Source organism: Scatophagus argus, chromosome 1, assembly GCF_020382885.2.
Source record: "Scatophagus argus isolate fScaArg1 chromosome 1, fScaArg1.pri, whole genome shotgun sequence".
Lineage (NCBI taxonomy): Eukaryota > Metazoa > Chordata > Actinopteri > Scatophagidae > Scatophagus > Scatophagus argus.
In genome coordinates, this window is record NC_058493.1 from 9036581 (window position 1) to 9293590 (window position 257010).

General features: G+C 40.5%; 4 protein-coding genes and 1 long non-coding RNA gene across 12 annotated transcripts; 2 read left to right on the top strand and 3 right to left on the bottom strand.

Moving 5' to 3' along the window:
- Nucleotides 1–18667: 18667 nt before the first annotated feature.
- slc12a4 (solute carrier family 12 member 4) lies at nt 18668–40096 on the top strand. Of its 2 annotated transcripts, none has more exons than XM_046418333.1 (24): nt 18668–19061; nt 28152–28249; nt 28340–28471; nt 28841–28987; nt 29842–29896; nt 30263–30393; nt 30535–30776; nt 31112–31326; nt 31561–31725; nt 32093–32191; nt 32315–32372; nt 32486–32660; nt 32924–33042; nt 33225–33323; nt 33526–33645; nt 33817–33921; nt 34857–35025; nt 35721–35916; nt 36277–36446; nt 36714–36845; nt 37164–37271; nt 37496–37683; nt 37833–37966; nt 38090–40096. In XM_046418333.1, the coding sequence occupies exons 1-24, from the start codon at nt 18926–18928 to the stop codon at nt 38179–38181; spliced, it is 3285 nt and encodes a 1094-aa protein (XP_046274289.1). In that variant the 5' UTR covers nt 18668–18925; the 3' UTR covers nt 38182–40096. The 2 variants fall into 2 exon arrangements, with proteins under 2 accessions (XP_046274289.1, XP_046274370.1); XM_046418414.1 differs by lacking the exon at nt 18668–19061 and adding an exon at nt 26802–27013.
- A 468-nt stretch (nt 40097–40564) lies between these two features.
- dpep2 (dipeptidase 2) lies at nt 40565–47462 on the bottom strand. 4 transcript variants are annotated; one of them, XM_046418502.1, is made up of 11 exons: nt 47320–47462; nt 45780–45940; nt 45516–45642; nt 45177–45306; nt 44506–44656; nt 44195–44264; nt 43176–43352; nt 41865–41949; nt 41691–41766; nt 41300–41435; nt 40565–41076 (listed from the first exon to the last, which is right to left on the bottom strand). In XM_046418502.1, the coding sequence occupies exons 1-11, from the start codon at nt 47368–47370 to the stop codon at nt 40867–40869; spliced, it is 1374 nt and encodes a 457-aa protein (XP_046274458.1). In that variant the 5' UTR covers nt 47371–47462; the 3' UTR covers nt 40565–40866. The 4 variants fall into 4 exon arrangements, with proteins under 4 accessions (XP_046274458.1, XP_046274535.1, XP_046274620.1 ...); XM_046418579.1 differs by lacking the exon at nt 47320–47462 and adding an exon at nt 46822–47189; XM_046418664.1 differs by lacking the exon at nt 47320–47462 and adding an exon at nt 46503–46533.
- Nucleotides 47463–47560: 98 nt separating this feature from the next.
- LOC124049338 lies at nt 47561–120744 on the top strand. 4 transcript variants are annotated; one of them, XR_006841406.1, is made up of 4 exons: nt 47561–47705; nt 47901–47963; nt 104302–104377; nt 120476–120744. It is a non-coding gene; the product is annotated as an uncharacterized LOC124049338 (long non-coding RNA). The 4 variants fall into 4 exon arrangements; XR_006841404.1 differs by lacking the exon at nt 104302–104377 and having other exon boundaries at nt 120476–120743; XR_006841396.1 differs by lacking the exons at nt 104302–104377; nt 120476–120744 and adding an exon at nt 83266–85306.
- Nucleotides 55451–57620, bottom strand: LOC124049233 (ribonuclease P protein subunit p25-like). The gene has a single exon (XM_046370630.1). The coding sequence runs from the start codon at nt 56844–56846 to the stop codon at nt 56016–56018; it is 831 nt and encodes a 276-aa protein (XP_046226586.1). The 5' UTR covers nt 56847–57620; the 3' UTR covers nt 55451–56015.
- celf6 (CUGBP Elav-like family member 6) lies at nt 102269–236983 on the bottom strand. The gene is made up of 13 exons (XM_046370764.1): nt 236711–236983; nt 226074–226156; nt 143821–143869; nt 133357–133485; nt 129372–129451; nt 120481–120654; nt 119476–119623; nt 118043–118192; nt 117187–117249; nt 116537–116617; nt 113295–113438; nt 109153–109302; nt 102269–103232 (listed from the first exon to the last, which is right to left on the bottom strand). Exons 1-12 carry the CDS (start codon nt 236958–236960, stop codon nt 109175–109177), a joined length of 1479 nt encoding a protein of 492 aa, XP_046226720.1. The 5' UTR covers nt 236961–236983; the 3' UTR covers nt 102269–103232; nt 109153–109174.
- Nucleotides 236984–257010: the final 20027 nt, after the last annotated feature.

The window sequence follows — 257010 nt, forward strand, 5'->3', positions numbered from 1 at the left end:
CACGTCACTTGGGTGGGTTAAATGCAGAGCACGAATTTCGTTGGAGTGAGTTCCCTCCAATGACAAAATATGTCACTTTCTTTCTTTCTTCTTCTTTCTTCAGCAGTACACCTAAAAGGTTTGATCATGGTAGTGCATGTACTTAATCTAATCTCAGTGACATGGTCAAATTTACCCTATTAAACCTACAATCTTTAGATAACAAGGCAAGTAATTTCTTATGTATGACTGAAACTTGATGAAGCAGTGTGAGATCATGGGAATTGCTATCTTAATTTTTAAACAACCACAGTTGCTGATAGCAGGAATATTCACTTATGAGGTAATGTTTTATTCACATTATGTCTAGTAACTTCCTTCCTGACTCGCTCCCAGAAGTTATAGTAACAGGGGTCCAAGTGAAACACACCATTATGGATGGATGGATGGATTTCTCTTGGTGTGAACATGCTTGGGAGTATTTGGGTTAATGTAAGAAATCAGCTCATAGCCTATAACAAAGTTCTAGTTGTTTTAAGACATTTGTAATTTGACAGTTGTAGCTTGTAGCTGCTAACTCTGGTTACCTCAATATACTTATCCTGTTAGATCTCACTGCTGCTTTTAATATGGTCTATCATAATCTTCTGCTGCACCACTTAGACACACTGGAATGCCATTATGACGGTTAGAGTTCTACCTCACAGCAAGACAACATTGTTGCTTCCATTTGCAGCTTTAGGTCTACTACATTTCCCTTTCTTATGGTGTCCCCCAGGATTCAGTTCTTAGACCACTAGCCTTCTGTTTATTATTTACATTCTCCCTTTTGGACATACATATAATTTATCAACATGGCCTCAGTTTTCACTGCTATGCTGACGACACACAACTCTTCATACGCACCCAACCCTCAGATTCTATCATCCAAACTGACAAACTGCTTAAATGATATTAATGCTTGGATGACCTGCATTTATCTTAAACCTAATCAGTTCATCCAAGGCTATACTCATTGCTTCTTTAGCTACACACAGACTTTACCCTCTTCTGTCACACACATCCAAAACATCACCAAAACAGTTTATTTCTACGTGAATAAAATCTCCAGACTACAGCTCTCTTTAACTCTGTAGCAGAGTCTTATTCACACTCTTATTGCATCCTGACTAGATTACTGTATACTCTTTTTTTTGGTGTCCTTACTGGTGTACCCACTCAGAGGTTGAAAAGACTAGGACTATAGTATATCCATAATTTGGCTGCAACAGTTCTCTGCCACACACAGTCCTGGGAGTATATCACCCTTACCTGTGAGTGACTGTGCATGTTCCTAGTTAAATACCGCATTTGTTTTAAAGAACCTATCCTTGTTTATAGCTCCCTCCATAGTTTGGCACCTCTCTACTTATCCAGTCTTCTTCATCTTGCCAAACCTATCCACTCACTACATTCTTATGAGGTCCATCTACTCCACTCTGCTCTCCACCCACCAGCCTAATCTTTGGAATTATCTCCCTCTGGTTCTGCACCAGTGCACTTAAACAACTTCTTTCAGACTGGCTTTTCCTGATGTTTTATAATGTCTGTATTATAAATGTATTCATTTATCTTTATACCTATATCTATATGTTTTATTGCCATTGTATGTGCACGCAAAACAAAAGCAGATAAGGAGGTACTGGGAATTCATGAAAATATGACTTTTTTGGCAAAGACAGTGTTTGGATTTGTTCTCCCATTATTTCTCTGTTTTCTCCTCTGTTTCCCCTTTTCAGGTGTTTTGGTTCATTCCTGTCTGTCTGTCCTGTCAGTCCACTGTTCAGTGTTCATCTAGAGCTAGGGGTAGTGACTTACTTCTCCCTCCCGCCTCTCCACCTGTACACCTGTTACTCATTTGTGCCAACCAACTTCACCTCAATCTGCTGCATGAAAGACTGATTCAATAACTCCATCTTTCCAGATTGTTCTGTCATGTTTGTGGTCCATCTTCTTCTCTCCCCTTGCCTCTCTGTACCCAGCTCCTCCTGCATCATCCTTGGTTTTTCTCCCTGCTGTGGATTACCCCCCTGACCACTTCTCTCCCTGACCATGTCATTCTCACCCACCTCACCATGGATATGTGGATTTCTGGATTTGGCTATTCACCGACATTTGATCAGTTCTTTTGATCTGCCTTTGTGACTTCAAGTTTTTTGTATTAAAGACTATAAACTTTATTCTTGCTGTTGTCATGTGTGTGTTCTGCCTTGGAATCCATTGTTCTATAGGTCTTAACAGAGAAATAATTATTCACTCACTATCATGAGTTGGAATAAATGAATAATTAAATAAACTGTAAGCACATACAGTGTACAAACTGTGAAGCTTTTAAGCTATCTGAAATCAGAGCATTTATAACAACTTATTGATGGACATGGCCTGCCTTTGACCTCTGTGTAGAGCTGAGGCAGGGGAAATAAAAGGGGAGTAAAATACCCTGGATTGTGTCCAGTACACAACTTGAGGGAAAAGCCAGAGATAAACTAAAACTATGTTAAGCCAATGGAATGCTTGTGAAGAAGCCACTCCAACCTTTTCATCAAGCACTCCATCAACTGTACATAAAGCAGGGTTGGATGCTGGCATGGTGGTGCAGTAGTTAACATCGTTGCCTCACAGCATGAAGGCTCTGGTTTTGAACCAGGTACATGTATATGAGTCCTGAGACTTACTATGTTATTGGTATAGCCTTCAAGCAGCAATGATAAGTAGGCCTAAATAATGGATGAGAGTATTGTAGGATAGTGCAAGGTCATTTTTGAGAACATCCTCATCCCAACTAATATATTGACCTGTGGAGCCAGCATAGTTGTTGAGCTTGAGGGGTAGCCTTACCCAATCACCTTGAGGAGGTCACTAAGATAGTTAAAAAGCTCGATAGAGGCAATGCACCAGGGATAGAGGCGGTTCATATGAGATGCTAAAGGCTATGGATATTTTTGGGCTGTCTTTGCAACAAATCTCTTCCTCCTCAATGTCTCATGGAGGTTAAGGACAGCACCTGCAGACTGCCAGCTGGGGTGGTGGTTTCTATTTTTTGTCTAATAAGGAGGATGAATTACATTTCCCATCAGGCCAGGGAACATCTTGGGATTCACCAAGAGGATCTGGAGGTCAGTACTAGGGAGAATAAAGTGTGGGCTACCTTGCTTAGCCTGCTGTCTTGACTTGTGCCCTGTGATGGGTGGCTGGATGAATGCAGTTGCAGATATCTGTAATGTGGAGCTTGTCATACAAATGAGTAATTAAAACGTCTTTAAAAATGTCTTTAAAAGAATTCTGACTCATAGAAATATTATTTCTGATCTTGAGTTGTTATTCTAGGTGGTCATACTGTGTTCGTCATTATTAAAGCATTTAGCTTACAGCTTTTATGTATTTAAGCTGCTTGTCAGGATTTGTTGGCAGCTCTGTCAGGTTGAGATCACAGGACCAGAGAATGAGCTGAGTCTCAAAAAATAAAAAATAAATGAATACGAACAACAAACCCAAACAATGATCTATTATTACGTAATATCACTGGATGAGATTTTTTTTTTTTTACTTTAGTACCACCTAACAGGAAACTGAACAATTCCATGGTTGATAAATACACATTCGAAGTATGACTTGAATAGTCTGACTTTTCCATCTCATCTCATCTCTGCCCTGCTTCTCAATGCCTCCAATTCTACCTTAATGCAGCAAAAAAGGTCAAAACCACAAACTTTCATCAAATTTGCTTAGCCAATAAAAGTCAAGTTGGACCACCATAGACTCCTTCTTAATTGGCAGCTCTGTGCAGCACTAATGTGATTGGGGCACAGGAGAGCCATTTTCTAATGCGCCTCTTTAGACTGAGGACTTGTTCTATACTCATAATCCAATTGCCAGGGAAAGATCCATGTGACTGAACAGTAAAACCTTTTGTGGTTGGCAGGATCACTTCATGGAGAGAATCCTCACACAAAGAGGACAGTAAAGGTGCTGTTATGGAAGGGTTAGTTATAAGGTCTCCGTTAGAGAATGATTATACCTGACATTTTGCTTCTTCTGGTTACAAAAAAAACCCAAAACATTATATCAACAAAGATCTTGTGAAATGCAATTACTATGAGCAATACAGATACAGCAGTATTTCAGATTTCAGTTCAGTTAGTGGCAGCTCTTTGACTCTGCCCCATGAGATATGTCAGCTGAATATACTGTGCAAATACTGTAAGTGGGTGCTTATCTTTGTCCACATATCTGTGATGTGTACAGTGTTATGGGAAGAGTTGCTGTGGGGTTTAAAGCCAAAGGCTCAGGAGTGTTAACAAAGAATGTCAGACATCAGTGCTTCTTTTTGGTAGAGAAAATAGTCCCCTTGTTTTTCTTGGAAATGTGAAGGAAAGTCAGTGAACGATTTTCCGTTATGATGTCCAACTGTGACAACAACAATCTTTCATTGGTTGAGGTTTAACAAAAATATTTGGTGTTACTTTAGCACACGCATGTCCAAAGTCCGGCCCGGGGGCCAGTTGCGGCCCGTGATCAAATTTTTACCGGCCCGTGGCCTCTGTCATAAAATTAATAATATGTGGCCCGCCAGTAATGTTGACAGCAGTATAAAATAAATGTGTACGAAAAAAGTTATTTCACCATTTCACCAGAAGATGACAGTAGCCCTTTGGCCGCACCCTGGCCGCCTTGACCCTTGGCCTTGCGTGATCGTTTTAGCGGCTAAAACGCTAAAATTTAGCCCGACCCATTTCTGACATGGCGACTGTAACTAGAAAAAGGAAAGTTGACTGTGAGGGCCGCCGCTTCCAGGACAAGTGGAAATTGGAGTATTTTTTCACCGAAATCCGAAACAACTGCGTCTGCCTAATTTGCCAAGAGACTGTGGCTGTTTTCAAGGAATACAATATCAAGAGGCACTACCAGACGAAACATGCTAACTACGACAAGCTAACTGGAAACCAACGCGGTGAAAAGGTGAAGCAACTGGAAGCTGTTTTAACGGCACAGCAGCGCTTTTTCACAAGAGCCCGCGAGTCAAATGAAAATGCTACAAAGGCGAGCTACGAGGTGGCGACGCTGATTGCCAAGCACTGCAAACCATTCACTGAGGGTGAATTTATTAAAGACTGTAATGAAAATGGTCGAGAAAATTTGTCCTGCGAAGAAGCAAGAGTTTGCCAATATTTGCCTGGCTCGTAACACTGTGGTACGGAGAATTGAAGATGTTTCATTAGATATTAAGAGACAATTAGAAGCAAAAGGAACTGAGTTTGACTTTTTTTCGTTAGCCTGCAATGAAAGCACGGATGCATCCGACACCGCTCAGTTACTGATTTTTTTGAGAGGAGTGGACAATGACATGAACGTGAGTGAAGAGCTTCTGGATCTCCAGAGTCTGAAGGACCAAACAAGAGGGACAGATTTATTTGCTTCTGTTTGTTCCGCCGTAGATGACCTCAAACTGCAGTGGAATAAAGTCACTGGGATTATTACAGACGGTGCACCTGCCATGACTGGGGAGCGGAATGGATTATCAACCCTTGTCTGCAACAAAGTCAGCGAAGAAGGAGGCAGAGCTATTAAACTCCACTGTATTATTCACCAAGAAGTTCTCTGTGCCAAACATCTGAAATATGATAATGTTATGAAACCGGTGATAAAAGCAATTAATTCTATTCACTCCAAAGCGCTGTGCCACCGCCAGTTTCAGCAGTTTCTTCTTGACATCCAGGCTGAATACAGAGATGTTTTGTATCACAACGACGTAAGATGGCTCAGTCGGGGGTCTGCACTGCAGCGTTTCTACGCTCTCAGGGAGGAAATTGGACAGTTCTTGACAAAAAAGGGACAACCGATGCCACAACTTTCTGATCCTGTTTGGCTGGCTGATTTGGGATTTTTGGTTGACATAACGAGACATCTGAATGCGCTGAACATAAGCCTTCAAGGGCAAAATGCAGTGGTAAGCCAACTGTATTCACACATCAAGGCATTTCGGACCAAGCTACTACTTTTCCAAAGGCACCTGTCACAGGCGCAGCCCAATACCACACATTTCCCATCGCTGCGGGAAATTATGACCAGTCTCCCACAGAACAATATAAGTGCGCAAATGGCAAAGTACGTAGCAGACATCTCATCTCTGGCTGAGGAGTTTCAAAACCGCTTTCGGGAGTTTGCAGCTATTGAAAAGGAGATCACGCTTTTTTCCTCTCCTTTCTCCGTGGACCCTGATGACGCTCCAGACCACCTGCAGCTGGAGCTCGTTGAGCTGCAGTGTGACGCCGAGTGTCGTGGTCGGCACCAACAGCTCCCTCTTGTCAACTTCTACCGCCAGCTGGATGAAGGCAGGTTCCAAGAAATGCGAACATTTGCTAAGAAAATGCTGAGCTTGTTTGGCTCCACATACTTGTGTGAGAAGACATTCTCCCTTATGAACATTAACAAGAGCCGCGTGAGGACGAGACTAAGTGACTCTCACCTGCGTGACGTCTTGCGCATCAAAACGACTGTTCTTGAGCCAGACCTGGACTACATACTGCAGTCGAGATCCCAGTATCACCCTTCGCATTAGTGCAGGCAAGACATTTGTTTATTCCTGAGTTGAATAAATTCTTAAATCTCAGTTAATTGATTTTTTTTTTGATGGTCAAAGCCACAGTTTTGAATATGCAGTGATCACTGTCTTGAATTTATTTTACAGTGAGCATATAATAGCGAATAATATGTAATGCTTCAGATAAACTTGGATGTCAGTAATCTCCATAAGTGTTTTTTTTCCAGACAGACTTTTTGTTCATTTTATTGTGGTCTGTGATTTTGTTAAAAGTTTTTTTTTTTTAAAAAAATGGAAAAAAATGAAGTCTGCCATTTGCAATAAATATATATAATCATAAAATAGTTCATTTGTATTTAATGTTAATGGTTCAAAGAATGTCAGGCTGAATAGTCGGCCCTCACACATTTTCAGCTTACCAAATCTGGCCCTCTTTGTAAAAAGTTTGGACACCCCTGCTTTAGCATGTGATATTTTTCCCTGCTGATGGATGCCCATATATAAATGCCCAGTTTAATCAAAACAGGTCATGCAGCTATTTTGTTCAATGCAACACACACGTCTCCCACAGTTAAAGGTGAGGGTCTCATCATTCCACACTTTTTCATACATGGTGTAATCAACACAAAGCAACCACAAAGCAGCTGTAGGCATGGCAAGATGGCCAGCATTCCTCACATGCAGGAAACTCCTCTCCTCCCAGGGGCACACTCTAAGTGATGATGTACATCCTGTTTATTTCTTGGGCCACCCCTTTAACTGTGAATACCACAAAGAACGTGGATTAATTTCAAATTCTTCATGAGACTTAGAGAACTATAAAGACTGTGTGACCCTTTCCTGCAAATTTGTGCTTATACTCCATCGTTATATAAAAAGAGATGCCTGTTTCCTGTCTCTCAAGTTAAGAGAGACATGAATCTAATAAATGCCAGTGTCTGATTCCCATATAAAAAATGGTTGCATATGGCTTCTCAGAACTCCTGGAAAGCATTTCTGACCTCTGGTCATTTAACCTGGACAGTGACACATGGCTGAGTTCATGTCGAGGAAACACCTTGTGATAAAACAATATTATTGCAGGAATATGTGGTAGAAGTTGTTTAAGCTATAATCTGTGCACACACTGAACTGCATGATAAAGACATTAAAAATGTTGTCTATTATTTAATATTTTACCAGATTTATGTGTGAAAGACCTGTATGTGTGAGGAAGAACACACATTCTTACATGCATTTGTGCATATGCATATTTAAAAAAAAAACACTCATCCACAGACTGCATACCGTGTGCAAACACATACATGCATTTCCATTGCAGGTACCAAAACTCAGATAGAAATCCCTCTGGGAAGATTACTGTGAGGTTCATCTTTAAAAGAAGACAGTGCTGCTGTGTTCAGAAATGTTTAGAACACTCACCGTATGTCATTACATTTCCAGATATCATTGATATAATCTTAGCTTGATTTGATGATTTGACTATGTTTACCCTCTTTTCTTGCTTTATTCTTATGTTTTCTGCCATGGTGCAGCCACAGTGCATGGTGGTGCAGTAAGGACATAATAGATAATCTATTATGTCATTGCTACGTGACTTCCACGTGATTTCAAATGTTCACGGTGAGTGTCAGTGTAGTGAGGATAAGACCTCTGGGTTTCTGTGTGCTGTCTGCACTGGTGAGCATGATGTACATCTCAGTCTAGACAAAATGTTTACCATTGACACTGAGGACATGTGTGTTTATTCAATCATTAAACAATTAAATAAAAGCTAGAACAGATCAGTGAGATTGAGTTATGCTGACCCCAGATTTCAGTTCACATCCATGCTTATCTCAAAAACATCAGAACCAACAACAGGAACAGTACTGTTTTGCCTTGACACAGAAATGAAAATGAATCAAATCAGAACCAGATCCAACGGAACTTAGAAAACAAAGTTCAGAGAGGAAGCGTTTTTGAAAATAAAATTCAGTGGCTTTTTCCACTGTTGTAAATAAGTATTGATATGAAAATAAAATGCTGCATATTAAGGGAGGGATTTTGTCTCTTGTGGTACATAGAGTTTCATCAATGACTCTCAGTGCAGCTGCTTTACTTTGTTGTAAGATTGTACACATGCATTTACTGACAGATGTAAGCATATGCGTGCCTGTGTATGTGCCAAACAATAATAATTCCCATGCTATTTAGTGTAATATGGTTTACATTTAGGAGGTCTTTCTAATTCCTCTTACATTAGTGATAATTGGTAGAAGTTGTTCTTTCACAGGGGCCAGTAAAATTAACCTCAAGACTAAGTAATGAAATGAGTGTTTATTATGGCAGTGGCTTAGGATGTGAACAAAAAATGTCAAGGAAGTCACCAGACCTTCTACAGACACTTTCAGTAGTGTCAGCTTCATTAAACACTGATATAACTGCAATAATACAGCTGTCCACACAGGTTTGCACTTTTCTCGTACTTTACATAAATAAACACAAAGTTTCCTTTAATTGTGTACCCAACTACTACACATGTAAATACCTGTATTTTTTTAGATTTATACTTACCTTGTTGTTTATCCTGTTCTTATATCTTTCACTTTCTTCTTAGTCGGGAAAACTGCAAGTGCAATGTCTGTACAAAAAAGAATTTCCAATAGGGGATAAATAAAGGAATTCTGATTCTGATTCTGATTCTGAACTCTGAGTTTCGTCAACATGTATAAGAAACACCTGGGAGCATCTTGTGATGGCAACATAATATAAAGGCAGTTTGTCAAACAATCACAAAATATAACGATAGGATTTGTGTACAATCAATTAACTGTATTATTTATTTATTAACTTACTTATTTACTCAGTACTTATTCATTAATTTTTTGGTGACTCTCAGCACAGCTTTTGTGCCTGCGCCGGATACTGAATGAAATACTGCATTTATAAACTACGCTGGACTAGCATGAAGGTAGGGCAGACATACAAACACCAGATCTTTCACGAGGGAATCCGGACTTCAAGGTTTAGGCAATAGAATCACTTTGATTAACATTTGGAAAAGATATTTTAAGTTCACGAAACAGTCTCCAATGGATTCACTTTGAATAAGGTTAATGAAAGATTGTCATTTTGAGCACAACCTTTCCTCACTTAACTCACGCTGACTGTCATGAAATAGATTCACATTTTGTACGCCTAGCCTACTGATTACATGTCGTCATTATTTGACTGAACTGCTGTGATACTGTGTTGGTGTCGGAGGACTAAACTTGCTGCTCTTACTCCACAAACATGCAGGTTTCACTACACAGCCTCAAGCAATATAACTACATTAACAGTGCAAGGTGTGACATTTTACCATCAATGAAGTCAGTGAGAACCCAGAGAGAGAGAGAGAGAGAGAGAGAGTAGCCAGTGTAATCCATTTAGTTTCACTCTCTGGGGCAGTAAATTAAATAATTGTTGGTTTCGGTTTTGTAACCCCTGCCAGGTCTAAGGATCATTTTTATATGAGGATGTTGCTTGTCTTGTGCATTTTCACACTTACATGCATAGAGGTGATGCTATACACACAACTGTGAATGGTTTCGCACTGTTCCACTCATCTACAGGTGGCAGCAATCCATCATGAAATGCAGCAATGCTGTGGCAAAGCCAAGAAAAAAGACTGCTTGCTAGCAAACATGAAAGTTAACAATGCAATGTTAAAAACTATGAAAGAAATCAGTTTTGTGTGTATTTTATCTGGAGGGAAATTCATAAAAGGTATTCATCATGTTTGTCGTATACACAATGCATAAACCAAACTTTTGCTTGTTCACAAGAAAACTTGACAAGGCACCTTCTGAACAACTCGGACACACAGCTCTATGCCATTTCTACTTTTATTGCTAGATATTTGCAATGGTTTTCTTGTAATTTTTTCAGACAATGATTTGGTTGTAGGCTCCAGCCCCCCACCCCCCCTCGACCCTGACGGATAAGCGGTGTAGAAAATGGATGGGTGGATGGATGTGGTTGTCTTAGAGTGTGTGAGTGAGTCACACCATCCTTATCAGCTGCTGTATTTCCTCAACTAGTGACCAGGGTCTTTATTCACCTCAACTGAGGAAGGCACCAGGCTTCTATATGAATCAGACCAAGAGGCAGGTCTTCATTTCTACATAATCCTGTTTGATAAGTACCATACACCTTTACCATATGTAAAACCTTTGGCTATTTTCAGCTTGTTTGTATTGGAGTGGTGAGCTGCTGTGCAATTTGTCAGTATAGTTTGTTCCCATATAGAAAGGGGGATGTCGGATAAACAGATGGAAGTGAGTCACAGAGATAAGCAGATGAAGACTGAAACTGCTGCCTTAAATTTGTATTTCACTTTCGATCCATCTTCATGGGAAGTGTTCTGAAAAGTGGAGTGCTATTTTAGCCAATAGAAGCCCTAAGGAGAGGAATCCCACCTAGTTGGAGATTAAAGTTTTCTTTTACAGTTGACTGGCTTGTTCCTTCTGTTGTCAAGACTAATTTGCATTGCTTTGCAAAAAGAGAAACATGTGAAATTAAAGTCTGAGTAAGTACAGATAACAAAGACCAAAGGTAGTGTCTGTTAGAAATATATATATATATATATATATATATATGTATATGGAAACCAAGCTAACCAACGTCACTTCTCACTTTGCAGGGAAACCAAGATGGAGGTCAAGGCCAGTTAGTTGCTGTTGTTTCAAAGAAATGTAGAACCAACCTTTGACTGGAAAAGCTTCATATTTATAATTACACATTGATGGCCAACTTTTTTGTTTAACATTACGGAATGCTGAAGAGGTTAGATGACATGCAATTGCTATCTACAAAGACACAGCAGAGCAGGATGGGGAAAACACAAACCCATCCTGTGGTGAGTGAGGAGAGAATGTTTGTTTTCACTGAACCCTGATGTTGCTACCCCTTCAGATGTCTGGTCCCTGGTTCCCTGTCAGTTTTCTCTCTTTTTCTTCCACACTTCACTTTTTCTGTTTCTTACCTTCTTCCTCTCAATGTGTCAGTGTATCTTAGTGTATCTTTTGCTCTCTCGTTTGTAATTCAGTTTGAGCTGGTTCCTAGTCTGCAGTCTGTCACAGGAATATGGTCCTGATGTTATCATGTCCATCAGCAGTAAATTTCCTAAGAACATAGTGTACATAATGTGTGTGTGTGTGTGTGTGTGTGTGTGTGTGTGTCCTTGTATGAAAACTCTATTCAATACTAAGTTTAGCTTTTGTGTGATACACATATGAAGAAAGAAACATGTAGCATGCTATTTAGCATGTAGACTATGCTCAAAATAATAAAATTGATAAGCAAATATGACTAGGTGTATTCCATATCACAGCAAATTTTCTTTGCTTTGGGATAAGATAAAGCATGTGTATTAAATGTGTGTGTGACAAGAGACAAAGGACAAGGTTATCTGAACCCTTTTTAGTCTCACCCAAGGTATCTGGTGGGAGCTGAGTTCCACAGACGTTATTAATGAATGGCATATGATGGAATGACAAATGAAAAAGTCATATGTATGCCTCCTTAAGCATCACAAAACACATGGAGTTCAAAAATACATACGGCCAAAAAAAAAAGGTTATAATAGACCAATTTTTTTCAATACTTATATAATCCCACTACCAAAAAACTTGTGTGAAACTGTGTAAAATAAATAAATAAATAAAATTTGGTGCAGTGGTTAGCACTGTAGCACATAGCAAGAGGGTTCCAGGTTCGAATCCTGGTCTGGGCCCTTCTGTGTGGAGTTTGCATGTTCTCCCTGTGCCTGCGTGGGTTTTCTCCAGGTACTCCGACTTCCTCCCACAATACCAAAAACATGCACGTTAGGTTGATTGGCTACTCTAACGCTGTTCGGAACATTCCACAGGTATACATGTCCATAAGTAACAGGTGATAGTATCATGACTGGTCCTAAAAGGGGCATCCTGGAAAGGCTTGAAGTTCAAGACCTGTTCAGACTAGTCCATGTAATCACAGAGCCTGGTCTCACCAAGTGGCGTGTGAATACCATATCAATATCTTAGGCCATTTTGCATGTTATCATAACACATTTTTTACTCCTTAAACTATAAACCATATCTTAACCATCTTAATCTTCTCTGGTCATGTGCAGATGCATGTGTTGGGAAAGACAATAGCGTGTACTTTGTTGTGGTGAAGATCCCAAACAATGGTTATCAACTGTTTCTGTGTCAGTTTGCCAGATTAAAAAGCCACATTTCAAAAACTGGAAAACATTGGAGTTTAAGCCTGGCCAGAATAACTCACTGAGCCACATCTGGTCCCCAGTCCCCTTCAGGTTTATGAACAAAAACAGACATTTAGCTTCAGTCTTACAATCTAGATTTGAGTGAGTGGTTTTAGCACCCTTTGTTTATATTGTGTTAACATGGTGAATCCTTACTTGAAAATTATTCCAACACGCAGTGCACAGGTATTCCTTCAATGGGTGACTGCTAAGACTTCACATGCTGCTGTGATGACAAAGTGGTTCTCTAATCAGTCACAGTTTCCAACCCTTCAATAATCAATGCCAGCCAAAAGAATTCTTCAAAATTAAATGTGCAACTGTAGATGAAGTGTTTGTTTTAATTTAAGAACCAAAGACGCAGATTTCACATGCTTAATGTAATCTCATGCTTTGATGTGGACAAGTGGGTCCTTTTAAAACCTAAGACTAAAGTAATATATAGAAGCACTTCCAAGAAGTGCACACTATCAGGAATGAGGCAAGCTGATGAACAGTACTACTTCTAGTGCCTTGCACGCTAGATGGAAGTCTTCCTATGATGCTCTGTCATAAATTGGCATAAACTGTAGAAATATCTATAAAAGATTTGAGTACCATCTCTGATCACCTGCACCTAAAATATATTAGTGAAAGTCAGCATTAATTCTTGTAGGAATATTATACCACATCTCTTATGTGTCTGTCAAAGTAAAAATGTTGGTATTTGATGGAGAGTAAGACACATTTAAGAAAAAAACCCTCTGGATCAGTATTATTGTATGTTCAAATCTTATGGCAGTATAATGTATATAGTGTGTTTAACAAAGGTACTGAACCTCTTTATTTGATTAAAAATAGTAATAATAATAGCTCAAAGTTGTGTTATATCAAATTCATTGATATCCATTAAAGTTGGATTTACATGTGCAAATTAATGAAGTTTTATTCATCCACCACACGATTAAACACTCTCTTTGATGATAACATGTGCTTAAATCCTACAACACATTTATTTTTTTAAAAAAAGGAAATATATTGAATTTCAAGAAAATAAAAAACAAACAGGATCTGGAAAAATAAAAATAAATCTCATAAGACCCTACAATTATGTAAGTATGTAAGACTTGTCAACTAATAAATGTGAAATTGCGAGCGTCCAATTTCATTCAGTGGTCCGGTAGGCCCTGTCCATGGTGCTGAGGGTCTGTGGACAGCACCGTGCCAAAAATGAAGTGAATTTTTTTAATTTTATTTTTTTACAGCAAACATATTGAGTTGTATGAAAATCACATTTGTAACTAACAAAGGTTTCATCCTAAGCACATGTCAACAGCATGACAATGAGCGTAAATGCACAATATAGCAGGACCACAGAACACACATGCATGGCAGTCAATTTATTTCAGAAAAGTCAAGAAGCGTGATGAGGGAAGGCGGGTGTCCCACTTGCTGGAAGAAGACCACTGTGGGATATGACCGACAATTTAAACGTAATAATTTTATTTAATTTCTAACCTCTCCCAAACAGAAGAGCATTGATATTTTCCTAGCTCTCTTGGTTTTGTTTCTTCTCTTTTGAGTGAGCCACAAGAGACTGGTTATCTTCTGGATTCCCAGAATACTGCCTGTTTACATTTTCACAGTAGCATGAAATTTAAAAAACCTGTTTCATCTGTGATCTCTGTAGCTGTATCTTTTACCACACACACTGACTGAGCTTTACCACGGAAAGCAAGCCATTCATTTGAAGATCTCAAAGTTAGGGGAGCCTGACATATTGGTGTGGAATTTGAGATGTCTGCCACATTACAACTCATCACAATGAATACTATATGCCCAAAAAATTAGAATGACAATAGTGTTAATTACAGGAGGAACCTGTCTGGGTTGAAGCTATGGGTGAAAAGGTTCATGTCTGGTCTGTTTGTTGTCTCTTTTATTTGGTTGCCGTTTGAAAGACACAGTGACAGATTATCATGCCTCTTTAATAGTCAATAAGCTATTTAAAATAATTAAATAAAATAACCAAATAAAGAATTCAGTTGCAGTGAGGTGCTGGCATGTGTCATTAGTACTTCGGCAGCTGCTCTTTTCAGTCAGATGAATGCAGTCGTTTGTATCTGAGTTTTTATAGGGGGATTATAGGAAATATAACTGTAGGCTACATTATTGGAAAATGCTATGAAATGTATACCCTGAGCTTAAATAAATGTATCTTTAACCTGTACCTTTAACCTGTAAATCAGGTTAAGGTACAGAAGCCTACTCATAACAAAGAGGATAATGCACAGCCATAAATTAATGCAAGGCAAGTTTTAGGCGATTACCGCTTGGAGACGAGTAGTAGGCCTGTAGCGTCAAACAGAATAGTGCAATGCATTATCACAAAAGGGGAGCAAATACTTTATCCAGGCTCAAATTTCTGAGAGATAAAAAATGTCCCACTGGCATGCTAAATATCTCTTCATGCAATATCGAAACTGATGTTATGGATATGTTGTGTGTTCTTAACAAGTTGCTCTCAGTCCCCAGCCTCGTGAACTGGAAAAGCTGCTTTGGACACAATACAATACCATGGGCAACCTTTCAGTCACCAGAACAGTCAGGCTGCATGGCATTCATCGTCCACAAAGACAGATCTTCAGTGCAAGAGACAAAGTGAAAGGGCCCCTGTGGCCACGTCATGCTAATGATGGCAGCCGAAGGTAATTGGATAGACTTAAGTCCCCTCAGGCACAGTATTAGAAAATCCTAATCAATGTCACTAGTAGAAAGACAAGGGGAGCTTAGATTTCACAACCAATTAGATCTGGCCATGCAGCTAAGTACCATTCATCCAAAATGCAGACAACCCCTTCTTTCAGACTATAGTCTTCAAAGTTTTTCTTTATCACATGAAATTCTTTGAATGTAGACAGAATGACTGTGGGAAAATATGGTTGTAAAACAATGAATAATGCGTTAAAGGGTGAATATTTTACATGGCAGTTTTCCACAATCTCTGACAATGACATAACCAATTACCACAATGGTTTAAAAAGATGTAAGTATTCAAACTAAGAATAACTTAACAATGGTAAATAGGGAACACGCACTATGCCTTTCAGCACACTTGTCTGGACTCCAATTAATTAATCAAAGTGGCAGCCCCGTCACCACAATTCAAAATAAGCTGCTGTCTTAATGGATTCACTCACATAGAAACATAAAATGTCTAATATCTAGTTTGAATCTTCATGATTATTCTATAAATCATATTGACCAGAAGTGAAAAGGTGTTTTTCAGGATTATGTCCTCTTTCTGTCATCTGTTGTGAGTTCTGATTATCTCAGAATGTAACCCTTTGTAACGCTATATTTGTTAGATATTAAATATCTGACTCCTTGAGGAGATCACTTACTTTTTCACCAAAAGCTGACAAGACCGAATGCATTTTCAGAAATATGAGATGTAATACTGCCATCTAGTGGATATTCATAATTGCAGTTCACCAATTGAAAGCACAATATTAAGTAAGAAGGGTGGCCAAAAGATGGAGAATGAACAATGGTTAAATCCTTAGGGTATAAAAACAACTCATCTACTGACATCACAGGGGTTTCAGTGCCATTTGGACACATGAAAAGACCCTGACCCCGAGAGGCAAAACAGAAAAATGTAGTCATTTTTGAATATATTTTAAATCTAGTGGGAAACAGCACACATACTTGACATCTTAACACAGCCAATCATTTGTCATTTAGCACTATCATTTGTTGAAAGAATTATATTTATACATCCATCTGTTCTTTGAGGTGGAGTGAGAGGCATGATCTGCCCTTAATTTTAATCTTTTACTCTATCGTGCACGATCAGAAGTGACACAGGGCCAGCCCAGGACAAATGTGAGAAAGCTCCATCACAGTACTCTCTCACCTCAACAGACTTGTCACCAGATCTACAACTCTCTTCTCTTCATGTTCTTTAAACAAGCTGACCCTCATGGGCCTCATGTTCCCTGGGACCTGCCCCTCCTGCTTACATGTCTTTCCACAAGGCCGAGTAATTGTGGTGGACCAGGGCCTGCCTCCTTGCCTGCTGCTCACTGACCCTCACTTGTACACAGCACCACATGGGTCAGTCAGTGTAGGAAATTGCCCTATATGGTTTATAGAATCCCACTGGTGCTGCTTTGCCATGTCAGCAAGTCAGTCAGGAAAAGAAATTACTTCCATTACTTGACAGACAGCCACAGACTGTCTGGAAAGAAGAGAGAAAATGTGATACATGATTCATTTTATTGTGGGGCGAGGGTACAAACTACTGAAGAATGCTGAAATTTATAAACGCAAAAAAGGGAAAATAAAACTTGTAGCTATATTTCTAGGGGTTACTAACTTGTACAGTATGGCAATTCGTAAAATGTACATATCAACACTTGGCAGTTGGATTTACAGATGTTACAGAGGCCATTCTAAAACGTTTACTGAAATGAACTCTCCTTTAAGGGTTTTTCCTATATTTTTATTAAACTTTCAAAAGGGCCTCTTTTTAATTTACTGCAATTTGCTGTGAGATTATGGTATTGTGGTTGTTACTACATAACACAAAGAGCACAATGTGTCCACACAATGCAGATTTCTCATGCAAAGCATATCTCTACGTGTGGTGACAGAGGCGCCCTCCGTGTATTGGACTTTACATATAACATGGACAATCATCTCATGTGAGCTTAATGCCCTGAGTGATAACCAAGACTTTTTATCAGTAAATGACTCTTATAGTATTTATTTTCCGTTTTTGTACTGGAGGACAAAGTCAGGATTCAAGGATACACTTTTTTAACTGGGTGTAATTACTGTAATATCTAAGTTACTCATTTTGTCTTATTTGACTGGTTTGGCTTGTCTACCAGAATATGGTTTTAAATTATTTAAATTAATAAAAATATTAGAAAGAAAATATATTTAATGTTTTACCCCATCAAGTTCATTGATCTTTGTGAATATATGCTTATTCTGAATTTGATGCAGCAACATGTTTCAAACAAGTCAGGACAGAAGCATCAGGAGACTGGGAAAGTTGTGCAGCACCTCAGCAAATTGAGTGAATCACTCTTTTCTTTTTTTTTCAGTGTTTTTTTTTTCTTCAAATGGAACTTATAAAAATGTAAAAATAGCAAGTAAATCACCCAAGATACACACAGTTTACAAAGCCACTGCTATTCAAACAGAGCAAGTCCTAAAGTGCCTTGAACAGGACCTCTCTAATAACAGCCTTAGGGGTCTTTGATCTGCTGCTTTTATGGTCTGAGAGTATTCTTGGAGAGAGGAGACTAAACTTTACCTACTGCTAGTGAAGCTAAAGCTGAATCTTTCCTCATAGCTTCAACAGATGCTCAGTGATACTCGTCATTCCAATATTGTCATTTAATGATTTTTATCATTTTATTTTGCAAATGTTGGAGAAAAAGCTTAGTTTGAAATTCTGATTGACCACTGGGTCAAAGGTTGACATGATGTTCAGCTGTTTTAACAGTTGGAATGGGGGCTGGGATCATTTGCTGTTTCCTCTCTTTTTGACAAGAAGTCTTTTTTCTTTCTTCCCTTCCCTCTCTTTTCCACGCTGTGCTTCCCCTTTACCAGTGTAGTTTGATTATTTTCCAAACTGCCACGTCGCTGTGCGTGTTTTGGGGAAGGCCTACATAAACAGAGGACTGTCTGTATGAACCTTGGACAGACAAGGTTCACTCTGTTAGCTGCCATCATGACACAGAAGACGGCAGAAGTGGGTCGCCCTGCACTCTCCCACCCCCTCAGTCTTCATGACTCAGGGATGACAATGCTGACTCTTCTAACGGAACTGTGCAACATAGGTCACTCCTATCCCTTGTGCAGGTATGTGAGTGTCTTTCCAAATGTATCCTCAAGACCTCCATACCCTTTCTGTTCACACAAAAGGCCCAGAAGGGGCTGGCCTGTGGGCGGGGAGTATGATAATACCCTTCAGAGGAAGTGAGCGCAGTGTAGTGGAATGTAGCTGCCATTAGTGGGAGTTGAACTGAGGCTGGCTAACAGCTAGCCTGCTATGTTGAGTCTGAGCTGGAAACGCAGAGAAGAGTGATGAAAACATGCCTCACTTCACAGTGGTACCAGTGAAGGATCAAGCTCAGTCCAGCTATGACAGTTTAGAAGGGATTAACTGGGTGGATTACAGGGACACTGGACAGGACTATCCTGATCATCAAGATACTGTCAGCTCTGATGGTAAGTCTCACAACTTTTACTAAGCTCTTTATCTCTCTGCTTGGAAACAACATCACTAATTTGAAAGTTGTAAAATCTGCCCTGAAAGTGATACTTCGTGAGTTTGGCCACATGGGAGAAGCTTTGTTTTGTTCTGAGAGGCTTCTTAACAGCTGGTTGTATGGTTACCATGGCAATTCTCCATGGCTAGAGAGCAGTTTTCCTATAGCAGGCAGGTCTGTTTTTGACAGCTCACTTTGCTTTAGGTTGTGCAAACACTTCTTTTATCATTTCAGAGTATTTTTTGCTGGCTGTGGAAGCCTTTTTTCAAATAAACTCAGAGACAGATGAGTAACAAAGGGAAAACAATGAAAGGGGTGAGACCAGTGGGGAAAGGCACAACGGGGGTGGGATTGTGGTAGGGGGGGCAGTACACCACCGCAACACGAAAAGGCCTCAAGAGCTTCCTTGCACAAAAGATGGAGCTTTCTTTGTGCCAGGGAAGGATTTCCTTTCACAGAGATTGGCTGCTCAACAACACAGCAGCAGATTTCTCCCTCCTTACTTCTCTGTCTCAGCTTGTCTCACACTGTCATTCACTTGTGTCTCCACTGTATCAGCATGGAAAGAGAGGGGGCAGTCCCCTACAAAAGAGAAAAGGAGAACAAGGAGAGGAGCCTGTGGGATTATGTGAAAGCAGTGCTGATTTGAGGGAGTGAACCAACTGAAGGAACAGGGTTTTTTAATAAAAGACACACACGGGTGTGGCTTTAAAGTGAAGCACCCACGCTTTCCGAAGGACCCAGAGGGCCGGGCTGGGTACAAAAACCACACACTGACTGGCCATCCACTTATATTACAGTACTGTGAAGTGGTGAATGTCATGCTGACAGTGAGCTGCTTACAGCTCAACATCAGAAAGAATGCAAGGGTGAAGACTCAGATGACTAGCTGTTAAAGAGCCAGAGTGTGCTTTTCTCTATATTTGTGTATAAATGAGTGAGTATCAAACAATATGTATCAAACAGTGCCATGCAGATGGTCTATGCTTCTGCGAACCACAGAGTTCAACCAAACTGATATTAGAAGTGTAACAAGAAGGAATCTCAGCACATGTTGCCCTAGCTGTCTGCTTGAATATTTCTGGAATTCATTGAAATCACCCTTTACAGCCAAGCATTCTCAAACTGCAGAAATGCCCTTTAACTCACTTAAGATACTGCAAGTAATAGTACTTTGTAAGTGTTAAAAAGTGATGGCTCAAATGCAGTCTAAACTAAGAACTTTGGACCGGGCTTTGATGATGACACGAAGGGGAAGGAAAAGCAGGTGTCCTGCTATAACCCTCAAAGATTTATGGGTGCACTTCATACATGCTTGGGGCTGTCTCCCTTTTCTTCTTGCTGTCATCATTCTGTCTAATTCACCCAAGCCTGAGCACAACAAAACTTAGTGGAGAGTTGCAAGGATGACTACATGCTGGGGTGGACAGGGTGAGGAGGAGGGCAAAAAGGAGAAGGAAGTGGAACTGTGATGAATGATGAGATGGCAAAAGCCACAAAGTATGTTACTATTTAGTTTCAAACACATGTGGGAACTAAACAGTAATGGCTACTGAAGTAATGTAGTTGACTGCATTTTTAAAGGATCTCTATAGTGTTTTTAAAGAATGGATACAAGTCATTTAAACATACAGTTTAAAGTTATTTTTGCACATATATTCACATTTTCAAAGAAGTGCAGAAGGACATTTCTGACATATTTTGTGGTGTTAGTTAGTTTTTTGTGCAACTTTAGTTTTACAAGTAGCATTTATATTAGATACTTAAGCAGAAAAATGTTGGGTAGGAAAGTAATTGTGATATAACAGTCCAAAGTGGCGGCGTGTACTGAATGATTTCACCATGGGAGTGGTGGCTTGGGTATGGTACATGCTGTCAGCTACAGTGTGACGTCTGCACTGCAGTTTGGAGGAAGTGACACAGTGCAGAGTCTGTTTCAGCCAGTGAACTTAGCTCTGTTCAGGACAGGACCAACACTGTGGTCACTGTAATAGTGCTGTATTCCAGAGCAAGAGCAGCTACCCTGAAATAGGTTTTACATTTGTAGGGGAGGAGGGTGTTCCATAGTCTTGTCCTTCTTAGTTTCTTGCTGCTGTTTGATATGCAAACACGATAGAAAGAGAGTATATGTGTATGTTTGGAACAAAACCCCAGCTTTGCTTGGCATTTTATTATTTCACCAAAGGCTGGATACAATTTTGTTTCATTCATTTTCCTGATAGTAAAAGTCAGAAGATAAGCAAACATTTCATCTTTTTAAGGTCTGCATAAAGTTCCTGTTTTAATTATATAAAAAGAAATATCTGCTGGTTTGATGAGTGCTTCCAATTTGTAACAATTGAAATATAGGATCATCAACTATATCTTCAACTACAGAATGAATAGCCTTGAAAGAGGTTCAACAACTTGATGATCCCCTAACTATAGTTATTAAATGTTAGCATGCTAAAATGCTAAACTAGATGATGAACAAAATAAGCATACATGTAAAACATCAGCATTGTCAGTTTGAGTATGCTGGACTCACATATCTCCAAGCATGTCTGTAAACTCTTTTTCATCAGCTGTGTTCATTACTTTTTAATTGCCCTTTCTGCATTTCTGTAGATGTTGATTCACTGATGTTGACCGTGGTTAATATTATTGTGATCATCCATGAAGTTTGTTAGGTGTAATGTGAGACTATTGTTTTGCTCACTTTATTTTATCTGAATGATGCAAGAAATTCACATATCAAAAATAAGAAATTTTGTCTCGACATAGTAGTGCTTAATCTCAATCTTTAAGACCTGATGTGGATGTCCCTTGTATCAAGTCAAAAATAACTCAAAGACAAAGTTGCTTGTCAAGAAAAGGCAAGTGACAATTACCTGAATTAAGTCAAAGGATCTTTCTTAAAAGTACTAGATTGTCAATTTATACTAAAAACAGGGCCATCTAGACTTTATATCTTAATTGAAGGTTATTTCACTTGGTTCGATCATCAGTGTTACCTCAAACCCCTGAGAAATTATGTAATGGGTAAAGGATTTGCAGAATGCTGCTGTGTTCCCTCTCGGATTCAGGAGGTGAGCAGGTGAGCATTCCTGCCAAGCTGTCTGGCATGCCACTAAGATATCCCTTGAGAGATAAACACACTGTGAAGGAGCAGAAATGTGGAGCTGATGACAGAGATGGAACAAATTCAAACAGCCACACACAGAGAGAGAGAGAGAGAGAGAGAGAGAGAGAGAGACCAATCTCTGAAAAACAGCCCCCATAAAGAGCTGTGTCTGAATACATTTGTCTATATAGCGTATTAGTCATCCATTATTTCCTATTATGCAACTTACCATCTTACCATCCATTCTTCTGCCATGTTTGCTCTGTCTGCTCATTTGCATCAAAGTGGTAACAGGACAGGCAGAGCAACTCAGATGCTGTTTTTTTTTCCACTGTGTAGTCCAGCTCTCAGGATCCCCCAGCAATTGAATGCAGTCACTATCTCCTGGGTCTAGTGGCTGAAGGTCTTCTTTACTCCTTAGCTTTAGACATTAAACAAAGATAAGCAGCAAACATACAGTGCTAGCCATGAAAACATGATTAGTTTATTAGCCGTACATTAATGATTTTAACTGTGGTTCTCTTGAGCTTATAATGAATGGAAATCCTGTGAGACATGTTTCGACAAACTGTATTTACAAGATAAGAGAATGAAGCAGAAAACTATTGCTGCTTGTAGGCAAAATTTGGCAATTCAAGTTGAGCAGGTTTTTGAGTATTTCCAAATTGCCAGACAGATGTTTATTAACAATACTTGTCATGATGATTATAATGTGAGAAAAAATTGTAAGAAAAGTAGAAACATAGTTTTGTTTTATTACATTTTCAAAGGCCTCGCTACAAAATGTTTAATGTTCTGTCATCCTACAACTTTATTTTTAGACGTAAACAGAGTAAAATGAGATATGAAATGAACAACAATGCTGTCAAACCAATGTAGTATCACAGCAGTCTGTCAAGAACTCATGAAATATAATCTAAGGTATTCACCTTCACATTCATAAAAAGTCAACCCATGAAATACTGATGACATTTAATCTTTAGGTTTCCTGTTCTGTTTGTAACTCAGTGCCGTGAGGCCGCAGTAGTCAGTTACGGTGCAATCCATTAGTGTATGGGGAGAAAATTCACTGCTTTTCAAAGCTTGTCTGTGGACATGAGAGACAGAATCAGAATCAGAAGCCTTTATTGCCATTGTACTGCCATTGTATTGCCAAGGAATACAACGAAATGGTAACAGTCTTGGAATGGTGTTATTCTAAATCTACATTTAAGTATGTAAAAGACAAGACAAGACATTTTTCCCATTTTTACAAAGGGCTTTACATAACATCATAGCAACATCCTCTGCCCTTAGACCCTCACATCAACTAAGGAAAAACTTCCAGAAGAAACCTTTAACAGGAAAAAATGGGAGAAACCTCAGGGTGGATACAACAGGACACAACTTGTACTCTAATGTATTTGTAAGTATTAAAATATTGCTGGTACTAATGACTAAACATAAATATTTAACCTTGTTTACTTTCATGGTAGTGTGCTGTTTGGGACATTAATATTCAGTAGGTCATCTGCATATAACAAGGCAGTGACTTTCCATCTGTACCTTAGACTACAGTTTATGAACTGTGTGGGTAGCAAATGTACAGCTTAAACTCCATTAACTGCTCAAAATCATTTTGTGAAGACACTGCAGATAGACAATTCTCATGTATAAGTCACACTTGGTTTAGTCATTAGCTCTACACGCACTGATAAACACGCAGTTAATTGTGTCTTTTTGAAAGTCTGTTGTACGATGCACCTCTTCCCGTCCATCTTTACCCCCTGAGGTTGAGCTGCCATCCTTTACTCATCATTAGCACACATCAAAGCTAATATGTTTTGCTGTACTACTCAGCAGGTTAGCATTCCTCTGCTCTTTTTCAGATTCACCTCCGCATGAAACACAGCCGTTACAGTTAACACTGGCCAATTGCAACAGCAGAATTACATTGTTTTATAACTCAGACCAAAGAGGAGAAAATAGCACAGTACACCACACAATTTTATATTAAGCTATTAGCAATCTTTTGGAAAATAATTAAAATATTTTAACTTGCATTTGCATTTCACGACAATATGCACTCAGAAAATATGCTGACCTTTCTATCACAGGGTAGGAAATGTGCATCCTACTGGGCAGTTCATTATGAAGCTAGGATTTGCTGCCTCCACAGGGATGTGCCAAACTATAACTAATATGATGTTAGCTGGCTTAGCTCTTTACTGTATCCAAAAGCAAACTCATAATGACCCAACCGAGCTTTGATTTAGTCAGATTTTGGACTTCCACAAAATCTGCTTATGAGTAACAGAAATGAGTTCATGGTGGTAGGTTTCACATAGTCATAGTTCCAAATAAGTCGTGTCAAAGTTTTCAGTGATTGAATTGTTTGCTCATTCACTATTTTGTAACGCACAGCAGATTGAGACAGCGGAGTGCAGACGGTTGTGCGAGGTCAGTGTGGCTCTGAGAGTGACTACTTTGTTTTACAGGCCCAGGAACCTAATGAACTGAACACGGTGGACAAAATAGAACAGTTGTACCTTTAACCATTTGTGCTGCTCCCATACAATCATGTTTGTCCAACCCAGGGGTCACATCTAGCTATGCTTTGAAGGCGTGTAGTGTGTATAAGCAAATGACACACACTTAAATTCTCATACTCTAATTTAGTCTACACATACATAAACAAACGCATACACAACGCCTCCAAACACACAATAGGTGGAGCATTCTTGCCAACTAACTGCGCAAAGTAGAGTGGGCTAAGCTGTGCGACTTCTCTGTCTCTCTGTGTTAAGTCTTAAATGTTTATTAAAGAGGAAGCTTAGCAAAGAGGCTTTTTCAAACTCTAAGAAGCTAATTGGGCAGCGATATGGTTTTCCATGTGTAATCGGCTTTAAAAGGTGCAGACACCATGTTGTTAGGTTTCTTTCTCTCTTGAATAGTGGTTTTGAAAATGTTTCTTTGAAAGATCTCTGTAAAATCTCTGATTAATTCAAATATACACTGTGCAGTCTAGATAAGGTAAACTAATGACCTGTTTGGAGAAAAGTGTTGAGCAGGAGCTGCTTTCTGGAAGATGTTTGTTGGACCTGTATCAAACCATTAATAATATTGATTTAGTACAACATTTGCTCCAAGTTTGTTTGGATTTGCTTAGAAGTCATGTTCTTTGCACTTTGAAAAGACAATGTACCACCTTCTCTGGGAATTGATCTAGTTGTAAATACACAGCAAATTGTATCCAGACAGCCCTGACACGAAGGCAGTCAGAGTTTTCTTGTTGAACTGGAGCTGCAATTTAAAGTTGGGAGACAAAAGTAGTTTATCTGTTGCCTTGGACGTCCACACATAAGAGCTCCTGGCTTTTATGGCAATTAGAAATACAAAAGTTCAGATCATATTCAAATCTGTCTAAAATGCTACTGAACACAGTGTATTCTTCTTAAAATACTTGTCTTTTATCTATTCATGTCGTGGCTGTAAGTCCAATATCCAGTCCTCCACATCACTTTATGCACTTTACACTTTTCTTTTGTTGAGCAACCTCAGCAAAACAAATTCTCTTCAGAAAACAAAGAGTAAAAAGATACAATATCTTGAATGTTTGACTCCAGATAGTTAGAAGAAAGTAAAAGTCACATACACAGCTGCTTAAGTGGTCTGCTTGATGCATCTTTCTGTAAATGTGTCAGTTCTACAGTCCAGAAAGTCTCTGATCTATTGGCTGAGGTTGTGAGCTGTTTTGGTGGGGGCACAGGTGACATGTTGGTACACGTCTCTGTAAAGCCTCTCTGCTGTTCTCTGCACACAGCATGACTCTTGTGTGTCTTTCATAACAAGTCAGTTAATCTTTAATCTTTTTAGTTAGACATTTAATGTCAGGTTATTAACAAGAGACCCCCACTGTCTCCTCAGCCCCTTTGTAAACATGACTTTCATTGTGCTGGTCCAACAAATGGAATGAGCCGGAAGCTGAACTATTTTAGGTTTTGGCATTAGGGTGTTCATGTGGAGCAGAGCGTTTGGATCAGCATTGTCTGAGCAACAGTTCCTACAAGGACACATCTGAACATATCTAATATTATAGATAATTATAGAGCTGCACCCATTTACATTGCCCCCAACTAGTTGTTAGTTGGGAGCAATGCTAGTTTAGTGCTGTTTCATCTGCAGTTGTCTCTCCTCAGAGTTGTGTCAAGCACAGATGTTGTTTTTTCCCCTTGCCAATGACAGCAAGATGACACTAGAGGACAGTATTGGAATTGTATTTGCTCTTATCCCTCTCCAAGCATCGCTGTAGCTGTGTAGCTGCTGGGGTTTGGAAAGACAGACCAGTATTAATTTGGCCTCCATGTGTCTTAAGTTTTTTATACTTTTGCATACATAAACAGGAATACTTTTTGTGGCAGCCCATGCTTTAATTACTTATATAAGTTAAATAAGTTATAATAATAACTTATTTCTTTGATACATTCAGATTTATCCAGACTAAACATTATTACAGAATACAGTTTTAAATAAAACTGTATTTCTTTGACATACCTGTCTATACCTGTATGTCTGTGAGTGAGTGAGTGAGAGAGAGAGTCATTACCACTTCCCACTTTGTCCTCCACTCCCCACCTCTCACCCCCTCACTGTGCACCATGTGTCAGATCAGGCCTCTGAATGAGTATTCACCCTGGGTGACTGAGTGTCCTGGATAGTAATCGACAATTCCCCAGGCTGCGGCACAGAGTACTCAGTTGCAGTCTGCGCACAGCACGTAACTATGCTAACCCACAGTGATACTAGCAGTAGTGGGACACAGAACACAGGTGAGTGAAGACCTGAAAACTACCTTTGAAGCTCAGCCAACTCACTTGCAAAAAAGTGGTTATATTTTCAGTGCAGCTGAGAATATTTTTTGTTATTTCATGCCCACTTGGTTAGCTGGCAGACTTTTTTGTAGGATTAATTTGGGTTCTGAGATTCTGCTGTTAAGGTTTACATGCTCTAATAACCCAAGGTTAGGTAATTTTAGGTAATGAGGTATGTGCATGGCTGTGAGTGTGAATGTGTGAGAGAAACTTTGCAGGGCTACTTTGCGTGCAATAATTGCCCCAGGCACTGTGCTCATCTCTGCTTGATTCTTTTCTTCAAAAGCAGAATTTAATGAGAGTAAAAGCTGATTATATTGCTTGTTTATCACCTGGACTTTGCTTTGTCAGTCTGTGCGGCTCTTGGCCTCCCACAGCAGCTTCACTGCATGACTTGTGGTTCTAAAGGTTGCTGCTACATGGGGATTATTAGATGTTTGAATGATGACTAATCCTGACAGGTAAAAGCTGATTGAATATTGGAATTGATTGCCCTGGAAAAAATAAAATTGGTATAAAAGATGATTTATATGCAATATTTGCACTACACAGCAACTAAATGCTGTTTGTGAAACCGTTTTATCAAGTACTACAAAAACTAATGTAATGATGCCTGTAATTTTCACTCTTTTAGTGGGTCCATCATCCTTTGTAATAGTGAAACTCATCTTTAATGTAAACCAAAACCGCATCTTTAATTCTAAAAATGATCGACTTGAATTCTAATAGTATCTTTGGAAGGTTTAGTTAAGTACTCTTTGACACCTCTTTTTTTTCTCATTACATTAAAGAAACTTGTGAATCAGTGTCAGATACTTTATACTGTCCATGAAAGTTTGCTTGTTACACTAAATAAGTGCCTGACAGTGTGGAGGAGATTTGACACACTTTCACAAATATCATTCCTCTGTCTAATCAATGAAACACATTAACTTGATGTTGTAGCTACACTGCATGTTACCAGGATGCCTCCTCATAGATAAAAGAGCAACATTTTTTTTTTAAATATTTGGCTTTATAACACAAAGTGTTGGTTAGCTAGAAATCAACTTTGTTTTTATTGTTTGCCATAAATCTTTTTTCCTCTCTCTAATAGGACATGGTAATCATAAAGAAGACAGTCCATTTCTCAGCAGTGCTGAATCCGCAGGCAAGAAGAATGACTTCTATGACAGAAACCTGGCTTTGTTTGAGGTCTGTTGTCTTTACTAGCTAATACTTCTGTCAGATGACAAACCTAAACCAAAGTCATTCGTTTAACCTCTTCTCTTTTTCTCCCTCCAGGAAGAGCTGGACATTCGGCCAAAGGTTTCCTCCCTGCTCAGCCGCTTGGTCAGCTACACCAACATCACCCAGGGAGCCAAGGAACATGAGGAGGAGGAGAGCGCTCAGGCCTCACGCAGGAAGACCCCCAAGGTCAGGAGTTGTGGGCACAGCAGAGAAAAACTACCCCTCACTGTTTTAATCATGAGTACATGCAGTCATTTGAGGTTTAGAAACATTATACTCCACTTCTAGCTCTTTCCCTGCCTCGCTATCCAAATTCTAGTTTTGTATTAAGACTTGCTGATTGATTGTTTATGAATTGCATGCTCTGCAGTCAGACTGTAGCTGTGCAAGACCAGGATACACGAAAAGAGCTGATAACATGATTGAATGACCTTTAAAAAGCACATCAGTCAATACTAATGATCAATACACTTGTTTCCTGAAATGTCATGGTCAGTATTCTCTCTTCTCTCTTTGCCCGCCTGCCCTCCCTCCTTTCCCCTTTCTCTCCGTCAGTCTCCCAACATGGGCACTCTGATGGGAGTCTACCTGCCGTGTCTCCAGAACATCTTTGGTGTTATTCTTTTCCTCCGACTGACATGGATTGTTGGGATGGCTGGAATCATGCAGTCCCTCCTGATTGTCCTCATGTGCTGCTCATGTGTTAGTATGCACACTCTCTCTCTCTCTCTCTCTCTCTCTCTCTCTCTCACACACACACACACACACACACATGCATTCCACTGTACTTAACACAAACCTCCCTACTATGCTAGGTTGATTAAGCCACCAATGTGGTCCAGCTGTAATTTTTAAACCAGTCAATCAAATCCACTTGGTTGCATAACCATGTGGATTCAGGAATTATTTAAAATACAAAATGTCACTTTGACTTCTGTTTTTTATCCATTATGGTTCCATTAACATTCTTACATAACAAATAATGCGGTTTAGAATAAATATTTAACACTTTTTGTACACAAAGTAATTTGCCAGGCAACAAATGAGAATCTCACTGCTAGTTAAGCATTTGTTAATGATTAAATCCTAATCAAATTTTATAGAATACCTATTTATTAGTTAATTAATAAACAAGTGAGGAATGAATTGGGAACAACTTGATAATGGATGAATAGTTAATAAGTGCTTCCCTAATAATCCTAAATGTAGTGCTGTGAATGATGTATTACTGGAGAACAGATCAGGAGTTCCCATATTAATGAATCATGAGGTAATGATTGAATATGTGTGACTCGATCATACTGATCACTTCCTTAATGAGTGAATCCTGATTGACGCTAGTTTCTATATTAACTAATCATAAACTAATCATTAGCTACTCTGTGAAATTTAATTAGTAGTCACTCATTAACTAAAAATCAGGTAGGAAGCAGTTGATTCCTGAGATGGCAGCAATGCCTGCTTTTAGTTTAATCAGAGAATATTGACATAACACACACAAATTTCCATGACATCTGTATCTGTATATTAATGATATTTTTCCCTTTCCCCTATAGACAATGCTCACAGCTATATCAATGAGTGCCATTGCTACTAATGGTGTGGTTCCAGGTAATACTCAAGTGCATTCGTTTTATTAAAGTCCCTCAGCATCCTTTTATCCAGCACATATCTTTCACCAGTATCTTAATGAATACTTTTGAAGATTTTTTTATTGTTATTATTTTGAACCTGATTCTGTTAAATGGTTCAGAACTGTGCTAGTAATTTGGACATAAACTGCTTATCATATGATGACTTACTGACCTTTGACATCTCCAGTTTCATTCGGGTAGCTGTAGTATATTAGTCTTCCTCTACACATTCTTCCACTTGGGGGCAGCAGAAATTCACTCTTGTATCTGCTGCATGTAATATAAATTATGGTCTTTCCCAACATGATCCTGCTTTGTGTAACCGTTTGTTTCGCTGTTGTAGCTGGAGGCTCATACTTCATGATTTCACGCTCCCTTGGTCCAGAGTTTGGAGGAGCTGTGGGGCTGTGCTTCTACTTGGGCACCACCTTTGCCTCAGCCATGTACATTCTGGGGGCCATTGAAATCTTCTTGGTCAGTTTGCAAAGATATTATTCTGAGGATATATTCCCGCTCACATTTCTAGGCTCTTAACATTCTTCTGTGTTCCATTACGTGTGTTTTATGTATATGGTATATGCAATAACTGTCCTGCTGTAATTTATTTCTCCTCAGAAATATCTGGTCCCGCAGGCAGCCATCTTTCACTCGACAGAGCCCCCTGGGAGTGACAGTGCCATGCTAAACAATATGAGAGTCTATGGTTCTATCTGCCTAAGCCTGATGGCTGTGGTGGTTTTTGTAGGAGTGAAATATGTCAACAAGCTGGCTTCTCTTTTCCTCGCCTGCGTCATTATCTCAATTGTTTCCATCTACGCTGGGGCAATCAAATCCATGACTCATCCGCCAGAATTCCCGTAAGTCTTCAGAATACGTTTGCTGGTCTTGTCTTCACCTTGACACACCTTTACCTTCACATAGAATTAGTGGTTTTTATGCCACTAATTGCTTACAGTGTGATTATTCCCTCAAATAGTTATTTTCTCTTAAAGTGTATAGTCCATCCTATCAGCATCAGTGTTTGGAAATAACACTGAATTCATTTTTGGTTACAATGTTAGAGAAGAGGATAATTAATAGGATAGAGGATAATTAAGATGATATTAGTGATGGAAATAATGATGACATAATATAGTAATCTAAATCTAATCTAATAGTAATCATTTTAGTTTTGTCCCTGCTATTTCTGTAGGATCTGCATGCTGGGAAACAGGACTTTGGTGAGGGATCGCTTTGATGTGTGTTCTAAGACTGTGATAATGGGAAACATCACAGTGCCTAGTCAGCTGTGGGACAGGTTCTGTGCGCCTGGGAACATGAGCAGCGCTCAGTGTGATGACTACTTCATGCAGAACAATGTGACAGAGATACAAGGCATCCCCGGACTGGGCAGTGGGATTATTAGAGGTAATTTTTTCAATAATTGACTGGGGATAAAATATAAAGCATGAGATTTTGGTAGACATTAAAGGTAGCAGCTCCTCATGTTCAAAGTATGTAGTATGTGTAATTATGCCTGATCTGAATGACTGATTATGGATTAGAATACAGTGTTAGTACACCCCTTTGTAATTTGCATATTATGGCATCATCTTCTAATGTTTGTTGCCATTGTTTTAAATGTCTGTTCTCTGTGGTTAGAAAACATGTGGGGCAACTACCTGCAGAAAGGGGACATCTTAGAGAAACCAGGACTGCAGTCAGTGAGCGTCCATGGTGGCCCAGAGAACTTTGGCATGTATGTGTCCGCAGACATTGCAACATCTTTTACACTCCTGGTGGGGATCTTCTTCCCGTCTGCCACAGGTAGGTAAGTGCTGTTATGGCACAAACCTCAGTCTACAGTTTGTATTAAACAGCTAAATTATTTTTTCAACATAGATTACATTAAATCTTAAATCATTTTAAGGGATGATCTGATTGAGACAACTGATGTGGTGTAAAGAAGAGTTTAACCCGTTATAAATCCATAGTGTAGACATGATTTTTGATTCAATATATAACTTTAGCCACCTGCTGTGTTGCCTTTTGTTTTGAGAAATAACAGTTAAACTTATCGGCAGATGCTGAAAAATAGGGAAGTTTAACCTCCCAGTAATCCAGACAGCAGGGGGCAATGTTAGACAGATTTTACATTTTCTGTGTCTCATCTGCTGTCTGTTTCTTTGTATAGGTATCATGGCAGGCTCTAACAGATCTGGTGATCTCCGTGATGCTCAAAAGTCCATCCCTGTGGGAACTATTTTAGCTATTACTACTACTTCCCTTGTGTGTATCCTTATTTTGTTGACTACACACAATAACACCAATAGTCTTGTTCCTTCAAACAGGATTGGAAGCCAGATTTAATATACATTTTTGTGTCACCTTAAGCTCCTTAATCTCTTGTATTCAGATTTAAGTTCTGTGGTCCTGTTTGGCTCTTGCATTGAAGGAGTAGTCCTTCGAGACAAGTAAGTTAATTTGGGTTAATTTGGTACTGCAAGATAGTAAATTATCAAAGCATTTTTTGTAAAGTAAACCAACTTCATACTAAAAGTCTCATTCAGTCAGCATTTACTTGCAGGTTTGGTGATGCCGTTAGAAAAACCTTAGTGGTGGGGACACTCTCCTGGCCGTCTCCGTGGGTTATTGTCATTGGCTCCTTCTTCTCTACGGTCGGGGCAGGCCTACAGTCCCTAACTGGGGCTCCTCGACTGCTACAGGCTATTGCCAAGGACAACATCATTCCTTTCCTCAGGGTGGGACAGTACACACTGCTGATAATGTTATGTAACCACCATTTTACAGTAAATCACTGGTAGACAGAAATGGCTCCTAATGACCTGACAAACACATGGTAATAGAAAATAGTTATCTCACAGCCGGTTTTAATTATTTACAAAGCATTCAGTATGTCTTACTGGGAATGTTTGCATTTCACTTGCAACCTTATTTGAATATGATACAGTACCAAAGAAGAACAGATTTGCATTGAAGTGTGTTTTTGAATTTTTTATGTCAGGTGTTTGGTCATGGAAAGACTAATGGAGAGCCAACATGGGCACTACTACTGACTGGTCTCATAGCTGAGCTGGGCATCCTTATCGCCTCGCTAGATATGGTGGCTCCTATCCTTTCTATGTAAGCATATAAGAATATGAAATACATCAACTACTTATTCCACCTACCCCTTATATTCATTTCTCTCTGACATGTTTTGAACATTATTTTCTTAATTTCCTTCTTAAACCCAAATACACCGCAGATGTCATGACATTATCACCATCAAACAAACTGAAATTCTCCATTTCTTTATTTAACAGGTTCTTCTTGATGTGCTATCTCTTTGTAAACTTAGCCTGTGCAGTTCAGACTCTCTTGCGTACACCCAACTGGAGGCCAAGGTTTAAATATTACCACTGGTGAGTACAACTATACCTATATTTCTATCACACTCCTTCTTCTTCCTAGTCCATTAAAATCACCTGTGTTTCAATGGAAAAGCATCTTTGTATATATTAGTTGCCTTCATGAAGGACCAATGCATTATAGATATGCAAATACAATTACTCTTCTTGATAGACAAAAAAATGTAACTTTAGACTGTATTTGTCACACCTACAGGGCTCTGTCCTTCCTTGGCATGAGTATGTGTCTGGCTCTAATGTTCATCTCTTCCTGGTACTATGCTATTGTGGCCATGGGCATTGCTGGGATGATTTACAAGTACATTGAGTACCAGGGGTATGTCTGGAGTCTATTTAGCATTTGCACCTTTGTTTCTCCGTCCAGTAAATTCCTATATGGTATAGCTGATAATGGTTTTATATCTGAGTTTCTGTTTGAATGCGGGTGGACAGCTAGTTTCTTAAGTTTTCTGTCATCACTTATGTTTGTGTCTTCCACACACAACAGAGCAGAGAAGGAATGGGGAGATGGTATAAGAGGACTGTCCCTCAGTGCTGCACGATATGCCCTCTTAAGACTGGAGGTTGGGCCTCCGCACACCAAGAACTGGAGGTACAGCTACAGCTAAAGGAGATGTTCTGAACATTTTCCAAAAAAGGCCTTTGGATTGCATCTCTTAAGACCACATTGCATGTTGGAATATAAAAGCACTTTTCACATGTGGGTTCAGAAGAATGTTTATATACTATAAATATAAATATACCATAAATGAAGCAGCATCAAACCCACACTGACACCCTCTGACAAATATTTCACATTGTTGTGATTGTACTGCACATGTACACTGCATACTGCACACAATTTAGATGAGATGTTACCACCAGCTGTTATTTGTATTGACACTCAATGAGTGAGGGCCATCTGCCAAGTCGGTATACAAAACAGTTTTGAGAAGTTTTTCTTTTCGTTAGAAGCATTAATACAGTAATGCACGTCATTTTTTTCGCAGAAAAGAAAGTCTTGATAGTTTTGATTGTCGAATAAATAACGAATAATGAATGGACGCAATATTATAAATATAAGAAAATGTAAACAAGGCAGCCCAGATTCAGAGTTCAAAACAAGTTTACACATCTAGTTTAAAACTGGGGTAAATTTGGGAAACAAGGGAGAGCCATACAGGTCACATATATAGAGAAATGTCTCAACTGCAATTATTTGACTATATCTCAATACCTGATTCACAAATAATGTAAAAGCAAAAATTATGTTATGTCTAAACAACTATCTAATTAAAACAAAATTTATTCCAATCTATATATCTAATCTATCCAGATGTGTTTTGATTGGTAAATAAACAATCAACATTGTAAAAACAATGATACTCGATGACCATTCAGCTAATCTTTGACTGATAGATGTCGTCTGTATAAATACATCCAATGAAATGCTGTCAATACTTTGGTGACATATCAAAAGGCATGCAAAGACACACTGTTGATTTGGCCCTTTGTCTCATGTTGACTGTCTCTGACTGTGTGCTGCAGGCCTCAGCTGCTGGTGCTGCTGAAGCTGGATGAGGATCTCCATGTAAAATATCCTCGACTGCTCACTTTTGCCTCGCAGCTAAAGGCAGGAAAGGGTCTGACCATTGTGGGCTCTGTCATCCAGGGCAACTTCCTGGACAGCTATGGAGAAATGCAGGCAGCTGAACAGGTAAACACTGGAAAGGGATGTATGCCATACATGCTCTAGACAATTCTCTATTGTGCTGTTTTGCTGGCTGTGCAGCTAATTGTTACAAATGAACACCTTTTGTAGATTGAAAAGTTCAATGAAGTGTGAACATGCTTCTTTGTGAATTTTAATTTTTTGTTACAATTCCTCATGATGTTTTTTTTTGGTTTTTTTTAATCACTTTAATCAAAGGGCATGGCTGGAAACAGCTTGTTGTTGTCTCTGCAATATGGCACCAATGAGCCATTTCAGTTAAATAAGGGACTGGTGCGAGAACATTGTTCATAATGTGATGTGTTTTATAAAGAACAATTGAAGTAATTTTTACTCTTGTTTTTGTGAGAAATGAATCACTCATCCTCTGTACATTTAGCACTAAGCCAATATTCATGTGTTGCATTCAGTATTAGGTGCTATCATTAGTGCTTGTGCTTGACAGAGAGATAGTGAAGGTTTTATGTGTATTAGTTTAATTCCAACCACTGAACAATTGTTTTGCTATTCAGATGTTTGTAGTGTAAATATAAGGCCATACAGCTGCTATAATTTATTGTTTTTCAATAATTTACCTTCAGAGAATTTCTTATTTATGCATCATGCATAGTTGTTTACATACGGTTTGTCTGCTTGTTGTCATTATGGACTGAAGTTCTGTTTGCCCATTTGTCTGCCAGGCCATTAAGAATATGATGGAGATCGAGCGAGTTAAGGGTTTCTGCCAGGTTGTGGTGGCATCTAAGGTGCGGGAAGGTGTTGTCCATCTGATCCAGTCCTGTGGCCTGGGAGGCATGAAACACAACACTGTGGTGATGGGCTGGCCATATGGTTGGAGACAGAGTGAGGACCCTCGTGCCTGGAAGACTTTTATCAGTAAGAGTTTTGCTAAAATGCTGTTTGCGCAACATGATGTTGAAGACCCAGTCAGTATTTGCAGTATGCCACCACTATTAAATATCTGTCAAATTGACTTTGACTGCACTGTGTTTACAGGCATAAATATGTAGTTTTCACAGTTGAATCCTCATGTACAGAACAAACACATCACTGTTACAAACTTGTAATTATAGTTACTGTTGGCCTGAAAAAGCTTACATGAATATATTCTTTGGGTATTCTGATATATTTCAGCTGGCTTGTACAGAATGTAGGGTGTGGTCATATTCATTTATAAAGTACTCATCTATACAGAGCAGTTAATATCCATGCCTTCATGTTTTCATCTCTACTCAGACACAGTCCGCTGCACCACAGCTGCCCACCTGGCCCTGATGGTGCCCAAAAATGTGTCCTTTTACCCGAGCAACCATGAACGCTTCACAGATGGTAACATTGATGTGTGGTGGATTGTCCATGATGGAGGGATGTTAATGCTGCTTCCTTTCCTACTCAAACAGCATAAAGTAAGATGACAGATATCTTTGTGCTTAGTCCATTAAGCTACTTTAGAAGTTGTAAAATTTATTCCATAAGTAACCATAAAAAAACCCCTGAATTCTTAAAGGTGTTTTTAAAATTATATATTGTATCCATAGTTATATGTCTATCTATATAGATTTCTCTCAATCTTTCTCGATCTCTATCTGTCTGTCTGTCTGTCTCTATCTCTCTCTTGCCTAACTTGCTCATTATTAAGCTAGTGTCAAGACATGGTTATATTTGTAAATTAGGTTTGGAGGAAGTGCAAGATGCGCATCTTTACCGTAGCCCAGATGGACGACAACAGCATCCAAATGAAGAAAGATCTGGCCACGTTCCTTTACCAACTGAGAATAGAGGCTGAAGTGGAGGTGGTGGAAATGGTGAGAGCACCTCTTACACAAAAGTGAAGACTGAAAAATGGGCCTGTTAAGGTTAGAAACAGCTCAGAATGAATGTAACTCGGTAATAAAAATTGCAACTGAAACCAGATGTTCATTATGCTGAAGCAAAACAGGTTTGTTGTTCACATCAAGATGCCATAAACATGTTTGTTACAATGAAAATTAGTCTCATAATAAAATCTCACTGTTTATCTTGAACTACATGAACTAATCTCCTTTCATGGTCACTCTGTCCATGTTAAACACGCAAATATGTTTCAGATGGATTTACCTCTAAAATTATGTTTTGTACTTTAGCATGACAGTGACATCTCAGCTTACACCTATGAGCGAACATTAATGATGGAGCAGAGGTCCCAGATGTTGAGGCAAATGAGGCTCTCCAGTGCGGAAAGACAAAGAGAGGTATGTCTTTTGTGTTATGACTGTTTCAGGAATATTAGATTTAAAAATCAGAACATGTTATGCATGATAAATCGCTGAAACTCTTGAAATTTGCTGTGTTTTTATGTTTCAAATTTTCACTCCTGGGTGTCTGTGGTGCAGCTCAAGCTGACTTAGCTCTGTTAACTGCTGTGAGTAGTAGTTTTGGTTGTTACAGTGTATTGACATGTAAATGGCACTCACAGGCCCAGCTGGTTAAGGACAGGCACTCCTTGGTGCGTATGGGAAGTCTATACTCAGATGAGGAGGAGGAGGTGGTGGAGGCTCCTCCAGAGAAGGTTCAGATGACATGGACTAGAGAGAAGTGTGAAGCTGAGAGAAGGAACAAGAACAATGCACCTGAGAACTTCAGAGAACTTATGAGCCTCAAACCGTGAGTTGCATTCAGTCATTTCATGCTAAGCTTTTCATCTTATTTTTGTGGGCTTTTTTGTTTGACACTTCTAGAACTTGCTTTCAATCAGTCTTTCTTATTAGCACAAATCCATTTTACACTTTGTTTCCCCTCTTACTGCACTTCAGGGATCAGTCCAATGTGCGGAGAATGCATACGGCTGTGAAGCTGAATGAGGTAATAGTCAACAGGTCCCATGACGCTCGATTAGTGCTGCTCAACATGCCAGGGCCACCTCGAAATTCAGATGGAGATGAAAACTGTATCCTTTGTCAATATTATCAAAGAGAAAAAGAAAAGAGGTCTTGTATAAGTATAAGGGCACATAAGAAATACAGAAAGTGTAAACTGTTGTTTGATTTTAGTTCTTTAACGTTCACGTCAGACATGGAGTTTCTGGAGGTGTTGACTGAAGGCCTTGAAAGAGTGCTGCTGGTTCGAGGTGGAGGTCGGGAGGTCATCACTATCTACTCATGACCGACTATTAGCTGCAGTACAGGAGCCTCATTCCTCAATAGTATACATTTCACCTCTGGACACAAGGCAACTCCTGCTCTGCTGCCACAGTTTTGGGTAGACACATATTTGACGCTTTTATGTGACATATGGACTTTTGAGTACAAAAGAGGTTTATTCTATTCTTGTAGAATATTGGGCACATTGGTGTGCATATCCACCTGTATGTTCATGGCTCTGCCATTATTTACAAATGAAATTTTCTTCCCTCAGAAATCAAAGCTGTGTCAAATGCAAATTTTAGATATGCATTTCCTCAACTATAAGTCACAAATACCTCTTCATATGTGTTAACAAATCTGCATGTGACGATTTGGCAGGCAAAACTAGTTCTGACTAATACATGTCCATCCATCCATCCATTACTCATGTCTGCTTGTTCTTTTGAGGGTTGCAAGGGGCTCGAGCCAATCCCAGGTACATCCTGAACAGGTCTAGTACACATTTGAACAGATTTTTTTATTATCTTTTGGAGTCAAATCTCTATTTATTTATTTATTTTTTTCAACATTTCCCCACTGAGGTAAATAAAATGTTACTGTAGATAATGAACACAGTGCTTGACGTTGGTTCTGCTGCATACAGTAGGTGGTATGGAATCCAGTTTGTAAATGTGGATACCAGAAGTTATAAGGCAAGTTTTTAAAGAGTTATAAGTTATGTTTTTTTTTGACAGATTTTGTGTTGATGATATGAGAAAAAAAACTGTACAGGAATGACTTTTGAACTGTTACGTTTGCATTTTTGCAGCAGACCTGAAAACCTATCTGCACACAACAAAGGGGACTGAGTTTGAAGTAAGAATCCTGATGTTGAATCCCTAATGTTTTCACGAAGTCCAGCCCTATCTTTGATTCTCTGTGGTTGGCATTTTTTTCTGCAGTAGCCATTTTATGTATTTACATTTTGTAAATACCTTTCTACATCCTAGTTTTCATTGTTAGTAGCAGAGTTCACCATTCATGCCATGTGCTTAAATGAACTACACATACCTACAAAGTGAGCTTGTTTGGTTGTAAACACGTGCACCAGGTTTTCGTTCTGACAGAGTAGCTCAAGGAGTGCTTGTTGTAGTATTAAACCTCACTTGCTGTTACAATGATAATCTGACTGAAATCTTGACTTTCGGACCTTATGTCTTTTCAGGTCTTTTTCTAAGAAGCTCAGTATATACCTGTACTTCAGGCCAGCATACATTGTAAAGAAATGCAGTTTATTTTTATGTAGACCAAGTGTTCTGTACAAGGCAACAGTATTTGATAAGGGATAAACAATGAGAAGTTGTACAGTTATTAAAAACAAATCACACAATGTCTGGAAAGCTCCTGTTCTTCCCTTTAATTTTGATAAAAATAATCCAACCACACTTTGTTTTTAAAGCAGCACAGATCAAGGTGGATTAAATAATTTGCCAGCAATCCAAATATACTTGTTTGCTTTTTACATTTTTGGTGCAGTACAGTCTTTAAATGAAAAATCTGAAACTTTATGTCAGTATTTTAGTAAAATATTATGGGATTTAATTTTTGAACTATCAGAGCTATTGGTTTTTGTGAAAATCAAGCATGTGATGTAGAAGTTAATCAAACATCAAAATGAGCTCACCTAGCCAAATTCCTATCAGCTTTGTTTGCAGTATTAAATCTAAATCTTAACAAGACAGGTGACCACACTGCTGCTCTGACTAAGTTAAAAATTTTGTTGCAGTCATTGTCATTTCTATGTGCAAATACTGAAATGAGAAAAACAAAGGCAGTCTCCTGTTTGTCCAAAGGGCATTTTGGCTAACATGAATAATATGCACTATGTTTGTAAACTTTGATAATATCTTACTACGCTGTAAGAAAAAATAAAAAGATCATTTCTTTATAAACTACTACCCCTGTTTTGTTTTGTTGTTATAAAATACTTCTGTATAATATTATAGCAAGAAGAAGAAGAAGAAGAATCAGCTTTATTGACAGTATATATTTTTTACATACACACACTGAATTCGTCTTCTGCATTTGACCCATCCTTAGTTGAACACACACATGCAAAACCTGGCAAATTACATGCAGTGAAACACACACAGGAACAGTGGTCAGCATCAAGCGCCCGGGGAGCATATTGGGGGGTTAAGTGCCTTGCTCAAAGGCACATCAGCCATCTAATTGAGGGAGGGAGCATTTTTTTCATTAATCACTCCACCACACCCAAATTTTTCCTGCCCGTCTGGTGGGGGAATTGAACTGGTGACCCTCCGATCACAAGTCGCTTCTCCAACCTCTAGGTCACGGCTGCCTAGAGCAATAAATAGTTAATGTGATATTAATTTGATGATTAAGCAATAAATAGTTAATGTGATATTAATTTGATGATTATGCAACATATTACTGTTGGCTAACCCCACTTAAGTGAGCTGAGCTCCTGCGCACTGGTCAAAAATACATGAAACAAACCTTAGCAAACAAAAATTTAAAACCCATATTTCTCCCGAAAGTGGATACACATTGAATGCTTTTTTTGCATTGGTGGTAAAGCAGTAGATAATCTTCCCTTATCTTTACTGACTTATGGAGTGTAATTAAAACTACAGCAATTGAATTAAGGTCTTTTTATTTATTAAAGTTTGCACTAGATAAACAGGAAGCTGCAGCACAATATTCATTCAATCATAGACAGGCTGGAAAGCAGCAGAACTATGGCCAGGATTAGCAGACCTTTTGGTCCATGATGGGCTCTGGAAGAGGGTCTCTGGTAAGAGGGCAGCTCTCTGAGGTTAGGAGGTCTGAGGACCAGCCTGCAGGCGTTCTGCACCTCTTCTATGGGGATCTGGACCTCACTGGGCCGGTTCAAACTCAACTCATTGCGGACCTGGGGGGAAACACATTAAGATAAAACTTCAGCTTCTGAACACATCTGTTCTATGGTCCAATAACATACTTTAGAAGTTGAAAAATGTATTAAAAACAAAAAATTATATATTGCACCTATAAGTCTTTCTCTCTCTCTCTTGCCTTTATTACCTAATCACCACTCTTTTATCAAAAAGAGCTGTTCATACTGTGACATGAACTGCATTACTTTTCTATCTAACCTTCTCCACCTCCTCAAACACTCGCAGAAAGTTTCTGCGAAGGACATCAGCCAACTCATTCTCAGTCCACCTCCTTTGCAGGAGTTCCTGGATTAGGGCGGGGTACTTAGACACATCCTCTAACCCCTGAGGAAATCTGTGAAAGAAAAGCCCAGTTCACTGATATTGTTTTGCAAAAGAAACCACTCATTCTGACCTTTTCAGTGTTAAACGTCGCATAAACGTTAGCAAATCTAGTCCTTCAATATTACTTGTGACATACTGTTTAATGTGTGACTGACTGACTGAAGGAACCAAAGTACTGTAGATTAAGAACTTGCAAACACTATGTCCTTTTGACTTAGTGCTTCTAGTTAAATGTATGTTGTGGCTGCAAGTGAACATTTTTTACCTCTTGGCACCTTCAAAGTCCCCTCCAATTCCTATTGACTCAGCTCCAATCACCTTCTTAATGTGATCAAAATGGTCTGTAAAACCCATATGGAATAATAAATCAACCAAGATACAAGACACACAAACTACAGATTCATGTCATGGCCAAAGAGACTCAACACAGATGGCTCACCAGCCACATTTGAGATGTTGGCTTCATCCCTGCAGGAAATGAAATCATTGTGGAGATTCACCATTATCAACCCCCGGTTCTTTTTCTGAAACACAACACACAAGTATCACTACATTTTATATAGAGAAGCATTACCAGTGAAAATACATTTATAATATATTATTATAAATATATATATATTATAAATACATTTTTCCTGTAACCCTGTGCTGCTTCCATTGCATCGAAAATACTTAAAGCAGTATGTTACTCCTAACTGCATATGACAAAAACATTTACAAAGTAAGACAACATGTGATCTTTTAACGTGTATAAAAGCCAGCTGTATCCAGTAGAAACAGAGAGAAAAGGATTGCATTCTCGCAATGCTGGATAAATGAGGAAAAACACTAGTTGTGATAGAGATTGATTTTCTATTGTAAGGAGAGTAAATCCTATATAAACAGACCCTCCAGACTCAAGTGGGGAAAATAAGTTTGTGTTAACTAAAGCAGAGTAAGGACAGAGACTAATAGCTAGATAAAGAGATGTTCAGAGAAGGGCAAGGGGAAAGAGAGGAGGAGGCAACACAAGTCCAGAGTACATACATTATATACATACTGTTTGGAGTTAGTTGATAACTAGCTTTAAAAAGTTGAACAGTACGTTAAGGTCTGATTCTCTGATCATCAACTTCATTACAACCAAAATACAGCAGATTAATGTAAGTCTAACCCACATGATAAAAATATGGTAAAAAAAAAAATCAACAAAAAATGGTAGGATGTTCACTTTAGAGTGCTGCCTTTTATGCCATGAGAGTGATTCATCAGTTTTACTTAGAAACCCCGAGAAAACAGACTAACAGCAAACTACAACAGAAATATGCAAAGTGCTTCAATTTGATCCCTTATGTCATTATCAGGCTGTTTGTGCATACACATATATGTGCACGATGAGACTGGAAAGGAAATTGCTGGGAAGCAAACATGGAGATTGAGGAAATTATATCAGAGATAGGATGTTAACTTGATTTCTTGTAAGATTTACAAAAAATTATACAGACTGTTAATGGTCTTTGATAAAATAACTGGTGGATAAATGGTGGAAATCTGTTTAGAAATTTTTGATCCTGTTGAAAAAAAGTAAAAAACAAAAAAAACAAAACAATGAAAACTATTATAACTATCAAAAATATTGCATATTCTTTGTCAGGGACATTAAGTAAAGCTCACAGTGAAAATAAATTAATCAGTAACTTGATTAAGAAGAAAATCATTTATTCAATCAACTAAGCAAGCAGTTAATCACTCACTGAAGCGTTTTTCTCACCAGCTCGTGCAGCAGCCAATCAGGCACATTACGGTTGTGGTTACAGATGGAGTAGGAAGATGAATGGCTAAAAATAACAGGAGCCTTGGAATGCTTCAGCACTGCATAGGCTGTGTCCTTAGAAGTGTGGGAGAGGTCCACTATCATTCCCAGTCTGTTCATCTCCTCCACCACGGCCTGTAAAACACATTTAAAAAACATTTAAGCAGTCATTTAGAGTGTTGTGGGAGGAAGGAAGTCAATTCAGCTAACAATAGGAGTAGTGTTCGAGGAAGTCCTGAAATGCTGCTGAGAGGGTCAAGTGAATAGGAAAAGTATGATAAAAAATTGTTTACATTATACAATAGCTTTGCTGTAATTAACAAGTACTATTATTCATTGTGTCATTATTATTTTTAATGTTTATTTTGCCTTGAAAGATCATTGAGGAAGTATCCTCAGTTACAGTGGTGTCGAGACGTATGCTTAGCATTCTTTAGCACAATGCGTTACTAAAGTGTCTCCAAGCTTACAATTTGCGAACAGTTTCCTCAGCATATGGACTAAAATAAATCTACCGCTACTTGTCCTAAAACAACCAGAACATCTACAGTTATTTCTGCAACTACTGCCACTAACAAAGAAATACTAAAAGTAACAGTAGTAATAAAAGTAACAATAGAGTTTTCTTAATTTTATTTGGTGTCTATACAATACACAGATAATCAACTCTAAAATACTGTGACTGCCAACTTAAAAGGCACAAGTGAAGCCAAAGCAATGTCCATTTAAAATAATTCTAGTGTTGACTCAAAGTCAGCAATCATTAAAATCTGGGACCTGGATGACTGAGCAAGACGTATTTTTCTTTGGAATCACTCACGCCACCTCTAACTGTTGTATTTGTTATATTTAAATATGATTCTTCATCTTAAATATAAAGCAGGTGTTGTGTTCTCATACGTTCCTGCATAAAGGACGTCAAAAATCAATAACTGAACCTTTGCTGTATAGCAGATGGTACTAAAGATGAAGCTTACCTTCCCAAAGTGCGTCAGGCTGTTGTTCTGTCTTTGGTAGACATTATAAAGTTTTGAGGAAGATTCAGCCCTGCGTTAAAAATAAATACTATCAAAACCACTGGTCCCGCAAATGTTGTGCAAATATAGGTTAATTTGAAAAGAGGGAAAAACATATCTGACCTTTCCATTCAGTCAACCCTTTAAACAAACTCTTAATGTAAAATTTACTTTCTGTTTTTCAACCGCGAGCGAAGCTTGTGGTAAAGGCATAGTGCTAATCTGTAATATTCTAAGTAAAATAATGCATTCAGAATAAATATTGTAATTACCAGGGCGTGTTGCAGGTATGTGTGAGGGCCATGGAGCGGACCCCAAGCTGGTAAAACATCCGCAGGGCTGGCAAGCTGCTGTCAATAGAGTGCCCCCCCTCAATGCTTATAAGACAGGCTATCTTCTGTCTCATTTCTGAATTCCTTAGTTCTGCAATGGCAGACATGGACGTATGATACACACAGTACACACATTATCCAAATTGAACGTCCCCAGTCACGCTAATAGCTTTTATCTGCTGCAGGGTTGTAGTATTCTTCAAATGAAAGCCAACATATGGTATAATCCTGTCATTTTATACTTCTTCATACTATATATTTTAGTACTTTATACTTTAAATACTTTATTGCATGCTGATCTGTGTTTTTGTCTATGTACTGATGCTACTGGATACTAAATTTCCCTTGGGATCAATAAAGTATCTATCTATCTATCTATCTATATACTGGCTCTTCTTTTTTAAAGGCCTTTAAACCTTTATGATTCATGAATCACAGAATTATGGGATTACAGATGTGCTGATTGTGTTTTTACATATATTCACACTAGGAACAAAAAAGGCACTGAATCATAATAGCAGATAATCAAGAGACATTAAAAAGCCCTCTTTCATCTCCACAGTGATTTTGTAGGTAAATTGCTTGTAATTCCATCTTGATGTGTACTGTACCCTGGGCAGATGTGACCAGTTCAAAGTCCTGGTACTCAGTGCACATGCGTCTGACTACATCTATTTGTTCCAGAGTCAGCCTCACAGCATCCTTGTCCTGGGCCCCACACATCACATAGACTGCAAACATCTGACAAAGGGTTGGTGATGTGACACAGAGAACAGGAGAGACATTTAGGTTACTAAGGTGACTGTCATTCAGCATAAATCCCTTAGGTCCAAAATGTCTATGTTCTACAGTTCAAGGAAGGGGGTGCTTCCACTAAGCTACTTTGTGGAGCAGTCCACACTTGAGAACAGACTAGTCTTGGGAGTAAAAGATGGACTAAATTATGATACCTGGGCCTGTACGTGGCCAGCTTGGAGTCTGGTGATGTCCGTGGCCACTTTGGTGACATTATGAAGGTCAATTTCGCTCAGCCGATTGTTGTGAAGTCTCCTGAGCTGGAGAGCTAGGTCATTATGACTGACACACACACAGAGAGAAAGAGAGAGAGAGAGAGTGTAAAGACAAATAGAACATTTGAAGATTCATTCAAATTCTATTAATTAATTTTCATGACAGTAACTCCCGGCATGGGCGAGACAATAAATATCCTTTACCCATCAATAAGAGGATATCTGTGCATCAAGTCACGAACTCTGTCTCTCTCAGAGTATCCAGATATCAAACTACACAGTGAGGAGAGTATCACGAGATGCTTAAAGGACTTCATCCGGAAGCTGCTTGAGGCCCTTGTTAGAGTTTTCCTAGAAGACATATTCTGAAGAGAGAAAGCAAAACAGTGTAGAACTGGTCTGATAGCTAAAGAATCACAGCTGCACACATGTGTAACATAAGTCACACAGACAAAATTGACTGTTCTGGATTTATAATTAACTTAGATATGGAACAAATGTGAGCACAGACAAATGTCTTTTGGAGTATTACAGAAATATTGTAGCCACAAACGAGGCCGGCTCAACGCAGGGGCAAGAGGGGGCAACGCTCCCTGAAATAAATGTCTTGCCCCCTCAAATCAAAAGTTTAGAAGTTGAAAAAACAACATTTTAAGATCCTCACAAAATTAATATATTACAAGTTGACAAAATATCTACAATAGCGGAAAAATCCGCCGAAATATGGACACGATACAGTGTCACATTCCTCTCATCTCTCTGTCCCTCCGCTGTGTATCATCAGGTTTCAGCACGGCCACGGACTTGCTGCGTTCAATTACACTCGGAATATGACGTTTCTCGTTTCCTCTCTCCCTTAAGTTGCTGATGTACTTCTTTAGAAGTATTTTAAATGCTCGAAAGACATCCAAACAAACATCAACTTACTGTGGCCAGTCATGTTTTGGTTGCACAGTGAAACACATTTACCTTGGAAGTCGGAATTTCCGACCCAGATCGAAGAAGAAAACACTGTTACTATAAGCACAGGGGGAAAAAGTGCTGCTCCTTGAATTAAATATGACCTTGGTGAGATTAAAACATTTGAAGAATTGTACGTGTTAGCTCATTTGATAATGATAATTTATGAAAATGCCCACTGGACCGTAAAACAGTAGCTGAGGATGCATCCTTATTTCTAAGAACAGTTTATATCTAGCCTGTATAAACTTTAAACAGTAAACAGCTTAAGTAACAATAGACTTACCTGACAGGTCGTCAAAAAGCAACTTATTGACTACCCAGCTGAACAACTGCATACAGTACGAACCTTCCAGTTCCCCTCCCCAGACAAATGTAGAACAAACTCACGCGAAACGGGCGCGGGCGCGTTCTGCTGCATTCATAAATGTCGGAAAAATTATTAATACACTCTTAAGAAATAAAGGATACAGGATAAAAATTCCTGCCTACAGACAAAGCTGGCTTGATGCTGATACTGGTGATGCAGGTTTGAGCTCTATCAGGACTTTAACTTTTGCCATCATCTCAACAAAGTTGTTAGTGTTGCAATGAGTGTAACTAACTATGGATGCAGGCCTAATGAAAAATGTCTCAAAATATACAATGGCACGACGGATAACAATCATAATGCCATACATGCGCTGTTTTATTTATCTAGTTGTTTGGCAACTTTTTCAGTAGGCTAATTCCTATTATTTAACAGAATTAAATTACGAGCAGCATTTGAAAGCACCATAAGTACCTGTGGATATGATGCTGCCATCTGTTGACGAAATACTGCAACTGCTCCCATTAAAAGCTACAGGTGCAGGGAGATGCGTACTTTCCTCCTATGCGACTAGCGTTACATCTGACACGATGTTGCATCAATGACTACATTCAGGTAATTGAGCTAGCACATTTATGTTTTAATTAGTTGTTCTTAAAAAAAAAACAAAACAAACAAACAAACAAACAAAAAAATTAGGTTCCCTGACAACACTTCCTGCCTTTAAAAGCAGTTCACAAATACTGTCAGGTCTTCCTGACCACTTCCGCTATCAAGCGAGAATATGGTCCAGTTGCACAAAAATGGCAAAAGGCAGAAGTGATATCTAATGGAAACATGGTCTTGCAAAAGTAACAGAAGTAAGTCTGAAGAAACTGATAAGCATACAAATATTAAATTTTATAACGGCACAAATACCGATAAAGATGAATAAACACAATAAGAGAGCTGCTGTTGGATCACTTCTGATCACCGTCCATGTTGGTTCAAGCTTGCAAGTTTGTAAACAATTTTAACTCTTCCAACTTTTTTTTTTTTTTTTTTTATTTGTGCAGCACACATGATGCTTTTGTTCCAGCCGAACTGCTTTGAAGAATGCGAAAGTAATCACAACGGGGGTAAGTCTAACAAAACAAGTACAGGCTTGAAATGTTGACGAGTTTGGCTTAAGTAGACACTTTGTGACTGAAGCATATCACCCATATGATGTATGATCTTCTGCCATGTTGTGTTCACCGCACTGCTATGGCTGCTGTGGATTTATTACTTTTGTCAGTGATCCATACGTTGAAAGCAGTTGTGAGTAAAGTCGCTTCCATCGCCCCAAAACTGGAGCTAGTCCAGGAGCGTGTTTAGGGCCTGGCTATTGGGCCTCAGCCATGAGACTTTTTCTTCCAATATATTTAATGTGAATTATCGCCTCAGGCAATCACTGAATCCTTTGTGGCAAACACAGCTAGGCCTGCTCCCTCCCTCCCAGCTGGGCACCTGATACATAATGTTGCCGGTTTGGCGGCATTTCAGACCCTCTCAGCAACAAGTGACAAATCGAGTGAGTTTTTCAGACGATTATGGGAAGATGAGATACGTGTTCAAACAGGATTTCCCTCGGTAAAGGTCTTAGACCCAGTGGTAAGCATATTTTCATACTCCCTTACATTGCTGCTGTAAAATATTAATATAGCTGCAGTTTGAGAAATACACAAATAAAATGCACAAACAAAAAGGTGCTTGTGCAAGGAAAAACTGTCTACTATGGTGGCTCTAATTTGTTGATGCTAAGGACTAACTTAGCAGTCATTATTGCCATTTGTGTGTAACAGTGAGTTCACCTTTTGAAAATTATATTCTTGCACACATGGATCTACCGAGGCAACAACATTTTTTTAAATGTCATAGCTGCACAGCCAGCCATCCAAACCCAAACCTTTCTTATCTTTATTACCTGCAATAAACTTGACCGTTGAACTCGTATTGCAGGGTTCATTGGGCTGCTCTCAACTATCCGGTCTCTTTCTGACCATCCATTCATGATTACATGATTATGCTGTTTACTACTGCTTGAAATAACGTTAACATTGTCAGTACTCTGCTGTTATCACAGCTGAATACTTAACTTGTATTTATTACCTATCATGTGTTACATTTCTGAGCAACACACAACAGCTTTATTTCCATGCATGTCTGTCTTTGCCTGCAAGTAAACAAATCCTATCACTAGATCCATATTCATCAACCACAGCAACTCCTGAGGGGAGAGGGTTTGTCAGCAGTTTTTTCAATTTGTGATTTTAAATAGAATGTTCCTTTTTGTGGATGGAAGCAGTTAGGGTAAAAAGGGAAGCTGGCCACTGTATTCAGAGATAAGCAGTATTCTTTGCTGTTTTTGCTGCAGTCTCTTCTCTCAGAAAAAAAATATACTTAACTGTTCATTACAGGACTGAATGACAGGAAAAACCATAAGAACAGTCCAAAACATGGTACGCACATGTTCTCATGGAAGTAATTTGATGGGGGTCCTGTGATGAGTTGTATGAGTCGGTAACTGAATGAAATAATTTCATTTCTACCATCATTTTGAGAACGATATTCACATTTATGATTATTTGGCTATTAAAGCCAGATAAGAGGTAAAACAACAGTCTCAGTCAGAGATATGAGACATTATGCACATTCTGGAAATTCTGAAGCTAATATATGGTTGTCCTTCATCAGTGTTTGCACACACTTTTGGCTCACAAATGATTAACCAGACCAAGACTTTGCTTTTCTGAGCTTTGCCATACAAGAAAAGTTCCTGGAAAGATACATCTGATACTGTGAACTGTAGTTTACAGTCTGGTCTGAAAGCCAAGGTCCAGGCCACACAATACAACCTGTGCTTTTACATACTTTCTAACTTGAAATGTGCTTGTGCTTAATGAATCCAGAGTGGATTTCACAAATGCGATTGAGTCTGGTGTTGATGGGGAGCATCAGGGTGCCACAAATGAATTTCAATTAATTTCAGTGGGAAGATACAAAGCCTGATTCTGTGGTCCACCCACTGTGATTTGGCCTTGGAGTCTGTAATGAGGAGAGTGATTCCGCTCTGATTGGAGCACCCTACTGCTTCAATGGAGTAATCACAACTGTGTTGATATTACTCCACCAATCCTCCCACAGCGCGGAGTGGACCCCCAGCTGACACTGTTTGAATTCAAATTAACCAAATCATTTAGTCATATTGTCGACCTTGGTGTGGAATGCGACTGGTAATACGAAAGATCAAAATATCTCACATTGAAAACCAAGTTTTAGTAGGGCCATGAGGGAACATCCTTTTTGAAATTTTTGTCATTGGTATAGCTGGCTGCTTTTTTGTGTTAAATAATGTATTGGAGAGTATTGATGCAAGGGTTATGTCACTATCATTTAATCCACTTGAGGAAATTGATTTTCTAAATATTGATGTTTTTGTTCAGTACTGATAATGAAATGAATAGAGCTTGACAGAGAAGCACTTTAAATGACCCTGAGTGAAAAAAGGGCTATTCAGTGAAGAAATGCACCTGGCCTCATTGGTACTTTGAAGTACCAATGATATAAACAGTAGAACTTTAGCTGTGCTTAAAATAATAATTTCTAGAAGGTGCATTTTGAATAACTGTGGAATTAAATGTGAACAAACAGCCTAGAAATCAGATTCAGGGTCGTGCCATAAGTTCATCATTGTCGTAATTCAAAAGTTGTAATGATAAGGAAATGGAAACTTTCATTTTGTGTATGTAGACAGCGCCCTCTGTCAGATTGAAGTTCAGCAGCAATACAGACTCGTAGTAGTTCTCCTTGAGTACATGACGCTGCCTTTATTGATTTGTGCTGTCAAGTTTTAAGCTAGCAAGCTAGCTCTTTAGCTAACTGAGGGAGTCCCAAAGGAAAATTGCTGTAATACAGCTGCTACTTCATATAAATTAAATGAAATGTATTTTAAATAAAATTGAAAACATAAAATAACACTGAAATATGTAATGAATATATGATGTGCAATGATAATGATATTCTTTGATATAATGTACATTGGTGAAAGTCAAAGCTGGCACAAGTTAAATAACATTTAAAAACATTTAAAATGCGCAGACCAATCCAGTAATCCACTCTTCTGTGATATACAAAAGCAGAAATCTGAAAGCAGAACTGCTATATATGTGTAAATATATTTCAAAAACTATAAGAAGTATAATTAAATAGTTAGCTGTATGATATGTGTGCATTTTCATTATGCTGCAGTACTGTTTCTCTGACCCTGATGACTGTATATGGATCCTATGATTCCGATCCCCTCTAATCTAATGGGTTCTTCGTTCTGCTTACAAACAGAAAAACAGAAAATATAATCTCCTTGGTTGAAGTAATGATAGTCTAGTCTTGGTTGCTATGCAAATTTTCATGATGAACTTCTATGTGTTGTTTTAAATAAACTGAGTAGTTTTTCAGTGCACTTTTAGTAATTCTTGTATAAAACCATAAAACAAATAACTATAATATTTGCAACTATACTGTGTTTTCTTCAAAGTTCTAGGAATGTCTGTAGAGAGATGTTTAGTCCTATGCTATTCTATGATAAGGTGAAGATGCTTAAGAAAACCACATTGTGTTTTATTCAGTGACTGTATTGATCGCACTGGAATGAGGCATCCAGTTACACCGATAACACCAAGAGGCAGCAGCTGTTCATCACTCTATCAGTACTGAATAGAAGACTATAGAATATTAATAGGCAACCCAAGAACACTGCACATTATACTGCATTGCACATTATTTATTTTTGCATTTTCTTGCATCTGAACACAGGCAATAAAGCAGTGTAATCGCCATATTAATTACAATAGATTCACATTTTCCTTGTATTCTATACGAGCACATTTAGCTTTGGGGTCAGTGGGCATAGGCTTGCCAATCCAAAGGGCTCCTTATTTCCAGTACACCATTATAGCTACAATCCTTTATTTGCTTTCCCCTAAGACTGAACTGTCTCACCTCCTTTCTTTACTGGGATTTACTGAAATAGACCAAAGCTAATAAACTGTAGCAGTGTGTGCACACGTGGGTGTTTCTCCATTCTTGCTTTAGTTCACAAATACCAGCAAGGAAACGTAGCTTCTCCTGTTTTTCATCAACACCTTTTAGACGAAACTCTATATTAAATTATGAGCTCTTGCCTGTCAGACATATCAGTATTAGCACTATTAACCAAAGAGATGCATCTTTTTCTCCATTTGACTTTGAACTTTTTTCTCCACCAGAGGGCAGCAACAGTCAGAACAAATATCTCTTGGTTTTCTTCACCTTTGGAAGCCCATCCCTTATAAATGAAAATTAATCAAATGCTTGACAGATGCATGCATGCATGCTACTTAACACATGAAAACATGCATAAATAATTTAATAGGCTTAAGAAAATCCTTAAAGAGAATGTGATTTTGTCTCAATTTGCTTTTAAATTCTAACAACACAATGCAACTGTCACAGCATCTCCATATTAGTAACCACAGTCATAGGTGTTTTTTGTTTTGTTTTGTTTTTTTATTTAGTGTAAATACATTGCACCCTAATTTTCTATGAGGGCTTTTGAAAAAATGCTGAAGACATTTTGGTCTCCAAACTTCTCATTTCTGTCGCCGTGGATTCTGGCAGCCCTGTAGTCAGTGTTCATTATCTGCTCTTACAGCTTTGACTTCAGCACAGCAATTACATCCTCAGCTGCACTGATTAATCCAACATGGAGGCATTTCACAAAATGGTTTTGAAAAGACATTTCCAGACACTTAGCAGGCAGTAGCTGTGGCACGGCTTGTTTATGCAGATAGACCACAGCCAGTCATATTGCAATAAGATGATTTCAATAGCTGCTTAAGTGTTCTCTTAACCTCTAGTGTACACTGTGCATGAAACAATAGCCTGTTTGGAAAGTGATTAATTTAATCTATTTTACTCCTGGCATTAAATGGGGGTTTGTCTGATGGCATGCTTGGGTTGTGTATGTTTTTCTATTGTAGAACGTATTCCCTCTTTGGCCAATCGTTAATATGTCTGCACTACTCTCTGCTTAACTGCTTAACCTTCCATTCTCTCCTGACAATCACATAATCAATCACTGTCCCATTACTTGACAAGCCAGACAAAGAGAGTGTATGAGTGAGAAAAACCTTTGGCCTGTCTCGACAAGCAAGAGGAATGTCGACTTCAGAGGACTAACACAGGCAGAAAACATAGGCCCAGTAAATATTCAATTTAAAGGATTCCCAGATAAGGCGAGTTGAAAAATTGAGGCAGCACCCATTCTTCTAGATAAGAGAAGACGAAGCCATCTGGAGGCTGGGAGATAGCGAACTCCCACACCATCCCAGAGACCTCACTCTCATCTGCTGCAGCGGCAGACACAGGAAAAATAGAGTGCCAACACTTTCATTATGTTAACTTCAAAATGAATTTATTCACATTCAGTGCATGCACTTATTGGCTTTTGTAAACAGAAGGTTACTGTTGTGTCCGCCATAACGGGAAACTATGATCGACCGGTCTTAACGCAGCGTTGCCCTTTATTAATTTAATTGTTATTTTCCTTTTCCTGATTAGTAAAAAAAATGTTAAGTATTTCATGAATAATGTTTGAGCTTTTTAATAATTTAAATTTGATGTAGTTTGTCTTTAAATAATATACACATTGTGGAAAAAGGAGCATCAATAGTCGATTGATGGATCAAATTTATTCACTTTTGAAAAATCTACGTCTAACACAAATAATCTTTATACATATATCTTCATAAAAATGGAAGGTATTGATAATTTGATCAGTTTTCAGGATTATATCGTTTTCTTTTCACTAGTCTGTCATAAAAAGAGTAGCTGTTTGAAACATTTTGTGCCTTGGTACCTATAGTGCATATAGCACAAGGTAATACAAATAGTACATTTTAGGCATAAGCTTGTATCTCCTCTCAATCCACCTTGACTACATCTTTGACAACAATTCTCAGCATGTGAATAACCTCGTTCACATTCTTATAATGCACTTTGTTGACTTCTCCACCATGCTATTTCATGTCAGCCATGCTGGATTTAGTTTGGGAATAATGCTTTTGTCAGTATGTTTTATCCGTTCTTTCTCACTAGGTATGCTATGTGTGTCGTTATCCCTAATTACCCCCACTGCATTTTACACTTGGCCCTGAATTCTTATTGCTTGATAACAGATGCAGGTCGATTTGAAATTTACTCATAGCAGCATTATCTTTTTGACCTGAATCACAGACTGACTGTCCTAGGCTCTTGGGTGAAAGCTGTTAACTCTGTGATAACAACAACATGAAGTGATAACCTTCCAGCAGTCTTGAGGACACACAGTTTGCTACATATGTGCCGTATTGCTGCCGCAGCATTTCTTATTCAACCTTGGATGCTCTGCTGTGCTCTGATTCATTTAATGAGATCAAGAAGGAGGTTAATCACTTTGTCTGCCATAGACTGTTAAAGTTCTGGTTGACCAATATATGAAAAATTGCGATTTGTATTCCTTCTCAAAGATGAATTTCAGGGGTGAACTCTCCTCTTTTTTTCTCGATTTTAAGCTGTAACAAAATTATCCTCCAAGTTAAGAGTCACTTTGATTAATTTACTTCAGGAAGCCGACATCTGTGTTTGCAGATTTTCATTAAGATCAACAGTGAAAGCATCAGACAAGGCTCCACTTGTCTGAGTTATTATCCCCTGAAGACATGGTTGATTAAGAGGAAAAAGTTCTTAACTATTCGGACAAAATAATTCCGAGGAAGGTTTAATTTGTTTGTCTAGTTTAGGACGACTTTTAAAGAAACGGATGTAGAAACCTTTAATCTTAGTCCATATATGCTCCCAGTTGTTTTTTTTTTCTTCTCCTAGCACTATGGTGCAGCTCAGAATTGAATTTTGATCCAACTGCCATAGATGTGTGCAGCAGCCAGTTAAGCTTCAGCAGTTACCCAGAGGTACATTTTTTTGTAGCTAAACTAGTGTCTATGTGGAGGGAAAATCTGCAACCATTTTATTTATTATGCCAGTCAAACATAGTTGCATAGTTTTACTGTAAAAACTCCTCTTTTTAGACCACACTGTTAAGAATATCATTTTGCTTGAACAATGGTAGAATAAAATGGAAGCGGTAGACTGTACTATACGATCGATATGGTGGGTGGATAGGCCTATTGGCTGAAAGGGAAGGAGTGTAACATGTTTCCTTGGTTTCAGATTTTGCAGGAACAGTGCAGTGTGAAGCTCTGTCAGGCCTAGTTTTAATCCTTTTCTTCACTGTGTTGGGTGATGTTATGTTGTTATCTTAATGATAATCTGTGCCTGTATTTCTGCCCTGGGCATATCTGTTAGACTGAGTTGGTTTAGGAGCTGTGCTTTATCAACAGCTTTGTCATTAAATCAGCTTTTTTTCTACAGACAAATTTCGCTGCAGTTATTCTTATCAAAAGATCAGCACGCTGTGATTTTCTGTTCAATCAGAGCTTTGCAAATTCAGTGATGTGTGAGTAAGAAAGATGAAATACAGAACAAAATGTCCATTGGGAAGAAAAACAATTTATTTAATGTTGTTTTCATGAGACTTAATAATCAGACAAATAAAATTGGTATGGTATGCATTTGTCATACCATCAATGGCTTTAAGCTGGTTTTATGTCCTTGGGTCTACTTTGTGTATTTTTAAAGGCTACAATTAAGATGAAAAAAGAATAGAGATGATTGTAACATGATACTAATAACGGTTTTGTCCACAGTCTGTAGATCGTTAACTGCAAGCAGGAATCTGGAACCTGTGCTATTCATGGCTTTTTCTTTGTCAGTGCGAAATGGGATGCAGATCTGTTAAACATTTTAAAGCATGGTAGCACACAACATCACAGTTTTGTTGATGTGAGACACCATGTTGGACGTGCCGAGAAACACATCCCTTAAATGCTGTATAGAGGCAAGCTTTTAGATCCCAGTCAAACTGACCTCTGGAGGCTGGAATTGGTGCTCAGTTCTTCTGAGAAAGCACTGTTCTGTCTGATTGAGTGTTCTGATTGTCTCAGCATTGTGCTTGAGTGGAGGGCAGCGCCAAATGAACTCCTCTGATTCAATCCTCTCTACTGTTTGACACCAGTTCAGCCATTCAGTGAGGAGGGGGGGATTGAGTCTCCTTCCCCCAAACACACTCTCTTACAGTGAGGGAAACTGCTGTATGGCAAAGGTCCAAGAGGTCTCTTGCAAGCTGTTTGCGAGGAAGATTCGCCACCCTCTCTCTCCTCCCACAATGCACTGAGGGTCTCTGGAGGCTGATAGCCTGGTTCCTGGGGATCTAGTGGGTCTTTGGATAGAAGGATGCTGATTGAGGGCACAGTCCTGTGCACCGTCATCTCTGATGTCCCCCCTTCCGTACTCTCCCACACCTCTTTCACCACTTTGTACTGCAGTTTGGTCAGCTGATGCAAAGAGCCCACTTTTCGTTTCATGATCTCAGCACAGGTGATGGTCTTTGTCACCGCACGGCCTGACCCAGTGAAGACCACCTGCCTGAGTCCTCCACCATTCACAACTCCCCCACTTATACCCTTCTCTCCCTGCATCCGTGCCATGGCAAATCCCATTAAGTTGCGGATCTTACTTCCCTCCTTCACGCGCATCTCCAGCACCCCAGAGGCCAGCCCTGGAAAGGGACAGGGACTGTCCTCCTCAGTTCGGCAGACTTTTTTGAAGCCTTCCTGTCCTAGTTTGAGTGCAGGGGGAGGGACTGGCAGTTGTGTCAGTGGGCTGGGAACATTGTTCACCATTGCTGGCTGGCCAACGTTGCTGTACGTTTGATCCTGGTAGACGGAGCAGGTCCCTGGGGTTACCTGGTCCCTGGTTCTGTTCACCTCTAGTCCTGGGTGAGGCCTGACAGCGTCTCTGGTAAGGTACTGGTTCTGGCCACTGACCATTCCGCACCCTGTGAACATTTCTTCTGTCCTCAGTGCTCCACTGCAGTGTTATTCCAGACACACACTTTTCCCATATGAAAAACAGCTCAACATCATCATCAAGTATGTGACACTTTTCTCACCCTCCAGTAAACAGCTGTAAAGTTTCAAGACTTCATCTAAGAAATATTACCCGCTCCCCAAGAGCACTGTCAATGAAGTCTTTAATGCTCCCTCTCCGAAAGAGCTGGAGAAATAAGATAAACGCCTGGCTGGTGAATTAAGAAAACTGTCGGGACTATTCAAGATGTTCTTTAAAGTGCATCTCAATTTCATACCACAAACGACAATTTGGAAAGTACTCTGGAGATGGATAAAAATAATAAAAAATAAGCTAAATTATGGTCTTTCCATGGTTTGTATGTATCTCATATGCTGCTTTTATCCTTAACAGCAGCAAAAGATATGGAGTACTTTGTTGATTCTTCTTTCATAAAACTTTTCTAAAGAGAAACTAAAAGCTTGTATTAAGACTCCACCTTTTTCTTAGCGATCCAGTCCAGCGTTGTAGTTGTGTTTCAATCTGCTGATCATGTCGCCTTCAACTCAAAATTGACCTTTTGTGTTGTCCAGCAGCTCCACGTCCTGTATTGGACCTCGGGATGTCTTAGCCCAGCTTGAGTGGGTCTGCATCTCTTCTTGTGCTCATCAGGGCATCCACAGTAGTTGAGGTCAGGGTTGCATGGAGGTCTGCACCTGGGGTGTCCTCCCAAGGGCTCTGTCTTGTCTCCAGTGATGCTCTGGGAAGTCTAATCTGTTCCCCACAAAGAGACATAAGGGACAGGAGCTGCCTCACAAATGCTCACAGGAGGAGTGTCTGTGTGGTTGAGGGGGAGCATGAGGGAGAGGGGAGACAGCCCTCTTAAAGGCACAGGTCTTTTCATCTTTTAGTTGAACACCCTCCCCACCACAACTGAAGCCTGCCATCTGAGGAAAAAGAGAAGGACAGGACTACTGTGTCCCTTTAAAACCTAGAACGCAGATCCCCGGCAACTTTGTCAATCTCTTTAGAGGACGTTCCAATGTTCAATGTACATGACTGATTAAACCTGAGTTTTGAAATAGAGACTCAGTCAACCTTTAAAAATGCATTTTCAGCTACGAAACAATGAATTAAATTAGCTCTGTTATAATTGAAAACATCCTTCAAAGAGCCACTGAAAGTCAGCTGCATTAAATTGCACTGTACTTAGCCTTTATCCTATTAGATGTTTGTGACCATTACAATTTACATAATGCAGTATTAATAGCTTCATTGTTGAGGCAATCAAGTGTTGCGGTAAGAATGCCTGTCTCTTAACGCTTGGATTGTTATATTGTCACAAGGCTGGAGAGCCCTTGTGATCAAGGACACAAGGACCACAAAAAGCATAGAGGCATGACTTCCATGTTCAAGGTGCTGTATTAATAGTGACTGTCTTCATTAGTCTGGTGTATCTGTGCAGGTGAGGAGATCAGGCTGACAGGTGGGGTAATAAGCATCTTAATGGGCTTTCCATCACCAGTGGAGGGCGCTGGCTCGCTCTCTTCTGCACCAAGTGAGGCTCAGACAGCTGTAGCATCGTCCTGTTCTGCCCGGTCTCCCGGTCGACAGGTGGATTTGTTTTTGTGTGTGACTGACAGATGGGAGAATAAGTAAAGACAGCCCACTGAGGTTGAACCTATGAGGCCAAGAGAGAGAGAGGCAGAGAAGTCCTAACTACTCTCTACTCAGTATATCCAATGCTAGTACACAGACAGTGTAAACTCACTGTGGCTCAGGCCAGTCCTTACTTTGAGACTAATTCATAGTGGCATGTGTATTATATTGGATCCCTATGGTAATCAAGGAAAAATAAGAGAAACCTCCCTCACTTCCAGCTCTAACAGGCAAAGTGGAAACTAGAGTGGAAACTAGATTTGAATGTCTGATTTATTATTATTATATATTTTTTTTTTTAGCAGAGTTTGAATGGGAATCATCATTGAAGAATCAACAGATTAATTGCATCCATGTAGTGATTTATAATTTGGTAGATTTTATGTAGAGAGTGGGGGAGCTGTTTATCTTCACTGGGACAGTTCCAGACAGTGCAGGAGACATAGTGACAAATATCTTTCTTTCTCTTGCCTTTTTTTGTAAGCTAAAAAGAAAATGGGAGAGAGGGAAGACAGGGGGAGGAGGGACGGTCTGTGGCGCTCACCACCAAAGTGATCATTCTGTTGTTTGGGAGAAATTACCCTCATCAGTCATACAGAGATGCACAGCTGCCTAAGGGGATCTGGTAATGTTACTGCATAATAAACTGTGTTTTTGTGTGTGCACGTGTGTGTGTGTGTTCAGAGTTAGAGCGGGAGGAGGAAAGAAAGCAGCGCAAGAGGGCAGGGGGTAAAAGAAGTCTGATTTAACCACAGAGAGGTTAAAATTGATGATGAACGCAGCTCTGTAATCATCCCTCCTTACTACAGGATGTTGTCACATAATTTATTGCTGCTCAGTTTAACTTTGGGAACCTGTTTGTTGACGGAAATGTGATTGATTAAGCAATTCGGCTTCGGCGTGAAAATGCAGGGGTTCTCAGTAAAGTGTCTTCAGACACATATTCCCAACTTGTGTCTCCATCAAAGACAAAACTCTTCTCCAGAGGGCTAAATAATACCATCAGGGGTTTGCAGGAGTACCATGTATTGACCTTTTTTGAAACAAGTGTTTTTTTTTCTTTAAGTGGCTTCATTTAATGACGGGTAGAGGAGGCGGCGCTCACGCTTGGTCACTCTCTCCTTCACACCTCCTCCACAGCGCTGGCCTCTGCTCCCGTAGCTCTCTAAACACTTACTCCTCACTTTATCTGACCTTGGCTGGCATCTGTGACAGTCTAGGCATTCTCTCCTGCACGCTCACTTTCCTGTCTTCTTTCAACAACCACCCTCGGTTTTCAATTCTGCCCACCAGAATTTAAGTAAAGAAAAACCATTTATTCCCAAACACTGTGACAAATAGCAGTGTTTGTGTCTTGCTCCTCTCCCTCTTCGCTGTGTACTTCAGATGTCTGAAGTGGTTGCTGTTATGAATTGTGGGGCTCTCCCTTTGTTGTTTGTTGCAGCACTGCAGAGTCTAGTCGTGGAGGGGCTTGTTGTACTGTTGTCAGGCTGCACATAAGCACGGTGCCTCACTGTGACAGCCGGTCGCTCACTTTACGTTAACCGCAAGTGTTTTCACGGTCATCAACCAATGGTGGCCTGGAGGCTGTCATTTCGCTCCGTGTGGAGCTCGCCTGCAGCTTGGTTCTGCCCCACAAACTCACAGCCGGCCCTGGTGGGGGACAGAGCAACACACACATGCATGTGTACACACTTACAGGCGTGTGCACGCCCACTGGATCAGCACACACACACACACAAAAACTATATGCTCAGCATAAGGCAGGCTGTTGGAGCAATTACAGAAACATGGCAGAACACGATGAAGCAGGCCCCACTATCAGAAGGGAAATAGAGTGAGCAGAGGAAAAATGATGACGGCATTAATAACAGGGAGGCTCAGAGGCGCTGAGTGAGGTGGGGGTGGATGACCCTCTCTGTGATTTCCTTGTGACAGCACTTTGAGGTGCAAATGGTTGTGTTTGACTTTTGGACATTTAAATGGGCATTTTTCCCCTCTTCAAAGTCAAGAAAATAAATATATAACAACACTGGTGTAATATTCCAAATGATGCATGAAGTGATGTTTTCTTGTCATTCATGCATCCGTTATTTTGGCAAATGACAGGTCAGATTTCCTTATTCTCATTCTTTTTTTGCATTTTTCTCTCAGGCTATTCATATACATCTTTTCTGCTCTAGCCGCTGCTTTCCTCTCAGCACTGCAATGCAGATGTGTCTCACAAAGTGGCAGGAAACTTTCACTGAAGATGCTTGTGAAAGAGGAACATGAGAGAGAGGAGGGAAGGGCATGAAAAAGATGGAGCCGAGGACAGAAGCCATTGGAATGTATGCAATATTACCAAAAGTGATGAAGAATAAAGGTCTCTGCTTTTGGAGACCCTGAGCATTAGAATGTGAAAAAATGAAAGCATATGGTAGAAGGGAAAGTGGAAAAAAAAAAACAGATACGGAAACTCTTGATTTATGAGTTCTGCCGATGAAAGTGATGTCTTTAGCTTCATCAACTAAACAGCTTTACAAAGCAATCATGCTGTCTAACAAATGTTTTTGAAGTACCACCACGATGTAAACGGGTGGCGTTTTTTTAGTTCAAAATTAAATTGAACTGGGCGGGGAGGAAGCCTGTTGATCTGTGCTTTAGAGCTGTTATTGCACACATTTTGATTAACGCCACTGCCTCTAATTTAAATTGGCAGCAGCACTTGATAAACTCATTTGTGTTTGGTGCTTCAGTTTTGTCTGGCCCCAGGCTGAAATTTAATGGACTTTATAGAAAAATTGTGATCAATTATGTCAAGAATTAATTTGCCATGTTGAAACAAATGCAAAAAGTAATGAATGTCTCAGAGCAAATATTCACTAATTTTGCACTTTTGATTTAGTAACGTACTTCTGCATGTCGTATATTCACAGACATACCAGCAGATATGTCAAAACAAGAATGTACTGGATTTAAATAGTAAGCCTTATCTGGGACTTCAAATAGAGACAACTGATGTTGATGACAAGACCATGTGAATGATGGTCTAAGGCAGGTTGTTCTGACTCTGAGTGCATTTCCTGACTTTTAAAATATGAACCTATAATATTAAATTCAAAGTAATGTGAAAGATTCCAAATAAAGTGACTAAATTAATCCTAGAGCACATTTAGTTAAACATTTATCATGATATTTTTTCCAGCAATGTTGTTGTCTTGGAGCCTGCCTGTGATGTATGATCTTTTACATCTGTTCTGTATTTGGATTTTATTGTTAAAACTGTCCTGTGTATGAAACACTATTCCCATTGTACACAAAGGTTCATGGTAATTTTGGCCTGGTTATCTGCTCGTATTGTTTCCTTCTCTATGTGAACAATGATGATATGTTAAAACATTATGATACGTTATGTAGTGCAGATAGATATATATCCCAAATGTGATTTTCTGTAACCCAATCTAGCTGAACATACTATGTTTTGATTATTTGTCTATTTATTTACACTCTAGCTTATTGATCCATTTGTATCTGCCTCTTTTGGGTCCCAAACAAGCCTTTTAGCAGCAGTGCACTGGATCAGCGGCTTCTGTACAACAAAATGAAACAAAGTAGGTTGTGGCTTTTTGTTCCCCCTGTGTCTCATAAACACCTTCCTGTCACTGAGTTTCCAGATGGCCACGCTCCTCTGTATCCCACAGTTCATAGCTCTAAACTTCCTAGCACACACATTTGCATCGGGTCACTGCTCACTCCGACACGCTAGAGGAAGAGGAGCACTAATCCTACCCAGCATGCCTCCCTAGAAATGCTCTCTATGCAAATGGTTGTTTTTTTTGTGGCAGCGGTTTGGTTGCAAGCATGCATATCAGCGGGGTTGCTGTAATAGACGTGGCTATGGCTCAGTATGTAGGTATGGCTCTTTTGACAAGTGACCTCCTTAACAGAGGTGCAGATTTCTTGGCTGGTTGCTGGTTGTTACAAAACACAGCAGTGAACTTTAAAAGATCCGTTCACAGGTCCACACCAGATTTATCCTGTATTTAATTGCATCGGAGAGCAATCACTCTCTGCCCTACAAATCCTGGGTAAAGCTGAGCTTTACAATAGAGCCATAATTGCAGGAGTTTAATTGCCTGCCAATGCTCTGCTCCCACTGCCTGCTTGCATTGAAGAGCCCAATAATTAGAAACAGGGAGAAATTAGGTGGCAATTTTGTCTTGGCAATTATCATAATGCAAAAGAAGTGCCATTAGTATTGTTAGCCCCACAGTACATAATCCTTTGACACTGTCAAGTCCCTCTCTTGGCTGCTGGGTACAACAACTCTTGATTTCCCTGTAGCCTTTGGACTCCCTCAGTCACTACTTAAGTCATCAGCTATCCGGGCCAGCCAGCACACTCGCAGTCAAGCTAGCAGACTGAACACTTCCATGCCCGGAGTGCTGGGAGGATTAGAAGCTTCAGCATTAGCAGTCTGTGTTTCCGTTAAAGGTATATAAATTGGGTGTTAATCCTCTTCCACCATGTCAACCATGAAATTGTGTTTGATATAACAGAAAAATTAATGCAGACTGCAGATATTGTGTTCGTACTGCACCAGTATTTCATTTTGTTTCACTGGATTGTCATTGTTTTTTTGACTCTCAAGTTGGATGTGTTTCTGTTTTTGTAAGAATACCTGATAGTTTTAGTTCATGGGCACTGACAAGGAAACATTTGCAGCCAGACCTTATGTCCTGGTCTAACTCAGACAAAATAAGATTTTGAGGTTTGCTTAAGAAATGTGTGGAATGTGGTATATTTCAGACAGCTTTGTTTTGTTTGTTTGTTTGTTTATTTTAGAAATATTAATCATTATTTTTTTTTACTATTCATCATTTCTCTAATATTTGCTGAACAAAATGTGTTTTTCTGCTAGACTTTAAACATCGCCTTGTCCAAACAAAATGTTTAACTTCATTAAGTACATTGTCAGGCTCACAATACTCAAATTAAGCCTTGCTACATTCTGTAAGTCAAACTCGTGATTGTAATTTAATAGTCATTTTTCCTTTTACCTTACTAATATCTAATAAGGTGATATTAATCAATGTCTTTAACTAGCTGTCTTAAACCACATCAGTTACTTAAGATACTCATTGTGTCTGTTATCAGTAAATTATGTCACTGACTTTGCAGTCTGGAGAGTTTTTCACATTTCTTAATTACTTCAAACAATTTTTGCTGCTCTGGGACATTTTTTGCACTCATTTTACAGTTTTGCCATATTTGTCAATACCCTGATATTATTGAATTTCCCTCAGGATCAATAAAGTATCTATCTATCTATCTATCTATAGAGAGAACAGACCTTGGAAGTGTGATAGCAAACACAACAACTGCTAGGAATGGATAGAAATGCAATCCAAGGAAACAAAAGCTAATGTACTCTACAGTGGTCTGTGTGCATTGAACTGTAGCCAGAAATAGAGGAGTGATGTGTTGCATGAATCCTGACCTTTAGAACAGGTGATTTTTTTTTTTTTTTTTTATAGGTCTAGAGTTCAAAACCCTTAGCCATTCAGTGTTCAGTGGTGGCGTTTTGAAGCTAAGTTGCCCACTGTCCAATTCTGTTCTGTTGCTTGAAATCAATCACAAAATTTATTTGTTGGCATAAGGATGAAATACAACCCTACATGAGTATATTTAAGATGCCTTAATTCTGAATAATTCTGGCCAGAAGGCAGGTTGTTGCTAAACAGTGGCACAGAGCCCAGCAGCATATATGCACTCAGTTGCCAGTTTAATAGACAAGCAGTACAACAGTAATAAAATAGTATTAAAAGCAAGAATTTTTACATTCATCAGTGTTATAATTTAGCCTACCTTTATTGATATAAAAGGGTTGGAAACTAGCTAGGTGTACCTAATAAACTGGATGCTTGTCCAATGCAATATTTGTCAGCCTAATCAAAATTGCATGAATTTCATTTAGTCTATGCTCCTCTTTAGCCTTCAGCAGTTTGTAAAAACACCTCCCTGAATTTGTTCTTTGTGCTGTCCATAGCAAAATGGCTATTTTAGCTATTTACTTGCTGACGGTTGTGTTTGCCACCCATGGGGGAAGGGACCTTGGTAACCACACACACAGTGACATCATGTGCATACCCTTTATTGCACACTTTGCATTCTTTCTGTTTTTTTCTCCCTTCAACATATAATATCTTCACACAGCTCACTTTATGATAGCAGGCAGCTGGTTTGGCTTTTGTAGACAGATAAAATTGACATGTCACTACTTCTCTGCACAGCAGGTGGCTAAAAGTGTAGCTTGTGCATGAAAGCTCGATGTGTAATGATAGTTTGTGCTGGATTGTAAATTTTGTCTGGCATCTCATCCAGAAGTTTTGGTTGTATTGCAGTGTCTGTGTGTGTCTGTGTCAGTTTAGTAGGAGGGTATTATCTGTGTGCAGAAAACAAGAGGTGCTAATACACACGTGAATAATGAAGAGAAAATGACTTTGGGAATCAGGAAGTCCTTCACCATTAATGTTGAACAAATCTCAGTGGCTCTCAAGCAATCAAGCAGTGGGATTTACAAAAGATTTTAATTTGGATGCATTATCCAAACTCCTCATAGACCAAAAGACAGGCAATTGCTTTGACAAAAGATATGCACTGATAAGTTTGAAGGTCAACAAGCTGCTGCACTGGAGATATCAGCAGCTGGTCTGTACCACACACTGTCAGATGGAGTAAAATACAGACACACTTAATGTATATACACATTAGAGGTTGACCAGGTGGCGCAAACACTATCAGACACTTAAACTGAGTGTACAATTAGCCTTTTTCACTCCTCATCGAAGTTTACGACCAGTAAAGCGCTTCTGTTTCATCACACATTTGAAAGTCACATGGAGCACAGCTTACAATTTCCAAATGCCATAAAGGAGAACAGCTAATGAGACCCTACGTAGAGAATAAAAGGGGGATTAATGAACAACACGGTTTGAAGAGGCAAGGCAGCCCTCGCCCAAACCCTTTACAGCGCATGCATATACTAGGTGAGAGTATTCTGAGGCTTTCACACGTTGCCTCAGTATTGAATGGTCTGTGCCGCGCTTGGAGGAGCATTCTGCTGATGGAATCAAAACCCCTTTCACAGATTCAAATGAGGTGCACTCAGCTGTGATTGGTATTGGAAAAGCATTTGTCGGAACAGCGGCTCACAGAAGGCTCCTTAAATACAAGGCAATCACAGTGTCTAACGCGGAGACGAGGCGAGAGGTGTGCCCGGACTGCAGAGTGGAAAACAGGACAAAGGATTATGATGGTAATAAGCAGTAAACCAAAACAAAGTCATCCCCTGATCCCTCATTCTCTCTCTCCCTCTGTCTCTGTCTCTCCCTATCTCTCTCACCCCTAAATCCTCTAACACGCTCTCTCACTCCTTCCCCCCTCTCTCTGCATCACACACACACACCACATATTGACAGGGCCCATTTTTTCACTGTGCCTGAGCTACAATTTAAAACTCATTTCTCATTATTTGCGGTGAATCCTTACACATACAATTTCTAATCTGTCGAGGCCATGATGGCTGCTGGCAGAAGCAGAGGCTCTTTATGCAGATACCCGCCAGTACACCTATACGCAATGTCAACTCTTGCACACCCGGCTGGCCTTATTTTATTACAGGCGTCAGCATATCTGCATGCCGTCAACTGTGAACCTTTGTGCTAATGCACCCCCCCCCCTTTTTTTTTTTTAAGCTGAGGCTGTGGTGTACAGACTAAAGGCATTTTTACATCCCAGTGATAATGTGCAAGTGCAGATCAGAAACTATTTCTAGTTCACAAGCTTCAAAATATACCCTCCTCTGACAAACCTGTGAAACAGAATCAGCAGGGTGGAGCTACGAATGATAAGGTGGACGTGGATGAGCTTGGGTTGCTGTGGTGGGAGGGTGTTTACAAACCTTTAATTTGGCCTGTTTAATGAAAGGTTGTCAGAGCTTCACTGTTTCCTGAAGTGACTCCGCTCCTACTTTTCCCCACATCTTTGACAGATCCTGGAACATATAGTGTGTGTGTGTGTGTGTGTGTGTATGTAAGAGAGAGCGAGAGAGCGAGAGAGCGAGAAGAGGGCAGGGGACAGAAACAGCCATTATTATGCCTGCAAGAACAGGGGTTGGCAGAGAGGAAAGAAAAGAAAAGAAGGGAGAAGATTGTGTCTGGAATTGTCCAAGTGTGGCAGTAGTGGTCCTCAGTCACTTTATCAGTGCCACAGCAGCGTTTTTTCCTCCCATCTATCTGCCCAGCGACTATTCTTCCCCCTCTCAGAGCAGGAAAAGCACTCGCTCTCTCATCATGGATGGCTCAACACAATCACCAGGGCTTTTTTTCCCACCTCCTATCCTGCTCACGCTATCTCTTCACTCAACATCACTCTTTGTCTAAATGCTTCTTTTTTTTTTTCATCGCTCGATCCCATCATATTTGTAGAAGTGCAGAGTACTGAAAAATTACCACACTTCACCTCCTCTGCACATGCTATTTCTATCTGTTCACTTAACATCAGGGTTGGGTGTAAATGCCACACCATGTCTGGTTACTTAGAGGATTTGTTAGAAAGGTTTTTGAGTTTTTACACACAAAGTTGGACCCAGGACATTTTTTTTATGAATGATATCGCACTGTCTTTTCAGATGATGCTTCCTCCATCATCAATTAGACACTTCACCATATTTTCAGAGTGTTTGTATTCACTGTGCCCCACAGTTTGGATCACAGTTTGGTTTGGATGCATTCTGTGCAGAGACAAGGCTCAATAGGTTTCATATGATGCACATGAGATTATTAGAAAAAAAGCAATGGCTTACTTTTTATTACCATGGTTGTTCTTGTACCTCTGTCGGTCTCGTCCCATGCATAGATTAGGTGAAAATTGTTGAAAGCCATGTCAACAATGGCTTTCTTCAAAATCTGATGAACTCGGGCATATGCATCACTTTTTTATTTTTAAATTACTTTGCATTCTAAATACACAGACAGCTTTGCAGCTGCAATCGCTTCCACTCTTTTGGGAAGGCTTTTCACAAGATTTTGGAATGTTTCTGTGGGAATTTTTGACCATTCATGCAGTAGAGCATTCGTGAGGTCAGACACTGATGTTGGCTTGCAGTCTTCGTTCCAGTTCATCATCCCAAAGGTGTTTGATGGATTTGAGGTCAGGGCTCTGTGTGGGACAGTCACGTTCTTCAACACCAAACTCACCCAACCATGTCTTTATGGACTTTGCTTTGTGCGCTGGGACACAGTCATGCTGGAATAGCAAAGGGCCTTCCTCAAACTGTTTGCACAAAGTTGGAAGCATAGCATTGTCCAAAATGTCTTGGTATGCTGAAACATTAAGATCTCCCTTCACTTGAATTAAGGAGCCGAGCCCAACTCCTGAAAACAGCCCTGTTTTGTCTATATGGTGTACAATGCACACATTCCTAGAGCAAAGTATCACAACGTTGGAATTAATACATTAGAACAATGTATTAACACTGGTGCAGCCAGTTCACTGTAATGAGCACTACAAGCATTTACCTCTCACCAATATCTAACCAGCTGTATAAGTAGTGTTCATTCTACTCTTGCAAACCATTTGAACATCCAGTAATTAATATGAATAGGTTGAATGAACAGCTGTGTTTATGGATGATGATTATGATGGTGATGAGGCTGTTAAGTTGAACCTGGTATCTGTTTAATTTTACATTCTATGGATGCACAATGGTTTTTGAATGCTAAGTGTCTAAAATAGAGCTACAAGTAACAATTAAGTTCATCATCAATTTTCTCAAAAAGTCATTAGGACCATTAAATATCGGGAAATTATGTAAAATGGCCATCGCACATTTCCAAAAGCACAGGATAATGACATCAAATTGCACTCCAAAATCTTCATATTCAGTTTACTACTAAATCAAATCAGCAAATCCTCACAACTAAGACACTGGATGTATGCCACATTTGCACGAAAAAGGACTGAAAATAATTGATTAATATTGTACTGCTTTTCTAAAATCTAAAAGCACTGCAGTTAGAAAAACTCCCGACCCTGTTATTTTTCTTTTTCCTGTTTCTCATCGCGGTGTCTAAATCATATACCTCAGGTTTCATCTTGCAGACCTGCTATTTTGACAAAGTTTTAGGAAGACTCGTACCCAAAAATTGTCACCATGCAAACATCGGTTACCTAGCAACATACGAATATACGAACGAATAAACAGAAGTCAGAAGAAACATCATCTGCCGGTGTGAATAGAAAGTAACAGTGTGATCTGTACATTTATGTCATAGATGTTTGGTCAGACATAGAGATAAATAAAATGATGAGTATCGCTTGTGTCTACTAAGACAAACAGCTGAGCTCCTGAAGAGTGACTCTGTTGAGTGAACAGTTCAGTGTGAAAGACAGGTCTGCATACAGGCAGATGTGCTTGCCCTTGCTGGACGGCCAGGAGAGCATGGGTCAAAGGATTTGTGTGGTTAGCTTTGCTGTATGGCAACCATAGTGGTGAATTTGAAGTTGGTGAATGGACAGTCCCCGGTGAGGTGAGATAACTTACTGCAGTTATCATCACTTATAGGGGTAAAAACTGGGTGGTGAGAAGTGACTAGTAAACAGCAGATAGCTCTTCACTGTTCTTAACAGAATGATCTTTCATTTGATTTTTCAAACTGTGAGCTGCACCTCCGCAGGAGAGATGAAGAGGTCATGGAGGGAGAGACGCAGGGCAAGGATACTACATGACGTGAAAGGGCCACGTGCATGCGGATGTCCTGAAAACCACATACAGTTAATTATTGCAGTTTCACCCACTGATTTTACCCAGACACAATTAACAGCGACAGCAGCAGCATCAGAGGATCTGACACACAGCACATGGAGACAATTATGGTAAAAACCATTAGCACCAGACTGCTGTGATTTGTGTCAAAAATAGCAATTATCCTCTGAGTCATAACTCAGTCAGATCTGATCGCACAGACCTGAAACACTCATGATTCAGAGTGACTTATACTCTTTTTCTTTTTTTAAAAATAATTTTATGTCCAATGGATCAATCAATCATGGAGAAATGCCCATAAATCTGCTAAGAAATCATAGAAAACAGTTTAATAGAAACATAATAAATATAATTATCTAAAAAAAAATGATTGAAGTTGATTTCAGAATTAAATTTTCTTCAGTGTCAAAGTCATACAGTGATAGTTGTCTGTCCTGTTCGTGCAAACAGGAATGTCTAATCGCTAATTTGGAACATTTGTAATGCAGAGATATTGTGCCAGTTTGTCAAAATGTAAACGCATATTGACTAAAAATAAAGGGACATGACTTGTAACCCACAGCGTATAAACTAACTAAATCCTTGGCAACATTTTGGTTCTTGTTTACATTCCCCAGAGCATCATGGAAACTGTAGTGAAGTTCCAAAGTCCTGGAGCATGCTCATTAAGAATAATAGGAGTGACAAATCCATTAGTATTAACTTTTTTTGTGTTCCACTGTCATTATCTTGTTTTGATTTTGTCTTAGGGGGTCCACAGTGTCAGATTGGTCTTTTCAAACACACAGCTCCATACATACCACTCTAATGTTGATCTCACACATCCAACATCCAAACAATAATATTGTAGACATATTCAAAGGCACACTTTCTTCTTGCTGTCCTGTGTCCTCTTGAATTTGCCTCGGGATCAATAAGGTATCTGTCTATCTATCTATTCAATGAGAAATGAAAAAAAGGCCAATTTGATGTGAGGTAAATGGCTTAAAGAATCAGTAGTGTTTGTTTAAAAGTGAATTCTATTCCTTGAAATTAAACTTAATCATATTCAATCAAGTAGCTCAGACTTTTAAAAATACAGCATAGTTTTTTTTTCTCCTGAAAATCTCTACAATCAACTACAGAAACTAGTTTGTCATTGTTGTACACAACAGCACATCAAAACAAGCTAAACTGAGAATGTGATGAGCTTGAGTGGATAATTGATCAGGCTGAAATTACTAGTGGATTTCTGCAAAGCTTTCACCTAAAAATCCATTGTGCTTCAGGTCATCTATTGGGAATCATAGAGGTATGTAATACAGTGAAATGGGCACAGAACACAGTGTTAATAATCTGTTTACACTTCAACCCCCTTTCCATTGATTTCCATTCTCACCATGCACCAAGTGACAAACACCACCTCCCCCAAAGGACTTCAAGTAGCTTGAGCACAGACATTTCAAATGAAAAAACAAAACAAAATTTACTACATACTACGTTATATACATGTGTGACCCACTCTCTCTCTCTCTCTCTGTGTGTGGGTGTGTGTGCGTGTGTGTGTGCGTGCACTCGCACCATGTTCCTTGTGCCGTGTCATGTATGTTTCTCGGATGAGTTCTAATACATAACCTCAATAAAGAAAGATTAAATCTCGGATGGCCTACATATGTATTTCAGAAGATGGAGGTTCAGAGTTAGCAGAAGTCTTACGTAAATATGTATATGTCTTATATAAATTGTTTGTATTGAAAATTTATAGTACTGCGCTTACTTGGGTATTGATATGGTCATACAGTGCCAATCATCAAAAATAAAAAAGACCCATTCAGCTCAACTTTGTTAAGATATTACAGCATTGTTCAGTAATCTGCAAATATGACCACAACATTCCAAAGTGGCATTATACAGTATTTGTTAGTACTTGTTCCAGACTTGTTGTTGCAGCAGCATAATGCACACTTATGGTAATAATGATAAACTATTGGCAAGTCACATCTAACAACGTTGTGATATCTGGCTCGCGTTTGGTATTCCTGACAGCTCTGCTCTTATTTACTTGAGCAAACATTGGCTTCACAGACTGACAGGACAAAGTGCTTCCCAGCCTGAGCTGCTGGAGGTCTCCAATTTATAGCTTTTACCATGATGGGCTCAAAACAATAATCTGATGTATATAAAATAAAATCTGATGACAGATGCATAAAATGCGTTCACAAGCTGTCTGTCAGTTATGTGAATGAAATTTAAATGAGGGGACTTAGATCATTTATGCCAAAATTTATGTTTGTCTTTTTAACAGCGAAGAGAAGCACTCTACGACCTATTCTTTCAGTTATTAAAATTATACAGAGACCTTGGTAAAAGCGGAGCTCCCTTTTTTGTTTGACATACTAACAAAATAGACATCAGTTAACTACAGCTGAATAAATTCAGTTTGTAATGATTAATTTACTGTAAAGCTTTATATTATATATTGCTGCTAATGTGATACACAATTTCATTTTCTGTATACTTTTTCATGCATTCATCCTTAAATTGTGTAGTACCCACTCTTCTGGCTATTTTGGGCATGTATGTGTGTACACTTTACCTTCTTTCATTCACCTGAACCGTCTTTCATCCATGTGTTTTCTGGGGTGTGTGTGTGTGTGTCCTTATGTGTGTATGCATCTCACTGCAGCTCTGTCTGTCTGCCTTTAAAGAGGCTGTGAATGATCTTATTTAGTGTGCGCTGATTGCTGCTTTAACCTGGCGGCCACGCTGGCTGCTGCTGCATTAATAATCGCAGGGAGGCAGGAGAGCTGGCGAGGCCCGCACCTTGTTCACCGCTCGCTTGCTTGCTATCTCCACGGCACCAAGGAAAGAGCCAGCAAACAGCAGGGGAAGTGTGGCGGAAAATTACAGTCTTCATACGCCAGCCAGGAAGGCTGCTGCTGCTCCTCGGTGGGGGCCGGTGCTGTGTGAAGAAGACAGAGGAATTGGGAGGACATTTTGGTGTGTAATGCCTGTGTGGGGCAGAGAGGTTTTGTGTGTGTGTGTGTGTGTATTTGTGTCCATATTTGAACCAATTTCAGGTGAAAATCTTACACTTTTTGCCTCTCCTCTATTTTGAGATCAGGCTTCAAATTTAGGATTCACTTTATAAATTAGATTGTTAGCCTTGGTTTTACCTTTACAATTAAGAACTGGAATGAGCATAAGTATAGACTGTGTGTGTGTGTGTACATGCATTGGTGTTCAAGTTGGTTTGCCTCTTCCATAGTTGAGTAAACTGATTATGTATGCTCCGGTTTCTTCCCACAGTCCAAATACATGCAGGTTAGTTGAAATGGAAACTGTAAATGGGTCGTAGGTGTGAATCTGAGTGCAGATGCGTTAGTCTGCCTATGCGTGTTAGTCCTGCAATAGACAGGGGCTCCTTTTGCCCAGTTAATGTTGGGTTTTGCTCCAGCCTCCACAACTCTACACAGGATGAGCGGGTATAGAAAATATGTGGAAGAATGACTTTGTATGTGAGTAAATGGGTGTTCATGTGTGGCATGTGAGGGGAGGAGAGAGAGAAGGCAGGAAAAGCAGAACATGGCAGTAATGTAATCTAACAACAGACCTCTTTTGTGCCAGTATTAACTAGATGGGTTGAAACTGCTGCCCTTTTTAAGCGTGGCCAACAATTCCCTCTTTCAGTCCAGTCCAGACGACATTTTGATTGGTTGTGTGAAGATTAAAGCTTTGCACCCTCTGCCAGGGAGAACAGTATAATTGATATTTCAGCTCTGGGCAAACTTGCTCTCGCAGGCCAGTGGCTGTTTCAGCAGAAAATTAATGTTAGCACAGCTTGGCGGCAGAACGGTCGGCATGTTTCAGGAAATATACTTTGAGTTGGGTCTCTCTGGTCCGCTGGCTTCTGCTGCAACTCTTTGTGTTTGAAATGGATGTTCTGTGTTAGGGGAAAATGAATGTAAATGCACACACACACACACACACACACATGTATTTTACTACCAATTTAAAGATCTGTGCAATGGAAACAAAGCTCAGGAATGTTAACTGCAGCACTGCCCCTTTTCATGGTACTCACTTTTCTCATCTGGTGTTATGATGCCAAAATGTTGCCATACAATTTAAAATGTCAAGAGCACTTCAAAAAGAAATACAATGAGAGTCTGAGCAGGATTTGATCAGTCCCAGTGCTCCTCAGTGACATGAAGTTACTCCACAACAAGGAGCATCTCTTGTCTACTTCATTAACACATGTATCATTCAGCCAGCCTGAAGAACATAAAAATCGACCTAGCATGAAACAACGTTGGAGTCCTCTTTCCGATAGCACCCTCATGGTGCACTTGTCCTGAATGGGCCATTTAAGTGGACACAGGGGATTAGGCAGATGATGGCAGCCGAGGTCCTCGTATTGGTGCAGTGTGACTCGGACCACATTAACAAGACATTAGTCTCATTTCCATTCCGACGGCGTACACTTCCACACAACACTGGAGAGCACGACTAAAATCATTGTGACCCTCACGCTCCAGCCTTTCATTTCCTGTCGCCATTCAAACCTTCCTTATCTTTCTCTCTCTGTCTCTCTCTCTCTCTCTCTCTCTCTCTCTCTCTCTGTGTTTCCAGTTTTCCTCCTTGCCCTTTCTGTGCTGTCTTTCTTTTTTTTTTCTGTCCTTGTCCCCACACACCCCATCCACTCCCCTCCGTCTACTCTTTTTTCTTTCTTTCCTTCTTGTTCCACATCAGCAGCTGGGTGAAGCCTCTCCCCGTCACGCTTGGCCGCCCTCCCCTTAATTACCATGTATTCTTCTTTGGCTAATAAAAACCGCTGATGAAACCGATTACATGGCAGCGGGGCTTTGTACGGAGTTGGATTTAGGCACAAATGGAGAGTGAGAGAAGAATAGAGAAAGAGAGGGATGTTGAAAAAGGAGAGATAAAATGAGAGACAGTAGAGGAGTAACAGCAGAAAAAGCTTTAGACAAAGGTTGAGAGAGATGGAAAGAGAAGGAAGAGAGGGGACGGTAGGAGAGGCAGAAAGGAATGGAAATGATGGATGGAAATGAAAGGGAAAAAAAAAGGAATGATTTGGGCAGTAACCCATTTGTTGTCTTTGTTGTTGTTTGGGTCAGAGATGCTTTAGGCCCTGAGGGAACTTCCTCATCTTATCACAGTGAGCAGACGGCTGGCACATCTTTCTCATTACTAGGCTCTCAGTTATAGATTACTCCTGCCTTACTCCTCTCCCCAGCCACAGGCAGTCTCTGTTACAGTCTACAGAGCCACGCTTGCACCAAGCGCAGTTTGAACTCCTGAATATAGAGTTTGCCTTTTTCTTTCCCTTTCATGAGCACTAAGTCACTCTGTCTGTCCATGTAATTGTGGTTTCAACTGCAACCAACTGTGGCTCAGAGGAGAAAATGAATTAGGGCTTCTTGCTTGATTGAAAAGCCTTCTGAGAGGAGTTCGTAGCTGGTTCATGATACACTCTTTCTCTTTACATTACACTGTGTCCCTGCTCAGCTGGATAGACTACTGCACGTTTAGTTTTAAGACTTTTGGACTTTTAGTTTCAGCACTTGCAATAAATGGAAGAGAAAGCTGTCACTATATGTTATAGCACTGAGATACCAAGAGTGTGATTTCTGGGGTGATGTGATTTAACACAAGCGTGAAAAGTCTTCCTCATTCTGCACCCTTGAAGAATTGTATTCCAATGATGAAAGACTGGCTGCTACAACAAATGTTGGAAAATGGTTACTTCATTTCTGAGGGCAAACATGAGTAGACAATTCCTGACTCCTGTAATGTATAGTAGGCATGGGTAAAGAAGAAAAAGAAATCACACAAAAATCTCAGTTCTTACCTCCTGTGATTCAAATGTCAATAATCAATTTTCTGAATGGCACTTCATTTTGCTGACGGAATGAAAAAGGCAGTTCTCAGCTACAATAGCAGTACAATCTACAGTGCAAACATAAGTTTAGGTGCTGAACTTATCTTCAAAAAAGCAGCGTTTGCAAGCATTTTTCAGTTTACGTAATAATTTTTGTGACACTAACTTTAACAGAGCAGTCACGAACAGTAACAAACAGGACCGGCTGATCTACAGTATATACCTGTGTGTGTGTGTGTGTGTGTGTGTGTGTGTGTGATATGATATATATTCCCAATCACTGAATCTGAATGTAAACCATGTTCCCACCGGGAGTACAGTGTCTACGTTTGCATATCGAGACCCACTAGAGTATTTCTAAGAATATTTCTACACAACAAATGCTTCAGAACAAGCTGTGCCATCACTGATTTGTTGTCCCGTTTCATGACCCCTTTTCAATGAATAGGGAAGCCCTGTGAGGCATCTTCCACATTTACATGTTAATGTTTGCAATTTGTAAACATAAATTGAAAATGTCAGAAGCTCAATAGCTAAATGGAGATAAGTAAACACGTTATTGAAACACTGTGACCACTTAAAGTCGGACACCCATTCCATAAAAAAGTCGAAAATTGTTAGAAGGAGAAGGTAAAAGGAGGAGGAGGAGGAGGAGGAGGAGGAAGACAAAGAGGAATAAGAAGAAAAAAAAGAGGGCAGGGGTGCTTTAATTCACACAGCACGTATTTGCCGAGGGGGTGAGACGATTAGGTTTGTGATGAGAGGCAGCAGTGTGACGGAGAGGGCATGGGGGGTGTCAGGATGAGCGAGGATGAGGGAGATGAGAACGAGAGAAGTATTATCTCGCAGTGATTTCAGAATCCTGTACATGCATGTGCACAAGCACACATTTACATGTGGAGATACACACACGTACATGCCGGCACTTTAAATGTACACATGCACATAATGTTCTCTTTTTCTCTGTCTCTTGTGCACACACACACACACACACACACACACACACACACAGACACACAGAGTCAGTGAAGGAGTTAGTGAAGATGGCAACTGGTTCCCCTCCATGCACACACATTCATCACTCAGTCGTGGGCCTGACAGAACCCTCTGCCCCACAGGCCATGGGTCCACACATCCACACAAGCATACACACACCTTCACACCAACACACATGCACAGAGCAGAGAGTAAAATAAGGAGACATCAGCAGCACCATCATGCTATAAAACTGCCAACAGGCCAGAGACCTGCACATAAACATGCTTACTGTGTTGCGCTCTGTAAATAAAACATTTTTCAAGGTGTGTTAGTGTGTGTAGATGATTCACCTCATTGTAAGTATGGAATACTATTGTAACTATCAAATACATACACACATTGATTCACCTAAGTATTAGGATTCTTATCCTCTGTGATTCTGAACTGATTCAAATGCTGATAGTCAGTTTTTGCTGTTTATAGGGATGTTCCGAACAACTAATTTCAGTGACTTTTAAACAAGAGACCCTAGGTGTTATTCATAAATTTCCATCCAGCCAAACATTTCAATGCAGCATTCACTGCAGCTGACAAACAATGCATTTGTGAATTTGTCTTGCAGTTGATGCAAGCACATCCTGTAAAATCTTTTTCTAACTTGAACTATTTGACCAGTGAGCACACAAGACAGCTATACTGACCAAAGGACTGGCTCATCATGTGTTATCTAACCTAAAATATAATCATATGATTACACAAAATGATAGATTTGCATTAGATAATCTGATGATGATGTTTGACTGGCATACCTACTTAAAGTACATACATACATACTTAAGGTGCGCGTCACTCTCTATGGCACAATGTACCAAAGTAGCTTCCCTTCGCATCTCCACATCCCCCGCCTTCTACCACATTGCTTGGCAGGATATTGCCTCGAACTAATGCACGTGCTTTTTCTTAATGTAGTGCAGTATAGTGCACATTTTTCTTTCTTTTTTGACCTGTAGTGAAGCTGTTAGTGTGTGTATGTATAAATTCTTTCAGGAGACCAACATGCGACACAGGTCAGCATGCGTAGACCAACGTGCAGAAATTTTGTAATGTTGTTTGAAATTGATCATTTTCAATCAACCTTACTGTTACTGTGCAATCATTAGAAGAGTGTGACCCAATAGACCCATTATTGTAGAGAGACTAATACTAATCCCATAAAGCTGTGTCAGTTTTTCTGCATTTTCATGTTCAGTAGCTTCACTAGATCTGCCCAGAATATGGTCACATGTGAATGGCAGTGACCAATGATTAACCCACAACAGCGGGTTGAACATGTTCATTTTTCTGTACCAGAATTGCAGTTTATGTGTCAAAGTGGTCGCAGACACTCGGCAGTCATCATGGGAGGCAAATGTCATCTCATAAAAGTGAAAAGACAAGCTGTTATTACTCAGAAGAATGAAAAATTGTCTTACAGAGAAAAGCTGTCAAAAAACTTTCAGCTTCGTGGCTTACGCCATCAAAAGGCACCCAGAAAATGGCAAGAAATGCGCTTAAGGAAAAGCTGTAGCTGAATGTTGTAGAATTAAAGCACTAATAAATACACAGCCCGGTGCATGTACATACTTTGAGTAATTAGGATTTAGGCCATTTTGTTATCTATTAGATTTAGAGCATTTTTACATTTAAAATGGATTTTATTCGTTCTTCATTCCTTTAAGATATTTAGAGAATTTACTATTGAGATTGATAATTGAGGTTCAGGTAAATGCTTGGTTAGATTTACCCAAAATGTTTGATGTTAAAAAAACATTTGTACATTGGAGAGAGTACAGCTGCTCAATACATTGCATGTGTTTGCTCCTGTCCACTGTCTTCAAATGTTAACACAAGTGCACATCAGGTGAGCAATGCGCTGCATGAGCTATGACAGTATTACCTTATTATACTTATACTTATTATATATAACTCCTTCCTGCTGTCTACTTGAGAAAAAATGGCAAACAGCAGATACCTGGATCTCTTGAACACATACTGAAAAGTAACTCCATGTACAGTAAAAAAAAAAGTGGATTTAGAAAGAACCATTTCTCAGAACCTCCTACGTCCTGTCATAACCAGGTTGTGGGTTTTTTAGTTTGTTTGTTTGCTTGTTTGTTTGCTTTGTAAGCAAAAATTGGATTACAGGGCAGGAAAAGAGTTTCAGGTGTTTTTGCAAATGGAAACTGCAAATTGCTGTTTGAAATCGCCTATGATTCATGTGTTACACAGCCGGTTCTCTTTTTTTTCTGGAATTTTGGCATTTCCAAATTCATAATTTCATCATAGCAACCACAATTTTTTCATTCTTCTATTTCAGCTGGTTCCTCTTTGGTATGTATGATGGGTAAGGTACCATTGCTCAGCTGATGAGGTTTAGTTCCTTTTTCATGAGCTCTGTGCTACTTAGATGACCAGAGACAAAATGAATAAGTAAAAATAAAGCTTTCTGGGTTCAGTTGAGGGCAGCATGATGTGCTGATGCCTGTCACCAGAATAAATTGTGTTTTGATTTGCCCCCATGGGTCCATATAACTCACAAAACCCTTCCATTGTATTTATATGCCAGTCCATGTGGCTTAAAGCTCATGGTTTGTCTGTACGGCAAGTCTAAATGCAGACTGCTGTAACAATTAATAATAGCTGTGCTTTGAAAGTAAATGAGGTGATAAGGACCCTCCCATGGGGCATTCAAATATTGAAATACAATAATACATTTTTTAGATTTAAAATTCTCATTTTAATTTAGCACCAGAGATGCTGGAAAGGAAGATAAAATATTTAAGTCCAAAAGTGTGTTGTATACAGTCCTGAATGCTCTTAAAATGTCGTTGAATTTTGGTGCCACCAGAAATTTTATTGTCAGTGTGTTAACCTTTTTGCAATAACTGTCAAAATGGCACTGCACACCATCCTCGAGAGTAAAATTCACAGATTTTTGACATTTCACTTCATGCAATCTCATCAGCTGACCTTTACCTTAGAGACCTATTACTCTTCTCACAGCATGATGTGAGTCCAGTCAGTGGAGCAGATACACATTTTCCTTTGACCAGTCATTGTTAATAACTTAGGAACCAGCCATTGAATCTGTCTGGAAATTGTGCATTTTCATATTAGTGCAGTGGAAAATAATTATTATTATGTAATTTCCTACTCAACGGTAATGCTTAATTAAATGACAGTGTCAAATTTTATTCTATCAGTACTTTGTAACAAATTTTATCTTTTATTTATTTTAATGTTGTGTCTTACCCTCATGACACAGTGAAAACAGAAAGAAAATCCATCTGCTTTTCATGATGCATTAGACTTTTCTCAAAGTGCAACTTGAGAAAACTGCAGATGTGCATATACGCAACGCTTTGCCTGAACTACATTTGTGTGTCTCTGAATGTGCTCATTTGAATGTGAGCACTTGTGTGTGGGGATTGCAGTATTAATGGACGTTCCAGTACATTTGGTCTGACGCCAATGGGCCCAATTGCTTAGCATGCCTGCAGGACATTAATTGATGGCCGGGTTACACTTTCTAATAAGTGTCATAAATAACGGTTTAGCAGGACGAGGAGGAAAATCTCAAATACATTAACCACCGCGTTGACATCTTAATGGAGATTCAACTCAGATGTGATCAAGTGGAATCCGTCAAGTAGGAATCCATTAATGCTGGGCCGAACCCTTTGCAGCGGCAAACTGGTGACAGCGATGATGGGGATGGGACAGACCAGCTTTACTGCTGCTCATGTGTCACCCGTAGCTGTAATGGACAGCCTTGTCAACATCCTCATCCCCACATGCACATGGCCCTCCACCAACACAGCTGTTGAAGATCTGTCAAATCTCCGTGTCAGAAGGCCGCACACACCCTCTCAAAAGTCACTGATGGAGCCAGTAAAAACCACAGGCCGTTCACTGGCAGCATCATTGATTTTATCCCCGAATTATTGTTGAGGACACACCATGCCTTGCATACCAATGGCGGGCCTCTCACTGGCAGCTAGACAGGGGGGTCAAATTAGCCCCAGGCTGGTAGAGTTTTTGCTGTGGGAATGGAAGTTGGAGAAGCGTTGGCAGGTTTCTTTGGCGATTTTGTCGACTCACACACACAGGTACACACAATAAATTCATAAAAAGGCATCCACCCACCCAGATTTACCTCCGTATTGGGTATGCAGCCAGGAAGCTCATCAGTGTAACTGCAGGTTTAGCCAACTGAGGATTTTTCTGTGTAACCAAGCTTCAAATGAATGGGATGAAAAACCTCTGAGCTCCCACAGTATACTGTAAGTGGTATGCGATTCAGCAAGGGTACGAGCATTAGCACCATGTCCATATTTAAGTGTATGTGTGGGAGAGAGTATGCATATATGTCAGTGCATGTTCATTTGTGGGTGAATGTGTGAATGGGATTTTGGATGTGTATGTGCATGCTTATTTGCACATGTGAGGTGTATGTGTACACATACCTGTGAAAGAAAATAAAAATTTCTTTCTTTGCTATCACTGTAATTACTGTAATAGTGCTTTTTTTGTTACCTTTTTTGGTGGGATGTTTTTTGTTAAGGGTATATTCCTATATATATTATTATTTTATTATTATTATTATTATTTTTTTTTTTTACAAGAACTCACCAAAAACAGAGCATTTTACATTTAATCACATTTTTACATTATAATATTACCCTTATATAATATCATATCAATCAAAAATAAAATAATATTAAAATAACATCAATATCAATCAAAGTAACTGTGCTCTTACCATAGCATAATGTTTTATCACCCTCAGTCTTTGTCAATCTCAAAATTGGCTTTCCAGTAGAGAAGCCTAAGAAGTGCCATGCTCAGCTCTTCCAGCAGAGTGGTGGATGTAGTCTATCATTAGCCTACATACTGTCTTGACAGGTGCTTTTGTTAAAGGTATTCCCTCAAGTTTATCAACTAGGTCCTCTGAAGTTTCTATTGTAAATGTGCCAGTGTTTAGGAGGTGAGTAGCACTGCTGCAGTGACAGCCATTGTATGTGTGTATGTGTGCTGGCGAGTGTGCATGCTGGGGTGTGTGTCAGTACGTGCACTTGTATGTGCATGAAAATGTCTGTTGGGGCCTGTGGGGTGACAGCTCTGCTCTCGGCAAGTAGGTAATTAGCATGCATTATTCAAATGAAAGACGGAGGGAATGAGGGTGGGGACCTGTCCACCTGGTTGTCAGCACTGGAGCTCGTCTCGTTCAGCGCTACTTACTCCACATATTTGGATCATCAGAGTGTGTCTCTTGTCAATGTATTACCCTCCTCCGAAGTGTGGGGATAATGCACTTTTTTAGGACTACATTGTGAGGCAAGACATGATCGAACTAAGCCAAAGTCAAAGACATATAATCCTTAAATTGGAACAGAAAAGCTGTTATGCACATTTATGTTTGAGTCAGATCAAGTCAATCTTATTTATACAGCACATTGAGAAAAAAGGTCTGACAAAGTACTTCGCAAAGTAGCAAAAGGGCATAAGTAGACAAGCCTTCACATTAAAACACTCAACAAATCCTGACATGCAGAGCTTACACTATGACTCTGAACTTCTATCTAAACATGGCACTATACTTGCCTAAAATCAAACCTATGCTCAGCTGCATACCAATAAGACCACACGATACGTGAACACCTGTATCATCTTATTCGATCCGTTATAATAGCCCTGCAATAAATCCTATCTTTGTGAAGTTAATATTTTCTTTCTGTGACATTTCTATGGTAATATACCAGGCTGTAGTTTGTCTTGCTGGATTACCATATATTGTAAGGTGCTCCTGTTATTGTGTCTCCTCCCCTTTACTTACTCACTGAGGCTTTGTATTGTTGGTTCACTTGAAGCTCAGTGGAAGTGGGGATGCAGGAAGCAAAACTGGAAAAGCTTTTCCACAAGGCAGCAAAAGCAAATGGTGATATTTCAGACCAATTATGGACTTTCACGCACTGGGACCTGGTGTGTGAAGAACTCTTCCTCGTTCAGCCAGCAAGCCTCTGTGAAGGCTGAAGCATCTGTATCTCCACAAACATGCCCCTTTGTTTGTGTGAATGAGCTGAATTATGTTTCTCCAAGTACACTGGCAGCTAACGCAGCAGAAATATTATATTGTGCCTTTGAAAGCAAAAAAAACGGAAATGTAAAATATGAAAACAGGACTATATTTCACACGTCTAAAAAATGTTGTGATGTGTGATATAATACTGAATATACACACAGGCACTAACCTGTGATACTGACTTTTGGCATTGTTTCCAGTGTATTACACTGATCACTCCTGTGTGGTGAGCTCCTATCTCACCACAGCCATTTCTGCTGGATTACCATCTCCAGGCTCATATTTTAGCCACAGATGAGTCATTAGCACCTTGCCTTATCTCTCACCCGTTCTCCAGCCCCACCGTGACACCCCTCCAGGAGCGGCCTCTGTTTACTTAATTGATCAATTAGCTGCTTGAGAAGGCTCCCTCTCCCCCACACGTCCCATTTAGCCAACATTTACATGTGTCAGTTTAATTGTGTCCCTATCTCCTCTCCCAAATTATTTACCTACTCACTCACCCACTCTGCATAGCCTCCATTTCCCCATGTGACTGATAGTCTGACTGGAATTGTAATGTGTGGCCGGCATTATAATTGCTGTTTTTTACCAGAAAATGATGTTGATGAAGATGAAATGAAGATGTTGAAGCTAAGGCCTACATATGTCCAGTGATACAGCATTAACCTACACTAGACTGTCTTTACTAGTTACTTTACTACTATACTAGCTATACAGCTTGCAAGCTTTACCTGTCAGCAGCTGTTGTACAGTATTTGAGCAACAGTCGATGTGTCCTTATGTTTCAATACAGAACTGAAATGCAATTAAAAGTCAGTCTTGAATGTGGACAGACATAGAACCAAAAGAACCAATAGAACCAAAGCCAAACCATATCCTCATATGAAAACAGCAGGAACAAAACATTTACAGAGCACAGTGATTTTGTCTTGGTGGCTGATGTTTTTTTTTTTGTTTTTTTTACAGTGATCTTTTTTCTTTCCATAACCATTCAGCTATGGGTCTGCTGGCCTGAGGTCCTCTCCCCGTGGGTTGACAGGGCATGAAATCAGACTGGCATAACACTTCTCTCCCTTAGTGGATTTCCATGATTTACATACAACAGTCTTTTGATTGTGCTGGACCACCAACTAATCCTTTGTTCTCATGAGGACTTCTGCTATACTTTGCCCACTCTGTGTCTGCTATAGACTCCTACTGCCCTCCAGTGGTGGAAGGGCTTATTGCATTCTGGTAAAGAACATAGACACTCAGTAGCCTGTGTTTGGTGATGCTGAGTCACAGATATCATGTCACTTATTATTTGTCAGCTATAGATGCTCTTATAAATGAAGGATATATTAAAGCATTCAAATTATTTCTGAAAGGCAAAAATAGTGGGCTAATTCCTGAAATATTGTATAGGAATTAACCCACTATTTTTCACAATTATTATGCTCAAAATTACATTAATCCACATACAGTACATAACAATAATAGTAGTAATAATGTTGTTTCTGTTGTATAAATCAGTGTTAATTATTGCACTAATAATGCACTCAGTGACTCTTTTAATTTGTCCTCTAACATCCCACATATCTAAATTACCTTAGATTTGTTTTTTTTAGTTTATTTTCATCACAACAGCAGAAAAAAATAAACAACTTTGCAAACATAGATACCCCACATTCAGAAACAGAACAAAAATGAAAAAGGGACAGCAATCACAAACAGCCAAACTAGGCAGATGAATCCACCAGTTTTACAGCATAAATCCGTCTCATCAGTACCAGTAAAAAATAAAGCTTATGGAGAATAACAGCAAAGCAGATATCAAACAGTTGGCACCTCAGGTATGAAGTGGGACAGTTAAAGGGTTTAATAACTGGGCCCAAGGTGCTTTCAGATTTTTTTGAAAAGCATGTGTGTTGAAACTGTTGAAACCTCCCAATGTGTGTCCCTGAGACTATTTCCATCATCCACGTGGAGGAACAGGGTGCACTTAGCCTTTCAGTCCTTGACAGTACTCCCCTTTAAGAGTCAAACATAGAGTCTGCTTTACAGCATGTGTCAGTGCACGAGAACTCACTAACACTAATTTTACTGCTTTGTTTTATATATATATATATATACAGAAAAGTAATGTACGTGTTTTTTTCTTTTAATAATAGTAATTGTTGCTTTTTTCAGCTCTTATCCTCCGGCAACCACAAGGTGGTGGTAAATCACTGAGATTAATTTAGATTTTTCTTCTCGTGTTGCAACTGGAATGAAAAGCCAAAATGTCTATTTTTTTTTTCTTGTTTTACTGAAAACAACAAAGAACACTATTTTTATTTTTTTAACAACATAAAATGTTTTGGTAGTGTTGCATCCTCTGCTGAATGTCACAGTTTGAGCTCATTTGCTTCATCTTCTCCACTAGTTCAATAAATGTCTTTCCTTCAGAAATGAAAAAGAAGCACGTTCAATAATTCTTGTTTCTGGACAGTTTATCAAAGCCTTTCACCAGCCAGGCTTGGAATTATTTCATGGAGCAAAATGGTTTTGTTTGGTTATTTTTTCTCCTAGAAATACAGAGAAACTCATCCCTGGTCAGAACAGTTTGTTCTTGTATGAAATGAAAATGAACATGACCAAATGATTATTTCTAATTATATTTAAGCTACAGCTCCAAAGAAAAACATCTTCTGCCAGAGTCTGAAACAGTAAGATCAGCTTTTTCCTTATAACCCATAATTCACAGAAAGAGCAGCAGGAGTTGTGCTTAGAGTTAGTATCATGGTAGCGTAAGGTCGTGTTTCCAGTCCTGTCCAAGTGTCCTTCGGCAAGATATGAAGGCCCAACCTGCTCACAGCTTCCGTGACTGAACCTGTCCTTCAGTCTCCAGGATGCAGATGAAAGTCATTTATGATGGATTTATTTCTGGAGACATTAGTGTGAGGTATATCACAACATATAAAATCATATATTGATTGAATGAAATGGCAGTATATATAACGCATAGGATCACATATCATATATTGCTTAGGGCTGGATGTAGTAGTGTGACAAAACCTTTATGTAAAAATATTGTGGCTCAGAAAATAAATAGTATGTTTAACTTTCACTAAAACCAGTCACATTGTCACCCATAAAAAGAATGAAAAGTATGAAAAATATCAACCCTGCAATGAACAATGCTATTACAGTTTTAGTAAGTAAAGTCAGTAAAGTATAAGTATGTTTGATAACTTATCAAAACTGAGATAAAGCCTTGATATATTGGTACAGGCCAGATGCAGAGCTATAGTGTACCGTACTGTAATTATTAAATTATTTTGCACTGTACTGAACAAAAATAATAACATGAATAGGAAGGAAAAAAATAGGAAAAAAGGAGAAAAAGGGAAGAATGATCAATAAGACAGATCATTTAAATAAATTGAAAACAAATTCCGAGTAGAAAAGACATGGACTGGATAAGGACTGAACATCTATTTACTGTTAGTATTGTGTAACATTAAAATATTGGCGTAATACGGTATTATATTAAAATGTATATTATGAAGTAGTGTGGGCGCATAACACATGTATAGCAGGTGTAAATATCTCTGTGTTTGAATTATTTACGTGTGTATGTGTGTGTGTGTATGGTAACGGAGGCAAATGTGTGTAGTACATTGTGTTTCCTTTGGTTGGCTGAGGAGGTAATGACTCCTGCTAACACAAGACAACAGAACTTTGTGTGTGTGTGTGTGTGTTCTCATGTGGGCATCAGTCTTCTCTGTTGAACACTGGTGTGTGCTAATGGTACGGACCTCTGTCAGATTCAGGCCTCATCACAAGCACCCAGCCATCGGGGTTCAAGCTAGGATCTGCCCATTAACACGGAGGCTGGAGGATGCAGGCCATCCACACCAGGAGAGAGAGGGAGAACCTGGCACAGAGCAGGTTGCCCTCCCTCAGCATGTGCACCAGCCTGCACTTTCCAAGGACATTATGGCTCCATTCCACTAGCTCTCCGGTGGCAGGCTATCATTAGTGTACTTCCAAGAGCCCAAAGAGGTGATAGTAGGGGAATTGTGGGCTTTAATATCCACAAGCTGATCCACAGGATGCCAGGCAAAGTGTGGCAATTTAGCTCAGAGGTGATAGAAAATAGTAGGTTAGTTTAATGACAAGTTTGTGTGGCCATGTAAAAGCACTCATCAGAGAGTGGGTGATAGAGAGAATGGGTGAGAAGCACCAAAACATCGAGAGAGAGAGAGAGAGAGAGAACAGACTGTGTCACTGTGTTTCTGAGTGTGTATTTGTGTCTGTTTTTCTTATTATATCTAAATTATATATTTTTTTGGATTTTTTTCTTTTTTCTTTTCATTTTCTGTAAACATGTCAATTTACTTACCAACAGTATTTATTTAAAAGGAAATAAATGAGTGAGATGTCAGGGATAAAATCTTAAAGTCTTAAATCTGTCCTTTCTTTTGACAAACTTAATGAAATAATTACCAAAATTGGAAATTAAGAATAAGATACAAACATAAAGACTAAAAAAACGAGCTGATGACAATGCAGTTCAAAAAGTAAGGTAGTTCTTAAATGTTGTAGATCAAGCCACAGATCAGTCTAACTCTCAAAGGGTTTTGTGTATCCACAATTTAGTACTCTGATTGATGTTAATATATTACTTCAAGTCACATTATTTGAAGAGCAAAATACAAGTATAGTTCCCTTTAAATATATCCAGTACTTAATTTGCTAAGGTTAAGCTAACAAATGAGTGATAATTTGATGATTAAATGGATTTATGGCCACCGAAGCTCTTCTTGAAATTCTTTTTATGTTGCAATAATATGTATAAATATCAAATGAATAATTTTAATTAATAGTGCAGTCCATAACTATTTACACTCAGAGTATTCTACAGAAACCACTTCAAATCATGAAATCAAACTTAAGTGCTAATCTTTCAGCTAATCTTTACTAATCTATAAAGCTCATGGATAAAACTGTAAATGAGTCAAGTCACCATTCATAAATGTTAGTCTGCCCTGTCTTGATACATTGTTTATTCATGCATCTAATTCATTTTCAATTTCACCAAAAAAAAAATAAATAAATAAAAAAAAAATCAATCCTCCATCTCTGTCTCCCTTGGCAACAGGTTATAATCCATAGTTACGAGGAGCTGTTGCTAGGTGCGTTGCCGAGATACAGACCCTTGTCTCCTCCGGGTCCTTGATGATGGCAGAGAGATGAGGGACGGGTGAAAGGATGACAAGAGACAGGACAATGAGGCTAGGAAACAGACGCACACACACCTGACAGAGGCTGTACGAACAGAGGCTGCACAAAGACAGCGCAGGCTGAAAATGAGAGCAGAGAATGAAAAGTAAACACAAAAAGGATAATGTTACAGTCTAAGTGGGCAATCTGCACACCTCCATTTGCCGCAGCTACATTTTAGTGTGTCTCTTTGTGTGTTTTTGTGTGCCTGTTTCTCTGTGTGTACTTGTGCTGCATGTGAAACGGCAGAGTGACAGCAGAGAAGAGAGTGAGGTGGGGAAGCTACTTTGACTTCTTGAAAAACCTGCTATTATGCTTCAAGAAAGAGAAAAGAAAAAACCTGCACTGATGACCAATCACTGAATCTTTTGTGTATAGGTTTTTTTCCGCCTGCAGAGTGGGAAAAAAAGTGAACAAAAATGTGATAAAAGAAACTTTGAGTAGACCTTATGGCCAGCATTTCCTTGTTAGGTGTTTTCTCATGGGCTTAATAAAGAACCTGGCACCATGTTTGTACCTACATGAGATAAAAATGAATTCCAAATATATAATTTGTGCTTTTGAAACCGTACCAGTGCCCCTGAGTGTTTGGACACGTTGGACCTCTCAGACGTTTTTCACATTTTCCCACAGATGTTGCATACAGGGACACTAACTGCTCTGCCCATTGGTTCTCATGGCCATATCACCACCTGAGGTACACAAGCTGTCATTTTTTTTTCCACAGCTGATCTGATTAACATTGTGATGACAGAAACCCATGGGAGCGCTTACTTCTCGTGAGTTTCCTTGTTGGTGGATAGAAAGAGTGTTCTTTGGTGCTGAAGCTGCAGGAGCCATCTGCTGCCTCTAGCACTGATTATTCCCACCCTCTCCCCCAGGGGGCAGTAGCACCGTGCAAACAGCCACACTTAGCTCTGTTCTGCCCTGAGATCAAAGGCACAGTGCCTCTGCAAGCCAGAACTCCTGCCATCGGCCTCTCTTCTGTCTACCTCAGGACAGGTTTTCAACAGTTTTATTTAAAAAAGAAAGAATATTAGCATGATATTATGGAACGAGAAGCCAACCTCAAAAGCAGGCCTCTTAGCTTGCTTTGAATAGATAGTGAAGCTCTGCCATGCCCACCGCTTCTGACAATGTTATTAGGAAGATAATTCTCACAAGCAAATAAACAGTGTGTAACACCCCATGTGAATTTTCTTTTCAGGGTGGCTTATTGTGTGTGTATTTCGCTGTTATTATGTCATCTGGTGAGGGAGCAACTATCAGGGTTAGTTAGAGGTGAGGTTTTTGATCTCTTTCTGAGCACTGCAGCTGAGAAGGTTTATAGATGATCACCAGCAACGCTTTACATTCAGCTGAAAAAACACCGACATGAGTTACTGACTGACAGCAGCAAAAATATATTTGGAGCTTACAAACACCTAATTTTGTCAGACCCATACCCTCATTTCTCTGTTTTTGACTACTTCGTTAATTTCCGGAGCGAAATAACTCAAGAATCAGAGGACTTACGAGAAGGACTTAAAATAAACAATGTGATATTATTAAAGCAAGATAATGAATTTGAAATCTCAGTTGCTGGCTGACTTGGGTGATTGCTTTAATATCTTAATGTGCCCAAACAAGATCCAATCAAGAAAATAAATAAAAAAAACGAGAAATTAAATAACTGCTTATTAGTGTGTGATTTACACTTTCTCACTGAAAAAAAAAAAAATAGAATCAAATTAAGTGAAGAAAATAATCTGTGTAGGGTGGCAGAGACTGCTTTACTACTTTTTGGTAAACTCTTCCATTGTGCAAATTGCTTCAGATCAGATGGACCACTGGCTCAGTATCCATCCTCCAGCTCAAGAGCATCGTCATACAGACTTTGCTTTGAGAAGAGACCCCTGTTGGTTGATTGGAATGACTTCCCTAATTGGATTCAATTTCTAATTGAAACGTAATAAAAATGCATCAGTAGACGTGGCGGCAACAATTACCTCATGCAAATCTCTTGATGAATTGACGTGAGGGGCGTAATTGCAGCTGTTAAAAAAATGCATTGATTTCTCCTGGAATAACATCAATTCAAATCAGTTCACACTCACGCTTCAGCCTGTGTGCACGAAGCATTTACCGCTGCTCAGTGTCCTTTTCGGAGGAGTACAGAAAAAAAAATGGAAACATTTACAGCTTTTCACATGTGTACTTGCTATTGATTTGGCTTGTGTCTCACAAGCATCAAATGTCCTACGTTTATTCATATGCATTAAAGTATTCTCATCGCTTTGAGGAGGGAAGCGAAAAGAGAAATGTGTTTGTTCTTTGTTTCTGTTTTCATTATGATGGTGCGCGGGTTCTGACTTCCTTTGGTTTGTAAAGCAAGCCTATTCTGCTGGGGCTGTACCACAGAAACGCTCTCGTACTAAAACGCACACACTGTTGAATACAGTTGGAGAGAAAATCAAATCAGATACACAGAGAAAGGAACTACGAAGGCTTTGATTCCTCCCTCCGCCAAATGAAATGAACATTATCCATCTGTCTGTTGATCGGGGGGTGGTGGTCGAGAGAGAAAGGGTTAAAACATCTTCTGAGTTATCGCCTGCCGTCGTAGTCATAGCAACAGGTTAATAAGTAACTTCTCTGATCTTCCTCTGTTGCTGCACAGGTTGCTAAGAAACAAATAGCTTTCTGGACCCGGTGGACTGAACTGCAAACATCTTGTGATAAGAATGAACTTTAAACATTTAAAAATAATGTGGAAGGAAAATAGCCCTATATGTACTAAGGGATATTAAGGAAGAAAAAACTCCAGCATTACACCTACGACCATAGTGATTGCATCTACCACATTTGACCTATCCAGGCCGAAAAGGAACACAGCAAAACAAAATTGAACACTTGCTAAATCCAGCTACCTCATACCTCGGAGGCTAGTGGTTGGCCCATGTCTAAAGGTAAACGGGCCAATCAGCTTTGGAACAGAGTGGCTGTTCCTAGACGCGTGTGCGAAACCAAGGGCAAATTAAAGCATTGCCTCCGAGTTGCATCATTCTCCCCTCACAGCTCTATTAGCAGGCTAGCCACAATGTCTCTTTATGAGAGCTACTCTCAGAGCAGGATTAGGCACACTTCCCCGCAGTGATATGTCTTTTTATGAACCACACTGGCATCATGTGTTCCAGTCTCTACAGGTGCAAACCACAGCTGAATTACTGGGAGACATGCATGTCTGGAAGCCTCTATTCCTAATAGCAAAGCAGCAGTTAAATGTAGGTTGTTGTTTTTTTTTTTTTTTATGTGATTCTGGCCTGATGAATTTCTCAGACATTCACATAAATGAAAACGCGAATCAGGATCACTGATACGAATACTGATTGACGTCCTCACCTTTCATTTCTTATCTGAAATTTTTTTTCTGTATCCGGCTTGTCTCCTTGTCGATCAAACAATAGGAGCTGAAAAGTGCACTGATTCAAAGAGACAGACCATCCACACTGACACAACAAACGAACGAACAAACCAACAGCTTGACTGGAGGAAGCTGTGAGGCCACAGTAGGGAGCACTGGAGTCATTTTTGATGATAATGCTTGATCCCTCTGTTCTTTCTTTCACTGGGCATCAAGCTTTCACTTCAGCTCAGCTCAGCTGACAGTCTGCAATGACTGTTCACTCAAGTGCCCACATGTGAGACACACACACACACACACACAAACACACAGACAGTATCCAAGGTTGCAGGATTGTGTTCATGCTTGTACATAATTATAAACTGTGGTGAAACATGTGATATGATGGTCCATAAAGTAAGTGTGTGTATGTGTGTGTGTGTGTCATGTTTCAGAAATGAGCAACTATCCATGTGTGGTAATTTGGATGCTTATAAGCAGCATTAATTGTGTGTTTGTGTGATTAAGACGGTAATCAGAAAGTAATGACACTTCAGCGTGATTTATGAGAATGGATGAAATTTCACAGCTGAAAGGTGGCAGGTTAAACAACACTGACCCGCCAAATACCGAGAGAGAGTTAAACAGAGGCCAGAACTGATTCATCAATTAAAAAAAAGGGCTGGGGAGTGGGATGTGTGTGTTGCAGAGCTTTGGACAGTGAATCTGGGGGTCAAATAAACATTTTCAGGCAAGAAGGGATGTTGAAGTTATACTACTTGTTTCTGATGGGTGAAAATGAATGCCAGCAAAAAAAGTGTTTCGTGATGGTATAAAACCCTCTCCTTGCTCTCAGTTTACTGAAAGGATGCTCTGGATTTTTAAGAGATTTTGACAGCCCAAGGATCATGAAATTCATCTATTTGCACACTTGTGAAGAAAAAGAATCACCAAATTTGCAGTTGCCTGCTTTTAACCATAACAGTTTTATTCTGTGTACATATCCAGATGAAAGCAACACTCTCTCCAATACTGATTAAAGGCTCTCGGCTCCCACTGGGCTCCACGCTGGTTTGGGTTCATTCAGTCTCAGCCTTGATTGCTCGATTGGTCTCATTGATTGAAGGGGAACTTTAATGACCTATTATCTCAAGTGTTAATCAGGTGTTGACAGACAGCTCTCTGTGGGACTGGACAGGGCTGAGGGCCAGAATGGACAGAACCTGCTGGACTCCAGCCGCTCAGATGAGTCAAGGGTTGAGCAGCACACAGAGTGCAGACGCACCACTCGACAAGTTTCTCTCTGGAGCACAATCTGTGCACTGCGGTGACATCATCTTCAGTTTGCCCAGGTCAGCTGTGACTCAGATGTTTTGGTGCCTTTTTTGTAACGCACTCATTCTCGCTCACTTTATCTTCCCGTGTTGCAGTTTTACCACCTTATTTTATACATATATATACATAAACTGTATATATATATATATCATAAAACAAGCTCCATAAAGACATGGCTGGATCAGTTTAGTGTGGAAGAACTTGACTGGTTACACAGAGCACTGACCTCAACCCCATCAAACACTTTTGGGATGAACTGGAACGGAGATTACGAGCCATTGTAAGACATTGTTTCCGTTTTACTATTTTTTGTTTATTTATTTTTTGTTTTGTTTTGTTTTGTTGTTCAGATGTTAGTGGCAAAAAAATCTTAAGCTAATGTACTTCCTGCTTTTCCTGTGAAAAGCAGAGAGAGCCTGCTATATGTCCGTGTTACACCTGTCTCGCAACTCCGCATATGTCTCCGACCTGAATCTCTTTTGTCCCTCCCTCCCCCACATCTCTCACTGCATCCTTCTCTTTAATTATCTCTCTTTTCAATCCCAGCATCTTCTAGTCTCATCAATGCTTCTTAATTTCCATCAATACCACTGCAGCCTAAGCTCTCCACACCTGTCCAGTCACCATGGCAACCTCACCTCTGACAGCAAAGAGCTCTGTTAGACATGGCATGCTGTATTCCCCTTGATTAGATATTGATTAAGCTTTTGTAATACATAATAGGATCAAAGGGATTGTGCAGCTTTGCTTACCCAGGTCGTCTTCACACTTTCATTTAGTTATATTCTTTTGTTATTTAGGAATCTGCATGTTAAGAGGGATGGAATCGAAATTCACCACCCTTTGTCAAAGCTATTCAGAGCCTCCTTTGGGGACGAAGCCTTTTTTCTAATCATTTAAAAAAGGAGTAGAGAAGAGGAGGTGCAAAGACTCCAGTTCAAAGATAGTGTTGAGAGAAAATGCGTGTTTCTGAGCGGTGTAGCTTATGCTTGGTGTGCAACATGTTCTCCATTAAAGGACATGCTGATAGGCCCGTTGGAGTGTGCAGAGGCTTCCAAATGCTCGAGTGTCCCTAATGGATGCATTGATAGATTAATGGACGATAAAAGTCAAGTGCTAAATGCACGGTAAGTGACAAGTGATAAGTCAGTGTGGTAAATATTTGTGTAGGACATAGTTAAGAAGTTGAAAGGCCATTACTCACGATTACCTACAGACACGCCAGTCCATGTTGTAGGCCTAATGAGGCATATGGCATGAATTTAAAAGCATGTGAAAGTAATGATGTGAAATGCATTTCTGTCAATTATGTATTATGACATTATGTCAGCTGCAAAAGAATCAGGAATACATGGTAAAATTGATTTCCATTATCATAAAGTCATTACATTGGCATTTAATAATCATTTGATAATAATCATTTAATCAAATGTTTCACGTGAGGAAAAGGAGTAAATATTGTCATCTGTTGATCATGATGCCTGTTTATAGTAATCATTTTTGTTTTTATCTTTAGCTGCCAGATTCAACTGAAGGTGCAGTTTGAAAAAATGTGTGACTTGTAACAGAATTTGCAGTTTTGTCGTCACTTAAGAGTATTGTTTAGTGACCTGTGCAATGCTCACTTCAAAAAATGCAAACCAGTGCATGCTTTATGATGTAGCCAGCTCCCACGCAGCCTTCTGCACATGAACTAAATTTTTTGATGTGAAGAATGTAATTCTAAAATCCTGAAGGCACTAGAAGGATTGAGACAGATCTTTCAAACAACATTTTCTCATGTGTGTATGTGTTGTCAGCTGCAATATTTGAGCTTGATAAGACCACCCCATCACAATCAACATCACCAATAAAGTAAATACACACAAGAAACACTCCAGCCAGGCAGGAGGTTGGGTGTTTGTCAAATTTACACTCAAGATTTAGAGGGATACAAGGTTGAGAGAAGTGAGAAAAACGATTTTTCCTTTCACACACTGAGGGAGTAAGAGAGTCAGAATAGAGGATAAAACTGCAAAGAAGCATGTTGGAACAATCTGACCTTTTTTTTAAACAACTCAAACAAGGATAAAGACAACAAAATGTAATAACTTTCCCCATCCAATCCATACTTCATGATTATCCCTCACTCCAAAACATTGGAAAAAAATGGAACTGTCAAAAGAGTCTTGTTGTTCCATTTTCTTTCCCTTGGCCCCCCTCCTGGAGACAAACAAACAAACCCCTGTTAGCACATTTCATTAGCTTTAGGGGTTACAGAACAGATTGAGTATCGACAACAGTGGCTGTCGAGGCTTATGGCTCAAAGGCAACAGTAGAGGAAAATCTCAGGGGTAGGAGATGCAATCGAAAGGACCAAAATAATTCAGCAGGACTCACTCGAGGAACAATCCAGTTTGTCATGTGGAATCATGGAGTGTCTGCCGCACAATGAGAAAGGGTCCCCAGAGACTCGAGACGGGAGTCAGCATGTGAATAGCCAAGAGTTAGTGCCCCAACTGCCCACTCTTTGCCTTTTTATCACCTGCAAATTTAGCAACCGTAAATCTGTTTCCACACCAATGCAGCTACACGGACTCACCAGAGAGACCCATAAACAAGAAATGATGTTTGGTGTCTTGGGATGGTTTGGTCATTGATGTTCTCTGGAGTATCGTACTCTACTATGGGAACAATTACTGTCAGAGAGTTTTGATGTTTTCCCTCTGTTGTGATGGACCATTGTGGCTGCAAGACATTGTTGAACCAAGTTGAAGAAACAAGTTAAATTATCACTGTGCACAGGAGGTACAGGTTATCTGTGGGGCACAATAATGTATGACTGTTTCTCCCACTGTAACAGGCTTTGAGGCATTTGGTGATTTCTGACTGACTCTGAGGGTTAATGAGGGAGGAGGAGACACAGGGCCATAAAAAGGACACTGACCATAGGCTTCAATGTGACCTGACCCTTCTTACCGTAACGTCTTTGTCGATAAAAAGCAGCATGAGGAAAACCTCTGATTAATCGATTGACCTCCTGCTTCTTATTCACAGACAATAACCAGCGGCACCCACTCCACCTGCTTTTGTTTCCACTGTAACACCTCCACAAGACAAGAGCTGAATATCCATTTCCCTTTAATCAATTCACAATTTATTCCTCTCCCTCTTCCAATCTCCCTTCCATTTATTATGCATTATTCGCCCTTTTTAAACGATTTTCTTCTAACCGTCTCATCTAATTTGGTATTCGGATATGGTTAGCGCTGTTAGCTCAATTAATACAATGACATGTCCTAAACGCATTCTCTCCACTATCCAAGTGACAAGAAGACAACGAACACTTCACATCTTAGCAAACGGGGTCATGCATGCAAACCATGATAGATCCAAACCTTCAGGATTTATTTAATCAAGCTATGTGAAGAGATAAAAAGGACAAAGCACGCTCAATCTTCTACAGGACTGTGCTTTATTTTAGTCTAAGCAGAATATAATGAACTAGAGAACTACAGAGTTCAGGAGCACTATGGGAGATATCACCCCGAATCAGGGGAAGGGACCCGAGCCAACGCTTATTCAAATTACATCTCTGTTTCGAACAAAAAGAAAACAGTAAATCAGTTTGTTCAAGTCCAATAACAAAAGAAATGATTATTCCATTCACTGTGAATATAAATATCCAAATTTCCTATGATGAATGAATTTTGCATGAGTACAAATGAAGAGGATGAAATTAGATAGTGAAGCTGGGAATGCAATGATTCATGTTGCAAAGATTTGCGGTGCAAAATTACATATGACTAAATGTGAATTCTTTAAAGGCTCTCACTGAATGCTTGATTGGAGCAAACGGCTCAGTTAGCTGAGTTTGTTTATATTTTGGTCCTGGTAACCAATGGAAATGGAAGTGGATGACCACATCCTTGTTTGTGTCAGAATGGGCTTGAGGCAAAACTGACTCTGGCCAAGTGTTTGTCTGTAGAGCATATTTTTGACCGTTGAGGATAGAACATTTGGCATCCCCAGACTACAGTGCGTCTGATCACTGTTCACAGGTAGTACTGTCAGAGAGAAGAGGCTGGGTTTAAGGCAGAATTCCCTCCTCACGTTAACAAATCAACCTGACATGGAGGAAAGCAATGCGGCACTATCTTCTGTTGGTACAATGTCATCAGTCATTGTCATATTAGAGTCACATTACATAAACTGTGGAAGAATCTTCCCATAGGTAAGAAAAGAGAAGATGAAAATCAAAGATACTAGATATGTCAATGATCACCACCAACCCTTTAAAAAAAATACAGAAAGAGAAAGACAAGAACATTAGAGGAGATATGACAGCAATAGGTCTCAAAACCAATCTGACAGCAAAGTTTGATATTTTTTGTCCTTTTTGTATTTTTTTCTCAAAACAACAAAAGGCCTCAAATGAGAATTGTTTTAAACATGCAATGCTGACTCATTTGAACTCAGTTGTGCAATGAATTAATTTTTCTGAATCCACATGACCAGTACCATCAATCATCCTTTTACAGTGCAGTTTGTTAATTCTTGTATTGATTTAAAAGCTTTCAGTGAGCAAAATCTCTTTGAACTTGTCCATCCATGAGGGATTTCATACGGGAGTGTGCAGCCAAAAAAAAAAAAAAAAAAATGATCAAAGCATATACGAATAAACCTCATGACAATGGGTCTATCCCAGCTTCAGCAGATATTATCAAAACAACAGAGAGAAAATAAAGAACACTTACGAACATGAGTATAAAATCCCATTTTGAACATCAGTGCTTCACTATACAAGAAATAACATCATTTTATCTTCTGTTTTTGATAAATTATTTCATAGGTTCCTTCTCTTAGTTTCACTGAAATATATTAACTATTCTTTTAATTTTTTTTTTTTTAAACGTTTCAACGTGATCTATTGTACGGCCTATAAAGAAAGTTAAACTGAATTGAAAAATAAGCTATATTGTATGTACAGGAGTAATGCAGCTGTGTGTTCAGGAGAGCAGTGGCAGATTGGGTCACGCAGCCGGGGGCTTCTGCTGGGAGCTGCGATAATTGCTCTCTTGTTTGTCCCCTTCCACCTATCTAACCATGTACGTATGGGTTCTACTGTGTATTTTAGATGGTGATTTATGTACATGTTGAACAAACTGTTACCTAGAATTTTGTGTTGTTAAACAAACCCCTTCCTTAAATGTAGTAAAGTCCAGGCTTTCTTCCAGTGAATTTGAAAAAGTATCTCGGTGAGTGATGCTTTTTTTTTTCTTTTTTCTTTTTTTTTGTTGCACTGTCAAGCAGTAAGCATGCAAGATGGATGAACTCTACTGTCACTGTCATATCTGTTCTTCAGCCCCAATTGGATTAATCCAATTACCACACAGGCGATCTTTCCACTGTCAGTAAAATCATGACATGTTGGGGTACACAGTACAGAATCTTAATTAATGGATCACTTCAGGTTCACAGCTTCGGTTTGACACTAAGTCAAAGAATCTCTAAGCCTTGGTCTGATGCTTAGGGTTGTAGGATGCATGTTCAGAGTCCAAACTTAAGGGGCTTAAAAGGACTAAAACTCTTCCAGATCCCTGCACTGCTGTGGATACATTATATAGTGACATCATTGTCCCACACAGTTGGGCTTCGTAACACAAGCTGCTATACAACCTTCCTCTGTTTTTGTATTTAATAGGCTATTTACAATAAAGAATAAAAAATGTCTTTGTTTTCATTACTGTCAGCCATGTTGTTAAACATAATCACACACCCGCAGCGATTCACTGTGCATTGTTAGGTGGACGATGGTATCTTTTTTGTTTGTTTGTTACTCTTGGAACTGGATGATGATACTATAAATCCAAAGCACAATTTAGGTGGTTCATCAGCCCTTCTGCTGGCTCAGCAGTCCCTGCAATGGGATGCAATCTGACCTCATATTTGTGATTCTGCTCGACCTCCCTCAGGATCAGGGGTAAGGCAAGGCTCTGAACCTCTCCACTAATCATGACATCATAGCGCCTGATGCCCTGAGTATTGGGAGTGATTTTGTGGAGTTTCAGTTTAGCACACAGCACCCCCACCACCCAGTGCCTATTTCCACCTCCACCCTTTTTTTCCCATACAAAATCCCATTTCCATGGCAAAACCCTTTCTGCTCTAAAGTGAGATGACGGAAAAGCTCTCTCCCAAAGCAGCTATTAAATGAGAGGCATTAATTTCTTCCCTCCTGTCCAACAGGTTCCTTTAATTATCTCTCCACTTTCAGTCAATTACATTTCACTTCCTTTCCTTGACAATCACTGCTATTTTAGGGTGAGTGTTATGCACCCAGGGGGTTGGAGACTCGTAGACAAGCTCTAGCAGCTCGCTGCTTGGCCCTACCATTGGCTGGGGCCTTCTAAGGATACGTGCTCCTCTAGAGGACTGACGGACTGAGCAGTGGCATTCTGGTAAGAAAACTAAGAGGTATACGTAAGACTGGGTATGTGAATCACTGGCGTAAGTACTCTAGATGCTCATTATATTACAACTTCCTATAATGTAGAAATACTAAACCAGTAATTTAGAGATGGTAAATAAAGACAGCACGGCCACTGTGAGGAGATGTTATGTCCCCTGTGTGTTTGCGTGTGGGGTGGGGGGGTCATCAATGGTTTGCAAAATATTATATTCTGACAATCAATTAGATTCATACTAATTCCTTTTGGCTAAAATGCCAAGTTTAATCTTATGTTTGTGAATTAGAGGGCAACTATCAGAAAGGATTTTGGAAACAGCTTGATGAGTATTTGCTCGGTCAACTTTTGTTATTGCTGTTAGAGGTGAAATGTGGCCTGGACTACAGTAAATAAACAGACCAGAGGATGGGAGCAGAAACTCTTGTCAGTAAATGGGGAAACTGACAGATCTAAAAACAATCTTCTCTTGTTGTTGGTAGTTCCAGAACATGTTTCATAGCTATTTCTGTTTCTGATGCACGTCACTTCAGTAACATCCTCCCCAGGGTGTAAAGGTACTAAGAGCACTCTTTTTAAAAGTGTTGAAGTGCTGATTTCACATTGCCTAATTTAGTTCTGGCATAGCAGAGATGCTACATGAACAGTCCACTGTTAGCCAAGCAGACAGCAGGATACTAGGCTAGGCTGGGTTTTGGCTCACTGGGGACTCAACCTGCCATTAGCAGTGGGAACTAGTACAGCATCTGGTACAAGACAGAGAAGATCAGTGGAGCAGGCATGCAAGGTTCATGTTCAGTCTGACAGAGCCTCACTTGCAGAACATATTCTTAAGCTGGCTGAGACAAGTACAAGAAATTTTAATTTCTCATGGAACATTAGATGTCCGCTTGATTAGTTCAGCTTCACATAAAAAATGAGCACAAACGGTTTGCAGAACATGGCTTTGTTTTGACTTATTTCACATCACTACAACTCATGGAGCCTCCTGCATTTTCCACCTTACATCTGTTCAAAAGCTGAGGAAGGAAGGCTGGGTGTTACCCTACATGTATTTGAAGGTGGTTTTATTTATTTATTTCTTTTAAGCTGTCATTTTGATGGGCATCATTTTGAATCTGAAGAACTACTGTGCTTCACAAATCTTCTGTCAGCTTTGAATACTGTGCTTTGCAGGTGTCCCGGCAGGGATACAAGCAAGGAAAAGAAATAGCAAGTTATTTTGTAAAAGAAAATATAATAATAATAATAATAATAATAATAATAATAATAATAAATTGTGGCCTCTGTAGGGATAGTTGACACAAATTACATGCTGAAAGAAGAAGCACAAAAACACAGTCCTCACAGCTGCTTCTTCCAAAGAACTGAGGATTTCTAGTTGTTGGTTTTGACCCATTTTTAAAGAAAGTCTCATAAATTTTATCATCCACCTTTTGTTATTCTTATGGTAAAGTCAGTCTACTTTGCAATATTGACACGTCACTATGCTAGGGAAGGTTTTATTCCACATCCTCCTTCGCCTCTTCGGGTAAATTTTGCAGTATTATTGGTGCCAGGTCAGCTGTCGACAGCCTTGCCAGGGAATAGGCACAAACATAATTCTCTCTAATCTTCCTTCTGTCATCCATGTGCATGCAGGGGACCATCTCTCCCGTCATTTGGTCCAAGTGATTATCCCAGTGATTTTTCACTTGGTTGCTGCTAATGTATAGAGGCTGGTGATTACAGCGTGATTAGAGGGAAAGGTGAAATAGCATGTCTAATACGGTGCAGGAGATAATTGAAGGGTAGTGAGCACAGACATTAGCCAGGTTTGAAAATGCTGTTCCAAGGGGAGAGCTGCTGAACAGTTGGGCTGAGGTTTGGAGAGGCATGGCTGCTCTCAGGACAGAGGAAAGAGAGGGTGTGCATAGCACATTGATATCAAACACTCAGACTGTTTTCTTGAATGGCAAAGATTGGCCGCACACTGAATCTGATAGGACATTTTATCTATTCCTCCTTCAGTGATTTGCAATAGATCTGGTCTGCTTTTTTCTCCAAAGAAAGGTCAAGAAAGGGGGAGGGAACGGCAAGGAGAGGAGTGTCAGAAGCAAAAACTGGTTGGACTGGGGCCTAACATACCAGACGCTAGTCCTATTTGAACCCTTTAATTCTGTTCTCTGAAAGCATAAATATCTAGTGTGTGTCACCAGGAGCTTAATTACAGCTTTTAATTTTATGGTTTAAGTCACTGGGCATCATCCCTCGAAGTATCAGTTTGAAGGATCTTGATGTCATGTTTGGTTGTTGACTTCCTCTCTTCACCTCCCCCTCTCTTTCTTGCCTCGCCATGATTCTTACTGCCAGCTGTCAGTGCTCAAAGGGCTGGTGTATGGATGTGAGCTGGTGTTTGACAGAGAAAATTGGGAAGTGTTCAGACTGATTGAAACAGCATTGCTCCTCCCTCTAGGCTCATTCCAAACATATTGATCTGCTTTTAGAGAGGAGCCTGCATCTAGAGCTCTAAAACAGTCAAAATAAAGGCTACAGGACTCTAAATCAAGACATGACTGGAGCACTGGAGTGCTTTACTCAGTCCTGCCTGGCGTCAGTATCAGAGACACTACACGCAAGCTGAATGATGGTGAAGAGTGACTGTCAAATCTAATTTATATATAGTCTGTTTAAGCAGTACCTTTTTTTATCCATACACTCTATGTGTAATATATGAAGAAAGCAGGTCAGGGAACATGTTAATAATGGAATTTACATTATATTTGACAGAGCTAAATGAGCTCTAAAAGCCTGCACCCCTTTGCCATCAATACAGTAAATTGAGTTTGTCTTCAGAGAAATGTTTGTTTATATCTGCCAAGGGAAAAGAGGCAATTTTTCTCAATCTGGAGTTTTGCAGCAGCTTCAGCGGACACACATATCCTTGGCATGTTGCTTATATAAGTCTTGGTTGTTCACAACGGGCATACTTTGTTTTGTGACAGAATTCTGATGCTTAAATGGCCAATTCATTTGTATATCAAGTTCATTCTGCTGGCAGTTTCAGTAGCTGTCACCTTACTCCTCCTCCCGTTCTGTTCCGCTTGTGACCATCCATTTGTCCATCTCTCTCAGGAGAACCATCTCCTTTTAACAATTTGTAACTCACACTTCTTGTTGCAATACAAAAGGAAAAGAAATAAACAGAAGACACGCCATGTCCATTTTGCTTGGTCTTTACAGTGGATTGTCGCTTGAACACAAAGGCTAGTGAGAAGCCTTCAGTGTCTGCACCCTGTCCAGCACAGACATTAGTAAGTTCAGTCGTTTTTTTATTCTCTCTTCATTCTTTTCTTTTTCTTCCAGAACAGTCTGTTCATAGCTGTCAGAGAGTGCAGTGACTTATACATCATAATGAGCGAGATATCCAGTGGCTGACACCTTAACATCCAAGAGAAAGAGACTTGTTGCGTACGGGGGCAGATGAATTTTTCTGCCCCCCCACCCCCCGCCCCTCCCATTTTGCCCCTTTTCATTACAACTTCAAGTATTTTTTTTTAAACAACAGCAAAAGTTAGCAAATCTACTTTTTTTTCTAATCTACTTTACTATTCTACAACCTGGTGCTAAATCAGCATCCAGAGCAAAAGATCAGCCCCTATACTACGATTCCATGTCTTTTTTTTATACATTATTTCCATTTTCTTTTATTCATACTTACAGTAGGCCACTGGATATTGATTTAATGATTTTTTTTTTACTACGAGTAAATTGTAATACTTGCAGCTACAAGGTATGAGTTTTTAAATATATATTTATATATTTATATATTTATATTCTTTTAAAAAGCGTTTAGTCCTTTGGTCCCTATTTCCTAAGGAATGATGCATGTAAATTATCCTGGATTCTCCTCTTCTCTCCTCTTCTTCTCTTTTTCTTCTTTGATCCAGAGCTTGCCCTGTCACAGAGCACAACACCTGTGTAGGCACAAAAACCAAAATGGCAGCAGGCTGGTGTGTGTGTTTGTGTGTATGTGTGTGTGCGCACACGCATATGTTTGCTTCAGTACTTGAGTTGGCATTTGCACGTATTTATACATGTACAAAGTAGATTTTTTTTTTTTTTTTTTCATTTTTAAGTGTAGCATCCTTAAATGTGTATGTTTGGTTTGTTATCTGTGTGTTTGCATGTGTTTATCTATATCCTGTGTCAGTATGCATGCTTTGAGCATAATGAGTCTATAAAGGTTTTTTTTTTCCCCATCATGTCTAAAAAACAGCAGCAAAAAGTTGGTCTCTGCAAAAAATCTTCTTCCACAGACGCCAAAGCAAAACAGGGAAAAAAGAGGCATTTGCGAAGAAAGAAAAAATAAAATAAAATAAGGTAAAATAAAACAACTCTGGGATCCCTCTCTCAGTCACCCAATCTTTCGGCGGGTTTCCAGCAGGATCAAGGGACCACCCTTCCTTCATGATATGTAGCAGAGCAAGAAGTCTTTGTACTTTTACTGCACTTGTGGAAATAAGGTGTTGTGGCCCTTCATCCTGTGACACAGAGAAAGAGAAGGAGGGGGGGTGCAGAGGGGAGAATAAGGAGAGTGGATTCAGTGAGGCTGCGACAAACATGCTCAGGGTTGCTGGCTCCTGGTTATCACACAGACTGACAGGCACAGCCAACAGCATGAGAAACAGACGGGGAGGAGAAAAAAAAGAGGAGTGTGTCAATCAAAACCAGAAATAAGTGGGCTAGAGGTGGGGTGAGAGATTTGAGTTTTAACCATATGGAACAGACATCTACACTGTGACAGCACTAATCCAAGGAAGGCCTAATTTAAACTGACTGCATCTCCCTGCGTGAAAAAAATATAGCTGAATGTTGCCTGAGATGTTGCTGTCATTCACCTTATTGTTAATTCATTACACACAAACTAGGAAGGAAACGTAAAGAAAACAAGACAAGTTTCTTTGCGAATGATTATGACAGAAAAAAACTAAAGGTTGTCCAATATGAAAAAAAAATTATGTTTCAAGAAAAAGCCTCCACTTAGGATCCAATGAAAAAAAAAATAAAACCTTTGTGTTGACTTAAAATGCTGCCCTGTCACTAAATGTGCCCATGTTGGCGAGCTTTGAATATAAAAGATCTAGTTTACAGGCTATCATCCCTAATACGTTGCGTGCTGTGATGTGGGTGAAGAAAAGGCTACGAAATCACAGCAAATCACTCTCTGAGAGTGAACATGAAAGGATCTGACTTTGTGACAGGAACACACGCCCAGACGCTCTTTGTTCTACCTTTTCATTCCTGTAAATGAGCTTGTTGCCATTTCATAATAGATCTGCTTTTTAGATGTGGGAGCTGAGATTCTAACTTATTTCTTATGTGTGCCAAAGTGAGCCCAGCCATTAACAGCATGAAGCACTAACAGTCCCGATTATAGATGTCCTCTTTTATAAGCCACTAGTGATTCTTGCTATACGGCTACCACACAGCAGAAGAAACATACAGTGGCTGTAAAATAGATCCTTTTTCCCCCAAGTAAACAGCTCCTTTCAAAACATCACCCTCCAACTTTGTCTGATGATAAAGACTTTATTTTCTTTTTTCCCCTAGCTTTCTCGTCCCAGCATTATGCCTTCCCCTCCACATCACCACCTACTTAGATGGCTCCATAAAAGACACCTGGCAGGTAAGAGGCATAGTTGAGGCCAGAAAGACCTTATCCCTCCTGACTCGACACCCCCCTGAGTTCACTGGATGGACTTCGGGGTGGGGGGGCTAGTCACCCGCAGGGTTTCTAAAGAATAGGGCTGAACAAGTTCAATGAAAACGACTAACGCTTATCAGGGTTTGGCCTGGAGGGATAGAAACAAACTCACTTGCAAAGAAAGGACCTTTTTCACTGTGAATCTGTTTTCTACCTTTTCTCTTTACAGACCGAATAACAATTATCTCAAATACAAGCAGCAAAAACACTAGACATAATTTATCTGGTGGCATAATCCTACTAAAAAAAAACAAAAGGCACCAGCAAATAATCATCCCAGGTATTTGTACTTTGTTCTATTCCTGCACCCTGTTTATACATCTATGTGTACAGCATAGCTGTATGGTGGACTAGTTTTGGCCATGTGGGTCTGCAGCACTGCCTACAGCTCTGCTATCACAGTGTAATTGGTTTGCACCCTCATAAATAAATAAATGGGAAGTGATTCTTACGTTAGGCAAACAAAACAATCTTGGAGAAGTACTCCCTGTGCAGATGGAATCAAGGGAGAAGTGGAGTGTCAACATTTGCCTGTGTTCTCTGCATGAACGCTGGAGATTTAATTGGCTACACAAACATACGGTCATCTTGGTCATCTCTCTGCTAAGCAGCTGTCGATCGGGGGAAGAAAAAGGTCCTTTTTGCAAAGTTTCAGACTGTCATAAAAAAAAAAAAAAAAAAAAGAAAAATAATAGTTTGCCGGAAAAAAAACACATTGATGTGAATGTGAAGAGATAGAGAAATAGAAATACAGTACATCCATACACATGAACCCCACAAGAGAAAGTAAAACATCACAAGGGCACACGGTACAATAGCACAAAGGGTTAAAGGCCATTTCCAGTTATAATAAACCAACCAGTCAGCACGTCAGTTACATTATGTACAACAGGTAGCCAAGAAAGGCATCATTTTACTGCACTCCACAAACTGCCAATATACAATATACAGTAAATATATATAAATATAAAAGGAGGGCAGAATATAAAGAAAGAGTTTAGAGATATCAACCAACGCCATGTCATGCAACGCAGTCACAGTCCCACCACATGACGTCATCCAAAAGAAAATGACACCATGGGTTCAACTTACAGCTGTGGGAACTTGGCCCCATGACAGGTGTGGGGGGGGTGGCTATAGCGGAGAAAGGCCACCTCACACTGTGATTGGTCATGTCAGGTTGCCAGGTTGATGGGAGTGCAAAAGAAGGAAAGAAACAATGGGATTTTCTTTTCCTTAAGTCAGAACTCAAAGCACCCTTTTCTTGGTCCACACGCTCACTTATTCAGCCTGACAAATCAAATGATGTTATTACGGTCATTAGCATAAAAACTGAAAAGAAAAAACGACAAGTAAAACAGAAATAACTTAACAAATCATCTTCAACACAGCACAAAAAGGCCTTTTTTCACGCCTCACAGTGGTGGTGAAATACTCTTAGGCTGACAACATTTGCAGGTTAAAAGGTTGAATTGATGTTTTTTATATTCACAACGATAACCCTTAAGGCAGAAATGCACATTTCAGAAACTTGTCCTGTCTACAGTAATTGGATTTGCATTGTTTGCTATGAGGGTGGCCATACTGTGAGTGCTTCAGCTTTTTTGCATTAAGTTTATCTTTAAGACACAGAACGCAATTTCAGAGTAGCGGGGCTCCTGAGACCAGCGGAAGAGAACGCTGTCTGATCGTGTTTTTAATTCAACTTCAAAATGAAATCATCAGCATTATATATAAAAAAATGGAAGCTTGTGAAGTTATCTACATATTGAAATTTTTACCAAACGAACACAAAAAATAAAAAAATCATCATTCAAGTTTCACCAAAGTTTTGCTCATCATCATAATGTAGTTGAATTTTGAAAATTAAGCAGTAACAGTTGAACTTTACTTATTTTAGTCTTTTGCGCAAGAACTCAATGTTGAAATGCAAGGCAATAAATGAAAAGAAAGAAATTAGAAGTAGATTGGTACAGTTTTTCAAATACAACCCTTTCATAAAAGATCCCTCACGATTTTTAAGAATCTGCATAGTAGGAGCAGGCTTCAAAAGTCCCACTAGCACATTTTTTTCTTTCATGTTTTCATGGGTTTGCTGTTGGTTTTGGTCCAATGGGTTTCCTTGACTCAACAACAGAAGTGGTGTAATAACAGAAGAAAAACTCAAAGATGGATTGAACCAGACCAGAGACAAAGGAGGTCATGAAAAACACACATGCGCACACATGCACATACCTCCTGATGAAGTGACAAAATGTTACTATGGGAAATGTCTGTGCTTTGAGACGTTCACAGTCCAGCTCAATGGCTGTCCCTTCATTCAATGCTGTTGCAGGATATTTTCCATTTGTTCCTCATTGATGTGCTAAATCAACCCCCAACCCCCTCTCCCCACTCTGGGTGTCTTCTTTGAAAGCTTCTCTTCAATTAGCAGCACACAGCTCTATTCAAATGCTATCAGGCAAGGGATAAAGGGAGCATCTATCATTTGTATTGTGTACCACCTTCCATTAATGCCATCTTGTGGCTTTTAAAAAGTCAAACCTAAAACAAACAAATGGTATTACCATGCTTTTATTTATGGAGGAATATAATCCAGGCTTATGTTATTGTAATGAAAAGTTGTCTCGCCAATTGGGCAAAGAGAGCATGCATCTATATTATTTTGCACTGGCAGCTGCACTTTGTAACAGATGGACGATGATTCTTTGAATCAAGCCTGACACTGAGAAATTATTCATTATTGAAGGATGGAGCCACTTTAAGTAAAGCGTCTTTTTAAAGCTCTGATTTTGTAAGGGCCAAAACAACGAAGTGTTGGCTATTGAAGATATCTACTGGAAGACATACTATCTGCACAAGTTGGTAACCACGACATTTGCAAGATCTCCTGTTTGCTCCACTTTGTGAGTGCATACTTTATAAAATCCAGCATCATTAAAATGTTTTAATGATATTAAACCAAATAGCTGATAAATGTGGGCAGAGGTTACATCTATTCCACAAATGATAAGCCTGATTTCAGCAGGTTAATACTAACTTAACTGTGTTCACTGTTAGATTAATTATTGCTGTGGCCGTGTAAACATTGGCATAGTTTTTTAAAGTTAGTACTTTTGTATAGTTTTGAACACTTTCGCAGACAAACAACAAATTCCTAACATTAATGTTAATCTTTAATTTCTAGATACATAACATTTTTCTATGTATATGTCTGTTTGTTTAGTTATCTTAATGCATGATAAAATATTAAACTGCTTTCAGTGCAACTTTGCTACAAAACTTCAGTTCATTTAGATGACATATGAGGACATGTACTCAATGGAGAACGAATGTCGTTGTATGAAAATGTCCATAAGGGATTAACAGGGTCAAGATACTAACACAGTCCTATGCTGTGTATTTGATATTTTGTAAACAAAGAATGACAGAATATGTAAAACATACTATGACTGTTTTGGCTGAGAACAGATTGGTGAAGTATCTCTTGAACTAACCAAATGGTGCTTACTGGGACTGGTGCTTTTCAACACCATTATACAAGCCACTGCCTTTTGTAGGGTGAGTAAGTGTTTTTCCATTAAGTATCCTTTTATTTATTTTTTGCGAGCATGACTTTTCTCTCATACAACCTGCATTTACTCATCATGCTCATCAGTAGTCTTGTAGAAAGGTGACATACTTTCAGTCTACTCTGTATTATTGTGCATCTCCTTCAACTCAAAGGACCTCTCGATTTTGCAAAGCAGCTGACTGAAATTGAATGCTGAGCTATTTTGGGAGAGAAATTACTGCTATCTGGTTTTATGAATTTGGAGTTTAACAAGTTGCATCGATTCTTGATGCCATCCTCAGAAGACGGGTAATTATGCACAACTGGATATTGATGATGTCATCAATTTGCCCTGGAGCATCTTGCAGGTACAAATTAAATTTTAGGACCACCACCACCAAAAAAAAAAAAAAAAAAAAAATTAAGTGGAGCAGGGCAACCTGACAAAAATCTCAAGTGGCTGATTCTGTGAAGAGTGCAGATGCGATATTGAAAATGGCGCTCTGACACACATGGCTAATGATAAAAAGAAAAAAAAAAAACACACATTAACCTGAGAGAATACAAATTTCATGCCATATCAGGCTTAATGGGGACAAAGTCAGGTAGTGACTACAGAATTAGAATTTCAACTGTTTCCCAAGCTGACCACATTTTAAACTGAGTAATTAAGCTTCAGTCTGTCATATTGCTGCAAATTTCAGTAGATAGAATTTCTCATGCAAATGATGGGTTTTCTACTGGTTTTAATTTGTCCAACTTGCCTTGAACTGATCACCTCCTTTAATAGAAATCCACCGAAAAAAAAAAAGTTTAGAATTTGTGCCAGAAATGCAAATATTTACTACTTTACTGTATATTTTACTATAGTATTTACTACCTTTATCAATATTTTTCTGTAGTATTTTGTAATTGCATCTATAAATGTATAATTATACCAAAAAACTTGGATAGATTTGTATTTTAAAGATATTCTACATTTTGGCATAATGATTACGTTTAGATTTGAGGCAATACACAGTAGACTCTCAAACCTACTGCAGCAGCAACATCCAAAGTTTCCAAGTGAAGTGGACAGTTTGGTTTGAGAACTGGTGGTTCTCACTGGCAGTTTGTGTTTTGGCATCTGTGGGCGTTACAATACCTGGGTACGGACAGCAGACGAGTCAGTAAGGTCGGTTGGCATCCTTTGGCCGCTTTAGTTGCACCTTCAGCCTCTTCATGCCTATCTGAAAGCCGTTCATGGCCTGGATAGCGGCTTGAGCACTGGATGGGTTATCAAAACTCACAAAGCCTGAGACACAAACACAGAACGGGAGAGAGATTGGGGCAGAAAAAAATGGGAAAATGGAATAAAGGGACAACACACGAGGGGAAAAGAATGGGGAGAGATGAGAGAGAGAAACGGAGAAGAGAAAGTGAGAGGGAACGAGACGGAGAAAAGACAGGCAAGATGAAAGAAAAAGAGGGGAGAAGAAGACCCTTTTTAGTGTTCAACAATGACACAACAATAGGTCTTTGTTTTCTCTTTTCAGCAGATTAATTGAAAATCTTTGACTTAAAAAGATCACATAAAATATCACAAAAGCTAATAACACAGATATTAAAAATCAAACGAAGAAGAGCTATTAGAGTTTAACTTGAACAGTGAACAAAAAACTTGAAAAGGTGTTCAAAGATTAAAGACAAAAAGGATTCTCATGTTGTGCGTGGATTTTCAGAGAAAAGCCGTGTCTGCAAATGTTACCCGAGTGTTTGAGCCATACAAGAGTGGCAGGGCCGAGTGCATGTGGGTGTATTTTCGTGTACGTGTGTGACTGAGTGTGTATCTGAGTAAAGAGTAAAGGGCATGCGGGTCGTGACGAGATGCTAGGAGCAAGGTGTGCAGGACGGAGGTGCCGGCTGCTCTGAGTTATCACCTGGGTGTCGAGGCGGAATGAGCCCACAGCTTTCCACACCGAGACTCCTTGCCTGCTCTTATCAGACACCTCTGTGATTGACGGCCCGAATTTTCCGCCTGCCAGCTGATTTGATCACACCGCTATGGGTCCAATTTAATTTGGGGGGAGAGGGCAGGCTTTTGTCAGCGTGGGTAAGATAAGGCTGCTGCTTTTACAAACCCTTTAAACAAACTGAGCAGGGAAGGGCCTGTCAGTTGGCAGTGATCCCCCTCCCTGCCTGCAAACACGCACACACCCACACACACACTATCCCTGCCTTTAACGAATATCCATACCTCACATTTACATCCACATGCCAAACGGGTGATAGGATGCTAGGGGTCAAAGTAGAGAAGAAGAGGACAAAGACTGTGACACAAACTCCAAGTGCTCGAATCCATGTACATTAAAGTATTCCAAAAGTAGAATAAAATATTTGAACAAGATTCCAGTTTTAGCTGTTTTCTTGAGACAAAGTAACTGGCTGGTGTTTCATATATTTGATGCAGCACTGAGTGTGTGGTGCTGTGCAACTCAATACCCCGAATGCCACTCGTGGTTGAGGTATGGCTCTCACCGCAGTCATCCATATCAGCACAATGTCTGTACATATTGTAATGTTATGCATTTTTAATAAAAACACACACAGTTGCAAACGTTATTGGCTGACAGCAGGGAAAAAGTCGAGGACCAGGTTGAGCAACTGAGAATGCTGCAGTACGTTCCACTGTGACAGTGCTAGGAAAAAGAGTTACTGCGGAGTGATGCTGTGCACTTTGGTGAAATTCCTTTTTGCAATAGCCTGCAGTCTAGAGGCCTGATTCAAATACGCTCATAGGCAGGGAAAAACAACATCCCCTGCTCTGCCATAACTATTATTGAACTCCCTTTGAACAAGTCAACCTCCAGGTGATCAAATGAAGCTGCTCAGTAGCAAGAAATCATTTTGTGCATCAAGCTCCTGCTTTACAAAATTTCCAGTTTTAGTACATTTTTATTGTAATGATTATTTTCCATTTGCAAGCATTGGAAATTTGCAAGCATCCCCTTGATGTAAAAGTGAGGAAGAACAAAACAGAAAAACAGCAATCAAAGAAACAACAGCAGAAAAGACAGGTATGTTGTGATTTCAGAAGTCCTTCATGTGAATTGAATCCCTTCCCTATTTTTTCTATCATATCTACAAAGCATTTGGTTTCAAACTTTATAAATATGTGTGTGTGTTTCCATTCTCAGAAGGCCTTTTGATATTCATTTTCAAGCTAAAGCCAGCTAATTTCACTTCCACAAGATAAGCTTTTATCACTTTTAAAAGTCAATATTGAGTGACTAAACGCAGAGTATTAAGACTAGTGTCGTATCCACAGAGTCCCAAATTGAATGAAACACAGCATATCGCTCCTTGACAGTGAATGTCTGTGTGGTGTGCACATGTGCCTTATAGATGTGCTGTATATGTTTCACTGCTTTCTTGTCACAATTGTTTTAATTGCTTTGAGGTAAAATATTTTTTAAACCCGTATAATATCCCCCTTTTTCAACCCCTATATTATAATATCAAATCATGTCACATATTCACATCCATTTTTTCACAGTGGAAATAAACTTACTAAATAGACATCTGTCTGAATTGACAGTGATGCAACCCTTAAGAGTATGCTCAAATTCCCACTCCAGAAATACAGTCTTTATAAGAACATGCTTTGAGTGCTCCTCCTCTGACCTTTTCATCATATTCAAATTTTTGAGCTTTTCTGTAAACACTCATTTCAAAGAGTGATGTCTGATTATCTCCTGTCAAAATCCCAAAATGTAGTTCACCTGTATTGCAGAGATATCAAGACATGTATGCCTAGATGTTTCAGCTGAAACTCACAAGAATCATTCTGCTGTGGCAAGCAATTTGCCTGTATTTCATTTTCAAATTATTGAAAATTCTAACATAATATTTAAAATTTGGCTTCTTAAAATATAGATAAGTTAAATTTTATACCCACAAACTTGACATTTTTTATGAAATGTAAGCTGTATTTAAATGCTAGCTTTATGCTAATGTTTTTAGGTTTTAATTAGAAAAAGAAAGACAAATGTGGAGTATCTAAATTAAAATATGCTGTTGTGCTGTTCAAAGGCTGTGGGAAAATTTAAATCTTGGTTAAGTAAAGGCTGAATACAGACTGGATTGTTCGTATGTTATAGATATAAATAATTAACTTGTCTTACTGGTTTTTAAATTTTGATCTTTATGAATATGCACGACAGTGCTTTGGAAATGATGTCTTTGGCTGACAGTAAGGTCCTTTGCTTTCTGTTTGTATAAAATGCTTGTTATCCATCATTGCAGTGATTAAGATATTTTAAAATTGAGAATATTTTCATCACACAACAGGCCTAAAATTTGTACATTTTTACAATAGACAAATTATCAGTCCACCCATTTATCCATTTTTCCACATCTCTATACTGGATGTAGATATGCTTACAGTATATCTACATATGTCTGTGTCTCTACTGTGCTCCTTAACTACATCATCATGGCTAAACTCACACATTTTTAAGATGAAGTGTTCCAAGTTCTTAGAGGCCTAATAACTTATCCCCCTTAATGCACAGCATCTTCTGCCCAATTTGTTAACGTCTTACAAAAGACCCCCGGGCCCTGGCTATAAAAAGGAGGGAGAAATGAGTGGGGAAAAAAAAAACCCTACAAAAGAATAGTGGGTTAAATTGCTGTTTTTCAGCCAAGATCTTAATTACTAGCCTTGGAAAATAAGCCGGTGAGACTGATGAGGTCACTGCCAATTTGTCCTTCCCCCTTGTTGACTGACGGATCATGATAGCGAGAGACATATGTTTAGATGAGAACACACAAAGGGGAAGTGAGAGAGAGAGAGAGAGAGAGAGAGAGTGTTGAGATGGACAGAGTCAGACAGACGACGGAAGATGGGAAGAGAAAGGCTCATAGACAAGCCATGCTGAAGAGAAACTGAAAGAAAGCCAATGCTGGGAGTCTCTCTCTCCCTCTCTGCCTGCCTGTCTCCTGGGTGCTGCTGTCCAACTGAATCAACAGCAAGGCCCACACCAGTCTATTATTATCTCTTTAAGCCCATGGATTCCACCTGCACCGCCTCCACCCTGATGAACTGGTTTGCTGTGTGGGAGGCGAGAAAATAGGAGGGGAGGGGTGCCGGGATGCTGCTGGGTTGCCCCACTGGAGGACTGGGAAAATGCTCCTCTCTTGGATAAAGAAGGGAGATGGATACTGATTGTATTAGAAATGTTGTGATAGGGAGAGCAATGAATAAATGTTGGGAGCAAATGGCATGGTGACTGATTTTTGACTCACCGAAACATTTGCTCTGATTGGTTGCTCGGTCCACAAACACTTTGGCAGAGATGACGTTGCCAAAAGGCAGGAACATTTGCATGAGCTCCGCATCTCCGAACTCCTGGGGCAGGTGATAAATAAACAGGTTGCAACCTTCTGGCCCTGGCAATGAGAAAAGAACAACATGAGAACATTAACAGGGGATGACCAGCGAGAGAGAGACCATAATCCTTAATAACATAAGAAAATGACTCAATAAAGCAATCAAGACAATAGTCCAGTGGCGATATAAGCACAAAATCTACACTTTGACACCTTTGGCATTAATATTTATTTGTGTTAAATCTAGTTATTGTGGCATGTGTGAAGTAAACGCACTTTAAACTCCTTTTTCGAGTGTTATAACGTTTGGGGTCTCAATTTGAAACCATTTGAATAACAACTGCATAGATAAGTCGCCCTTTAATAAATAATACAGATACGTTTGACTATTGTCTAAGGAAATATGTGGACCATAGCAATGCAAACAGCCACAGAGAGGCAGAGATAGAAGTAAATGTGAAAAACAGCCAGAGATAAAAACAGAGACAACAGGAGGAAGAAACACAGAGAGGTTGATTGAAAGAGAAAGATTAAGACGGTTATATTGAGAAAGAGAAACTCTGGGACAGAGGAAGAGAGAGGGGACGAGGAGGCACGCATTAGCCAAGTCTTTGTCCCAATTACTGTGTGACAGTAGAACTGTCTTCCAATCTCTCTCCATCCCTCCACACTCATCCACCCAGCTGCCACATATTGTACAGGCCAATCTGGATAAAGAGAGGAATGAACTGGAGAGAGACCGAGAGAGCAAAGCATGGACAGAGGGAGGAAGGGGGAGAGAGAGAGAGAGAGAGATGTGATGGACTCAGGGACAGTATGCTTGCAGCTGGCTTCCTGGCTAGCGTTCTCTCCTGTCTCATTGCTCAGGGTGATAGCATGACGAGATGAGACTGGGGCTGGTGAGAAGCCTGATAAGAGGACTGCACTGGTGGCTGGCTGTACTGCTGCTATGCCTCAGTGAGATAGAGGACACACACACACACACACACACAGGTTGACAGAGTGGGGATTTTGAGTTTCACTTGTGTCTGTTTAGGTTTAGGTGTCTTAGAGAATTCATGCTTTGAAAAGAAGTGGTTTGTTTGAGGGAAAGAAATGTCCCCGAGTGCTGTGTGTGAAGATGGTTTATAGGTTTGGCTTGTCGCACACTTGTTTACTACTCCTAACAAATGTAGCTTTTTTTACTGCCTTTTTCATATATGCAGCTCTGAGATTCCATATATGCAAAGGTAATTATGTACTTGTTGTACTTGCACATCAATCATTGTGGGATGATTAAAAGTATGAAAATAAAGTCATAGTCATACATCTTGAAGACCACTTGCACTTTTACTCTCCCTAAAAACAATACATACAGTAGGCTGAAAAGTAGAACACAAATGAGCTCATGGATCTGAAATGTACATTTGTATTCTATTTGTTATTTTAATAGGAACATGCAGTTGTTTTGGGCACTAAACAAAAAATTTTATTATTGATAATTTGATAAATATTTTTACACCCTGGTACTTAAATTGCATATCTTGTATTTTGTCCACAGTGGGCATTGTTATTGTTTTTTTTTTGTTTGTTTGTTTTGCTTTTTTAAAGAGTACATCAAAGACTGTTTGCATGTCTTGGGGAACACTACTGCATATGTGACTGCAGTTGTATGAAGGTTTTTATGCCTAAAATGCAGTTGTTCAGCCATGTCACTCGTAGCTTCAGCTGGTGTTGAAGTCTACAAGTTTGAGAATGAAAATTGTAGCCATGCTTCTCCTCTGGGTTTGAGGCTAGTGGCTCGAGGCTGCATTAGCCTCACCAGCATAACATACCTCAGTCACAGATTGAAGTGATGATGGTTAGAGTTGTATTGTGGGTAATGGAGGCAGCTGGTTTTGATAAAGAATAATAACGAATGGAGTAAAAAAAGGTAAATGTACCTAACTGTGCAAGAACACAGTTCTGCTCATGTCATTATAGTTAGTGGTGATACATTTAACCCAATACGTTTGCAGCCCTGATTAAAAGTTGAGGCATGTACCCCACAAAGTAAAGTGAAAAGGAATGACATTTTTAAAGAGTACAGTGAATGTTTATCAGGTTGAAATTATATTTTTGGATTTGGGGGATTTTCTTTGTTGACACACAGAGAAGCACAGGCAGCCATTCACACGGAGAATGTATTGTTGAAATTACTGGCTTTCAGAGGGAGGTTGAAGCTGAGGCTTGACTGTGTCTGTTTATTCAGGTTTAGGTGTCTCTTGTTAAATGGCAGGGCTGCAGACTGTGGCAGTGGACTGAGACAGGCTGGGAAAGCAGCCAAAACCCAGAGCAGGCCAGAACTCAGACAGGCCACTGGCTCAACCAAGAATAGCTCTGTGTGTGTGTGTCTGTGAGGGAGAGAGAGTGGTTGTGTCTGAGTGTGTATGCATTACCATGACCATTCTTGCTAATGATTAAAATGTTCTAAAGTAGCAGTGTGAGATGGATGTTCTTAACAACTCGAGTTTTTCTATGTGTGAAGTCATACCTGCATGTATTGGGAATCAGCTGCTGACATGTGAGGATAATTTTGCGTCTATCTGTACCTTATCCATACAGTTCTGTGCTGTGACCCTGGCTTTCACTCACGCTACTGAAACAAACAAACAAACATAAACTAACTTTCCCTCTAGGCAATGTTGGAAACACTCAGTTTCAGACTTCCTATATTGAATATTCATGCCACTCTACGCTGTCTCATACAATCATATAGATGAATAATTGAGATTGACGAATGGCGTCAAAAAGAATGATTTACCTTCATGGTATATCCTATGCTTTATTACATCTGATGCCGTGGTATAAGAACGAACACTACACGAGGAATGGTAATAAATGATTATGCATGCAGCTAATTAATCTGATGAATATTTATAACCACTTAAACACATTGTAATGGACTGATTAAGCAGTCCAACGCTGCGAGTTTGAATTAGTGCAGTTTTTGAATAATGACAGAGTAACTTTCCATCTCACTGCTAATGTTCCTCTTTTTAAATGGGGAGCCTTTTTTGCACATTTTCCCCAGCCAGCTTTTTCCCTCCCTCACTAATTCAAAGCAGCGTAGCTACATTAGAATGGAACATGGCAATTATCACCTTTTATCTTGGGTGGGCGCGCTTGCTCGCACTTACCTTCCCTCTGTTGCTGGGGAATGATGGTTGGTTGCTGGGGGAACGCTTGGCTGATTGGCGCATAGGCGGCAGGGTAGGCTGCTGTTGCAAAGGGAGAACCAGAGTGGAATTTTTCACATCTCCATTTTCATATTTGACACAACAAAACTCAGATCATTATTCCATTGTTCACTTTCGTCCTCTAGACATTGCATAAATAAATTGCATTATGAGTGGGAGCCGGGGCTCATTTGGTCCTGGATCACTACACAAAGAGTACAGCAAAAGGAGGGTGGAGCGCGTTGAACTGAACAGACACACAAAGAAGGACAGAGGGACTTATATCATGTTAATGAGAGCTGATGTCAGGCAGAAAGCAGTGGTTCTGCGAGGTCCATGTCATCGCTCATGTAGGAGGCTATGGCAGGTTCAAATCCTCAGCTCTCGGTGTACTTTTGGAATTAAGATTTTTTTGTGTGTGGGTGTGTAATCGAGTCAAATGGAAATCCCTTTGCAGTCCTAATGTAAAGTAGCCTAATCCGGGAGGAAATTGGCTGGTCCGGCTATCTCTACCTGTCATAGTGTCTATTGATGTGACAAACAGAAAGGGGAGAGGGAGCGGGACAGATGGAGGAAGTGAGAGAGTAGAGGAGTTAGGAGAGACGGATCACCTGCGTAGTGTTGGACGCCAGCATAAGCCTGTTGGAGAGGGTCGGTCACCGTTGGACTCTGTGCTGCAGGGAGACGAAAAGACAAAGGAAGGGGGGGTGACAAAGAGGGAAATGAAACCAAACGGAGAATGGTCAAAACAGACACGGAGACAGAGAGAGAGAGTGTTAAAGAGCAAGACAGAAATTGGCTTAGCGGTAGAGAACCATCAGGGGGTATGATCACACAGGGAGTGGGAGAAATTTGGGTTGTCATTTCTCAGTTCTTCAGAATGCCTGTTCGCCCCAGATGTTTGCATCAAATATTAACAACATGCCAAACAAACCACTTTGTAGTTCATTACAATTGCAGCTGCCTTTGCATAATGCAGAACGGGGGGGGGCTGTCAGTTCTTCAGGAATCAGCCCCAGACAACATTAAGAAGCCGAGGACTTACTGAGACACATCAAATTAACCATAATCGACTGATGGATGAACTGATGGATTCATCGTGATACTAGGGCTGGCTGCTCAGAAATCTGCCAAAGACACTGTTGATTGACCCTCAAGCCTCAAATGCTTCAGCTCAAATCAGAAAAAGATGTAATAAGAGTGTGAAGTAAAAAAGGACTCTTGTCAACTTTCAAACAGTGCCGTGTGATATAATTCAAAGTGTCACCCCTGACATGAACTTGTGTTGTGGCAATTAGGTGGTGCTCTTTTTTGAATCAAGTGCATCACTAAAATAATCAAACATTCATAGGTCACCATCAGTACACACAGCTAAGTAGAAGTATCAGTGTCAGAGCAACAGTCTCATGAGAGTAGATGCTAGAGATTAATCTCATGTTCCTTTTATGTAAATCTTGTTTGGCTCACCTGGGTAAGGGTGAATGCCATTGGTGTAAATGGGCTCAGAGGTGGGTTGCCCGTTGCTTTGAGGCGGGAGGGCACTGAATCCGTTGACCCCAATAGGAGCGGCTATGCTGGGCACGGCTGTGGCAGAGATGCCCGGGGGTGTGCTGGTGCCTGCAAATAGATGCAGAGTCATTATGGAAACATCAGGGTGCATGCTTCACATCCTACACACTCAAATATAGAGGAACAAGAGAAGTATATTTTGGGGTTTTTTTTTCCACACATGTACTACTGTGTAACAGGCACGTAATGGGCCCTCATGAGTACAAATGCGTACCCTTTAACCCACCATAGAGTGTAGTTTGGTACAAATTGGTACCAATTCACTGTGAACTAAAGGTTCAGTTACTAAAATAGTCAAGGTAGCACACTGATTAAGGTGTAGGGGCGGTGCAGGGGAAAAGCACTCATCCATCACTATAATAGAACATAATAAAGGTAGCACTCTGAATATATTTTTGTTACTTGGAGTGCATAACACATGCACTGTCAAAGGTACAAAGTGTAGTGATATGAAACCAACTATTGCAAGAAAAGGTAATGTTCAGCATATTGGATACAGGGGCCTGTGCCTCTTCTCCTTGTGGTGATATTCCAAGTCTGTCACCTTGTCTGTGCCCTTTTGTGCTGATGGATTTTTATTATTTTTCTAATCCAGGTGAAGGACATATAAGTCATGTAGGATTATGCTTGATAGGTATCACCTGGTATATGTAGGACTTGTGGATTACAAAAGCCAGGTACAGTGTCAAGCTACTTTATTTATTACATTTGCAATGACCCTGCCTTCGAGCGGCCTGCCTACTTAGTGTCGAGCCATCAAAGCTCCTCATGACAAGGGCCAAAAAGATAGTTCAGACTGGGTCCAGGATTATCTCACACAAATCTTTGCTCTTATATTGTATAATCCAAGGACTCTGCATCCAAAGTCATCGGATTGGCTGTGTTCCCAGAAAACACACACTGTCACAGAGACACAGAGGGAGAGAGCAACAGATCAAGAGAGAGTGAGATAATGAAAGAGAGGAGGAGAGAGAGAGAGAGAGAGAGAGAGACTCTAATGTGGCTGCCAGTGAGTGTCAAGGAATGCTATAGATCTTCTCCAATCATGCCTCACTCACTTTAAGTCTGTGCTGTGTGTTAATTCAACATCGGCATTGTCTAACTTCTTCTGAAAACGGGGCCTACATCTTAAAAAATGTAACAAGGGCAAAAGCAGAAAGGCCTTGAATGAATATATTACTACTGCTTCTATAATTCTTGCTAATGATGAAAATGTTCCAGGGCAGAAGTGAGAAATGGAGAGAAGCCTTGCATGTGTGTGTGCTGGTGTGTGTTTGCATGTGCTTGTGTCTTGTGCTCGTGCCAGTTAGTGTGTGCCTGTTAGCAAATACCTGAGGACGGTGTCATGGGAGTAGCCACCAGGCCGTTGACATTGAAAGCTGCCATTTGCTGCATTTGTGCGGCAGCGATGGCTGCCATGGGGTTCAGGTAGGACCCTTGTGTTGCTGCCATCAGGGCTGCTTGCTGTTGCATCATCTGCTGTTGGATTAAAGAGCAGTGGGGAGAGAGGCGAATGGTGGGAGGGATGGAGGGAAGGACAGAAAAGGAAAGGTGAGTGAAATAGCCGCAGGACCAGAGCATGTTTACTCTCACATCTCTGTTTGTTTGGCCCATGCCTTGTTCTTGAACAGAGTGGTCTGTGTTGCCCTGCAGCGTTGCTTTCCAGCTACTGTAACACTGCTTTGGCCTTGTGCTCATTATACTGACACAATATAAAGCCTATGAGATCAGTTTAGCAAACCTGAGACTATGTATATCTATACAGACTGTGTTCGTGAAAGGAAAAAAAAGGGTGCAGCGGTGGCAGAGTTAGTGCAGAGATTGTGCGTGAGTGGGCGATTCTCACCTGTCAGGGTGAACTGTTAGCTACTGTGTGAGTGCAAAATCTCACACACTCCTAACCCAGGCTGTAACTTTCATGTGTGAATATGGGGGGGGGGGGGGGGGGGGGGGGGGACTGTGGCTTCTTGGTAATGACGTGCACTTCTGTTTGAATGTAAAAGCATATGTGTAAGTCAATGAAATGTTTAAGACGTGGCTCTGCAGAATGAAAAGTGAGTTGAAATGGATGTGTACAACTGTAAAAAACTAAAAGAATGCAGTTCTGACATAGATTATAAGCAGCTTCCTTTCACTAATGAACAGATCAAAAGACACAATATGAAAAGCAGTGTAGCATTTTTTTGTAAAGCCTCTGTAATTCAGACTTGAACAGCCATTTAATAGTGTGAATCACTTGAGGAGTTGTTCACCAGGGGTGTCTCATGCCTAGTAGGAGAGATAGTGAGTTCAAACCTCAAATCACAACAGTTTTTGTTTTCTTTTTTAAAGCTCACCGTCTCCTCCCCCGCCGGGCTGAGACTTACAGCATGAGAGTAGGCGCCATAGGCCCCAAACTGGATGGTCATGGGACTGAAGATGCCGAGCTGGCCCGCCATCTGGTGCATCCGGCGCAGGGTTCTCTCCTTATCAGTGTCGGCAAACTTGACCACCAGACTGGACGAGGCACCCTACATGGACATTTATATTTACAAGGTTAGTGAAATATGCAACTAAACCTTTAATATAATAATTTGAATTACTAAGTTTTGTAGATATGTGATTTTTTTTTTTATTAATTCCATTTTTAATGTATACCTTCAGAAAAATTGTTTAATGGCAGTGGATTAGTAAAGGTATTATATGCAAAGGTATTTTTGGCAATTTATAATAATACAGTAATATAATACAATCCTTTAATCAGCAGTGTTTAGCAGATTGCACCTGCTATTTCAGCTAGTCAAGCAGCTAAATTAGACTTCATAAACAGTTATTCACTGGGAAAAACTAAAGGAGGACAACAGCGCAATAACACATATTCTGTCATTACAGCAGCTGGGAATGCTCTTATGATTTTCCTAAAGTTAATGGCAAGCTTTATCGAAAGTGAAAGTACAGATCTCATCAATATGTCACTGACTGACATTGTTACATATACCTGAGAAGTCTGTTGCCCTGTTTAATATGTGATGCTTTACCTGGAAGTGTGCAGAATATATAAATATATTGAACACGATCAATCTGACCATAACCTAAATATAGGCCATTTAGAAACAAGGTTGCTGAATGCTTGCAATGTTTCATGTGTGGTTGAAAATAGCTTTCCTCGCAGTGTTTCCCTCAGGAAATGACCTACAACAAAGTGTTGTCTCCACAATAAAAAGATGTAGAGCAGATCTGTATCAGTGTATCAACCTTCCTTTATTAAAAACATGAGTTTTACACATCGCCACAAAGGAGAACAGTGCTGAGCGTGTAATTTGTTTTGGCCATCTGATAGCCACAACATTCCATACCTAACATCTCCAAGCCTCTGAGGCCCATGGAAGTGAATGTGCACTTCTCATGACTGCAGTCATTTAGCTGTCATCCTTAAATAGAAGACAATAGTGAGTGATATTTGCTTTTGTGAACTTTCTAACTCCACTGTATACACTGGGAGTGAACTGTGATCCTAACCAGATCCCACAGGAGTCCCAGGCCCCCCCGGTGAAGCTCCACTGAATACAGTACGGGGTAATTAGGCCTGACAAAAGCCTTCGGCATGTGGAGGGCGAAGTATTGACTAATGGCTCTGCCTTATGGCAGATATAGTTCCGTATTGATGTCCATGCTCCTGAGTTTGCATCCAATTAAATCATTTGAGAGACACAGTCCAGAGTCAGTTCCTCATGTGACATCCAGGCAAGTAGAAAGGAAGGGAGAGTGTCTGTGTGTGAGTGAGAGACAGTGAGATAGATAAGGGGAGAGGGGGTCAGGAGACTGCCAGGCAGAGAAAGCAGTCGCAGGCACTGTCAAGAAGACCAGGCTCCTATTTAATTACAGGCAGTGCATGCTGGGAAAGAGCACGGAGCACCACCAGGACAGAAGGACACAGGCAGCCAGGGGGCAGTCGGGATATGATTAGCACTATCATAAAAGCAAAGACATGGGGAGCAAAGGACTCCATAATCACAACTTGGATTCATCTTTCCTAAAATATCTCATCCTGACAGGGTCAGTACAAATTCAGGCTTTGATTTAGATTTCAATATTTTCAGAAACACGAGTGAACTGCAGGCGACACAGTGACAGAAAAACTTGAGGCTGACTCAGCATGAGTAATGCTGTTTTTGGTGCACAAGTTTATGTGACAATTTGTGTAAGAAATTGAAATTGACAAAGCCAGAACAAACTCTACAGGTCCAAGTTTAAGCTTGAGTGCCTCTTACAGGTAGTGCATTACTGAAGCAGATTTATCCAAACAGAAAATCATTGAAACAAACAAACATATGCCCCATGAAGCTGAATATTGCAACTACACAGTAAGACAAATTCAGCTGCTGAACAAACACAGTCTCAGTCTTACTGTTGAGTGGCCATACTTCATTGCTATTTCATACTAATTCATACAAAAATGCGTCCTATTTTTGTAAGTGCTTCATGAAATTTTAAACAGAAACAGCTAAGCAGTTTGAGAGGGCAGTTTGCCAGGGTGGTCTTGTGCTGTGTGCTTTGGTTAGTCACGGCTGCTGCAGCAAACCTTACATAATATCTTGTGCCCTGCCAAACCTTACATGTTTTTTGGGGTTTTTTTTTCTATATTACCCAAACATCAGTCAACATTTTCTTGAGCCTTATCCTTTCCCCAGTCACTGTTTTTGTCATTGTTTATTAAAAGATGCATTTTCAAAATGAAAAAAAGCAAGGCTTTGCAAGTAAGCTATTTGACTACCCAATGTGAAAAGTGTCTTACAAACATTCTATTAACACAACCAAGAGAGTGTGTTGGCTGTAGATAACTCTTGGAAAGAGACTGGGGAATGAAGGAAGGCATCAGCACGGACCCTAGGGACAGTGTGTCTCAGATGGGATCCTATCAGAGCCAGCCAGCACCCCACCTCAGGCCAGAGGAGACCCATCTGGTGTTTCTCCCTCGATGCCATTTCAATTAGTTAAATCAATACTCCGACGTGGCTCCGTTAACGGCACAGTTTTTCCCTTTCTAATTTCATTTCATCCCACCTCCAGACCTTTTTCAGTTCTTTCTCAACTTTGTGAGCCAGTTGAAGGAACTGAGCTGTTGGATTTAATGAGGCTGGCACTGAGCAAACATCTTCCTCCAGTGTTGTTGCACAAGCCTGCCTACAGCACAGGGGCCTGGTATTTAGATCACATTCATTTTGTGCTTTGTGTATCTCTGTATTCTTACATTCGTTTAATACCTCATGAAGAATGCATTGTGAGCACTGGGACTGTGAAAGCCCCAGGCTGCCTATACTCACTGCACCATGACTCAAGAGTCTGGCCTGGTCTGGCTTCTCCCAGCAGAGTGCTCTGTCTGCTGTAGATGACAGCATGGGAGGAGACCCAGTCTTCAATGTCTACACTGAACAGACTTGGCAGCAGCACTAAAGCACTACAACAGCCTCTGCAGGTGTTGTCAGTGCTTCCACTCATGTGAGAGCCTAGCATTTCTTTTATATATATTTCATTTATATATATATATATATATATATATATATATATATATAGAATACTCATTTATCCTCACCCTTGAACAGGAGAATTTCATATATTCACATCTCAAGCAGATGTGTTCTGACTAGATCCGAGGCCTAAGCAGAAAAAGCAGATTTCAGAGTGTGATCGCCTGCAAGGATCAAGAGCTTCTATCCACATAAAGAAATAGTAATATGCAGCCAGGTAATGAAGGAACAGGTGGCAGCAGACAACAGGCATTGGATGCAAAGTAGCCACTCCTCACCGGTAGCAGAAAATCACAAGCTGACAAACAAACAGAATAATAACCTCCACCAGCATGACTCCTATACCTGGAGAGAAAATGAATTCGGCGAATTTGATAAGGGCCAACAGGGAGCCTTCACTTTTGACAGGTACAACTAAGGAATTTGTCACAGGTTCAAAAACTAATCTAATTTCTTGAACAACACACTTGACTTGTGAAAATCTCCCATATTGGATTTTGTGCAGGCCACACAATGTGTAGATGGGAAAATGCACAACGGTAATTGAGGGATTAGAATTCAACTACACCAGTGAATTGGCATTATGCTTTTATCTCTGCATTGCTGTGATACCAAGACACTGGTGTTAAGTGTGTACCAACAGGTAAACAGACACTCGTTTTCCATCATCCACAGAGGCTTACAGCAATATATAGCACAGTCATTGAAAAGAAAACTGCCATTTCAAAAAGCACATTAATGATTAACAACTGATGTGAGAAGAACTGTCTTTCTCCCCCATTTAGCAAATATGTACCAGCTGCTTTTAAAAGACAATTGAAATTTCCAAAGCTGTCTCAGGTTTCGAGAGACTTGTAGTCTATAAGAAAAGGTGTTAATCAGTAATCTGTAAGAAACTAACTGAATACACCATAACAAGTTTGTTTGGTAATTGGATGAACCCCCGTGGGCTTCATATTCCACTCTCTGAACCTTGCTACATCTCTTCTAGCCTCTTGGGGGGGACTGTCTCTCATTAGCACTCGATGATGCTGTCTTGGTCTAGCCTGGCTGTCCACCACATACTGCTGCAACTGCCAACCACACTGCATCAAACCAAAAGACATAGAAGAAGAATTATGTCATTCATAACAGTGTTTTCACTTGGTTTGAATTCTACAGTTTTCTAAATAACCATTGTCACAACAATGTGTGAGGAGCATAAAAACACAAAACTCCAGGTAGTATGTCAACTACAAGCCTGTCGAGATTTTACCATAGTTTCATGTGGCCTTTGATGAATTGTGGGTTACAATGACAATGCTCTCTGGCTTGGTCTTATCTCTTATTAATCCAGAACTGTGGTATGACACACATGCACTCTCTTGTCCCTGCCAACGCCGGCAAGCTTTACAGACCATGTCAGCCAAGCTGTGACACTGAACATGACAATGTCTGCAATTTACTGGGTGTTGTCTGCCTGTCCATGGCTCTGCAATTTGAAGTTTTGCCACCTGTGTCTCTGCAGCCTTACTGTAATTCAACAACTGAACCAGTGAGAGAGTCTGTTCTGTGCCCAATCACCTTTTAAGTTAATTTTGGAACCACCTGCAATCTGCTATAAACATCAATTAAAGCTATGACCTGATCTATCAGCACATGCCCTTCGGTGGCATGCCTTGCCCTTAGGCTTCATTAAAGTCTTTCATTTTGAAGCAGTGTATTTGGGTGCAGGTATTATTTATGGCGCGTGTGTGTGCCAGGTAACACAGATGCTGTAGAGAGAACATTAAGAGGGAGAGAGACAGAGAGGGAGTGAGAGACAACTCTTTGTTCAAGGTTCATCCAGACCTCACAGCTGGCAACAGGCAGTGAGCAGAGCAGCCCACTCTCTGAATCCTGCCTCCTGTTAGTCTGTTGTTGACGACATGTGGCAGTGATATTATCCAAATTAACTACGTTCCCCATCGGTACCAAAGCTTTAGTTGGATACTAATGGCCACCTTGCCTATTAATCTGAGAGGAACTTGGATTTGTGGAGAGGAGGATAACAGGTGCAGGGATAGAGGGAAAGGGGTATGGATAATATAGACTATTAATGAATTTGTGGATGGCTCTTGCTCTGCCTCAGGTCTGTTTGAGGCTCCATATGTTGCCTTGGACAGTTCATCTGCAGCAGACCTCAGGAGGCTCAGGGCCCAACCTAATGCAACTGTGTCTAGGCTACAGCAAGACAAACATACACAAAGCGTGCAGCAGTAGTCCGCAGGAGCCAAATTTTGATCCGTACAAGGAGACAGCCCCAGAGGACTCCAATTATGTAAATCCTCAGAATGTAAACATATTCTGCTGATTGAATCAACAAGATATTTTGAGTAGAAGATAAATATCTTGATTATAATCAAATTTTACTAAGAGGCCTGTCATAACTATACATTGATCAGTATACGACATGATTATTCTTTGGCTCATGACCCACTATTTATTAAATTTTGACCCTGGTTTACATGCCAAAAAGTTTGGTTTCTACTGAGCTCAACAACCACACACAAATTTGAACTGTCTTCACCACTTATTTTCCTCCCTCACTACTTCAATGTAATGCAAAATGAGGCGGCATCAAAAAGATGTGTAAATTATATCTTGCTTCCAGGACACTATCTGGCTGCCAGGAAGCATCCGTAAATATTTATTACAGAACATCAGTGAAGTGTGTGAAGGTGCAGATTTCTGCCAGAGAGAGCGTGTGCTCATGTGTATGTCCAGCTGTGCAATACTCAAGACACATCCAGCACTGGCAGGAAGATGCTACGTAATTCATCATTTCTTTTACTTAAAGACTTTTTGGTGGCCTTGTTGAAGCCTGACAGAAGCATATCCAATTCATAATTAACTACAGTTTGACAAGAGCTACAGGTTTGGTGGCCTCATTCTTAGAATAAACAAATCAACACCAACTAATGCTACTTCATGCATCTTAAAATGACTGTATATCTACACAAACACACTATTACCCACAGAGCTCTCCACAAAAGCGCGTTTAAATCTATGTCTGTTGTGTAGTGCAGTAAAGTTCAGTCACCACAGTGATTCTTGCATCTTTACCTTGCAATTTTTTTCTTGCATGTGAACCTAGTTATTCTCTGTAATGGCCAATATGTGTCATCACAAGATGTAAAAGTGATTCCTTTGCAGTCTGATCAGCAACTGGGCTCAGCAGCAGTATAACTAGTTATTTACAGCTTAACAATATATCACAGCATATCAAGATATATACCCCAGCCTCAGGTAGGTGATACCCATGCTTTGAGGAATAAATGTAGAAAAGCTAAAAGTTAATGAGAGGCTGATAAACTGTCCCTCAGTATTATGAAGGACTTAATGCTGAAATATCAGGAAGCAGTTAAGGAAGCAAAAGTGGCTTATTAATCTGACCTCATTTTGAAGATCCATCCTAGCTCTAGGGTGCTTTTCAATATTATTGACTTACTTGTTAACCTCCCTTCTAGTCACTGTAATGAAGCCTCCCTTGATAAGTGTTTTCAAGTGTTTTAAATGTTTAATATTCTTTAACAAAAAGTAGCCCCTTGACAGGGGCCAAACTGTCACTGTTAATAATTTGGCTGTGATGAGCTGTTTTGCAGTCATTTTCTCCCACATTGCTAGAAGAAGCCATGACTTGTATGAAGCCTTTTACTTGTCCCCCTCTATAATACAAAATATTCAACAGGCTGTATATTCTCTAGCCAGTGTTTTTTCTACATAAATTTAAATTTAGACTAAAAGAGATGATGAAACAGCATTTTGAGCTTCTGGTTTGTGACATATTAATTTGAATGTTGAAAAGTATGCATGTCGAACAAACATTCAATCAGCTAGCTAACTAATCTTAGCTACGTGCTGCTGAAAGTGTTTTAGATACATACACACACGTATATATAGTGTAGTATTTTAATTTTTTTTTCTAGTGTTTTTCATTTTATCTCGACTTAAAACACTTTCATGTATCAAAAACAAACAAAAAATGGTTCACTGTTATGCTGATGATACATTTTTTATAACTAAAGGTACAAAATTGTAGCACTACTGTTTCCATGAATTTCAAAAGTGTCAAAAGTTCATTACTTTAATTCTGAAATAATCTTTTTTTTTTTTGTCTACTACCTCAATTATATTGCTTCACCATGAAGATGACACTCTGTCTCCCTGTGTAAAGCCACTAATTTCACAGTAATTTCAGTTTTCAGGAACAGGTTAAGAGAACTGTTCATACTATTAACTTTTGGCAGAGGAATATTTTCTCATGAGGTGAAAAATATTTTAATTCACAAGTAATAACTGTCAATCCTTTAGTCTGGTTTAGAACTTCACTCAGCTTTTGTCTTACTCTTGTCTACCTCCTGCACAAAAATATCCTGTTTTGCACTCTAACAGTAACAGTATGAACAACCTGTCCAAAAACATGTACACATTCAGTCTGAATGAGTTCAAGATTCCTTAAGCTGATGATATGCATTTGCATTTAATCAGCTGGTTAACTGTACTTTTAGAATTCTTCCATTTACTATTTTATTTTTATTTTTCTTCCTGATCTGTGGGTTTATTATGGAACCTTTCCCAACTTAACTTTCACTGCAATAAGCAAGGGAATTCACTGTGGAATTTATCAAATTTTAAGAATGAATAATTGTTCTAAAATAGTCATTTTTGCCTAATTGTACCAATTTAAAAAAAACAAAAAAACAACTTGCGTTCTGTGCTGTTTAATCACTATGATGGAAACAAATCTAAGAGCACATCATGCTTACTGTATCATTTTAGACAATGCTTACATGATTTGTTTTTTTTTTTTTTTTTGGTCATTCCACAACTTCTCTTTCAACTTTATACCTACATAGCATTGTATTTACATATGCAGTGCGATGTCTCCTGAGGACAAAGTCATAGATTCATGTGCTCTGAACAGTAATCATATTGTTATTGTAATCTTGTGAATGTATACATTCTGACTGCTGAAAAAGCAGTCTGACTAGCAGGAGAAGGAAATGGATATTGAGTGAATAGACAGATAGAGAGTATGCAGCTGTGCGCTGTAAGGTAGCGGATGCTGACTGTGGGAATCTTTTGTGTGCGATAACACGCAGAGAGAATATATGTGAGACTGTGGACTGTTGATGTGCTTTAAGAGAGCTGCTGTGGTGACTGTATATATGTACATACATGTATGTGTATTCATACATAGTGCATTGTGTAGACAATTTGTAGATGTACATGGGGATAAGGAGATAGATCGATATCTTATGTGTGTATGTTTCTTAAATGTATGAGTTTTTGGTTTTTTTTTTTTTTCAAAAACATATAAAAAAAGATAAAGGCATTCAGTCTTGAATTTTAAAAAAGACATACACCCTCCAGTGGCCATGTGCATATGAAATAGAAATCTTTAAAGGAAGACTTGGTCAGTGTCTGTCTCTTGGTGGGGTAGAAAAGAGAATCAAAGACCCACAAACCTTTGTTGGAAACTTTATTCCAGTCTACCTCAAACTTTTCTAAAACCAGGAACACAGGAAAAACAGCTGACAAACTCCCAAATAACATCACATCATGCACCAAACTTTCTCCAAAACTGTATGCACTGAGTGTAATTGTTAGCAACTGTGTGTAAATAAAGTTGACACTAAAGTAAAATCTGCTGTCAGAACAACAGTTGTTATGAGGGTTTTTCAAAGTGTGTCACTTACAGGCATAGTCTGTCCACCATGTAAGCTGTTGATGGCGGCTTGCGCTTCTGCGTGGCTGGAGAACTTGACAAAGGCACAGCCTGTATACACAGAAAACAGGAGAAATAGAAGGGAGGGACACAACAACATCAGGGAGATGGCCTTGAATATGAGGGGAAAAAACACCATTCATTACCATTGTTTTCATGTTATCTGGTTTGTAAATATATTCTGCCATTTGTGTGTTCAGCGCATAACTCTGAATAAATCAGCCTAATTGTAGTGAAGGCATTAGCTGCATGGAACATCCTGTCCCTCGCCCACTTCTAATTCCACCCCCTCCACTTTGGAGCATAGAGCCAAGGCATTTACTATCCTGACTTGTTTGTGATTATTAATCTGTTTAATATTTACACATTGTGATTTGTGTGCAGTCACTCGTAAAAGAGATTATGATGACAAAGGCATAGTATTATAATCTGCCTATCTAACCGAATCTTTGCTCGCATATAATTTCAGATGGAGGGGGCTTTGCTCAAGGGGCATTCAAATCATCTTAAATCTGTTGTGTAGTTAATGCACAAAAAGAAAAAGTCAATATAAAAAGTTGGCCGGAAGACAAGGGAACGGGTGTCGGCAGCAGTGTTCTGGAGCCTCATTGCATTAACATTTCAAATTATGTTAAAAATGATTTAGATAGATAATAATAATGTGCAGTATGCTTTTTGGAAGGTTACACATCCTAATGACATGATTAAATAGTGTATCTTTGTGTAGGTAAGAATAGGCACTAAACTACTAAAACATAAAGAGAAAGCTATAGTGAAGTGAAATACAGCGGAACTGAAATGTGGTAATTTTCCAAAAGCCATTAAATTAAACAGGGGCTATTTCTCTAAGCTTTATGGTCGTCATAGACTGCAAGGTATTCTGTTCTGTCTGTTATGTCCTATTCTTATCCTTGCCTTCAGGTAGCTCATGAGCCAAGAGATACCTAATTAACAAACTCATGGATTAATTCTGCCCCTTTTTCATTAGTAGAGGTACAGTAGTGTGCTGAGTTCAATCCCTGGTTTCTTGAGAACTGCTGATACCTATTTAAAATGGTTACATATGTTCATATACCTTTCATTCTGTGTTCTCAAAGTAGCTGTGACGATTCATTTAAATTACAAACACTGATTGGTGGGCTCAGGAGATAATCTGTTTCTGGCAGTGGTCCATTCACTTCTACATCTCAGGAGTCAGCTTTGCTTCCCAGACAAACAAATTAATAATTTCCTGACAAAATCAAAAAAACTGAACTGAGGGATATGTAGTATGTGCACAGTGGAGGACAATTTCCACCTTTACCTATGGTTTTTCCATCCACATTCCAGTGACACAATAAATGTGTAAAAGTGTTGAAGTGTGTGCAGAAATATGGTGAGTAGTAAAGGCCATGTGTTTTCTGTACTGTCAAATGTCCTCAAAGCTCTAAAGATCTACAGAGGCAAACATAAGTCAAAGAAGGCTTTGATTCTGTCACATCACTCTAGCACCCTTTTACTTCACTTGAACACCGCTCCGGGTAGAGGCAGGAAAGGTCTTTATTTGTTCAACAGAAATGCACTGGCCTACTGTGTGCCATTTGACTGCAGCTCTGTCTTTGAAGGAACAAACACGTTTAACCTTTGTAGCTGAAATAATAATGTGGCAGTTTGTTCTTGCAAAAGCCTCTTGGTTTTCTAAGGCAACATAACTTGCGATTGGTTCCCTAACAAAGATATCATATCATATCATGCCATAATGTCAGTGACACCAGCCGCTCAGCCCAGCCATTAAGACACTCAAAACTGCAGGATTTGGCATACGCCATGTCAAACATTGTCCTAAAAAATTTGCCCCCCAAGATCATGGCTGTAGCCTTTCTTTTCCTGACCTAGAAAAAAAAGTAAAGGGACACTGAGCAAAACATCTCAAAAGAATTGGAAGTGCTACAGCCTCATAAATTATAGTGCACATTTGAGTTTTTGAATTTGATGGCTCAGAATGAGTTGGGGAAAAAGGAAAAAGAGAGATTGCATTGCTTTCAAGCGAGAGGATCTGCACTGCCTTTTGAATTCCCGGGGTAATAATATGTATGCATGAATTCCATCCCGCTGGATGGGTGACATTTATAACACAACTTAATTATAGACCTAAAAGCCATCTCTCTATTTTTCCTGACAATTCGGGGCTCTATTCAACTCTGGCAGCAAGTGTTGCACTTTGAAAGTACTTTGAGGAGCAACGCCATAGAGAGATGGATGTTAAACTTCTCGGCCTTTTTATTGGGTGAAGAGGGGTGCTGAAAAGCCTCTGAGTAGCATAAATTTACATCAACAGGGGACAAAGCCTCCATCATGGAACAGATAGCACTGTCAATTTCAAGGTCTGTCTCATTCAAATTACGCGAACCTCATCCCAAGCGAGGCGGCTGGCAAAATAATTTACCGTAACATCCTGTAATGATCGCGTGGGACTGTTTCACAGTGAGTGATATGGCCAGATACCTATATATGAGACCTTTGTATGGTGGTAGCATCCGTGGTTAAGATTGCTCTACAGTTTTCTATTTCATGGCAGTGGAAACTTGAAGAGAAGGTAATGATCAAGCCAGTGATAATAGAGACAAATACCAACACAGGAAATGTATGGCATGTGAAGACAGGAGAAAGAAAAAAAAGAGTGGAGTGCAGTAGGGTGAAAAGGAGTGAAAGCGCGAACGAGGGAGAAATCTAGTTCCTGTCTGACACAACAGCACCGGCCTTATTTCATTTTATGTGCTGTCAATCTGCTTGAGGCATCTGAGCAGACAGGAACAGAGGGAGCCGGAGAGGGAGGGGAGACAGCAGAAGAGGAAACAAGCCAGGGAAAAAGAAAGGTAGTGGGCCGGTGGGGCGACGCAGAGCAATAGGCCTGGGATTAACAGTGAGAGGAACAGATGTTGACACAGATATGTGTGTGGTTCAGTATAGCCATCCTTTCTCTTTGATATACTCAGAAGGCTTGCACATTATCAACCCTTCTCTCTTGCCTTCCCATACATCCTTTTCACTCTTTCAGATGCTTCATATAGGAGAGTAAATCATATGCAACAGAGAGAAAGGAACATAGAGGGTTTCAGTAATATCATTGTCGTTATCTCTCCATGATATGACTGTATGACAGAGGTCTGTTAAAGAATGATAGGGGAGCCTCCAGCACTCTCAGAACAATATCACTTCCACAATACAATTCACAACTATCTTTAATTTGACCATGCTGTACTAACTAAATAGCACATAAGCCACAGACATGAATGCATAAGGTGTTCCTGATTGCAGGCAAATCTGTCATACAGTGAGCGACAGCAGCAAAACGAGCCTAGAGCCTGCCTGCTTTATTTACAGTAGGACATTATTGTCCAATGGTCTCTCTGGGGAGGGATGATGGGAATATGGGAAACAAATATGATTACACCCCACTGCTTTTCAGAAACAGGAAGGGGTAGGGGAGGGATGAGCAGAAAAGAAGAGGTGTTGTGTGATGTATTTGTTGAGTACAAGCCCAGGGTGAGAGGAGCTGCCGTGATAAAAAGACAACATGAGAAGTTCAATAGGCAAAGAAAAAAAGGAGTGGAAGGAAAGGTAGAGTGAGTACAAAAAAAGAAATACAAAAAGTAGTGAGGAAAAGAAAGTGAGAGGAAGGAGGTGTCGGATCACACTGACAATGAGGTATGAAAGAAATGCAAGAGAGACACATAAGGGGTGATGAAAAAACAGAATAACTGAAGGGGAGGATGAGTTACTCAGAAGAGCAGAGCGGATTGCAGACGATGTCAATGAGTGTGCAGCAGGTGAGGCATGGTTCTAAAAATGCAAAGAGTAGAAAGAGAAAGCAGTGAGACAGCACATGCACCGGCACGCAGACAGACAGACCGACAGAGGGATCAAGAAGGACAGATAGGGGGTAAAAAAAGAGTGGGAGTTGTGTGGGCTCTGACCCTTACTGGCCCCATCAGGCCCACGCAGGACGGTGCACTCCTCGATCTGGCCGAAGGTCTCGAACAGCCGCCGGACGTCATCCTCGCTCTGCTGCTTGCCGAGCATTCCCACAAACAGCTTCCTGTCTTCTGGATAGGAAGAGAGGAAGGGGAAGGAAGGAGGGAGGGTGGAAGAGAGGAGAGAACAGACAAATGCTACAGCTGATGGCACCGTTCTGCTGAGCTGAGAGGAACTTGTGCAGCTCAAACCCCCCAACCCCCCCTTTTATCAGCAGTCTGCTGTGTTGAGCCTGTACTACCGCTGCTGTTGTTGTTATTGTTGTTGATCTTACTGTTGTGTGGTGTGCCATCTCATTCTGGTATGAGGGAGATGTGTTCCTGTTTCCAGTGAGCTATTCAAGTCTGCCACAGTGGCGTTTGATAGGGATGATGTTTGTAGCACAGTGGGTTTCGGGTAAAGGTAGAAAGAGAGCGTCAATATTTTGCACAGGTAGACAAACTGTTAGATCGTCTGGATGCTTAAGTCACTGATTTGAAAGAGAACATGGAACAAGAACGCGGTAGTACGTTTTTCTCATCACGAAAGAAATAGCAATTATAAGCAAGAGTCAACCCTGCAACGCATTCTATCCAATGATAAACTCAGGAAAAGTAACAAAGCTAAACAGTGTCTTAACCAAGCTGCACTGGTTCCTCATTAAAGTCTATACTTTCTCATCTGCTCCACTTTTTGCTGACTATATGTTAAATATGTGACATGGAGACAAAAAGTAAGGACCTTATGGGAAATTTTAGGGAACGAATACTTTGGAAAATGAGAAGAGTAGAGTTAAGAAAATTAACATTATTCTATGCATTGCCCAGTGTTGGCCACCCAGAAATAAGAAATGTGAAGCTTTTCAGTGTAAGGTTGTTGGTTGATAATTATCAGCCAAAGGTTTGCCGATTTGTCATTTTTCAACTCCAGCAACTGCAACAAATAAAGAAATAAAATTAAGCTAGAATCACATTGTACAATTCAGAGAAAGAATTCATCTTCCCACTAGTTTGCGCACACACTGCAAAATTCTATACAAGTTGTATACAAGTTAAAGGGTAAATGACGTGCGCAACACAACCACAATAACCATGACCTATTGCTTTCACAGCCTGTATTGCATAACATTTCAACTATGAAAGCTACAAGATTTAGTTCTTGTGCCATGAAAAGAAAGTACAACAAAGCATTACACAGGAGGTATTTTTTGGTGTATAAATTGCTAACTAAATACTTCTGTCATATCTGTGATTTAATTAACCGGATTGCCTCATTTTGTGTGACAACAAGAGAAAACTGAAACTAAAAATGACCGGAGAGGTGACATGCTTTAACGAGAGATCAGATCTACTTCTTGTTGGACATTTATTAGTGACTAAAGACAGAGTAAAACAAGTGAATTTAAAATCAGTGCTTGGTGTGAATCACGGAGAGCTATCATTGCTACATTCTGACTGTCAAACTGAAATCTTTCGTAAACTTTCAGCCTGTTAGTATTGGAAGGTCATGGGTAAATGGTCAAGGAAAGTTAGTTGAAAGTGAAAACCGGTTGTCATTGTACAATTTGAATCTAGTGTGATTTAACATCTAGCCTAAGCACTTTCTTTTCCCAATTTCTCATTCGTCACTCAACATGAGTGAGATTTCTAGTGTTGTTCCTCGTAAGTTTAAAGGGCAGCTCCACCTATACCAATATCTTCACTACTACTGCATGTCATAGCTGATCACTTAGCTCCAGAGGGGGGCACTCGGGCACAGATGCATGGGCTCCATACCACTAAATTCTGGCTATTCAGAAAACTATATTTTCCTAATTAATCTTCCCAGTGCTCTGGCATTAGACAGAGCATTCATCTTCTTTACATCTTTTACATTATGCATCTCCTATTCAGCTGTGTTGTGGAATGAAATGGCTACTAGCAAGAACCTATCGCCAGAACTGATGGAAAGTGGCAGGAAGAGGAAGAAGAGTTTATTGGTAATGACACTGTTGATCTTCAGTGTGAGTCATTTGACTGGTAGGGAGGGGGCGAGGAGCTGAGGGCGAGAGCATCACCTGGGCCTCGACAGATGTGACGCCTCCTGTACCTGCCAGGCCCCATTAGACGCAGCTGTTCTAAAAATAAAGCACCGGGGCTTTCTTTTTGCAGCAGGGAAATCGGATCCTGTTCCATACCTGTAAAGTTCAAATGAGACACGTGCCTGCTACCCGCTTGGCCACACAAATGAGCACCTGCATAATCAATAAGGCCAAGCTGCATGGTCTCTACTGCTGGTGTTGTAGCTGTGGTGTCAGTCCATGTTCATGTAGTCACGCCTCACACAGCAGGTATTCTCAAACCCACCAGCTGAACCTAGTACTGCTGCTCATTACTGTTCCTCCTTCCCTGAAGCTCCACTGTTGAAAGTGAGCAAGAACCCTGAGGAGATCACCATAGAGACAGACTCTTAATCTGGCGACTGGGATTTAGGAAAGAGCGACAGTAGGACAGGTATCATGCTGAATATTGGGGTAACAGTTGAGAAGCTGCATGGCTGTAAAGTCGGCCCTGAGCAGGTGTTAGACAGAAATGAGCGTGACCCCTGTCCATGGCAGAAAAGGTGAAACATGAAATGAGGCAACAGCCAGTTGTCAGAGCACACGAGACGTTACCTTGACTGTTCTTCCATCTTTCACATTTTCACTGAGGTGTCACTGTTACAACTTAAATGGGTAGAGTGCAGTTTTACAGGCCTCCTGCAGTGTGTTAATGTTTTGGGACAAAAGTCTCATCTCGGTCCTGGCCTGAGGACATCTAATGGTGGCTTTACAAGGCTAATTAACAAGCCATGAGCGAAGTAATGAACTTTCCAAATGTGCTGGCAAACGCAAAAATAAATTACACCCCAGTGAAGGCATTAAAGGAAGTGTGCGTGTACTTGGGAGCCTTCCTTTGGGAGAGACACGGTGAGAAAATGAATTTGGAGCTACTATCTTTTCATTGCCTGACCTAAGAGTGTCTCAGTTGGCCCACTGCATGCCCTGGCCAGAGTATAGATTGCTATTAATTAGTCCTCTTTGCACCTGTCTCCATAGCAGCTCTTATTGGATTTTGCAAGTTCCCGCTCATCTCCTATGGCGACTTACTAGCTTTAAATTGGCATTTTATGAGTGTGAATAAATATCTTGTAATGCACCCTCTGCACAAGGAGATGACTCCATGACTCCAAAGAGTTATCCATTAAAAGTGGGGAGAGGAGGAAAAGGAAAAATACTCTTCTCAAGTACAGTCATGTATTTGCATTAAGAGGGGTGAGGACCTTCCTATGGAACTGTCTGAGGATATAGAAGTATGACAAAACTCATTGAGCTGACTGTTTGACCCCTTTTGTACTTATCTCTCATTGAGAGGGGGCTCATCTTATCCTTCTAAAAGGGCTGAGCCACACAGCTGGAGAACATTTGAGCTCTACAGCACTTCTCTGCTCTACTCTGAAGAGACCTTTGTAATCTGCACTATCAAACCTAGCCACTACTTTAAAATAATACTGTGTCTGAGTGTGTATGTGTGTGTGGTAGTTAGGAAGCCTGACTAGCGTTTAGATTTTTTTTTATGTCACTGCACCATAAAACACTTCCAATTTATGCATCTCTGGAGCATTTCTACTGTATACTTTATAGTGTAATTAGCAGATTCAAGGCTTTTTTTAAAAAAATGGGTTTGGATGTATGGAAATGAATGTTCTTTGATTTGGCTTGTCAGGACCTGGTTTCATATTTTTATTGTATGCACAGTACTGTATGTGTATATAGTATACCAATGCCTTTATACAGGAGTGTGAAAAAGCATATAGCTTTTTAATTTTTTTTCATCCCTTATTGAGTTCACACTTGCTTCCTCTTGCACACAAAGTAATCTACACATCTTTATGCCCCCCCCGTGTCTCATCTCCTGACCAGAAGTAGAAGCAATTGTGTGGAAAATGGTTCCTTGTCAGTCTCCAGCCATGTCCAAACTGTGGTGGCATGTGGACAGCCACATTTTATGAATGAAAATAAAGGAGGAGATCAAAAAAGTTATCAAAACACTACTGACATCTGACAATTGCTTGTCTCAGGAAGCCTTTTCATTTCAGCGCCCGGTATATTAAAAATTAATGGATTTTGCACAGACGCCATATGCTGTCAAGATTGATGCTTCTCTCCATGGAATAAAGTGATACTTGTGTTGTAGGCTGCAGCATATGCATATAGATCGTTCTCTTCCTTCCTCTTTTGTCTCCCTATTGCTTTCTCTGTATCATTCTCTTTACCCTTTATTGCCATCTCTTCCCCTGCTCTGTCTCTACAGGCAAAGAATCAGTTGTTGTGAAGTTTACTTTTAAAAAAAAAAAATCATTTGTGTACCAATAATGGGAACATGCTCTTTAAATAATTACTCTGCTGTTCCTGTGCTGTGGTAAATATATATATTTTTGTCTTTTTTTTCATGATTCTATCACTTATTGCCCGCTGGCAGCTAACAGGGAAGCTTGGTAGTAGTAAGTGTTCAGAAAGCATGGACAGCTGCATCCAATGATAAAAGATGCCCGCTAGGCCGCTGGGTGCATTTCAAATGCAGAGTAATGTTCCAGGCAGCACAACAGAGGAGTTGTGCTTCTTATGGTCTCATTAGAAAAGCCTGATGCTGGGGCGCTGCTGCCTGGGAGGCCCGCCACCAGAAATGCTCACACATGTAGGCGTACAGCCCGGGTGTACAAAATGTTGGGAACGCATTCTTATGATTGAGTTAGACTTTGTTTTTCATCATCTATCATATATTTCAGTTGTGTAAAGGCACGAGTTTGTTTGGAATCAAAAGGTTCCATTTTCTTTCAGAAAAGACTTTTTAGACTATAAGCATTACGCATTTGCACAGAAACAATAATAATTCCTTGTCACAGATGCACTTTTGTTATCAAGCATTGTTATAACTGGATTTAATAGTACTCTGAACCCTGCACTTTCATGTGTTTTCAACAGGCTCATGTTCCCCAAATGTCTACAGGGGTTATCTACCTGTTACAAAGTGGCTTTTGGGGACAAAAGCTTTACCTCCATACCACTTAGATACATTAATATATGATGATAATGATTATCTTTCTTGTGAAAGAAAAGTGCTGAAAGCAGTTGATTAGTTGAGTATTTTTCAGACAAGTAATCACTGGATATCAATATTAATTAATCATTAAGTAAATTAAATAATTAGTAATAGTTAATAGTTAATAATAGCTATTCGTGAAAAAATGTGAGTTGCTGTCTTACTGTAAAAAGAAATGAACTGAGGAAAATTAAATGGCTTGTAATAGTAAGTGACGTGGGAAACAAAAGAAATTGCTGTACTTTCAAAAATTTAATTTCCCCTTCAGGATCAATAAATTGTTATATTTAAATGGCAGAACATGGCACATTCTATTTAAAATTAGTACTAGATCAGGCATATCACAGAATAAAATTTTTAATCATAAAATGTATCACAAAAAGAATTGTATTTCCTGTCATCTCACAATTATACAAGATAAGTTGTGGTTGTCAGTGATGCTGCATGTGAGTGAGGGACAGTGTTTGCCTTAATGGCCATGAGTGAAAAAGGACTGGAAGGTAGTAGCACTAAATATATTGTAAATAAATGAGTTTCAGAATGGACCAGAGAGAAACAACACAAAGACAAATGGAAGGATTGCAAATGAAATAAAGGTTTTCTGAGGTAACATAGACATATCTCACTGGCCAGTATTAGAACTCTCTGCTTCCCCTGTAACAAATGGTGGTGTTCACACATCAGAGAGGCTGCCAGACCTGGGTTACTGGGTTTGCTAACATTCTTGAGTTGTTTCACTGTGGTGGACCTAAACTGATGTTATAAAAATTAATTGTTAGCATTAATATCTGCTATTTAAACCACCTTAAGCTATGAGCTTGTGAACAGGTAACAGTCGCCTGCAAATGGAAAAAGCTACAGAATGAGATTTAAAGTTTTAGCAGGATCAGCAGGATGACCAACTCCTTTATATTAGAGGAAACCATTTAATTTAAAATAAAATAAAAAATAAAAATTTTGCTTCATGGAAATTTAATTATGTATTTTATGTGGTATACTGATACTGAATATGTGTTCACAGTTATGCACTCATTTCCTGTGTGAAACTGTGTATACAGTTTAGTATTACTATTTTAGTATAGCAACAGCAACATTCCAACATGATTAAGTTAGGATTCAAAGATGTTCAAACTTTATATAGAATTCATTCTCAATTTTCACAATTTAAGTTCAATGTTGGAGTAAGTGTAGAAGGTGTGAAGTTATGTTGTGAAGTGATTGTAAAATGACCCGTGCATCTGTTCCACTGCATTGCTCAACCCCCACAAGAACTCACTTCGCCTTTATACGACACCTTTAACCACTTATGAGGCCCATTCTCCTTCAAACTCTTGCTTAGTTCCTACCCAGCTAACCGAAGTAATTAGACCCCATCCCAGACAATGATGTGCAACCACACACTAAACCTTTCTGCTGATGGTCCCAATCTGTATGCAAGGGGATTATCCAGCATAGTGAGGTGGTAAATGGAATAATCAGAGGAGAACAAACATTCAAATTGTCAGTGTATCAAGCATGATGAGTGGATATAGGCTTTGTGTTTTTAAATGCATTACTTATACCTCCAGAGCTGTCACATCAATTTACGTAAGAGAGCAGGAGGAGAGTATTAAACCATATCCTCAAAAACCAGGGCAGAACAATTGAGGAAACTTGTAAGAAATTGTCTGTTGCAGCTTCTGTCCAAATATTATAATTTCTTCTACGTCAGACACATCATTTGTAGTAGCTCTGCAATGGAGCTCTGCAAAAGAGTAATTTCAGTCAATGACATAAAACCTTTAGTTAATATCCTGCAATGGTCACTGCTGAAAGTCCCTGAGTTCTTTTGTCTGACCATGTGTCTCCATGTCTCTGTGTGTTTTTCTCAGTACACACATATCAACCACTGCTAGGGTGCTTCTTGACTGTTCAGACTTGTGCATGATCGTGTCCAGAGGCACGGAGGGATCTTTTGGCTTCATTTGCATGTAAAGTGGAGTGTGCTCTTCTGTGGGCGTGAGGTGCCTCCAGACAGACCCTCCCCTGTGGCCTGCCAGACTGAGCCAGCCAGCAGCCCTCACTCTTACCTGCCTGCTGGGTGGGGCATGACAGCACAGTGCGCAACATCTTAAGGTCCTGTCAATCTCTTCACTGCCCGACTGGGGTCAACCTTCTGAAGAGCAGCAGGTTGGCAAGGACAAACATGACCCTTTCACAAGGACTCCCCTCAGCCAGGCAGACAAAAAGCATGGACAAGATATTAAAAAGATTCACTAGGGCTGCAGAGTATCAAGTACAGGGATTGCAATGCTCGTGGCACTGTATCCTATAAAATAAAAGTATGAGGAGCTAATAAACAAGTAGAGTAAAGAGACTCTGTGTATACAAATACACTGAGAGTAGCACATTGTGAAAAAGTCGATGTTGATGGAGGTTGCTGAGCATTTTGTGAGTGTTGAAACCATCTTATCAGAGTTAATAAAAGGAGAGGGTGTTGCTGGCTGACCCATCATCTCTCTTCTCATCAGTGTGGTCTGCAGTCTCACAGCAGCTACAGGAGTGGGACCTAGCTCCAAGATTGTGTTTAGATAATGGCCATCTCCAATCATAGATAATCTGGCCCCATCTTTTCTTCACAGACACAGCGGCAGACAAGGTCAGGGGGAAAAAAGATTCCTGGCGAGGCGAGGAGGAGATAGGGATGGGGCGGCTCTGAGATGATTTACTGCTGAGATTCACTCAGCTGCCTCCATCACCCTCCGTTAACTTTCTCATCCTGTCGTCTCTTCCCCTCTCACTCTTTTTGTCCTCCATCTCTCACTCTCTCGCATTCCTCCATGGGCCTTGTACTGAATCCACACCTCTTTCTCTATCAATCGCTTCATCTCTCCCTTTGGACTACTGTACCAATGAGACAGAAAGAGGGAGAAAGAGAAAGAAAAGGGAGACGAGAGAAAAAGCAAGAGATGTCTACTTTTCCTCATTTCTGCCCCGTTTTCAGTTTGAAGAAAATTGCTTGGGTCTCACGTAGAGATAGAGTGGCATTGTGTGTCCCTGCATTGACCACAGAGCGAGTGAGTAGAAGACCCATGGCTCAATTGTGTCTTTGTATCTCTGAGTTGAAATCATGGTTTGATAGAATTGGGCATGAAAAAGCGGTGTAAGGCATATCAGATAAATGTTGACTATGTGGGGAAGAGTTTGGCTGACTAGCTGTGAAGCTTCCCACCCATGCTCCAGTCTCTCTCGATAATCCAAGGAAAAAATAAAATAAGACATGAGTCATTGTAATAGGCAGCCAGAGAATCAGCTCTGTGATCCACAATGGCAGCCAAGTAGCAGGATTTTGCGGTGCCGGGCCACCCAGTCATTCTCTGAGCTCTGGTTTTCCTTCTCCTCCTGACACTCCCATTTCCCCAGAGAGAGGACATCTCTCAGGGACACTGTGAACAAAAGAGGGGCTACTAAAGTCTCCAAATGGAGTAATGTGCCCTGATGTCTGCACAGGCACGTAATCGAGACCCCTGCACCAAGTTCCCGTGACAGATAATTGCTGATGTCTTGGTTGTGATAAATGTGACTCCATTCTTGAGGTGCAAATGTCCCGGTTCAGCCCTGGGTTTGACAACCTAGAGGCCCCACTGGGATTGGTGTACCTGACTGGTGCTCAGCCTTCCACAGATGAATCCCTGACTACTTTCTCTCCTTTAGTCATCTCTCAGTGGGCTGTCTATTTTCCTTTAACCACAGGCCTTCATAGTAAATCTCATTTCATTGTCAGCCGCGACTGTGGTTTACTTCCCTGGCCTGTCTTCTGACTTCCTGTTGCCATTAACGCTCAATATCTCTGTTGGGGCCTGTCTGCTTGGTCTTATTTCATTCCGTGCTGTGTCCTATCCTGTCCTGCCATATAGAAAGTTCATCTGACAGACTAGCAGGGGCTGTGCCAGCCTAAGAGCCCTCTGTATTTCATTCACACTGCCTGTTTATCCCCCTTCTCTTTCTGCTGAAAAAGGGTAGTAATTGATATTGGGACCCATCCATCCTCCCCTCTTAAGCCCAGAGATCCAATTTATCTTGGTGAGAACGCCGATTGGCTCTCGCCCAGGCCTTGTCGGTCAGACTTTGCCTGTTTTTAGATGGCCGTTAATTAAAGTGCCGCCATGACAAAAATAAGATCTACATGGGGGTGTGTGTGGCAATAGAAATGGGCCATCTGATCCACACTTGACCACATGAATTAGCAAAGTAGCTCAGTCTAATTTGACCTAGGCAGTGTAAATCACCATTCTGAAATGTAAGCACAGGGCAGAGACAGACTGGTTCAATTAGATCCAATTCCATCCATGTAAATCTTTAACTGGCTTAATCTGCATTAACCTCAGTGATGTTAGTCACAAATGGTTTCAGAATGATCTAGTCAATCACCGTGTCAGTCAGATTAAAGATGGAGGAAAGGGGCCATGCAAGAGAATTGGTACAATGTCAAAGCAGCACACTTGAATGCTTCAAACAGACAGGTTTACTTTTTAAAAAGGAACTTTCCTTTAATATAAATTATTAATTTGAGTTTTAGAATTGCACCCACTGATGCATACACAATATGTCAATGGTGCTCAACTGGAACTCTCACATCACACACTGAATCACACAGGCAGATACGAAGAAAGTTAGAGCAGTAGGTATGTAGGTGCATTTATAGTGGATACTGTACATGTATGCTTTGATTTTAGACAAGTCAAACAGGGACTGTGAACAACAATCAATTCATTGTATTCTTTATAGATAAAAAAAAATATCGTACTGCATAAACCGCCAAGAGGTTCCAAACTCATCAAGTGTCTCACTTTGAGAAACTTATGCTGTCTTTATCCTTCATTTAGTGACTACTAATTTAATACAAGTAAGAGATCTGAGTTGTGTCTGTAGGTTTATGTATGTGTATCTGTGTCTGTATATGTATAGAATGTATCCCATTCGCTCTTATCTATAAGCTGTCTTAATTATCACTGTGGTGATAAAGGAATGGGGATCCTCCATGCCCCATTATTTTCTGTTCTGTTTTATTTCTCTCTTCATGTCGCTCTGTCTTGTCTTTGAACCACTCCCAGTGACTGTGAACCTGAGACAGCCCCTCTGCTGGCACAGATGGGAAGTCAATAGAAGCAAGTGACCTATATTACGGACTACTCTACCAACTCCCAGTGTGTCTCAAGTGAGAGCAGAATATTAAGGATTGCGTGTGCGCTGTTCCAGTGTATTTGTGTGTTTGTGTGTGTGTTTTTAAGGGGTATGTGCAATGGAGACCAGGAGAAGGTTAATTACCTCCTCGTCCTTCGCTGTCGGCTGGCTTCACCTGGATGGGCCGGTTCATCTGGAAAGATAGAGGGAAACAGAGGGAAGGAAAGAAACAGAGAGAGAAGGAAGGGAAAGGAAATCCCAGGTTAGCACAAAATGATAGGAGCAATTGCTATAATCTGTGAATTGGGAAGAGACAAAGTGAGATGTGGCAGTGTTCCTGAAACTAATGTCCTGAGTTTGTCCTGCTCTGTGAGCTAAATGCAAAAATCAAACAGTGACCATGCCGTAAAAGAGATAAATCTGTACAGTGCTCCATGCCAACGTGTTTAATTAATCCAGGGCACTGCCTCTAGAGATGCCTGAATTCCCCTTACAGTTCAGCAGAATTAGCACTTTTCAATGACGGAGCCACACTGGGTGTCAGATGGCACTTGGAGATTAATGCCATTACATCAGCCACTCCCAGCCCCACAGGGAGAGGTCCTTTCAGGCTGGCCCTTGCTCTTCCTGTCCCCTCCTGGCTCCAGACTCGCAGTCACCAGCTATATCCTGCTCATCCCTGACCCTCAGCAATCCCTCTTTCTCTGCCTCCATCCCTTCCTCCTCTCTTTCACCCCTTTGCCCAGAAACCCTTTTTGCAACCAATATGCCACTAGTCTGGACAGCCAACCCCATGCTACCCAAACCTCCTCCTCCCCCCCTCTGGAAGCCACTGAACCACCGAACAGCGAGGCTGCGAAGCAGCTTGTGAAAGGTTAACAGCAGGGAATCGATAAACAACCTTTGAGGTTCCATTCTATAGTGAGGTGAAAGCAAAACGTTGCCAAGCTAACATAAAAAACCAACTTTTAAAAACTGCCTACCATGAATAAAAACTCCCCTGCTTCTTTTTGCTCCTGTGTCTATGGTTTCATTTTTTGTCACTACCTGCAGTTCGAATATGAAAACAGAAAAACACATATTTTGTGCCTTCTGAAACAGAAATAATACTACCTCTTTTCTCTGTAGAAAAAAAAGTGGGTGTGAAGAGCCACACTTGAAGACCCTTGCTTATTGAGGCTACCCACGCATGTCATATTTGGCAATGTGTTTTATACTTGGCAAGGCATTTTTCTGACTTCAGTCTGCAGTAGGCCTACCTTTCTAACTAGGCCATGTGGACAGGTCCAACATGTGAGTGCCAGTGAATGGCACATGGTACTGCTCCCTCAGATCAGTCAGCTAAGGCAGCACAATGAGTGTTGGACCCTCAGGCAACACAACACTTGACAGCGGTTGACCACAGCCAAATATAGACCAAAGACTGCTCAATGTGTGTAGACAAGCATATACGTGGTAACACCCTGGGGATGTAATGTACTCATCAAGGAATATGCTTAGACACTGAAACAAAGCTTAGAGAGATGGATGCATCACAAGACAAGTGAGCAAAGGCGTACACACTCACACCAATGCAGACACAGTCACAACCATACAAGCAGAACTGGGCACACACGTATCTCCACACAGAAGTAAATGCAAAGTATAATGTCTGCTGATATGTACAAATTGAGGCAAAGAAGTAAATATATGTCACCTATGACATAAATACATCTCATGTTGTTGTTTTTTGAGGTGCACAGTGTTGAGCATTTCAATTTTTTCAAGTTAACAAAACCAATACTGTAAGTCATCACTTCTGCATCTTAGTCACACATGTTCTTTTAGATCTTACTATTGAGCTTTGGGGTATGATGTTTGCGGTTACAATGACTGTATGTATTAAGTGAAATACAATGTTGGTACACTTAGTGTCTGCATTTGTCAGTGTCTTATAAGTTGAAGCATAAAGAGAAAGACACCTGTTCATTCACTGTTTGTCACTCTGTAAAAACATCATCTCAATAAATCGCAACCACAAGATTCTGACATAGTTTATATGTCCTTTAACAATTATTATATTACATTAAAAATATAACAGAGGTAACAACTTCCTCTTACAATTTTGAGTACAGATGTTTGAGCTACAGCCATTACTGTGTGAGGTCTAACTTCCTGACACACTTAGTGTCATTATTTCATTTTTATATGGCCTCAAACAGCCAGATAGGTACATTACATTCTGCCATTTCTCAATCAATATTGTGTTGACTATGTTAAGGTGTTGACTATGTTAACATAGTGTTGACTATGTTTACACTTGGTTCTGAGGTAAAGTTCAGGTAGGGTGAGGCATTGATATATGTGAGTGTGTGGTGGAGAGAATTAAAGGCAGTTGGAGCATTGCAAGCAGTAAGTTAAGGTGTGCTCTGTGAACATATTGTAAGAGTGTCTGTGAGCATGTCTGAACAGCAGCTTGGGGTTGGGGGCAGAATTTGTCTCATAAAAGAGGTTTAGGGTAGCCTGAAGTCCCAAGATCCCTGTCCAGTGATCAGTCAGCTTCCAGGTCTTAAACAGCAGCGGTTGGCCAGGAGGCTTCATTAGTAGCCCCTGAGCCACTGCAGCAACAAGAGTCATTAGACAACCCAAAAGTACACTTGGGGTTGCTAAGCAACCGAGCGGAGGTGGCCGGCAGGCAGGCAAGGCAGGCTAGGCAGGCTAGGCAGGCTGGCCGTTGGTCTGCGGGCTGTTAGCCAACCAATTGGCACTCCTTTCTATCTACTTTTTTTCTTTGCTTGGTCCAAGGAGGTCATAGTGAGAGAGAAGGAAAAAAGATTTCTCAACTCCCACCTTCCAGCATGTCCCACTTTCATGTCCCTTTTTAGTGAGTGTGACAATGAGTTTTCAGAGCGAGTCTGCTGCAACTTCTGCTCCAGCTTCCTGCCAAATTATGGAATTCAGCTTAATGCCAACGTAGGAAGCTGTGAGTAGTGCACACATGCATATGGCAGTCATTAAGTCGTCTGCTTCTTTGAGCTACTTTATGGTGTACTCTACATACATTTTCTTGTGCAAACAGAAACTGTTTCTAGCATAGAAATCATTCACTTCACTTTTAAGTGAAGTTACCTCTCTTTCTCTCTCTCTTACTTGTCTTCTCTCCTCTTGCTGACACACATACATACGCAGAGACACAAAACGTCTAGGGGCTCAATAACAGCAGGTGGCTTAGGTGACATTTTAATCCCTTATTACTGAGTGCAGGATTAGCCAACAGATCAAGGCAGAGTTAATTATATGAATTCATCAGAGGCTGGGCGAAGAGGCAGCCTGCTTTCCCTTAGGGCCAGGACCCCGCACCCCCACCCCTGCATACACACATGCATACACACATACATACATACATACGCACACACACTAAGGAAGAGTACAAGTGACATTCTCAAAAGCTTGCTAGTTCCTTATTAGCATTGCAGCAGCATAAAGCTAAGATAACACATACAGTGGAGCCTCCAGAGATGCTGTAAGACAAATGACAACTACTACCTTCCCGTTGGGCCCTGCAAAATGAACTGCATAGACATTGGAGAGGAAGACTACAGGCTTTTTCATCCTGCAGATGTGTGGCTGCCGAGGCTGAAAGGAGTTCAACACCCCCCGTCTTACTTTATCTTTGTCTCTCTCTGCCCCTTTGGCCTCCAAAACCAATATGCTTCCCACCACAGCCCCTTAATGGGTTGATCAATGCTGACAAATAGGCAGCTCATGCTGTCTTGCCTGGGAACTCACAGCTCTGTGCCTGTGTGCTGCTGCACTTAGAGAGGCCATCTCTCTTTCTCTTCATCTCTCCCTTTTTCCTGTCTCTCTCCTTCTTTCACTGACTTTTTTTCCTCTCCATAGTTCCCCCTCCTTCATGCTCTATTTCCTTTATGTCTATACATTCATTTTTTCTTTGCTCTAATCTCTAGAGGCAAATCTATATTTTTCATTCTGTTATGATGAATAAAAGTCAGCTGAAGTCACGGAGGGGTGGAAAACCAACAGTGTGGAAGAGTGAAACTTGCTTACATTTTCCAGGAGAGGACTGTGTTTCAGAGCGTGTGTCTGTGTGTGTTTGTTTGTGCGCATTTCAGTCCATCTATCTTTGGCTAGACTGTCTGATTGATAACAGTGCAGCGGAGAGAAAGAGAGACAAGGACACTGCTGGCCTTTGACCATGTTTGACCATGCTTTGTGAATATCACTGCTCACAAAGCAAGCAAGGAGAAATGTTATCTACCAGCCACTCTAAATACAGAAAAATGTTCAAGTGCTCAGAATGAGCACTTTGTCCGTTGTGGAGTCTTCTCAGCTGCAACTCTGCAAATGGAATGCGTTATTTTTTTGTAACTCCATGTCAGTTGTTGTCTTCTTCTTCATTCTCTAAATAAGTCTGAAGTAATTAGTACAGTTTGTACTTAGTAATTTTAGGAACTTGCTAATTAGCTGTAATTACTTAACACATATGCTGTAATAATTTATGTATCAGACGGTGCTAACTACTGGAGGCTTCCAGACAATTCTGAAGTCTTCTGAGCAGATATTTGGGGAACTGAGTACTGGCACAAGGCCACAAAAACTTTCTTAAGTGCTGCTTGTGCATTTCAGAGTGACTTGTGCATGTCACTCAGAAAAAGACAACAAGCTAAATGCATATAATATAAAAAGATCTTTCCAAATGATGATTTAACGAGGCAGTAAAGAAAATTGCCTTTGTCAAAATGGACCCTATTTTAACTCCGCATTTACACGATACGTTTTGTCATGTGCACATGATGAACAATGAAGGCTTATTTGGGAACATGTGCTGTTTTTGTTCTTCAGTGAGCACTCACACTTGACAGGGTGAAGTGGCATTTTAATAGGAGGGTGTAGTGATGAATCATTACCTTTTCAGCCAGTCACATTACTCATTTCATAACTTTTAAACAGCTGTGGCAATCACAGACTCTAGACCAGTTTGTCTAAAGTGCAGTGTAACTCTAGTAAATTAGTACAATAAAAGTATATATATATATATATACATATATGTATAGACCATTCCCTGGTAGGCAAACCACAGAAATTTCATGTGATTCTGTGTCAATTTGACATGCAGTAACCACCTGATGGGCAGTAAGTGAAATCTTGCAGGAGATGCACCTGTTTAGGGTGTGAAGACCCAGAATGTGTCTGAACTCTCTCGTCTTTTTGTGAGCCAGAAAGTACTCAGAGTAATACCCTTTCTGTCTGTCACGAACCAGGACAATGGTCACAGTTTGCTGTAATTGAAAATGCTTTAAACATCGAATGTCGTACTTCTTTTGCAAGACCTGTTGAAATGGGGGCAATGCTGCATGCTGTTATCAGCCCACTGTAACCTAGTGATTGGTGAGAACTGGGTGTTAACTGACTGTTAGATAGCTGGCCACACTGACATTTTCACAAGGAAATATAAAAGAAAAAAAAACAAATAACGGAATACAAAAAATAGTACTTATAGCAGTTAATTTTTCTTTTCTGTTGTTTGGTTTCAGCTCCTTTGACTTCATCTCACAAATCAAAGTCATCAGCACCACTGTCTTGATAAACCATCCATTGTTTGATGCCTCTCATTATTATTCTGTGGTTTCTCAGCCTTTTAAGCTCAATTAAGGATGTTTAATGCAGGCTGACTTTTCTTAAACAGCCAACAAAGAGCCAGTGGTGATGGCTGAGACAAAGAAACACCATTCCAAAGGGAAACATATGGGTACTAAGACCCTGAACATTGACTATTATACAGCTAAGTGCCCTGACCCCTGTCATTATTATCAGTGCTTTTGGAGGTTTAGGGAATTAATTCTATTTTGTTGAATAAAATTGACATTTCTGTCAATATTCACTTAAAAGTGTCATTGTGAGCTTGTAAGTGGTTTAACTGAATGCTTGTGTGTGGTTGAGTGGTTTAACTACTTGTGTGTGTATGTGTTTATTTTAAGTAAAGATTTTTCCCTTTGCCTTTTTCATGGAAATCAAAAGAAAGTAGTAAAAATAAATAGAGAAAATTCCTTTGTAAAATGACCCTTGTCTGGACTGGATCACTTGTGTCCTATTCAGACAATGTCATCCTTTTTTAACCCTTCCAAAAAAAAAAAAAAAAAAAAAAAAACTTTTTAAAATACAATTATCTCACTGTAAGCTTATCTCACTGGCAAGCAACCTCCCAGATCCTGCACAGCCTGTACTGTACCAGCCCAAATTACCACTTCCATCACCCATCGCTCACATGTCAGGACATCCTGCCCCTCATTTCTGTGTGGAAGAGAAACAGGGCCAGCGCAGCAGGAATGAGTCTTTCCTTCAAATTGGTGTGCAAGTTCACAGCAGCCTCCCTGTGAGGCCAGCAAGTCAGGAGAGGTTGGGCCTGCCGTGTGTTGGAGGAGATGGGTTAGAGCTGGAGTGATCACACACTGCCTGTCTCCCTCGAAAACACATGAAGGAGAGCTGTGTCTGCCTCACTGTGAGGAAGAGGGAAAAGGGGCGCTGACAGCTCAGCAGAGGGTGGCTGGCGGTAAAATGCTGCCTATTTTTAGCTCTGAGCCCAGGCAGTATTTAAAGACTAGGTGCAGGGTCGGTTTGGGAAGGAAAGGGGGGCAAAAAAAAAGAAAAACTTGCTTGTATCCAACTGACACAATATTCCCCGGTGTGATTGCTCTAGCATGATAGGGGAACATCTCTGTGTTTGTATTTTGTCTCTCTAATTTCTGTCCCGTTTTCCATAATTACCTGGCAATTGATTCCCCCTGGAGCAGGATTTTGGCTTTTAATTTATCTCTATGAATCCAGTATTGACTCTTTGGTCCTCTGAGAGGCCCAGCTGAACATCTGAACCAATCTATACCGCCCCAACCTGCTTGGCCCTGTCCAACCCAATCTAGTCTTGGTGACTGTAGCCCAGCCTGCATTCATAAATGCCCAAATCTTCATTGCTATTTTTATTTTTACTGTACTGGTGCCCAGCAGGCCTCCTCTCGAGGTGGGACAGGGGCAGACAGAGACAGAAAAAGGATGAGAAATCGAGCCATCATGTTATCCTCTGCTCCATAAAGCCTCTGTTCTTCCTCTGACTGTAGATGGATTGCTGTGTAGATCACTGCAACCAATGGCCAGGCCACTATATTACATTTATTGCCCCCTTTTTTCCTCCCTATCTCCCTCCCTCCTTTTACAGTGGATATAGAGGGGAGGAGGGTGGAAAGAAGGACAGAGGGAGTCGGGGTAGAGGTGCATGGGGGGTGGGGGTGTCGGGGGGGGTGACGGTTCGACACAGTGAGACAAGACTAACAAATTAGTCAAAGTGACAGGGAGTTTTATGAGGTCTGCTCTTGTGAGGCGGCTGCTGCTCTCTCCTCTCTCCTCTCTCCTCGCTCTCTTTCTCTGGGCCACAGGGACACCATGCCGGGACAGTGTGTCTGTTTGTGTGGTATATATTTGTACATTTGAAAAGGAGAATAGTGAAGGAGGTGGTGGAATAGGGAAGGAGAAATAAGTGTAAGGTAGAGAAAGAGAGAGAGAGAGAGAGAGAGAGAGAAATAATCGGTTCAAGAGGCTCAGGGATTAGGGAACAAGAAGCCAGAAGTGCAGCTTAACTCTGATTTCTGCTTTTCATTTTGTATGTTATAATTTAACAGCCATTCTTAAACACTGGTCTTCAGTCTTAACATATTGAGGGGAGGAGAGATATTTATTTCTTTTCATGCTAGCAGGCAGAAGCTCTAACTAACAAGTACCTGGATGTCCCATATGTATTTGCTTCACAGAAGTTCAATACTAATCTAATTGCTCTAAATGGCAAGTATTTAACACATCTGGACCTCTGTGAAGTAACACAAAAATGACATGAATGTTGAGCTGTATTATCAATGGAGAGATTCGGTGGAACTCCGACTATTTTGGGAGAAACTGAGCTTATGTGTATGTGTACAAAATCTGTCTGAATTAAAACGATCCAAGTTAACACACGTATACACAGAAGGTTAGACTCAAGCCCTGCACACAAACAAAAAGCCAGAGCACGAATTGCAACAATATCCTGGTACCTCCCCAGCAGCATCTATCACTCCGCAAGGCCACGGTACAAATGTTCCTGAGCCGTGCTGGGAAAACAGCTAAAGTGGCTCACAGTATAAAGAGGAGTGGGAGAATAATAATAAGTGGAATGTAATGACACACCATGCATCTGTCAGATTTATGAGTGTATATCCTGCTCTGCTCCTCTCATATACCTGGCGGCCGGGTCGGCGTTTCAGCCCATACACACCACAATGCTGATGAGAGGAGTCAGCAGTGAGCAATCACAGAGCACAGAGCGAAAGGGGAGAATGGAGCTGGACTCGCTCTGCTATGGGCAATGACAACATCCAACAATTGAGTACTAAAAGCCCAGAGCACACACACACACACACACACACAATAACACACACATCAAAATGTGTTGCAAAAATGCACAAAATCACGGAGGGGCGTATAGCAAACACAGAGCCAAGGGAATGTCATTGTGGATGGGAGGCTAGTCAGAAGTCATGCTCAGTGGAGAGAGCCTATGCATCATATTTGAAAAAATAGATGTGCAAAGGTATGTGTTCATTGAATTACCATTATGCTTTTGAACAGATGGCAGCATTGTACAGTCAGGCTCTGCCTCACTTCCAAGCTAAAGGCTGTAAAAGGTGTTGCACCAGGGAGAGCAAAAACACTGCAGCATCCACAAAGAGCAAATTTCAAAATGTTTTACTAAGTAGGAAATGCATTTCATGTGTTTGTTTCAAATAATCAACACAAGTTTGGTGGGAAACGTTAAATATGAGCAAAAGTAGTTTCTGCAATGAAATGCTACTTAGTTTGTCTAATGTAGACGAAGATTGATAACTGGTTGATAAACAGCATATTGTTTACACAAAGTTTATCTTCACACAGTGATGGCTGCTTTTGCTGTTTACTTATTTAGGATAGGCTTACATTGTTTACATTGTGCATTCAAGTTTTCACTTTTGGTGACAGCAGATCATGGTCAGGGGTCAACACTAGGGTTGTTGTGATTTATTGGTATGGACAATAAGTGTAACAGCTATGAAAATACTGTTTCATTAATCCAGCACTGATTTTTGTCCTTATGTATCTTTCCTTTGTCAGTTTGCCTGCTGATTTTTTCACTATTCATTAAATGTTACTATCAGTCAGCAAGCACATTGATGGTCACGTATGACCACCTACATACATACAACCAGACCAGCCCTGTATCATCTTAACAAAATTCCCAGTAAGTTCACAGCACCAACTAACTTACAGTAGATGTATGCACTTCAGACGCTCATTGTGTGGGTGGTGTTGGGTTAATAAGGTACACATGCTCATGTCTTTACCTGAGAAAAGATATCACCACATTGACAGCATTCTCCTTTGTAGCAGGTGTTTGTGCAAACTGCCTTAATATAGCAGAAGCAGGTGTTATTCTGTGTGAGGCAAGTCAAAAAGGTGCCATAACCGAAGTTAATTAAAATGGAAAAAAAATAATAAAATAAAATAAAATAAATAAAATCCAACCTCAACAGCAACAGACTATCTCCAATACACAAGACGGTCAGTGTTGTGCTTTGGTCAGCCAGAAATAATGGGAAACGTGTCTCTTTTTTTCCTCTGTTTTATTTGGATAGTGTCTTCTCTTATTTTTCTGCACAATTAACAGATACGCTTTCAGTAGACTTTTGTTGTTTTGTGCTGCTTTTATGTCTGACATTAATTTTCACTTAAGTTTATTTGTTTTGGAGATTTTTAGTTCTGCTGTTTTTTGTAATAACCACTAATTAGGTCTTAGTTTTAGATATTTCAAGGGATCCAAAAATCTTCTAACATGTTAATTTATTAACATTTTATGCATCTGGGTCTGTTGGTTTCTAATAAAATCTCATGCTATACTCACAACAGGCTAGGTACATACAGTGTTACACACTCATCATGCATGAGACAACACACACAAAGGAGCAATGGATTCATAAACCTTTCCAGAAAACACAGTCTCACGAGCTACACAAGCATGAAGATACTCATCAGATAGACACTATCATAGTTAAATGGTCTCATAAATACACACAGCAGAACAAACACCAAAGTAATAATAATAATAATAATGGAACAGAAGTTGTATTGTTGTAATGAGCAATACAAGACTGTTATTACACACGAAAATGCAGGCATGAGGATAACCAAGCACATGAAGACATACTAATGTATACTTGCTCAGTTGCAAACAAATGCATACATTCATGCTCACACACAAACACACACACACACACACACACACATATTCTGGCAAACCTGAGCAGAAATGCCTTCAGACACATACTAGCACACACACAAGAACACAGCCCTGAAAGTGTGGTGTGTTCCAAGATGCCGTTAGCACAGAAGGCTGTTTGTGAAAATGATCACATCAATCGAAGTGATAGATAAAAGACTGGGAGCAATTGATAAAGTGCCACAATTATTTGGAAGATGAATGACTGAATTTGCTTTTGAAATTGGACTGGATCTCAGTGCAATGGAACAGAACTCATCATCATCAATGAGCCTGCCATTAGATTGCTTTCTGTCACAGCCCAATATCAGTCTGGACAATTGGATCCATCTGCTGAATGGGATCAAATAGTCCTACTCACACAACATTAGAGGTGATGTATAGTGACCATGTGTAAAACATATTACACTGCAAAAGCACAATACATCATTGTGTTTGTTGTTGTGTGTGCTTGGGTGTAACGTTAACCTTCACTGTGTATGAGTACGCTTGATAGAAATGATTTGAGATACACTGAGGGTGCACAAGTACGACATGGAGGGAAGTGACAGGACTAGCAATGCAAGAAGTAAAAACCCATGGTGCATAAATGCCCCAAATGAACCCATCAATTCACATAATGTGTGTGAGAGATGATTGTAAAGAAGAGGTATAGTGTGAATAGCATAAGATAGATGTGCAGTTAAAGATGGGCTTTAACAGTAGGGAGAAAGGAATCATTTCCTCACATCTTCAACAACAGGACATTTTTCTTCTGTTATTATTATTTAAAAGAATATTTGCAAAGTTGCAACTCATAAAACTTGCACTATCATATCACATAATTTATTTAAGCTCATAAATCCTTTGGCTTTTGCAGTTATACGCCTCATAATGATGCATTGGTTAACACGGCCTGAATATTTGAGCCACATAAAAATGGTAATAGATTAAACCAGAGGAGTGTATAGAACTGCTGTGTGTGTGAGCGGAGCTATCAGTAAAGAGGTATTACTGCAGCTTACACGGGCCTTGGCAAACAGACGGGAGCATCAGAATGCACTGTATCTGTCCTGCATGCTCATGCACAAAGCAACAGGAGAAGGAAAAACGCAGCAGGGGGTTGGAGGGAAACACACTAAAGTAATGTATTGTTCTGGGAGTGAGGTGACAGGGGTCTGACGATTCAGAGGAAGCATGTAAATGGGCTGCTATTAAGGAAGAGGAAGGCGGAATGATTGTTTATGGCCACAGATTTGCCCGGAGAAAACATCATTACACCTAAAATTAGTTATTTATCTTTTTCTGTATTCAGTGCCTGGGGTATCTAAGGCATCTCCTACATCTAATTCACATTTTTACATTGAAATTTACATACACATACATCTGCTTCGAACTCTGCATCCGTCCGTGAGGATGACACTGTAGTTTTGGCTTCATTCTTTCAAATATGTCTGTTACTCGCTCTGGCAGATTTATTATCAGAATTATCTCCCTGTAATCTGTATTCATAAACTGTATATCTTTTATTTTTGCTATTTCGTGTTGTCTTCTTTTGTATTTTATTCTGTTGTGTGCTATAGTGTCTGGCGTAGCTAAGGTGAAAGCTGACTATCTCGGTCTAATGCAGTGACAGCCAAAACTCAACTGAAATATAATTAAACTTTTTCAAACAAAGGTACACACTTGCCTACACTGTACAATTGTCTGTGTCTCTCTGTGTGTACACTGCATCCCGACATACCCTTCACCATCACATCCCGTCTTTTTCTTATTTTTACTCTCTTTGCCTCTGTCAAACTCAAACACACTAAGATGTGCACTCACACAACCCACATGAGCATGCACACACACACACACACACACACATTGTTCCTGTGCGGTCAGTGTCTGGGGGAGTTCTGCGGAGACCTGTGCTGTCAGAGAGCAGACCACAGAGCATCCCTGGTCCCTGCTCCACCTGCTGTGACAGCTAATTAAGCCTGGCCACAAAGGCTGGCCTGTCTGGGTGCTGGAGAGGGTGTCATGGCTTGGCATGGCAGGGCATGGCATGGGATGGCATGGGGATAGCGCAACCAGCTGATAAGGTGCCCTGCCATGTTGTCCGGGGACACGCTTAACCCGGGAACACCCACGACCACAGTGGTGTGTTCTTGTCTTTGTTAGCCTCCCCTTCAGTCATTAATTAAGCTCACGCACTTCTATTAGTCCTCCATTTAGGCTAATCAACAAGCAGGGCCCTCCACTGACATCATTAGCTCTCATAACAAGCATCAGCATTTGGGGAGGGGCCCTTCAGAGCCGTTTGTGAACATTAACCCTTCCTCTGCAGTAATGAGCCATTCTTATCTTGTGGTGCACCTCAGGGCCTTTTGTCCTGCTCCTGTTGTCCGACACCCCCCAGCCTGTTCTTCCTGCACCGCTGTCATTAGGAGACAGCAGCAGCTAGCACCAAAGCTGTGGTCGCTCTAGGCAGACAAGGAAGCTTAAATAGCATGGCAGGAAGTTAACACCGCAAGGGGGGCAATGTATTTTTGGGAGAGTTGGGGATCAAAGGCGCTGAGGAAATGGGATGAGACAGGGCAGTCTAAGCCCTTTGGGTGTGTGTATTTTCTTTGAGTGTGTGTGACTCATATTAGATATGAGGAAAGGAAGGAAACACAGGTTGGAGATGGTGACAGGGAGCTCAGCCGTTTGCCTGGACCAGCAGGGAGCCTGGGAAGGGAGAGCGCCCCCCTGAGCGACTGCACAACCTCCCGGGGTTTGAGCTGCTGTTTGGACTTAAAATTAAAAACACACGCACACATGCATAAATAGATGGACTGACTTAAAATTAGCCAGTTGCCCTCAAGGAAATAAACATGACTAACTTAAAAGTGTATGTTGTCACACACCAACACTTATGCACAGGCACATACACTCACTGCCCAGTTTATTCGGTGCACCTGTACAATGTAATGTAATCTTATTTCAGTTTTTGCTGACATTGTCAGGAAGGTATTAATTCTACTTAATGTTTATTACTGAGTTTGTAGTGGCTGGTGTTGTTGTAGTGCCTTGTATTATACTGAAAAGTGTTTCTAATTGTTCTACCCCTGGCAGGTATGCCAGCAAAGTGGACAGAATATTAGAAACAACTCTGTGTGTAATAAAGTCCAGTTCAACATCACTGCAAAATAAATCCTCGATAATAAAAATGCATTTAACTTAATACCTCTCTGACAGTGCTAGTGAAAACCAAACTATTAAACATTATTGTGGTGAAGGCACAATTTATGACAGAACTGTTGCACTGGGTCGCATTAGATTGTGCAAGTGTACCTAATAAAGTGGTATGTTCATGTCTGTGAGTCAATGTGAGTTTTATGTTGAAGTTATCAAGCAGGAGTCACACATGCTTCCACACAGCTGTTCCGTAGTTGGTACCAGACACCCTCCATCAGCCACCTATTACATAGATTCACACCTGAACACACATCTGTCTCATGTTATCTAATCTATTTGTATGTGATTATTGCCACCTCTCACGTGGATGCTCATGTTTACCATTATGTGATGTCTGCTTCATAAGTCACAAAAGTGTCACAAATGAATGCATGTGTGTGTCTATGTGGACGGTGGCAGAAATCACCGCACAATCAAGCCTTTGGTGTGTTTGTGGTATTGATGAGGCACATATTCTAGTGTCAAGTGATGTAGACCTGATGTACCTTCAATACGCAATCACTGTTCGCATTAATTTCCATTCAGTCTAAAGTCTTGCTTGTCCCATTCTCTTGTTGTAACTGCAACAACTTGTCTGCCTTGCCTGCTGTAGCTAGCCTATATAAAAGCCAGGGACAGTGCTGCTCTGTGCAGCAGTTTGGAAGTTATGGTCAAAATGGTAACTTTCCAGATCATCACACACATTGAAAAACCATAGACAGTGGCATCAAGATATTTCTGTGCACACCATGTGGACGAGTTGTTGGCCACACAGAGGCAGAAGAAATGCACCACTGCCCATGCATTATGGGCACAGAGGCGGGAAGCAAGATTAATTTTTCCAGCGTACTATATGTGCTTGGCAAGCAGCTTTCATTAGAATAAATGAGGCACCATGTTTGAATACCTCATCCATTGTTTAATACATCCATGGTAACTAATCACCTGTGGAGTATAGCTGGGAGCAAAGAACTTAACAATTCTAGCCAGCTTTACAGACCAAAGATCATGTTAAATAATTAACCAGAGGAGGACCGTGGACCACAGTAAAAGTAAGCAGAATGGGTGAGGAAAGTACAACAAAGTCAGAGAAACCTTCATTAGGCTCATGTGCGCTGCTTCAAGTTGACTCTGAAGGCACAATCCTAGCCAATTACTGCATCCCCAAACTTCTGCTCAGGGCAGTGGTTGCTCTCTCTGTTCTTTACTTATTAATCTCTGCCAGGCCTTCTGTATGGTGTCCTGATTGACTGTTCATTGTGAAAACTTCATGTCCTCTTATTGCCCTTCCTCTGTCTTGTTCACTTTCCTTGTAACCATTGCTGATCAGTAACCGTATTGCCTTGTCTAAGCTGTAATTTAGAAGGGTACGCATGCGCCGCTGCTCTCTGTGGGCTTGTCAGACTGAACCATGTGAAACAAGACTTTAAAGTTGTGGCTGAATAATGTAGCTGTGTTGGTGGATGCTATGCGACACATCTGCATCTCTGAAGTGTGAGACATTTTAAAGATGTTCATAATGGTTAATGCAGAACTTGTCCATCGACAGCAGAAGGCCATGAGAGTAAACACAGAAAACTTCAGAGCAATTTTCAGAAAAAGAAATTTGTTAGCATACCTATGTTTGTTTGTTTTTTGATTCATTTGTTGGATAATTTTGCTCATTTGCAAACCCACAACAAACAAGCATGTGCACACATTCAATCATACATGCACACATGTAATTTGTGTCAAAAGAAATTTGGTCTGAAAAGGGTTAACACACTATTTTCTAGCTCTTATCGGTGCTTGTAAAAGGATAAGGAGAGGAAAAGTGAGAGAGATAGTGGAAGGGGGGAGAGAGAAAATGCCATTTGGGGGGAGAGCCAAGTGGGTCTGCTAAATGAGTGGATTCTTATGCAAATACATGCTAATTTATGCACACAAGGCAGTGGCAGCGCCCGAGGCTGCTTTGATTGGCAGTTGCAGGTCTGTGTGTGCTGAGGAGGGACGTTTGGCTCTGGGTGCTTCTGTAAAGTTGGGCACGGCTGCCTCTCCATGTTCTACATGCTCTGGATCCACCGACTGCACACGTCCGTAGCCTAGCCTCTCCACTGGACTAGTCCCGGCAACCAGCAGGGCTCCCATCCAAAAAACTCTCCACACACCAAGAGCTCAGCTCAGCCAGCCTCAATTCCTCCATGGCTGGAAGCAGCCAGGGCATCATTATAAAATCAATGCCCCAGCTTCATCTTGCCTGGCTGTGTGTGTATGTGCGTGTGTATGTGTTTGTGTGAGCAGAAGGGGCCGCGTTCTGGGCTTGTTTGTGTTTATTCTAGGGAGTGTTTGTGAGTGGCAGAACAGCAGAGGCGCCGATGCAATACTCTCCACGCTCACTAATGGGCTGACAGAGAGGCTCTAGGTCAGGGCCTCCCATTACTTCAGGAGGCAAACTGGCTAAATGAATAGGAACCTGCACCTAGCTACCACCCAGAGGAAATGTAAATGCCATTTGTTTCTCTGGCAAGGTGTTGTCATGCAGCGGAGTGGTATGTCTTGATAATGTAAACATAAATTCCTGAATGTGGTGATGCCAGAGTAATTGGGTAGCTGTTATTTATCTTTTTTTTCTGGCAGCTTTTTTTCTTCTTTTTTGTATTTGCAAGGCAAGAGAAAGAAAAACAAATTTAGCTGGGTGAGGATGAAGCCATTACTCTGTCTATTACTCATTCACACAGACCCCCAGGCCAATGGGAGAACACTTGAAAATCACCAACATAAAACAGAATATGTTTGCTAAAAATCTAGTGCATTTTACACTACCTCATAAATATACTCTGTCCTGATGTGGTTTCGTGAAATGAAACAATGGAGGCAATTCTTCCAACCACTCCTTTTCAATAATACATATGTATAGTAGTACTCATACATATGTGTTATGAACATCTCATTTTAATGTGCAACCATGCTTGTCCCAAACACGCATGCATGTGCCCACATGACCGATGATTCCTGCCCCCCCCCAGCTGTTCACACATGCCAAAGCAGAATGTTTTGTTGTTTGAATTTTTTTTTTTTTTTTTTTTTTTTACAATCTGCAATTACACCCTCTGCAGAGTGTAGGCAGCAAAATTACTTGGTTGGCACCCCCAGCACCCCAATCCCACACTCCCTGCGCACCCTATCTCAATGGGAAATAAAGCAAAACCATTTAGACAGATCTGGAACAAACACATCCAAACCTTTTGTTTGTCACACCTGGGGACCACAAATGGATTCTCATCATACAGTAGATTAAAAATTTATGCTTATTTACACCAGCATCCCTGTCTCTTCAAACATTAGCGTCATTTTGCCAGGCATGAAGTGGCTGTATATCTGTCCACGTAGTCCTCACTCAACTAATCTTCCATTTCCAGCTTTTGATGGCACCAGAGACACGGCATGATGTTCCCTCATCACCCATCACATGTCATCCAGTGACAGCACTGGCTTTTTGAAATAGCGCACGCGCCATATGCATATTTCATCCTTCCCCTCCGTCACTGTAGAAGCAATGAATAATACATCTTTTATTATATTATTGCAAGAGATTTGTAACACTTGAAACAGAATGCAATATGCATTTTATCTCCATGCATGGTGAACACAAGGTGCTTCCGTAGCGTTTGTCTGTGTCACCAGACGACAGGGGGAGAAAAGAGGAGAACAGAGGAAACAAGCTCATGTGACTCCTGACAGTCCATCAGCTTCCCGGGGCAATTATTCTCCCTGCTGAGGGGTTGGATGCTGAGGCTGGTGACGGCCTTCGTGCCTGTCTACACACTTAAACAAAGGATGTGCCTTTTGTAGGATGTCTATGTGCTTTGTGATACTTTTCAACCCAGCATATGTTAATAGCAGCTCATGTTGGCATAAGTCTGGTATTAACATCAGCGGCCAAAAGCTATTGTGTAAGCTGTTGTGACAATTCAGCTGTTATAAGAGTCATATCACTCTGCAATATCATGTAATACAGAGCAACAAAACATCAGAAGATATTAGAATAAGACAGTGGCCCAATAACCCTATTAAAATATATGAGATATCATCACTGAAAAAGTTTGCACCCCATACTTTTTCAAGCTTTTTGTTCAATTCACTAACCTTTCAAGACCTGGAAATTATTACATTCATTTCCCATATTCTGCAGACCTGTGTAGAAAATCTGGCATTATTAAAATCCACCCTTAATCATCAAGCGCCTTTGTTTTGCTGCCATAACTGTGGTCCATTTTGAAATTTAATTTCCTGAAGTAGAGGGTCGAGAGCTGATGCCATTTTAAATGGAATAATTGAAGTGTTTTTTTTCCCCTACATGTGTGAGCAGCGGTGTTTGTCGTTGGCCTGCCTTGTCCTCATAGAGATGGAAGGGTACTAAAGGCCTGCAGAAAGCCCTCTAGGCTCTATTGTTTAATTTGACGAGGAGGCGTGAGGTGAGCTGGAAGAGGAAATACGTCTCGCTGTTGCTATATACCACTTGAGAGCTCATTCACTGCCTGGGGCTATTGACCACACCATGTCAGGTTCTATGCTAGAAATGCGTCCCCACACAACACTTAAATTGCATTTGGACCTTGGCTGGGGTGAGCAAATGCCTGGCCAGAAATCAATGGGAGGATACAAGCCTCGATGGACACAGAGAGGCGTTAGCTTTCATTCCGGCTATTGATGAATGCCAGGTACATTTCATCAAACTACTGTAGCGCACTGAGTTTTTGTTGACTGTACTGTAGCTTAGAGGGACTATGCTTGCATAAAAGGTTAGACATTTTTCATCAAAATTTGGGATATGACTTCAGTGTCATTCCTGATGAGCAGAGCCTGACCATTACAGGATGTTTGGGGCAGATACCAATATTATGGGGGAAAAAAATATCTAATATCAATGTATCTGCCGATTTTCTTTTTTATTTGAAGGCTTCATTTGCACAATCTGAGCTTCAGCATGTTCTATGCTACATCCTAGTCTGGCCTAATCTACTGTAGAAAAGGTTATATTGGAGGCAAGAAAGGGAAAATCATGGGGTCGCTGTTTCTAAACTTTCCAGCAATGTATTTTACAAAGTAGTTAGACTTGGTCTGACTTTGTACCACCGTCTGCTCAGCTGTGATGTGTATGAACCGCAGACTAAGAGTAGTGGTGCCTTTCATTCCCCCTCAAACTGGGTGTTGGACTCAGTAGTAGTTGTAGTGGTTATGTTGGCTATTTCATGTTCCAAAATGCAAATGTGTGTTTAGACCTTGGCCGTTCAGAACATTTCTTGACTCCCAGTTGTATTTAGCCATTGTGTATATAAGTTCCTTTCCCCTGCATTGAATCAGTGAGAGACTCACGTTGCTGAGAGATACTTCTTGTAGATGCAGTGTGGTCTGCTGGAGAAGTTACTTCTTGTCACCATTTCTAAATTCTGTGCTTATATTGGTGCAAAAAAGGAAACAGATATCTGTGACAGACCAATATCAACCAATAAAATCAGCTGACCCATAAATCTGTCTGACTCTCCTTAAAAGTCGACAGTGTTAAGGGAGATGGGTCAAATGTTTAAAAAAGAATAAGTAGATGGATAAATAAACATTGTATCCCAGCTTTGCTTCGGTGGTCTGTGACTAACTGGATAGCCATTAAGGTTTAAAAATCCCAGTGTGTGAAACAGACTGGAACACATTGAGCTCCAGCTCAGCATAATAGATTTTCATTTCCTTAATCAACTTCCTTATTCATCCTTTTTTTCCAAGGAATTAATATAGATCAGTGTAAATGGGAGCCAAATACGTGAGTGGCAGCATACAGGGAGCAGGCTCAGCGGAGGAGAGCAGGCTTTTCTTCACCAGGAGCAGCATCTGTTGCTCCTGTGCTCCAACGCTATTTACAGATAGCTGCCATTATTTACGCCTGATAAGATTCTATCCAATTTGCCAATCCACACTGTTCACAGAGACATGGACAACGCAAGCACTTAACAAGGAAGTATCACAGTGAGGCTTGTCAGGCGGCGTATGCGGTTCTCGATTCAGCCCTGGCTGAATCAAATATGAAGACAATTTATTTCCATGTAACACATACAAAAGAATGATTCATATTTTTGACTGTGAAGGAAAGGCAAACCGCAACGCACAGCAGGTAAAACCACACACCTGGTAAACATATAATAACTTCCTAATTATAAGGAACCTGAACCTGATGCACACTGATGCTTAGTCACTGCCAGCATCAAGGGAGGGCAGCACGCTGAAGCACCCAAGTAAAGAGACAATATATATAGTGAGATAAGAATTACACAAAGCTCTTAGGATACAATTCTCTCCTCACTGTAACAGCCCCCCTTCCCAGAGCCACCAGAGCCACAGATTATGTACCCCTCTGCCTAAATACTGTGCCTGAACCTCAGATGAATCCTTGGAAAGTTTGATGTGCCAGCTTTCAGCTCTAGGCTAGGTGGGCGAGTGTTATTTTTCAAGTGAAATAATGCACTGCGAATATTCTGTGCAAGTGACTTTTTTGTGGATTTTGGAATCATATTCTCTCTCTGACTTCAGGGACTTCACAGAAAGGGGATTTATTTATGTCTGTATTTGTGTGTGTGTGTGTGTGTGTGAGACGGTGTGCAAAAAGACAAGAACCAGGAAAGAGATGACAATAAAGCACTGCAGAGAGAAGAAAGAAGTGACAATGAAACAAAAGAACAAGACCAAGACAGAGAAGGAGAAAGTGACAAAAAAATGAGAATAAAATGAGGCAACAGAGAGAAAGAGAGGAATAAAAACGAGGCATGTCTAAAGTAAAATGATAGAGGAAAAAAATGAGAGACAGGAGGACATGCAGTACCAGAGAGAGAGACAGGGAAACTTTAAAGAGAATTTGCTGTAGCAACAAAAACTATCTCTATGATTGCAGTTCGCTTTGCAAATAACATATAGTGTCAATTTTATTCTGCGCCAAGCACCAGATGGATGTTTTTTCCACATAAGGAAGATTCAGATGCCAGAAGAGGGAAAAAACAATACTAAATTGTCAACTGTAAAGAAATAAGTTGACTTTCCAAACGCTCTAAACTGTCACATGTCAACCCATCAGACTTAAAGGAGATTAAAACAGAACAAATATCTGGCATTTAGAGGTAGAGACTCAGATGTGTATTTCAGCACTGTCATCCCTCAGTGTTGCCTGAGGAGATGTCAACAAAATGGTCCTCTAAGATTATCTACAACTTTGCTAATACAGTTGCCCTAGGTATCACAGCATCTAGAACGGGGGTCATCAGCTACATTTGACCAGGGGTCAAAATTTTTTCGAAGCGGACAGTGTGGGCGCTCCATTTTAAAATGAAAAGTAATAAATTTATTTAGGCTTAATTACCCAGTTATTGTTTAATATTTTTCCTCTCTTACAAGATTTATTTACCTGTATCAGTATAGGGCCCATAAAAAAACATGGGAAAACCATTATGATGACTAGATACTTAACTGGAAAATGCTCTCAGACCTCCACCAAGGAGGTAGTTAGTGCTTACTGCAAAAACTGACAGTTCAACAAAAACCTCAGGGTCTCAGAAACCAAACAAAAATACAAGTCTGAAAGTTAATACAGCAGTTGGCCAACAAAAACAAACCCAAGTGACGCCTCTTGGGTCTTACAGACAAGCTTAGTGATTCTCTGACAACTCTGCAGTTACCTCCTATAGCATGGACAGTGTGCTGCTGTCGGCTCCAGGGAATGGCCATCCTGGGACAGGATGGAGTTGGAGAATACTGTGAACTATGAAAGTTTGGAAATTTTTTGATTCTTTGCCAGGGGTTGGAAAGCTTATTGATGATCTCTTTCGGGGCAGACTGAGCATAGTCCACTGGTGAGTAACATTATATGTACACATTTTCTGAATTCATTAATATCTGCTGGGCTGGATGTGAAGCATTGGCAGGCCAGACATGACCCGTGAACCACCACTTGATAAGCACTGATTTAGACTTAGCTGAGAAAACCTGAGTGTACATCTGTCTGCTCTTTCCACTTTTGGTGTGCACACAAGTAATTGATTCCTCCCAAAGTACAAACACACACACACACACAGGTGGTAAAGAAAAATGAACAGGTTCTCTAACCTTTGTTCTTAAATTAATCGAAGAGAAAAGAGAAAGACAAGTTATATGAGGTTGTGACATTACTTCCTTTTTTCCAATCTCTTTCCCTGTGCTGCTACTGTCTGCTGTCTACTGTGCAATTCACTGCAATAGGAACAAAACACACAAACACACACTACCCTTTCCTTTTGCCAAAGCATAACCCTGTGATGTTATACCCTTGCAGGGTGCAGCATCTATAAGCTCCTTTTTTGTCTATTGAAGAAAAGCGTTCCACTCTGGTAGATTACGGTCAGGGCGATTAAGATCTTTGCCTCACTGAAGCAGGGAAAAGAGAAAAAAGGGACGAGTTCTGTGTAACCTAAAAAAAGAAGACAGAGCAGATAAAACAGATGAAATCCTTCCTTCACTCCAGAGCCCCAGGCTGCTCAGTGGGCGTGGCAATCCCAATGCATGAGCAGCATCATTGGCTTCTCACTCTTCTAATGTCTCCGTCTTACTCCTTGTCTCTTTTTTGTAACTCTCTCCCAGCTGAATCTCCTTGTCTCTTTCCTCACCTTACTGCTCTCAGAAAAGAAAAGCATCCTTTGTGTGTCTGTCCTTCACTCTGATCATTCTACAGTCGAAATATTATCAGCGCTCAGGGGCATCGAATGTTAAATTTCATGATGTTGGATAGTTGAAATTTTGGAGATCTAATATGAGCTCAGTCTGTGTATGTGTTTGTTGTCCAGTCTGGGTAAATAGATCAGCAATGTATCTTAAATGTCTCTTTAAAATGTATCTTGTCATTTTATTAAAGTCGAAAGATAAAATCAGAAGCACCACAATTTGAAACCTGAATTAATGATTTTGATCGTATACACTATATGGACAGAAGAACTGGGACACCTGACCATTACACCAACCGGCATTTAAATGACATTGCATTCTAAATACATAGACAGCTTTGCAGCTGTGACAGTTCCACTCTTCTGGGAAGACTTTCCACAAAATTTTGGAGTGTTTCTGTGGGAATTTTTACCTGATGTCATCCCAAAGGTGTTGGATGGGGTGGAGGTCAGGGCTCTGTGTAGGCCAGTCATGGATCAGCGGTTAGGGTGTCGGACCCGTAACCGGTGGATTGCTGGTTCGATTCCCCGTCCCGGTGTCCATGGCTGAGGTACCCTTGAGCAAGGTACCTAACCCCCACTGCTCCCCGGGCGCTGCACGCGGTCGCCCACTGCCCCGGGTTTGCTGTGTGTGTGTGCACGTCACTTGGGTGGGTTAAATGCAGAGAACAAATTTCGTTGGAGTGAGTTCCCTCCAATGACAAAATATGTCACTTTCACTTTCACTTTCACTTTCAAGTTCGTCCACACCAAACTCATCCAACCATGCCTTTATGGAGCTTGCTTTGTGCACTGGGGCACAGTCATACTGGAATAGCAAAGCGCCTTCCCCAAAGTGTTGCCACACACTTGGAAGCATAACATTGTCCAAAATGTCTTGGTATACTGAAGAATTAAGATTTCCCTTCATTGGAAGTAAGGGGCGAGCTCAACCCCTGAAAAATAGGTCCATAAAGAGATTTGTCTGGATACTTTTGTCTCTGTAGTGTATGTTACAGCGTAATAACCATACAGTGCATGTGTTACAGGATACAAGATGTGACTAAGATTTTATGTTGCTGGTCGTTTGTTTATATTAAGGCATTGGATTAAAATGAGTTTTCACATGTTGCTTTTATCAATCTTATTAAGTACAAAGGGAAAAATTACAAGACAGTAACTTCTCACTATTACATTATAATCCCTCACAGTAACAAAGGATGGTTTTTAATCAAATACACTACAACTTGAAAAGTTTTACACACAGTCATCTGATGATGAAAATTGGTTGACTCAGTGATATCAGTTGTCAGCAAAATTTGCAGACCCTGATGAAGATGAAGCCTAATGAATCAGGAGCAACTGCTATTTTTTATGTTCAGGCAAACATTAAGATGAATAGAGCAAACCTCTCTGTGTACGAAATCATCTCTTGGCTGATTTCATCGATCCAGAACTGTTCAGACTCTGCCGCAGCTGTGCAGTGACTCATTTAAGCTATCTGATGACTGAATGTCAATTATTTAAAGTTGGGAGCCTCATCAAGTGAAGGAATCAGCTGCTTTGCTGTCACAGCAAATTCTCTCACCAACAGAGAACAGATCCTCATCATCTCTTGGGGGATGCTGAAATGTTCAAATCAAGAGGCGGTTGATTTTTATCCCCTCCTAAAAGCCCATCATCGCTATTTTGAAATGCAATGAGTTCTTCAAAATACTTTAATCCCTGCTCTGTAACTCCTTCTTAAGTTGATTCAAATGATGAAATATGTCAATCAATAAAACTAACTTCGACCATAAATACGGCACATCATACAGCATGAGCAACATAAATGGCTGCTTTGGTGTCTTGCTCTGCTTTTGGTGCTCAGTAATTATGGTGGAAAGCCAAAAAAAAAAAGAAAAGCAACCTAATGTCATTGGGGTAAAGAAATGTCAGGTCCAATCCTCTGGAAAATGATTTCCCACACGGAAAGGAAATATATGAACATATATCCAAATATATGCAGAATAAATGTTACACATATGCCATATTTATGATCATATATTTGCATGTATGTGGATATATAGGAAATATATGTGTATTATATGACTTATATATATCCACATATATGCCACAGTCAGGTGCATATATGTCCTACATAATGCCTTATATATAGCTCATATATGTCTGACATTTTTGGGAAATATATGCCATACATAATGCTTATATCTCACTTTATTTGCAAATGATGTAATGTGCATATATGTTCGAACAAAATTTATTTATGATTGTACTTTTTGATTGAGTGCAGATTGGGGTTTGCAGAAGAAAATTCAATGCATAAGACAATAGCTTTTGATTGTTTTATTGCATGCAGCAGTTTTTAAAGTGGCCTCACACTCTATCATCTATCATCAGCTCGATCCATATTGCGGAGACAGGCGAATTACCGACTCAAAGCCAAACCAAGACACCCGGCTTAGAAGGCTATAGGGCTCGAAAGTGTGACGTAGTGGAGTGGGAAAACCGCAATGCATTGTGGGCTTTGCGGGCAACTGAAAAGTGTGTTTACGCCGGCTGCATGCGTGACACTGCTCTTGTGTTCTGTTGTTTTGTTTAAACAAGATAAAACATGGTGCAAACATGCTGTGTCATTAACTGCCACAATCGTTCACATGAAAGCTTCAGTAAAAAAAAAAATTCCAAGGACCTCGGCTGATCCTGGTGTCTCCATGCAACTGGCCACTGTTTACATTCATAAAAGTTTTGCTACATCACGGCTTAACAAATTGACTTCATTACAGTAAGTGGACTTTAGAATATTTTATGCAACCTAAGATCGTAGTTTTGTCATATATTCCCACCAGTGTATGATAAAGAACATTTTAAAAAATATCCCCATGTGGTTGACAAAACAGAAGTATGTTGTTCAGTAAAAACGTTCATTCTAGACCTTGAAAACACTATGCATAACCTAACAGATTTAAAGGTACAATTACTAAATTGTTGGAGCTTTCAACTACATCTCATATAACAGGAAGTGAAATAAGATTAAATAATCAAACAACCTAATGTCTGTATCTTATTCAGTCCTCTGAAAATGGAAACTTATCAGACTGGATGGATGGATGTATGATGCAACAGCAGAGCGACACTGTTATTGCACATGCTGTTTACACCTTTTTCACTATACAGTCCCACACGGAAAGAAAATTTTCCAACATATGTGCACATATTCGAAATTGGCCCCCTACATATATGTTTTTCAACTATATGTACATATATATCCATATATGCACACATATATTTACATATATATGTATAGCATATATGTAAATATATATTTTTTCTTTCCGTGTGGGTTCACCAGTTGTGTGTCCTTACTGGGGGCACACACAATGATGAGGTAATGTATCTATTTGTGACTATGAAAAATAAATAATTGTAATGTGACAATGGTGAAACAAAATGTACCATTCATACTGGGTAACATGTAAGCCTACAAGTAGCAGATTCAGTTGCTTGGTAATAGTCATTTTGTTCAGAAAGCCAACATTATCAGCAATGCTCATAATACAGAGCTGCCTGTGGGGAAGGGTGCCAGTTCGGGATCAGTTTCGAATCCCTTCAAATCTCACAATTCTCTGCATCTGTTGAATGACCGACCAAGGTTGACTCACATTTTCACCCATAAGTACCACAGTTACTTCTATTCTGTTTGCTCATCCCGCCCAAATAACAGACATAACCACAAAATATAATGCCAAAATAAAATTCTCCAAAGAAACGTCCTCCTGCTTGTTTTTAACTGGTTAACATGCTACTTATTGCAAAACTCTACCTGGGAAAATGCAATCATTGCTTCTTCAGTCTGCCTGCTCTGCGTACCGTAAATTGTTTTGTCTGATTTCACAGGGAATGGGACCCAATGACAGGAAGAAATACTGTAAAGAAATAGCTAGTCTTCTTGGTGATCTTGGACTTGTTTGCTCATGGAAGTTATTTCAAGGCATCAGTATTAAACTGAGAATGTTGTGTCATAAACTGGTACAATCTCCTCGTATTACCTTAAGGATCATTGAATTGGAGGAAGATTAATGACTTTTCTGTCCATTTAGCAAAGAATCTACCAAAACCTTTCAGGCAGGATAGGAAAGTCAACAGCCACCAAGCAAATGGCTGTAAATTTTGGCTCTTGATCCAGGATGTAGCTTCTGTGTGGTATTGCCTGCCTAACTTGAGGAGAAATCAGCCCCTGTGTACTGTTGTATGCCTGCCTATATCAAACAAGGAACATCCATCTATTTGAAAAGTTAAAATCTAATGAGTCCCTTTTCTCAAAGCTCCCTTGCTTTGCTGTTGGCCTACATAGAGAGGCAGGGTTTTGGTTGGCATTACATCTTCCAGGCACGTTCTTGAAAAGAGGGAGAGATGGCAAGATAAAAGGTCTTTTTGTCATTCCCACCCTCTGCTTGCCTCTCGTGCCCACACTGCAAAAAATAATCCTATTAACAATTTCAATTTAACTTGAGTTTCTCTCTGGTTATTTCTTTCGTTGAGTGTGTTTCAATTGTTCACCAATTTGTTTATTTTTATTGCAACAACTCGCAGGAGCTCATATTGTTACATATTGAAATGTTTGATAATGCAGCTTATTCAGAGAAAAGAAGTTGGATTGCACTGGAATCAAATCAGATCATCATGCAAAAAAATTTTTTATTTTTCTGTTTGTTTGTTTGTTTTCTAGAATTTAAGGACAGTAAGGTTCTAGACCAGTGTAAGATTTAATGGTTTGTAAAAAAAAAAAAAAAAAGAAAAAACATCTCTAGTGCCCTCACTCTCTTTGCTCTTGCAACCTGAGCAGGGAATCGGCCATATGGCAAAGCATCCCAATACTCCCGCATGCTCTCCATCCTACCTCCCAACTCCAGTCTTTCCCAACAAAACACACACTCGTGCATACAGGAAAAGAGTAGAGTAAACCACGGGGATGCTATGGGTCCTGGTACAACACGGCATGGCAGGGTGGGTGACCAGAGCAGATGTCTCTCCCTTTCCCCCTGTCCCTCTCTTACCCAACCCTCCTGGTGGTGTGTAGTGTCAGCCCATGCCAGAGCACTACTCCGGGCACAGTGGCACTCCACATTGGCTAAAATGTATTCATACAGAAGCTGTCCATGGAGATTAAGCGTCTCTGCGGTGTCGGCAGGACAGGGTCAGAGTTGACTGGTAACGAGAAGCACCAGCACAAGCACAGGCTAGACAATAAATCTTTCCTGTGTGCCAGCAGACCCGTGGACCTACAACTCACTGAATGCTTTGTTTTTTAAATGAGCTGAGTTGACCTTAGTGGTGCATTAATGCACATTTCAGATGCAAAGACATTCACGCTCCTCAAAAAAAACGAAAGAAAAAAAAGAGAAAGAAAAAAAATCACTGCTCCCAGCTATATAAAAAGGGAAAATAGAGAGAGGGGAGAGCAGGGGAGAGTTTACAGTTATGACTGTTCACCTTTTTACCCTGGCTGCAGAATTAATTTCAGCATTTGAATAGTAACGCTGATGTTTGGCTGAAAGATACTGCCAGTGCAATGATCCTCAATAAAGAGCTATGAGCACTTTACATGGGAAGAGACATTTGCCATTTGCAGTGGGAGGCCCACTTGCTGAGGGCTTAGAGGGAAAAAAAAAACACTGGGGCTTTCATAGGAAGCTGATAGAATAGCCTCCACACATAAAAGCTCTGGCATACTAGGGTGAAAAAACACTATTCTCTGCACTCAGATTATGGGTTGTGTATGGTCCATTTGGAATTCAAACGGTATTTCACACTGACAAAGAAACAATGCTGCTGAGATAAAGGCAGCTGGTGTGAGAATAGTCATCGTGGTGATGATGTTGCTAATGTCTATGGCAGGTCCAGCCGTCACGGGCAGATGGCCGCCATGCAGAAAACCCAGCATACGAGCCCCATAGTGCCCCCTTCAGGCATGGTCTTTCATGCAGATCCTGTACAGAAATAGAGAATGAGTGGGAAACTGTTGGCCAAGTTGATTCAAGCTGCCTGTTTTTCATTGACAGCTTATGACTGACAGTGATATAATTTTCCCAGCCGCGCTACCTCCTACCCCAACACCACCCACCAACCACCACCCATCGTGATCACCTCTGAGATGAATGTCCATCCTCCGATCGGTGGTGCTTACATAGCCCCACTGGGGCTCCCTGGATTGGCCGGAAGCTCATATAGTCTTGTGAAACAGAATGCCAAGATGAAACTAAGGATGAAGGGGACACCAGAGGAGCACTAGCTGGGGCCAGATTAGCCATTATTTGCCACACAAACCCTCATGATGCGAGGCCAAGGTCAGACAAGCAGACAGGCACAGCTGGGTGCAAAGACTGAAGCATCCCAGCCGCAAATGGCCAGCCTTTGATCAGGCGTGTCATTTCTATCACGAAGGTGACCCACACGATCAGACCACGTCGACTATCCAGAGCCTGCGGCTGTAGCGACGAATGATGGCTAACATTCATAAACTCTCTCTCTCATTCCAACCTCCCAAGTAAAAGTGAAGGAAATTTTTATTTTGTGGCCATGTCAGCCTCATAACATGAGGTCACACCCTGAGAGAGATGTGCTGTTTTTGTGTCTTACCAAACACTGTTTTACTACATCTTCCCCTATTCCATACCCTAACCTCTGCTTTATGAGGGCTCATCACAGGGACAGGCAGAAACAAACTCAGAGACAGAGCAAAGCTGGGGGGCGGGGGGCTGGACGACACAGCAGACAGAGGCAATAGCAGTACTGCCAGCCACAATAACAGCGTCCCCTGCAGTAGTCTGGCGATCATCCCATGATCCTGTGTAACACAGTTCTCTCCTCTTTAGTCTCCTCGTCTTTGCCTTTTCAGTTATAGGAAGGCAGACTGACACTCAAGTTAATTAAGATTTTAATCCAGGGTGAGAGTGTCAGTGGAATACTACACAACAACGGCAAACTCAGGCTTATCAAGAAGGGACTGAAAAGGATAGGGAGAATTGGATGTGTGCTATACAACATGACAATATTGACCCCTCCTCCCAGAGGTCAGACGGAGTCAGTCACTTTGTAGAGCGATCAAAAGTGCTCAACATCTAGGCATGTTTCGCCAGGCTAAGGGCTCAGTTCAATGCCTTCTACTGCTGAAATGATGAGTTCATTTCCAAATACAAAATGCATAATCAAAAGCCATGTCTGATGTTGTAAACATGAGGAAACAAATTACCCACGATGGTAGGGGAGTGACAATCCATGACTGACTAGAGGAAAAGGAGGATGAAATTGACTTGGAGACATTTGAATGCCTCTACTTCTTAAAAATTCTCTCGCAACTCGACTTCAAAATGGGACAGCTTGCTACAGTTGAGGCGTTTGGAGATGAAATATGAGCCTGCACAAAGGCTGATTCATTCTTCATGTTTTTCCACTTAGTTCCGAATCAGATTTGAGGACCTTTTTCTATCAACGTGCCCTCGGGTTTGGTATAGCCAAGAGTAAGACCTTCTGGGAAATGTAGTTGGAGTGAAAATGCGAGCAAACCTTCCCACTGGCCTGATATCAGATCAGGCAGCAGGCAGCAGGAGAGGCAGGAGCCTATCCCATATTAGGAGGGTTCAACTGTGTGGCAGGGTGTGTATGGTGGAATAAGTGGGGCAACTCCCAGCAGGCTCTGAGAGCACTGGCCAATAAATGATAAAAGAGCAGGACTAGTCCCCATGTTGCCTTATTGAAGTTTACCTTTGTACATTTACACTGAATCCCAATTTGCCCTCCCTGCATTTTTTTGAACTCATACCATCTCCCCTCCAGAAATCTGGGGACCATGAGACACATCCGGAACTGTTCTACCAGACTGGCCTTTGTCACAGTGAAGATAAAAGAGATCAAACTGAGTTGCAGGATAACTGCGACTATCCAGAAACTGTTGATAGAAAAACTACTGTGGTTCCTTGAGGACAGCCCCTGAGGTATTTGTTTTTTAGGCACTAAATTAACTTCTTAAGGTGTCTAGTACTTCCAGATTTCTGAATCTCTTTAGACATAGAACAAGCAATAAAATGTTTGGTAAATGAAACACCAGTTGAGCCAGGCGGACATTTTCAAAATATCTGAGAAGAGAGAAACTGGAAATTGAGGACGTAGTCTCCCCTTTGGAGGGCAGTTTGAGATGAAGCCCCCTAAGTCCTTCTACACAGGCTCTTAACCCAAGATTAAAGGAACCAGACCCTTTTTAATTAGTGTAGATTGCCTAATTTTCCTGTGAGTGACATGGGTTCTTGGCTATGTAAGATTTTTTTCATTTTACACTGATGAGTGAAACGTTTAATTATACTGAGCTATTTATTCCCCTTGGCTTGTCCACGGATGGGTATGAGCAACCATGTGATGGGAGAATTTTAATAATAATTTTTTTTGTTTCTTTTGAACCCTCTTATGTCATAGTGCAAAGTTTTAATCCAAATAAATGTCAGTGACAGGACATGAATAAAACAACTTCAAATTTACCTTCAATCAAAATATATTTCAGTATCACTTCTGACCCCAACAAATATTCCATCAGTTATTGTTTCCTGTATTTTTCATGATACAGTTAACCCATGGAAATATGTGCACAGAGGAGGCTGTAATATTGCAGTATTCTGTAATGCCATCAAGTGGTTTGTTGTGTCCATATAATCACTAAGACAATATTACGTTGTTTAATGCAGTGACATAGATATTTATTTGCAACTTATAATGATAGTTCTGTCCTTCATCCCCAGTGTACATATATCCTGTAATTCTGTTAAGGTTTAACCTTAAAAAACATGAAATGTGCTGGTGAACATGTGAAATGGGCAAACTCAGTGCAACTCAGTGTAATTGCTTCATTAGTCTTGAACAGACATAAGCCTGATAATACTCTGACCCACTCGGCTGACCCGAAAAACTCTAATCATATTTGCCCTGGTTCCCAAACATAAGCACTTTAACTTTACTCAGATATGCAAATATGACTTCATACCAGCGCCTACAAGACAAACTCTTGGTGATCTGTTTTTTTTTTTTTTTTTTTTGCTGTTCCAGCTAGCTCAATACCTTTCCACTTAATATGCTGCCAAGTTAATCAACGTTGGTTGAAATCCGAGAGATCACAGGCACTTTAGCTGCTGACGCACCAGGCTTTCCTCAAAGGCAATGGCTGATGGATCTCCTGTGTTCATTATGGAGAAAAAGAGTTCTCTTTAATCAGCCTGGGAGTCACTTATCATAAGGACGCCTTGCGACACACACATGCACACACTCGCACAGAGAGACACACACTTGCACACAAAACACACACAGGCGAACCTTCATGTAGAAAAGCACACATGGAAATGCACATTAGGATGCTTTACCACACACACATACAGTTGGTTATCCAGACATTTCCAGCCAGGCATACAAAAGAGGTAAAGTGGTCCAGTATGATCACACAACATAGAAGTACTGATGCAGAATATGTATTACATACTGTCACAGATAAACACTAATGTCTTTGAGATCCTCCCAGTCTGCAACACCGAGTCGAGAAAGATATGTGGACAGACTGTACAGGACCTTAATTACAGTGCTGTACACACACACACACACACACACAGAACGACTTAGGTGCCATACCCGGTCTTAATGTGACACGCTGAGAGAATGTGATGCCACGTTGACCATGGACCATGTTTAAGACTGAATAAATATTTGAGGTTTTGTCTTCAAATGCTTGTCTGGGGGATGTAGGTAAATATATGCATCTGTATTTTTAGGCCTGCACTGTGTCACTGTGTAAGTGTGTCTCTTTAGGTGACTGCGCAGGTGTTTGTGTGTGTATGTGTATGTTTGTGTGTGTATGCCAATCTCTTTGGATTGTGGACAGGCGTACACTGATTTAATCACTCCCCAGGCAGAATGTGGGGGAGGCAGAGGAGGCTGTGAGGCAGATAGGAACAGACAAACGCGACAAGGCGAAAGAAGGAGAGAGCATGCTCACCCCGCGGGCCGGCTCTCTGCACATTAAATACAGACTTGTACTCATACACTAAAAGTACACCTACATGGACACATAAACACATAAATAAGTGCATGTAGGCACTTCAACCTTTCATACATACTGTGGATATATGCTAAAGCACAAACAGTGAATGCATACGTATACATAGTTCCACGATCTGTTGTGTTGCAAACACACAAACATGTTCATCACATGTAACCTTGCCTTTGTGATAGTGGATATGTGTCTTTGTGCAGTTCAGATGTACTGTATACATTTAGTCTCAGCCAGAGGTCACTAATGGAGAACAGGTAGGGGTAATGGGGCTGGCAGTTGAAGTTGTTCTGTAATCTCATCACTCTTAACTCAATAAGGTAAAGGTCAGTCTGCCCCCTGGTAAACGCCCTGTCCCTGCTTTGACCTGCTGAGAGACAGAAGGCATGTCACCAGAACCTCAGGGCCCCTGATGAAGGCTGCATCAAGATTTATTCTGTTACAGTCCCTTCAAAGCTTTGTCTCTTTCCCTTAAATTTAAAGCTTCACAAGACAATTTAAATGCAGCACAGAATGCCAATAACAGGGAAATGAAATTTGATAACATGTTATCATGCTGCATGTAGAACACTGATGGGAGTTTATAAAATATCATGCAAAAAAACAGCAAAGGGACAAAGTCAAATAGCTGATCTCTTGTGCTGCTTTTTGGAGATGTTTTCATATTCATCTACAGCGCAAAGAGAAATTTCATTTGGGCACTGACACTCATTTTAAAACCAATGCTCTTATCCTCCACTCTTACTTTGTAATTTAGATGGCTAAATTAGGATTATTATTTCATTAAAATAACTTGGTCAAGTTCAGCTTCAAAATGAAACAAAAACAGATGTTCTTATTGATCTACAATATGTATCGTAAGATTAGACAAACGTTTGTAGGCATGTATTTTTTTTTCTTTGCTTGTATAATCTGTTCAACAAAAAGAGATTTTGCAAAGGTGTCTTTGGTTTGCCTTTTATAGCTGCTAAAGTTGTGTCTGGTAATGTTGTTTGCTAGCTTTAAAGATGCAGATGATAATGAATCACTTGTTCTGAGAATTTCAGAAATGCCAAGAGACTTTTTCTGTGCCTTCCTTGTTCTGTTCCCCACTCCCCTCTGCCACTCGACTCACACCCATCGCTCATCTCCCCTTGTCAAACACTGTTCCCAATCTGCTTTCTCTCTCTTTACTTTAGATTTAATTTAACCTTAAACATTTAACATAAAAGAGACTTCCAATCCTGCTTCAAAAAAAAAAAAATTGGATAGTTGCAAATTTACAAAAGAACGCCATATGAAAATTGATTTTTCTTTCTTCTCTTGCTGTCTTCCATCCTCTCTTATCAGCAGTGAATAAGGTTGGTACCGGTGCTGACAGAATCAGACCATGTGATCAATCAGAGCACAGCGGTGACGATGAGGGCCGACGGGTGAAACATACGCACGGGCTCGCACACACACACTGTAAACCTGAGTCTAACGGCAGTAATTAATTCAGAACGTTCTGTAACACACACACACACGACAAAATGGCTAAAAAACAGGAGTAACTGGAAGGTAACAGCTGTAAAAATGTGTCATTTTCCTCAGGAGTCATCTCCCTCAGTCTTGGGTGTCTGACATGGCAAGCTTGCAGGAGGAGGAAGGAGCTTAAAGAGTGACCTGGGAGTCTCCCAGTGAAATGCCTCTAATCAGCCCCAGGGGATAACATCCTCTCTGGGCTCTGGTTGAGCTGGAAGCCAGGGGCAGGCATATGGCAAGTCTGACAGACTCTCTTCCCAGAGATCAATACCCAGACTGCTTTTAAAGTGTGACATGTTGAGAGGCAGACAAGGAATTCTACTTCTGAATTCCCAGAGAGTTTTTTTTTTTTTTTTTTTTTTTTTTTTTCCTAATGTGATTTTCTGGTGAAATTTCCTGACATATAGTAGATGCGTGAACATCAGTGTGTGGTTCTGGCTGTTGTGTTTCTGTGAATTACATCAGCCATAACTTAATTAGGGAGTGTGAATGGGGGGCACTGTGCATGTTCAATATGTGCACAAATAATGTGACTCATGTATCATAACATGAGTCAAATATTCCACAAATTACTTCTTTAAAACACACAGGACTTCAGAGGAATGTTGAGTATGAAATGTTACTCCATGAATAGTCCCCTCATCACAAGACTTTTTACCTCTTTTTACCTTTTTAAAACAGCATACATTTGTTTTAATAAAAAATGCTATAATTTTGGTACACTTTGGTACACACAAAATGTTTCTTTTGTTCAACCTCTGCCACCTGCCCGAAATGTATCCACTGAATCCCTTGCCTTCGAGTATGATTTCTGGCTTTATTGAGTCTGGCCTCACCTTCTGGAATATGTGGTCAGTGCTTTTGTGTTTTGGGTTTTACCTTCCGATCGCATTAAAACTGTGTTGGCAGCACTGTGATGTCACAGGACTGACAGTAGTTTCCAAACCCCAAACAAACAAGAACAAACAAGAACAGGGAGTCCTACTGAGACTAGTGAAACAACAACAAAAAATAACAGTACAACAGAATTTCAGCCAGCGTCTCATAGCGACTGTGTCTGCAGAGACAGTCAGTCTGTGTCTGAGCTACGTGCATGTATCGAAAACGACTGAAAGGCTGTTGAAGTACAGTATGTTATTATCGCAGATCTATGACGGTCAGTAGCAGCAGCTTGGTCTGCCCACAAATAAACATGAATCAAGACAAAGACTGTGTTGACTGTAACCAATGCAGTGCACCATGATACAATCATACCAATTAAAAGTATCATCATAGTAATGTAACAACACTGGTGACTGCTTGGCTCTTTACTAACTTGGAAGAGGCCTAGTACTTATCTGTTAAGTTTCTTAGCTCTGGGCAACACGAATGACCTGAATTACGTGCAAGATTAAACTTCAAACGTATAGCAAGGCCTTACAGAATGTTTTGTAGGGAAATCCGAGCAGAGGGGAAGATCCAGGGCACTCTAGAGCTGACAACTAAGGCCACAGTCAGACCTTTATGGGAATCAACACCTGAGTCAAGTCACATCCAATTCTGCTCTAACACAAAGCAGTTTACTGATGGGAGGAGACCTCAGAATGTACTTTTTAAATTTTTGGGATTAAAAAGTGAATTTATCTTCATTCTCACTCATAAACCCTACTATAGCAGGGACCTGCAGAGGTGTCAGCCAGACTTCCACTGCACTCCGCTGTCGAGTGTTTTTGTCCTGTTATATTCCACATACAGTTTGTAAATTTAGTCCAATCATTCCTCATAAGGTATGTTTTGGGGATCATGGGCTGATTAATGGAGTAGAAAAAAAGCAAAACAGAAAACAAACAAACAAAGTTAATATTTGTATGACGGACTGTACTTACATAGAGTTAATGTGGTGTTTTATAAGCCAACTAAGAAAATAGTTCCAACATTCTGACACTCATATTTGTTGTCTTATGTGGCAAACAAGTAACACACATTTGGCTCCCCAGTAGACAAACTGTAAAAAAAAAAAAGTCTTTTCCAATACTACCTGATCCAGGCTTGCTTGTTACTCCTTTGCATAACTATCTCTGCCATCCATCCCATCTGACATCTGGCACTGCCTGACTGGGCACAGCTCAGCCCAGCTCGGCTCCATAGCTGTAGGGGAGGTCAGTGACTGGGCGCTGAGCACTGGGGCCGTCAGGGAGGGTGTTCTGCATACTGAGCAGCCTGATTAGGCTGAGGAGCACAGAGGGGCTCCAGCCCGAGAGGGCCAGTGCAGAGACAGCCATGACAACACACAGCTTCCTGCCACCACTGACCAGGTAACCACTGAGTGCACATAGCCCATCTTCCCTAGCAAAATTCTTCCTCTACCCAAGTTTGTGGGTGCCAGTACTGTCAAGAAACAAACAACAGTTAACATCCTGAGCTAAAAATTACATGGTTGGCATTAAGTGAAAAGCAACTTTCTACTCTGTGCCAGATCGGTCACCATGATAATGGACAAATGCATCTGTGGTTGTTTGTCTCTGCATGAGGCAAAATTGCAAAAGGCAAGAAACTATGCATTAAGAATTAATGCATATATTTACATACTAATAGATAGGCCAGTGTATTTTGATTTGTCTTCTAAAACACTGTCTGCTCAACACTGTCCCTATGGTAAGAGCAAATTGATAAAGATAATGAGCCCATGACAAGGCTGGCTCACATCGCGCCCAGCACAGCTGACTGCCCAGAGCAATGCATCCCCTGCTCTGCCTCCGTGGACACATTGCCAGTGTGACAGATAATTTGCGTAATACCTCTCCATTCCACCTCACCCTAGCGCTCCATCTGATCGCACCACCCCGCACCAAAAATCATCAGCGTGTGCATGGAACATGCCCAGGTGCATTATGGTAACTGATGAGTGTTATCACGGTAAAAAATAAAATCAGAGAGACGTAAATCAACCAATGATTGGAGAAATCATTGCTGCAACACAGGCTCGGGGTTTATGAAGCGTCCCTGACGTACACTGATTACTTTTGATTCTCTCTGCTGTGTCTTCTTTTCCCAATGATGTGGACAATGGGGGAGGGGGGCTGCAGAGGGTTTGTATATAATGGCTGATATGAAAAATAGGTGTGCCAATGACTTAGTGGTTTTTTCACATCATTCCCCATGGCTCCTTGTTGTTTGCACTTCAGCCAACAACGTCTGTCATGCATGGAAGTGCTAGTGCATCCGCTATGTTCATGATGTATTATCGACAGTTGATTCATAGATGATTCCCTAACTTCATGCAAGTTAGGAAAGTCATACAAATTAAGACACTGATATAAATAAATTAAAATTTATATATATATTTGATACAAAGTTACGTACACTTTTAAGTCAAGTTGCTTTGCTGATGTATTGTCTGTTGTGTCTATTAAAGTGTAGTATTCATGGCGTGACTACAGCGGGGATGCATGTGAGAAACAAGATGTGCTCAAGCAGCTATCACTGTTTTCAGAGGACCTGCCTGTGTCTGTGATGTCGTGAAGAGAGCTGCAGTCCACAAGCATGCACACAAATATGCCAACATGAGCAAACACACACACGTTAAGGCACAGCTGCACTGTATATACCTGGACAAACGCACATTAGGGGAAACAGGAAGCCCATCACTGCCAAGAGCAAAACAGGGAGAGAAAGAGTGAGAATAAAAGAGGTAGAGGGGTCAGCCATCCGCTGAGATGATAATGAAAGAATAATAATAGAGTACAGGATGAAATTACTAAGCTTTACCCACAATATCTTCTCTCATTAGCTCTCGCACTAATGTTGCCGTTTATGCTTGTGTTCTACACCAGCTCCCCCTAATTAGGCGTGGGCTTCTAAAAATAAACAGCAAACTAAATAGTGGCGTGAAAGTACATGCAAATCTGTTGATGTACAGGAATAATGGTGGTGGGGTAGAGAAGGGGGGTGGGGATTAGTGGTGCGCTGCAGACTGAAGTAATTGAGTTGGGTAGTGTTGACACCCAGGCGCAGTCAGAGCGCCCATGTTGTGGAACATGCTGCATGCGTGTGTGCTACAATGCTCAGCCGGCGTTTGTTTTGTGTAGCTGGTGTCATGGTAAAGGTGTTAGTTCTGGATAAAAGGCTGGAGAGGATGCACAGATACTAATCCCTGTGTTACTTTGAAAGAGAGGAGCAGGGTGGAGTCTCCCTCCTGTGACACAGCGAGGACAATCTGTTGCAACACCTGAGCAGGGCACAGCACGGGCAGAGGGTACAAGGCTTGGCACTGCAAGGACAAGTAACTGTCAGCCATCAATGTCCAAGGCAAGAAAACATTGTTAGGAACAAGTTTTAAAAAAGAAACTAAAAGTGATATGGTTGTTTCAATTCAAGGTTGGGGGAATGAATCATATCCAAAAAAAAAAAAAAAAAAAGAAAATACATCTATAGCCACTCCAAACACAGTCTTCAGTGTACATGCAGCAGCATGTCTTTGGTCAGCTGGAAGCCAGAGCACCCTAAGGTGCCACTGCAAACATAATGACAACTTACAAGTGCCACGCAGAAAGGAACAGGGCACCTTCTTTTACTGTGAGATGACAGTGCCAGCCACTGAGCCACTGTGCTGCCCTTCTTTGTAATTTTACTGCGATGAATTTACCATAACAAAGACTCTGAACCCTTACAGAAAAAAATTCAAATCCAGAAGCTCTCAAATAAAATCCAATATAAATGAAAATGGGTAGAATGTTGACAGTTTTATGATACGTGGGAGATAAGGTAGAAAATACAGTGGCTTAGAGCACTATTCACAGCAAAGTGCCTGTTTAAGCACGACAGGGGCAAAGTAGGGCCAGGCTCATCTTGATAATTCCTTTCTTAGCCTTGTCACTTCAGCTTTACGACTTCAAGGTATTACTTGATCTCTTGACATTGACTTGGTTAGTTTTTTCTTTGCCTGGCATTTATCATATGTTTTCAACCTTCACTGAAATTGAGTTTTTACAATAAAATATTTTCACAAACATCGCAGAGTTTTGCAGGGTGTAGATGTTTGTGCTGTGGTTAGCAGTGAGCAATTCACACTGAACGCTTACGGTAATGAAACTACTGTGTGCTATTGTCCCTAAGTTGACTGTCGACATACTAAATAAATCCCCTCTCCCCTCCATTTTCTATGAAAAAAATGGTATATTTGTTTTTAGTTGTGCAGGATGTTAAAAGGTTAAACAAAAAGTAAGTGATGAGACAGTTAAAAAAAGCATCTGTTGTATATTTTATACTTCAATTTGTAGGTAACTGGAAGTATAAAGTAGCAGAAAATGGAAATACTTCAGTTAAGTACAAGTACCTCAAAATATACATGATACATAAATATGTACATCATTCTAAATTTTGACTCGCAAATGTTTAAAACATCTCCTTGATTGCTTATATTGGTATTGGCCCTGAAAAATCCATATAAGTTGATCCCTATTGTGTGAAAAAGGATTATTATGCTCTTAGTTTACTATTGACTGGGTGTCCACTAAAGTACTACAACACCAAACAAGCTACTTTAGAGAACTTACACCAGAGAAATCTTACACTCAGTGTAACAAATGTCTGCTGATGTGAGTCACTAAATTTCCAAGTTTCAATGCTTTCCTTTAAACGGAGACAAGGCTAACTGGAATTACAGGGTGAAGATGAATCTGTCACTACTTTGTTTCTCTGGTACTTTCAGAGGCACTTCGCTTCGATTATAGCACTAATCCAGCGTATTTTATACCTTATCTGCTGCATATCGTCAAGCTGTCAACATCCCAGCCAATTCTCATTTATATTAGATGTTATTTGAGAGCTGTTGAGTCTGAATTTGTTGTCTGAGCAATGTCACCAGAGGACACCAAATCTTTGTAATGATAATTACAGCTCGGTGACATTATGTAGATGAAACAAATAAATGCATGGGCCAAAGTTTCAGCAAGCAATGCACTTGGGAGAATGCTGTATTTTCTAGTTAGTAATCTTATCAGAGTGACTACAGCTTGATCAGAATTTAAATCAAATAATAATAAAAAAAAATCAAATTCACTAAAAACTGTTGTAAATGTCTTCCCAAGGAAATCTGTGACATCCCTGATGGAGAAAGATTGAGAAAATAACACTCAGCCGTGTGATGACAGGTGAAACGTCCTTCCTCCTATAGGGAACAACTTTTATCTTTCCACTGCTTTCCTCCAATATACAAGCAACCTTTTTCTAACAAATCCTTCTTGGGTCAATAGGTAGTTGAAACCTCAAATGGATAAACAGGACTACAGATTTACCGCTGGCATTACTCATTTCTCTGTGCAAAAAGTAGTAGCATTATTGTGGTGTGTGTTCAACGAGAGACGTGTGGTGACTAATTTCTGCCTTGAATGCAGTCCATTTGGCCTTGCTTCCAGCTTAGCTCTGTCCATTACTGCAGCTCTGAGTCACAAACCTCCACCCCGAGGCTGTCAGCAAGAGTCACCCTGGCAGGGGGGCATTCAAACACACAGACAAGCAGACGTACATGTGCTTGCATATACACATGCACACACACACACACAAACACTTTCCATCTACTTCTCACACCATCATGCATGCACACGGTCTCTCTGCCTTCTTTCTTTCTATCTCTCTTTCTTTCTTTCTCTCTCACACACACAACCTTACTTCCTCAGGAATCAGATCTTTTTATAGAGTGGCTGTGTGTTGGCGTGGGCGGCAGTATGGCCGTGCTGTTTCACCCAGCTCAGACTGGATCTCAGATCAATATCCTGTCCCCCGCCGGCCAGCTAGTCCAAGCTGGACAGACTGCTTCTACAAAACCTGTCCTTGTGGTTTCACGTCTCTCGCAAAAGGAAAAAAAAAGTCTGATGGTTATTTATCCAGCTCTGACACATGCCTATTGATTGCACATAGTTTTGTCCAATCTGTTGTTTGCGAATGATGGCTTTTTTTGGTTGATTACACACTTGGTCTTGATTTGCATGCTTATGTATTTGTTGCAGTAATATTTTACTTTACTTAACCATTTTTCATAGTATTAATTGTGTGGCACTCTTGTGCACAGTTATGGAAACATAAGTAACAAAAGCAAGTGCTGAATTCAGAGCATAGACTGTCGTGTGCGTCTTCGGCTGCTTATGTTTGCTGATGTGATTCTTTTTGGCCTTTGTTTTTTGCTTTGGTGGTGATATTACCAGAGTGGATATGATGCATTACTTTGTCTGTTCTTGTGTTGTGTGGTTAAAAAGTGTCTCTTTTTTTTCCCCCCTTGTGGAACTGTATTGTGGATATGAAACCTTACAGGAAAATGAAGTTAGTATTAGTTGTCTGAAGCTCTTTGGCAGCACTAAATAAATTCTATAATATGTGACATTGGTGATTTGCTGTGGGATTTAGGAAAACATTTTTCACAGAGTTTAAATATGTTTAAGACAAATCTATCCTGGTTTATAATTCTGTTGAAGGATAACATAGTTAGGAAGACTGGGACAACCCACAAAGACACAAACAAACAATCACATCAGTTGCAAATTGTTTGGTCTTTATTTGGGTATTGATAACATTTGGTCTACTTCTACCTCCCTTTGCAACACATTGTTTTTAAGATAAAACATTTAAATAAAACCAAAACTGACATTGCAACCACATTAAAAATTTACATTGCATTTTGTCACAAAAAAAGCTTGTGAGACCAACGACCCAAGACTTAACTCACATGAGGTTTTCAATTAAGCCCACCAAACCCACAAACAAACTAAATTACTGCCATGTGGTTATATGCTTCAACGCACCAGTAAAGTTGTGGTTTACATCCATGTCTATCCAGACTTGCATAACTGGTGGAGCACTTTGTTAAATGGTGCAAGGACAATCACTTGAAGCTCAACATCAGCAAAACCAGTGAGCTTGTGGTGGATTACAGTGTTTCAAATATGAATGTTGTTGTAAAGGAGAAAATGTGGATGTTTCACACACAACTTCAACGCACCTCCTGAAGAAATTTCCCGAAGGCATTTCTGAGATAACATGAGATAACATGAGAGTGGGATGGACAGACATACAAAAATGTAATTCCACAGGCCACTGGTACAGAGGCATGAAAACAGTGAATACAGAGTTCTAAGCTCGAACACCTCAGAAAACACAAAACTGCATTTATGTCTATGAGACCTTTGAGGCTACCAATATGGCAGCTAGGGCTCTAAAATCTCAACCCTTAGGGTTAGCTAGATTGTGCAGCTAAGCTGAACTGAGCTGCAGTGATCTCTAAGGCTAGTTGAGCTCTTTCACAACCCTGTCAGCCCCTGACGGCCCTTCATGATCAAGGTGACTTATGGGGGAGCGTCTGGCGCTATGACGCTGCGATTGGGATTTCATTCCCTGACAGATTACAGTGTTGGACAAGCTGCCACTCGCAGCAGTGTGGCTGTGATGGCTCTGATAATTGAAGTGCTCAAAGGTGGATGGGTTGGACAGATGAAGCCTAGCGAGTCAATGGATCAATAGTGTAATCGTGAGCTCCAGGTGCTGGAGCTAAATGGGCCAGTTGGACTGGGCCTGAGCAGGAGCAAACTAAAGAAGGTCACAGGGCATTTTGTGTCCACTGTGGTTTTTATTTTAAATCTATTTGTTACTCACCAAAATTTGCTGTTATGAGAGTGAGCAGCTCAGCTCTAATAAATCCCATTGAGCCATAGGTAACCCAGGCAAAGTATATGATGTACAGAAACTGACAGCAGGAATAATATACCATTACAAATGATATGACAACCAGTATCTTTGAACCAGAATGTGGCATTTATGGGCGTATTGGTTGGGGACTAGCCTTAAATTCTGCTATTATTGTTTTATCTCCCTCAGTCCCATTTCACTGATATAACCATCTATTGGCCGTCTTCCTGGCAAATATACAAACAGACTGCTCAACATTCATTGTATGACGGCACTCGTGTAGCTCACAAGTCAATAGCTATGACTTTATCAGCAGGAAAACACACAGAAGGTTTGTTCATGGACTTAATTGAATAGGAATAGCTGAGCCTCGGCGTCATGCACACAAAGTAATTTTCATATCGCTCAAATGTCACCAGCCGATGGGGTGACAGGCTGCTCTGGCCACCTGTCAAGCCTCCTTGTGACAAGTACCACCAAAGACAACATCCTGAGCTGGACTTTAAAAAAAGACTTCTGCACAGAAATGAGCATAAGAATATCTATATTCACGTACTGTAAAAGTACATGTGTTTCTTTTTGGAACTGAGGTAACAATGTCAGTCCGTACAGTTACAAATGTGTTTTGTCAGATGTTGTACAGGAACAACAGCACCTAATATTCATTGCAAATGGACAGTGCAGGACAAACAATACATTGCACATGATAAACATCACTTTGCAAACATGTCATTCAATCAGTAGGTGCATTCATGCAGCACAGCATACAGAGGAAGATGTGAAAGCAGGTGCAGTTGCCAAATGGAGGTATGCATAGGGAGAGGAGCTGTAAAGATCCGTCGGGATGAGGACAGACACATGGCTGGGTGTGAGAGAGATGGAGATGATGATTTCTAATCTGTGGAAGTCTCTCCAGAATGAGAGGATCGGTCACCAGTAGGAGATGAGCCTAACCAACTAACCGTAGCCTTCATACACACCCTCACTGATAATTTACACTCATCCATGCCGTCACTGAGCCTGAATGAAGGTGAAATGCACAACGATGTCTTAAGAGAAGGAGATTTATCCCTGTCTTTAGATATTAAGAGGATGCTTAGGTGGAAGGACAAAGGATTACATTTAACCTTTTTCATTTGCTTGATGCTCTTAGCCAGGGCCACCTATCAGAATGAGCTTAAACATGACAAGCAACCAGTAATAAGTACAGTACATGCAAGGGTCAGAACCACAGTGACAGGGTTCTACGGTGACAATATAAGAGATCTGCCCTAGACAATGAAATAAAGAAGTGGAGGAAGAAGGAACTGACAGGGTCAGATGAAGATAAATGCCAGATGCTGGAGGCTACAGTTGTGGTCGGGCTCTACAAGAAGAAGAAGCTCAGAGTGTATATAAAAGACAGAGCAAGGACGAGTTAAAGAAAGTGAGCAATAGACAGCAAGAAACCATATTCACAGTGGATGGGGAGTAATACAGAGATAAAGAAAGAGAAGCAATCCAGGGAGGGGGTAAAAAGTTAAAGCAGAAACGGGGAAGAAGTGAGAAAGAGAAATAGCCAATTAGCAGGAAGCCAGCAGGTGTGCTTTTTCTCTGGAGCCCCCCATCCTTGGTATGGGGTAGGGGGGTGACATGGGGTAGGGGGTGGGCTAGTGCTGTGTGGGCCTTAAAGAGCAGGGAGTTGCTATGGCAACCGCCTGGCACGCTCTGTCTCCAGGGAAACGGAAATGTCACAGCTTAAGAGGTCTCGCTGTAAGCGAGTGAGGAAGAGAGAAGCAGAGAGAGGCAGAAAAAAGAGACAGGTATGTGCGAGGAAACGCAACGACAGGTTCGATGCATTACTCCTTATCTTTGTAGCAAGGTTGTCACATTATCTATGGAGTTTCTGCACAATCAAATTAATCATCTGCCATCGCCCTCCAGTCCTCCCACTCACCGCTTAACTTAGTTTACAGCCTGAACAGATGACAACGTAGACGTTGGCTAATTTAGAGACAGTCCCTTAGTAGGAAACTGAAACCCAAGGCACCCTGCACCTGAGCAAAATACAGATCATTACTGGGCATTTGAGAGCTAATCAACCTTCATTTATTTAATCAAATATTTACTGTCATAAGCAGCTGAGGAGCCTGAGGGTGTGGTGAGAAAGCTAAAACCTGTACTGGCAGCGTGGGGTGAGCTTGAATGTGACCGGTGTTTGCTGCTGAGCTATGGGCTGACCCTCCAAAGCACACATTAGCCAGGGCCGACTAGCTGAAAGCCCATTAACCTGAATGGCTGCTGATTGCTCCACTATTAACACAGTCTGACTCCTCTCCTCCAGGGCTGTACCCACTTACACAGGTGCTTCAGCACCCCTCAAGGTCTTGGATAAATCAGGGTAAACAAATGTTGTTTCTTTGTCATGGCATTGCCACTTTGTTTGATGTCTGCCACACATTACAGCTTAAGTCACTCCCACTTTTCTCCCCCAGTCTTTTTAAAATGTATTCACTAAATGTGCCCATCTGGTATAATTGACCTTTTGTGGGTAGCCGGTCCTCACTCAGAGAGCTTGTTTCAGCTATATTGGAAAATCAAAGAAGAAATGAAAGGTGTGTATGCATGTGTGGTATATGTGTGGGTTCACGCACATGTGAGGACGGTGGGTTCTCAGGAAAAGTAGATGGCCAACTAAATGGAGCATTTCTCCAGCATGCTGCTGCATGCCTGAGAGTGTGGCCTGGCCATGCCTAATTTATTTCCTCTTTTGTCGTTGTTGTCTCCATTCCTCGGTTGATTAAACCAACCTCATGCAGCTATGCTCAACAAATAGCCTAATTGAGTACGACCTTGGCAAATGATATATCAGCCCTATCCTCCAAAAACACCACCTGCACCAGACGCCCATCTCCCCAGCTCATCGCTCTGCGGGCCGCCGCACCAGGCACAACAAACATAAACAGGGGATTCGCCTCCTCAGCCAAAGTCATTTCTTGCACGACCTTTCCCACAAATCACCGTGATGACACAGGGCTGGATGGATCACTGAAATGGGACACATTTGTATCACTTAGACCTTTCATCAGATGCAAGCAGATACTCATCTATTATTCCCTATTCCATTTGCAACTTTCACCCCACAGCCTGCACACAGAGGGCAAAATAAGTGAACAAAACATTCCTATCTCTGCTCCATGCAGCAGCTGCAGCAGGCTTAAGCGACACAAAATTCTCATTAAATTTCCATCCTGTCTCAGTGTTTAGATGGGAGCTGGAATGAGGGAAGGAAGGCGCGGGGAGGGGGGCTGGTAGTTTGTGTTCAAAGGACCCTGCTGTAGAAGATCTGATGGCTCTCTCAGTGCAGTCTCTGGTGGGATCTCTCACAGGATACAGATGCCTGCTCTGAGATGGCTTCATACCTAATGAGTCTGAGCTCCAGCAGGGCTGCACACAAAGCAGTGCTGCCCTCGATTCTCTGTTTGTTTGCCACCGCCAGCCCCACCCTCGCTGTCTCGCTCACTCAGCACTGAGCGATGTGCCTGCCCGCAGCCAGTGTGTGACACTGATGTGTTTCTCAGGAGGGATGCGTATCCTGCAGGTAAACACCTGGAGGCTGAAAAATCACCCTCCAAAAGCAGGCGACAGGGGCTGTGCTATAGCCAGGGACTGTTAACAAAGTGAGACTCATCCCTCTGTCTGTCTCTGTGCCGGCTTCCGTCTCGGCTCTGAGGCAGTGGACTACAAGACAGGGTTCTTTGTGGGAGAAGATGAGGGAAAAATGCTATAGATTCACAGATATATGAATTTTTCTTTGAGGTTTCTTTGAGTTTCTTGAATTAAAATGACAAATATTTAACAAAATGGAAACTTAATAACCATAAATTAGGAAGATTTGTTGGGAATGTATTAATAAGGTACGCATAAAGAGAGGATAATCACCTGGTTTGTCTGAATATTTAATAATTGGAGGGAATTTACTAAATGGGTTGATTTCTCATTCAAAGATCCCACTATCACTGTGACAGCATTAGCATATTTTTGGAACAGGAGTTGATTCAAAACAGAAGTGTAAAGAAAGGCAAACTTTTACTCTGTGACAGCATTACCTTTCTGAAGAGACCAAGGTTGTGACTGTAAAAGTTTTGGTATGTCATTTTTGGCTTATGAGTGAAAAATTCACTCATGAATTCACATTAAAAAACATTTGGGAAAAAAAAGCACATGGTAAGGTCTACATCATTATTCGTGTAAAGGAACATTGCGTCTTAGTACTTCAGCACTTGTGTGAATAAATGTGTCCTCGTGTGTTTGTTGGAAAGAGAGAGCACATGCTGTGGTGACCTCTACTAAGACATGGAGGGGACAAAGGCTTGGTAAACAGCAGATCTTCCCTCCATGTCCCTCAGAGCTGTGCTGCATCTGGCCTGGAGGTTGGATAGGGACGTGTTGATAAAAATAGGTCACACTGCCAATATACAGCCTGAGAGGATGGCATGGAGGTTACCACAGCAAGGGGAGAAAATTGACGGATGTGTCTGTCTGTCCATCATTCTCGTCCTGCTGGGAGATTAGAGGAGAGTTATAGAAAAGAACGAGAGAAACAAAAGAATTCTGGTCCCATCTTATTACACAGGGGTCAGGCGCTGCTTTGGACACTTGAGCTCTCTGCACTGCTGATAAATTCAGTGACAGAATCCACAGGCATCCACTTTTAAAATCACATCGAAAATCACACTGGGGGGTAATGCATACTGTAGCTCATTAAAATTTCACTTTACTTCACTTTTCACTTCTTTGACGAGCTTTGAGCTCCAAGACAGCATGCCATCGAGAGCGTGTGAGAATAAGTCCCTCAAGGCCGCTCACACAAGACAAACTGCATGGAATTTCTATGTTCTCTGCCATCCAGACGATTAATGCATTCTACTCTGAGGGCCCCATACAGTCCACAGTCCTCATGCCATTATAGCCCTGCCTCGAATGAGCCGTCATCATACAGACGCTGGCTGTCTCAGGGTAGAATGGCTTTAATCAAAGCCTGTGAGGAGCCAACAGTCACTGGGGACAAGTTTCATTGGGAGTTAAGTTATAAAAATGAAGGGGCTGGGCAACCACAACTCCTCCCAGTTGAAACAGAGGGATTAAACATTGAAGAAGTGGCAAAGATGGATGGAGAGAAAAGGACCTTTCTACATGCCTCTCCCCATCTTTACCGCAGAGAGCTGTCATGATGGCCTGGCCTTCTTATTTATTGAGAACTTTCATTCATGAGCTGACTGACTGGGAGCATTTAAACAGACCTAAGTTTAGGCCCCTCAGCGAACCTTTGCTGCCTTTTCAAGCGGGCTGCCCTTCATAACCATCAATCAGATGATAATTTTATCAAACACCCCACGTCCCTGAAAGTCCACACAAGCAGGGCCTCACTAACTCAAGACCCTAATAATGTATTCCCTCCACCACTTCACTGCAACTGTGCCAGGGGATTTATTAAAAACACTTCCCATGGTTAACAATTTACATATGGCCAATATCACAAGACTTCATTAAATAAATAATCTGGGATCACATCTCTTCTAAGATGTTTGTAAATCCAATTATTGCTTTATAAAATTGGATTTCACTGTTATTATTTTTATTTTTCCAGGGTGTGGTGCCTGGCAGTGGGATGATGAGATTGGTGCAGTTTAATATCAGCACTGCTGATAAATGTGTTTGGTTTCATCACTGCAGCTGTAGACAGTCCAAAGGGCAGGCACAGTGCTCAGGAGCATGGGCCACTGCTGGGACAACTTCTGCGTTAATCATATTACAGTGCAGCTCCAAGGTATACAGAGGACATTTGCACACAAGGAAATGTGTGTAGGACAAAACTGATAGGCAAGGAAGTGCCCCAAGCCACCACAGGGATCCTAGCTTACAGTGCTCCACAGACAGGATAGTTGTGTTTACTGTTTAAAGACACAGAGAGACTATAACTTTCTATGGGGAGTGTAATTAGTGGTGAAGCAACAAACAGACAACAAAGAGCACAACATGAAACTGCTTCTGATGCTTATCACTGAACTCTCTATGAGAGGATGGTATCTTTACAGAACAAAAAGATTCCACATCTTTGTCTCTCGTGTCCTCTGATCTCATCTCTTTACACTACATGTTTTCAAAATAAAACAAAGACAACAGAAAAGGAATTCTCCATAGGGTCAGTTTGATAAAATAGTTCTTCACAAGTTTTCCCTGGAAGTAAGGAGAGAGTCCCCAGAGTTCCTGTGTCCAATCTGAATGACATGCCAGTAGCCCTGCTCTTTGGGGAGGCACTATTCGCAAGGTATGAGAAAGAAAAAAAATACACACAAGAAAACTAAAGACACTTTCCTACTTTCTTCTCTTCTCTTCTCTGATCTGGTACAAACCTGGGATTTTTTCTTTTTCTTTGTAGCACCATGCAAATGAAAACATTTGAGGAGAAGCAGAGAAAAATGAGGCAGCCTAAGGTGGAGAGAGAGGGTAGAGTGTGAACAGGGGAGCTCTGGGGTTGCTTTCCTACAAACAGTTAACAGAGGGAAGTGGAACATCTTGTTAATGTGCTGCCAACAGTACAACCTTGCCCTAATACCTAATATTCCCCCAAGTAACTGTTTGTATCTTAACCCACTGGAGTCAAGGGACACGCCGGTGCATCTTTATCGCATGACCAACTTAACAAGCCATTTTTATAACTTCAGCAATTATCTAAAAATATAGCAAACAACATGCTGTTTGCAAATATTTACCACTAAAATGCAGTAAATACCCCATGCATTTTTTTGGACAGCTATTTACAACTATTTACAACGCAATCAGGTGTCACAATAAAATGTATCGCAAATTATTTTGTGATACATTTAATAATTATAAAACTTAAAACTTGTTTATATTATTTATTTATATTATTTCTAAAACTCACAACAAACACGCAGCACATGTGACAACAATGTTCAGGTAAAAGCATTGCATATATTGTTTATCATAACTCATGTTTTATTTGACAAATTTAAAAACTTGTATATAGCTTGAAGTCCCCACTTTGGACACAAATTGAAACAGAGACTCAGCGATAAAAACGCGCTGACACGCCCCTCAACTCCAGTGGGTTAAGTCTATCATACGTATGCCTGAATGGGAGGGACCTATCTACTGACCCATGCTGACCTATGAATGAACAAGCTTTACTACAAATGGATTGGAGCAATGTAAACTAAAAAGCCAGTGGTTTAAAAGTCCCTGAGTGTAAAGGCGCTGAGCAAGAGGACACACAGTAAATAAAAATAGGGTAAGATGGGTACTTGCTGGCTAATTAGCTAGAAATGCTAAAAGCTCTCAGCTGATGATTTTAAGTATGTTCTGTTCCTTGACTGCAGAAAACACAGAGTCTGTAAACATCATTATCCAAAAACAAGACAGAAATTATACAATTCAGGAGAGAATAAGGCTGTAACCCTAAAATGTCTTTTTTTTTCAGTTTATCTACACCCTGCCCCTCTGCACGACTCTGTTGTTAATTATTGTACTGTTTACTCCTTTGAACACAAAGGGTTCTGCTAATGCAAATAGCAGCTTAACGACTCCAAATCAGGGTAGATGCAGTACACTGGCTGAGGAAGTCAGCATCCTAGCCAGACCAAGCCATAGGAGCATCAACATCAATCGAATAGACCACTAAAAAAAGGTCATAAGAGATCCAGACAGGGAATTAAACAGTGACAACAAGGCAATGGGCATGACACTGAGCAGGAAGCAGTAGCCTCGACTCAGTCAGGACACTCTCACTCACTCACTTAAAGACTGCATAGAGTGCTATGGTAACCTGGCACTGCCAGACTAACTGGCAAATGCTTATTAGTCTGGTCTCTGACAGTTCATTTTTGATTTCCAAATGGTGTTACCTACAGGCACAGAACACAATGGCTCTAGATGCAATTGGACAGATCTACAATCAGTCAGAGGGACAGAATGTATGACATAGTGCTGAGCAACACGGGAAAGTGTTTTTTGGTCGGTCTGATTTGAAGCTGGAGAAAAATGGCAATGTGGTCACAAACAGTTTCATATAGCAGATAAATATAGCAGTTCATATAGCAGTTCGCTAAAATGTGTTTCTGAAAGCGCTCGAGACAAGAAACAGGCAATGCTGTAACAAATTCTTGATATTTGATCAGCAAATGCGTGACATGTGACTTTACAAATCTGGACCAGTAATGCTCTTCTGTCAGTCACTGTATCAAACATGCCCCACGTTATATAAATGGTTGTGACTGGATACTGACCAGAGCGGATGGAAATCTGTCTGAATGGGCGGGGAACCAGATGCATCTGCCAGAGCAAATTAGCTCAGCAGATTCGTCTGGTTCCCAAGCTGCTCCTATGGACACAAAAAACTCAAAAAAACTAAAGTGAACATAACAGATAAAAATATCACACAGTATCAGGCACCCACACTCATTCCCTGCTCTTGGATTTTTAAACCACCACTTTTAAAAAAATTTTATAAAGTTTGAAATTGTTGGCAAGTGAGATGGCAAAATGCCAAAGTTAACATGAAAGGAATTATCACGGGCAAAATATACACAAGCAACAAAAGGAAAAGATAAAATTATGCTGTGAAGCTGACAGGCATAAATATAGACTTGTTAAAGAGCTAGCACTTCACCTATATCCAAAAAGGCAGCAGCTCTATGCCAGCCTGTGCAATCTCCTAAGACATAAGGGCGTTTATGATATAGGCACGATGTAGGCCGTGCTTCTATCCCAGGCCCTGCTCCATGCCCCCCTCTTGCCTGGCTGCCAGACATCCGTACAGCTTTGGGGCCATATACAAAGAGAAGCTCACAATGTTATCTGCATCCTCTGCCTTTCCTGTGCCCAGTCCACCATCATCTATTTTTTTTTATCCTGATCCTGAAAATAAAGAGGGAAATGAAAACACACCTTTTTCATTATTTTTTTCTTCATTCAAGTGCTTTCCAGCTGACTAAAATTCATATTTATGCTAATATGCAGCACCTCTTTCCGCCTCTGCCTCACATGGGAGATGGGAGCCAGGCTAGAATTAATGACATTGCATCGGCGGTAATGTTTGCTGCGTTTCATTAGCTGGTATATCTTTAATTTCCAATAAACACAGTAATTAGGCGAGGTATCCGCGGAGACAGGCCCTGGCAGGCTGCTGCTGTGGTAACAGCTGTAACCGAATCTGCACAGAGGTAACAGCAGTCAAGGAGGACTTTCAGCTTAACCAAATCCTGCCTCGCAGTGGGAAGGGTCTCGATTCAATTATATGAAAATGAAGCCCACCACAGATATCATCCCGGCCATTCTCAGAAAAGTGAGAGGGAAAAAAAAAATATGCAGGAGCATCTGCAAAACAGATAGGCCCATCAATATGTATACATACATATATGCTAGAAACAAAAAAGAACATTTATATTTCAAAACTTTTTATTTCACTTGGAAATTTATAAAAATCAAACCCAGTCACAAACATGGACTTTTATTTCATCTTTTCTTCTTTAAAATCCCTTTCAAAGCAGAATCTCCCTTGGCTTCAACTTTCAAAAGCTTACTCTTTCAAAGAGCACTTAAGAGGGAGGGGAAAACATTCACAGAACGTTCCAAAAATCAGTCCCTCACATATTACACGGTCTCTTGCTCATGGTGAGCACAAAGGGCAGCAGAATGGATTAATCCTACACATTATAGTTAAAGGACTAGTGAGACTCATGTACAGAGAGGCAATTTACCATCCTGACCTTTCAGTCTTTAAACCGTTCCACATATCCCTCCCCTCCCCCTACACACACACTTTTGAATGCTCTCCTCCAACACAAGCGCTGCAATCATCTGAGGCTTTCTTCATCTCAACATGACTTGATGAACACAGTGAGATAAAAATGGGGGAAGGAAGAACATCAGAAAGAGTAAAGGGAGGGACTAGATAGAAGAGAGATATAATGATCAAGACAAAGAAGTGAGGCTTTCTCCCTGAGAAAGAATACGGGGCAGGTAACCGAGTGGCTGTGCTGCAAAGGAGAGGAGAATAATGGACATGACACTGCCTGCATTCCCAGTTCTGACCTCCCAGTCAGAGTGTCCTGTTTATTTAGAGACAAGCAAATAGTGAAGCACAATGAGCTAATAGGCTGTGCTAGGTACTCAAACTCAGTCGCATCAGTGTAAGGCAGAGATACTGAACACAAGCTGAATGGCACTGATCTCACAAGAGCTGAGGTTTGTTACCTAACAGCTGGAAAAATACAGAAAGAGCAGATTTCAGTGTAGATCATTTAAAGTTGCATTTAGATTTTTCAAGATGAAAATACTATATAGTGCTTCTGATGTTGTTTTGACTCTTAAAAGATAGTGATGCCCTCAATATTTATCACTAAATGCAACACCTTTCCTCTGAATGACGTGAAGGATCATTACTATGAAAATGGGCACAATAGTTCATATAGTAAGAATGAACTGTGTCTGTACTGATAGCCACGACGGTTGTTTTCATTTGCGTGGTTTCGTCCTCTTACTCGTCTCTTTCTTAATTCCTGCCCCACCCCTCCTCTGTTCCTCCTCTGAGGGCTGAACACCTCACCAGTATACCAGATCAGACAGAGGCTATAGAAAGGTCACAGCTCACTGGTGGGTCCATAGCAGCCTCTCCCACTGCCTTCCTTAGGATCAGGCTCTGCATCCTGGCTGTGGGGGCCCCAAAGCAGCCTTGCTTCTCAGTAAGATCCCTGATGCCCCAAGCCCAGTCTGGTCTCCCAGCATGCGGGATCCATAATGTCAGACATCTCCATATCCCCAGTAATCACCGTATCAACTTAGGGCCGTGTGCAGGGCTGTGATTAGCGACAGTGGCTTACCAGTCCTGTTCAGACTTCGCACAGGAGAACAATAAGAGTTGACGTCTCCATCTGCTGCCATGAATTACGGCTGTCACCTTCCTTCACTCGCCTAGCTGAGAGAGAATCACAGGGAAGGGAAGAAGCTCACTCACTTTGGAAATGCTTGCACCCTAAGTCAAAAAGCAGTGGGCTCACGCTGTGCCTCTTCACCCTCCCATCTCAGTTGATCTTTGGGTGAGCATATGGCCTGAGAGTGCAGAAAGTGCAGCATCTCGGCAGGCTGGATTAGGGATGGAGTAACAGGCTGCAAGGGAGTGGTGATGGGCACTTTGGCTGGAGTACACCGTAATCTACCCAGTAAGGCAGAGCACAGATGCTGGGCCAGGCAGGGAAGCTCACTCCTCGTTAAGGGTCCATTACAGAAAAGTCCTCGTTAAAGAAACACCACTGCGAGGATACACCGTCCGATAGATGAGCAGGAACAGAGAGGAGAAGATTTGATTAAAAAATGAATTAATCATCCCACCCTTTTTAGTACGTCTATGTCTCCATTGCCCTCATGAAGGATCAACCAAGGTAATAAATGTCTTCTTTTTTTTTCTTTTTTTTTTAAATTTCAGTCTCAGAACTCCACATCCATAGTTTCTGTCTACCTTGTGTTTGACTAAATTTCTTCTAACTTTCCAACCCTGCTTCCTGAGAGGTGAGGTAGAGGAGCGAGAGAAGCCTGAGGAATTCTGCCCAATCGACCACCGGAGAAGATTTTAACATGGGGCCCTGGCACTTCTGCCAAAATCAGTCAGCCTTACTTGATATTTCAGTATTGATTAAGAGACTGGGATGGGAATAGGTTTTAGCTCTATTTGGTGAGGGAGCAGCAGAAGCAGGCTGGGACAAGCCAAAGTGGCAACGGTGTTGACCAGCGCCAGTCTGCACACTGCAACAAATGTCCTCAATGACCAGCTATTCATCACAGAAAAATCAACACAGCTTTGTTGTCTTGATAGCAAAAGGCAGATGAATTCTTTACCCTCCTTCTCATACAAATCAGCTCTTTTTAATGGTTATGTTTATTTATTAAACATTTGCCACTGCAACTTGAAAGTCATGTTGTATTGCTATGAAAACTTAATCTTAATACATAATGTAAATGGTCTTTATGACATCACATGACTGGAGAACCTTTAGGTTCTTCATTGATCTCATCGTATGAATTGTTGTGACATCAATCAAAAATTGCAGTGGGAGCAGAGTCTCTATGAATATAAATGCATCATTGTTAAGGAACTCTATTATTATCATTATTATTAACCACCCATCCCAGCAGCCTCCTTGTGAACAGATGTCTGGTCTACAGAACAGATTAATGTGGATACAGTGAGCAAACAGTCCACTTCTGAATAAACTTATAATGAAGTTATGTCTTTGAATAAATGAACAAACTTTACAGAACCTTTTTAAGCTTTCTGCCAGGGCAGAAAGAAAGTTTGAGGACTATCAGCCTGTCAGTTTTTAACAGAATAAAATTCTTGAATCTATTGAAGTGATTCCATTGGTAGTTTAATTGGGTCACTCATTTAACAATAATAATATTTAATGCTCAAATGCAATGCAGTAACATTTTGTACAGACATTTCCTGCAGTGTACAAGCTGGAAGATATTCTCCAGAGAAGCACGTAGGCCGAACTGATGTAAGGAAGATTTTCCTCTCCGTCTTTTTCACTGTAACAACCTCCCTGAGCATTTCATAGCTGCATATGCTGCTGCTTAAAGCACCGGTGAGATTTATGCCGTTGTCAGCTCACAAGGGTGCAATCAGGAATAAAGATCCCATAAACCCCTCTGATGTGTCCACAGGTACAACAGTACTAGGTTATTGCTGATGGTGGATAAAAAACCACGTAACTCTGTGTTTAGTATTTTTTCTTTTCCTGATTTGAAGTGAAAGCTTACATAGTTAAGTTCTGAGTGAGTTTCATGACTCATAGATTTTGGAATCCTGATTAAACCTCATGGCACAATTTTACGAATACACTGACGTCAACTTGAAAACAAGTTGAGCTCTTTCCTTATTCATCCAACAACAGCACTGTGTTATTTGAGAATGAAGCAAGAGTTGGAGAGAGAAAGAGGCCATAAAGACTGCAGACTGACAGAGAAAGAAGAAGAGATTAGGATGGATGAAAAAACATGCACATTGCGTCCAAGCTTTAGGCCCCTTTGTTTTAATCCTAAATAATGCTGATTTCCTCTGGGTTGCTCAGGTTGTGTATATGCCAGTGTATGTTGGTTATACAATATTTGTGTATGCGTGTGTATTTAGATTGTTTGTCCACTTGTGAAGTCAAGCCAGGTTGGCATCTGCTGCACTGTGTATGCTGCTAGTGTGAGACTGCATGAGTATGCATGAGTAACGCTTGGACCCCACAGATTCTACACTGTGTGTGTGTGTGTGTGTGTGTGTGTGTGTGTGTGTGTGTGTGTGTGCCTGTGTGTGCCTGTGCCCACCTGGCTCTGTCTCAACGGGTTACATAAAGTGTGTGTGAGCCCTTCAGGGGACTCCCTGGCACTGGGTCCAGCTGGCACACTGCTCCTGCTCCTAGCTTTGCCTATCAACTCTGTCAAAAACTGATTTTATTTATCTCTTCCTTCACCTGTGCAAAACATTTTTTTTGTTTATTTGTTTGTATTCTTCATTTTAATTGATTTATTTGTTCTCCAGATTGTCTTAACTGTGGTGACTAACAGGGCTTAGCTGAGACAAGCCCACACCTCGGCTGAGACAATTCACTTTTTCTTTCTGTATTTTCATGGTGAGGTTGTCTGTTGTTACGCCTGGCAAGATAGTATCTGCTCAATCCAGCCTGGCTCAAATATGTGGTCAAAACTGCATACACACACAAAAAACAAAAATGAGAAAATATCTGTAACTGTCTGTATGCTTTTGCAGTTTGGTGACTGATGGGAAAAGTATTTGCGTGAAGGCCAAGGTATGAGAGGTGTCTCAGTCCTGTCTGTATGAAATTGTAGAGTAGTAATCAAAGCGGTGGCATGTCTTGGGTTGAGCTGAGGTTGTGCTACAAACACCCCAACCACCCAAACCCCCTTCTGGGCATCTCAAGGGCTGTTTATCCCACTCCATCGCATCACCGTAGCGACAGATCTCCCTCGCCTCCCCATCAATCCCCTGGCCAGTCGCAGCTTCCCGATCTCACTGCCAGTTCCTCAGCCAGTCAGCAGCTGCCCAACAACGCCAAGCCTGACAATCGCTTACCCTGCCGGCTTCAAGTCTGTCAGCCCAGGGCCTGTCAAATTACTGTCAGCGTAAACAGAGGGGGAGGGAGGGAAGGAGAGAAAGCAGTGCGGAAGGGGTGAAAGTGGATGGGAAAGGAGCTGAGAGAGCAGGGTGGGGCATTTTAGGTGGGATGAGATGGGGAAGGTGTCACACACAGTCACACATATGCACACATACACACACAACTCTGACATATATATCACTCCGGCCCTATCTTCTTCGGGTGCTGGCACCCACTCTCTCCCATCAATGTCCCCCTTCCCTCTCTTTTCCCCATCTTTCTTTCAGGTAATTCCTTCAGTCACATCAGTCCTACTCATCTCTTCATGCTTTTCCTCCCCCCATCCCTCAGCCCCAATGCCACACATGTTCTATCTCCATCCCCCAGTCTCAAAGCACCAGCTCAACATCGCTTTGATTAAAAAAAAAAAGGAGAAAAAAGGAGAAAAAGAAGGCGAAGAAGGAAAAAGTAATGGGCAGAAAAATGAAATGACTTTTCTGGGCCCTCACGTAAAAGTGTGGCTTGCTCTTCGAGACAGGCAATATTCCCTCAATTATTGCCACTCACAGAACCCTCTTCGCCAGTGGATGAAGTTTTAATTCCAGGCCTCCAATAAAATGGATGCCCTAGATATAATGTGGAAATAACCCCTCAATGTTTCTGGATTTGCATGACAGTGTACCGTGCATGTGAGTGCTGCACACATGTAGTGCACATGTGAGTGGGTGTAACGCACTTTAGGTTTAAGTGAGTAGGAGATGATGTTGAAGCTTATTGATCTGAGAGCTAGCCATGGGCTCTCAGCTGTGAACTCCAACCTGTTTTTCCTTTGTAACTGGTGTCTGTCATCTCGCAGTATTTTACATTTTCAACACCACCTTTGGATAATAAGACTGGAAATACATGAATCCTGAGAGAATCCATATATAAGTTAAAAAATCTGAGTGGAACATAACTGTGTGTAATATGAGCATATTCGGTGGTCTAACAGCTGAATTCTTCAGCATTCAACTGAAAAATGATTTTGTTAGGTTTTGTTGTAAACTGACAAAAATTCTATTTGTAGTTATACTTTAGTCAGATTTTTGGCTCTCATTCAAAGTATATTTAAAATTCTAGTTCCAGTACAAGTTCCAATACTAATTGTAGTTCTAGCTCTATTTTTAGTTATATTTTGAGCTTTAGGTTTAGATTTTATATATTCACTTAGTCATAGTTCTACTTGTAGTAAGGTTTTTATTTCCACTGTTAATTCTTGTCCCGGTATAGCTATAACTGTAGTTTTATTTTTAGCTCTTGTAATATTTCCAGTTCTAGTTATTATTCAAGTTCTAGTTCCAGTGCTGATTCTAGTTATATTTCAAGCTCTTAGTTTATTTATACTTCCATGTACTCAAATTACATCTAGTGATAGCAGTGATGTTCTCACAGTTATAACTGTATTTCCAATTGAAGTTTAGTTCTACTTATATTTCAAGTTCCAGTTCTATCCTGGTATTTGGCTGCTTGTACTTTTCTTGTTCCAGCTGTAGTTCTAGTACCAGTTCTAGTTTAATTTCTACCTCTACTACTTCTACTTGCTTTAGTTCTCTTTAAATTCTCATTCTAGATATATTTTTACTTACCATTCTACATTGATGTAGCTTATATATATATATATGTAGTTATATATAGTGTATATGATGTAGTTATATTATCTTGTCATAATATAGTTCTAGTTTGAGTTCAAGCTCTAATCCTAAAGCTTTATTTCACTATTTCTAAGTCTTTAATACAGTTCTAGTCTAGTCTAGTTCTAGTCTAGCTTGAGTTTTAGCTACAACTTTAGCGTTTTTATTCCACCATACTGCATTTGATTTTGTATTGAGACTGATTTGCCATAGTGACTAACCTCAGGCACTCAGGTCTCTGATTGGTCAAGGGAAGGGAGTGGCCCCGCTGTGCATAGATGAGTGCTCAGATAATTGGTTGAGAGAATTGGGAGTCGTCAGCAGCCACTCCAACACAAATGGTCCTAGCCAGCTGAGCTCCCGGCTCCTTAAGTGCCATTTTAACACAGTCGTTCTCACTGCCTTTTAATTGCAATCTGACTTTGAGGGCAAAGACGTGGCTCTGGCCTTCCATCATAAACTGATGCACATGTTCCATATGCACATGTACATGTGCAAACATACACAATCAGATAGAAAAATGTGTCAGACCTATACCAGTGATCCACACAAGAAACACACACACATTCATATGCTGACAACAGAACAGAAATCTTTCAGATCCACAATGCTGACACACCAGAGGGAGTAAACATGGCAGAAAATGCAGCTTTGTCTCTGACTCAGGGAGAGAGAGCAGTGAAGAAAGAGCCTTTGTCCTGGGTGTAGCTGTGTGGCTGTGGGGATCGATAGGTTTAACCAGCAGGAGCTTGGGTTTGTGGAGCAGGAAGAGACACAGGCAGGAGGTTAAGGCTGGGCAGAACAGCCTGGAAATGCTTTATCACCACTACCAGCGAGGCACTGTCTCCCATCAGGGGTGCAACAAGCTTAGGGCCCTGAGAGGCTGCATGTTTATGTGTGTATCTGTGCCGTGCAGAGATATGTCTGTGTGAATGCATGAACAGTACATGACAAATATTACATTATTGTCCAGGGTGTTTCACTTGCATGTTGATATTGTTTGATTCAACCTGGCACCCGTGAAAGACAACAGGAAAGCCCTCTGCTATTGTTTCAATTTTGCTCTCTTTTACTCCACAAGGTTCAGATGGAGTCATCAGAGGGAAATGGATATAAACTGTCTTACGGAGGAAAGGAGAGGAGAGGAGGCAAGAAGAGGAGAAGGATAGCATAAAATATAAGGCAAGGGGAAACCAGGTGAAAATTATATTATCAGGCAGGGTGTGCTGCATGTCCATGCTGACATTAGCCCAAATACCAAAAAGTGCTATTATATTCATGTCTCCTGTTGGATCAAAGAAGGAGTTTGCTAGAGAAGAGAAGAGAAGACAAGACAAGACAAGAAAAGAAGAAGAAGAGAAGAGAAGAAGAAGACTAGGGAAGAGAAAAATGGAACAAAGGATTATGAGGCAAGCTGACAGGCTGAGAAAGGTGCATTAGATGTCTACACAGGAGAGGGGAAAAGAGGACAAAAATTAAGTTGTGGAAGCAAGAGGAAGATGATGCAACATGTTGGCCCATTGGTGACAATGACATCACCCAGCTTAGGGCAAAGGGTGCACTATGCACTGTTACTACTGCAGTGGGGCCTCACTGTTGCAAAAATAGAAACCTTCTAGTATCTATCTATCTAGTTTTCATCAATTTTATTTTAGACTTGAAATAAAAACTTGTGATTAATGCAATTGTGTATTCTGACTTTTAGAAGATCACTGCATGATAAACTAACTCAAAATGACAAATTAATCTTGTGAGTTATTTATCTCAAATACTGACAGTTTTGGTCTTTGACAATTTTATTCATTAAGCCAGATAAGTCATACAGTAATTGAGCTGAATAAGTTAGCCCAGTGTCTTAGTCCTCCAAATAAACAATGCTGTTGTAATTTGTTTTTAATCGGATTTCATTGTTTTGGCTGATAAAATATGCTAACTTGCATTATTGTGAGTAATGAGAGCAGCAGAACTTACTGAGCAGCACTCCTCTCCCCAAACAGTAAAAGAAGCTGATTATGTTTGTACAGTAGATGCAAATCAGCCAGTCTTGCTGTTTATTGATTTAGAGGACTGTCTGATGTGGATGTTGCCATCTTCCACCGTGATTTTTACCTTTCACCTGAACCAGACTGTGATCCCTGTATTTTAATTAAAATGCTCACCTCAGCTCAATATTTGGATTAGTTGAGGTTTAAGCACAGACTGTGAAATTTAATTTGATGATATTTTCAGCTTTATCAAATGAACACATAAACAGCTACAGACCTTTGTTATAATCCTGTCTATTTCCAAGTGCCACTTGGGTCATTAAATGCCTTCAAAAACGTATTCATTGTATACAATATGTGCAATGTTATGTACTTTGGTATGTAGTATAAATCAGCACACATGTTTTTGCTTACCGAGTATATATACTGTGTACATAATCCTGGTGATACACAGAGATTAAAATTTGCTAAGTATATGATCTGCATCATCCCAATACCTTTCTTAACACCCCAAATATAGCTGTGATAATAGCTGTGGATGTGGAGTCCAGGAAATCGCTCTATCCAGTTTGGTGTCAGTGTTGCATTCTGTGCAATTTCTGTTTATATGGTAATAGTATGTCATTTTATGTTTTCAGAGGGATTTGTGATGAAGGTGTGAAAAAAAATCTCAGTAAAAGTTATAATAATAAAAGTTAGATTAGGAAATGAGCCTTCGAAAATAGAAATTACATGTAAAAGTGGGCTAAGTGAGCTCATGTTTTCACTTTTCTATATAATATCATTTGTCCATATCATACCTTTTCCATGCTGCACTGGGATCAACTAAACACATGACTAAATGAATGGAAATCAACAAGTGTCTGATCTGTCAAACCTGCCTCAAAACACCAGGAACCTGCTCAAACAGTGACATAAATGACTTAAACACTTTGCACCCTGCTCTAATTTTCCTATTTAACTCCATGGGTGAAATGAGAGAACAGGATCAACTGCCAAGTGTTGTTCCTGTCTATCTTAAAAATGGCATTGGGCACAGAAGTGCATTCACATATGTGTGAAAAAGCCAGTGTGATCATTGAAAATGTCTTGAAGATTTTGTTACATCCAAACAATTTTGGCACTAAAGTAAATTTGCACATCAAGGGGGTGTTATTATACAACTGTTCCAATTGAGGACGACGCCAACAATCTCCTAGATGCTGTGTGAATGTATAGTCTTGCTTAGACACACAATCTCAGAAAGCAGTGTGTTGAATGTATGGGGATTACAGTCATTTGAACATGAATAGCCTATCAATCAACATTTTTTCATGGAGTGCATGGAAAAACACTTATAGTACTGCACAAAAACAAATTAAACATTGAACTGAAAGATGTTAATAGAAGGGAACCAAAACCCTCCAAAAACAGAGATGATCTGTTTTGAGGCAAAATATAATTCTACTCTAAAGCACAAAGTGAGCAGGGTCATCTGTGTTCTTCCTCTGCATTAGTGCTTAAAATTATGTTCAAATACACTCAAGTAAGATTCCGTTTTTGTCAGTATGTGTGTTACGCTCATTAAACTTACAATTAGTATAAATGCTGAGACCTATACCTAAGTACTGAGCTCAAACATTACATGCATTCCCCCTTCTTAAATGAAAATTAAACAGTCAGTCAGTCAATCAGCTAATTAATCAGCTGCCAAAAGAAATGAGATGATAATAAGACCTTTCCTTTTCTTGAACATTGGAAGCTGACGTGGATCTAAATAACCCCAAGGAAAGACAGAGATAGTACACAGGCAGCTTAGGAAACTGATAAAGGTTTTACCTCCATTACAGGGGCTAAGACGAGGCTTGGGCCACTGCAGCTCTGGATTCCAAGCACGCCTCTGATTTGTCAGCTCTGTGAGAATGCTGTAATAGTGGACGTAATGGCACAAGAAGGTTTGTTGTTGGAGAGTGTGTGTGTGAAGAGGTGGGATGAGGTGTGTTGTGAGGAGACAGAGGAAGTGAATGACGGCAAAAAAAAATGTCTGCAGATAGATTTTGAAACAGCCATACATCCTCGTTAGACCCCTTGTCTCCCAGCAGCAACAGCAGTCCCCTCATCTCCCACACACATACAGGCATATTCACACATCCACACAGTCATACAAACACAAACACACTCAAGGCAGAAACATCCTGCCATCGCTAACTATACATATTGGATTGTTTTCAAAATTCCTGCCTTGGTAATGAAGAAATAATGTTCACACAAAAATACACAGGGACACACACATACCATATATTGGGCAGGGTGTCAGGCTTTAATTCCTTGTTGTTTAACGTTCAAAATGTGCAAAAAGTTGGCATTTCTTCTTCTTGTTTAGATTTCTATTCTTGTCTCCTTTTCTTTGATTAGATTGGCCTAGACTAGACTAATAATAAATTTGCAAGTTCTAGACTGTTGTACTTAGAAAAGGTTCTCACTCTATAAAGTTGTGTTGTTGAGAATTTGCCTTATTTCAATCATTTGATTGTATGACTATGTTTAACATCCACTAAAATAGCACCAAACACACAAGTACAGCTGAGGTTAAGGGGAAAGGCAAATATTTTTGATCATAAACTGAATTCAATTAAAATTTAGTTTACTTGAAACACATAAAGGGATCATCTAAGTGAAGAGGATCAGTTCTGTGGCAAACATGAATGTCTGTACCAGGTTTTAATGATGAGATATTTCACTCTGGAATAAAGCGATGGACATGCTGATTGATCAACATTAACATTTTCAGAGCGGGGCTAAAGGGGTTTTTTGTGGAGGAAAATAATATACAACTACAGAATCTTGGTATTGGAACTGAAACTAAGATTGGCACTATCGAAAACAACACCCATCCCTTCAGACAAGCCTTCCAAATGTCTTTCTGTATCCATATCATCACCATTGCAACTGCTTGTAAATTATCTGTTTTAATCCTCACATATCCTCTATCCTATCTGCGAGGAAACCAATCTGTACACTCTGAAACAAAGAAAAAGTGGCTTTGACACCAGCTGCCACCCTCTCTCTAGCCCAAAAGACTCAATCCACCCGCCACCCTACAATATCCACTGGAAAATTACCCCCCAGCAACCCTAGCAGCCGACTGAGTCATGTCCTTTCCCATGTTGTCACCCCTTCCTCTGTTCACAAGTCACTTGCCCTAAAGAGAACTGGCAGAACTACAGTAAAGCAAACAAAGGTACAAATGACTGCTTCAGACTGCTTGCACTTGCATCTGCATTCATTACCTCTCATTTTTGCCACAATACACAAAAGGCTCTCATTGAGCTGCCGTTGTCTGCTTATGACGGGCTTCACAGCGCCGCCACACCGGCCTTCAGGGCTCTAGGCTTCCACAGTTGAGGCAGTCAGGGGTCAGTAATGAATATACATGTGTGGTCTGCAGCAGGGAAGATACTTGGAGAAATAGAGCAAGGGAGGAAGATGAATATTGAGTTAACGTGCTGAGCAGTGTAGGGCTACATTCCCAGCTCCCTAGTCACAATGTCCTCTGCTGTTAGTCTCAGTCTGGCTTGTGAACATAAATATTTACACGGCTGTCACAATCACGATTTATAGAACATTCTCTGCTCTTCCCATAAGAGAAATATTAAGTATGCTTTATTCCCTCTTTTCTTTTGCAGAGGCAAGGTCTTTTTGCACAATGGCAATGAAATTCTTGTTTGCTGTGGGATGTCTATACAACCCTGTTTTCTCTGTATTGTATACTGAGTGCACAGGGTGTGAATATTGTCTCATTATATTGACAGTTCTGATCCTTGCCAGTTTCAATAACCAACATGCAGCAAAGGAAGTGCTGTAATATAAAGAGTTTGGATATTTCCAACCGGTGGTCTGGTGAAGTGAGGGAGAGGCAACAGAGGCAATAAAACACAGACAAAATACTTATTGCCTTTGTTTGTGATGCTGAATGCAATAACAATACTGCAGGCTCACCCATCTGATGTTTATTTTGTGGCTGTGTGCATCCAGACAAACTCTAAATGTCTGTAACCATAACTGGAATATTCCAAAATGAAGCAGCACCAAAGCAAACACCTTTCTCTCGCTGTTTTTCTCTCACCTACTCTTCCTCCTCCTCCTGATTCCATCCTAATCTGCCAATGCCAAATCTATTTTGTCATGTAACTCCTCTGATAGGCTGGCATGTAATTAACTCCTTGGCATGCGCTGTGGGTTGTCATTTGCATGGTAATAAATCTCTGCTCCTTAATGTAGGTGGGGGAAGCATACAGGACTGTGTGGTTAGCTTCAGCAAACATCCCTCTCTAACCCTTATCAACTCCCTCGACTCCAACCTGTTTGGTCCGGGAGGAGCAATCGTCATTTCCAGGTGGCAGACCATACTGATTAAACATTGCATTTAGTTTTTATGAATGTATTTAAGGGAGATGTGGCAAATAATGCTTCTGGACAACTGACTATTAATCCAGTGGTGCATTTGGAGCTTTGTATTTTTTTGTTCCTACAAGCCTTCTGCCATCCATTACAGAGTCATTTCCTTTTGTCCACTTTATCAATTTTGAGGCTCATCTTTCCTGAAGATCCCTGGCTCTTGCCCAGCTATTGCTTGTATACAGTGTATCAGCCAAAGCCACAAAGAAGAGGCCGAGCCAAAGTGTGTGTGTGTGTGTGTCATGTAAGAACGTGTATAGTTGTGTGCCCGAGCACACTTGCGCACACACAAATAACAGGGCAAAAGATGAGGCATTTGGGGCAAGACAGGAGGCGGGGGGTGAGTGAGGGGGTATGAGGTGATTATATGTGTGTGTTTTGCGAGATGGATGAACGGAGTAAAGATTGCACTCATCTGTCGTGGTACAGTGCTCCCATCAGGTCTAATGAGTGTGCCGGGTGACCTCAGTCTCGTAGGTTCACAGGCCTGATTAAACATCGTCTCGGAGTCAGCTCAGGGGATGCCGGGCAGACCAGCACCAGCTCCCTGCTGTCCTCTTCTCTCCCCCTTCTTTTCTCCCCTTCATCGTCCTAATGGCTCCTTCTGATCTGGCCCCATTTATCTCTATCAAAACCCCCCCACCCACACACACACACACACACACACACACACACACACCTCCCCACCTCCTCTTATGTCTAGATTCACTTTACTGATGATACTCCTTTATTAATAATTGTTCTCTTGGCTTGTGACTGTTTGCAGATTATACTTCCGATGGCTACATGTTTGACTGTCATCGATAAATGTGTGTGTGCAACTTATGAGTTTCCAAAATATGAATCTCATTTCTTTCTTCAGTTACTATCCTTCTATGTTTATTCAGAGCTAGTCAGCCATAATGAGGTTGAGGGATGATGATTAACTGCAACAGGATCCAGGAACTGGCGTAAGTCATGATAAGACAGCTTTCTGTGGAGACTTTGATTTATTTGGCTGCAAGGTGCAGAATATCGGTGGTTCCTCTGAGCTGAAGGCCATGTGGGGTCACGAGTCGGAGACATGCAGTTAAGACGCAGCCAGTCAGTGCGTTTTAATCTTTCTTTCTTCACTTTGATCTCAGTAACTTCAGTCGAAGCTTGCTCAAATCATCACCAAGACATTTTAAAGGGTTGCAATTAGGGCCAAATAGCCCGTCATTTATCAAGCTCCTTTCATGTCCACCATTTTATTTTATGAAAGCAATCGATTGTCTCCGTGGCACGGAGGCGCAGCCCAGCCTCTGCTTGTGCTCCTAGGTGAAAGCGATGAGCGCAGTCTGGCCATGGCTCCAACAGTGAGTGAGAGAGATACACAGTGCTTTTGCTGGCTGGATCACCATGACCGACAGTTCCTTCGCATTTACACTAGAGCAATCAGACAGCCTGGTCTGGTGAAAAATAAAATTAAATATGTCTAAATACCAGGAGCTCCGGGCATCTGTGTTTGCTTTCGAGGTGGGGCTTGGCAGTTTGAAGGGAGTGAGAGAGAGAGAGAGGAAAAGCAGATAGAGGTCATAAGAAGGAGAGAAAAGAATGGAGAAAGAGACAAATACAGTGAGTACTACAGTTGTGTGTTGTTGACTTACAGTTATGTGTTATTTACAATACTGCTCCAGAGGAGTGCTCAGCTTCTTTGCAGACTGAGGGAGGGGTAAGACACTGAAGCAGACAAAGAGGCTGCATACATACAGAACACACACACACACACACTCACGTCAACACATAAATGACTGGGATTCCTTAATCATGGCCAAAGCTTATTCAGAAAATGATGTACAAAACGAGTACCATTCATCAATATTTTAATTCGAAACTATGAAATGAAAACGGTTTATTACACGACAAATGCATGCATTCTCTCAAGAACCGGTTCCACAGAACATGTGTTTTTTTATGGCAAGTGATATAGCAGTCTTGTCTGCTTCAGACTGCAGTCTGTATTACTGGGTTAATGAGAGGAAGACGTAAATGCATGCACAAATGTCCACACACATACACAAATAAGCAGATGATCATATATCCACATAGTGTCCATACACACACACACACACACACACACACACACACTGGGATACACAAAAGCGCAGCAGAGCTCCAGCAGTGCAGGGCAGGAGAGGAGGCTGCAGGGCCCTGACCACATAATCATCTCCTAGAGAGTGATCATCAAGGCCTCCAACATCACTGCACAAATACACCAACCTTGGACCCCCTGGCATGAGGGGAGGGAGGAGGGGTGAAGACAAGAGTGTTTACAGGAAAAGGGGAAGGGAGGGGAGAGAAAATAAAAAGAGAGAAAAGGAGGGGGAGGAAAAGGAAATTAAAAAGTGGAGAGCAGAAGCAAAGCATAGGGAAGATGGTAGTCTGTTTACAGCGGGGAAATGGGAAATGGGACAGAAAATTAAGGAGACAGGAAGTAAGAATATAAAGCACAAAATTATTGAAAGAAAGGCTAAAAGACAGAGAGGGAGAAAGAAGAATAGATAGGGAAGGAAAAAAAGGAGAAGTGTCCATGGGGCTGTTTTGACAGAAAAAAGCCAAGGAGGAAAGAACAAGAAAGGGGATGAGAGAAAGAGCAAAGGGGAACAACAAAGAGGTCGGAAAGAAACATGAAGAAGAGAGTATATCTGTTTGCCATGCATGAATGTACAGCAGCGTTGAGCTGGAAATGGCAGACGCTTGGATTATGAGCTGATTAGTTGCCCTCCTCCTTGAAACACCCCCAGCTGGGCTGACTCTACTCAACAGGGTGTGTGCGTGCTACCTGGGACACGGTCTGATGAACTAATACACACACACGCAGGTTTTCATTCAGACTCATACATACAATAAAATCAGTCTTTACTCTTGGATGCCCATTGTATTCACTGTAGCCAATACCTTTCCTCGTCAACATCTCAATCTTTCCCTCACTGCTGGACTCTGCCTCTGTGTGTGTGTGTGTGTGTGTGATGTGGCAGGGTGCTGATCTTGGCCCTTATCTTTGCCTGCAGCTCTGCTCACATTCCCTTCTCCACAAGCACCTTATCTGCCATCACTGTCAATCAGAGCAGATCAGGCAACCTATAGCTGAGTCTGCACGACCACCCTCCTCCCCTTGCCTCCACCAACGAGCCTCCCTACATGTCCATTACCAACACTCTCACCATGCGTCCCCCAGCCTGCAGCATCTTCCACACATCTCACACACACAGGCAAGTGCACATGAAACCTCAGAACTGTTATTGTACCCATCAAAACCAGCATATTTTTCCATGTTTGCCTTAAATTGGCGTGTTCCTCTGGAATCCTTCTGCCACAAGGACCACAAACACTTCTTCCTTTGTCAGAGCCTGATTAGCATGTTTGACCACTGAACACTGCATCTTTACAAGCTAATTACCAGCTCAGTTCTTGTAACCTGCTTATAGCAAAAACAAGGGTGAAATTTGATCTTGATTAGAATTTGGCTCAAGGGAATGGAGCCAGAGTGCAACAATAATTCAGTAGAGATGGCAGCAAACAGAAGAGCTTTTATAATCACCACTTACATACACTACATATAGTGCAGGGGGACTAATGAAAACAGGTTTGTCAGATTTACACATAAGGAAAGAAAACAATATAACCCAGACAAAGTATAATGCTGTGAAGAATTTCAGACTCAGTTTGATGCAACTTGGTAGCCAATAACTTTACTATCATCATGATTCACAGTAACGACCCCTCAATCCTGAGTTTAATGAGAAAACTAGATGAATTAACAATAAATTTTATTGAAGTATAAAATATTTTGATGAGGGACACTTGGGTTAATTTAGTCTAAAAGAGTGTGTGGTGAAGGTTGTTCTAATTAATTTTACTTTAGGTCATTTTTAATGTACAGAAAGTTCTTGTTCTGTACCTAACTGCATCATCAGTATGTTTTAACCTATTACTGTAGCACTGTTATTATTGAGATGTTCCAACAAAGCATGCTCAGAAAGATACACCTTACGTAGATAGAGGTGTCATTATTGGTTTGATACTGTGCAGTGTAGACTCCTACAACAAGAAGAAAAAGAAATCCCTGAAATAACACTATGTAATATTTTGCTCATAGCTGTGTAGCCATATGCATACAACACAGTGCAGCAATTTCTCACATGCAAACAAACACACACACACACTCCAGCCCATTGGCTCTCTCCTCCAATCAGCGAGGGCCAGTGACCTCCCACCTGTGATCACGCTGTGAAACACGCCCACCTAAATACAGTGCACACAGACCACGTTCACACACCCAACCACTAATCAGGAGCACTGATGCAGACTGCCAGCATTTTTGGTTCACAAGCTTCGCCATGAGGGCAGCCACACCACAGGTACGACAGGAGGAGAAAAATATAAAATAGCACAAATCCCTTTTGGGCAGGTTTAATATTTTTAGACGAGGGCACTTTTATGTGGGGGCAGGTGTGCTCTGACTCCCTAATGCTGAAGTAATTGTAGATAATGGAGTTTTAAGGACAGCTGCTGATGCGGGTTTAAGTAGGATTTGGGTAGAGATTTATAGTGGAGGTAAAATGGGCGGACGGGTGGAAAAGTTGGAGAGGTGCAATGCGAGGGAGTGAAGGAGGAGGTGTAGAGGTTAGGGGAGACGGGGGTCTGGCCGGGCTTATCACAGCAAAGGTGAGAAGCTGGAGGAAAGGGAGGGAGGGATGTGGAGAAAAAAAAAAGAAATGGCTCTATCTTCTTGCAGAAAAAGCTCTGGGATTCACAGGGTAAGAAAAAAAATGAAATAACTCATCCATAGTTTAGTGTGAAACGAGAGCCCGTCTGGCCCGGTGCTTCTCTAGAAAAGGGGGTTATAGAGGGCACAAGCTGGATGACTAATTGGGGAGGATACGAAATGAGGCTTGACTCAATCCACACCCTTGAATCAACTCTGCCCTACAGTATGCATCAAATGGGCTCCCTAAGTGGTGCTTTTCCATTGATTATACCCTTTCAATGTTACGCTCCAACTCCTTGTTGGAGAAATTTGACATAAAAAAGAAAGAGAGCTTGCTCTAAAGGGGGCAGTTGAAATACTGGTCAATACTTAGCAGGGGCAAACCAGAAAAGTATGGGGAAAGCAGAGAGTGAGTAATATCATATAAACAGATAGCCATGAAAGTGATTTGAGAGAAAGAGAGAGAAAGGACAAGGTGTGTAAAAAAAAAAAAAGTGCGTTTGGCGTGCCGTAAATGCACCGATGCGTGGCACTTCGCCTGGCATGGCACTCACACTTTATGAGGTGTGGAGGGGCCATCTCCCTCGCCTCTCTGCCCATTTTAATGATACAGTTTAAATGGAAAAGATGGAGCTTCATTCGGCACCAAGGACTCCACTCCCTCAGGTCCACACAGATGAAAACCCGGACATGCATATACTCACAAATGTGCATACATACTTATTTGTATAAATAAAAAAATGACATTTTCTGGTAATAATCTAATAATGTAACATTAATCATAATTAACCTAACCTTTAATAAGAATTAAAGAAAACAGCTGAACTATAACTATAACTTTGTTGGTCTCTACCAAACAAGCATGTTCCCTTACATCTGGAGAATCTGATTTGTAGGTTGAGGCATCTTTATTCATTTCTAATGGTATGTGATGACACATTTTACCAATATCAAAAAGCTGCAGGATCTGGTATTTGTAAGTTGCACTTGAATAGAATATCATCCACACACACTCTACACACCTTACACCTTACATATGCTGTGTAGATGATCACAGGCCTAAGGTAGAGTCTTGGATGAGACCAAAGAGCCACAGCGATAAAGCCAGGAGGTGAAACTGGCTGTCAGAGCTGTGAAGACTCCTCAGATCTGCCCCATGTGCCTGGCCACCGTGCAGACAGATGAGACAGTTTTCACCCACACCCGTCACCTATCGCTACTGCAGTAATGCTATATTGATCTGACAGTGTAGTGTATGTATGTGTGTGTCCCTGCACAGGGGTATGTATTTCTGTGAGATGTGTGCTCACCAGTCTTGTGTACAAATGGCTTAGCTGTGTAAAGTTTGTTGATGTGTGTTGCATTGTTTGTGGGACTGCGGTGTGTGTGTACGTGTATTCCTATAGTTTTGGGAACAAAGATCTGTCTACACGTTATGAGGACCTGCCTTACTTATGGGGACAAAATGCAAGTCCCCACAATGTAAATCATTTAATATTAGGGTGAAGACTTGCTTTAAACTTCCAGGAAATTAATGTAAGTCTATGGAATGTCCCAAAAGAGATGGAAACACAACTGTGTGTGTGTGTGTGTGTGTGTGTGGAAAGAGAGGCGGCTATGAGAGTGATGCATTAATAAGCAATAGGTGAGGTGCTAGCCTTGGTGCTATTTCTGACACCTCACTGTCAGAGCCTTCCTCTGCAGTGGCGGGCCTGGCTGAACAGAAACTAGTAGGGCCTGTGGACCCTCATTTCACCTTTCACTCCTCTGCTGTCTTGTTCTCTTTCATTCCCTGTCTCACCATCCGCCTGCCTTTGATAAAAAAATGTGGCTATTATTTTCAGTTACAATTGCACTTGCAAAACTTGACTAGTGAGTAGAAAATATGGAAATTAAGCCATTGAATAAATCCGTTTATTTCAGGGTTAAAATTTTCTTGGCCTTTATCAATGCATATATATTCCCATACAGTATTATCTCTAGACATGAATGTCATTTCCACATGCAACATTAACCGAAAATATAGTTGCAGATGTGTTTTCCTTTATGTTTTTTTTTTTCACTTTAGAGGATGGTATTCATCAATCACAAAGGTGTATTTGTGAAACCACAGAATGATTGCAGTATTTTTTTTTTCTTTGCTTTCAGTTTCTTCTTTGGTTCGGTGACTGAGACCTTGGTGATTGATGAACTTTTTTTTCCTTTTGATTTACTACCAATCTTCCCAAACCTTTGCTGATTTTGTATGGTCACCGAAGAAATATCACACCCACAAAATGTGTGTATTGTATCACTGCACATTATAATAACAGCAAAAGAGTGAATCAGCTATTTCTGTTTGATTTTTAGATATCTTTATTTCTTTGACATTGTCAATAGAAAACCCAGGCATAAAATGTAAAAGAATAAAGTTCAAATTGTCCCCAGTAGATGTCCAATAGGTCTTGTATTAATGCAGGACAAACATAATGTGAATAAGAAAAGGATAAAAAGGAGCAGAGGGATTGATATTCTGTATGTTCGTAACACAACATTTTTTTTTTACCTTACCAGAAGGACTTTCTTTTCCTGTTTGTGTGTGTCACAGTCTGCAGAGGATAAAGGAACAATATTGTAGTGAAAGGAGGAGACATGACAGCAAAAAAGACTAAGCAATGAGACAGAGAGGGGAGAAATCTGTTGTAGCTCTCACTCTGTGCAAAATACATCCCGAAGTTCAACTGAAGTTAATATGAGACTTCAGAAGTCTGAGTCCAATAAAGTGTGGATCCTCTTTGTTAGTATAAAGCCCACCCCCCCAAACTCCCCACCCTTTGCAGTCATACTTTGCTGAGCTGTAGCACAAATAGAAACACAAAGAGTGAATTTCATGCTTTAAAGACTGTAACTTTGGAAGATATCAATTTGACCACAGGAAAGGATCTATTCAGGTCCAGTATGAAGAGCAGAAATGAATGATTACAACAAACGAAACCCTTTTCACACTGGCTGAGCTCTGCTGTGTTGGAGTTCTCTCCAGAGAATGCGATGTTTGCCTCTATGTGGCTGTGTGTCACTGGGGGAGAAGGTTCCAACTGCTGTGTTTGCTTGTGCACCTAACAGCAACTTAGAGAACCAGGCCTTCTTAGAGTCTCTCTCTCTCTGTAGAGAGTTCAGCCTAAGGACTCGATAGTTCTACTGGGTGGCTCACATTGAGCAACAGTGGAGAAACCTGGACGGTGATGAATGGGTTGGCCTGATCTGAACCTGATTGGTACTTTTTTACTGGACTAGTCAAGCATTGCCCATAACGAATGCATGTTTGTGCATGAGGTAGTCCATAAGTAGGCCATATTAGTGACCAGCTCCTTACCCTTGCAGGTTTGTCCACAATACACATGTTTGTGGACTTTGTGGACAAGGCATATGACCTGTGGTGGGTACTGGAGGAGAATGGGGTACTGGAGCTGCTGCTACGAGCCATCCAGTCCCTGCATAACCAAAGTGAGACCTGAGTCTGTATTCTTGGCACAAAGACAAACAGCTTTTCTGTTGGTGATAGATTCCACCGGGGTTGTCCTTTGCCTCTGATCCTCCTGTGACATTCATAAACAGGATCGCAAGGCCAAAGCAGTTTCAGAATTGCATCTCTGCTTTTTGCAGATGATGTGGTACTGTTTGCTGTATCAGTCTGTGATGTTCAGCTCACAGTAGAGCAGTTTACAGCCGAGTGTGAAGTGGCTGGGAGGGGAGTCGGTACCTTTAAGTTTTAAGTCACCATTCTTTGTCCGAAAAGGTGGATCGCTTCTTCTGGGTTGGATCTGAGTTGCTGCCCAAACAAAGGAGGATAAGGATCTCAGGCTTTGTTCATTACTGATGACAGAGATGACAGGAGGTTGATAGACAGCATGTTATCTCATGTAGTACACAATGCTACTTGGGCATTGTGTTCTGGACTGGCAAAGTTCTCCATTTACCAGCACCAGAAAGATACTGACGCACTACATGCTGCATTTTACATCGAGTCTCACCATCTGAAAGTTTGGGGGTTCTCTGATTGCTTTACTGGAAAAAGGGCATTATGGCACAAAGAGTTCCAGCTAACCCAGTGCTAAATGATAAAACAAAGATATCTTTTGCAGTAAAGCACAACAGGCAACTTTTGAGGAGAAAAAGACAAAAACAAAAAGCAGGACGGGTAATGTGAAATGTGGCCTTTATGCTGAAAAATACTAACCACAGCAGTACCACAGGCAGACAGATATGTAAAAATACTGAACAGAGCTCCCTTAAGCCCAAACCAAATAAGAACTGTAAAATGTCCTCTTGAAGGACCCAAAACAACTCTGCACAATTGCCCTCAAAATTCACCTTGGTTCTTACAAGAAACAAAATACAAGAGCACTCACATGCACATCACATACACTGCACACATGGCACACACACAGATAGTATAGTACTTGTAGTCTGACTCAGAAGCAGGAGCCCAGAGACAGCAGTTATTCCCAGTGCAATAAAACAGGCAGACTAACTAATGGAACCACCCACACACCAAACACACTTTTTTATCACACATCACCTTCACAAACAAACACTGCATGCGTGCACACTCTTTTTTTGTCCCAGCCCACTCATTGCTCGTTAGCTGCTACATCAGGTGGTTGTTTCGGCGTTGCTACTGTGACACAGTCTGACTGTGACTCGCTGTATCTGCTGAAAACGCACCACCAAAAATACCTCACTTAACAAACTCTTCTGATTACGGTTTGACTTTCTCGCTGTCTCCTTCTCTCCCTCCTGTCTTTAATCAGCATGTAAACAAGCGCAAGGTCATTTTCTTTCTTAAACGAAATGGGGGAGATAAGAGGAGCGTGGCGTAGTTAATCCTTTGGACACGCTGATGGAGGAGTTTGTCCTGGTGATGCGTGGATGTTAATTATGCAAGAATGCATCTCCTCCTGTGCTCTCTCTCTCTCTCTCTCTCTCTCTCTCACTCTGTCTCTCATGATGACTCATCAATTCAGTTATCTCTCGCTCCTCTTTTGCTCTCCTTTTCTTGTTCTCTGGTTGTTTTTTTCACCCCTTACAACCCTTTTCTCTGTCTCCATACAAAATTGTCAGACCTCCAATCACATACTATTGAGGTGCCTTCAAGGTTCTCTGTGCGTTTGTGTCACCATGTGTGTTTTCAGATCTGCACAAGATTTAAAGTGATCCATGTGTGATTAACTGCAGTGTGTGATAACTTGTGCTGACAGAGTGATTTGCTGAACTCAGCAACATCATGTTTTCTTCACCCCTTGTTTCCTCTTTGTACAAATACGTGCAGATTGCCTGGATGTCTTTAGTGATTGCCAGGATGAGTTGCAAATTGCAATGAAAGGCTACTAACATACCTGACAGGGAGAAGAGCAAAGGGAAAGAGAGGGAACAAACGAGCAGGAGGAAAGACAAGTACTGACTCAAACAATTGTACAATTTTCAACGCAGCTGTCACCTTTTCTATTGTGGGATGTCAACACCTGTTTCTGCTGAGACATTGTATTGTTTGAAACTAGAAGGAGACATCCTTTGAATGTCACAGAACACGAAAGGTAGTTTTACACCTTGGTTTTCTAAAATTGATCTTTTTAAATTGAATGGGATGAGAGGGTAAGTAGCCATATCCATAAGACTTTTTAATGATTTTTATAGGCAAGTAATCCATCCTCAGATATTCATTTGTGGTTTGTTTTGGTTTTTCTTTCCAGCTCTTATTGACAAATAACCTGAAACTTTGATGTTTAATTGGTTTAGGAAATATCATATTTTATTGTTCACCCTAACTGAGAGACAGCAATCCAGCCTCATTCTTGGAGGTATGACAGTATCCAGGCTTAATTTCAATCCCTCTACACTATTTGTCAGGCTTCTCCTCTTCCCCAGTGAAGCAACAATGTTAACAATGCTGGCCCCACATTTACCAGTTCTGCCTCATTACAGCTAAAGAAGTGGATAAATTAGCACAGGAGAGCATGCACGGCAGAGCCGGTCTCCACCTGTCAGCACAGGAAAGATAGTGAATGTATCAACGAGGAGGAAGGGTGTTAAGGAACAGCTCAGCTTACTGTACAAGCTTTCAACACATATTAGTGAGGCTGATGCTTATCTTTCAGAAATCATTACCTGTGGTACATCTTTCAGTATTTTAGAATACAGGAAATAATTTTCCCTAAAAGTTTTCTCATTTTATTAAAAAAGAAAAATCCATGGGGGGGGGGGGGGTTCTTTCGTTCTTTCTAATGAGCCAGTGTGTCATCCTTTCATGTGCTTGTTTCATTCAGTCTTAAAAACAAGGGAAGTTTTTCTGTTTGCATCAACAAAGGAAGATGAATCTTTATTTCTTTATCTATTTCTTAATTTGCTGAAGTCCATCAGTGATCATCAAATGAATAATTATAACAAAAACAATTAATAAAAAAAAAGAACTCTGATTGGTGGATTTCTGACTTTTCGTCACCGTGTGCTTGTGCTGAACACACCTGCTGCACGCACCTCGCAGGAGCACGCAGAGCAAATGAGTGAACTGTTATTGGATGTTTTGATGATTTCTGACAAGAATTAGGGTTTATGATAGATATTAACCTCTATTATCCTGTTCATCAGTCTTGACAGACAGCCTGTAACCTGCACAATAATCATTAGACCAGAAATATGCTGAGTTATAGGCTACAGTGGGTTGCCATAATGATAATGAATCAACCACAGCAATAACCTGAGCATCACTGTTCAAAGAGTTCCACATCGCACACATGGCTCTGTGTGCTCCCACAAGGCTAGTACAGCTCAGACTGTGCATGGGCAGAGCAAAGAAACATAGAACAAATTGAATTAACAGATAAAAAAGACTTGTTTGCTTTTGGTTTTCATGTTTCGATGATAGATTTAGATGTCCTATTTTAAGAAGAAAACCGATTTTTTTTCTACCCCTTTTATTTTGTTTTCCAGATTGAATGAAATAACTGGCAGACGATACACAGGTAATCGTATTGCTTGAGTACTTTTACAATATTGAAAAAGTCACAAAAGTTGCTTTTGTTTTTGTGACCGCAACTTTGTTTATGAACCCATCTTTCAATAAATACTTTACCTGAACAACCTGGGCACCAGCCTGTTATGCTGTATTGCAGTATACGTTTAAGAGGACAAATGGACTTGGTTGTTGACGTCCTCTGAACACTAAAACTCTCCTGCCCTGTGGCCTTTAAAAAGCACTATCTCTCCTGCTCATTTGTCCAGCTCTTGTGGCCTGCCAGCTTTATGGGCTGGTTAAGGGCTCTCTCACAATCAACTATGTTTGTGCCATGTCCACATTCACTAGTAAAAGACCACAATGTCCACCCGCCTGCCTCCCAGGATTAACATTTCGCTCTCTCCAAGGTTGAAAATCCCATCAGATGGAACGAAATTAATTTTTGCACAATATTCAGGGCCAACAGCCACATAATAGGAGACAATGCTGAGTGCATCCCTCGATTGTGATTCCATTCACTCCCTAATCGGCAGGATGGCCATGCACGGTGCATCAGCGTAGTAAATGCTTTCATCCCAGGGGGATTAGAAAAACAATGGCCCTTTTTAATTTCTTTTCTAAAGCGGGCAGCAGAAAGAAAATGATATAGACGTAATTGATGATGGGGAGAGCAGGGGGAGCCTTTGCAGAGGTCTCACGTCCAGTGCCCAGGCCTTTTTTTTCTTCATAATGGCAACTGCTCAGGGGCAAGGGAGGTTGACAAATCTGGCACAGAGGACAAATTGATCGGTAACAGAACGCAATTTGTACCTTAAAAGAATGGGTAAAGGCCCTGTGTGGCCTTGGTAATTAGTTTAAACTGCAGCATGTCTGTCCCAAAGTGGACTGCTGGAAAGGGGCTCAGTGTTCCCTCTGATAAAACACCCTGACACTGCAGCAGACTCACAAAACTCTCACCTGGACTACACCTGAAAAAGACCTACTACTACTCAGTAATCAATTAACACATTTTCTAGAAAAATGGATATAATGGAAGGGAGTTTGGCATGGTGGTGTAAATGTCACACATCAGGGTGAGCAGTTGAATGTGGGAGTGTTTTTGTGTTGTGAGCTTGCGTGAACTCCCCCTGAGAAGTCACTGTAGGGAAACTGTTTTTCTGTGAAGAAAAGACTGCCTTTATAAAGACTTAAATAAAGCAATGAACTGTTTAACATTTACACAATTGAAACTTTTTGGGTCATGCTCACTGCCGTTCTAAGGGATGTGCATTTTTAGGAGAGCAAAAATTATGAGGAAAAAATGGTGATTGCTCATGCTTAGTGTGCAGCATAGACACAGACATAGACATATGGCAAGTCTACGGTGGCCGCATCTGTGGTGTGATGTGGTGAGAGAGTGTCAAGAACATGAATGCATTGGTCCATGGCAGTGTGCTTAGTGACACATAATAGTGGTATTGCACAATCTTCCCCTGACCCATTTTTGTGTGACATGCTGAAGTCAATTTTCTGCACTTTTCATGCACCAAAGAAGAAAGAAAAAAAATTTGAAAAACCCAAACATTTTCTTACTCACTTTGGAGGGAGTTGATACCCTCAAGCTTACCCTCTCAAATTTGACGAGAAACACTTCAGAAAGAATGAGTTGGTAAGTTTTTTTCTCTCCTGTCTCCTTCAGTGTTGCGCTTGGCTGCCCTGTCATCAATGCAGGGGTCAGGTGTGCCTGTTCCTCTAAGTCAGAAACCAAGAAATGTGAATTCCTCCCCAGAATCTTCTGCATCAATGACAAGTATACGGTTGGACGGCCACCCCACACTTAGCACATTCCACAGAGAAAGCAGAGATATGATTAGGCAAGAGAATCGAGGGAGAGTAGGAAGAAGAGACAAATGAATGAGATACAAAGGGAAGCTGAATCTTTTTTCTTTTTTTTTTTGTTAGAAATTTTTAATTGGCTTTTGGGCTTCAGAAGCACTCAATTAGCATGCTTGTTACGAGAGAACACCAGGAGCTAATTGGCCTGAGAGGAAAAAGTGACGTGGCCCTGAAAGGAGAGAGCAGGATTCATTTGAAGGTTCACAGCTCCAGTAGCAGCATGTTGGGAGGCTGCATGGCCCATTATAAATAACATTTAGGTGCTGCAAGTGCAAATATTAGTTAGACTTTGTTGCTGTTCTTATTGCTAGATTGTGTTGCAAAGAAAATATAATAATTGCCATTAAGTTTATGGTCACGAGGACTTTGTTTTCTGTGATAAACAACTTACTTGGAGCTACACAAATTGTCTTGCAGTAGAAAGGAAATGTTACTGCATTGTTTGTAAACTACTATTTGTGCTGGGTCTAAATGTCCCAGGAATTAATCAGATCCTGTGAGACATCATACTAAGACATGACCTAACCTGTCCACATACAGTACACGATGCCTTACGTCAGGGAATATGATGAATGCGAACATAAACACAACAGCACTATGAGCTCACCAAGGGCAAGAGACAGAATCTCTAATTACATTTACTGTACAAACTGTAGCAGCGGGATCGGATGCACAGGACATCAAGAGCTCATTATGCTCTTTACATGCAATTAATCAAACAATGTAAACAAAGCTTGCTTCAGCCACAGCAGACAGAGCCTGATTCCCCAGTGGCAATTCAAATGCCGCATGCACAGTACAAGACTTAATAAAAGAATGTGAGTTATGGAAAATTTAAGATTCACAGCCATTCTGGAGAGGATGTAAAAGCTGTAGCTTCCTGCTGAGAACCACACACACACACAAATAAATCAGCCTTCTCTCTGTCTCACTGTTAAGCCTATAGTCTCCTCCTTTTGTGAAATGCATAGTGTGTTAATGTGAGAATATCTGTACTGTGCAGGGACAATGGAAGTATTACTTGAAGGATGTACAACTAGAAATAAAGCACTCTGTCTGATATACTGCACATGTGGCTGTGCATGTCGTGATACTGTGAATGTATTTTTCTAATAAACTTTCTTGATGAAAATCTGTACACTCTGACACACAAGTACTATCTGTGATGCCAATGAAAAAAATGTCTTTAGCCTGATGAGCTGACTGAAATCCAATTTTTTTATGCAAGTAGTATGCTAGAAATTACATGAATAGTCAATTTTTATCATCAAATTGCTCAAAAATTAATGATTAGTGATCCCTACAAATCTATAATATTAAAATACACAACAACTACATTCTTGCTGCAAAAAGTCATTCTTAAAAATAAATCATTCTGTATTAGCTGTGGTAAATGGCTACCTAATCTGTTTTCTTACATTTGTTGTGGTTAAACAATAAAGTTGTAAAATAACATAAAGAAGAAATTATAAATTCACATCCCTGAAGTCTCCAACCTGCATCCCATATGTATCCCGTATGAATGATAAGACATCATCATAGCACTTTAACTTGGTCTGTTGCTTCTGTCTCTCAACCAACTATGCTTCAGCTGCCTCTAATGTAGCAGACAGAGAGCAAAACTGGACACGAGACACAAAATGCAAGGCTCTGACCACCTCTGCTCTCAGCCCAGTAGAAAACTATTTTCCTTTTGACAGATGTCAGATGCTCAGAGTTTTTCGTTTTTGTTTGTTTTGTTTCGTTTTTGGTGTTGGTGGTGGTGGTGGGGACCGAAGCTGATTGGTCAACAACACAACAGTACATCAAACTCCTATGCACAGAGCTTGTTTCCCTTTTCTCATTTCTTTATTTATTTTAGCTGGTGTGTTTTCAAGTACCAGCCGCATCCACAGACTCCCTTCCAAGTAACCTTTACAAAATGCAAAATCGAACCTACGAATTAAATAAGTGAAATCCAACATTCTTTGAGATCCAGAGCTTTGTAGAAAAGTACACTGACTTTTAGACTTACTTCAGGAAGCTACACGAGGATTTCGTGCTAATAATGTGGGTTGAAGACATAGTTTGATGTAAACTTGTCCACATATAGGGAAAAGTATAAGAACAGTGAAACAGGCTTTCAAAGCTAACATGTGCTCTAATTTGCATTTAACCTCATATGACATAACTGTATAGCTGCTACTGCGAATGTGATTTACCAGCGTGAAATTCATTTTTCAGTTTTATTTTGTCCATCATTTTAACTTCAGTTTGTTTCATGTATCGTACTGTGAGGGAAAGAGTTATTATTTTAAAATTCCAGATGCTCCACAGGAACAAAATTTGCATTTAGGTTGCCTGACAGTCACAGCCACAACCGGACTGCACAATCATGTCTCCAGTGGTGTGTGGAGAAGCCACTGAGAGGGCAACATTATACGACAGAGCATCTTAAACCATCAGGCCTTGACAATGACAATGAGGCTTGTCCAGAAGTGTCACCTCTCTCTGTCTTTGTCTCTGTCTGTCTCCCTCCAACTCTACTTGTTTTCTTTCTTTCTCTCTTTCTCTCTCTGTCTCATACACGCATCAATACACACACACTCACAGAAAGACAGAACATCTTTATTAGCTCTCTGTATGCAGGCTGTGCTCAGCCTGAGATTGCAGGACTGACCCCTCACTGCGAGCTGTACAGGGGAAATGTTTACCCAAACCTCACAGAACATGCCATTAACCTCTTTCTAGATAGAAGACAAACAAGAATGTTCCCCCAATGAGGGCAATAAAGACAGGATCACCTATCCAGGACCATCATGGCAATCATCTCATTATGAAGCTGCAGGAGCCAGTAACAAGCCAGGCAGCACAGTCACTCAGGGACTCTTTCCCTGCAGTGTACCAGTGTGCCTAACATTCAGTGAAGTACCTATGAAATGCAGTGAAGTGCAAACAACTGATTAATCCAACAGTGAGGAACAATATGAAGTCCCCCCCACCCAACAATCAACACCCCCCTCACCCCCACAGGCCACCTCCCCCCCCCTTGTCAAACCAATACCTATCCATACTTTTTACTTCTCCTTCTTCCTGTCTCTTCCCTCCAATCTCCTCGTGTTTCTCTATACCTCTCACCCTCCCCAGAGATTCAGATGGATATCCTGAGGCTATGATTAAAGGCTCTATCTGAGAGGGTGTCTTGGTATGTGGTGAAAGGAAAAAGGGGGTGGGAGGGAGGCCTGGGCACTAGAGCAGCTTCTCCTTCTTAGGGACCCGCGGGCGTAATTCAATCACACCTCGATAATTCCCCTGATGTGAGAGTCGAATCCCCCTCACACACATCAAATACAGATAGACACCACAAACTCACGCTCATCCCAGATTGAGGGTCTCCTCCTGGGTGGGCTTAAGAGCCTACCACTGGGTACATTTTACCTGTGTCATTTGAAGAGGCCATTATTTTAATTGAAAAAGTTACCCGCCCGCCAAAGGCAAAGCGATTGAGGATGGGAAGAGGAGACAAAAAAAAAAAAAAAATAGGGAAGAGAATTAAAACAAAAACACCAGATGGTGATATACATGGTAAAAATGATTGTTTATACTTACTGTTTGATTATATGTGATAATGAGAGTGGGATTCCTCAAGGCAATTAGTGTCTGTGGCAGCCATATTGTGAGAGGACAGGGGAAGGACGGCACAGGCTGTTATGAAGGAGCGCTTATCAAATATCTCCGCCGGGGTGATTAGTGTAATAAGACACTGCAAGGTGAGATAGGCCACTCACGCTCTTTTACTATCTCCGCTTGTATGTGTGTGCGTGTGTGTGTGTAGACGAGTGAACAGCAAAGAGTGTGTGCGAACAAGAGCAAGAAAAACAGGCTGAGAGGGAGTCTGAGGAAAGTATGAGTGACTTGTTCCATCTGTTTCCATCTCTGTGTGTGTCTGCATGCTTGAATGTGTGTCTTAATGTATACTGTGTCCTCATGTGCCTTGGTGTGTGTGTTTATTTGTGCGTTCAAATGTGATATAATTCCTATGTTAATGTAAGTTTCCACGCCAGTCTGGCTGCCTCAGGGGCTTTAGCCTATGACGGGGGCAGATCGGGGGCACTTACCCCTGGCAGAGTCTTCTGTTCATGGAGGGCGCTCTGGGCCTTCAGTGCTGATTCTCTGGCACAGTATGTTAGAAAGGCACATCCTATACAGTGTCAGAGAGGCAGAAGAGAGATAGGCTTATTTCACCAGACAATGGCTTCACAGCTGTACACAAGCATTTGACATAAGAAGAAAAAAGAAAAAGTAATAGAGAATTTATGGGTTTAGTTACAGAGGACATTTATGGTATGTTGTGCTTTTTAGCACCGTAGTAGTCTTAAAGACTTAATAGTAGACCACAAAACATGAAAAAATATATAGTCATCTATGTCATTATGATAATCTAGGGATTTCAGTATTTAGTACCCATCACATACAATGTGTAAAATGTTAAATGATTGTGAAATGTAAGAGCACAAGCCATATAGAAGATTAAAAAAGATAAGATTTCTCCACCATCTCCATGTAAGCCTATTTATACTGCACTAATCGAACTCTCAAACACAAATCTTGAGCTAGCTACCTAAGCATGGAAGTATATTCTAAATGCACCGTGTGAAGCCAGCCATTGATATTTGTTTTTTGAGATTAAGAATTATTACAGTCAACTTCCAAAAAGCACATTCTAACCTTTCAAATCGATCCAGAGATTTGTGATTTCACTGATTATATATCTAGTCTGTGCAAGCCATAAGATAAGACATACCAGAGTTTTACAAGCTATTGCCGAAAACACGCATTAAATTAAAATGGAACGCATATACTCCACTGACAATTGAAATGTGGCTCTCTGAAGTTAATAGTTCTATACCCTGTGAGAAAATAACAATCTTCTTGGGAAATAAGATTAAAATTTTACACATATCTTCAAAATTTGACAACCCCTTCAGATTAGAGTTTCTGAACTCATGCATATGTTCTCAGTTTATGAGAAAAAAAGGGTTGCTAAACTGTTGTCTTTTTCCCCATTCACTTTAGTACAGTAAATGAAGTAAGGAAAATAAAACAGCATAAATGTTACAACATACAACATATAGGTGTCAAAATAAAAGGTTCTGGTATTGTAACACAAGGCACAGACAGAGCCCTCTAATTGTCTCTAAGGTTAATGCTTTTTCCCATCATTATCACATATTTTCCCATTGAAATTTGCATAAACATATCAGGCTTACCAAAATATTGCAACAAACTTTGTTCCACCATTTGGAACCTCCCCAGCCGAGGATTAGCTACAGCAGCCCAGCTACTTTCTCATGAGCTAATGTACTTCACAGTAGGGGGCCTCAACTGACCCAGTCGAGCATGTGTCAAACACACAGACCACTCCCTACAAACCACATTGACAAACAGCTGCTCAGTGTGTCTTATGGAGCTGTGCGTTCAACATAATATTCCAAGACAAATATCAAAGCAGATGCAATTTTGCTTCCCTGTCTCAAACATCAGGAGAAGATCAAAAAGCATCCATCCGTATTAACCTTGACCTAAAAGAGTACCTTCAGTTATTGGGAACGAAGGAGATATTTGGTCTGAGAGTCGCCCCATCATGATCACCTTGAAGTAGCAGCTGTGGTGCACTGACAGGACAGTTAGCTCATACACTCTCTTAGCAGAAGTCTGCACAAACAGCAGAGCACGCTAACAGCACTTCCAAAGAGGAACACTCTAGAGACTCAGGAATCCTTCACCATTGCCTTGAGCGCATGAAACTGAGGCTCTAACACTGAGCACCGAGAATATGTTCATCAAAAGGTAAAGCAGTGATGGTGACAGTCAATGGTGGATGGCAGTAGGGGTCCCAGCTCAGGATCCAGCTCAGGCACTTGAAACAGTAGATGGTTCATCTATAGAGAAAATGAATCCAGTGGAAAAGTTATCACTGAAGGGAAAAAGGATGGTCACGACCTTATATACAGTTCATTCCCCACGTATTCTGGAAGCCCATCTTGATTGGTCGGTATGTTTATGCAAATTTCAATGTAATCATAATGGGGGAGCTCATTATCCATTGAGTCCAGTAGGGGGCACCACCTGTGTCAAATGGAACTAGTGTGTTCCTGAAGGTGAAGTTCAAAGGTAGCAGTGGTGGAAAATGCTTAGTCACCCAAGGGTGTAATTTTTTTCAATTACTAAAAAATAATGTATCTGCTAAACTGAATAATCAAAATCTGTACTCTCACACATTCCTGGAGACCCTTCTGTAAGATGGAAAATTCATTAAAACAGAATGAATATGCATAACTAAATAGTTTCCCAACAAAAATGTGACAGCTTTCATTAAAGGATGAGTACTTCCTCTGTTACCCGCTTGGCAGAGCTGACAGTGGGTGACCCCGTTCAAAAGAGGTTTTGCACTGTGCAGCATAATTTCCCATTACTACATGTCACACCTGCTGCCAAGGATTCCCATGGGAGAAAGGAGACACGCACACACACATGCACACACACACCCTTATTTACACATGCAGATGATATCCAGCATGCAGCACATAGCACCCATCACCCCCGAAAACCCAACAACACACTCTGGCGCCCAGCCAGGAGAGTTCCCTTTCACGACAACCTTCACCCACCTCCACAACTAGGCAGTTACTCAAGAGGAAAAATCACCTAAACGACACTGATGAAACAGCATGCCACACAGCAAAGCGGAAAGTTTGGGAGCCTGGGGAAACACTCTTCATCCTTTGTGACACTACAAAACTGCGGGACATGAGCTGAGGCCTCCTGAGGCTCATGGGAAATGTAGGCTGTTGCTGACACTCTTCTGCCCTTGCCATCACCTTTTTAGCATCTATCACTTCACTATCACTGCCGCTTTGCTCTATACTGCCCAGAAGTTTCGAATACATCCTGACAAGCTGTATGAGTTTAAAAATGTAAAAAGAAATTCATGCAACTGTGATGCAGTTTTTTGTTTGACCATTATCTATTTCCAGAGAAGTATGTGGCCCAGATCTTTTGATGAAACATAAACTGCAAAAAGTTTGCACCATACCAATGAAGCATTCACATTTAAGGGGGAAATAATTGTACAATTTCATAAAATATTTTCATTTTTTGTCTCTTCACTTTTTTATTTTTATCCACAAATGTGTTTAGTTTCATTATTTACACAAGCAGTGTAAGTAAAATTCAGAGGGACTTGTAGTGTTCCAATTCAAGCTACTTTTATCCTCTCTGCCACTACATTTATTAGTATACATTTACAATGATTTCATGAAGCAATTAAAGTCAGTTCTGCCTCAACCAACAACATGTCTACATGTTAATGCATCAATAATAATAAATCCTGCAATTTATTGCAAAGACTTTTGTAGTTTTACTTTAGAGAAAATTGAATACAGAACGTTAAATGTTATGGAGTATTATCGTGTATGATTTGAATAAATTATGTGAATACCTCTTTCACCACTGCTCTGTTTCACAGAAACATGCTTAAAGCAAGTGAGACGGCATCTAAAATAACTTAAGCCATCTGTCCTAACTGCAGATTGGTCTGGTTGCTTCAACAAAAATAGCACCTGATACAGATGGAGTATATGCATTCCATTAGTTCAATTGAGGTGTTAAAGAGAGTATTTTGTACACAGTAGACTCTAATATTCAGGGCAACTGTGTGGCTGCCTCAGCTTCCTCAAGGTGGTGAAAAATCGGCAGGACTTTAGCAAAGCTTCAAGTCCAGCAGTGCTGACTCAGGAGACTTCTGAAGCCCAGAGGAGTCAGTGACTGAGAAAGCAAGTTGTGGAAGAGACAAGCATTCAGCTTGGAGCAGGCGCACAATGAGGGGAGGCAACAAAGATGTAGCAGCTGGTAGCAGGTTAGGTCTGTCAGCTTAAAATTTTAAGTTGACTAACTGGCATGGGATTACATTCATACTCCTAAATTATCCCACATTATGGTCCCCTTGGTGTAAATCATGTAAATGGATCTCTCAAAAACACACTACTTTCATTGGTCTGTGATATTGCAGTAGAACATGCAAACTGATTTAGACTGTCTGCACAAAAATAGGCACAAAAAACTGTCTTTTGAGTGTTTAGCTGCAATGTAAAGATTGTTTGTCGTAAAGAGGATTAAGATAACACCCCTTCTTTTGTGAATTATAGCTTGAATTAAGCCAAAATTAACCAAAGACTGGGGGAGAGAAGTTGCATTAAACAGGAAGAAGAAGAGCAGGAGAACATGCAGAAAAAATAAAGGGTATAAACTCCATTGGTGGTTCAACAGTGGGACTGCTGGCTTCCTGTGATGAGCAGGTTAAGTGGGGTGAAAATAATACTTTGGTAATCAAAGACAATTTACCACACTATAATTTCAGTGAGGGACAAAAGTTCAACAAATTATATTTAAAGCAAATGAAAAAGTAAACCTTGCCAACTAGTTCAAAGAGAAAGCAGGAAATGTGAAATGTTCCTTTTACAATTGCTAGACATGATTTAGGTAATTACTTGAAGAACTTTCCCCCGTAACACTTTTTCTAACTGTTTGTTTATAAAGGGAAATTAGTTTGTGCTCACAATTGCGAGCATCCAGGCATTAAGAGTAAATTGTGCTTTTTTTTAAAGACATCAGATACCTGTAATTGAAATAACTCCAGAACAAATTTGTATAAAATTTCAATTCATTAGTAACGAATTCATGAATCATGAGCAATTTGTTCTCTTTCAGTCTCCTCACACATGTGATCCAAGGAAGTTCATTAGAGTGGGAAAGGAATGCAAATAAATTAAAAAAAAATGATGCTGCTGAATGTGACAGCCTGACCTTCTCAACAAATATGATGTGAGTTTTCACACACCACTCTATGTTTCTGTGTTAAACACACTATTACCTGCCAGATCATCTTTCTATCTTTCAGTCGTTCTATCCATCTACATTCAAAGTGGAGCCGTTCGGAGCGGTTAGGTGTCTGGTTCACACACAGCCTCCTCTCTAATGATCTAAGAGGTCATCTGTAGACTTAAGCTACACCTGTCACTCAGTTTATGCAAACCGTCAATCACTGTCCAACACTTCCTCTATAACACTCATACTGTAGATAAGACCCAATACAAGCAGGGCTCTGTAACTCCCAACGATCTGTGTTAAAAGCCTTAAAACTATTTTTTAAAAAGCAACACAGCTAAATTTCACAGGAAAAAAAAACCCAAAAAACTAAATAAAACCATCCATGAACTGAAAAGACACTTTCAAGGATTTGTTGTTAAATTCTATGAGTCATTTGCAATTAGATATTAGTGCCCTACTGGTGTTTACTTTTGACATTTTAATGCCTAAGAGGGGTTTTTATGTCAATTTGGCAGGCTATTTATAGCCAATTACACTGCATGGACCTACCAAGGAGAGGAGAATGGATGAGGATATTTAACAACTCTTTGTATCTCTTCCTCCTGGCTGCGTGGTGCAGCTCAGAGTCCCTCCTCTCAGCATCAGAGACGGATTGATAGATAACGCTACTCAAGCAAAAGATTTGCCCCCCACCGGCATTCAGCATGTCTGAACAATGCATGCGTTCTGGCACTGACACTAAGTATTATGATAATGTAGTGCTCAGCGAAATGATGGATGTTAAACAGCACGACCTGGCTGCACCACACACCGACGAGCACCATGCCCGCCAATAGTGTCAAGTCATCCCACGCACTGTATGAGGCTCCCTGACGACACACAAACTATCAAACCGACACTGAAGGCAACAGTGTCCAACAACTACGAAACAGAGCATTATCATCTGTTAAATGAAGAAAAAAAAACAGAAACAGCCTTTGAATAGACAGTATAAAGTATAGTATCCACTGATGGGTGCAAAAAATACAAAATTCCCCAGATATTCAGAGTAAGTCCCTGGAGATACCCAAAATGCCCAAAGTAAGAATTCTCAAAGCAGAAAACATCTGTTCAACCTAATGCAGTACAAGCCACATGAATTAGTCATGAGCAAATGTGACATATTTTGATCTGCCCTTAAATCCATAATTATAGTGCAATTCTGTGTCACAGGACTCGGGCTGTGAAAAAAAGGTAGTGCTGCAAATCAGCCATTAGGTACGGTTTACTAACTGATGCCAACAGCCATATACATCATCTATCCAAAACAAATCACATCTTTCTCAACCACAAACTAAGCCCAAAGAGGGATTTCAAAGTAGTAGTCAAACTAAATTTATGGCACTGCACTAAATCTTTATGAACTTTATGTTTTTGGGGGTTTTTTTGTGTTGTTTTGTTTTGTTTTTGTGGCTCAAGGAGCCGAGCTGATTATACCCTCCCTGACTCTTCTGTTCCTCCGCTGTGAAAAATGTTTGTGTTGCTGTTTATGATAACAATGTGGATTGAATTTGTGACGACTGGAAGCCTCTCGAGCTCTGACATAATAGCAAGATACTAACCACTGGAATATCGTGCATTTTCATGAGCCGAACAGAACACAAACTGCTTTTTAAACTACCCTGCATGCATATACTACAGACAAAAGATTACTGCAAAGCTTGTTGCATTGAGACAGAGGCAAAGGAAATGACTCAAGGTCTGTACTGCTATATTCTTGACAACATTATCTGTAGATTGTAGATTGAGCCCATTCATCCAGGGCGACACCAGGTTGAAATGAAACTATTCACTGGAAGTTGTGAAGCCGACTGCTCTCTACTCGGCAGCAGTTAGTCTGAGACTGTCGTGTGACCCTATCATCTACCGCCATGTGAACAGCCCATAAGGGTTAAAATGTACAAGCCTCACCACCAACCATATATACAGCAACTGTTTTCATTTCATCTTTGGCAGCAGCATAAAATAAACTGTAAACATGACACTGTTCAAGCTGATTTGGAAAACCTGTTCGCAAGCAGATGTGGAGCATCAGCATTCATTTGCACACCTTTTTTTGTGGCATTTATTCTTCTTTTAGCTCTGATTTTAATCTCTCCTAAGGAAAATGTATGGATTGTAAAGTTCCCCCTTAGACAAGTTTTAAGATGTTTATAAAATAGTTCCGTTATCTGATTAAAATCCTTTGAATCTAATTTTTGCATCTAATCATTCTCCCTCATTTAAAATTACAGAATTTATGAATACTTGATTTTTATATTCATTTTTAGCTGTTGGACACACATTTTCAGTGAGCACAAAGACAATATACACTTTCACTGAATGTGAAATAGTGTCAAACTCTGCACTTGCAGCACTTATACACTATCCTCATACCACCTGCGCCTAACTTGGCTGACCGTGTATCTGACGAGGTCTGTCAGGATCGTTTCCTTCCACTGGCAGCGAAAGAGTAGAAGTTTCAGCCACTACCTTATAGCTGCAGGTGCCCTAAAATAAGAACCAGCCATGTAAAACTTTTTATGCCTATAGCAATAACACAATTAAATCAGACAGTTTTAGAATATGTGTGGGATACAATTTATATGTGTAATTTATTAAATGTAAAATGTTGTTTTAATTAGTTTTGCGATGACTATCTGTATCTACCTACCTGTACTGTGTGCTGTAATACCATTTGGAGACAATAACATTTTATGAACTAAAACTAAGCAATACCCAGTAGCTAGTCACTTTCTTTCACTAGGCAGGTGGCTGATAGTTAGCTAGAGAGATACTTAGCTGAAAACAAACAAAACATAATGAGCTCTATGAGAGTGGTGAAAGTGAGGAAAAGCAGTTGAGCCAGAAAACCAAAATAGTGAGATGAAAGATGCTACAAGAATCCGTAAAGCTGAGAGTCCCCCTCAGCTTTACGGATTCAGGTGATAATTCTCTGCGGGTTTATTACGCACGACCCATTTAACAAACAGCTAGTCATGGGATCCATTCTTAATGTAAAAATGATTATAGCCGCTTTAAAATATAGATTCAATTAAGATCTCAGAATGCTGAAGCAGTTACTTGCCTTCATTTCTGAGATATCTGTGCTGAATAAATTCAATGGCATCTTCAACCCAGAGGGATGTGATGATGCTGAGTGATCCATCTGTGTTTTCCAACCCCAGTGCAACTATTCAGGTATCTGCGATATCTGAATATATTAAACAAAAGACGTGCATACCGACAAAATTAAATGTAAAATATAAACTTCACTATCAATTTAATTTCAGCATGAAATGAGGAAGAACACATTGTTTTTAACAGTAAAGTATTGCAAGACCAATTATTATTATTATAGTTATTATTATTATTGTTGTTGTTGTTGTTATCAGATAGGGACAATGACTAGTAAGTGATCCTGATTGGATTGTTTGTCAAATTAAAATACAATTTAATTTAAAAGTAAAAGTCGGGTTATAAAGGAGCCTGTCGTACTGACCTCAGTGTGTTGTTTAAAACAGAATTCAGTTTGAACAAACGTAGTGGAGTATTTTGAAGGACTTTCACAGTTAAGTAAGTAATTAATTTTACCTTCAGTTCCCCTACACGAGCTTTTCTCAGGTTTCAGAATTGGTTTTCTGTCTGTGTTTTAAACTGCTCTCCTTGAATGACACAGCTGATGATACACTATACCTACTTCTGTTTTGTTAACGACACTAATCCCATTTTCTTTCCCTTGTACTGTCTTGCTTCACTCCACAGGTATCACATAACGACGCAGCAGGAGGCATGAACATGGTTTAGGTGAGTGGCCAATAAGAAAAACTCATCCATATAATGCATTGGTGAAATCTTATTAAAAGTGCATGCTGGTGATCCCAAAGTGACTTTGAATGTCATGCGAGATGAAGTGGGCATAACGCACACATCAGAGTGGCCTTGGTGGAGGATGATTTGAACGCGCATACAGTCTGGCTTTGGAACAGGATTATCCTTCCCGGGGCAACCATCCTCCAGAGTGTTGACATTCAGGGATGGTCGAGGACAGGCGTAAACAACACGAACATCAGAAATATTGTTTTAATCGATCATTGGGCCCCAAAGAGGAACACCGGAAAGAGGAGGAGCAGGTTGTGCATCAGCGACTGAAGACTGGAGGAACAGGTGGCGCATGGAGACCTTAAGGGCTGCACACACAAGAAACCAATGCTGAGCCCACACTCATTCTCCCACAAGAGCACTTGACTTGTGCTGATCAATAAGATCATGAACTGTAGCCACTGACTTACATATCACACATAATTTGCCTGCCGTGTGAATAGATTATTTTTCCTGAGAGTCAACTGATTGATTGCAAATTCAATGCTACGTGTGTGCATAACTGAAGTCTTGGGTGTGTGTGTCTGCATGCATGTATGAACTAAAGCTATATCTTAATTTAAACATAATTACCAACTACCTACAAAACAGCATCTATCACAATAGCAGCAGCAGTGTCATAATAATACTGTCCTACAGAGCATCGTTCTTCAGCTGTCGGCCTAATTTGACTCAGACAGCACTGGAAGTGTGACCTCATACTGAATTTCCATTGCTATGAAATAAATGTTTAATTTAATGTTTAAACTTTAGGCTTCTTAAATCACTAATAATAATAATAATAACAATAATTGATTGATTTCCTTTTGCCCCGGTGGAACTGGGTAAAACACTAATGGAAACACCAGTGCAACTGAAAGCTCGTAATAAAAAAGATTAGCATTTAAATGCAAAATTACCACTGTCTTTTAAAATTTTTAAATTTGTTTATTATAATTACATCACAGTTGTTATTCTATTTCGTTTATTTAGGGTACTTTTTTCAACATTAAATGTACAAATATAATATGAATAGAGCATATAGCAGTAAGTTGTGTGTGAACCAGACTTGGACTTTGAATTTTGGACTTGAACAGGTTTGTTTTTGGTCACTAAAAGACCCTCCGTTCCTACGCGCACGCTGGCATTCATTATTACAACTATTATTAGAAGTGATCAATCTCTGATTTCCCGTGGCCTGACTAATTACTAAGTGAATACTGATCCTGCTCGTTTTGGACAATGAGAGGTGATGGAGGTGGGGGGGAGAAGACGATGCATGCTGGATCTCAAGCTCTACTATTATCCTGCTTTGTACTTCCTGCCTGCAACCCGCCCACGGAGTGGCACAACAATGCAGCTGCCATGTAAATAGTATTTTCCACAGCTAATGACGTCCAAAAAGGTCAGAGCAGCATGCCGGCACCACCTTAATCACCAATGCTGATTGCACGATAACGCTTTGCATTTTCCGCTTCCTTGAAAGCATTTATTTCTCTCTGACAATATGCAGCAAATGGATTCTGTGATACGGAGGGATTTTTTTTTTCTCAGTTCTGAAGAAATTCCTGCAGCTGCAGAAATAACACAGCACCGAACGCTTGCCTGTCCCGCCCCCCCAGCACACGAGAGTCAATGTAAACACACAAAGGCGTTTTCAGCTGTAGTATTCACGTGGATTGGCTGGACGCGGTAACAATTAACCCTGCACTCGCAAGCCTTTAACTTCCACGTGTTCTCCCTATCACGCCTCATATACTGTGTGTGTGCGTGTGTGTGTGTGTGTGTGTGTAAGAGAGAGAGAGAGAAGGCTCTACGGAGCTGCCACTCTGTCCCAAACATCTGCAAATTAACACACTTTTCATGCTCTCTGCCCCAAAACTAAACTGGGACGCTCCTCTCTCTGTGTGTCTGCCTCTCTGTCTCTCTATCTTCCCATTTTAATCTTCTGAAGGAACACAAAAGTAAAGGTACCAAAATAACCAACCTTTATGCATTCCCGTAAACCTGTCTTTCAGTACAGTGAGTTCGTATATCTTTCCGAATTCCTCAAACAGGGGTTTCAGATCTTTTTCCTCCAGGTTTCTGGGAATCTGCCCGATGAAAAGCTTGATGGCGTCGTGGTCCTTCATTGGAATGGTGTTCTGGCCGATGGTAAGCCCGTTCATCCTGCCGGCGCTGTTCGTGGTGCTGAATCCATTCTCTTGCTGCACTCCGTTTGCAGTGACTGTAGCCATCTTTCCTCAATGGGCCGGCGAGCTGCTCTCTCTCTCTCTCTCTCTCCCCTTCTCTCTCTCTCTCTCTCTCACACACTCTCAGTCAACTGCACAGTACACACTCCCCCCTCCGTTATATCTTCCTCGCTCCCCACTCCTCCTCCTCCAGTTTTCCCTCCCGACTCTCTCCTCTTCCTTTACAGCCTAAGCCCCCTTGTTTGGAATCAGCCTTATTTATTTGTTCTTATGCTCTATGTGTTTTCATTTTTAAAGCCCCCCACCCCCCACCCCCATACACCTCCTCCCATGCCACTCTGCCCGTGACGTCAGCTCGTACTCCTATGAGCAAGCACCGCCCATTACATAATTTACATAATGAGCGCAGTCCGGGCCAATGGGAAAGCAGGATAGCTGAGGGCCCCACAGGGCAGAGTAAGAATGCAAACATTTGTGTAGAGGGGAAGTCCTGGGAATTTGTGCTTTATAATTTTGATAAATTGAAGGTCTTTTACACTATATCACTGATGACTTACAGACCACATTGGATATGTTTTTTTGTTTTTATTTTATTTTATTTTATTTTTTTTGTCCTCTCAGGTAAATGATTGCATTCATCTGGCTTACACTGGGCATATGAACCAGCAGGGCTGTAAGTTTCTCAGACTAGCCATGAAAGACACTGCTGTGAAGTCAAAGAAATGTTCTTTAGTGGTTCTCAATCCTGGTCCTCGGGAGCCAGGGCCCTGCTGGTTTTCATTCTAACCATCTAACAGGAGCTATTTTACACCTGGGATGCCAGGTGAATGCTATTAACTACCTGGGAGGGTAGAAAACCAATGAAGCTGTGATTCCTCAGGTTACTGAGAACCACTGCTCTATGGTACTGTGCTCAATTGGTCTAATGTACCATATATCTTTTCCTGGTATGGTTAAGAGCCCTTTTAAATATTTAGTTGGGAGGCTGAATTTATCTAAAAAATCTAAAGAGCATGAAACTGACAGATCCCTACATCTACCCCAAAAGGGAGAACATCAGCTAATAGACAATGAACAAGGAGAGTTTGAGATTTGTTCAGACTTCAGCACCTGTATATTTCTCAAGGACAACACGACCCATTCCCAACGTGGGGTCTAATCACAAAAGATCTTCTTGTTCAGGCACAGCACTAACCTGATCAGAATTGGATGGAAGGTAAAAATTTGCATCAGTAAAGTGTGAAGAATCAGACATTTTTTTCAAAGTGTTAACTGTCTGTCACCAAAGACTATCATTTTTTTTAACATATACTCCAGGTTTTCATGTGATATGATCTATCTTCAAGTGTTATGTTTTTCACTGACATGTGAAGGAGTGGCAGGAGTTTTGTAAGCTCAGTGGTACTTGTCAGATATCAAGCATATTCCAGAATGCATTCAAACTTCAGCTGCTTTCATTTAGAAAAAAGTTTTGGAAAGAAAATGGATGCTTAGTCAGGTGCTCGGATCAAAGTCAAATTTGGATGAATGATTAATACAATTTAATAATTTAAAAACAAACGTGCTTCTGTTTCTCCGCTACACAAAGACAATGGGAACAGATAGAGGGGAAAAGAGGGAGAGAATAAAACTAGTTTGAAATGATGTCAGCTCCAACCACGGGATTCAGGGCTGACTTGTGTCACTGTCCATGGTGCTGAATCAACGCTGCCATTCAGAGACCGTGAAATGGATTGTTGGAGCTACAATTTTAACAGTACATGTTTGCACTACAAATTTGCCCTCTATCTATCTGCTGTGCACAATTTCAATTTCCAAACTGGTCTGTCCTTTACTTCACACAGGGAATGATGCATTCAGCAGCACTCTCTTCAGAATAGTTTTGTTATTCATGCAAGTGAGCATGTGCGCTGCCAGTGTTGTATTATTCGCACAATGTACTCTGTACACAGAAAGGTTTAATTGGTGCAGATGGGAATATAACATCAATACAAGGGCAGTCCAGCTCATACTGATATGAGTAATTATGCTTGATGTGATGACATTTACGGGGATCCTATCATGTATCAATAATCAATTGTACTGCATGTGGCAAATACATCATGAGAATAAGTAATAAGGGCTGCATGATAGGATATAGACTAATAAGATCTAGCAAGTTTAAGTGCCTTTGAGCAAGACATGTCATTTCTGACACCTCTAGTTGTGTTATTCTGTAACTCAGCCGGACCGCTGATCCTCTTGTGGAATTGGGCAAATGAGAGAGAAAACACATATTCTTGGATCAGTGGAGGATCGCAAAAAATTGCATGTCTTCGACTGAAATGTATTCAGCCAACATGCTTAACCTCTGTTAGGTCAGAATTAATTGGCTAGTAAAAGGATGAAATTATATAATAATTTGTTCTGTTGCTTCTGTTAATTAGTAGAATAAAGCCGCCTCACAAAAATACACAACTTTTCTTTCTATCTATCTATTCTGCAGCTATTGTTACTGCTGTCATAAAGAGAATGAAACAAAAACTGCATTTCCCATGAGTCAATAATTGAGCCGGCCAGTTTTGTTTCCCCCCTGATACCAATGCAAATTTGACATTTGAATGCCTTCTCAGTGAACTACTTAGTGTTCATGTTATCAAAGGGACACTGGTATCCATCGTAAATAGACAACAGGGTGGCCACCTTTTTTTAAAAAAAAAAAATATCTTCACAGTATGATAAGCACATACATCAGTATGGGTCACCCCAGCGGGAAGTGTCACAATATACCCAACGAACTTTTTTTGGTCGCTAAGTAGTAGAGAAGTCAGCTTTGATGGATTATATGCTGTTTGCTTTGCTGTGTGTGTGTGTGTGTGTGTAGATGTCGATCAGAGTGAATGGTCTTTGGGGACAGTAGTACTCTGAGAGCAACTAACAGCAACATCTGGCCCTGCATTGGCTTTGTCATGAATATTTATTTATTTTCTATTTAATCATGTCTTTGTAGACCATCTCAAAAAAAAAGAAAAAAAAAAACAAATCCTGCAGAGTTTTATGCTGTGAATAGAGATCAAAAACACAACGGGTCTCTCTTGTCACCATCAGAGCCATTCTTCTCCGCAAAGACACAGCTAATTTAGCATCAGTGCTGCTTATTGGTTTGTGATTTTTGTTTCGTTGTTTTTTGTCATTTCTCTGTGGGATAGTTTGCTCGCACAGCTGTGAAGACTTGGAATCTGCCTGGCAGGAGGAAATGCAGGTACTACATGATCTCTTCAATTATGCTTGTGTGTAAGCATCCTCTTTGTTCGAACACAGGCAAGCGTATCAGAAAGGTTGACAGGGTTCTTCTTCCAGCTCAGCACCTGGATGGCTGCACAGGGCACCTCTGCCGATTGCTCTCCTTTCAAACAAAAGAGCAGTCAGAATAGTTCCAGCTGTGTTTGTGAAGTGAGTATGAACTTGCAAGAGAAGCACAGCAGAGGAAAAGAAGTCCCTAAAGAATCTTGCACACCTAGAGACACATTTCATTCAAATCGTTGTCTTATTATTTCTGGATAGAAACTGTATTTGGCCATTAGCAAGGAACAAGGATTTTTCTCTCCCTACACCAGCTAGAATTGGAATTGGAGGATGAGAGGTGTGAACATGGTGAATATGTCAGCAAAATAATTTCCAGACTAATGCAAAAAATATTTACCCTGAGTATTTCACACAGCACAATTGAATTTCCATTGCTGTATGAGTGCCATTTCTGCTTTTTGTCTTTTTTTCACCAAAATTATTCACGCTGTCTACACACATTCACACTATTCCACTGTCAAGGTGACTTGTTGGAATGTCACAGACACACTTGAAACAGCTACCAAAAATATAGCCCCTTGAAGGAGCAAAATCAGTGACATAAGTCATGCGCTGTGCATAACAGCTTGGTGTCATGCACAATTCCTTTATACTGTGTGTTCATTATCCCATTAAACTGGATATATGGAGTGGGCCAGGTGGAACATAGTCATGCATGAACATTTTTCACTGTCTGTTTTGTAGAGTGAGTCCAAAAGAAGAGCCACCATTGATATTCATGGCACAGCCAGTATGAGGTGTGATAGTATTTTTGTGAATCTGTGTGTGTATATGGTAATACCAGAGCAGCCTCAAACCTCAACTGCAGTCTCTGCCTGAGGGAGGGGCTCACTGTTCCCCCCACACAGGCTGTGCAGGATAAAGAACCAGCCACTCAGAAGCCATCATTTTCTCTTAAAACACAATTTCTTGCCAGTTCATTTGCTTCTGCGCTGTAGGGAAAATGCAGGAGTGATTGTTGGTCGAGCCTGAACAATGTTTTTGATAAATTAAATTTTGCTCATTTTTGTTTGAAAAGGTAGATTACATCTCTATTTTCCCTTTATGGGTGATGTTTGGCCTGTGCTGTTGTTCATGTACTGTTGAATGATAAGCAGGCTTCTTGCTGCATGTTTAAATTCACTACTGACGCAAGGAAGGGAATAAATGAGAGAAAAACAAATAAGGGGTCAGGGAGACCACAATGAGTCATCCGCCTTTTGGCAGCTAATGAATCCCAGAATACTCTTTGCAGGCCTCCTCTGAGTACACTCACATAGGTTTAACTTTCATTGCTATTACACTGCATGCATGCAGTTTTTGCTTTTGTGAGATGTTAACTGTAGAGCAGAGCACATGTAAAGTATGACTCCACGGCTTTGTAGGTGGTTAGTTGATATGATCTCATTGTTATTCCTCCACATCTACTGGACAAAAATATCCGGCAGTAGATTGAAGGTCACTGAGGTCACCTTATAATCTTTAACAAATAAAATTAAATAGGTTAATCCATTACGTTCAGAGAGAAGTTGAAAGTTGTTGCTAAGACTGCAAGTTTTGCTGATGTGCCCAATTTAATGGCACCAGAGTGTTGTGTTGTTTGTGAGGATGTGGTGTTGGGGGGGTTCATGCATGCCAGCATGCACACACACACACACACACACACACACACACACACACACACACACACACACACACACCCTCTCCTCCCATTCCCCTTCCCCTAAGCTGTTGTTGCAAAACTGATGTCACTTTTCTGTCAACACAGATTCCTCTGATATGGATTAAAAAGTACCTGCGGCTGTTTTAGCACATTATCTCTAACAGTAGTTTGTACAATTTTTCTATCATACTCATAAAGTTACTGTGCTTTATTTAAATTAAAAAAAGATTGTTTTTCTCATTTATCTCAAACATAAAGATATAACTCCAGTGAAAGTTGCAGTAATGTGTCAGGAGATTATTATATCACTGTAGTGTGTCCTCTTGATGTAAAATGTATCAAAGCTGTTTTCAAAGCCACTCAGAACCAGTACTGTTTCATGGCCTTACTTTGATAAGTTGACCCACTTATTATATCTTGTTAATGTTTTAAAAAGTTTAACACACTGAAGCGTGCACACACACTCACAAACATCCACTCACAAAAAGTGCTTGCATGTACAAAAAGTTGAAACACACAATTCAGTACAAGAGAGACGGTTGCTGGACAATTACGTGCAGTTAACTAACAAAGACTGTGCATCAGCAGAACGCGATGTAAAGCTTTATTGCAATATGAATGGCGAGAGATGAGGCGATGAGGCCAGTGGATGATGGAATCTGGGCAGGATGAGACTCAGGGTGCCTGCAACATCTCGGCTTAGAGTCTTCAGGCTACCCCTGAGGTTCCTCAGGAGAGAAGACTTTGGAAAGAGAGTCAAGAATAGGAGTAGTGAGGGGGAGTTTTGTAAGAACTTGGAAAATCATAGAGGCCTCGTCTCTGTTTGTTGCTTTAAAGGAATAGTTTAGCATTTTGGGAATTATTAGTTGCTCTCTTGCAGAGAGTTCGATGAGCCAGCAGCCTATTAGTTTAACTTAGCACAAAGACAGGAAACAAAGGGAAACAGTGAGAGTGGCTCTGTCCAAAGGTAATAATCAGCCTACATCTCACTGATTAACACATTATATCTATTTTTAACGGGTATGAAAAATCAAGTTGTGGAACAGTAACATCCTGGAGCACTGTCATCTCAGTGAGCTTGCAAGCAACTTTTCTTAAAACTGTAACTTCACATTTTTACACTTTGGCTTTTGTATGAGTTAAACAAGTAAGTTCCTGTATAATGAGCCACTGCCTATGTCATGTTCCTCAACCACTCATCCAGGTGCAAAAGGTACCCTTCAACATGCTTCTCTTTTCCTAAACCCAAGCAAGTATTTAATTGTACCTAAACATAAGCAAAGTTCCATTTGACATGTTAGAAAGATTTTCTGGCAGAGGGGTTCCTTGTGTGGCTGGTGCATGATAAAATGGCAGTGATATGAAATGAAAACATGATGATGTAACATGTATCAATCAGTTAGAGATGCTTCTAGGCAGATTTTGTTAAAAGGCTAGCTAGATCCCCTGTGTTTGTGGTCTTTATCTTCGGTTTAGTGGCTGCTGGTTCAGCTTCATATTTATTTAGTGATATTTCTCTTCTCACCCGACTTCCGACTTTCAGTATAACAATAAATAAACCAAAAAAAAAAAAAGAAGAAGAAGAAGAAGAAAGAAAAATCTGCAGATCGTGGATGTCAAACACAATACGTTAAAGAACGATATAATTTCTACACCGAGTAGCTGATAACTGCCAACATGTCCATGATTCGGAAAACCTGATAAGCCCTCTTACAGAATAAATGAATTACTGTAAGTCATGTCAGTCATGGATGATCGTGAATTACTTTTGGAGATTTCATGAAACTAAAGACCTGTCTCCTAGATTTCAGAGAAGAGAATAAGCCCTATTTGTTTAAAAATATTTGGACAAGTATCTAGTAAATGTCCAGGACTCTGTGACATTTGTGATATGAATCAACAACTGATTCAGCTATGTTACAATGACTACAGTGACTGGTTTGATCAACAGTACCAAAAGAAGGACTGCAGTGTTAAGACAGAACACTCTACATGTACATGTAGTATATCTAAGTATATATGAAAATTAAGAATCTATCATCTATCTTTTATAGACCAAGCAAAGACCACATAGTGACTACAGACTATAAAAATTATTGGCATTTCAACAGCTTGGAAAGAGAAGACTTTTAAAAGCTGTAGTCATAAATGCCTTTAAAATAAACACCCCTCTGAGCTTATCATTACCAACAATAACAGTGCAATGTCATCAGTGTCTGAAAACATCAGACTGAAATTGTTGTTTCAATTGGCAATAGCGTGGCTTGACAGATGTTTTTCTGTTTGCATATATAACATTATAGCAGACTGAAATATAGATGTACTGCAGTGTCCTTGGATTTTTTTAAAATGCTTAGCTAAGGAAGGGCCCATGAAAGCATGTAACCATTAACATTATGGAAATTGGTATCAGTTATCTGTTCATAATCATCACGACACAATAAAAAATCTAATTGTGAGGAAGCGTGATTGAAAGATTAGGTTAGTAAAATACCAATAAAGAGTCTGCCCTCCTGCTTTAATGGTAAAAAAGTTATGATCACATGAGTGGCAATTTTGCAGAATTGTAGTAGACATGGACTGCAAATAAATGTACTTGGATTTGTCTTAGTGGCATTGGTGCAGAAATGCTGACAACTTACAGCATTTTCCAATGCATACTGAGGCAACAATGGCACAAGAACAACTGGATTTAATGCAATGTTCAGTCCAAAAGACAATAAAAACTTGCATTGACATAATATACTTAAAGATGCAGATACAAATTTATCAGCATACAGCACAGATTACTTGTAATGTGAATAAATTAGCTGCAACATTAAACAAAACAGCTACAGTATAGAAATCTCAGGTAAACCGCTGGTCAAAAATAATAGTCCATTCAATATTGCCTCCTCTGAGACTGCCCACATCTGTTAAGTAGCTTCAGTTGCAGTGATGATGAGACCAGAGAACAGTTGGTAAGTTGGACTATCGTGCTTAGTCAGTGATTGTGCAAAGTCAACACAAAGTCGACACATATTGAAAACTCTCACACAGACACTTGTGCATACACAGAAAGATTTGTGAATTAAGGTGGAGGTGAGAAAACAGATAATCTGCAGGGGTTACGCTGGTTTTGATGATGAGAATTCAAGTCGGCAACGGATCACTGACTGGGACACAGATTTAAACCAGGGGACATGTCTATAAAATGAGTAAAAATGAATAAAGACTCCAATTCAAAGTCATTTGCTTGTCAAGAATAAACTCCACATTATAATTAAGTGACATTATGTATTCACTGTAATAAATGAATGCCAAATAAATATCTTTAATTACTCTATTAGTCAAACAGTTACTTTTTTGTAACTGCAAATAACCTACATCCATGGACAGCAACAGGCTCCTTGGTATTTGAATCAGATACCAAGACTTGAAGAGATGCAAATGACTACAAACAACAAAGCCGCATCATTTGTACTCCTTTTGTGTCTATTTGTGGCCTTTTTGTTATCTGTTTGTGTTCTTTTGCGTCTCTCTGTGGTTGTTTTCTGTCCCTTTGTAGTCATTTACCATGTCTTTGTAGTCATTTTGTGCCTTTTTGTGGTCATTTTCTGTCTCTTTATGGTAAGTTTTGTTGATAGTTTTATGTACGTTTATAATAGTTTAGTATCTATTTGTTTGCCATTTTGCTTGTCTTTGTAATATTTTTGTCTCACTGTGATCGTAGTTCATTGCTTTGTGGTTGTTTTTTTGTCTGGTTGTGGTCATTTTACATCCCTTTGTGATCGTTGCGTATCTCTTTGTGGTAAGTCTCTTTGGGAGTTTTATGTACCTTTATAGTAGCTTACTATCTCTTTGCTGTCATTGCATGTCTTTGTAGTCTTTTTGACTTTTTTGTCTCTTTACTGATTGTGTTTTTTGTCTCTTTATTGTTGGATTGATTTTCCAACAAAAAATAGTCACTCAATACAGAGGTTCTGGGTTGGGGGCCTTGGACCTCTCCCCCTGCCCCCGTTCCAATACCTCTAACCTTGCCTGCCACCAATCCCATCACTACGTGACATACTGCCCTTTAACTCACACAAAGAGATGCCCACGCAAGGTTACCCAGTATCTGCAAAAGTCAGATGAGGACATTGTGAATCCTCAACAGAAAGCACAGTGGAGCTTACACAGCACTCAGCTATTGTCAGGCTCGATGCCATGCCTTGCACCAACAGCTTGCACTCTGTTTCCATCAGATGTAACACACAGTCTGGCACTGCAGCCAGTCAAACCTTGTTAGTTGCTTTAGCCCCTGTTTACAAAGACTGGGTCTTTTGTAGTGTTGGATTTTTGTATATGCAAAATTTTTGATCAAGGAAGGCGTTGTTTGTTTGTTTGTTTGTTTTTTGGGATTTTTTTTTTGGCTGTAGGCTGCTTCAACAGCTTGAGGTAAGCTGATATTGAGCTCCCTTCGGCAGCACCAGAAACACGTTGTTAATGGGCGTCTTTATGGCACCGCAGAGTTGTCATCACAGTCTATTTTTACTGTGGTGGAGGCCCGGCAGGATCAGCACTGTGGCATTTGAAGCTCTCGCCGTTGACTCACAAACAGCGCTCCTTCACAGAGCCTACACAACTAGTTCACAAGCTGTTCTGTCACACATGTTGCCTCCCATCAGTCTCTTTGGAGAGACTGAAATAAAGAAACTTGTTCTCTACTAAATCTATTTTTCATTAGCTTTTAGCACTGTGTTGTGCAAGCTGTTTGATTTCAGCAGTGCTGCCTTTAGAGCTTTGGCTCAACACATCAAAACTCCTACATCTCCTTACAACTCCTAAAACCTTTGGAGAATCCTTTCTTATATTTGAGTCCAGAAATAGGAAACACCCAGCAGATGCAGGAAAACACATATACCAAAGAGGCAATTTGATAAACCGTGTACGTAGTTCACAGCTTCAAAAAAAAAAAAATGATAACATGTAAACATAAACTGCTATGTTGTTAACACAATAATATTTGTAATAATTATAATAAGAAGAAGAAAAAGAAGAAGAGAAAAAAGCAAAAAATGAGTTTAACAGAATAATCTTCTGCATCTGTAACTCTCCTTGCTCTTTTACTTGTACTGAATCTTTTTCAGTTTCCACTGGGCTGCATATGTTGAAGGCACAGTGTGCATCTAAGTGCGTGTGCATGCATGTGTGTTTCTCAGTATGATTCACACACCAGGCTGAGTGTGTGGCGGAATCGAAGCCTACCTCTCTTAAGATGTCTGAGGACCTCAGGGGCTCAATATAATATTGTTGTTTTCTACTTATTTTCTAAGAACGTTCCCATTCCCAGTAGTGTGCTTCCATCCAATATAATGCTGTTTATTGTGCTGGAAGGACAGGATATGTTTGTTTTGCAGTGTAAAGGATGTATTTTGTGTCTCCAAGCACTCAAGGTTGGACATTGAATACTGTATAACTGCACTGACACAGAGTACAAACAAAGGGCCAACTGCTAGATGTTTCAGTTCATAAACCTTTTATATATTTTATTCCTTATTAAATGTTTTCTCTTTTTTATATATATTATGTAACCCTGATGAGGACCGCAGAGTAAAAACATACTGGTTTATTATTTAATTCCATTTGTGACCTAAGTGTTGCTGAACTACTTATTGTTGTCATAGTCCTCACCTTCAGACACCTTGCCCGAGCAGCAAATAAGAGGCAGATTGTCCCACTGAGTGTCTCATAAACTGATCAGCTAATGGCGACCTTAGGCTAAAGCTACAGTAATAACAACATTTAGTTACAATTAAGTTTCTTGAGTGGGTACACTTCTTATTTTGTTGAGCATGCTATCTGTAAACTGCAATTTACTCTTTATTTTTCTTCTCTTCAGATAGCTTGATGCTGTCTTGAACTTTTGCAGTTCAGTTAATTGAATTTATTTTACCTGCGCATCCACTGAAAGAGTATTTTTCTTTGTTTATTTACCCGCATGTCTGAGCATATTAAACTACAGTATGTGGTAGCTGAGAGCGTAGTTCATAATGAAAACCAAAACAATAGGCAGGGCACCTTCAGTTTAATATTTAAAGGACCTTAGAGACTATGGGGAGTTATATAGCCAAAAAGTGATTTGTTATGCCCCTCACTGATGCTATGGAAAAACACTGTTTTGCTAAACATGGCATATAATGCTGAGGGAGAATGGAGGGGTGAGCTATAGTGGATGACAAACTTTCAAAAAATAAATGCTTTACATAAAACTCTGTTACTCCTTCTGCTATCTAGTCGCGTACACTTACAGAGTGACTTCAAAGGCATTAGGTGAAACTGTCAACCAGTGAGCTGGATTGCATCCATTGTTCTCCTTTGATGGATCATTTGCAACAATCCAGAGATAAATCTGCTTTCTATTTTTGGGCTCTGACAGCCTCTACCTGTATTCAGCCGCCTGCTAGCCCCCGCCCAGACAGCGACTGGCCTAATGTCTGGTCGCAGTAGCTTCCTTGAAGTGCTCCTGCAAGTTAATAAATTCTGGGCCATCTGTTTCCATACAGCCTTTTTCCATTACCAGGTGCCCCCCCTCCTTGGACCTCTATCTAATTAACTTTCCTCTCTGCCTCTCTTTGTGCCCACATTCAAACTGGGGAAAGAGAGGGTGGGAGAGAGAGAGAGAGAACAGAGGAGGTGAAAAAGGGGGAAAGGTAAATGTGTTTAACCTGATGTTTTGAGGCAAAGTAAACAGTGTGGTAACCTAGTTAGCTGCAATGCTTCTTTGTGTGATTTAGCAATGATATTATTAATAACCATGTGAGTCTAAAGGGTACTTAACCACGCAATAAAGAGATGGGGCATTGAGTGCCACTGTTCTGCCTTTGCTTTGAAGAGGAACACTAATTGCTAGTCAGGGAATCTAATGAAAACCCTCCAAACAAATAACAAAGCAGACAGTGAAGAGTGTATGGAGCAGAACAAAAAGAGGTGAGAAATGCAAAGAAGAGCATACATGAAATAATAATAAACACTGTTTGTAGAGCTATTAAAGTCAGCTAATATGTCACAGACAGACAACCAACAGTATTTCAAAGTCACAAGGAGAAACAATAAAAATGCCAGCAATGAATTGAGAAAGGTATTACAGATCAATAAAAGAAGTATTTATAGTAAAGATAAGATAGGAAAAAACAAATAATATAAAAAAGCCAGTCTGTGAAACATGTTTTAGGAAGAGATTTTAATGCTGACCCAAAGGGACATAAATGATCTCATTTCATCACTGGATGGCTTTTTATCAAATAAACATGAGCAACATGTTCCGCTCTCGCAGATTTTGTTTCCTTTCTTTGGATGAATACTGTTGTCGGGAACAGAAATGGCTGTGGGAAGAAAAACAGCTCTCTGACACTGAAAAGACTAGCAATGCCCACAGCATATAAGGCTTTTAACTACTTTTTGCTGTCACAATCTAACTGAAAGCATCAACCATCAAAGCCATTAGGGTGCCAGAGTGCCCCTGTGGTTTTGCCATTAGCTCATAATACATTGGCAGCAACATGCCACAACAACACTACAATATCAACATACATACACTGAGGAAAATTTGGCACATAAATAGCATAGCCAAAAGTGCACAACAAGGTTAGGATTCCCCATTGTGGAGAAAATGTAAGTTATGTGTCTACATTAAGCTGTATGTTCTTGGAGAAGATGATGCCACTTTTTTAAGGCGAGGCTGTTGAATATTCATGAAAATCATGAAGGTGGCTGTAGGAGATTAGATTCCCGCTGTTTCAGGAAACCCTCGTAACTCCACCTAGTAATTTTCATGTTTCTACCTGAGCTGAAGGTTTATGTGATTCTTTAAAGGGAGTGGCAGATGTGTGACCCCAAGGCCCACAAAATCTATTCATAAACTACAATAAGGATGCACAGTTGTCAGTATGAAAATAAGGCTGCTTTTCAAAGATACAAGGTTTCTACCCATTGGCAGTGATATTTCTGACACATGTTTGAGGCATTCCCATTTGCATGAATCCTATGCATATTACATTGCTCTGACCTGTTGGCTACCACAGGAATTGTCATCATCAGTTGCAGGCAGTAATACTAAGTTACTGCCGCTCGTCATATGCCATCTTGCTTGTACCATAATTTATGTGCATGGGACCATTGTCTTCTGGCCCAGGGGGCATTTTGTGTGCCTCCGATTTCAGTCTTATGACGCAAGGTGTGGAGAGCCCCCACCCATGCCAAGTGAACCAAACCCTGGCGCATGCTGAGAAGCTCCTCTCCAAATGAATGTTGCACTTCTCTACCCAAATTGAATCTGTGAGATGCAGGGGGAAATGCATGGCCTTCCTGTTGACAGAGTCAGAGAGGGCTACATATGAATGAAAAGGAAGGAGAGTGATCGGGATGGTTTGCATCTCTGAGGAGCTCATCCAGAAGGGCATGTCCCTCATTACAGCTGTTTGGAAAGAGGTCTCGTTTTGCCAGCACTCCCTGCTCTGCTTCGTCCACCTGCAGCAGGTCAGGGAGGGAGGGAAAAGTCTCTGACATGACCTCCAGTGAAGTGAGCATGTCGAGAACCACTGGAGATTGGGGGCGGAACCAATGCCGAAGAGGGAGAAACACATGCCTCGCAATCAGCCATGAAATGCAACCTGGCACCAATTGGACTGGGCCTGCAGGGAGCCTCAGTAGACCTAAGACTGCAGAACAACAGGGAGGGAGGGATGGGTGGAGGGTGAGGGATGTGGAGGGTATGAAGAGGGTGGTGGGGTGCGAGGTCATTCTACCTCACAGGGTGTTTTATTAATGTAATTAAACACAGGCAAGCTCTCTGGCTCTGCATCATACCTGACCTCCACAGCAGAGGGAGGGAGGGAGGGAGGCAGAGAGAGACAGACAGAGAAAGGGAGGGCGAGGGAGGAAGGGGGAGCGTGCAGGGGAGAGAGGTAGGGATAACAAGGACATAAGATTGGCAGGATAAGGCAAGATGAAACAAGAGAGGACAGGGCTAAGCAAGAGGGATAAAAGGAAATAGATGCAGCATGATGCATGAGTGGGAAAGGAAGATGTGAATTTAGTCAGAGAATTAGTGCATGGGACAAGGCAACTGAGCCATGGAGGAGTCAAGGCCAGGGCATTTGAGGAAAGAAAGGTCAATGTGAGGGCAAACAATTGCCTCTGGGCCTGGTGCGAAATGTGAGGAATGTCATGTAATCATATTAGACACAGTTCACTGCTCTGTCTAAACACAGGCCTGTGCTCTCTTTCGGCATAATGATAATACTGTATAATATCTGTTTAACCGCACTTTAAACTTAATTTTCAGAAGGACAATCCATTTTCTCTTTTTGTACATTTATTTCATTTTTTGTTAAAAACACAATACAGGGATGGACAGAATGATCAGACTAACATAAATGGGTATTAAAAGCTTGGAATAAAATCTTAAGTATTTTTTTTTTTCTAACACTGAATATTCTTGGCTAAATGAGCAACAATCAAATTTAGGTGCAGAGCTCTGAATGTATAAAGATGGGTGACGCATCTCCATTCCCTCCTACTGAGCAAAAACAAATCCAAAATATCCTAGGTAGACATGCTGCCATTTTGCCCTGATTCTGTCATTTGGAGTCATAGTCTGCCCAACAGTGATTGGGTAGTGGAGCCACAGTATCAAGTTCCCGCCAATATTTCCGCTCAGCTCAATCTCAGATTAGTGTTAGCTGTCAATCATGATGTCTTCTCCTTCTTTAATTAAATGACAAATTAGTATTTCACCTGTGTCTTGTATGTTAACATGGGAGGAGTGGGGTTTATAACCTTGCTGCAGTCAGCCACCAGGGGGCAATCAAGATGTTTTTGCTTCACTTTCATTTGGTCCATCTTTATATACAGTCATTGATCGATGGTTTAACTCTCAACAAGTGCTTCATTAAGCCTGTTCAAGTATGGTTTGATCAGTTTTGTGGCAATATTAGCAATTAACACCACAAATGTCGTCACATTTTGGTGCAAATGCTGCTAAAGTCTGATGGTTTTCATGGTCTGGTTTGAGTATGTGACATCAACTTTTACTAACTGGATCCTGCTTCCTCAAACAGTAAAAGAGGACAGAAACATAAATACAGAAACCTAGGATGTGATAAAACCAGAACTGTTCACCAGAAACCAGAACGTTTTGTGTTTGTGTAGACAGAAAACAGAATTTTATTTTATTTTATTTTTTGGCAGCTTGAAAGCTTGACAAAGTAACTTGTGATACTGCCACTTTATTGTTTTGTTTGTTTGGGTGTTGATTCTGTGCTTACTTGCACTTGTGACTATAACCAAACACTGGCCTTACTTCACTTGCCGTATAATGATAATATACATTTTTTCCTTGTACTGGAAGTAAATAAAATACAGTACACATAATACTATAGAATGTGGTCTATGTTACTTCTAGTGTTAAGTCAGCATTGCAGGATGTTTCCCATCCAAAAACAAACCCTGTTAACTTTCCTTATTATCTCCATCTTATCTTGTACTTTAATGCACATGCAGTCACGTGCAGTGTAGAGGGACATATGCCTTGAAATACATACTAGAAAGACGGAATTAAGTAAAAGCTCAGGAGTTTTGAAAAGTGGTGCTTTAAGGAAGGGTCGGCGAGAATTTACCACTGTGTGTGACAGCTTGAAGCACACCCCGTCACAATCCATTTCTCGTCTCCACAGCCTGCATTAGATGTCTTGTCACAATAATTACATTTCTTGGTATTAATTGATGACTTATAATGGAAATAAGAGCTGTCGGGGCATGTATCAAACTACAGCAACAATAATAGAAAAGGCAATAACCAAACAAATATCAAAAGGACAAGTGTGGGAGAGTATTAGAGGTGATTGATGAGGGAAGCAGACACAACCACACGCTGTGCATGTGGTGAGGAACTTCTGCTGCTAAACATTTGACAGGCTTGTTTGGCTGAGAGTGTGTGTATGTCTGTGTGTGTATGTGAGTGTGAGTGCACTTATGGTTATGGGGACAAAAACATGTTTACACAGTCACATTATGAGGACCTGCCTTATGGGGACAAAACGCAAGTCCCCACAACATAAATCATTAAATATTAGAGTGAAGACTTGCTTTAAGGTTAGGCTTAGGTTAGGGTTAGGGTAAGGGAAGGCAAGTAATGTTTATTGTTATGGTTAGGTGGTGGTTAAGTTTCCAGGAAATGAATGTAAGTCTATGTAATGTCCCCAAAAGTGATGGAAACATGACTCTGTGTGTGTGTGCATGTGCGTGTTTGGGTGAAACTGAGAATAAGAGTTTGCTTTATTCGTGTGTGTGCGAATGTGTCTTTGCACGCATCTAGTATTCACTTTTGGGCAGAAGTCTCCACTCAAAAGGAAAAATCATAACAACCAATGGAGTAGGAATGAGGAATTTGTAATCCATGTCAGAACTGAATTACTATCCAATAATGCTTATTTCAACACACAAAAAGACATAATCCCATTCATATGTACGCTTCCTCTTGTCATCAGTGTTTACACAGCAGAATGTCAGTGCAAAAACACACGATCATTATATTATGGATATGAAAGCTTATCCGTCCTTTGCACTCTAAGTTCAATTTAATGAGGTGTATCTGTTTTTCTTTTCAGGTATAAATATTTACAACTACTGCATAATGGTTATGCAAATTATCATTTGAATGTATGTTCTCCTCAAGTGTAATGAACTGAGGAACCATCACACACAGTTAACGACGCAAGCAAAAAGTGTGTCCATGTATACAATTAGTAATGCTACAATGTACTGTGGTCATCTGTTTTGACTTGGTCGTTTATCTTTTTTTGTGTTCCTGAGAAATGTCTCGCTGCTGACACAAAAAAGAAGGACAAGAGGCGGTTTTGTGGTAGTCACAGAATGGCTCAAACGTATACAGTGCTGCTTAAAAGTTTGTGACCTCTTTAGAATTTCTGCATAAAAATGACTGAAAACATCCGCGGATTTTCACACAAGTCCTGAAAATAGACAAAGAGAATCCAGTCAAACAAATGAGACCGAAATATTCTACTTGTGCTTTTATTTATTCAAGAAAATTAACCATTAACGCATATCAGTGAGTTGCAAAAGTATATGACCTTCTAGAATTATCAGTTAATTTGAAGGCCAAATTAGAGTCCATCTGTTCAGAGGTGTCCAATCTATGGGATGTGAATCAGGTGTCATTAAGTGCCCTGTTTTATTAAAAAAGTGTATGATGGCACAGACAAAGGAGCTTTCTGAGGACCTCAGAAAAAGAGCTGTTGATGCTCATAAAATGTTACAAAAAACCATCTCTAAAGAGCTTGGACTATACAAATCCACAGTCAGACAGACTTTGCACAAATGGAGGAAATTCAAGACAACTGTTACCCTCACCAGGATTGATCGACCAACAAAGCTACACTTGTAGACTATTCCACTTGTAGCTACCAAAAGCTACAAGTGGAATAGTCTGAGAGTTCACAGAAGAACCCAGGGTAACTGTCAAGAAACTGAAGACCTCTCTCACATTGGCAAATGCTGATGTTCATGAATCTGCCATCAGGAGAATACTGAATACCATGGTGTGCACAGCAGAGTGGCAAGGAGAAAACCACTGCTCTCCAAAAAGAACATTTCTGCCCGTCTGCAGGGAGGCCACAAAATGTGTGGGTCAGCAGAACACCTCCAAGACCATCATCCTGAGTACAGGGGCCCCACAAGGGTGCATGCTCACCCCGCTGCTCTTCACCGTGCTCTGGCCAAGAAGGCCCAAACACGCCTCTACTTCCTCCGCAAATTGAGGGGAGCACGTGCCCCCCCCCATCATGCGCTCTTTCTACAGGGGCACCATCGAGAGGGTCCTTACTGGCTACCTCACTGTGTGGTATGGAGTCTACACTGCCTCCTGCCGAAAGACTCTGCAATACATTGTAAATACAGCCAGCAAGATCATCGGAGCCCCTTTGCCCTCCCTCACGGACATTTTCCACACCCACCTCACCCGCAGAGCCATCAGCATCGCTGGTGACACCTCCCACCTCCCTCCCTTCACACTCCCTCTTCAGCCTCCTGGCCTCAGGGAAAAGGTACCGGAGCCTCCGACCTCGCTCCACAATACTGTTGAACAGCTTCATCCACCAGGCTGTCAGGATGCTAAAATCTGTCCACTACCTCCCCCCTTCTGCCCCCTGCCCCCGGACTGTAACACACCCATTTACTCAAGGACTTCACCTTAGCTGTTTTGCACATAAAGACTCAGCACACTCTCTGTGTGTGACCACATTTACATTACTGACATCATGGTGAGAGAGAAACAGTACTTCAATTCTCCTGTATGTCTTGCACATATAGTGAATTGACAATAAAAATCTATGAAATCTTTAAAAAGTCTCTCATTTGTGGTCGGACGAGACCAAAATAGAGTTTAAATGAGAGGCGTCATGTTTGGAGGAAAAATAAAAAAACAACACTGCATTCCAGCAGTTACAGCTGCATTCAGAACCTCATCTGGTCTGTGAAACATCGAGGTGGTTGTATCCTTGTTTGGGACTGTTATGCTGCATCTGGGCCAGAACGTCTTGCTATCACTGATGGAACAATGAGTTCTGTATTATACCAGCCAATTCTTAAGGAAAATGTCAGGACATCTGTACGTGAGCTGAATCTCAAAAGAAACTGCGTCATGCAACAAGACAACAACCCCAAGCACACAAGTCATTCTACAAAAGAATTGTTAAAGAAGAACCGAATAACAAAATTAATGTTTTGGAATGGCCAAGTCAGACCTTAATTCAATTGAAATGTTGTGGATGAACCTGAAACAAACAGTTCATGTGAGGAAGCCCACCAACATCTCAGAACTGAAGTGATTCTCTACTGAGGAATGGGCTAAAATTCCTCCAAGCCGTTGTGGATGACTGAACAGCAGTTACCAGAAATGTTTAGTTGCTGTTAGTGCTGCACAAGGGGCTCACACCGGATACTGGGGCAAAAGTTCACATGATTTTGCAACTCACAGATATGTACCAATGGTCTTGAATATATAAAATGCTGTCTCATTTGTTTGATTGGGGTCTCCTTGTCTACTTTCAGTACTTGAGTGAAAACCTGCTGATGTGTATATATATAGGTATGGGAATATGTAGTGAAATATTACATATTGTTGATATTTCATAATCAGTGCTTTCTAATTTCTGTAAAGTGTGTTGTGTTGTGTGTGTGTGTGTGTGTGTATGTGCATTAACACTTGCATTTATTCATCTTTACGGACACACTTAATGCAGGTACAGTGGCGTCATTTACAGTGACACGGTCACTCCGCTCTTCCAAGTGCTGTAACTGGAACAGATAAATGTGTTTTCAAATTAGTCGTTCTTAAAATTGTGCTGATGATCATCTGATTTTATCAATTATAATATTATTATCTCAGTCAAATCAAAAAGTCCCTTGATTTTAACCTTGGTTCTGGAACAGTCATGTGGCTTAACTAGTAGACCTAAGAGGGCTCTGAGGACAGAAGCTCACTGATAATACGGCACCAGGCTGTGAAAAGCCTTGTATTGTATGTCTTAAGAAAAACTATAAAAAAAATGTTGTCAGTGTAGTCTGAGAAAAAATTGTTTTGTTAATATTTTGGTTGTAGAATTATGCACAATTTGGAAATGAATTTAAGCTAGCCCCTCACAAGAATTTAAGAGGATCATATTTTCTCTTTATTACTAAAAGACAAAAATGCTCACCATTGTTAGTGATGGAATGGCTTTTTTGTACTCTCTCCAGTGTTAAAGAGGGAATAACCAAGGCATGGCAGCATTTATTTGGCGAATAGTTCAGACCCAGTAAATAGCATATAGTGAAAAGAGGGCCTCACATGTCACACAAACATGGCTTCATTTAACTCCTTTCTACAAAGCATATTGCAGAAGCCAAAAGCTATTCTCACATAACTTTCTGTGTGGTTATCAGCATAGTCCTGCAATAAAATATTGAAAGTCTCAGAGCAACATGTCTGTCAACATAACATTTTATTTTCTTCCTTTTTTTTTTAACCATTCATGACTTTGTTACAGCTTCCCACAATAGAGTGCAACCTTTCAAACGAAATAACTT

Excerpts from the sequence above, each read along its gene's own strand:
- slc12a4 (XM_046418333.1), top strand. The coding sequence starts at position 18,926 with ATGCCTCACTTCACAGTGGTACCAGTGAAGGATCAAGCTCAGTCCAGC. Across the intron at positions 28,250-28,339 it reads GAAACCTGGCTTTGTTTGAG|GAAGAGCTGGACATTCGGCC; the intron begins GTCTGTTGTCTT and ends TTCTCCCTCCAG. Across the intron at positions 35,917-36,276 it reads TGCCTGGAAGACTTTTATCA|ACACAGTCCGCTGCACCACA; the intron begins GTAAGAGTTTTG and ends ATCTCTACTCAG.
- dpep2 (XM_046418502.1), bottom strand. The coding sequence starts at position 47,370 with ATGGGAGCAGTTGCAGTATTTCGTCAACAGATGGCAGCATCATATCCA. Across the intron at positions 45,941-47,319 it reads TGGCAGCATCATATCCACAG|AATATGTCTTCTAGGAAAAC; the intron begins GTACTTATGGTG and ends TTCTCTCTTCAG. Across the intron at positions 45,307-45,515 it reads CTGGCCACGTACAGGCCCAG|ATGTTTGCAGTCTATGTGAT; the intron begins GTATCATAATTT and ends ACCCTTTGTCAG.
- LOC124049233 (XM_046370630.1), bottom strand. The coding sequence starts at position 56,846 with ATGTTCACAGGGTGCGGAATGGTCAGTGGCCAGAACCAGTACCTTACC.
- celf6 (XM_046370764.1), bottom strand. The coding sequence starts at position 236,960 with ATGGCTACAGTCACTGCAAACGGAGTGCAGCAAGAGAATGGATTCAGC. Across the intron at positions 119,624-120,480 it reads GCCCGGCGGGGGAGGAGACG|CAGATGATGCAACAGCAAGC; the intron begins GTGAGCTTTAAA and ends TTAATCCAACAG. Across the intron at positions 109,303-113,294 it reads CAATCAGAGCAAATGTTTCG|GCTTTGTGAGTTTTGATAAC; the intron begins GTGAGTCAAAAA and ends TTTGTGTCTCAG.